This window comes from Mesoplodon bidens (genome assembly GCF_964165515.1).
Source record: "Mesoplodon bidens genome assembly, chromosome: 18".
Lineage (NCBI taxonomy): Eukaryota > Metazoa > Chordata > Mammalia > Artiodactyla > Ziphiidae > Mesoplodon > Mesoplodon bidens.
The window spans coordinates 19410128-19619105 of record NC_138175.1 but is presented as its reverse complement, the minus strand read 5'-3'; the positions used below and the strand labels follow the sequence as shown (position 1 = coordinate 19619105).

The 208978-nt window shown below is 50.8% G+C and overlaps 13 protein-coding genes across 38 annotated transcripts; 8 read left to right on the top strand and 5 right to left on the bottom strand.

Annotated features, from left to right (window-relative positions):
- Positions 1–6463: 6463 nt before the first annotated feature.
- CARMIL2 (capping protein regulator and myosin 1 linker 2) lies at positions 6464–19037 on the top strand (the record flags this gene model as incomplete). 12 transcript variants are annotated; one of them, XM_081215572.1, is made up of 39 exons in its annotated part: positions 6464–6742; positions 6998–7092; positions 7186–7236; positions 7472–7534; positions 7634–7758; positions 7887–7978; positions 8182–8252; positions 8367–8440; positions 8585–8660; positions 8754–8842; positions 8965–9059; positions 9137–9223; positions 9305–9417; positions 9532–9609; positions 9742–9818; positions 9911–10015; positions 10202–10271; positions 10425–10506; positions 10605–10701; positions 10783–10840; positions 10969–11141; positions 11334–11496; positions 11577–11678; positions 13038–13166; positions 13246–13359; positions 13527–13687; positions 13763–13850; positions 14095–14247; positions 14367–14433; positions 14900–15135; positions 15989–16089; positions 16172–16535; positions 16622–16744; positions 17585–17621; positions 17768–17839; positions 17963–18184; positions 18342–18422; positions 18738–18815; positions 18903–19037. In XM_081215572.1, the coding sequence occupies exons 1-39, from the start codon at positions 6703–6705 to the stop codon at positions 19013–19015; spliced, it is 4215 nt and encodes a 1404-aa protein (XP_081071698.1). In that variant the 5' UTR covers positions 6464–6702. The 12 variants fall into 12 exon arrangements, with proteins under 12 accessions (XP_081071698.1, XP_081071699.1, XP_081071697.1 ...); XM_081215573.1 differs by lacking the exon at positions 18342–18422; XM_081215571.1 differs by having other exon boundaries at positions 18738–19015.
- Positions 19038–19060: 23 nt separating this feature from the next.
- On the bottom strand, positions 19061–22686 carry ACD (ACD shelterin complex subunit and telomerase recruitment factor). Its single transcript, XM_081215582.1, has 12 exons — positions 21663–22686; positions 21447–21580; positions 21186–21279; positions 21023–21099; positions 20868–20912; positions 20718–20752; positions 20416–20567; positions 20241–20337; positions 20072–20158; positions 19513–19886; positions 19305–19396; positions 19061–19224 (listed from the first exon to the last, which is right to left on the bottom strand). Exons 1-12 carry the CDS (start codon positions 21759–21761, stop codon positions 19146–19148), a joined length of 1365 nt encoding a protein of 454 aa, XP_081071708.1. The 5' UTR covers positions 21762–22686; the 3' UTR covers positions 19061–19145.
- Positions 22687–22762: 76 nt separating this feature from the next.
- PARD6A (par-6 family cell polarity regulator alpha) lies at positions 22763–24907 on the top strand. Its single transcript, XM_081215586.1, has 3 exons — positions 22763–22999; positions 23379–23601; positions 23840–24907. Exons 1-3 carry the CDS (start codon positions 22937–22939, stop codon positions 24592–24594), a joined length of 1041 nt encoding a protein of 346 aa, XP_081071712.1. The 5' UTR covers positions 22763–22936; the 3' UTR covers positions 24595–24907.
- Positions 24908–24913: 6 nt separating this feature from the next.
- Positions 24914–28226, bottom strand: ENKD1 (enkurin domain containing 1). 2 transcript variants are annotated; one of them, XM_081215584.1, is made up of 7 exons: positions 28045–28226; positions 27754–27948; positions 27014–27186; positions 25880–26005; positions 25613–25776; positions 25376–25512; positions 24914–25285 (listed from the first exon to the last, which is right to left on the bottom strand). In XM_081215584.1, the coding sequence occupies exons 1-7, from the start codon at positions 28127–28129 to the stop codon at positions 25125–25127; spliced, it is 1041 nt and encodes a 346-aa protein (XP_081071710.1). In that variant the 5' UTR covers positions 28130–28226; the 3' UTR covers positions 24914–25124. The 2 variants fall into 2 exon arrangements, with proteins under 2 accessions (XP_081071710.1, XP_081071709.1); XM_081215583.1 differs by having other exon boundaries at positions 24914–25512.
- Positions 28227–28651: 425 nt separating this feature from the next.
- On the top strand, positions 28652–30282 carry LOC308605503 (uncharacterized protein C16orf86; the record flags this gene model as incomplete). Its single annotated transcript, XM_081215585.1, is given in 5 exon segments — positions 28652–28756; positions 28966–29195; positions 29551–29768; positions 29872–29999; positions 30001–30282. Coding segments are annotated over 5 exon segments (963 nt in total).
- Positions 30283–35413: 5131 nt separating this feature from the next.
- GFOD2 (Gfo/Idh/MocA-like oxidoreductase domain containing 2) lies at positions 35414–74262 on the bottom strand. 8 transcript variants are annotated; one of them, XM_081217807.1, is made up of 4 exons: positions 74076–74262; positions 48605–48693; positions 45084–45429; positions 35414–36460 (listed from the first exon to the last, which is right to left on the bottom strand). In XM_081217807.1, exons 3-4 carry the CDS (start codon positions 45340–45342, stop codon positions 35562–35564), a joined length of 1158 nt encoding a protein of 385 aa, XP_081073933.1. In that variant the 5' UTR covers positions 45343–45429; positions 48605–48693; positions 74076–74262; the 3' UTR covers positions 35414–35561. The 8 variants fall into 8 exon arrangements, with proteins under 8 accessions (XP_081073933.1, XP_081073930.1, XP_081073932.1 ...); XM_081217804.1 differs by having other exon boundaries at positions 74100–74262; XM_081217806.1 differs by having other exon boundaries at positions 48605–48689; positions 74100–74262.
- Positions 74263–76067: 1805 nt separating this feature from the next.
- Positions 76068–142991, bottom strand: RANBP10 (RAN binding protein 10). Of its 2 annotated transcripts, none has more exons than XM_081217765.1 (14): positions 142653–142991; positions 141757–141868; positions 118003–118055; positions 95143–95310; positions 88737–88759; positions 86673–86857; positions 84157–84269; positions 82592–82700; positions 82343–82491; positions 81946–82150; positions 81085–81206; positions 80425–80570; positions 79994–80105; positions 76068–79554 (listed from the first exon to the last, which is right to left on the bottom strand). In XM_081217765.1, exons 1-14 carry the CDS (start codon positions 142885–142887, stop codon positions 79424–79426), a joined length of 1863 nt encoding a protein of 620 aa, XP_081073891.1. In that variant the 5' UTR covers positions 142888–142991; the 3' UTR covers positions 76068–79423. The 2 variants fall into 2 exon arrangements, with proteins under 2 accessions (XP_081073891.1, XP_081073892.1); XM_081217766.1 differs by having other exon boundaries at positions 76068–76980; positions 142653–142984.
- TSNAXIP1 (translin associated factor X interacting protein 1) lies at positions 142957–158834 on the top strand (the record flags this gene model as incomplete). Of its 2 annotated transcripts, none has more annotated exons than XM_081217763.1 (16): positions 142957–143096; positions 147611–147713; positions 153109–153221; positions 153351–153477; positions 154634–154727; positions 155302–155498; positions 155835–155970; positions 156393–156562; positions 156634–156790; positions 156867–156997; positions 157161–157286; positions 157440–157592; positions 157693–157802; positions 158013–158139; positions 158234–158340; positions 158551–158834. In XM_081217763.1, 16 exons carry the CDS (start codon positions 142957–142959, stop codon positions 158789–158791), a joined length of 2232 nt encoding a protein of 743 aa, XP_081073889.1. In that variant the 3' UTR covers positions 158792–158834. The 2 variants fall into 2 exon arrangements, with proteins under 2 accessions (XP_081073889.1, XP_081073890.1); XM_081217764.1 differs by lacking the exon at positions 142957–143096 and adding an exon at positions 143312–143545.
- A 120-nt stretch (positions 158835–158954) lies between these two features.
- On the bottom strand, positions 158955–164620 carry CENPT (centromere protein T). Its single transcript, XM_081217773.1, has 13 exons — positions 164438–164620; positions 163280–163370; positions 163053–163140; positions 162849–162945; positions 162592–162728; positions 162443–162479; positions 162079–162227; positions 161212–161373; positions 160580–160900; positions 160237–160327; positions 159453–159629; positions 159269–159373; positions 158955–159187 (listed from the first exon to the last, which is right to left on the bottom strand). Exons 1-13 carry the CDS (start codon positions 164548–164550, stop codon positions 159064–159066), a joined length of 1692 nt encoding a protein of 563 aa, XP_081073899.1. The 5' UTR covers positions 164551–164620; the 3' UTR covers positions 158955–159063.
- Positions 164621–169331: 4711 nt separating this feature from the next.
- On the top strand, positions 169332–171454 carry THAP11 (THAP domain containing 11). Its single transcript, XM_081217794.1, has one exon. The coding sequence runs from the start codon at positions 169803–169805 to the stop codon at positions 170724–170726; it is 924 nt and encodes a 307-aa protein (XP_081073920.1). The 5' UTR covers positions 169332–169802; the 3' UTR covers positions 170727–171454.
- Positions 171455–173879: 2425 nt separating this feature from the next.
- On the top strand, positions 173880–192846 carry NUTF2 (nuclear transport factor 2). Of its 2 annotated transcripts, none has more exons than XM_081217799.1 (5): positions 173880–173992; positions 187424–187551; positions 189107–189178; positions 189263–189361; positions 191049–192846. In XM_081217799.1, exons 2-5 carry the CDS (start codon positions 187453–187455, stop codon positions 191160–191162), a joined length of 384 nt encoding a protein of 127 aa, XP_081073925.1. In that variant the 5' UTR covers positions 173880–173992; positions 187424–187452; the 3' UTR covers positions 191163–192846. The 2 variants fall into 2 exon arrangements, with proteins under 2 accessions (XP_081073925.1, XP_081073926.1); XM_081217800.1 differs by lacking the exon at positions 173880–173992 and adding an exon at positions 174376–174460.
- Positions 192847–193367: 521 nt separating this feature from the next.
- Positions 193368–204638, top strand: EDC4 (enhancer of mRNA decapping 4). Of its 4 annotated transcripts, none has more exons than XM_081217750.1 (29): positions 193368–193637; positions 196010–196166; positions 196572–196683; positions 196985–197084; positions 197368–197557; positions 197664–197811; positions 197901–198005; positions 198339–198448; positions 198531–198614; positions 198707–198802; positions 198896–198998; positions 199119–199299; positions 199394–199466; positions 199562–199653; positions 199729–199916; positions 200006–200106; positions 200209–200362; positions 200701–201134; positions 201219–201323; positions 201408–201560; positions 201646–201682; positions 201815–201992; positions 202095–202250; positions 202356–202471; positions 202556–202721; positions 202808–202994; positions 203087–203306; positions 203693–203856; positions 204086–204638. In XM_081217750.1, exons 1-29 carry the CDS (start codon positions 193553–193555, stop codon positions 204276–204278), a joined length of 4188 nt encoding a protein of 1395 aa, XP_081073876.1. In that variant the 5' UTR covers positions 193368–193552; the 3' UTR covers positions 204279–204638. The 4 variants fall into 4 exon arrangements, with proteins under 4 accessions (XP_081073876.1, XP_081073877.1, XP_081073875.1 ...); XM_081217751.1 differs by having other exon boundaries at positions 200206–200362; XM_081217749.1 differs by having other exon boundaries at positions 199717–199916.
- A 374-nt stretch (positions 204639–205012) lies between these two features.
- On the top strand, positions 205013–206368 carry NRN1L (neuritin 1 like; the record flags this gene model as incomplete). The annotated part of the gene is made up of 3 exons (XM_081217797.1): positions 205013–205088; positions 205833–205965; positions 206083–206368. 3 exons carry the CDS (start codon positions 205013–205015, stop codon positions 206366–206368), a joined length of 495 nt encoding a protein of 164 aa, XP_081073923.1.
- Positions 206369–208978: the final 2610 nt, after the last annotated feature.

Below are 208978 nucleotides of genomic sequence, written 5' to 3'. Positions count from 1 at the left end.
TCATAGATAAGTGCATTCATGTCATATTTTAGATTCCACATATAAGTGATATCGTACAGTATTTGTCTTTCTGACTTACTTAGTATGATAACCTCTCGTTGCATCCATGTTGCTACAAATGGCATTATTTCGTTCTTTTTTATGGCTGAGTAGTAGTCCACTGTATATACATACCACATCTTTTTTTTTTTTTGCGGTACGTGGGCCTCTCACTGCTGTGGCCTCTCTCATTGCGGAGCACAGGCTCCGGACGTGCAGGCTCAGCGGCCATGGCTCACGGGCCCAGCCGCTCCACGGCATGTGGGATCTTCCCGGACCGGGGCACGGACCTGTGTCCCCTGCATCGGCAGGTGGACTCTCAACCACTGCGCCACCAGGGAAGCCCTACGTACCACATCTTCTTTATCCATTCATCTGTCGATGGACATTTAGGTGGTTTCTGTATCTTGGCTGTTGCAAATAGTACTGCTATGAACATAGGGGTGCATGTATCTTTTTGAATTATGGTTTAGTTTTCTGAGGAACCTCCGTACTGTTTTCCATAGTGGCTGCACCAGCTTACATTGCCACCAACAGTGTAGGAGGGTTCCCTTTTCTCCACACCCTCTCCAGCATGTTATTTGTAGACTTTATAATGATGGCCATTTTGACTGGTGTGAGGTGGTACCTCGTAGTTTCGGTTGGCATTTCTCTAATAATTAGTGATGTTGAGCATCTTTTCATGTGCATATATGGTCATCTGTGTTTCTTCTTTGGAGAAATGTCTGTTTAGGTCTTCTGCCCATTTTTAGCTTCGGTTGTTTGTTTTTCTTTGTTGTATGAACTGTTCGTATATTTTGGAAATTAACCCCTTGTCATTCACATCATTTGCAGGTATTTTCTCCCATTCCATAGGTTGTCTTTTTAGTTTTTTTATGGTTTCCTTTGCTGTGCAAAAGCTTGTAAGTTTGATTAAGTCCCATTTGTTTATTTTTGTTTTTTGGGTTTTTTTTTTTTTTTTCTTTTTTTTGCGGTACGTGGGCCTCTCACTGTTGTGGCCTCTCACGTTGCGGAGCACAGGCTCTGGATGCGCAGGCTCAGCGGCCATGGCTCACGGGCCCAGCTGCTCCGCGGCATGTGGGATCTTCCCGGACCGGGGCACAAACCCGTGTCCCCTGCATCGGCAGGCGGACTCTCAACCACTGCGCCACCAGGGAAGCCCCTTATTTTTGTTTTTATTTCTATTGCCTTGGGAGACTGACCTAAGAACATTGGTACAATTTGTGTCAGAGAATGTTTTGCCTATGTTCCCTTCTAGGAGTTTTATGATGTCATGTCTTATGTTTAAGTCTTTAAGCCATTTGAGTTTATTTTTTGTGTATGGTGAGAGAGTGTGTTCTGACTTCATTGATTTACATGCAGCTGTCCAACTTTCCCAACACCACTTGCTGAAGAGACTTCATTGGTGTGCACGGCTTTCTCTAGTTACGGCGAGCGGGGGCTACTCTTCGGTGTGGTGCGTGGGCTTCTCATTGTGGTGGCTTCTTTTGTTGTGGAGCATGGGCTCTAGGCATGTGAGCTTCAGTAGTTGTGGCACATGGGCTCAGTAGTTGTGGCTCGTGGGCTCTAGAGCGCAGGCTCAGTAGCTGTGGCGCGTGGGCTTAGTTGCTCCGTGGCATGTGGGATCTTCCCAGATCAGGACTCGAACCCGTGTCCCCTGCATTGGCAGGCAGATTCTTTTTTGGTTTTTTTTTAAACATCGTGGTTTTTTTTTTAATTTTATTTTTATTTATTTTTGGCTGTGTTGGGTCTTTCTTGCTGCAGGCGGGCTTTCTATAGTTGCGGCAAGCGGGGGCTACTCTTCGTTGTGGTGGCTTCTCTTGTGGAGCACGGGCTCCAGAGCGCAGGCTCAGTAGTTGTGGCGCACGGGCTTAGTTACTCCGCGGCATGTGGGACCTTCCCGGACCAGGGCTCAAACCTGTGTCCCCTGCACTGGCAGGCGGATTCTTAACCGCTGCGCCACCAGGGAAGCCCCCATTATGTATTCTTGCCTCCTTTGTCAAAGATTAATTGACTGAAGGTTTGGGTTTATTTCTGGGCTCTCTACACTGTTCCATTGATCCATATGTCTGTTTTTATGCCAATTTTGACTACTATAGCTTTGTACTATTGTCTGAAGTCTCAGAGGGTTATGCCTCCTGCTTTGTTCTTTTTCTTCAGGATCACTTTGGCAATTCTGGGTCTTTTATGGTTCCACGTGAATTTTAGGATTATTCTAGTTCTGTGAAAAATATCATGGGTAACTTGATAGGGGTCTCATTAAAACTGTAGATTGCTTTGGGTAGTATGGCCATTTTAACATTATTAATTCTTCCAGTCCAAGAGCATGGGGTATTTTTCCATTTCTTTGAATCATCTTCAGTTTCCTTTATTAATGTTTTATAGTTCTCAGCCTGTAAGTCTTTCACCTCCTTGGTGAGATTTTTTCCTAAGTATTTTATTTTTTGGATTGCGGTTTTAAAAGGTTTTTTTTTTTTTTTACATTCCCTTTGTGATATTTCCTTGGTGTAAAGAAGTGTAACCAGTATGTTAATCTTGTATCTTGCTATCTTGCTGAATTCATTTATCGGTTCTGGTAGTTTTTGTGTGGAGTCTTTAGGGTTTTCTATATATAGTATCATATCATCTGCATATAATGACAGTTTTACCTCTTCCCTTCCAATTTGGATACTTTTTTTTAAAATTTATTTTTGGCTGCGTTGGGTCTTCGTTGCTGTGCACGGGCTTTCTCTAGTTGAGGCAAGTGGGGGTTACTCTTTGTTGCGGTGCACGGGCTTCTCACTGAGGGGGCTTCTCGTTAGGCGCATGGGCTTCAGTAGTTGTGGTACATGGGCTCAGTAGTTGTGGCGCACGGGCTTAGCTGCTCCGTGGCATGTGGGATCTTCCCGGACCAGGGCTTGAACCCGTGTCCCCTGCATGGGCAGGCAGCTTTTAACCACTGCACCACCAGGGAAGTCCCCCAATTTGGATACCTTTTATTTCTTTTTCTTGTTTGCTGTGGCTAGGACTTCCAATTCTGTGTTGAATAGAGGAGTGAGAGTGGGCATCCTTGTCTTCTTCCAGATTTTAGTGGGAAGGCTTTCAGCTTTTCACCATTGAGTATTATATTGGCTGTGGGTTTGTCATAAATAGCTTTTATTATCTCGAGATAATTATAGGGTTTTTTAACCAGAATTCCAACTTACCAGTTTTCAGTGAAAAGTAAGTAACAGTGGACAAGCTGCGTGAAGTCTTCGGCTGGTTTGTGGTATCCATGCAGTCGGGTCTCCCAGAAAAATCGGTATCGTCAGGGGCCTCGGGACTGTGAACCAGGCAATCAGCAACTTGGACTGAATGTTAGTGGCCCGAGGCTGTCAGGGCATTTGGTCTCCATCCCAGGCATGGGCTAACCCCCACTGCCACCAGGAACCAGAGCACCCCCTACCAGAGTTGTTTCAGTGGCCACATAGCTTTTTAAAAATTGTAAGTATAGCGCCTTCCCTGGTGGTCCAGTGGTTGGGACTCTGCACTTCCACTGCAGGGGGCCCGGGTTCGATCCCTGGTCAGGGAACTAGGATCCTGCAAGCCACACAGCTGCCCCACCCCCACACTCCAAAACAATTTTTTTAGATTAATTTTATTTTATTTTATTTTTTTGGCTGAGTTGGGTCTTCGTTGCTACACACGGGCTTTCTCTAGTTGTGGCGAGCGTGGGCTACTCTTCATTATGGTGCGCGGGCTTCTCATTGCTGTGGTTTCTCGTTGCGGAGCACAGGCTCTAGGCGCGTGGGCTTCAGTAGTTGTGGCTCGAGGGCCCAGTAGTTATGGCTCATGGGCTCTAGAGCGCAGGCTCAGTAGTTGTGGCACATGGGCTTAGTGACTCCGTGGCATGTGGGATCTTCCCAGACCAGGGCTCGAACCTGTGTCCCCTGCATTGGCAGGCAGATTCTTAACCACTGCTCCACCAGGGAAGTCCCAACAATTTTTTTTTAAGTATAATAGAAAATCTCTTCATAGAACAGCAAGCAGTTTATCTGTATCTTCAACATAGCTTTTCTGTTCTAATTGTATATATTCAAACTGTTTACAAGTAGGTTGGTTTTGGTTGGGGAGGGGGCAAGAAAAGTGACATTGTGATGCAGCTAAGGCCGGAAGGAGATTCCTCCATTGGCATAGCCCCATGATACATCCTGTGTGACTCCATTAAATGTGAAACCTTCACACTTACTCCACACGGGAGATGGGAGCCTCATGGCAGTTCTGGGAGCTGCAGCCTGGCCTGTCACCCTGTGCTAATGGAGCAGGCAGGCCTTATTCCTCATTATGAGCTTTTAGCATTTCCTGAGTGCCCACGGAGTGTCATGCTGTCTAGAACACAGAGACAGTCTTGAAAAAGTTGGAGGCCTCTCTCCCTCTCATGAGTCACTCACTTGTGGGAGCTGAGTCCCACGTGTTCACTTGGTCTCTGATAGCAGTTACGCTTATTTTGTCACCGCCACCCTGACGGCCAGCAGTTATGGAGATGTGTGGCTAGCCTGGCACCCCGTCCTAATCTCCAGGCTGATCCTGGTTTCCTCCTCCGCAGCTCCCTGCTTGTCCTCACAGCACTCACTAGACAGGGGCTGATGCCACCAGTGCAGCTGTTGGTCTTAAGACGCCCTCCACCTGGGAGCAGCTTGAACCTTTTGGCACTTATTCCCTCTTGTATTTCTCATTCTTGTCATTTGAAATAGAAAAATCCCAGTGAGGGGGATTTTCTATCCTTCTGTTCTGGGGTCTTAAGGTTGCCATGGTAAGACTTGGCAAATGTGAGTGTTCCCTGAGTTCCAGCCACTGTTGTGAGCACCTCTGTAAACATTTAATCCTTAACTTCAAGGTAAATTAATAGCTCCAGCTTACAAAACAGGAACTGGATGCCCAGAAAGATTAAGTGACTTACTCAGTGTCAAACAGCCAGCAAGAGGTGGAGTCAGGACTTGAATTCAGGTAGTGTGCCTTCAGAACCTTCATTCTTGGCCACTTGGCCATACTGTGTGTGAGAGCTGCTGAGCTCGCACTCTAAAAGCAGTTGGTGGGTTCTGTGTGGTCTCTTGTGAGAGTCTTAACCTGAACTCTCTCTCAAGTTGGGAGGCAGCGGAGCAGGACATCCTCTCACCTCTGTTGGCAGGAACTCAGCGCCCCTATCCGGCTGAGTCCTGCCCTGTCAGCCCTGGGCTATCACACCTGGGCCTGCTGCTTTAGGGAAGGGGGCTGCCTCCAAGTTGTTACTATTCAGTTTCTACTTTGTCCTAATCTATGGTGGACCTCAGCAAAGGGAGATGAGATTTCGTGGGGGATGGTGGTAGTCAGATGACTGGAAAATGCTCCCACTGTCTCCAGGCCTCAAGGTGAGGAGGGGTAGCTGGAGATGGGAAAGAAACCAAGAGACTCTGCCCAGTGTCTCTCACCTCCTCTCAGGTTGTTTCACCTCTGCCTGGCTGAGCTGTGGGCAGGGCAGAGGGCTGTTCCTTATCTCATAGAGTTTAATTAGACTAATGGAAGAAGAAAAATTGAATCCCCTCCTGTGAACCCTCCAGAATCTAGGTCCCTGGTCTTTTTTTTGTTTTTTTTAAATATTTATTTTATTTATTTATTTGGTTGCACCGGGTCTTGGTTGCAGCAGGCGGGCTCTTTGGTCGTGGCATGCACGTGGGATCTAGTTCCCTGACCAGGGGTCTTACCCGGGCCCACTGCATTGGGAGCGCAGAGTCTTAACCACTGCACCACCAGGGAAGTCCCTAGGTCCCTGGTCTTTTATAGGGTATCATGCATCCCATGACCTGATGGCCTCCTAGGCCTCTCTCCTAGTGGTTCGCCCCTCCCCAGACTCTCTCCAGCTCAGAGAGAATGCAGACATGAGAGGATCCCCCCACACCACATACATTGCCTTTGCTCATGAGTCACTCCACCCCTCCCTGCAGCCCTTGGGGCTGGCTGCCCCCTGATGGTACACCCCCATCTTCTGGCCCTGACCCAGCTTGAACTTGATGAAAGCTAAGGAACCTCTGCCGCAGAGAAGGGCATGGGGCCCATCTGGTGTTTTTTCCACCCTGTCAACAGTTTGTGACTCTCTGACGGGGTGAGGGACTCCACGTTAGGAGCAACAGATAGGGTCCTCCAGGTTTAGGAGGGATCCGATGCTCCTTTCTGAACAGACGCCCCTTGCGTCCTGCGTGCTGTCCACCTTCCCCGCTGGGCTTTGGAGGGGACGGACCGAGGCGGGTTGCAGAGATCCCCGAGCGGGCAGCGCCCCCTGGTGCTCACGGCGGGGACTGTGGCGCGGGGTGGAAGTAGTGGGGTAGGAACCGAAAGAGGCACGTGACACGCGAGACCCTCTCGGCCACACCTCTCCCTTCCCTCCCCAGGTCTGCCCTAACGGAGTAGCTCCTGGGCGACGGCACGGGCGGGCAGCTGGGATCTGCCCCCCTCCTACACCGTCGTAGCCGCGCGACTTCTCCCAGCCCGCGGAGGCCGGGCAGGGAGGAGCCGGGCCGGGGGCGGCCTGGCAGGAAGCGGCGCTTACCTTCCGCTGCAGGAGGAGCAGGTGGCTGCAGCGCGCCCCGAGGCCCCAGGCTTCCTGTGCTCGCCCGCCGCTACCGTTTCTCATCGGAGCTCCTTGGGCCACCCGGCCGCCGGGCCGGCCGCATGGCCCAGACCCCCGACGGCATATCCTGCGAGCTGCGAGGTAAGCGCTGGCCCTTGTCGCCTTCTTGGCTGGGAGGAGGCAGAGCGGCCCCAGAAAGCAGAGGCCCAACCAGCGCCTCGTGGCACCGGGCAAGAAGTTCCCTCTGCTCCTCGGGAGGGCTTGGCGGCCCAAATCCATTCCACTCCTTCCTCGCTGGCCCACAGATGAGCCCAGGCCCCCTAGCCCGGTACAGACCGTGGGCGTGAGTTGACCTCCATGGGAGGACCAGTTGCCCAGCAGGCTGCCCTTCCACAGGCGAGATCACCAGGTTCCTGTGGCCCAAGGAGGCAGAGCTGCTGCTGAAAACCTGGCTGCCAGAGCGGGAGGGTGCTGAGCAAGGTCATGTCCTGGTATGGCGTGGGCAGAGGCTGGGAGGGCCACTGGGGCACCAGCAGAAAGAGGCTCTTGCCCTGCCCAGGGTGTCAGACACTCTCTCCCCTCAGGCACTGCTCCGATGGAGAGCCTACCTGCTCCACACCTGCCTTCCCCTGAGGGTGAGTCCCAGGTCCCAGCTGCCACCCCTTTGCCCTCCAGCAGCTTCCTTGATGAGGGCTGCATCTGTGGTGATGTCCTTGCGGGCTCTGCCCTTCCAACAGCACTGGGCTCCCAGCAGCAGGCAGGACTGGAGTGTAGGCAGGTCCAGCTCTGAGATCCAGGCTGCACAAAGGACTGGGCTCCCAAGAGGGTGGGGCTCGGGCCTTGGTCCAAGCTGACCCAGGCGCTCCGCAGGTGGACTGCACGTTCAGCTACCTGGAGGTCCAGGCCATGGCGCTGCAGGAGACACCCCCCCAGGTGAGACACCTAGTGCCCCACCAGGGCCTGCAGTCTGGTCTTCCCCTCCCCCCAGCCTGCCCCACACTTGGAGCCCAGCCCCTGTTCCACCCACCCCAGGTCACCTTTGAGCTGGAGTCCCTGCCTGAACTGGTCCTGGAATTTCCTGGTGTGGCTGCCCTGGAACAGCTGGCCCAGCACATCACTGCTGCCATCAGGAAGGTCTTCCCTTGCTCGACCCTTGGGTGAGGGCCAGCAACTGAGGGGGCTGGCGGGGAAGGAGGGCAGCAAGGGGTGCTCTGGATGGAGCAGTGGGTGACCTCACTCCCAGGACCTAGAAGTCCCTTGCCCCCTTCTCCATGTCCCTCCTCAGGAAGCTATTCCGGAGGCCCACGCCCCCCTCCATGCTGGCTCGGCTGGAGAGAAGCAGCCCCTCAGAGGCCACCTCACCCAGCAGCCCCTGTGGTAAGGGCCAAGGTGGGGCCACACAGGGCTTCCAGCCTACCCCCTCCTGCATCCTGACCCCTGGATTTGGAGGTCTCACAAACTGAACAGAGCCACTCAAGGCACAGCCACTACCCAGCTTCGGGCTGATCTTCCTCCATCTCTGACCTTTTGTCTCTCCCTTTCCCCCACCCCTCCTCCATCACACCCCGGCACCAACTCAGGTGGCTTTTCGGAGACATATGAGGCTCTCTGTGACTACAATGGCTTCCCTTTCCGAGAGGAGATTCAGTGGGTGAGAGTAGGGCCCTCTCTGGGGGCTCTGGAGACATCTGGTCCCCCATGTGCTTTGAGTCCCTCCCTATGCATTGTGTCCCAAGTAAGTTGGAGGTACTTTCTTCCCACCCAGGATGTGGACACAATCTACCATCGTCAGGGCTGCCGCCATTTCAGCCTAGGCGACTTCAGCCATCTGGGAAGTCGGTGAGTGGCCTGCAAGTTCTGTGAAGAGAGGAAGATTCCATGACCCACATTCCTGGGCCTTAGCCTCTCCATGGAGGGGGGATGCTGGGCCTAGGATCTGGCTGGAGGGCCCTGAGCTCTGCCTCTGCCCTTTCTTCCACCCAGGGACCTGGCCTTGAGTGTGGCCGCCCTGTCATACAACCTGTGGTTCCGGTGCCTCTCCTGCGTGGACATGAAGCTGGTGAGAGCATGGGTGCGGCGGCGGTGGGGGGGGGGCGTGGCCTGGGGGGCCAGGGTGCAGCCCACTGAGCTCCCCCCACTCTCTGGTTCTCAGAGCCTTGAGGTCTTGGAACAGATTCTGCACATGATGAGTCAGTCATCCCACCTGGAGGAGCTGGTGCTGGAGACCTGTGGCCTGAGGGGGTAGGGGGTACAGGGTAGGGATTGGGGAGGGGAGTCTAGGGGCTTGGGATGGAGAGACTAGTGGCCTGGGGAGGAGTTGGGAATCCAGGGTCAGAGCCTCACACCTGGGGTCTGGTCCCCAGAGACTTTGTCCGGCGACTGGCCCAGGCCCTGGCAGGGCACACGAGCTCTGGGTTGCGGGAGCTCAGCCTGGCGGGGAACGTGCTGGATGACCGAGGTACGGCTGAGCCTGGGGAACCCCCGGGGGCTGGCGCTGGAGGAGGTGAGACCCACATGGCTGCCCCCATCCCCCAGGCGTGGCTGCACTCAGCAGACACCTGGAGCATCATCCTGGAGCCCTGAGGAGACTCACCCTGGCACAGACTGGGTTGACGCCGCGAGGTAGGCGGGCTAAGGATGGCTGGGGGAGGTGGAGCTGGGAGGTGGGGCACCCTGATTGTGAGCCCCCTCCTCCACCACCAGGAATGAGGGCTCTGGGCCGGGCGCTGGCTTTCAATGCAGCCTTTGACTCTGCCCTAACCCACTTGGACCTTTCCGGGAATCCCGGGGCACTGGGGGCCTCGGAGGACAATGGGGTGAGTGGCCATCCTTAGGGCGGTGATTTGGGGCGCCGCAGGCAGTGGGGTGTCAGGAAGCTTTTGGTGGGGTGATCCCTGACTCCCTGCCTCCCATCTCCATCCTCCCACCAGGGCCTCTATAGTTTCCTGAGCCGTCCTAATGTTCTGACGTTCCTGAATCTCGCAGGCACTGACACCGCCCTGGACACTGTGAGGGGGTGGGCAGTGGGGGGGGGGTGATTTGTCGGGCTGGCAAGGCCTGAGGCCCAAGGGTCGACTGGAGGGCAGGGCGGGAAGGGGCTCAGTTCCCCGGCCAGTGTAGCCCACACGCTCCTCCCGCAGCTCTTCGCCTCGCTGTCCCGCGGCTGCTGCGCCAGCCTCACCCACCTCGACGCTTCGAGGAACGTGTTCTCCCGCACGTAAGGGGGGCGGGGCGGGGCGGGGGTGGGGCTCTGCTGGGAGCCGCCTCCCCGCGCCAGGAAGCCCACTGCTCCCGCTCCCCCGCCCCCAGGAAGTCCAGGGCTGCGCCGGACGCGCTGCAGCTCTTCCTCAGCCGCGCCGGGACGCTTCGGCACCTGTGCCTGGCGGGCTGCAAGCTGCCGCCCGACGCTCTCAGGTCAGTGTCCCTGCCCACGGCCAGGCCCCGGTCTTTGCGGCCACCCCCCAGGCCTGGCCTCCAGCACCTTACCCTGCTCGTGTCGCACCCATGACCCCCCTGGCATCCTGGCCCTTCCTTCTTGCTAGTCGCGGACTAGGGCCTCTGTTCCCAGCTCCTGCCACCCCCTGTGACATTCCCTCCCAGGGCTCTTTTGGAAGGCCTCGCGCTCAACACGCACATGGACGACCTGCACCTGGACCTCAGCGCTTGTGAGGTGAGCGCCCGGCCCGGAGACGAGAGCGGGCAGTGGGGCCCACACATCGGCTGTGGGGCCGGGGCTGCGAGGCGGAAGCGCTGGGCAGTTGGGGGCCTGATCCTCCCCACCTGTGGCCTGTTGGCCTGAGCGCGTTACCCCTTCCACCTTCAGCTGCGCTCCGCCGGCGCTCAGGTGATTCAAGACTTAGTGTGCGACGCTGGCGCAGTGAGCTCCCTGGATCTGGCGGATAATGGTGAGGCCGCCCAGAAACCCATCCTCCCACCATCCACCAAATTCCCACCCCTCCCACTCCCGCAGCTTCGCCTTGTGCCTGACCTGAGCCACCCCCAGGCTTCGGCTCAGACATGGTGACTCTAGTGCTGGCCATCGGAAGGAGTCGGTCCCTGCGACACGTGGCGCTTGGAAGGAACTTCAACGTCCGGTGCAAGTGAGCCCCCATCTCACTCCTGGGCCTCCCAACAGCACCCCACCACCCGGGTCTCCCGCCAACCGCTGCCCCTGCCCACAGGGAGACCCTGGACGACGTCCTGCACCGGATTGTTCAGCTCATGCAGGATGACGACTGTGTAAGTTCACGGAACCATGCGGGATCCTCAGGCGATGGACCCCTGTGACCCCTCTTACTCCTGCTCCCTGACCTGCCTTGCTTGCTGATCCCTGACTCCAACCACAAATGGCTTTCTCTTAACCCCAGCCCCTGCAGTCTCTGTCCGTGGCTGAGTCGCGACTGAAACTGGGCGCCAGCGTCCTGCTCCGGGCCCTGGGCGCCAATCCTAACCTGACAGCCCTGGATATCAGCGGCAACGCCATGGGGGACACCGGCGCCAAGATGCTGGCCAAGGCACTTCGGGTCAACACGAGGCTCCGGTGGGCGGGGTCAGAGGGATGGGACCAATGGGGGAGGAGGGCGTGTATGGAGGGACTTACTGGGCTAAGGGGCAGAGCTGAACGAAGCGGAGCAAGTGGAGCGCAGGGGTGCTCCAGTCGAATGGAAAGGCATGCGGGGTTGGGTGGGGCCTTGCAGAGCTCCGCCCCCGACTGAGCCCTGGCCCGGCCCAGGTCTGTGGTCTGGGACCGGAACCACACGTCTGCTCTGGGCCTGCTGGACGTGGCACAGGCCCTGGAGCAGAACCGCAGCCTGAAGGCCATGCCTCTGCCACTGAACGACGTGGCCCAGGCGCAGCGCAGCCGCCCTGAACTGACAGCGCGTGCCGTGCACCAGGTGGGGGTTCCCTCTCTTCCCCGCCCTCCTCTGTGCCTTGGCCCCACCCCCCACCACTTCTCAATCTCTCTTGTGCCCAGATCCAAGCCTGTCTCCTGCGGAACAACCGCGCAGACCACGCTTCTACTGACTGCACCTCCCGCCCGAAGCCACTAGGTCTGGGGTCAGACCCCTCCGAACAGGTCAGAATCCCCTCCCTCAACGTTGAGCATACACAGAAGGTAGGGGATGGGGAGAGCTGTGGCAGCTGAGAGCCTCCATAAGTCTGAGGCTCTGACTTTCCTGGGGCCATGAATCCTGCTGTCCCAGACAAGTCCCTTTCCTTGATCTGCAGAGGAGCCAAAGGCTCTTGAAATAGTTTCCCCAAATAACACTCCTAGTTGCTTTTTTAAAGCATTTTTTCCCTTTCTTTTAATTTTGAACTAATTTTAAACTTACAGAAAAGTTACAAGACTAGCACACAGAACTTTTTTTGTCCTGAGCTATTTAAGAGTATGTTGCCAGCAATATGCCCTGTCACCTATGCAGATACTTAATGGTGTGTATCTCCTACAAACCTTTTATTTTTATTTTTTTTATTTTCTGGCTGCTCTGCACAGCTTGCGGGATCTTAGTTCCCGGACCAGGGATTGACCCCAGGCCTGCTGCAGTAGAAGTGTGGAGTCCTAACCACTGGACTGCAGGGAATTCCCTTAAAGCATTTAAATAGGCTCCCCTGTTAAAGACAGGAGGTATTTTAAAATCTTCAATCATTTCTCTCCACCCCCAACTGTAGCCCCACCTGTGACTTCCCATTCACGGGGCTTCCCTCCCCTCTCCACTGACCTTTGTTGTGGCCAAACCCAGTGACCCTTTTTCTGGCTTCATCTCCCTCCAGTACCTTGTCTTGGTGAGATGTTCCCCATCCATCCATTCCCAATTCCCACTTCTCTCCCAAGCTCCAGAGCCCAGGCATCGTGACCCAGACATCCTGCAGGGGCTTCACATTCTGTGTCTTCAAGTGATCTCATCATCTCCCACATCTCTCTCTCCTCTCTACCCTGGAGCCCAGTCTCACTGGTGCCCACACCCACCAAGTGCTGTGGACAGAGCTTCAGTCCACGTCTCTTGGCCACACCGAAGCCCCCACAGACCTCCTTGGTCCTGCCTCTTGACCGACTCTCTCAAACACACCACTCTTTACTCCCACCCCAGCTATCCTTCTCTCCCCCTTGGCCTTCCTCCATGGCTCCTCACTCCCATTTCTCTTCATCCCTCAATCTGTCCTCTAGCTGGATGATGAACAGACTGAGCTTCTAAAACACTGACATGACTAACAGCTCTTTTCCTTCCTATTCTGGACACTTAGGAAGTATATATAAAGTACCTACAATGAACTAAAGGAGACATTGCTCTCCCTCCTTGAACAGATAGGGTCCCTAATTGGCTGTCCTGATGGTATCAGTTTCAGGACCTCACTCACCCTGTTGGAGACCTTGGGAAGGAGGCAGTCAGGGGATGGGGAGGGGACCAGGCTGAGACTGATTCCTCTTGCCCTCCAGGAAGTGAATGAACTGTGTCAGTCGGTGCAGGAGCATGTGGAGTTGCTGGGCTGTGGGGCTGGGCCCCAGGGTGAAGCTGCTGTGCACCAGGCCGAGGATGCCATCCAAAACGCCAACTTCTCTCTCAGTGTGAGCACCCCCTCTCACTACGAGGACCCTTCCCCTCTTAGGTGTCAATTTGCAACTCCTTTTCCTCCTTGGCCTCCAGATTCTCCCCATTCTGCATGAGGCTGGGAGCTCCCCAAGCCACCAATGGCAGCTGCGGCAGAAGCTGGAGGGCCTCCTGGGACAGGTGGGCGAGGTCTGCCGCCGGGACATTCAGGTGAGATAAGTGCCCTTGCCCCAGCCCCACCTCCATATTCAGGCTTGACCCCCATCCATAGGCTTGCCTGTGATATCCCCTGAGTCAACGTTCTGTGAGGGTTGGAGCCTTAAGCCAATTGGTCTGGGCCCCAGCCACACCCTCACCATGCTCTGACCTTTGCCCAGGACTTCACTCAGACCACACTGGACACCACAAGGAGCCTCTGCCCACAGATGCTGCAGGGACCCAGGTGGAGGGAGCAGCTAGAGGGGGTCCTGGGAGGCTCAAGGGGTCTCCCAGAGCTGCTCCCAGAGCACCTGCTGCAAGATGCCTTCACGAGGCTCAGGTAGGCTGGATAGGGCTGGGCTGGGCTGGGCTGGGTAGAAACAGCACACTAACCCTTGCCCTCTGTTGCCGTCAGGGACATGCGCCTGTCAGTCACAGGGACCTTGGCAGAGAGCATTGTGGCTCAGGCTGTGGCGGGTCTGAGTGCAGCCCGGGATCGGCTGGTGAGCAGGAACTGCGTGCTTATATACACACACATACATACACATACATACACACACATACATACACACACACATGCATACACACATACACACACACACACACAGTGACCTGGCCACTGCCTTGCAGGGGTTCTGTAATGTCTTCTGGGATCACATAGCCCAGGGGTATTTCAGGATTCCCTTCGCACTGATACGACTATGGCTGAGGCCCTGCCTCCCATCTTTGGGGTGCCTGGTATTGCAGGTGGAGAGTCTGGCTCAACAGGCAACAGAGGCAATGCCCCCTGTCATACCGGCACTAGATGGAGGCGAGCCCAGCCCCCTTGGGCCTGGGGAATTGGAAGGTCTTTTCTTCCCTGAGGAGGAGAAGGAAAAGGAGAATGAAGAAGAGCAGAAGGTAGGTGGTCCTAGAACTCTGGGCCTAGAACCCTAGATCTTCCCATCTTGTTCTGGAGTGTGGAAGGAGGGGAGGTAGCTCCCCGCCACCCCAGGCTGAGTTTGTCTCTTCCCCACCAGGATGACAGTCCTCCACAGAAGTGGCCTGAATCCAACCGCTGTCTTCACCTGGTCCCCTCCACTCACAGTAAGTCAGGGCCCGGGGGAAGAGAGCTACTCAGGTTGGGCTGAAGTTCCATTAGACCTGGACACCTGGACACATACATTCACCCCTGTTCCGGGAACTCCCTGACCCTTGAGTGGGCTGGGCCAGGACCCCCGTGCAGCGTGCAAAGTTGGGGTCCTCTGTGGTCAGTTAGCACAGGGTGGGACCTGAGCAGACGAGGGCCGGGACACAGTCTCCTCTCATCTCATTACCTCCCCGCCCCCCTCACCCCTTCCCTACCCCCAGGATGCGCATGCTTGGCGGCGCCGCGCGCCGCTCGGGACCGCGCTCAGCACCACGGACAGCGGCGGCGGGGGAGGGGCGGGGGGGGCGGGCAGCGTAGCTGGGCCCCTCCCCGCGCCCTGGGCGGGTCCCCCGCCGCCCTAGCGCCGCCGCTGCCACCTCCCTGAGCTTGGCGCTCGGTGCTCTTCTGGTGCTCTCCCCTCAGGTGCTGCTGAGGAACCAGAGCCGGAGCCCGAGCTGGCGGCTCCGGGGGAAGATGCAGAGCCGCAGGCGGGGCCATCTGCTCGCGGCTCTCCGAGCCCCGCCGCCCCTGGGCCCCCGGCCGGCCCGTTGCCTCGCATGGACCTGCCACCCGCCGGGCAGCCCCTGCGCCATCCGACCCGGGCCCGGCCGCGGCCACGGCGCCAGCACCACCACCGCCCGCCGCCGGGGGGCCCCCAGGTGAGCGCCCTACCCCCACTCCAGAGCTCGTGGAACTGGGGGTCGCGAGTGGCCCGTTCGCGCCTTACGGGTGATGGCCGGCAGGGAGGTGGGTGCCCAAGACCACCTGGTCATACTGCCGAGTTCTGGCTTCTTCCTGGCCACCCCCCCCCCACCCCACGCTCACGCGGGGTCACGAGTGTGTGGATTTCGCTGGGGGAGCTCCTGGGTGTAGGACTCTGCCTCAGGTTGGCCGCTGCATGGGTGGATGTGCGCGAGGGGGCGTCTGTCTTATCCTCCCTCCCCCGGGGTTAATGAAAGATGCTGGGCCCCTGGCTGTGGGGACAATCCTGCGTTTACTGCACGTCCGGTGCGGGTGTGTGTGTGGGCTGGGTACTGGCGCGGGCAGTGGGCACGGGGCCAGAGGTGGGGAGGAGCCGGCTTGAGGCCCCCCAGAGGGTCTGACGCAGCAGCAGGCGCCGCTGAGCCGGCAGCAGGCTGGGTGGGGTGGGGTGGAGGGTACTGCAGGGAACTGTTTGGAGCAGAGGGGGTGGCAAGTGGGAATGTGTGACCCAGCGGGTGCGTGGGCTCTAGCCCGCTGGTGACCAGGTGGTTCAGGGTGTTTAGGATACTCTGTGGGACAAGCATGGATGTGGACTGGTTACATCCAGGGCCAACTACAGGCGAGGGGGGTACGTGAAACCAGCATCTCTGCCCACCAGCTGGACAGTGGGAGAGCTTGTGTCAGCAGCCCTATAGGGTCACTGCAGCTCCCAAGTCCTGGAGTTGCCCAGAGCCTGCCGTTGGACAAGGAAGGTGGAGAGAAGTCACAGTTGCACTCAGCCCGGAGCCTTAACCCTGTGGTGTTCCTCAGGTGCCCCCGGCCCTGCCGCAGGAAGGGAATGGGCTCAGTGCCCGTGTGGACGAAGGCGTGGAGGAATTCTTCTCCAAAAGGCTGATCCATCAGGATCGCCTGTGAGTAGGGGGCAATTGCAAGGGGTGGGAGAGGGTGGAATGCGCCATGGGCCTTCCCACTTACTGCTGGCTGTCCCCACAGCTGGGCCCCCGAGGAGTACCCGGCAGCCGAGGGGGGTACCACCCCTGTCCCCCGTACACTTCGAAAGAAGCTGGGCACTCTCTTTGCCTTCAAGAAGCCTCGTTCAACACGTGGGTCACGGCCTGATCTAGAGACCAGCCCTGGGGCAGCTCCCCGCTCTCGAAAAACCACACTTGGGGACTTGCTTCGGCCACCAGCCCGTCCTGGCCGTGGTGAGGAGGCTGGTGGGGCTGAGGGGGGCACCGGCAGCCCCGACCCTACCCGCAGGAGTCGGCCTCGATACACTCGGGAAAGCAAGGCCTACTCCATGATACTGCTACCTGCTGAGGAGGAGGAGACAACACTGGGTGCCAGACCTGACAAGGTGAGGGCTGGTGACAGGGAGTGAAGGCTCTGCAGGAACAATGAGGGCAGTGGGCTCTCTCCCCACTTGGGTATCTCTGTCCCCAGCAGCAGCCCCTGGAGCGGGGAGACACAGAGCTGGCCCCAACCTTTGAACAGCGAGTACAAGTGATGCTCCAGAGGATCGGCGTGAGCAGAGGCAGCGGGAGTGCCGAAGGCAAGAGGAAGCAAGTGAGCTGGGAAGGGACACACGTGGGAAGTGAGGAGGCAGGTGACACGTAGCTCATTTTATGTGGGCGATTTATGTGACCAGGAGGAGACTCATGACACACAGGTCTGTTGATTCTTTCCCCTCCCCACAAAAGTCATCAGAGTCAGCCTTTCTTCTCTCTTGGCTTCTACCCTGACCCAGGCCTCCTTGAAGTGGATGGTCCTTTCTCTGCAGATCTAACAGAAATCTGGCTTTGCCGTCTGCATTTGAAATAGCAAGTCCTCCAGGGGCTTCCTCTCAAGACATTGCCCTGACTCCTGATCCTGCCTCAACCCTGGTTCATCTCAGAGCCTCTACACAGGTTCCTCTGTCTGCAACTCCTCCCTGCCCCACTTCCAGCCTCTCATCCCCACCCGTGGGCTATACCAGGTCCCTCTTCATCCGCCCCTGTATTTCCCTGTGGGCCTTCCTTGACTCTCTTCCATGGCCCCCCTGCTAATACCACTCTCTGATCACAGTTCCTAGTAAGAACCACCACCCTACAGACTATCCCTTTAATAACTTCAGGAAAATAAGAAACACAAGTGAAGTGAAACTCAGCTTGAATTTAGAAACATTAAGGTATAGAAAGTGAATCACAGAATTAAGAAATTACTTTGTGTGTCTGTGCTTGCATATGCTTCTCTGTGTTAACTGTCCACCATCACAGACTGAGCTTCAAGAGGACCAGGACTGGGTTTGCCATGTTCTTGCCCAGCCCACAGTGGGCATTTAGTGGCGGTTATAACAAGAATGAATAAAAGGACAAGGCTAGCACGAGGGCGGGACAGGGTCAAGCTTAATGTCCCTATTTCCTACAGAGCAAAGATGGAGAGATCAAGAAGGCTGGCTCGGATGGTAAGTGGGACCCTGGGCTAGGGCAGTACATTTTTGGGGAGGAGGAGATAGTCCCCAAGGGGTTTGCTCTCCCTGGCAGAAGAGTGGGAATAGCCATTGTTTTTCTTCCCCTCACTAAGCCTAAGCCCCCAGCCCTGCCTTTGCAGGTGACATTATGGACAGTTCCACAGAGGCCCCTCCCATCTCGATCAAGTCCCGCACCCACTCTGTGTCTGCTGGTGAGTGAGGGCCACTGTGTATGTTGGGGATCATGCAGGGACAGGCTGGAGGGGATCAGACCATTGGTCAGGTTTACCTCCGACACCTGGCCCAGGTCTTGGCTGACACCTTTCTCCCTGCAGACCCTTCATGCAGACCTGGTCCAGGAGGCCAGGGGCCCGAGTCTGCCACCTGGAAGACACTAGGGCAGCAGCTGAATGCAGAGCTCAGGGGCCGTGGCTGGGGTCAACAGGATGGTCCAGGCCCCCCCTCCCCTTGTCCCAGCCCAAGCCCCCGAAGAGCCAGCCCCTCCCCAGACAGCCTGGGCCTCCCACAGGATTCTTGCTTAGGCTCCAGGAATGAAGGTAAGCAGTTACCCTAGCCCCCACCCAATACTGGGCTAGGGCCTGGAGGAGTCCCTGGTGGGAACTCAGCTCCTCTGGGGACCCTGAAGGTGGGAGGCAAAGGCTGGAGTGGGGGGCAGCTGTTGGGACCATACCCTGACACCCTGGCCTCCCCCAGATGGCCAGCTGAGGCCGAGGCCTCTCTTGGCGGGGCGACGAGCAGTGTCTGTGCATGAGGACCAGCTCCAGGCCCCTGTTGGTGAGGGGAGACACCTCCATGTGTGCTTGAGTACAGGATGAGATGCGGGGGGAGGGTGGGCTCCCTTCGAGGCTCTGGTCCTCGGAGGGGGCCACCAGTGGCATGAGGGGTTGAGAAATCAGGGAGCCAGAGGCCAGGAGCAAGGGTCTGAGAAGCCCTTCCTACTAGCCCTGACTCTACCTCCACAAGAGGAACCTCTGCCAGGGGTGGGAGGATGCCGGGGAAGGGGGAGGCTCTGAAGGCAAGTGTGAGTGGGGGTCGAGGACAGGAAGCAAGCCCTTAGCAACCCTCACCAAGTCTTTCTGTATCCCTCAGAACGGCCCCTGCGGCTGCAGCGCTCCCCTGTTCTCAAGCGCAGGCCAAAGCTTGAGGCACCTCCATCTCCAAGCATAGGTAAAGGGGGCTGGAGCCAGTTGGGGTGGGCGGCAGGACTGCTCAGTCCAGTCCTGACCCTTCCTCTCTCTCCCTCTCCCTATGCAGGATCTGGCCTCGGAGCCGAGCCTCTACCCCCACAGTCTACAGAGTCCTCGGGCCCTGAGCGGAGCCCACCATCCCCAGCCACAGACCAAAGAGGCGGCGGCCCCAACCCCTGACCTTCTTCTCCTTTCCTGCCGCATGAGATTATTTTATTAAAAAACGTAAAGGAAGCTGGTGTGAAGCCCTGTTTATCCACCCCCAGGCACGGACCTGTGCACGCATCCTCTCACGTGCTCACATGACCTCTCACACCTGGGTTAGTTCAGCCTCCGGCTGTGGCTCCATCAGAAAGTGCAAGGCCCAGGCCACAAGCTGGGGAGGGAGCCTGGGAAGAGAACCGTGGTGGTAGGCCAATGGAGACTGGGACGGGTAACCAAGAGAGTGGGGGCACCCCAAGGCACTCACCTAGCAGCTTGGACCTGGGCACACAGGGAGGAGCAGGGTGGCTCGTACTCATATTGGAAGGCAGAACCATCACGATGCCTCTTTGCGGGGTCCTGAAGGGGGAGGGTATGGTGTCTGGAGAGGGGCCAAAAAGGCCCCTAACCTCATCCAAGGCTACCCCCAGCCCAGCCCCATTCTGTTCTCCAGTTGTAAGGGGTGCTATGCTCACCCAGACAGGGCTGGACTCCAGGGCTTCCTTGGTGGTCCTTGTCCTCGGAGAGTGCTGCCAGGTCTTAGGGGGTAACCCTAGCTCCTTGAACTCCAGACTAGGTCTCTGGGCCATGGTTACAGGGGCCTGGTGTAGACTGGGGACACGGCCAAGGGATGACAAACTTGGGGTGCAGCTCAGGGGTGGGGAGTTGGGTACATGGCTGGGGTGTGGGGAACTGGGGGGCAGAGGGCCATGGGCTGAACAGATGGCTGACGGGGGCTGGGAGCTGTCCTTCTGCGCTGGGTCTGGAGCAGCCAAGGGCAAGGCAGGCAGAAGGCTGATACTGGCACCACTTTCCTCTGACAGCATGTGGCTGGGTAGGGCAGGGGTTCCTGAGGAGGAAGGGGACTCACCATGGGCACAGACCTCTCAGCTCAGACTAGCTGAATGACCTGTGAACATAGGCCTGCAGGAACTGTGTTCATCCCTGCACCCAGCTGTGCACCCTTTTCACAGCATCCTGTGTAGCCCAGGCATCTGATAGCACCAAGAACATGGGGCCTGAGCACCAGCTTACCTGAGGAACTGGGTGAGGAAGGAGGAGAGGAGATGAGAGTCAGCGATAGGTCCTGTAGAGCCGGGTGTGGTGGGGGTAGCTCAGGGCCTGGCGGTCAGGGGAGGCTTATCAGCACGGAGGGCACTGGGCACGCAGGCACTCCCCTCTTGACCTCTCCAGTTCTCCTTACCCTGTGCCCTCTGACCTGGGCCCAGAGAGCTCAGGATTTGCTGGTCATTCTCAGAGATGTGCAGCCATAGGCTGGGGACGGAGTACACAGCTTCTCCCTGTAGGATGAGAACATTCAGTTTGGCCCTTGCCCAACTCCCCACTCCGACATTTCCCAAGAGAAGCCCCAGACTGACCGTGGCTCTGCAGCGTGAGGCTGCCCAGCGGGTGAGGGGGGGTGCTGTGCAAGGGCCTGCCAGCATCAGACAGCTCTCAGCCAGGCTCACTAGCGCCCCCCGATGCTCCTGGTCCTCCTCTACCTCATCCAGAAGTTGGGACAGTGAAAGGTCTAGGGACAGAGGACCGGGGGATGGGCTGAAGCTCAAAGAAGAGGAACGGGGGTGCAGGGGGAGAAGGGCTTACTAAGGAAGCAGGGGGGTGATGGCTGGAGAGATCACTCTACAGGGAGTTAGGGCAACTGGCCAACCCCTTTAAGTACCTGCACTGGGGGAGGTGGACTCTGAAAGGTGCTCCCTAGAGAAACAGAGAGAACAAGCCTGAGGAAAAATCCTGAAGCCTATCTGATAACACAGATTTGCCATTCCCTGACCGAACCACACCTGACCCAAGAGCCCAACCCCAAACTCACTCCAAGCAGTCATAGAGCTTTTTCTGAACATCCGGGTCCTGGTTGCTGGGAAGGAGAAGTAGTAGGCAGTCAATATAACTAGGAGCCCAAGGCCTATGCCAACGCCAGCCAGGCCTGGGTGGGGAGTACAGCTGGAGGGTGGAGGCATCACTTACCAACCAGTCACCCGTTCCCGGGGCTGCTCCGTGGGAAGCAGGCTGAAGCGGTCCACCTGGAGGTAGAACTCCGCGGGCTGGAGGGGTGAGTTCAGGGACCGGGTCTCAGGAGTTGTCAGGAAGTCGGGCCCAGTAACCCACCGAAGCCAGCCTCACCACTCACCGCGCCTCCCTCGGCGACTTGGACGCGGACCCCGCAGTTTTGCAGTAGCAGCAGCCGGCCTTCTGCCCCTCGAAAGCCGAACTCCTTCTCCTCCCTGCAGCGAGCGCGATCCTCACTAACGCGCTTGCCTGAACACTGCCTCGCCCGCCTGGGGCCCGCCCGCCTGGGGCCCGCCCTCCAGGAACCCGCCCACTTCGGGCTCAAGGCTCGTGCTCTCCCACCGGATTCCAATCTTCCCAGGCTCCGCGGAGCCTCTCTCACCAGTCCGAGGCGTTCAGAGCCTCCCGCGTCACCAAGCATCGAATACTGTGGGTCCCGTCGGACACAAGTAGCGTGGCCCCTTCGGACGTGTCGGGAGCGCGGGACGGGCCCGGGGCCTCGGCCTCCTGCAGTACCTGACGGCGACGACCTGCGTCAAACCCACCACCCGGGGCCCAGCACTGGTTTCCGGGCCCTGAGAAGGGGGTGGGGACTCACCTTGAGCAGCTGCCCCGCCCGCGGGCTTGAGAGTGCCTCTGACCCTAGAACCAGCTCTCGAATCCAAGGCCGCAGGACCAGACTCCTCAAGCCTGCCATTCCCGCCGCGGTAGCCAGCCGAGCAACCCTGGACCGCGTTTCCCGCGGGCGCTGCGGCCCCGCCTCTCCTCGGAAGAGGAAACGTACGGCGGCTGGGCGGGACCTGAGGTCGAGGTCCCGCCCATGAGCGTGCCCGCGCGTGCGCACGAGCGCGTCCTATTCGGGAACTTGTCTGCAGACCCGTGTTGGTTCAGCAGACCCGTGTTGGTTCAACTGTAGGCTGTCCTGCTTACTCTTACCCGAGCATCTCTTCAAGCAGCGGCCGGGCGTTTGCGCCGTTCTTCAAGACTCCTGTGGCACTGGGCAGGAAGGGGCCAAGGGCTGGCTCCGATGGAGTGGGAGGGATCTGGGGCCTGAGGCTGCAGCCGAGGGTGGTCCGAGTGGGTGGCTCAAAGCCACTTCAACGCCTGTGACCCCAAGGAGTTCAGCAATTATTTGTTGTGACTCAGTCTCCTCATCTACAAAATGCGCAGTCTTGTTAGTCCGTGGAAATAAAGGTACATAGCATTCACGCTTCCCTGGTGGCGCAGTGGTTAGGAATCCGCCTGCCAATGCAGGGACACGGGTTCGAACCCTGGTCCGGGATCCTAATGCCGCTGAGGAACTAAGCCCGTGCGCCACAACTACTGAGCCTGCGCTCTAGAGCCCGTGAGCCACAACTACTGAGCCCGCGTGCTACAACCACTGGAGCCCATGCTCCACAACGAGAAGCCACCGCAATGGGAAGCCTGCCCATTGCAACGAAAGAGTAGCCCCCGCTTGCGGCAACTAGAGAAAACCCGCTCCCAGCAACGAAGACCCAACACAACCAAAAAAATAATTAATTAAAAAAAGATTAACATGATAAAATTTTTAAAAAGTACACAGCATTCAACAAATACTTCCCTCTCTCTCCCCTCGGATTGGCCAAGCCCCTCCCCCAGATTCCCGGGACGCGGGGACCGTAGCGTAATGACGTAGGAGGACGCAAAGATTCTCCCACCCTTATCTCCGTTTCCTAGGAAACGTGGACTCCGCGTTCAACTCCCCGTCGCTGCCCTCTCGACGTCACGGTCCGGACAGGGGGGCGGGGCGAGTGCTACCGCCAGGGGCGGGGTGGCGCGGGCCGGCCGGGCTGTGCACCTGCGCCTCGGCGGTCCGCCTGGGGCATCATCCCCGGCCCGCCTGGCCCCGCCATGGCCAGGCCGCAGAGGACTCCGGCACGCAGTCCCGACAGCATCGTCGAGGTGAAGAGCAAAGTAAGGGCCCCTCCAGCCCCGGCTCCGGCCTCGGCCCTAGGCGCTTCCGATTCCCTCATTCTCCCCTTCCTGGCTCCTTGGTCCCCACCACCTTTTTCTCTCCTCCATCCTCCACGTCCCATTCTCCGGCTTTTCTTCTCGCTTTCCCCCATCCATCCTCCTTCCTTCTACTGCCGGCCTCAAGAGTCCCTCTGTGGCCTGGGTACCTGAGGGTGGGGAGAAGACCTTGGACAGCGTCCCTTGTACTGGGTGCAAGGCTGCAGCTGTTGTGAAGCCCCCCTGTCTTTCTCACCCCTGCCACCTTCGGACCTGTGGTGAGAAAGGGCACGGACTCCATCCTAACCCCTCCCCGCCCCCCCACCCCCACCCCGGCCTCCAGTTTGATGCCGAGTTCCGACGCTTCGCGCTGCCCCGCGCTTCGGTGAGCGGCTTCCAAGAGTTCTCTCGGTTGCTGCGTGCGGTACACCAGATCCCGGGCCTGGACGTGCTGCTTGGCTATACGGATGCTCACGGCAACCTACTGCCCCTCACCAACGACGACAGCCTGCACCGGGCCCTGGCCAGTGGGCCCCCGCCGCTGCGCCTGCTAGTGCAGAAGCGGGGTGAGGAGGATGGGGTACAGTGGGCAGCCTCTGTGGGGTAGGGTGACAGGGCAAGTCTACAAGGGTTAGTCCATGCCCAGTGTGCCCAGGCTTCACCCTCTGCAGTCCCTGCCCTTGGCCTGACCTCCAAGTGGCAGGAAATAGCTACAGTGCCCCCTTCCTCAGGCAATTGGCCTGATGGAAAAGGGCTCAAATGGGAAAGCAGGGTGTCTGATCTCAGCGTCCCCCTCTCCTGCAGCAGAAGCTGATTCCAGTGGCCTGGCCTTTGCCTCCAACTCTCTGCAGCGGCGCAAGAAAGGGCTCCTACTTCGGCCAGTGGCACCCCTGCGCACGCGGCCACCCCTGCTAATCAGCCTGCCACAAGATTTCCGCCAGGTTTCTTCAGTCATAGATGTGGACCTACTGCCTGAGACCCACCGACGGGTGCGGCTGCATAAGCATGGTTCCGACCGCCCCCTGGGTTTCTACATCCGAGATGGCATGAGTGTGCGCGTAGCTCCCCAGGGCCTGGAACGGGTTCCAGGCATCTTCATCTCCCGCCTGGTACGAGGGGGCCTGGCTGAGAGTACAGGGCTGCTGGCAGTCAGTGATGAGATCCTCGAGGTCAATGGCATTGAGGTAGCTGGGAAGACCTTGGACCAAGTGACAGACATGATGGTCGCGAACAGCCACAACCTCATTGTCACTGTCAAGCCAGCCAATCAGCGCAATAATGTGGTGCGTGGGGCATCTGGGCGTCTGACAGGGCCTCCTTCTGCTGGGCCTGGGCCTGCTGAGCCTGATAGCGACGATGACAGCAGTGATCTGATCATTGAGAACCGCGAACCTCCCTGTTCCAATGGGCTGTCTCAGGGGCCTCCGTGCTGGGACCTGCGCCCAAGCCGCCTACTTCCTGATGCCCGCAGCTCTCTGCCCTCCCTGGATGATCAGGAGCAGGCCAGCTCTGGCTGGGGGAGTAGCATTCAAGGAGATGGTAGTGGCTTCAGCCTCTGACAGGCTGAAGATGCAGCCCTTGCCCTTCCAGGCTGCTGGGACATGGCAGGGACTTCCCCAGTGGGGTTTTTTAGCTTGCTCATGGGGCCCTCTCAGTCTGGGGAACATTAAAGATTTTCTACAAATGCAGTTATGGTCCTTCTGTTTCCCAGCCCCGGCCTCCTCCTTGATCCCACAGTCTTGCCTTCTGGCCTGGACATGAGGCAGGAGAGGAGGAGTGATAAGGGCAGCAAAGAAACCTTCCTGTAGTCAAGCAGCAGGAGGGACACCAGGCTTGGCATTTCTAGGGTAAGAAAAGCTCTTATGGAAACAAACCCCACTGTGTACAAAAGGTTTAATTTTGACAAAGGGGTTAAGAGGCCGGGATGGCCCTTCCACAGCCACCAGTGACTGGGAAGAGTGCTCTGGGGATACTGCCCACCCCACTGCTCCTGTCTTCGAACTCCACTCTATGATGGGGCCCAGTCCTGCCCTTTACAACCACGTAGCGATCCTCAGTGAGACCCCTGACTCTATCCCCATAAAAGGGCTCAGGCATCCATCTTCACAAAGACCTTGGGGCGGGAAAAGATCTTGATGGCCTCCTCTACCTGCACCAGCTTCTGGTCCAGCTCAGCACGATGGCTCTGGGCTCTCAGTGAATCCGCCCCAGCAGGCAGCAGCACCAGCTCACGCAGCAGCTGGCTCTGGCCTACAGAGGCCCCAGGAACAGTAAGTGCTGGGCAGGGGTGCATGGTCCCCAGTGGGTTCCCCATCCAGCTCCCTTTGGCCACATACTCACTCTGGAGCAGATTGCTCAGTGTCTCCAGCCGCTGGTTCTCAGGCATGCAAGTGTGGCCAGGGGGCATGGCCGGGTCCGGCTGGCTGTGCCGACAGGCCTCAGCCTCCTGCCGCCACAGATCCCTGCGCTCCAACAAGCTGCGATGCAACAGACTCAGGATTGATGATCCCAGGGCAGATGTTGGCTCCCACCCACCATAAGCGTCCCTTACCCTGGGTGTTGGGCAGTAGGACCTACTAATGGGGCACGTGACCCTTCTGTGTGGCGTTGTAGTGCTCCTGGGCCTGCCGCTGCTGCTCCAGCACCTGTGCCAGCACTTGCAGCGAGCGAGAATGACGCCGGGGGGCCCTCTTGGCGGTGCGAGCATTGTGGGTAATGAAGTCCACACTTGGGCCTGGGCCCTGCAGGACATGGCAAGTGTGATGAAGTAGACAGCACTGTGTTGTGCCCCTGAACCTCCCCAGGATCCCTGCCCTACCTCCCAGCCCTCACACATCCTCTCACCTTAGCATTGGGACCTGGTGGGGTTAGCTGGGGACGGGGGATGCGGGGTGGTGGGAACCCAGGGCCACAACGGGAATGTGCCCGCAGGAAGTGGGCAGGCTCTGTCCCAGAGGCAGGGCTGGGCTCCTGTAGGCCAAGGCATAGCAGAGGGATAAGTCAGGCTGAGGTCAGGGTCTCAAGCCATAAGACCAAGCCTCTGCCCTTCCTGCCTTTCAGGATCTTTCTCTATCACCAGTCCTCTGGGACTGGCCTCCTTCGTCTTGAAGGAGCACTTCTCCTCATCAGCATTTAAACATGTGTGTTTCTCACATCTTTAAGAAAACAAATACCCCTCCTTCTATCTCAGTCCTGGCTTCAGCCACCATTTCTTTTTTCTTTCCTTCCTAGCCAAGATTTCTGGCTCTGTCCCCACCAAGGTCACCAACAGCTGGTCTCCAAGCCCTTAAATCCAAGGTCACTTCCCTGGTCTCATCGTCCTCAGCCAGATCCTCAGTAACTCCTGGGTCTCACTCCTGATATCCACATCTGATTCTCCATCTGCTTGCTGGACACATTCCCACTCCCTGCGAGTCCCACAAATGCTTCTGATTCAACACATCCACATATGACCTTATTGTCTTTTCTCTCAATCCTGCCTCTCCGTCTCAGACCCGTGGATAGAGAAGTGGTGCCACCATCTACCCAGATAGAATCCTACCACCATACATACCCCTGCCCCTGCCCTTCCCATTGTCCTTAGAAATAAAGGTAAGAAGGGGATTATGTGGCCCTTTATGATGTGGGTACAGGTGACTTCTTGGCCTAACCTCACGCTCTTCTTCCCTCACGGTGAATTGAACACAGCATCCCCACTGCCCACACTCCCTCTGGTCTTAGGACTTCTATCTGTGAGGTTCCATCTCTATAGAATGTTCTCCTCCATCCTCCCCTGGCCTAATTCCTACTTGCCCCTCAGAATCACCCAGCCATCATCACTTCTGAGAAAGCCCCCCAGCCCCACTCTGCAGCAGAACCCGCTATCTCTTAGTCCCCTGTTACCTTAGTTCCCTGCGGTTTTCCACCCTCCTCATAACTCAGATCAGAGTATAATTGCCAAAAAGATGGGCAATACTTCTGGCTGCCTGAGGCAGGTACCTGCAGCTGGGCCTTGACGTGGGACTCCACTTTGTCATACTTGGGTGAGCGCCAGAGAGCCTTCAGGGGCCTGGACTGGTCCTGCTCCCGGCTGTGCTCCTGCTCACGGAAGCGCCTCTGGATCTCCCTGATCCGCCTCAGGTTCTCCTTCTCATGGTCTTTAGGGTCCTTCCCTGGGGAAAAGATGTTGCCAGGCTCTGCCCTACATACAGCCCATGCAATCCAACTCACAGCAGTGAACACACAGGCCCACGCCCTGCCTCCCACAGAAAGATCTCCCTGACATCTCCATCTAAGTCCACCTCGTCACCTTGTTCCCTTCCTCACACAGTAATTATCTTCTTCTATTCCTGATGATTTTCTACATGTTTTATTGCGAAGTATACCATTAATCATCTTGCATATCATATTCACCACTTCACTTGTTTACTGTCTCTCATCTTGATTCGATGATGCGCTTCTCCAACCTTGTTTTCCTAGCACCTATAGGGCCTGGCACACAGTAGACACTCAAGAAACAACCTTTCATTGATGCATGAATTCATGAAGCTTAGCTATGGGTTTTCTGGGGGATACCTCATCTAGTCCTCTCCTGCGAGGAAGAAGAGAGGACTTTTATAGTCGGGGAAACTAACACTCAGAGAGGTAAAGCCTGAGCCTTCCTCAGGGAAGGAGAAGCAGCTGCTTTTGATCTCAGCTTTGACTTCAGACTCGCCTCGTCCCTTCTGTCCAGAACTTACTCTTGGGAGAGGCCCCTGGGCCTAGGGAGATACCCCCGAGCTGCAGCAGCACGCCACCCACGCCGCGCCGGCCACGCTCCAGGATTTCTCGGGCTCCGGGACCGATGCGGGGACCGCGGGGAGGGGTGGCATCTAGGTCGGGGTCCGGAGTCAGCAGGCCCAACTTCAGCGCGCTTCCCTCAAGGCGCCCTTGGGCTGAGAGGCCAGACGGGGCGGAGCGCGGAGTTCAATGGTGGAGCTGGGCCCGACCCTTGCTCTGGCTTCGCCAGGGTGAGGCACCCCACAACTCACCCGAGGCCGGCCGCCGATAGTAGTCAGGACAGAGCGTAGGGTCTGGGGGGATGGGCCCCGAGATGTGGGACGGACCCTCGCACATGCCGCCGTCGTCCTTCTGCAACAGGGCACCGAGGCCTGCCGGTACGCCTCTCTGGCCCCGAACCCCCTCCCTCAGCCCAGTCCAGTCCTCCCTGGAGCCGGGCCCTGACCCCAGCTGTGCCGCCCTGCCTGCGTTCCCGGCCCTCGCCCCGCCTCCCGACCCTGGCCTGCGCTCGCCACCTCCGCTCTCAGCCCACTTCCCTGCCCCGTTGGCAGCCCCTCACCCGGGCAGGGGACTCATCCGAACAGTTTCACCGCCCATTGCCGCCACCCGACCTCTTTGCTGTTGCCAGGTAACAATGGTTTCCGTCCCTGAGGTCAGGGGCCAATGCCCCCTGGCGCAAAGCCTTCTGGGGCTTGTAGTTCCAGCTGAGGGTGGGGCCAGACCGGCTGCCAGTTGCCCTTCGCAACCCGGCCCTTCTCCGGGGTCAGCTCACGGTCTACCAGTTTAGGGTCCGCCCTCCACCTCCCACCCGCCACGTCCCCCAAGCAACCGTCGAGGATGCGCTGATCCTCCGCAGCCATGGCCTCAGCAGGGGCTGAGAAGCGGCCAGGGGCCCAAGAGGGAACAGCCTTGGGGCAGTCACAGCTTATGGAGGTGCCTGGTGGCCATGCGCAGAATTCTGAGGTGACCATTAGGCTGTCTAGCCTTCAAACACTTGGCCACAGAGCTTTAGGAGACCAGCTTCTGTGCAATGACCCCCTAACTGCCAGGACAGGCTCCACAGGCTGGGAGGGGCATGGGCTGGTGCCCTTCATCCATATTTGGTATCTAATGGCTGATCCCTGTATCCTTTGCCTGGCCATGGTGACCAGTTACCTATGTGTCACCTCTAGTGTCCAGTTATGGGAGACCAGTGCCTGGTGCCAGCCCATGAAGCCTGCCAAACCCAGGGTGAAGACAAGTGTCCAACAGGGCCAGTCTCAGAGCCAAAGATCCAGGAGGAAAGACTCAAGCTGGAGGAAGAGAGGCACAAGCCAGAGGTGCAGGCACTAGAGGAGAGAGGTCCCAGGCCTATGGCCTCCACTGTGAGGACCAGTCATGGTCTGAAGAGGAAGCCAGTCAAGTGAGGGGGCTTTCAGAGGGAAGAAGCTGAAGGGCTGGGGAGGTGGAATGGGGGTGGATTCCGTAGGATTCCTAAATCGGGCATTCCTGCAGTGTACATACTTATCCTTTGCCACCACCATCACTCCTCCCCTCTTCTGTCCCTCAAGAGCTCTGATGTAGGGAACATCCAGAGAGGGAGTCTCAAAGCCTTGTAAGGGACTGAACTCATGAGCTCTTGGCCCCTGTCCAGCCCCGGGCCCCACTGACCAGGAAAGGGACAAGAATCTGGGTGGTAGGCAGACAGGGCTATTCCCTAGGACAGGGCACAGGAGCCAAGGCTGGTGGCTGGCTCCTCAGGCCTTCTTGTCCCCTAGCCTCCCAGGACCTAGCCACCAAGCCCATCCTAGGGCTGAAGCTGAGCTGCCACAGGGGATGCCGCTGCAGAGGGAGGAGCGGGAGAGTAGACAGAGTGAGCCCTCGCCGTCTGCCAAACAGCGCAAAAAAGCCAAGAAGCGCAAGAGTGTGGGAACCCCAGTGCTCCCTGTGGTGGCCAGCACAGTGTCTGCGCGCTCAGAGACCTTAGGACTGGAGCGTGAGTGGCATTCCCCGGGCCTTCCTTTTATCCCCCGCCTGCTGGACCCCTGACATGGCACAGCTTGGCGCTCCAGCCCCTGCCCTGCCCTGGGTCCTTGCAGGAAAGGCCCAGCGCCTGCGACCCCTGTACCGGTACATCAACTATTGCAACCCTGAGCTGAACCAGGCAGGGGAGGGGGACAGGGAGGCCGAGGCTGAGGTGAAGCCTGAGTCGGAGCTGGCCCTCGTCCCCTGAGGAGACAGGTGTGGAGCAACTGCAGGCCTTGCTGCCCATGGCAGGTGAGCTGGGCTCAGGCCTCACTTTGCCCTGCCCCAATATGTTCATGACCCCCACCTACACTCTGGTTCCCCTAGGAGAGGAAGCTGGCGAGGAGCCTGGGGGTTTGCCCAGCCTGGGGGTCAGCGGTTGCCTCAAGGCTGAGATGCTCAAGTCAACTCAGGTGGACACCCACAAGATGCTAAGTGTCTGCGCTGCCCCACTTGTACCCCCAGTCTCTCCTCAGTACAAGTGACTGTCCTGCCCCACTGGGGGCTCCCCTTCTCCCAAGCCTGAACCAGAGCAGCAGTCTATGGCCCTAGGCACTCAGGTGGAAGAGGGGATTCTGCCCCTGGCCCTACTTGGGACCTTGGGTTTGCCAAAAATAAATGTTTTTCCTTTTCTCAGACTGTGATTCTCCAAATAAGATGCCTGAAGAGGGAGAGGCTGGGAAGAAGGGTGGAGGATTCCCCAGTACAGTGAACTGGATTGCCCAAGAACTTGACAGAGACATAGATTCCTGGGCACTACCCCAGACCTAATTGAATCAGAACCTGCAGGGGCGGGGCCTGGTCCTGTGCGTTTAAAACCTCCTCAGATGAACCCGAAGGTCAGACGAGATAACAGCGGGGATGGAAAGGCGGGTGGTAAGGAGGGATTTGGGGAAGAGAAAGGAAAAGGACTGTCAGGTCACGGGAAGCGGGCACTTGGCCTTGCTCCCCGTCTCCCAGGGAAGGGGCCTGCACTGATCTGACCTTGAGGGGACTAACACTTGGAATCCTCCTCCTGAGGTGGCAGAGTTCATTTGCCTGTCCCAAGAGGGGCAGCTCTCACAGCTGGACCAGACTTTGCCCCCAGAGTGGCCCCTGGTGACAGAGGAATTGGTGCCTTTTTCTGGCAGGCAAGGGGTGGTGGTGGAGGTGAATGTTCTCTTTGGACCCCTGTGGCCGAGCCACTGGATGACTGTGGCGTCTCATCCTCAGGGGTCTCTGGGAAGAGGGGGCCAGTGCTGGCCATTTTGGAAAGCCCCTGTCCTGCTGCCTCCTGGTCCTCTTGCATGTCCCTCAGACATCGTAAACACAGGGAATTCCAGATTAAATGGATTTCTCCTCCCTCCAACCTGCTTTTCCTCCTGTTTCTCATCTACACAATTGTTCAAGCCAAAATCCTGGTATCACCCCAGACCCCATCCTATTCTTTGCTCATTGACTCCTGCCAGCTAATCAGGCATCAAGGCAGGTGAATCTACCCTCTCAGAGAATCTCTCGGACACCCTAGTCAGCACCCTTGCCTGGGACACTGTCATCTCCAGGTGAGAGCTCACTAGTCTCCCTGCCGGTGGGCCCTTGCCCCACCAACCCACCCAGTGATTCTGCTACACACATTCCTGAACCCCTGATGGTGTTGCTCCCCCTCTAGCACCCTGCTCCTTTTACCCCAGCTACCTTAAAACTTTTAGTGGCTTCCTGTAATTCCAACTACACCTTTTCTTACCTTCCCCCTCTGCCTGTGGGGCTTCCCCTGCCTAAAATGCCTTTATTTCTTCACCCTCAACCTGGCTAGTATACTTGAAGACTCACGGCGCCTTGCTTCCTGCTGAGCCAGGCAGCACCCAGTGCTGTATTGCCCTGCACTGTAGCATCTACACGCTACTATCACTGTGGGTTATACAACTTTTTCGGGGACTAGACTGTGAACTCCCCAAGGCATGTGTCATTGCACCGCATCCACCTAACAGAAGGCCCCCATGAAAGGCACCAAGATAAGGAGACCAAGGTGGGGAGCCAAGGAAGCTGCAGAGAGGGACAGGTTAGGATCTGAAAGGCTGAGGCCATCCAAAGTCTAGGACCATATGGGGGGCCCCTGGGATAATGGCCTGGCTATCCAGGAAGGGAGAGGGTGGGCAGGCCCAGATGGAGGAAGTAGGAAGAAAATGGGCACAATCCCAGGCTGTTCCCTCCTTTAGGGGTCACTTGGATGCTCACTGGCCCCATGAGAAGGCCTCAGGGCAAGCCGTGGGGTCAGGACATTTATTCTTTTTGCCCACGCTCCTCCCTCAGGGCAGTGACTTGACTGAGCTAGGAGATACTTCTACAGGGACCATGCAGACTGAAATGTTGCCCATAGGGATGAGCACGAATTCTCCAGGGATTTTAGAGATAACGGAGTTTGATCTCCTGACTTTATGGCTGAGGAAGCAGAGGGCTGCAAAGGAGTGGCCTTGCATGAGACCACACCCCGGGGCCCAGGGAGGGCCTGCCCTTTCCTGAGTCCTGAAGATCTCTGAACCTGGGGGCTCTCTGGCTAAGACCTGACCCGAGAAGGCTGAGCATCTGCTTTCTCTGTGCGGTCTCCAGGGCTGGAGGTGTCGGCCAGGCCAGCACTGATAAGGAAGATCTGTTCCTATCTCCTCACAGGTGACGTAGGAAATACTCAGTAACCACAGAAGAATCAGTCTGTTTCCCGGGGGCTTATTCACTTGACAGGCTTGTCTAAGCAGGGTGGGTGATAGCAGCCACAGAAAGGAACAAGACGCCACTACCGCTCCTAGCAGCTCGCTCTAAGTGTGAAATGCTGAGGCAGCATAATTCAAGGAGACGTGATACGGAAGGGCTGAGGACCAAAGCTGTGGCGCCACAGGTAGTGGGGGTGACTGCCGCTTTGCCTGCAGGAGTGAATAGGCAGCTCTCCAGCTGCTTCCTGAAGGAGAGAGTTGGGTGGCCTTCCAATCAGAGGATATGCCAGGGATGAAGCCTCAGTAGTGTGGAAGATGTCAGCCCCCTTGTAGGAGGGCCGTTTAGCATGGCTGAAGCAGAGGCCTGGGTGAGACTGGGAGGGATAAGGAGGGGTGTAGGCAACGAGGGATCTTGGCCTGACATTTTGGCGAGGTTGCTTGGGCATCAGCGTGAAGGGCCGAATAAGGAAGGGAAAGACTGGGGACAGGGAAGCGAGGAGGCTGCTGCCATTGTCTGGGTGAGTGCGAGGCCTAGATTTGGTTGGGGGTTGGAAAATAAGCAACAGGTATTCTGGAAGTTCTCTTCTGCTTGCTGTAACAGAGAGGAAAAGCTAACTGCATTTTCATTGGCTTGGAAACACTTTATTTTGACCCAAGGAAGATCCTGAGATTTGGGGAACAGGTCCCGGGAGGTGATGCTGACTTCCTCCAGGAGGGGGAGCTGCAGGACAAGCCTGGAACCAGTCGACTGTCACCTCAGGGAACCAGAACCCTGCTGGCTTCCTTGGGAACAGGCATCTGGGCCACTTCATGGTACCTCCCCTCCCCGGCACCAGTCCAAGAGATACATGGTGGTAAAGATGTCTGAGGGATGGCCATGGACCTAGGTTCTGCAGAGTACCAACAGAGGACCCGGGTCCTCAAGAGTAGCTCTGCCCTAATAAGCCCATGTACAGTCGGCCCCAGGACTTGGTCGGAATCCATCTTTGTAAACCAGAGGTTTTGTTGCAGAGTCTTATAAAACCTAAGTGCCACTGTGGGTCAATAACATGGCCCTTTCTTAAGTAAGAGCATCTGAATCGGATGCAGGATGCATGTGCTTTCTTGGTCAATACCCAAATTTAGGGGGGATCTCAACATCCTATTAACACACAGAAGGATGACCTGGAGCTGAGCCGGGAGGAAGGGAGCAGCTTCTCCTCCATCACCTCTGCCAGCATCCTGCCTGGTGGGGTTCTCTCTACAGTCCACCTACTAGTTCAGGCCAGGCTGAGATTCCTGCTGTAGAGAGGAATGAAACCTGGATGAGGACCCGAGTGGGGAGGGGCAATGCCTGGGCACTCAAGAGTCTTGAGATGCCACAAGCACTAAGGAAGGAGTAGTTCAGGGTCAGGCTCTGTAGTCAAAGGACCCTGACCAGGCTCCTAGCTCTGTCACTTATAACTTACAGGAGGCAAGTAACTTTGCCCCTCTCTGCTCTGGATAACGGGAATATTAAAGTAGTACCTCGTAGAGTGGTTTGGATATTAAACGGAATAACACATGTGAACCGTCTATCTCAGGGGCCCCAATATGCAATAAGTACACCCCAACACTAGCCACTGTTATTTTATCTCACAAAGACAAGGTCTGTAACCAGGACAATACAGGAAAATAGGCCTGGTGACTCCTATAAAGGGTGCCAGGAGGAAGAGGGAGCCCTCTCTGAGCCTTTCTCTTTCTGGTGAGGAGTCCACAGCAGGCCAGAAAGAGGGAAGATTAGAGAAGGGGAAAGTTTGGTCCAGACTTAATTCTGGCAGAGGAAACAAAGGACTAGATGTGTCCATTCCCACGGTCCTGCCCCACCTGCCCCTGACTGACAGGGTTAAAAGCCTCTTCCTGTGGGGAGAACAGGTGAGTAAAAGCAGAGCTGGAGACTGGCTGGCTAGGCCAGGCAGTGCTCGGCTACACCCCGGCTACAATGCTTCTGAGGGGCAGCGCCTTCCTCCAGTTCACCCCGTCTAGCCTCCCTGGGGCCACTCCTCACCCCTCCTCTCCCAGGGCTCCTCTGGAGCCAACCCCTTGGTTTCAAGAACAGAACCCTTCCTGACCTCCAGCCCAGGGAGACCTCAAACTCTCCCACTATCTGCCCTTAAACATCAGGCCTGGTTGGCCCCCTGGAGTCTTAAGTCCTGTTTGCTGAGGAAAGACTTCTTGGAGGGCTCCTGAGGGATTCAGCTGCAAGGGAATAAGCCAGGAGATGAGGGCAGACAACGGTAGGAGCCTGTGTGTCCCGCGAGACAGTGACGGATCCAGAGCAGGTCAGGGCTGCCATGGAGCCATGAGGAAAGAGAAAAATAGAAACAAATCTACAACCATCAACAAGCCTTTCATTATTAAAGAAACCCAATCTACCAAACAAACAACCAACAACCACATGTCACAGTGTCAGACTTTCGGATTTATTAACATTTATCAGATGTCCCAGAGCTCTCCCTTGTCTCCTCTCTGCCAACTCAGGGGCCCTCTGCCCTCGGTCAACAGCCCCTGAGAGCTCACCTACTACAGAATCCCTCCTCCCTGCCAGGGAAGGGGCAGCCTGGAGGCCCGAAGGGCTTGGTCACATGGGAGCGAGGGCAGGTGCAGATCCCCGAGGGATGAACTCCTGCCCTCACCATTCCTGAGACGCCCCAGCCCAGGACGGGCATGGAAACAAGGCCTCTTGTCATTTCTCCTCAGGCCTGAGGAATCAAGCCAAGCTGGCCCCTTGCTGTGCTTTCGTATCCAGTTAAGACCACAGATAGGCTGATGAAGCCCCCAGGTCAAGCCTTTGCTGGAACTGCTCACACACTGGGGGCAGCTCCGCCCTGGGCAGTGTGCTGGCCCTCTCAGCCATGGCAATAGGAACGGCACCGCCTCGCCAGTCTGAGGAGTAAATGAGCACTGGAGGGGGCGTTCTCCTGGGGCCACCTTCGGATTCACCCAAATTCATCTCTGCCCAAGCTGACCTATCAAATGAAAGACACTGTGCTATAACCAAGCCCTCCCATCACAGCTCCTCCCTCGCCCTCTGCCCCGTGGCAGGGAGCCCACGTGCAGGCTCACAGATTATTCCGCTGGAGCGCCTCGCACAGGTTCTGGTTGGCGTCGGGCTCCTCCGTCAGCACCTCCACAGCCTCCCACTCCCCGGATCGGCTCGACCGTTTGATGGCATCCACCACGCTCTGCATGTAGAGCCCATCCTCGAATGAGGCGGCCATGGAGACGGGGCTGTGGTCCCACGTGCGGCGGTCCCCCTGCCCCTGGAAGGACTGGCGCAGGGCCTGCACCATGTAGACCATGCCCTTCAGGTAAAGCAGCGGGACATCCTGGGGCCCCTGCTCGGGGAGCCCCGTGCCCACAGCCAGCGAGTCCCTCAGCAGCAGCTCCTCTTGTGTGGCAGAGTTCTTCTGCCCATAGAGGTCAGCTCCCCGGGCAACAAGGCGTCCCGCAGAGCCCACCACCATGACCTCGTGCACAAAGGCGCCTGGCATGTTGAAGTTGAGTGTTACTGTGCTGCACACACCCCCGCCCATGAGCATCTGGAAGAAACAGAAGTCATCGCTGGTGACATGCCGGATGCCACGGATGGCTGCATTCTGCCTCACAAAGGTCTTGAGCAGCCCATGTACCTTCTCGGCTTTCTGGCCAGTCAGGTGGGTCAGCAGGTCCACAATGTAGGTGCCCATGGTGTGCAGGCCCCCACCGCCCATGAGCTCATCGCAGATCCAGCCGTAGTTGGGGCTGAGCAGGCTGCCCGAGTAGACGCGGGCATCACAGATCATCACTGCACCCACGTAGTGCTCGGCAATCAGCTGCTTCATGCGCACGAAGGCAGGCAGGAAGCGCAGCACGTTCCCCACCAGGCTCATCAGCTGCGGGTAGTAGCGTGAGGCTGTCACCATCCGGAAGGCATCCACCGAGGTTGCTGCCTTCTCACAAACCACATTCTTCCCAATGCCTGAGAATAAAACACAACAGGAACTCTCAAAGCTCCAAGGGGTTTACACTGGGAAAAGAAAACCCATTTCTGGAAGACAGGTGACTCAGGAAAGCCGCCTCTGAGACCAGGTGGTGACCTGGGACAAAAGGAAAGGTGATCAGCTTTGGATGGAAATGGTACCCAGTGACTGGGACTAGAGAAAGAGTTACGGGCTTGAGAAAGAGAAGCAAGTTCTTAAAGGAAAAATGAAAGGAGTAGAGGCAGAAGGTGCAAACCAGGAGTGAGAGGTGAAGAGAGGTGGTACAAGGTTAACTTTATGTGTCAACTTGGTCAGGCCATGGTGCCCATCAAATACTGGTCTAGACACTGCTGGGAAGATATCTTTAGATCTGATTAACATTTAAACCAGTAGACTTTGAGTACAGCAGACTACCCTCCATAATGTGGGCAGGCCTCAACTCATCAGATGAAGGCCTTGAGAAAAAAGACTGAAGTTCCCTGAAGAGGAAGGAATTCTGCCTCCGGATTGCCTTCAGACTCAAAGTCTGCAACATAACCTCTTGCTGGAATTCAGATTTGCTCTGCAGATTTCAGATCCGTCAGCTCCTACAAGAGCATGAGTCAGTTTTTAGAAAATAAATCTCTACCTCCCTCTCTCAATATACATCCTCCTGGTTCTGTTTATCTAGAGAACACTGCCTAATACAAGTGGGCTGGAGAGGTGGACATGCTTCTTGGACGTGCTTATGTACCTTTATGAATTTATTAGATCATCATCTTGGGGTAAGAAAATCAAATCAATATTCTAGGGGATGAGCTTAGCACTCTCAGTTGTAACTGCAGAAAGGGCTCTAAGATTCCTTGCAGATTGTCCTCTGAAAACACTGGTTCAACAAGTTAGTGTAGTCATAAGGCCCGAAAATGCTTGGCTCCAGGAGGAGGGGAAAGGGAGAGAAAACATCCTTTCTGTCTCATGCCTGTTCTGAGTACATCGCAGCTGGAATGCACCCAGAGAGCAAAACAAAGCTAGACAAAGCCCTGAAGAGAGAGACCAAGAGGACTGAGCAGCTCCCACACGAGGAAAACGAAGGGATCAACACTCCTTCACATCATGAGATGAAAGCTCATGAGGGTACGAACAGCCACAAGACACCAACTCCTGGAGTATTGCTGTGAGCTTGGGATGGTTCAAGCAGAAGAAAGTCTTATGCTAATATCTTCAACAGAAAACTTACAAAGCCCAAGAAGTCATATGGACTGGACACACACAGGTTTTGGGGTACAGCAAGCTAGGGAAGGGTGAAGACATCCAGTTATTCCACTACTCATTCCACAGACACTGCCCTTGGGGTGCAACTCAAATTCCACTACCTCAATTCACCCAAGAAGTCATGGGCTTCTTGAGGGAACAAGCTCAAGGGTCTGGTACAGATGGCAGAATAAGGGAAGACTTCATGGGGGAGTGCCGCCAGGGTTATCTTTAAGGAAGCAGATGTTCCAGGGAGCATAAGGGGGAAAGGACACCCAGGCAGGAAACTGCATGTGCAAAAGCACTGAGGAAAGTCCTGAGTGAACACCAGGAAACAGGTTGGAGGGTTTACACAGGGTCTATAAGAAATGTAGGAAATTGGATAGATGGTTGGTAGCATCACTCACAAAGACATTCAAGGTGGTGGGATAGGTTTGGGGTTGGAATCCCAAACTGAGCTCTTGATACTCCCACTCCCTTCCCTGAGTTTTCTCCATCTCAGTCAATGGCGATTCCATTCTCCCCGTTTCTCAAGCCAAAATCACGGATGTCACTCACATCCATCCCACTTTCAATCATCAATAAATCCTGTTGGCTTAGCTTTCAAACTACATCCAGGATCTCACCAGTTCCCACTACCACCACTGCCACCTTCCTCATCCAAGTCACCACACTTTTTTGCCTGGATTATTGCAATGGTAACTTAACTCGTCTCCCTCAGTCTTTTTTTTTTTTTTTTAATAAATTTATTTCATTTATTTATTTATTTTTGGCTGCATTGGGTCTTTGTTGCTGTGCGTGGGCTTTCTCCAGTTGCAGCGAGCAGGGGCTACTCTTTGTTGTGGTGCGCGGGCTTCTCATTGTGGTGGCTTCTCTTGTTGTGGAGCACGGGCTCTAGGTGCGCGGTCTTCTCATTGTGGTGGCTTCTCTTGTTGTGGAGCACGGGCTCTAGGCACGCAGGCTTCAGTAGTTGTGGCTCGCGGGCTCTAGAGCGCAGGCTCAGTAGCTGTGGCACACGGGCTTAGTTGCTCCGCGGCATGTGTGATCTTCCAGGACCAGGGCTCAAACCCATGTCCCCTGCACTGGTAGGCGGATTCTTTACCACTGCACCACCAGGGAAGTCCGGCTTCTTCTTTTTTACATTTTTATTTAATTTTTTATTTTAATAAATTAAAAATATTTATTAATTAATTTAGGCTGCGCTGGGTCCCAGTTGTGCACGTGGGATCCTCGTTGTGGCCTGCGGGATCTTTTTTTTTAGTTGCAGCATGTGGACTTCTTAGTTGCAGCATGTGAACTCTTAGTTGTGGCATGCAGGATCTAGTTCCCTAACCAGGGATTGAACCTGGGCCCCCCACAAATGCGAGCGTGGAGTCCCACCCCCTGGACCACCAGGGAAGTCCCTGAGTGTAGCTTCTTCTGATGGACTTGGATTCTGTTCACACACGCTCAGGAGGCGAACTTGTCTGGCCACCTTGCAACAGAAACAATGGGGCCCCAGGACAGCTGACTGCTCAGAAAGGGCCATTTATTGGTGCCAAACTCGAGCTTTGGAGCCACTTTGGGATTCAAGTTTTGGTTCTCTCGCTTGGTTGCTGCATGACCTGGGACATTTCTAAACCTCTCTGGGCTTTGGTTTACTACACTGTAAAAGGAGAGTCACATCTACCATGCAGGGTAGAACAGTAAGTCAAAAGAGGCAGTATATGTAAAGCGCTCAGCCCAGCACAGCTCTGTCAACGGTACATTTTATAACCATCACCATGGGAGAGACCCAGCAGATGTCATAAATACAGGAAAAAAAGGTCCACTGTGACTCAGATTTTAAGACTCACACAGAAGCTACATTTTCCAGGCCAATAATATCAATGTTCAATATTTTGAAATTTTAATATTTAAAAAGAAGTTTAAAGATCAACATGAACATAGATGAGTTTTCTTATTCTATGTGCTGTTTACCAGGCCTCTCATAGAGTTAGGCCCAGACCAGTCCTTCGGAAGCTCACATCCTGACAAAGCCCACAGGAGATAATCTGGTGCCTTTGGCCAATCCTTCCAAGCTCCCCTCACTTCCTACCCTCTCCCCTGCCACCCTGACCCTCAAGAACCCCACAGAGCATTTGCCATCTGCACATATGGGATTCTCGGGCATGAACTCCCAGTGTTACGAAGCTCAGTGTTGCGGCAAGGAGGAACACATGTAGATCAGTAGCCTATGACCTAATTCAGTCTCTTCACTTTACAAAACTCTTGAAATCTCCTGCTCTTCTCTAAACAGTAACGAAAGCTTTACAACAGGCACTGGCAGGACAACAGGAGAATAGCTAGCCAAGCGTTACATGCCCAAGGCGGGGAGCAGCGTGGAAAGGGCAGGGGGCCAAGGCAAGGGGAGAGGCCCTTGCACAGGGGTCCAGAGCTGGACCTGCAAGGAGAGTAGCCCCTAACTGCTATCACTATCTGCTCTTGGAGGGTCTCCAATGCTTCCCCACACTTGTGGGATTTTAGGATTAGGGACAGGAGAATCACAATACTCAGTGAGAATTTGGCCACTTGGCTGCAGCTCTGGCCAACCCAGAGGTTTCCTGCTGTAACTATGCACAGCAGGGGTTGGGGTGGACACTGCAATGTGGGGAGGAGAGGAGGTGGGCTGGGAGGAAAAGGATTCCTGTGGCTGCTGAGAGTTTGGTGGTGATAAAACTAGAATAAGTAATATCTACTTCATGCCACGAGAGGCCAGGGAAAGGGAAGAGGCCTTCCTTCTTGAGCCTGAACAGTAAGAGAGCTTTTGAACTTGGGACCCAGTAGTATTATTAGTGTGGGAGCTAAAGGCCATCTTGAGTTAAACCAGGCTCCTGCAGCCCAGCTGCACAGGTCCTGTACCTTTAGGAAGACTGGTGTTGCCTTGAAAGACATGTTTATTTAAGTTTATCTAGCTTTCCTGTTAGGAAATCAACGAGATATTAGAGAAGCTGAAAACCACTTTTGTCTCTAGGGAATGGGGAAAGCATGGTTGCCGAGTGCCATTAGCTCAGATCTTCTGGAGGCTGAACAAGTTCCAGACTGCAAGCCTCTCTCCAGCTCATGCTCCCCAGACGACCTAGGAGTAAAGTGCCCTGAGAAGCTGCCCCAAACCACCTCTTTGTTCCTTAGTAACGCACTACAGGTTCACAGCTCTGGGACAACACCGCTGTTTCCCTCTTTAGAGGTGTGGGACTAGACAAATGATTTCAAACAGCAGGGAAGAAAAGCAGCCCCAGAAAAAGCACCACTTTTATGTTTTACAAAATCCATGGATTCTGCTTTTTTTTTTTTTTTTTAAAAAAAACAAAGAACGTTCTGCTACTTAGAAAAGTAAGTTTGAAAGCCACCAGACAGAATCACTGCTGCCCACAGCCCAGTCTCTCCTGGGTCACAAGCCCCTGTCAGCTCCCTGAGTCACACCAGCAGACTGGGCTTGCACAGGTAGAATTTGTGAACACTTCCATTCAACCAGTGTGCCAGGCCCTGTGCTAAGCTCAGAGGATACAACATCAGGCATGATCTCTACTTTCAGACAACTTACAGTTTAGTGGGAGAGAAAGCCATTAATCAAATTATCCTATGAATACACATAGAATTGCACTTGTGATAAATGCAATGAAGATGATATTAATGTTAATATGAAAGATATAGCAGGGACCTGATCTGGACTGGGGGTCAGGGAAGGCATCCCAAGGGACTGGTGTTCTTGAGATTAAATTATCTGGGTCAGGCTGCTTGAGGAATGATCCCTTGTTATCTTAAGAACTGGGCACAGAAGCTTACCTTTTAGTGACAGATTTAAGAAAACATTCAACTATGGCAAAAATGGTGGGGCACTTTGTACATTAAAATTTTTCTGAACCACTTCTAAACTGAGAAATAAAACATTAGAGTCCTTCCCTCTCCTTTAAGGAATTCATGGGAAAGCCACACGGATGAAATCTGAGGTGGAAGAAAATGAAAAGTCAAACAAAAGTAGAAAATAAGACCCTGAGAAAACCATAATTCAAAAAGACACATGTACCCCAATGTTCATTGCAGCACTATTTACAATAGCCAGGACCTGGAAACAACCTAAGTGTCCATCGACAGATGAATGGATAGAGAAGATGTGGTACATATATATATACAATGGAATATTACTCAGCCATAATAAGGAACGAAATACGGTCATTTGTAGAGACGTGGTTGGACCTAGACTGTCATACAGTGTGAAGTAAGTCAGAAAGAGAAAACCAAATATTGTATATTAATGCATACACGTGGAATCTAGAAAAATGGTACAGATGAACCTATTTGCAGCGCAGGAACAGAGATGCATAAAGAACAGATGTGTGGACACAGTGGGGGAAGGAGAGGATGGGATGAACTGGGAGATTAGGTTTGACATAAGTACACTACCATGTGTAAACCAGATAGCTAGTGGGAACCTGTGGTGTAGCACAGGGAGCTCAGCTCGGTGCTCTGTGATGAGCTAGATGGGTGGGATGGGGGTGGGGGGGTGGGAGGGAGGTCCAAGAAGGAGCTCCTTCCAGAGCTTCACATTACAGGAGGAAAGAATGGGTCCTGCTTTTGAGGCATTAATTTAAGTACAGTCCTCCAGGGACTTCCCTGGTGGCGAAGTGGTTAAGAATCTGCCTGCCAATGCAGGGGACCCAGGTTCGAGCCCTGGTCCAGGAAGATCCCACATGTCACAGAGCAAATAAGCCCGTGCGCCACAACTACTGAGCCTCTGCTCTAGAGTCCACGGGCCACAACTACTGAGCCCGCATGCCGCAACTACTAAAGCCCACGCACCTAGAGCCCATGCTCCGCAACAAGAGAAGTCACCACAATGAGAAGCCAGCACACCACAACTACAGAAAGTGCACGCGCAGCAAAGAAAACCCAACGCAGCCATAAATAAATAAATAAATTTATATTTATAAAGATATATATATATATATATATATAGTCCTCCAACCTACAGAAAAGTGTTTCACATTTGAGATGACTTAGAATGCTTAGTTTCATTTCTAAGCTACATTCAACTCGGTGAACACTTACCTAACGAACATCCAGAGGAGATGCCTACCATTTATTTTGGATGTGAATTTAACTTAAACAAATCTCTTCCATGTGGGACAACAGGAAAGCCTGGCTTTCCCTTGTAATGTGATGCCAGTGTCTTTCTTGGTCAGTACTCGGAGGCAGTCATGTATCATGCTGGAAAGGCTGAATGATACCCTCATTTCACAGGGGCCCACACAGGTTGAGAGGGACAGAAATGGGGTCAGAAGTGGGGTCTGATGCCAAGGTCACTTTGGTGCTCTGCCTACAGCAGTTTGTGTACTCACATCAAGTCCTTTGGGAAAACTGGAGGAGTTCTCATGGCCTCTTCCATATAAGTTAAAATTAAGACAGAATTCTCACTTAAAAAAAAAAAGAAAAAAGAAAGCAAGCACACAGGGAGTCAACTTCATGGTCACAACAGGCTCAGTGACTCCTTTGGAGCCTAAGTGGGCAGTGCCTGAGGGCAGGTCCAGCTGACAAGGGCTCTCCCAGTTCAACCAAATTGGCCCTGTGGTCATGTACCTGCAAGAACAGACCAAAGACCCTCATTCATACCCTCCTCCTTCCTGACAACAGAGATGTGAAGAGAAGGCTGATGGCCTTACTTCACTAAGGGCTGGGATACAAGACCCCAGAAGCTTCTGGTCATCCCTGTCCTTCCTGTTTATATTAAATGGCCCAAAGTCCAATGTTTTCCTGTACCAGGAAAACAGCAGGCTTGGGCCCAAAGAACTCTGGGGTTTCCTCTTTCTCCTTACACAGCTCAGAAATGGCCTCTGTGGGGACCCTAAAGTTCAAGAAGGCAACCAGAGCCTCTAGCACTCTGCCTCTGCACACACCCGGCCTCACCAACCTGCATTCATGCCACAAGGAATGGCGAGAAGTCAAGTGACCATGGTAGCTTGATTCCCTTGAACCAGCCCTCTGTTAAAGTGTTGGCTTAAGTCTACTTCTAAACCCAATCTGGGAGCGTTATCTGCCCTAAAAATCTAGGGCCAGTGAATAGCTCCAATGTCACACATCCTCAGAGAGAGCTCTCTGGAAAAGACAAACCATCTATAATTTTTGGCCAAAACTTACACGCTCTAAATCAACAACCAGACAGACTATTCCTGCTCACTTCAATGAACACTTATCCTCTCCAACCCATTGGGCTAGAGGTGACAGACACCCTCTTATCCCCAGACTACGGGAGAGACAAGCAGCAGAGCCTTGGACCCTCCACCATGGTAGTGGCCAGAAGGAGTGGCGGTCAGCCTCACGGCATATCAGTTCCTGGACCCACAGATCTCTGACTGCATCAGAGAGACACCTGGCTCCCATCACCTTATATAAAACAATTAATCTGTCAATTAATTATATGCTACCTGAATTGTTACTTAAGTCTTTTCTCATTTACCTTGCAATGAGTGTTACTTCTAGTCTCTTCAACTGGACTGTGAAATCTGAAAGCAGAGATAGCTCCAATCCAACACTGCTCTGAATGTCAAGAATGACATCAGGACAGTGCCTAGCACACAGGAGACATTTTTAAAAAAACTGCTGGATGAATGTTTACTGGTTTGTTTTCCTATTAAATTAGATTCTGATTCCTATATAAGACAAAGAGAATAATTTTTCTACAGTTGACAGGAAAGAGAAGCCCAACAGGAACTGCAGGAGAACAGCGCACCAAGCCATGCCCAGCCAGGGGCAGGAGGTGGCCGAGCAAACTATTTCCGGAGGGAGCAGAGATGTGAGCAGGCTGATCTGTGGATCCTGTCAGGGAAACCCAGCACTGTCAGAGAGCCTTCCCACCCTCTGGCATACAAAATTGCAAAGCTTGGCGGGAAGGGTGTGTGCTCAGTCTAGTCAAGGACTGACAAAATATGAGAAATGGCAGCCTTGATACACATCCTCTTCTCCTTTCTGTGGTGCTGCGTGCCACAGAAATGGAAGAACAAATGCATCAATCACAGCCAATTCCCCAGTGCCCAGGTCTTTGAACTCTGACTTCACAGAGGCAAACTTTACAATGCCTGAAATGTAATAATCTCTAGCCCCTGCGACAGGCCACCTCCAAAGACATTTGCTTCATTTTTGCTCAGGGATTTACTTATTGGAGGTGGGGAACGCTGCATGTCTCCCAGCCACTGGAGCATTTCCTCCCCCAGCCATAAGGCCTCCCAACGTGCCCTCCCTTGGCACTGCTTCAGGGATGAGTGCTGTCCCAGACCCAGGCCCAAGAAGGACCACCCAGGCCCAGAGGAGAGCAGTGTCACTCAAGGACCACTGAGAGGGAGGCGCAATCTGCCCTTGCTGTGGCCTGACTGTCCGTACCTAGAGCCTTCACAGATATCTGTCGGGTAAGCGGAGGGGGGATGTTGATGCACACCAGATCCACGTCTTGATGCAGCAAGACGTCATCAGTCCGGCTGGTGTAGAAGGTGATGTTCATCTCCTCGGCAAGCTGCTTCGCCTCCTCCTCGGTCTTCCCCCACAGGGCCTCCACTGTGAACCCTTCTGCCCGCAGCAGCGGGACCAGAACCCGGGCAGAGCTGCCAGTCCCAAACACGCCCACTCCGGGAAGCATCTTCATGCTGGCTTCTCCGTTCACCAACTCATCTCCTCACAAGAGTCTCCAGCATGAGTACGACCATCCCACTGTCCTGGTCACACATGGCTCCTGGAACAGCAAGCAGGACACTGGCTGTTAGTGGAGGGCACACTCAGTTGAGGCCACTTTCGGGACTGATTCGGAAGCAGTAAGTTCTCTGCCACAAAAGACAAATGAAATATTGCTCCAAACTGAAACGCTGCAGAAGCTTCTCCCATGGAGACTTAAGGATATTAGCAATATCTATCTACTAGGAGGAGGAAGGATGAAAAATGAGTAAAGCTAGGTTCAAGTTTCTGTTCTGTTACTTAATTTTCGGTGTGACTCTGGTCAAACCATTTAACCTCCAGGGCCTTAATTTGTACAAGTTCATGATTCTATGATATTATATTACAGAAGAAAAAGAAGAAAAATAAGAGTGTTATTACAGTAAAAGACGAAAGAGAACTACTTAGGTGCTATACACGTTATAATTTAAAAGTTAAGGGTAGCAAGCATAGGAAAATGTTCACTAGAAACCAAAAACACCACAAAAAAATTTCAACTACCAAACTGGCAGCAGCAGCAGCAGCAGCAGCAGCAGCAATAACAAGGATATTTAGAATGAAATTTTTTAAAAAATTTATTTGTTTTATTTATTTATTTTTGGCTGCATTGGATCTTCATTGCGGTGCGCGGGCTTCTCATTGTGGGGCTCGGTAGTTGTGGCACACAGGCTTAGTTGCTCCGTGGCATGTGGGATCTTCCTGGACCAGGGATCGAACCCGTGTCTGCTGCATTGGCAGGCGGATTCTTAACCACTGTGCCACCAGGGAAGCCCAGAATGAAATTTTTTATATAAAAATATCCATGCTAACGTTGACTAAAATAGTGAAAAATTGGGAAATGAGATAGATGTTCAATAACAGTAGTGGGTTAGATTAATAACACTACAGAGCCACTGAAAATCATGAGTAGAAGGCCCTCAATGACCTGAAAGACATCACCGTGTATTCACTGAAAAGACAGAAAACAGTATGTGAAGCATGATAACAATTTTGTTTAAAACAAAACCAGAAAAAGTGCAAAAAGTGTATGTATGTATGAGAATATACAGGATATCTCTATCAATAACCATACTCCATACAGAGGACATAACACAAGGACCTGAATTTAATAATTATTACTCACATTGATGGGATTGTGGATGATTTTTGTTTTCTGAACTTTGTCAAATTTTCTACAATGAATGTTTCTTACTTATTATGGAGTTTTTCCTTCTGATCACAAGGGTTTATAAGAGGAAATAAAGAATGAGATCAAACAAAAGTCTGCTTGGAAACCACAATGAGATTTAGGTGTGTGCAGGGTATCAGCTTTCTCCACACAGCACTCCCTCAGCTAAACCAGTGGTCCCCACTCTAGCTGTGTATAGAGTCACTGGTGACCCCAGACCCACTGAATCAGACTGTGGGGATGAGGCTATGTCACCATCACTTTCTTTTTTTTTAAGTGTACAGTTAGTGGTATTACGTACATTCATACCGTTGTGTAACCATCACCATCATCTACTTCCAAAACTCTTTTCACATTGCAAAACTGAAACTCTGTCCCCATTAAACAATAACTTCTCATTTCAACCCCTCCCCTCAGCCCCTGGCAACCACCATGTCTCTATGAATCTGACTACTGTAGGTACCTTATATAAGTGGAATCTTATAGCATTTGTCCTTTTGTGGCTGGCTTATTTCACTTAGCATGTCCTCAAGGTTCATCCATGGTGTAGCTTATGTCAGAATTTCCTCCCTTTTTGAGGTTGAATAATATTCCATTGTATGTATATACCACATTTTGCTTACGCATTCATCTGTACATGAACACCTGGATAGCTTCCACATCTTAGCTACTATGAATAATGCTGTTATGAACATGGATGTACAAATACTTCTTCCAGACTCTGCTTCCAATTCTTCTGAGTATATACCCCGAGGTGGAATTGCTGGATCATATGGTAAATCTGTTTTTAATTTTATGAGGAACTGCCATACTGTTTTCCACAGGTCCTGTACCATTTTATTTGGTTATTATTATTTTAAATTTATTTATTTAGGCCAAGCCACGCAGCTTGTGGGATCTTAGTTCTGCGACCAGGGATTGAACCTGGGCCCACGGCAGTGAAAGTGCCAATTCCTAACCACTAGACCACCAGGGAATTCCCAAGGTCCTGTACCATTTTAAATAATAATTTTATAAACACCTTACAGTCCCTTAGTCTACCAATTATCTTTTTAAAAAATCTGACTACTTTCTGCAAATCACAATTTTTAAAAAGTTGTATCCAAATGTTGGATATCCAAATGCTATTCTACTTTTATCCACGTAACATTGCTTCACTTGCATCTCCTCACAGATCAGTCAACCTATTTGTCAGTTTAATGGAGACATGGCATTCCTTTTGTAAATCCATAATAATTAACTACCTCCTTCACCAATTGTGAGCACTAGCGACATATACATCTCTTCCTTCCCCATCCATGACATCCCCCCACCTTTCTGGTCATTTCTGAGCACTACTTTCAGGCTCCCCTGCTCTTATCCTCAGCTCCTTCAATGTTGAGCTTCTCGAGGTTCTGTCAGAGGTGTCCTCTTCTCTTCTTGCTCCACATATTCTTTTTCCTACTCATGTCCCAGGCTTTAATTAGTATACCAGTGACTTCCAAATCTGCAGCACAAGCCCTGCTTTCTCTCCAGAGCCTCACACCCATATATTCTAAGCTCCACAAACCCCACACGACCAAACCTGAACAGAAGCAGTAAAGTAAGATGGTGAGAACACACAAAGTGAAGGCATCCAGGACATCTGGGTTCAAATTCTGGCCTCACCACTTCCTAGCTGAATGCAATGTTTTTCATGGGAAAAGCAGGTCTAATGCTGTTTAGCTCCTGGGGTTTTTTGAAGATTAAATGAGGTCCGGTTGTAAGTGCCCAGTGACGTGTCTAGTATACAGTCAGCATTTAATAATTATCATAAACCTTCCCTCAAACATTTTCTTCCTGTATTCTCTGTCTCTTGGTATGTCACCATCATCAACTCAGTTCCTCAACTCAGAAAGCTGGCCAGCACTGCAATCTCTTTATTCCCTTACCTGTACAGGTAACTCACCATCAGGTCTTGTTGAGCCTCCCTCTTTATTATGTCTTAAATCTACCCCTTCTTTGATATCCCCTCTGCCATTGCCCTAGTCTAGCCCCCAGCACCACTCACCTGGATGACTGCAACAACCTTCTACTTGATCTCTCTTGCTTCCATTCTTTCCTTCCTTCATCCATTCCTCATACTGCGAAGAGATCTTTCTAAAATGCAAACGGAATCACATCACTCCCTTCCTTTTTAAACACTTCAGTGACTTCCCATTGGACTCAGTATGAAGTCCAGATGCTTTAGTATGACTTACAAGGCCCTGCAAGATCCAGAAATCTCAAGACAGGTCTAGCTTTGTTTAGGGTCACTTTCAAGGGTTATCTCCAAAAGAGATGAGTTTCAAAACATTCACCTAGATAACCTAGTAAGAAGAACGCTCTGTGAAATTACTTGCTATAAACCAGTTAAAAGTTGGAGAGATAGTTACTCAAGATGAAAACAATGGCTTCAGAGTAACAGATGATGAGTGTATTTTTTCTTTCTGGGAGAATTAAACAGTGGGGAACAGTTGTTTATTGAGCCCCTTTTAGATCATATTAACATATAAATTTGTACATGAATGTTCACAGGAGAATTAATCATAATAGCCAAAAAGTAGAAACAACCCAAATGTCCATCAACTGCTGAATCGGTAAACAAAATCTGGTATAACCATACAAAGTAGTACTATTCAGCCACAACAAGTAATGAAGTACTGGTACAAGCTACAACACAGATGAACCTTGAAAACATTATGCTAAGTGAAAGAAGCTAGTCACAGAAGGCCACATATTATATGATTCCATTTATATAAAATGTTCAGAACAGGCAAATCCTTGGAGACAGAAGGTAAATTAGGGGATGGGGGAAAGGAAGGAATTGGGAGGTACAGTAAAGTAAGATGTTCTCACCATCTTACTTTATTGCTTCTGTTCAGGTTTGGTCATGTGGGTTTTGTGGAGCTTAGAATATACGGGTGTGAAGCTCTGGAGAGAAAGCTGGGCTTGTGCTGCAGATCTGGAAGTCACCGGTATACTAATTAACTTTATTCTTCTACATTTGGTTATTTAGTTGTTCCAGCCCCATTTGTTGAAGAGACTATTCTTTCCCCCAGAATGACCTTGGCACCTTTACTGAAAATCAGTTGATCATAAACGTATGGGTTTATTTATGGACTCTCAATTTTATTCCATTGGTCTATACATCCGTCCTGAACTTATAGTAAGTTCTGAAATCAGTAAGTGTGAGTCTTCTCACTTAGTTCTTTTTAAATATTATTTTGGCTATTATGGGACCCTTGTATTTTCCTATAAATTTTAGGATCAGTTTGTCAATCTGGGATTTTGATAGAGATTGCTTTGAATCTGTAGATCAATTTGGGGACTGTTGCCACCTTAACAATATTAAGTTCATGAACATGGGATGTCTGATTTCTTTCAACAATGTTTTGTAGTTTTTAGAGTATAAGTTAGTACTTTTATGTTAAATTTATTTCTAAGTATTTTATTTTATTTGATGCTATAGTAAATGGAATTGTTTTCTTAATTTCATTTTCAGATCCAGCTTCTCTTTTGCTTCTACCGTAGATACAACTGTACTGTGCGAAGTATACATCTCTGTTAGGGGCTGGTTTGCCTGTATAGCCACAGTACAGCATCCTACAGTACTGGTTGATCCTACCTGAAGGACACCTGTGCCTTTGTGAACCACGGACATAAGCATGACTTGAGCTGCCTCTAAATCCAGGCCCCTGTCAGCTTCCTGCCTCCTCCTGTTTCTACTCTCTGGGCTGTGGAGCTTGGCTTGTTCCCTGCACTCTACCATTTCTACCATTGGGTTCTAGCTTATGTGGGATCTTAGTTCCCCAACCGGGGATCGAACCCGTGCTCCCTGCATTGGAAGCACAGAGTCTTAACTACTGGACTGCCAGGGAAGTCCCATCTTTCTTTCTAATGGTGAATAATGTCCGTGGCCTCTCAGTCACCTCTCTTTCCTCTTTGCTGATAGTTCTCTTGCCCTTACAGGATTCCCTTCTAGTTAGAGAACAGGTCAGTCACATACTATCTTCTATAATTTTCATGTCCTGAACTCCCTTTAGCTATTTTGGTCACTTTCTCCATTTACAGGTTTTTGGGGGGTTACTTACAAGTCATGGATATTCTGGGAGCTTGAGAGTGTAAAATTTGTAGCACTACACAGTAAGATTCTGCTTAAACTTTGTGGTTCATTCATTACAACAGCTCTAAGGGTCAGGTGAGTGAGACATAAGCAAGGATGTCCGTGTCCTCTCTAAATTCCTGCCCAGGGCACACTTCTTCCTCTCTCACACCTCATTCCTTCATGCTCTAATTATATTTGGGTGTATATTTGCACTGGTGGCTTAAAACAACAGAATGGATTAGAAGGAATTTTAATAACGTCTGTTTCACTGACAGTGACTCAAAGGGCAGCTTCATCAACACCCATAAATAAAGGGACAAGAGCTGGCCTCTGAGGAAGCCAGATGGCATGAAGCTAGGCAAGCTTGACTAGGTATTTCCTGCTCCAGTAGACAGAACTGGTTTTCCTCATTTATTTCAGTGATTACCCTTTCTCACCCCAACATGTCCTATTGCTTGCCCCCAACATCCTTGTACATACCTTTCATGTGCCTCCAAAGATCTCCACAAACCCAGTCCTGCCTAGCTCACATGCATTCCAATTAGCATATGCTGGTCAGGAATGGAGGGGGAAAAGTGCCTTGACAGGACTGACTATATATAGTTTGACAAGGCTATAGGTTATGGGGAAGGTAGCACAGAGGTTAGAAGCATGGAATCTGCAGCCATCCTTGCCTGGGCTCAGATCCTGGCTCCACCACTGACCAACTAGGTAACGTCAGTTAAGTTTCTTAATCATTCTGTGCCTCTGTTTCCTCATCTGTAAAATGGGGTTAACTGTATGTACCTCATAGAGGAGTTAAGGATTAAATGAGTTAATATTCATGAGCATTTAAAACAGGGCCTGGCCCATAGTAAGTCACTACATGGATCTTTTTTTTTTTTTTTAAAGCTATGTATGACTGCCTTAGATATCTCCTCTTCGAAAGCTGTGTAGGACTATGAAGATAATATTCTAAGCTAATATGCAGTGAGTGCAATAGGCCAGGCAGTGTTTAGTGTAATGTACAGTATATCCCTTCAAGTCCACGCAACCCTGTCTTATAGACGAGGAAAGCAGAAGCTTAAGAGTGGCTAGGTAACTCTTCCAGGGTTCCACAGCTGGTTTTGTGTAACACACCTGCCACAACTAGCTGTGAAACCTGGAGCAGGTTACTGAGCTTCTCCGAGCCTCCATAAAAACAGAGGCTTGTACGTGTGGAACAACTCTTCTTTCATCCTTAGCGATGAGTGTGAGCCAGGAAAGTTCATTCTGCTCCCTGGCTTGGCGACTGCTTGCCTCAGCTCCACCACTCAAACCAGTATTGCTCTGTTCATACATCACACCTTTATTGAGGGCCCCAACAGGGAGACTGTAGGGGATAAAAAGATGAAAAGACACAGTCTTAACTTTGGAAGCAACAAGTCAGAAAGGGAGTAGGAGCCAGAGCTGGTGGCACAAGTGTTACTCTAAGGCGTCTGGACTTCGGTGGGTGTGCTCGGTCCTTCTGCTCGGTCCCACCTTCGCCACCTGATCCCCTCTCTGCTCTGCTCTGGGCCCCACGAATCAGAAGGTCAGTCTCTAAGAACTATATCACGTGGGCTTCAGGCCCTCTGGCTTCCATCTGGGTCCAGCCAACCTCAGGAGGAGATGAGAGTACAGGAAGAAAGGTTGCAGTATTCATTCTCCGCCTCTCTCCCTACCAGCATGTGGCTCTGGCAGGAGCTGTGATCCTTGACCAAGGTCAGTGTCTACGGAGGACCCCTCTCCCATAGCCACAGATTTTGCTGGGTTCCGGTACCCCTCCCTTCCCCCACTGTGCCTGAAGTGGTAACAGTATCAGCTATAGCCAGTCCCTGCCGGTCCCTCGGTGGGCCACCATCCCTTGTAGGTTTCCCTTACCGCACTCACCATTGTAAATAATCTCTCCATTAAAGGCTTTTCAATAACCCTCTGAATGTGCTGGCTGTGTCCTGCCTGGACCCTAACTAACACAGTAAACAAAGTACTGAATTTTTTTTTTTATTTGATGTAGGTGGAATAGAGTTCAGGAGACACTAGACACAGAGAACCAGTTAAGATAAAAATAAGAGATAAGGAGGGTCTGATGGAGGGAATGAAGTGGAACAGACAGCTATCAATAGGACCAGGGATTATGAGGGGAGAGGGAAAAGCCAAAAATGGCACCAAACTATAGACCAACATCCCTTATGAACATAGCCACAAAATTCTCAACAAAGTATTAGCAAACTGAATCCAGCAATGTGTTAAAAGGACAATGCATGATGACCAAGAAAATGTAAGGCTGTTTCAATATTCTAAAACCAATTACTATCATTCAACATATCAAGTCATGAGATTAGTTATTAAATTGCATTAATTAGAAATGCAAATTAAAACTTATTTATTACAACTACACACCTATTGGAATGTGTGAAATTCAGAAAATCTGATATCAAAAACTGGCGAGGATATAAAGCAGCTCATTGTTAGTGAAAATGAAAAATGGTACAGCCACTTTGGAAAACAGTGCGCCGTCTTTTAAAGTTAAATATACACAGCATACAACCTAGCAATCCCACTTCCAGCTATTAACCAAGAGAAATGAAAACTTATGTTCACACAAAAACCCATATGTGAAGGCTTACTTTATAATGTCTAATGTTGGCTTTATTTGTAACTGCCAAAACTTGGAACCAACACAAATGTCCTTCAACTGGTGAGTGGATCAACAAACGGTAGTACATTAATGTAATGGAATACTACTCAGCAATAAAAAAAGAAATACTAATACACGCCACGACATGGATGAATCTCAAATGCATTATATGCTAGATGAAAGATGCTAGACTCCAAAGGCTCCATACTGCGTGATTCCATTTACATCACATGATAAAAAAGGCAAATTAGAGGGGCAGAATAATAGATCAGTGGTTCCCAAGGGTTGGGGTCAGGGGCCTGAGGAGACTACAAAATGCCACAAGGGAATTTTGGGGGTGGGGAATGGTGAAGGAACTGTTCTATATCTTGACTATGGTGGTGGTTATATGACTATATGCACTTGTCAAAACTCATAGAACTGTACACTAAAAATGGTCAATTTTACTGGTATGTAAATTATATTAAAAAAATGTGACCCCCTAAAAAATGATATTGAAGTTCTAAGCCTGGGAAGTTGTAGTATCATTAAGAGAAACAGGGAAGCCATGAGGCCTGACAGTTGAGACACGTGCCATAACTGGGATTTGTGGATTCTGTTCTTTCCAGACTGGCTAAATATCATCTTACCTTCTGTATGTCTAGTCCATGGAGCCACAGCTTCTGCAAAACCACTGGATGAGACCCACTCCCCATCACAGAGGTGGGCCAAATCCAATATGACACCTGTTTTTTTTTTTTTTTTTTTAATTTATTATTTATTTATTTACGGCTGCATCAGGTCTTAGTTGCAGTGTGCGGGCTCTCTAGTTGTGGCGGGCAGGCTCCAGGGTGTGTGGGCTCTGTAGTTGTGGCACTCGGGTTCCAGAGTGCGTGGGCTCTGTAGTTTGCAGCACATGGGCTCTAGTTGAGGCACGCGAGCTCATTAGTTGTGCTGCGCGGGCTTAGTTGCCCTGCAGCATGTGGGATCTTAGTTCCCTGACTAGGGATTGAACCTGCATCCCCGGCATTATAAGGCAGATTCTTTACTGCTAGACCACCAGGGAAGTCCCTGTTTTTGTAAAAAGTTTTACTGCTTTTGTGCCACGACAGCAAAGTAGCTGCAACAAAGACCATATGGCCCACAAAGCCTAAAATATTTACCATCTGGCCCTTTACAGAAAAGGTTTGCTGATCCTTGCCCTATCCCAGGGGTTATAAGGCCAGGAGCTCCAAGTGACAGCGTATAGTCATGAAGGTAGACAGGATTATGATAAAAAGAACACCCTACCTCACTGTGTGTGTGAAGAGTCACAGATTCTGGGAACTCTGGCGTTAGTGCATAACTTCAGAGAGGTCACTCATTCATTAGGCAGCTTAAGTAGGGGTCAGACCCTGGGCAGAAGGTGCCTATGAATCCTTTTCTACCAACAATTGTTTATAATGTTGGGGGTTTCAGCGTGCTGAGCTAAAACCTATATTTTCCAGCCTCCCTTGCAAAGAGGTGTGTCTAGGAAGACAAATAATACAAGGTACAGTTTGGTAGAGTTTCTGGAAACGTTCTTTTAAGATAGGGCAACCCTGGGACTTCCCTGGTGGTCCAGTGGTTAAAACTCCACACTCCCAATGCAGGGGGTTCAGGTTTGATCCCTGGTCAGGGAACTAGATCCCGCATGCTGCAACTAAGAACCCACACGCTGCAACTAAAAAAAGAGCCTGGGGGACTTCCCTGGTGGCGCAGTGGTTAAAAACCTACCTGCCAATGCAGGGGACATGGGTTTGAGCCCTGGTCTAGGAAGATCCCAATGCCATGGAGCAACTAAGCCCTTGCGCCACAACTACTGAGCCTGAGCTCTAGAGACCGTGAGCCACAACTACTGAGCCCGTATACCACAACTACTGAAGCCCACACGCCTAGAGCCCATGCTCTGCAACGAGAAGCCACCAGTGAGAAGCCCATGCACCTCAGCGAAGAGTAGCCCTCGCTCGCTGCAACTAGAGAAAGCCCACGCACAGCAACAAAGACCCAACATAGCCAAAAATAAGTAAATAAATAAATTAAAAATATTAAAGAGCCTGGGGCTTCCCTGGTGGCACAGTGGCTGGGAATCCACCTGCCAGTACAGGGGACACGGGTTCAAGCCCTGGTCTGGGAGGATCTCACGTCACAGAGCAACTGGGTCTGTGCACCACAACTGCTGAGCCTGCGCACCACAGCTGCTGAAGCCTGCGCCCCTAGAACTTGTGCTCTGAAACAAGGAGGGGCCCCCGCAGTGAGAAGCCCGCGCATCGCAGCGAGGAGTGGCTGTGGCCCCCTCTTGCTGCAACTAGAGAAAGCCCGCGCGCAGCAACGAAGACCCAACACAGTCAAAAATATAATAAAATAAATAAATTTATAAAAATAAATAAATAAAAATTTAAAAAGAGTCTGCATGCCGCAACTAAAGATCCTGCATGCTGCAACAAAGATCCTGCGTGCTGCAACTAAGACCCAGCAAAATAAATAAATTAAAAAGACGGCAATCTCAGTTGTCGGGCATATTCCCCCCCCACCTCCCCCTTCATTCTGCCTGAAATGCAGATTCTATGGTTCGAGCTGCCACAGACATCTGACCACCAGGAGGCAATCTGAGGATGGAACACAATTTCCTGCAGATATTGGCACTGAGATGGTGAATCAGATGTCATCCATGCCCTTAAGGAACTCCATTTCATCAAGAAGACAGGCAGGTAAACACATTTGTTATACGGTATGACAGGTAGAGCAACAGGAACCTGTGTGTGGCACAGAGAAGAGCACCATTAACTACATGGGCCCCAGGTGGTGTGCAAGCAGAAAAGGCTTCCTGGAGATGATGTAACAGGTCCGAGTTGGTCAGAAAGGCTGGTCATAGGGCTTCCCTGATGGCGCAGTGGTTGAGAGTCCGCCTGCCGATGCAGGGGACATGGGTTTGTGCCCCGGTCTGGGAAGATCCCACATGCCGCGGAGCGGCTGGGCCCGTAAGCCATGGCCGCTGAGCCTGCGCGTCCGGAGCCTGTGCTCCGCAACGGGAGAAGCCGCAACAGTGAGAGGCCTGCGAACCACAAAAAAAAAAAAAGAAAGAAAAAAGAAAGGCTGGTCAGGGGCTTCCCTGGTGGCGCAGTGGTTAAGAGTCCGCCTGTCAATGCAGGGGACACAGGTTCGTGCCCCAGTCCGGGAAGATCCCACATGCCGCAGAGTGGCTGGGCCCGTGAGCCATGGCCGCTGAGCCTGAGGGTCCGGAGCCTGTGCTCCGCAGCGGCAGAGGCCACAACAGTGAGAGGCCCGCGTACCGCAAACCACCACCCCCGCAAAAAAAAAAGTCACTAAAGAAAGGCTGGTCATAGAGCCTCTCCAACACATCCAATGGCAAGGCCCTCCTTTTACTGGTGGTCCGCTTCTGTTCTTCTGGGGCCACTTTAGCCAGAAAGTTCCACTTCAGATTGACATGAAGTCTACCCTCATTTAACTTCCATCCCACTGGTCTTACTTCTACACTGTGGAACAACCTGTGATGTTCCTAATGAAACTCTCATGTTTCCTCTATGTTTCCTAGGTTGTTTGCAGATGGCCACAATAATTCCCTTCCTTGTTTTCATGCCTTCGGTAGTCAATCACTTCACACAGTGACTCTGTACTTAGCCATGTCACTTGCTCTGGCCAATGGGACATTAGCAACATGACACAAGAGGTTTGAAAAGTACTTGTGCATTAAGGCTTGCTCTGTTGCTACTCCTGGGATCTCTGGAGCCATCACCATGTGAACAAGCCCAGGCCATCCTAATGGATCATAAGAAACATGTGACCAAGTCATCCCCTCTGCTCCAGCTGACAATGAGTCAACTGCCAGTTGACTGAGACCATTTCAGGCTATCCAGTTCTAGCTGAGCTTACCCGGACCAGAACCAACACCCAGGTCACCCTAAGAACCATGAGAAATAATAAATGTTTTTCTTAAGGTACTGAATTTTGAGGTTGTTTGTTATACCACAAAAGCTAACTGATACACTCCTTTACAGACCGAACTCCCTTAATTCCCTCAGACCTTCCTCACATTCTCTATCCTGCTGGCTAAGGCTGCTCTGGTTTGTCCATTGTCTAGATTGTCAGTATGCCCCTGAAATGCAGCCCCAGAACTGAACACCATATCCTGAGCATATTCTGGCCTTCTTCCCTGTACATTACACTCCTGTTGCTTCCATTCATTTTAGAATTTAGACAGCCATGTCATCCTGACACATGGTAGGATTTTGCACATTTCCTAATACTCTGTACTTGTATAGTTAGGTTTTCAAAAATTTTAATTGTGGTAAAATACATATAACATCAAATTTACCATCTTAACCATTTAAAAATGTACAGTTCAGTGGCATTCAGTACATTCACATTGTTCTGCACGTTCATCACCCCCCATCCACAGAACTCTTTTCACCCTGTAAAACTAAAACTCTATATCCATTAAATGATAACTCCCCAATCCCCTTCCCCCCAGCCCCTGGTAACCACCGTTCTACTTTCTGTCTATATGGGTCTGACTACCCTAGGTACCTCATATAAGTGTAACCATATTATACTTGTCCTTTTGTGACTGGCTTATTTCACTTAGCACAACGTCCTCAAGGCTCACCCATGTTGTAGCATGTGTCAGAATTTCCTTCCTTTTTAAGGCTGAATAATATTCCACTGCATGCACACACCACATTTTGTTCATCCATTCATCTGTCAGTACACACTTGGGTAGCTTCCACATTTTAGCTACTGTGAACAACGCTGCTATGAACATGGGTGTACAAATGACAGGTTTCTTTTTTAAAAAAATTATTTATTTATGGCTGCGCTGGGTCTTCGTTGCTGCGCATGAGCTTTCTTTTTAGTTGCAGCGAGCAGGGGCTACTCTTCATTGCAGTGCACAGGCCTCTCATTGCGGTGGCTTCTCTTGTTGCGGAGCATGGGCTCTAGGCGCGTGGGCTTCAGTAGTTGTGACATGCAGGCTAAGTAGTTGTGGTTCACGGGCTCTAGAGCACAGGCTCAGTAGTTGTGGCGCACGGGCTTAGTTGCTCTGCGGCATGTGGGATCTTCTCCGACCAGGGCTTGAACCCTGCATTGGCAGGCAGATTCTTAACTACTGCGCCACCAGGGAAGCCCTCAGGGTTTTTTTTCAAGTGTCATTACTAGTTCTGGAATTTTGTCTTTCTGATGCTATTAGAATCATCAAGCTATTCAGAAGCTTACAGATGGATGGAGCTGGGGTAGTTCCACCCAAGCTATTAAAAAATCTATAATACTTTGCCTTGTAACTATATATTTTTAAGTTACAAATTATGTTTTCTATTTTTCAGTGCCAGGCTTCAAAAAGAGCCATTAGGGATTTCTACAGACAAACTTACTGCCTTGTAATAGTATCTTTACCCTGCAAGCCACACAAATGCAGTGAATTGATTTGCAGCCAAAGTATTAAATCAATTCAATGGGGAAAGAAAACTCTTTTTAAAAAATGGTGTTGTTGGGCTTCCCTGGTGGCGCAGTGGTTGAGAGTCCGCCTGCCGATGCAAGGGACACGGGTTCGTGCCCCAGTCCGGGATCCCACATGCCGCTGAGCGGCTAGGCCCATGAGCCATGGCCACTGAGCCTGTGCGTCTGGAGCCTGTGCTCCGCAACGGGAGAGGCCACAACAGTGAGAGGCCCAGGTACCGCAAAAAAAAAAAAAAAAAAAAAAAAATGGTGTTGTGGGCTTCCCTGGTGGCGCAGTGGTTAATAACCCGCCTGCCAATGCAGGGGACATGGGTTCGAGCCCTGGTCAGGAAAGATCCCACATGCCGTGGAGCAACTAAGCCTGTGAGCCACTACTGAGCCTGCGCTCTGGAGCCTGCGAGCCAAAACTACTGAAGCCTATGCGCCTAGAGTCCATGCTCCGCAACAAGAGACACCACTGCAATGAGAAGCCTGCGCACCGCAACAAAGAGTAGCCCCCGCTCACTGCAACTAAATAAAGCCAACGTGCAGCAATGAAGACCCAACACAGCCAAAAATAAATAAATTAATTTTAAAAAATGGTGTTGGAACAATTAGATTTCCATATGGCAAACAAAAAACCTGACTCTTCCTTTCTCACTGTGTACACAAAAATTAATTCAAAATGAATCAAAGACCTAAATGTAAAAACCGGAACCATAAAGCTTCTAGAAAAACATATCAGAGAACATTTTCAAGGCCATGGAATAGGTAAAGATTTCTTGGACAGGACACAAAAAGCATTAACCCATTGATAAACTGGATTTCAAAATTTTACAGAATTTCTGCTCATTAAAAGACTCCACTATGGGCTTCCCTGGTGGCGCAGTGGTTGAGAGTCCGCCTGCTGATGCAGGGGATGTGGGTTCATGCCCCGGTCCGGGAAGATCCCACATGCCGCGGAGCGGCTGGGCCCATGAGCCATAGCCACTGAGCCTGTGCGTCCGGAGCCTGTGCTCCGCAACGGGAGAGGCCACAACAGTGAGAGGCCCTCGTAAAAAAGACTCCACTAAAAAAATAAACAGGTAAGCCACAGATTAGCAAAAAATATTTGCCAAACATCTATGTAACAAAGGACTTGTATGCAGAAGAAATCCTACAAGTCAACGATGAAAAAATGAACAACTTGATTTTTTTTAAATGTCAAAGGACTTTGATCACTTCACACAAAAGATACAGGAAAAGCCAATAAGCACATGAAAAGGCACTCCATATTATTAGTTATCAGGGATATGCAAACTGAGATACTCAAGATACTCGCTAGAATGGCAAAGAAAAAAAAAAAAAAAAGACTGACAATCCCAAAGTTTGGAGAGGATATGGTGCAAATAGAACTCTCATACATTGTTGGTGGCAGTGTAAAATAGTACAGTCACTTTGGAAAACTGACATTTTCTTCTAAAGTGAAACATATATCAACTCAATGACACAGCAACTCCACTCGTAGATATTTACCCAAGAAAATGAAAACATATGTCCACAAAAAACTTAGACAAAATGTTCTCAGCAGTCCTAATTCACCTTAGCCCCAAATTGGTAATAAACCCAAATGTTTATGAATAGGAGATTAGATAAACAAATTATGGTATAGGCATACAATGGAATACAGAAAAGCAGTAAAAATGAATGAACTACTAATATATGCAACAACATGTGTGAATCTTAAAAATGTTATGTTGAGTGAAAGATGCTAGGCACACACACCAAAAAACCCCTCATACTGTAGGATTCCATTTATTTGAGGGACAGGAACAGGCAAACCTTACTTATTAATGACAGTAGTCAGAAGTGGTAGCGTGCTGGTTGGCAGGTTGGGGTGTGGGGCAGGGAGGTGTGGAACCGACCAGAAAGGGGTACCAGGAAACAAAGATGATGGAAATACTCTATATCTTGTGTTGCATTGTGGTTACATGGGGATATATTTGTTACAACTCATCAAACTGAATACTTAGCATCTGTTCATTTAATTGTATGTAAATTATACCTCAATTTTTAACCACCATAAGTGGTGTCTGAGGGTATAGAACAACCTACTTGCACCCTGCAGATTTACATCTATAATCAAATTAAATGGACATGTGTGAATTAAAAGACTCTTTCCTTTAATTTTTTTTTTTTTTTTTTTTGCGGTACGTGGGCCTCTCACTGTCGTGGCCTCTCCCGTTGCGGAGCACAGGCTCCGGACGCACAGGCTCAGTGGCCATGGCTCACAGGCCCAGCCGCTCCGTGGCATGTGGGATCCTCCCAGACCGGGGCTTGAACCCATGTCCCCTGCATCGGCAGGTGGACTCTCAACCACTGCGCCACCAGGGAAGCCCAAAAGTCTCTTTCCTTTAAAACAAAACAAAAACCATGTAAGCATACTTTTGGTACCAATAGAGTTGGCCCTCCGTATCTATGCATCCTCAGATTCAACCAACCATGGATCTAAGATATTAAAAAAAAAGAAAATACCAGAATGTTCCAAAACATAAAACTAGAATTTGCTGCACACCAGTGACTATTTACATAGTTTTACATTGTATTAACAACGATTTACATAGCATTTACATTGTATTAGGTATTATAAGTAATCTAGAGATGATATAAAGCATATGAGAGGATGTAAGTTATATGCCATTTTATATAAGGGACTTGAGCATGCGTGGATTTTGGTATCCATAGGGGTCCTGGAACCACACCACCCCCGCCCGCGCGCGCACACACACACACACACACACACAGATACCGAGGGATGACTGTATGGAGACAATGGCTGAAGCCAAGCTAAGGCCAATGATCTACTAACTCTCGGCACTTGCTGAGGATCTGAAGATGGCACTTTTCCCTAGCCAACATCACACTGGATGAGCTGCTGAGCTATGGGTGTTAGGTAAGTCCTCACCACTCACAAACAACTCATACTAAGGAAGTGAGGGTTCAGAAAGGAGTTCTCCAGTATCGCTGTAGGCAGGTGAAATTAATGATGGCTATAAGTGAGAAATAATGTGTAACAGTTTGTGGTTGTAGCTGTACAGGTTGGGCAATAAGGTTAGCACACCACAAGGGTGGCTAGCTCAGCTCCCACCCCACCACGCCCCAGAACCAGCCCACAGCTGGAACTCCCCAGCAGCAGCAGCCTTTGAGAGCTGTGCACCCTTAGGGCACCCCTCCTCAGACTTTGCCGCAGGCCTCTGGCCCCTCAGACACATTCCAAGGGGCCAGTATCAAGGGGCTTGTTTGGGAATTAGATTTTTCTGAGGATGAATTTTTTCAGTAACTGTATCTTAATACAAAATATGCTAAAATAAAGCACTGTGGCCAGTGATGAGGCCAGGACCCTAGTTATTGAGTTGGGCCCTCAATCAATCTTCCTATCTTTCTTCCTTTTCCTCCTTCCTTCCTTCCTCCCTCCCTCCCTCCCTCTCTCCCTCCCTCCTTCCCTCTCTCCCTCCCTATTTATTTATTTATTTATTTATTTATTTATCGTGCCATGTGGTTTGCAGGATCTTAGTTCTCCAACCAGGGATTGAACCCGTGCCCTCTGTGTTGAAAGCACAGAGTCCTAACCACTGGACAGCCAGGGAATTCCCCAATCTATTTTTTTTAATTAATTTATTTTTATTTTTGGCTGCGTTGGGTCTTTGTTGCTGTGCACGGGCTTTCTCTAGTTGTAGTGAGCAGGGGCTACTCTTCATTGCAGCGCGTGGGCTTCTCATTGCGGTGGCTTCTCTTGTTGCGGAGCACGGGCTCTAGGTGTGCGGGCTTCAGTAGTTGGGGCACGCGGGCTCAGTAGTTGTGGCACACGGGCTTAGCTGCTCCACAGCATGTGGGATCTTCCCAGACCAGGGCTCGAACCCATGTCTCCTGCATTGGTAGGTGGATTCTGAACCACTACGACACCAGGGAAGTCCCCCAATCTATTTTTAAAACAGAGTGTGACATTAGCTGGATTTCCTCCTACCTCTCTGGCCATTTCTCTGCTAGTTTCTCCTGATAATGACTGTGGTAACCATTGCTCCTGGCTCATGACTGATGATCTTATTCGGTCTCACTAAATACTATCTATTCTCTGACGACTCCCAAAGTTATCAGCCAGGTCCTCTTCCTTGAGCTCCAGGCTAGTATAAACAACTGCCTATCTGATGTACATTTCGACTTGGTGTCCAGAACTAAACTCCTGATGTTTCTCCCCACCAAACTCTCTCTTCCCACAATGGCTTCATCTCAGGAACTGGTAACACAAATTTTCCAACTGTTCAAATCAAAACCTTGGAGTAGTCTTTGATCCTTCTTCTTCTCTCACACTTCTCACCTGATCCATAAAAACAAGTTTTGCTGGCTCTCTACCTTCAAAACACATCCTGTATCCGAGCACTTCCTACTACTCTATTGCCACCACCTTAGTTCAAGTCACTATCACCTCTATCCAGTGTTACTACGACGGCCCACTTGGTCTCCCAGATTCTACCCTGCCCCTTCCCATGCTGCACCCCCAATCTATTGTCAACAAAGCACTGAGAGTGACACAATTAAAATGTAAGTCAGATCAAGCCACTCCCCTGCCCGAAGGCGCCACAAGCTTCCCATCTCTCTTAGAATAAAAGCCAAGGTTCTTCCCCTGACCCACAAAAGGCCCTACGTGATCTGTCTGCACCCTATCCTCTTTCTGACCTTATACCCAATTTCTCTTCCCCTTGCTTACTCTGCTCCAGCCACAGCGGTTCACTGCTGTATGTATCTCAAACATACCAGGTATGTCTCTGTCTCAGGGCCTTTGCACTGGCAGTTCCCTCTACTGTACAGATGATATCAACTTGGCTTACTCACTCCCTCACTTCCTTCAGGTCTCTACTCAAATGCTGTCTTATCAGAAGCAGGTTTATCTTCCCATTGTTGGTCTCATCCTACCACCCCTGCTAGAATGCATGCTCCTTGAGGAAAGGGAATTTTTTGTCTGTTTTGTTCACTGCTGTACCCCCAAGTTCCTAGAACAAGGCCTGATATGTAGTGGGTGCTCAGTAAATATTTGCTGAAAAAAAAATGAAAGATTTCAGATCTTGCTTCTGCATAGTTAATCAATAAACAAAGACATATAATGAACTCATCAAAACTGTATATAATTCTGTATGATCTTGAGATATGTTCACAAATGTAATAAAGAGAGTACTTACGTTGTTAATTAAATAGTCTGGGGCAGAATCTGGTTTAATGGTTTAGGAAAGAAAGCATCATATAACAGAATAGCTCTGTCTGCCAATTGGGATTAGGAAAATGAGCTGATGCTCTCAGTCTTAAGCTACAACTTGACCTGTCAAGAGGGGCCCTCAACCAGAACTGTCTCTCCAACTACCACCACTCCTCTACATGACATGACTCAAGTTTATCAGTTAGCTCAGACCCCTTGTAGTCAAGTTTCCTCTCTCTAACAGAGAAGCACACTGTAAATCAAGCCTTGCGACTTCCCCGGTGGCGCAGTGGTTAAGAATCCGCCTGCCGGGCTTCCCTGGTGGCGCAGTGGTTGACAGTCCGCCTGCCGATACAGGGGACACGGGTTCGTGCCCCGGTCCGGGAAGATCCCACATGCCACGGAGCGGCTAGGCCCGTGAGCCATGGCCGCTGAGCCTGTGCGTCTGGAGCCTGTGCTCCGCAACGGGAGAGACCACGACAGTGAGAGGCCTGCGTACCGCAAAAAAAAAAAGAATCCACCTGCCAATGCAGGGGACACGGGTTTGAGCCCTGGTCCAGGAAGGTCCCACATGCCGTGGAGCAACTAAGTCCATGAGCCACAGCTACTGAAGCCCGCGCACCTAGAGCCCATGTTCCGAAACAAGAGAAGCCACCGCAATGAGAAGCCTGCGCACCACAACGAAGAGTAGCCCCCATTTGCTGCAACTAGAGAAAGCCCTGTGCAGCAACGAAGACCCAACGCAGCCATAAATAAATACATAAATAAATAAGTTAAGTAAGTAAATAAATAATCAATCAAGGCTTGCAGGACCACAGTGATCCAGCACCTAGGGGCTATGTTCAGTCAAATGCCAACAGACAATCATGAAGGGAAAGTAAGTGATAGTGGACTCAAACAAGTGATAGTGATTCAAACCTAACCAGTTCCTAAGGAACCACAGTGGCAGCAGTGAAGCCTTCCTGTCCCCACAGCCAGTCTATCCCTACAACCCATCAATTGGACATCTTAATGCCCCTTGAATTCATCCACTGCTCTGGTTCCCTGAACAGACATGGAGCAAGTCTTGATGGAAATGGACCCGACCGTTTCCTTCCCCAGCCTCTAAGTGACCCTAAGATAAAGCCCAAATTCCTTCATGGGCTCTCCCCAGTGTGGGTTGGGCCTTTCCCCATCTCTCCACCTTACCACTTTCCCCTTTACACTGCACTCAGCATGCCAGCAGCTACCAAATCTAACTCTTTCAGTCCTGCTCTGAGATTCTGGTCCAAACTGTTTGCTCTGCCTGAAACAATCTTTTCTTTTTCTTATTTCCTCAGGATAACTCCGTCTCAGATCTGTTAGGTCTCCAGTTAAACACCACTTCTTCAGAAAAGCTGTGCCTGAGCTTTGGCTTTCACAGTGCCCGTCACACTTCACTGGGATCTGTCATGAAGTCAAAAGGTTGCCTATCTCACACTTTGCTGTCACCAGGACAGAGCAGTGTCTGAAGCTGAGTAGGTGCTGCTGAGTAATGATTGAGGAATGAGCATATGAATGAATAAGTAGGAGAACAGATGAATCAAGAAGTCAGGTCAAAGCCTTTGTGATAGCTGCACTGACTAGAAGGCAACAGTTTTTCCTGCTCAAGTTCTGCTTTTCCTTCCTGTTTTATTATTTTTTTAAGATTTAATTTTATTTATTTTTGGCTGCGTTGGGTCTTTGTTGCTGCGTGCCGGCTTTCTCTAGTTGTGGCAAGTTGGGGCTAATCTTCGTTGCAGTGCGCAGGCTTCTCTTTGCAGTGGCTTCTCTTGTTGAGGAGCACAGGCTCTAGAAGTGCTGGCCTCAGTAGTTGCGGCACATGGGCTCAGTAGTTGTGGCACGCAGGCTTAGTTGCTCCACAGCATGTGGGATCTTCCCAGACCAGGGATCGAACCTGTGTCCCCTGCATTGGCAGGCGAATTCTGATCCACTGTGCCACCAGGGAAGTCCCTCCTCCCTATTTTAAATAAAATATGTTCTAAAATCTTTAAGAATATAAGCTTCTTTGTTGTTGTTTTTTTTTTGGCCACGCCACAGGGCTTGCAGGATCTTAGTTCCCTGCCCAGGGATTGAACCCAAGCCCCGGCATTGAAAGCGCCGTGTCCTAACCACTGGACCACCAGCGAATTCCCTGAATATAAGCTTCTCTGAATGATGCTCCAGAACTGATACGTGGAACATTACCATAGGAGGCGGGTGCCATGACGTAACATCCAGTTGTAAAGGGATCTATAACATAAGAGCGTAATTCTTGAGCATGGTAAAGGAGATAAAATTAAAATGTAAAGGTCAATTTTAGCTCAATCCTCCTTTTGCAAAACCCAGGAAACTGGTGGGGAAATAAGTAGCCTTCCATGTGGCCTTCAACATCAGTCATGTACCAAGAACTAATTAGGAAGGTATGTCTAACTGTCCCCCAGCCCTCCTTTGGGCCTCCCAACACCTGGAATTGAGCCACTGTGGTAGACAGGCTGTCACTGAGTGGATAGCAGAGCTGGACCCAAGAGGGAAGACAACCTCACCTCATCACCCGAGCCTGAGCAGGAACCAGGGCAAGTATGCAGCTTGAGTTCTGAACTGCATGTTCACAGCAGAGGGACTACCTGCAGTTCAGTTAGAGCTCCCCAGGAACCAGCTTGTACTTATAGTCTGAAGGACTGCTTTCTGAAGGACTGCTTTCAGATAAATGTGCAAGTGTTTCTTTACCTACATGTATGTTTCCATTGAAAAATAAAAGCCAAACAAAACAAACAGGCATTGAGTTTTACACGAGTTATGACAAATACTTTGGTCCCTGGGTTTCAACGATCCAAAGGCTCTGTGGCAAAGTTTAGTTTTTCTACGATTTGTTTAAGTGTCTTACACTGACTCAGTGACACAGAGATCGCTGCCTTCTCACTGACAGCAAAAACACAAACAGGACCAAGGAAAGAAATGCTATTCCCCCATTTCTACAAGCTGACACGGAGGTAAACTGTTAGGCAGCCACCAGAGGCAGGAGAGCATACCCAGCCCTAGCCAAAGATGCCAGTTCCCCATCTCTGCACTACCCTCCACACGGTGTCCTAGGAGGGACACTAATGAAAGGCCTAATGACCTGTGTAATGAGGTGTAACTACACAATGTACAAAAGGGTCAGCTAAATTGGGTCATAAAGGAGAAGTAAATTTAACACCCACAGAGGTATCTGGATAATTATTAGATCTGAAAGTTAGTTTCAGCTGATGATTACAGTAAGAAAAAGTACTTATCTACCAGCTGTATTAATTCTTTATTGCTTTTGAAAGTCTGGCAATAACAAGATTATTTTTTCAAAGATTGCCTTAACAATGAGTTCTAGACTGACATCAACCTGAAAATTCCATCCTCAGCCCTACTCTCTCACAGAGCAATTTTATCTAATCCTTCAACTTCACTCTGACCTCCATGCAAACGTTCCTAACTGGCTCTATACTTCTAAGTGTCTACTGGAAATCCCACCCGAGAGACCTACCAGCTTCTCCCAACCCAAAACCATCTTTCCTCTCCTTCTCCTGTGCTCCCTCACTCCACTTAATGGTACAATATCCAGTCACCAGAGTTCTTTCCTCATTCGTTCCCTAATACTTTTAAGGGCAACAATGAGTCAGGCATTATGCCAGAAGGTGGGGCACAGAGCAGTGATCCAGACAGGTCAGGTTCCTGGAGCTTAGTTTCCATTTCTTGCTACACCCACCGCTGAATACCAAGAAGTAATTTGACAGAGGAACACAATGAGTGGCAAGCATGTGACAAAGACTCTGCCTTTGCTGAGGTAAAGCACACTTGGCTGTGATGCATGTGAAGTAGCCAACCCTAGAGTGAGGTATATTACATACTTTGGTTTTACCTGTAATCTCAAGAAGAGGATGAGTTTTTAATTAAAATAATAAAACATTTTTCAATGTGCAAACCTAATTTACTAAGGTTTTCTTTGTGTTTTCCACATTCTATATGGATACAAGCATCCTGTCGCTGTGAAAATGGCTATTTCTATGGCAGCAAGAGACACTTTAGAGAATTACCTATCTGCCTTCCTTCAGATTTTGGGTGTAGGATGTTCTTAGGGCACCCCAGAACACAACAACCCTGACCGGTGTTCTCTAACTCTGTTATATGGCCTCTGGTCACCAGGAAGGTTGAGTAGTTCTCCAGTGACTGGACATGCCCGGTGCCCTTCACAAACATCTCGACTTGTATGCAGAAAACTGCTTACCAACTAGGCCATGATCATGCCCAGCTGTGTTAAACCTGAGATGTAAAATAACCTAATCTCAGGACAGTCTTTGCCATAACACCCCCTTTTTCCTGTTTTCCTTTCGGTTAATGTGTAATGAAGGAGGCCGGTTATAAAATATAGGATGTATATGGGATATGCCCACCTGAAAATAGCCATTCATTTTAGTATTTTAGAATTTTCTGAGTATTGTTTAAATGATGCTCAATGTCTTACCTCACTATTGAGACTCTAAGCTCTTTCAGGACCAAGACTGTATTAAGGAGATAACAGGTCCCTGAAACTTAACACTTCAAGGTATTTGGTAACACTCCTATAATAATTTGGAAATTACTTGAAGGCATTTAAATGTTCTTTGGACAACAATCTTAGCATATCGGGAATATTAAGCAGTGAAGGAAGGAGAAACAAAGACAATAATTTTAAAAGAATAACCAAAAAAAAAAAAAGAATAACCACTATGATCAGAAGCAAGCCTTCGGTCGGGGGAACCAAAACAGCCGTTTAAGCACAATGATTTAGTTTCGAAAATAAGATCAGATAAGAAATACTATGTTCAATCATTTCTCCCATTGCTTCAAAAAGCAAGCTATGTCCCCTTAGCACCTGGCACAGGAATATGAGTGCAAAAGGCTGAAAAGTAACAGGAAGTACAGCTGATCTCTCTACCATCCCCCATTTCCCTGACAATGAGAGGATGCCTGGATGACAAACACACATCTCACAGGCTCCCAGAGCCACCCCCAGAGAGGCCCCTCTGAGATGATAACCATTTCCTAGCAGGAACCACCACCAAGCTGCAGAAACCATTAACCACGTGGAACATCCTAAAATGTGCTTTGAGATGCTATAATACAAAACCATCCATCAACAAGCACCAAAAGAGACCCTAAGGGTCAAAACTATTCATCAACGAGCACCAAAAGAAATAGCAGTCTTAGAAAGCAGCATAAGATCTGTACAGTCACCTTTCGAATACATACATGTAAGTTCATTATCCTAGGTAACCGCACTACTGTTTGGTTCATGACACCTGAGTTAGGAAACATCAGTGCTGCCCCGTCCCTGCCACCGTTCTCCCTCCACCACTTTTAATACAGTCAGAGAGCAAGAAGGGGTGAAGGCTCGCAGAGAGGAAACAAGTTGAGTATCATTCTTTCCACAAGCAAGAAACTTTCAGGAGGGGTTTGTTGGTTTGTTTGTTTTAATATTTACTCATTATAGAAAATTACTATGTGTTCTTTTTATGTTCCTTTTTGCTAAGTTTTTACATCTGTTTGATGTACTTGAAATCAAACTGTATTCACAACTTTGTATCCTGATTTTTTTTCACTTACTATTTTGACATATGCATTTTTCATGTTGTCACAGACAGTTTTTAAGGGTTACGTGGTATTTTACTGACTACATGAACCAGCTTTTCCTTTCTCTAGTGTTAGGCACCTATGTCATTTTCCAATTTTCTGTTATAACCATTATACAGGTTAAGAAATTATGGCCCAGAAATTACATGATTTGCCTAACATTATCATTCTAAGCAAAATATAATCGTGAAAGTAAATAATAAAGGTTTTGAGGTTGTAAAGTGATATGGTAAATCTCAAAGCCAAGTTAGAAGCGTTTCCGGTTGTATTTTGGGATTATCTATTCTCACGAGAAATTGAGAGCTGACGGTTTGAGAGGAGCAGACTTATCCCAGGCCAGAAAGGAAGACTGTGCTCAGTACTTAGTTCCCATTCCTCAAAGCCTTCGTTCCTAATCTTTCATAGTAGAAGACAGATAGGAACCATTACAGAAGCAGCTTCTGGGAATGGCTCTGAGAGGTGGTGGGGAGACTGAGGTATCCCCACAGCAATTCCTGGCAATCCTGGGTCCCAAAGAGTGTGGCATTTTGTCACTGGCAACCTTGAAAACTGACAGTACCTAGGACAAAGGCATTACTTGCAATTCCCCTTCTAAGAGCAGGACTAAAGAACACGTGTTAAGGGTAGGGTTTGAGTGTATTTAAGTAATGCAGGAACATTCACCTCTTCCTTCTTCATGTTTCATCCTATTTTCTAAGTGTTCATTCCCATCATCATGAAAAAGAAATATTTACTCCATTTCTCATTTCCTTTGTCTGGGTTTAAAGACATGGTACTTTAATGAGCTCATTCCTGACCTAACGGCTAATTCATAAGTGAATGTTAGTGTGCTGGGAAGTCTTACTGTTTTCATGTTTTTCTCAGTATCTTTTTTTTTTTTTTTTTTTTTTGCGGTACGCGGGCCTCTCACCATTGTGGCCTCTCCCGTTGCGGAGCACAGGCTCTGGACGCGCAGGCTCAGTGGCCATGGCTCACGGGCCTAGACGCTCCATGGCATGTGGGATCTTCCCGGACCGGGGCACGAACCCATGTCCCCCGCATCGGCAGGCGGACTCTCAACCACTGCACCACCAGGGAAGCCCTCAGTATCTTTTATCATTCTGATTTTCATGAGCCCAAACTTATTTCAACTATCTTTCATTCCCCACTCTTAAAAACATCTGACATCTAAATTTTCAAGTAATTTGGACTTTTAGGCTGTCCTGAAGTTTACTAATACAAAGCTGCTTTTATTTGTATGTAAGAAAAATAATGTCCTATTACTATACTGTAAACGAATTCTCAAATACAGCAAAATAACCAATTTTTTTCTAGATGCTGTCCAATTCTAATAGTGGATTTATCCTAGAATTGGACCTCCTATTATAAAAACACACAAGTGACTTGTTAGGCATCAGAAGGGCTCTTCCGCTTCTAAGTGAGTGGTCGCTGATTCCTGTGTTTTCCGAACACCAACCGTGTATTACAACTTCCTACATGAGATCACGCTGTGTCCCCATTTTATTTCTCCTCTTATTGTATAACTAGAAAAGCAGTTCAGTGAAAGTAAATCCTGCTAGCATTACTGGTTTATCTGGTAAGTTGGCCTGTCAAATACTGTTGATTACTTTACTACAGGCCAGGTTTGATAACTGCACTCAGCTGTCCCAGAAAATGGAATGGATGTTAAGTAATTATTTGTCAAAGGTTTCATTGCCATAGCAATGAAGAAACACTTTGAGAGTGTGCACATCTTTCTCCTCTGAAAACAAGTGTCTTTCTGATTAGAGGGGCTAAAATAATGCACACAAATCCATGGGGCACACTCACCACATTTAAGCATTATCTTCTCCAAATGCTCATTCAAGGAAGTATTTGCACTGACATTCAAAGCACCCTCCCACCCCCTATCCAGTGCCACAGATGGTAATTGCTCCCTTCCATCTACTTTGATTTTGGCCTACTTGTCTGTCTTCTATCTGGGCCAATGCTAAAGTAATGAGGGTTTCTACACAGAATACAATCATTTTCATAAAGCTTTTCTGACAGGATTTGGTTAACAGTGCCAACGTTCCCCCACAGATTACGTATCCTTCTGATAATACCCCATTATTTCCTGAGGTATTTATACAAATATTTCCAGAGATGGAAGAAAAGTCAATAAAATGCAAAGCCGCAATAGCCATAGTTATGGACACAGGAAGAACAAAGCTTTCTTCCTTAAACTAATTTTACCTATTAACATCATCATGCTTTCAATGCATCTTCTCTTATCACTCTGAGGGGTAAAAAACAACAACAACCCTGCGGCAAAGTCAAATACACAGTGAAAATTAGCTTTATCAAGCTAGCAACAAACTGACTTCGATGATTAGAATCAGGGACCATCTTTTAAAAACCACACACTTCTTTACCCCATATTACAAACATTTATGTCTTTTGGGGGAGTACTTATTTTTTCATTGCTAATCCCACTACTAATGGGTTCTAGTATTACTACAGAAATCACATATTTGAATTTTCCCAACAAATAAAAATAACAGATCAGATCCAGACCAATCATTCCATAGGAAAGGTATAAAACAACCAGGTGGTGAGAGAAAGTCTCTCACAACAGAAGCTTTAGCTGTAAAATGGTGGGGGTGGGGTGGGTGTCTATCAATAGTACTGTCTGCTGAAAATTTTCAGCTCTTGGTACAGATAAATTCTCTAAACTCCTAGTCCAAAAGCACTAACTTTTCCACATTTTCTGTAAAATGGATGGCCTTAAAACTCTTGTTCCCTGGTGTAGTTTTTCAGAAGGAAATGAGTTTCCTTATCAAGAATGTATCTAGGGGGCTTCCCTGGTGGCGCAATGGTTGAGAGTCCGCCTGCCGATGCAGGGGACACGGGTTCGTGCCCCGGTCCAGGAGGATCCCACATGCCGCGGAGCTGCTGGGCCCGTGGGCCATGGCCGCTGGGCCTGCGCGTCCGGAGCCTGTGCTCCACAACGGGAGAGGCCACAGCAGTGAGAGGCCCGCGTACCGCAAAAAAAAAAAAAAAAAAAATGTATCTAGGGGCTTCCCTGGTGGCGCAGTGGTTGAGAATCCGCCTGCCAATGCAGGGGACAAGGGTTCTATCTCTGGTCCCGGAAGATCCCACATGCCGTGGAGCAACTAAGCCCGTGCGCCACAACTACTGAGCCTGCGCTCTAGAGTCCACGAGCCACAACTACTGAGCCTGCACTCTAGAGCCCACGAGCCACAGCTACTGAGCCCACGTGCCACAACTACTGAAGTCTGTGCGCCTAGAGCCCGTGCTCCGCAACAAGAGAAGCCACAGCAATGAGAAGCCCGCCTACCACAACGAAGAGGAGCCCCTGCTCTATGCAACTAGAGAAAGCCCGCGCCCAGCAACGAAGACCCAACGGCAGCCAAAAATAAATAAATAAGAATGTATCTAGATTTCCTGACTACTATCTTCTCCATATCTCTCCACATCACAATAATGCATGAAGTGTCTTTTCTAATTTAAACAGTTGTTCCGTTCACCTGAAGGTCACAGACTCAGGGCTCTTCCTTCTGAGACCTCTGTGCCCCATAGCTTACAAAGGTCCTCTGTGCCCTGTGCGACCAGTTTCTGGATACTAAAAGCCACCTACTTCCTTCCTCGTGTGTCTTGCCCTCAGCATGACACTGTGGGAACAATGAACATAAATAAGGTTTATAACCTTCCTTGGTATCTATCCAAGGCAGCTTTAAACTTTTCTACTCCTGTCTTGTTCTTTAGATGCTGCTGTAAACTCTTCACACCACCATTCACAAGTCCTGATCTCCCAGCCCCCTCTTCTTCCCTCACCATTCATCTGATAATGCCTTGAGAATACTTCACCTCACCTTTTGTCTTCACAAGTCCATCTGCTTCCTTCTTGAGCTTCAAAGGTAGGCCAGGCCCAGGTAGATCTGGCCAGTGGACACTCCGGGACTGGCAGAGCCACCGCACCTTCTGGAGTGTCCCTTCTCCCACCTGCCACCTGAACGCTCTTTTCTTAAAGATTTATCCCCCCAAAGTACCATCTCATTCTGAAAGACGATGGACCCGCTACCCCACGAGCCCTTTGTCTGAGGTTCCCATACCTCACATTCTTATCCACAAAGCGTCGGTCCTCACACAGGTAGGGGGGTCTGCTCGGCACAGGGCGGGGGAGCCTAGGTTTTCGCGTCCAGTAAAGGGATGGGTTATGGCCGAGGTCCTTCCAGGAGCCAAAATTCTAAAATTCTACGACCAAACTTGCAGGTCCTATTTCTGAGGCGGGAGGACGAACTCTGGGGCGACCCCCGAACTCCGAGCCCGCGCTGGCTGTTAGAACGGCCCCCTCCAGCCCCAGCTCTGCGTATCCCCGCCTCCGACTTCGGGCGCCGGGCCGCGGAGGAGGCCCGGCAGGCGCCCGCTCGCCGCCGCGCCATGCCCTTCTTCATCCTCACCCGCCGTCGCCGGCCGCCTCTCACCTGGCAAGCTGGCATGCCCCGCCCTGCGCCGCACCGGAGACCAAGGGTCTGGACGGGTCTCGGCGGCCACCAGCCCTCCTTGAGGGAGGCTGGCGGGGACGCACGGGCCCCGGAACCTAGCGCGCCGCCACCGGGAACGCGCCGCCTGGTTTCTAAGGAACCGGGGTCTGGAAAGGGAGGGGCGGGACGGCGGGAGGTCTGCGCATGCTCCCTGACGGGGGTGGACCACCGCAGGGAGGGGCCGTGGCCGAGAGCTGCGCATGCTCGTTGGTTGGGGGCGGAGGTTAAGCAGTCTGGCTGGAAGCCCTTGGTCATTCGTTTCCGGCGGTGGAGGCGGCAGACAGAGAGGGTTCCCACGAGGAGGTTCTGAGTAGTGTGGTGGGCATTGGTTGTCCCAGAAAAAAGGAAGGTCTGCTGCTGGAAAACGATGTATCTTAGCAGAACTACAGTTATCTCGAATTCGCCGGACTTCGCGGCTTTCTGACTCCTAATGACTCGCTTTTTCGTGCCTGTCTGGGGTCCTCTTCTGGATGTTCTTTGGTTGTTCCTTACATGTCTGTGCTTTTCAAGACTGTGACCTCAGTCCTCCTGATCTTTTTACTGGAACCTATTTCCCCCCAAATAAATACCACTTTGTAACGAGAGTACCCTTTGTTTCACCAAACTGTCCGCTAGAGCAGCGAAATAAACCTGTAAGCCTTAGTGTAAAACAGGCTATGTTGGAAATGTGTCTGGAGGGAAATGAGTTTACTGTGGCTTTACTTATGGAACCAGGACATTTGTGCTTAATCTAATACTCCACTCTTCCCCTCTACACTAGCTTTTCCCTGAGAGTCCTGTAAAATGCCCCTAAGGGAAGCATTCTGTAGTAATGTAAGTTTGGAAAACGCTGGGTTAAGCTACACATCTTAACACAGGATTTTTAGAGCTTTCAATTAGTGGGTGATGTTCACCGTGAGCATCCATGACAGTTTTCATTATTTACTGGGTCACAGAACCCTTCCAGTTCCAGGAAACATGTCTCTCTGAGATAGATTTATATGCTCTCCAGCAAACCTCCTCACTCCAGTGACTTTTAGCCACCACCCATTCCCTCCTGTTCCCTGTATTATCTTGTAGATAATATACCCCTATATTATCCATCCTTTCACCCCAACAAAAAGCCTGCAGTTGCCTTGTCTCTTGCTACCCCGATCTCCCTCACATCCGGTCACTCATCCTGTGGTGCTAACACCCCCTAAATATTTCTCAACCCTGCCTTCTTGTGTTTGGCCTTGTCCTTCTAGATGGTTTGCTTCTAGCCTTGTCTCCAGGTGGACGGCAGCATCATCTAGTTTACGCCTCCTCTGCATAAAACCCTGGTGCCTTGGGAGCAGAGGAGGCAGCTGGAGGCAGGAGCAGGCCAGTCACACTAGGGAGCATCCTCATGGAGGCAGGGTGGCCCTATGTCCTGTGTCCCTAGGTGCCAAGCCCTGCCCTGTGCATGCTGTAATCCTCTGTCACCATGGGGAAGCAGGATTAACATGTTAAGAATGGGGAAAATGAAGCTGAGAAAGGTTAATTTTCTGGGGTCACCCAAACTGGGATTTTGAGCATGAGCTCTTTTTCCTCAGACTGAAAGGAAGCTAACCTTAATACCCCTCAGAAGAGTGCTGACCAGTGTTTGGAGCGAGCGTATTTAGAATGCATTAAGATCTTAATTTGAGGAGAAGAGGTCCTATGGCCCACCTTTTTGTATTTGCTACTTTTTCTTTGTCTCAGATGAAAGCTGTTTCGCAGGAGAGAATCAAAGCTTTAAGTATCTATGCTCTTTGGGGTCTTGCAAAAAGTCTTGAGAATCCTTGAGACACCAGGGGCCTAGGTACTCGACAAGTAGACTGGGAAGGGGCCAAGCCCTCCAGGACGGCTGTGCCACACCAAGGGTGCCAATCCCAGTAAGACTCACAACAGAGACCAGACACTCGTGACTACTCATGGATGTGTATTTTAATAAAAATAATTCTGTCAAAATACAACAGGAGTTTTTTCATCTCTCAAGTACAATTTAATAGGATGTTTTGTGTTAGAATTCTCTCTAAACCCTCCCACACCCACAAGTTTCATGCTAATGCCAAGTATCAACTTGCGAGGACAAAGGCAGAACCAGTGTGCACAACGTGGAGGACGTCTGTGTCAGCTGTAGTTACTAATGGAGGAAAACCCAATGCAAAGAGGCGGCGCCTGAGGCAGCCAGAGTCCACAATCTGGCCACAGGTCCGTGTGCACGGGGCTGGTGGTCAAGTAGGGCTCTCCTGCCCAGCTGCCACACGGTGTGCATACCTGAGTTGTGAGCGACCAAAGGAACTTTCAGCTCTGACAGGTCTCTGCCTCATCTTCTTTGTGCTTGCTTAAGGGGTAGGAAGGTGCTGGGAGGCTGGGCAGTCCCCACTTCTCCATCTCTTGGTGTCCCTGTTCTGCCGGCCGACACCCAGCCACAGACCCATGTAGGTGAGGAATAGGGGTTCTGGCTTTCTTTGCATGTCCGCCAGTTTCTGCTCTGGAAGGAGCGACCATTTGGTGAAGCAAGAGGAAAAGGGAAGTAGGGAAGGCTGCTCCCCGAGGGCTGAACAACCCAACAGAGCCAGCCAGGTCTTCTTCCTGCCTCCTTGGTTCAAGTCCAGCTCTTCACCGGGACTCCTCCCAGGTGCCTTCCCCACTCTCGGCTCCCGGGAGCAGGCTGGCAGGACTGGGTGTGCATAAGGGGCTCCTCGGGCTGGCAGGCAGGCCTGGACTATCAGCAAGACAGTGGGCTCAAGCAGCTTGAGTTTGGTCCTCTCCACGGCTTGTGGGGCAAAGGCTTATGTCCCAAAGGTATGCTGTCCAACTGGGACAGAAAGCCCCTCTGGAGAGGAACAGAGTAAACAACTTGGACTCAGCTGAAACAGTGAGATAAGGCACAGAAAATGGGGAGGTGGCCATGGGTACTGAGTGTGAGGCAGGCGGACACCCAACCCCAAGCAGCACACAGCTGTCCTGAGCCCTCCTGGGCCGCTCAGCCGCTCTACAACCCAAGCCCAGGCACCCATCCCCATGCCTGACACACCCCTGAAGGTACCAGCTGTGCAGACACTGCTGGAGGCCTCGCCAGCCTAACCCCTCACCCGCCATTCAGCTTTAGGACTAAACAGTGTTGTCCAGTCCTCAGGGATGAGGTTAGTCCCAGTTCTGCCCTAATTTGTTGTGTGACTTTGGCCAAGTCACTTAATCTCCTGGGCCTGTTTCCTTATCTATAAAAGGAGAGGATTGTTGGAGTAGATGTTCTCTGAACTTCATTCCAGTTGCAAAAGCCTCTGGTTTTAATTCCCAATCCTGCTTGCTTCTGACCATTTTAAGAGCCTGATGTTTCCAACTTCTTGGTTTGGGAGCTAGGCATCCCCAGGTTTGAACAGGATGAATTTCCTTTACAGACAGGACAACACCCCCCTGATGGGTTGCGGTCTCTGGGATGCCAGCTGGGGCCCTAGTAGGGACCAAGAAAAAAGCAGCAGCCTACAGGATCATGTCCCAGGGCAGAATTCTGGGAGAGCACAGGGCCACTGGGCCCATCACCAGCAGTTAGCTCAACTCAATCATTTCTCTTGTTGTCCAGCTGTAGGCCCAGTGAGTCCTGGTGGGCACTGAATACCTCAGGCCACACCAACCATTCCTGAATCCACTGATGGAAAGCAGGAGCTTGGCCAGCCCAGATCCAGGCAGGGACTGGAAGCTCGACTTCTGACCTTGCCCCTTTGCAGGGGCTGCTTGGGTACTCCCTCCCACTGTGAGGCCGATGGGGAAATCCCAGCCCATCCTGGTGCTCCTCTGGGAGGCCTCTTCCCTTTCTTCCTCCTGGGCAGTCTGTCCTCTCCACAGATGGCCGGCCTAAGTCCTGGCAGCATCGTAACCCTTCCTCTCCTGATTCCCTGATGGCAGTACCAGGACTGTTTTTGAACAACTAGCTGTGAGGATCCGTCTGACATGGACAGTGGGACATTTGTAAAGCCCATGAGGTCCTTTCCTCTGGCCAGCAAATATGCTTAACAGTCTTTCCTAAGAGTGGCCGGGGCCAAACTGCAAAGGAGCTGCCTGGCACAGCTACAGTGAGGCCTGGCCTAGGGGGTCAAGGGTTCCATCCACTCCAGCGACTGGCAGCCCAAAAATCTGTCTCCACAAGGTCCTGGCTTTTCAACAGAAAGCATCAATTCCATCAGAGCTGTGCAGAGACGGTGAAGATCCAGGCAGGAAAAAGGCAGCCCCTGTACTCAAGGGCCTCTGTCCTGGGTATGGAGACTTCCTCCCCACAGCCTGACACTCAGCAGCTCTCGGGTCAAAGGCAGGTAATTTCCAGGCAATCAATTTAGAGTAAATGAATTATTTGGCCATCTTAACAACAAAGGTAGGCAGGATGTTGAAAAGGGAAGAGAGAGAGAGGCAAGGCAGGCAGTGAGAGGCAGGGTAGAATGGTAGATATCGTGCTAGCCAAGGACCCTCTAACTCCCTTGCTCTGCTGTGTAGCCCCGGGCCAATTCATCTCTTCTTTGGACCTTGGCCCTGCAGTTCTCTGCTCAGTTCAGCTCTCAGGGTCCTAGGGACCCACACCTCTCAGATGCTGCAAACCAGCTTAGCCTGACCTGCCCACTATGTGGCCCCCAAAGCCTACTGGGCTTCCCTAGGCTGCAGCTGGGCCTGTGGCTCAACAAAGGGGAAGCCTGAAATAAATGAATCACTTGGCTGAGGTGACAGAGATGATTCTTTTTAAATGAGTTGGACTCAAAAACATATGGTGTCTGGACAGCTTCACCCAAGAGGTGCTGGACCACTAACACTACGATAAATACTGTGTCTTTTTTTAATATATATATTTATATATATATATAATCTCATTTTTTTTACTTATGAAAATAATAAGCTATCACCAACTTGGATAGGCTTCACCACTAAATTAGCAGAAACCAGCTCAGCACAAACTCTCCAGAGATAAATACTGGTGGCTCAGTCAGGAGGGGGGAAAAAAAGATTAAAAAACCCCAACCTCTCCTCAGAACAAACCCCTTCTTTCAAAATAGAAGTAACCAGACAATACTGTGTCATAGGCCGCTGCACATGAAGGGGGGAGAGAGAGAGACTGAGGGTGGGAGAAAAAGAAAGGAAGGAAGGGAAGGAAGGAAAGGAACGGGGGAGGCCAGGCAGGAGGAGTGGACTCTGCCCATGGCTTCCAGGTCCCTGCACCAGGTGCCGATGGAGGGCAGGGCTGCTCCAGCCCTGGGGCCGAGGGAGGGCCAGGTGGGGCCAGACAGTGTGGTCAGCTAGTGCAAGTAGTCGTCGACTCTGGCAAAGGAGCAAGATCCCAGGCCCGCTCGGGCCATGAGCCGTAGACATTCAGATGCCTGGCCCAAGGCGAGCATCAGAGGGGGCTGCTTTGGCAGGTTCTGAGACTCTGTGGAGAAGAGACAAGGCCTGGTCACTGCCCTGCTCAGGGCTAAGCCCAGGTCCAAGTTCCCTTGGGGGCAGAAGGTGGGGGGAGTGCACAGAATCTCTTGGAACAGAGCGTTCATGTGTCTCTGTGTGAGTGTGTCCCAGCCACCAGGCCATGGCCCTGCCTGTGAATCTCAGCTTTCTTTAGAGCACTGAGCTAGCCAAGGCCCAGGGTCATAGTCTAGGGCCCATCATGATCTAGCCAGCCAACTCAGTTGGGCAGAGGGAGGTCAGGGCTTAGGTTCAGCCATGGGAGCCCAAGAGTCCTATGGGTCACCAGAGAGCCTCTGGGCAGAGCTCACTGCCCAGATTTGGATAAACATCAGCAATTTCTAGGGAGGGGTGAAGGGGCTAACCTAGGTACTCACAGGCCAGCTTCTGTTTTTGTTAGATCCACTTACCTAAAATGGCGCTGTTGAGGGCAGCGCATACAGGCTCCCTCTGGATGGGGTCAAGCTGCTGGCCAACTGGGCAGCTCCAGGGGTCTGAGTACGCAAGCAGGCTAAAGGCATCCTAAAGGACAGGGCATTCTTGAGAGGACTGTGGCACGCACCACGCACCCCCTCCTCCATGGCTCCAGGAGGATACAGGGCCCTGTGTGGTGCCCACGGAGAGCACAACATACCCCGACTGAAGGGTCAGGTAGGGCTGTGTCCTCCCCAGAACCTAGAGAGGGTGGGGTGTACCCTGGATGTCCTGTTCCCCACTGTAGACTTGACTAGAGCCCGCTCTGTCCCGTTGCTGCTGCCTGCCCCCAGTGCCTTCTCCCAGTCACCCTGCCCCACCACCAAACGGGGGCCCATTCTGTATGAGGGCCTGGCTTGTTCTGTACCTGCAGCATCTCTGTGTGGGCCAAATTCTTGCCGTATTCCCGGCCCAGCTGCTCACTCAGTGCCTGCAACTCACGGCCAAACAGGATAATCCTTTCTGTGGCCGCCTGATTGCCCCCGCAGAGCTGCCGCCGAGGATGCCCATCATCTGCACCCAGACCCCAGCAGAGAACACATCAGGAGGGATAAAGAGAGAACGGGAGGACTAATGTGGAGACCCCAAAGAGAACACGACAAGAAGGACCTTGGCTGGAGGTAGGGTGGGGTGGTGCAGCTCCTGCTAGAGGCAAGTGAGGGCTGAGAGGAGCAGGTGGACCATCCAGAGCTGAGCTCTTCTTAGTCCACCTAGCCCATGGTCTAGGAGTCACACAGGACTCAAGCTTGCCCTCTTCCCACCCTCTGCAAGTTGCAAGGGTGTTCATAAGGTGTCTGCTCTCACCAGCTCCCTCTAGCCACAGACGCTGGGAACTTGTTCTGGGCAGCAGGCTAAGGCTTTCCCACCTCAAGCACCGATTCATGATTGGCTAAGGAGGCAGTGGACCAGATCTGGATAGAGCTTCTCCAGCCACCAAAGCCTGCCCATGCCAACGCCCACAGAGGGGAGAGGACACCAGGACTGAGCAATGCCGCCTGTGGAACACCATGCGGGGGCATGGCCTTACCCATGCTGGACTCATCCGTCTGCAGGTCTTCATGCTTGTAGGCACCATTGACAATGCGTGTGGACATGCTCTCCAGCACACCATTGGGGTAATGTTCCGCCTCCATCTCCATCTCACTGTCGCTGTGGAGAAGGGTTGAGGTGGGAGTTAGCAAAGGGGATGTGACTGGAGCAGCCTGGTTGGGCCTCCATTTAGGCTTTAGCTGCAGTTTGCAGTGGGTAAACTGAGGTCCCCAAAGGGCATGAAAGGACAGCTCCCAGGCTTCCCAGGCTCTAATACTTGGGCCCTACTGTGACACCAGCCATCCCAGAGGCTTGTTACTTCACTCCCACTCTGGTCCCCATGCTGCCTCTGTGACCGTCCCCACCCTGGCCCTCCTCTGAGGTGGTACACCCCTTCTATACACCCCCTGACCCCCAATGACCAGGGCAGGTAAGTCCTGATAGGCATCTCTGGGAGCCAAACCCAGGTCAGCCCTGTAGCATGCTGGAGGGCTACTGAAAGCCACCTACAGTCTGCAACCTAAAAACCCTGCCTGCCCAACCTGGCTGACCACAAGCTAAGCCCAGTAAAAGCTCCTTTAGTATAGACCCTGGGGGTTCTGAGAGGCCTGGCATTCTTCGAGGCACCCACATTCTCAGTGTCAGCGCCTCTGGAGAAAGACAGGGCCAAGGAAAGTGGCAGCTGAATCGAGTTGGACCAGAAGCTGGAGCCAATGCCAGGCCTGGTGGGTCAGCGGCTACTATTCCAGGCACAGACCTGGGATGGAGGTGGGGGTGAAGGGCAGGGTGGCGCTCAGAGGACAGGCTGCAGTGGGCGCAGAGCAGAAGGCAGGAGGAAGAAGCAGAGCAGAACAGGCACCTGGTCTCCTGGTTACTGGTACTGCTGTGGGGCTGGGACTTGGTGGAATCTGTTGAGTTGGACTCGGAGTAATTGACTGAGGATGGAGATGAGGAGGACGAGGACGACGACGAGGAAGAGGAGGAGCTGGGCGGAGGGTATTTACTGTGGTTCTGTTTGCTCTTGGTGGAAGCGACGCCATTGCTGCAGCTGGGACTATCTGCTCCTAAAAGCCGGGGAACAGTCAGAAGAGGAGGGGCAGCCTGCCATCAAGCAGGGCCCCAGGAATAACTACAGTGGTCCCACTTCCCTTCCCCCAATCCAGCAGCAAGCCCTGAGCCCATCCCAGGGAAGGGTGTATGGGTGGCCTTGCTTCTCCACACCAGTTCTTCCCAGAGCCCTCTGGAGAGTGGCTGACCTGTGTTGTGCATGTGGGAACTAGTGGGGCCGTGTCGGGGGCTGAGGCTTGGGGAGCCAGGGTAGCTGTCCTGGGACTTGGGGCTTCGGGAGCTCAAGCTGCGGACCTCACTGTCAGTCCCGTTCACCATCTCCACAAACTGTCGGCACCTGCAGAAGGAGCACAGCAGCAACGCCCTGGGCTTGGCTCGGGTCGTGTGCGCCCACCACCAGCTGGGCCGTGGGGGACCGGACGGTGCCCCAAACCTACTTGAGCATGAAGAGCAGGTTGGGGTTGTGCTCCAGCAGCCCTGGGTAGAAGCGCTGTGTGGTCTCAATGGCCTCACCCACACGGCCCTCCAGCACCAGCTTCTGGATCTCTGTAGAGAGCAAGAATACGTCAGTGAGAGGCTGCAGACCTTCCTCACAGCCACATGTCTACACACTGCCAGCCCCAAGCACGGACCAGCGGACAGTCAGGTGGGCTGGCTCAGAGTGGCAAGCCCACTGAGATGCTCACAGAAGAGGCTGAAGAAACAACCTGGCCACCCAGCCCCACAATAGATCCTGGTTTCTGTCAAGTGTCAGGTAGTCCTCAAAGAATAAGAGGGGAAAATGGAGGGGGGGCGCTCTTAGCCCAGAGGCATCAGGTTGAATTTGGAGGCCTGCTCCTATGGAGTACAGGTTGCCAGGGACCTGGGCGGGGGAAGAGGTCCTGGCTGTGGGAGCATAATCTAGGGATGGGCACCCGGGCAGCTTCGTGGCCTGAGAGGCCCCTCTTCAGACAGACTTCTCTCCTCAGGCTTCACAGGGAGTTGCCAATGGGAGCTCATGGATTCTGGGCCAGGCCCATGTCTCGGCAGTCTTCAGGGGCTGTGGCGCGCCCCCTGCTGAGAGAGGAGGTCATCCTCCTCACACTGGCAGCTCTGACGTTGACACCTCTCAGGCCGTCGGCATCGTGCTCTTGCCCTGGGGGCCTGGTGCGTCTTGCTGGGAGCGACTTCTGGGTAGATCCCAAGTCTGGGATCTCTTTCCGACTGTCTGGCTGGGCGTGGCTTCTCTGGGAGACACAGACACATGCACATACACAGAGACGACAGGCTCAGAGTGACGCAAGCAGGCACACACAGACACACGTGTCCACACACACCTACTCTCCCTCACTCTCCTCTTCCCATCTCCTTTCTGGGCTGTTTCCTCTTTCCCAGCACCCTCCTTCCACACAAGAGCCCCAAACATGCAGTATGCAGGCTAGTATGAACACCAGGAAAACTTCCTTTGGCTCCTTCTTTGTTTGTCTGCAAAGCCCAGGACCAGAGGTGGGAAGCAGAGAAAGGTCTACCACAGTGGCCACGGAGCATCAGCCTTCCCCCTGTCTGACTGCTTCAGTCCCCTCTCTGCCCAGGGGCAGGCAGAACTACTAAGGTTGAGTAAATGGTGGCAAAGGCAGGGCACTGAACTGGTAAGATGCAAACACACTCTTTCTCGAAGACCGTGAACAGGAGGCTGAGTGGAATCCAGGATGCAGGAGGAAGAAGGAAACAAGCATGGAGGAAGATCCAGCCATACCAGGCCCCAGACTATGCCAGGCCATCAGAGTATACATTAGGGAGGCTGCACCGAGACATTCCCATGCTGCCGGACTGTCCTTCTGGACAGTGTGGCCTTGAAAGAGGGACAGAAGAAGGGCCTGGGGCTGGGCTGTGGGCTGGTCTTCTGGTGAGGACCCGAGCTGAACAGACTACTGACAGGTTACCCAAGGCTGCCATGAGCCAGAGAGCAGAATTAGGGACAGGTGAGAGAGGGAGGGAGCGGGGAGAGGAGAATCAACCTTACTTTGTCTGTTCTTTATGGACGCTTGTTCTTCCTGAATCGGGGTTTCAGTCATTCGGGCAAAAGCCGTGGCCGTGGCACAATACCCATGATGCACCAGGTAAGATGAGACCATGCTAGAAAAAAGGAAATGCTCAAGGTGACACTTAAGAACTGCATTTCTCACCAACCCCCTGATGGGACAGACTATCTCCCTGTTAGGTCTTCCCTAAACATATCTTACAGGTGCAACCTCCACAGAATAATAAAGGGGCTGAAACAAGTGAAAACATCCCCCAGTGCTCATGCAGTCAGGCAGAAGAGGGGCAGGTCACCACATCTGTCCTCACAGCTTGGAGGAGTGGCTGCAGTTTCTCTGGGATATGCTGCCCACAGGCAGGCAAGTATGATAACAGAAGTACATACAGAGGCACATACCATCTCCTTACAGAAGCGGCTGCCTCCTGGGACCTGAAGCAAACCCAGAGACTGCCGAGAGTCTCTATGAGGGCTTCCTGGAAGGGCAGCCAGCCAAGCAGTCTGGCAGCTGCCCAGTGATGATGCATGCCACGTGCGTACCTTCTACACACAGGAGCTCCTCTGCAGGTGCCCCACGCGCCCGGCAGAAGCATTCCAGCTCACGTGAACCTGGCCCTCAGGAGTGTTGGCTCTAGACGGTGATGGGGAGCTAACCCACGACCCAAGTTACTCCACGATACACAACAAATTAAGGGCCCAAGAAGCCAAGGTTTCAGGCAGTAACATGGCCAACAGGAACACGATCTTTGGGAGATGGCCCTGAGAAGCCTGATGCCCAGAAACCATTTAATCCCACCGAAAGCTGGCTAAGCAGCAGCACACGTAGAGTCCTCATATCTGATGTGTACAAAAGTGAATACCTTGGTGTGTGCATATGTCAATGTCATTATTATAACTGCCAAACACAAATGTCTGAAGAGCTGTCATGTAGAAGGCACAGAAGTTCAGCTGTGTGTTCCCTCATGTTTTAAGGGGTAAATGAGATGATCCATATAAAGTGCCTAGCAAAGCAAGAAGTCAATATATACAACCTCTTATTATGAAATTATGTATTTATAACATTAATTATGAATAAGAATTATAATATTTATATTATTATAAACACAAGGGCAAAAATTCTTGACAAAACATGGTTCAGATGTGCCCATATATACGTCAGAGGCCACTAAAATGTACAGTCCCTTTGACTCAGTAATTCCACTTCTTGAAAGGACACCCAGAAAATAATCTTAAATATGGAAAACTCTTTATGTACAAAAGGGTGACCTACACAAGCAAGAGAGAGGAAATAACCTGAACCTACCACCAAGGGAAGCCAGCCAAGGGGCTTGTGGCAAATGTGTCTGCGAGATAATACAGCCATTAAAAAGGTCCATAAAGCGAAGTTACATGAAATCACAGATATGAGTTATATGCAAGTCTCAGCAAATACTACATATGAACACACAGGCACACGGATACATACATGTAAACAAATACACCCATGTGCTGAGCCCAGGCCCTGTCAACTGAGAGTATTAGTCCCTCCCCCACACAGCTGGGGCAGCTCCACCTCTCCCCTTGCCTGTTCCAGCAAGCCTGCTATGGGGACTGGCACCATGCTGGCCCTCCAAGGAAGGGCTTCTTATAAGTTCTGGGGGCTGGGGACAAGATGTAGTAGTGCTGCTGTTCCTGAGAAGGGTCTGGCCACCTAGCCCCTGCCTCAGCCCTCCCATGGAGCCTGCCTCAATATCGATCCCTGAAGAAAGGAAGGCTACACAAAGAACCCAGTGTGCACCCCACCCCCACCCACTGGACTCTGGTACCCCAGTGTCTGCAGGGCAATGACCAGAGCTAGCAGAAGCCCAGCCCTTCTCTGCCCACCCCTGGGAGCCAAGCTAACAAACTAACCCACCTCCTGGCAGAGTGGGTACAGGTCATTGCCTCACTCAGGCCTGGCCTGCAGCTGTCAAGTGGAAGAGAGAACCATATCTGGCCTCCCTCGGGATTCTCATCAAGACTGTCTCCCAGGAGAGGCTGGGAATTAATCAGCCAAGAGCCAGCTAGGTCCTAGGGAGGACCCTCTTCACACCACCACTGCCACAGATGCAAGGGACTTAGGCGGATCTGACCCTGAGAGGTGACCTTAGGCCAGAGTCATGGCATGACAGACACTCCCTATTATGGAAGAGAAAAGTGCACAGAGGAGGGTACCACAGGCCGCACTAGCACGTCCTCTGCAAAATGACCTGGGGAAGGAAGACAGCCCTGCTGGTGATAGTACATACAGGGCCTTCCGATCCAGTTGAGGGGGCAGAGGTTTAAGTAGGAGCAGCTCTGGAGAACTGAACTAAGAGAGGAGCAGGAGTGCAGCAGGCAGAGTCATCCTGGGAGTGCTTTCCAGAAGGAACGCTACCCACTGAAGTTCACAAGAGCAGCTTGTAGCAGTACAGGGGCCTACAGGAGAGTGAGGCACCCTGGGACGGGGCAGGGCTGGGTAAGGGCGGGAGCGGGGCACTCACTTCTGCAGCACCGCCTGCCACTCGCCAAGCCGGGCACTGATGGGGAAGCAGTGGACAGTACCCTGGACCTTGGCACGCCACTCCCGCATGTAGTCCTCAATGTCAAACAGGAAGGGTTGCTGCCCAAAGTTGGCGTCCACAATCTCCCCAGGTGTCTGCAGGCCTACGGTGGGGTAGAGGTTGGCCTGAGGAGGAGAATGAAATGTCAGTTGGGCCCGGAGGGCAATGGGGCAGCAGGGCCTCGCCGCATCTCACCTCCGGCACAGAGGGGAAGGCGCTGGCTCCCGCAGGCCGCTGCTGTGGCTTTGAGAGAATGGCAGCATGGCTGGGGGAGGCAGGGCTAAGCCACACTCCGCCCACCTCCCTAGCAGAGACACTATTCCCCAGAGTTTGAGGGGAGAAGGCAAAAAAAAAAAAAAAAAAACAGGCCAGGCTCCACATGGAGTCTCTTGCCCTGCGTCAGAGGCCGTAGTGTTCCCAAAGCCCAAGGCCCCCCTTCGGGACTCAGCCAGGGCACAGAGAGGCAGGCTGGGCTCCACAGCCCTGCAGGTGTGCCCGTGAAGATCTGCTGCAGGGGTGCATGATGGCTCCTCTCAGAAAGATCCAGGACCAAGGATCCCTTTGCCACAAAAAAGGGGGGTATATAAGGGGGCAGGAAGGGATGCGGGGAGAGAGGAAAGGAGGGGAGGAAGAGGAGAGTATGGCCAGATGGCCAAGGGGGTCAGGTGGTATGGACCCCCCGACACTGGAAAAGGGTAAAGAAAGGCTGCTGCCCTTCCTGTCTGAGGCTCACTAAGAGGAGGATCTTCTGGCCAGTGAGGTTTGGGCATGTCCCTCTGGGTGTGGGGCTCCCTGCTTCCCATCTATCCCCTGCCTTGACCAGCTTTGGCCAGGTCGCTCCCTCACTCCATGCCTTCTATGGCTCCCACTGCTACAGCCCAATGCCTCACCAGCCTCCTCCTCGTTGGCCCCAGGCCCCCAGTCTCCTCTTCCACCGTCCATCCTTAGACCACGTAGCATTCCTGACTACCGCGTGCTGGCTCTGCACACGGGGCTCAGCCTTTCTACCACTTGGATGTGCCATCACATCCACGTCTGGGTGTTTCGCGCCACACCTCCACCACTAGACCCTTCCCCACTCAGGGTCAGAATTCTCCTTGTGTCTGTTCTCTTTCTTTGCTTAGGACCACAGCCCCTCTCTGGAGACTCCAGGTTGGAGGCAAGGATGTTTATACATAGACAGAGGTTCTAACAGGAACCTGCGTGTTGCCGTCTGGGCTTCAGAAGGCCCCTCAGATCACAGGGGCATTTCCTATTCCTAGAGCATCACAGGGGAGCCCAGGATCCCTAAGCAGCCCCCAGAGTCAGCAAACCTTTCCTCCTTCCAGACCCCAGCCAGGGCACACAGAGCCAGGCCAGGCTCCCAGCATTCTGGGTGGAGGCCCTGCATGTGACAAGGCCTGTGATGACTCATGACAAAGAAGGACTGGAGTGCAGGAGGTGGGATGAAGCCCTGAAGGAAGCCAGCAGGAAACCTCACCCTTTTCTAAGAGGAGAAAACCCCATAAATTTCACCTCTCTGGCCCAGGAGTACCCTGCACAGTAGCAGGTTCAGTCCCCTAGGGCACTGGCTTTCCTCAGGGATCTTTGATGGGTATGCACAGGGACCTGGCTCCCTAACAGTTCAGGAACAAGTTTCTATACGAACAATTTTCTATACTCTGCACACAGGTCCACTGGCTATAAGCCACACAGAACTGGTTCAGACCAGCTGAGCCATGGAGCTACCTCATCTCTGCCCACACCGTCCCCTACCTCCTAGCTGCCTTTGGAAATGCCACGAATCTCTGTCACCTGCTAAGAGTCATGGAGGAAGACCAGGCCTTACTGCTGGCGAGAGAAGGCTGGCAGGTACCGCCTACTGGTACCTTCAAGCTGACGACACAGCACACATCCCTGGCTAGGGAAAGGGTAGGACTCCACACCCTGCACTTGCAGGTAACACCATGCCCTTTCCTAGTCGGCCCCCAAGGCCAGAGCAGGAGACCCAAGAGTAGTACTTACCGGGAGGTCTGTGAAGGCTATACCTGTGGAGGGAAAGGAACAGTCATCAGGCCACCTGGTTTCCCATGCCTCTGTGGGCCCCGCGAGGGTCCGTCACAATGGCTGGGGGAGGGGCTGGTCATCACACCTCCCCTATGGTGAAGGACAAGCACTAGCCAGGGCTTGGTAGGTTTATTTTTTATTTTACTTTATTTTATTTATATTTTTAATACATTTATTTATTTATTTATCTTTGGCTGCTTTGGGTCTTCGTTGGCTGTGTGCGTGGGCTTTCTCTAGTTGCGACGAGCGGGGGCTACTCTTTGTTGCGGTGCGTGGGCTTCTCATTGTGGTGGCTTCTCTTGTTGTGGAGCGCGAGATATAGGCACGCAGGCTTCAGTAGTTGTGGCACACGGGCTCAGTAGTTGTGGCTTGCGAGCTCTAGAGCGCAGGCTCAGTAGTTGTGGCGCACAGGCTTAATTGCACCACCGCATGTGGGATCTTCCCGGATCAGGGCTCAAACCCATGTCCCCTGCATTGGCCAGCGGATTCTTAACCACTGTGTTACCAGGGAAGTCCCGCCTGGTAGGTTTACACACTGGCCTTCCCTTTGCTGAGTAGCTTGGCCAGAAGTGAAGTCAGATATTTGGGTATTTGTCCACAGCATTTCTACCCTCTCAGGGAAAACCTGCTAGGAAGGACTAAACCCAAATGATGTACCCTGAGGCCTCTCTAGGCTTGATTGTTCTCTTGATCCAACATGTATTTATGGAGACCTCCTGTGTATGCCAGGCCCTTTTCCATCCATTACCTCATCTGATCCTCATACCAACTATGGGTAGCAGGCTTTCTTATCCCCATTTTACAGATGTGGAAAGTAAGCCTCAGAGGTTAAATGATTTGCCAGCAGTCATAAAACCAGCAGAAGCTAGTGGGACTGGACTCATTTCTAGTCTGATGCTCCAACATCATCCCTAAGCTGACAGAGCAGTGGAGGCAGAGAGGGAGGCAGCTGCCCACCTTCAGCCCATACTTGCCCAGCGTCCCCAGAGATTCCGAGTTGACAAAGCCTAAGTTAACAGTGGCCTGTGTACCCTCTGAACCCTCCCGCCAAGAGAAGAGGCTGTGTTTCTAGGGACCTTAGTCCTGAATCAGAAGTGAGGGTAGAGGGGATAGGGACCCTAAATATAGGAACAGCCCTGAGCAGGAGAGGGGCCTCAGCATATCTGCCAGAGCATTCATATTCTGCAGATTGAGAAATGACTCAAGGCCCAAGGACACTCCCCCAAGGGCTCATAGCCTTCCCATTTTTAAAAATTCTTATATCTTCTAGAAGCTCCTAAGCTTTCGGCCTGAGAGGTTTTCAAACCACTGACTACTTGGAGGTCCCTGTCTGCTCCCTCAACCCCACCCCAAAAAGAAAGTGAAACCCAGCAAGACTGAAGAACAGGTGAGGGTCTGATGATACGTCTCCCAGTAAACCTGGGGCCAGAATCCTGACAGCAGCCAAGTGAGCATCCCATGTTCTTCCTCTGTGCTGGGCACTGGAATCATGTCTTACAAGGAAGCATTTAATCCTCAAAACAACCCTGGAAGGTGTATACTGCCTCTGACACTAGTTTACATATGAAAAAACCAAGGCACAGAGAGACTGTTTACATTCTTTACTGGGCTACTTTGCTCCTCAGTGAAAGAAGTTCATAAACCCATGACCTTCCTGCCTGAGGCCACTCCTGAGGCCCACATGCAGAGTCAGCAGTCACAGAACTAGCAGGATGGAATCTGGAAGCCCCTCCATGTCCACCCACCAGGTCTGCATGGGAGCTGCCCCCATGAATCTCAGTGTGGCCAGGCTACTGCTGCTGTACTCCCAGGCTCCTGAAGAGGCCCACAGAACCCTGGAAGAAAGTGGAGTCCAGGCTCCATCAATTATCCGCAGTGTGACCTTTGGCAAGCTACCCAACCTCCCTGAGCCCATCCGAGAAAAGGGGGTAACAATATACCCAACACCTCAAAAAGGAAGGAGAAACAGATTCTCTATGAAAGCTGCTTCATAAACTGTGAGGTCTAGGTACAAGTTGGCTAGAGTTGCGCCACAGGGCAAGACAACTGCCACATTTCTGCCCAGGGGATGACCTACCTGGGCTTGCCTAGCTCTACTCACAATGGCACTCAGGAAGGACAAGGCCTTGAGGTGCTTCCAGGAGGATGAGGAAAGAGGCTACTCCACCCCCTATTGCACTGAACAGGGGCAACACTGCTCCCTGTAGCCCTGTAGGTCTCTGGGAGCCTCCACAAAGACATTGTGACGGCAAGATGTGAGATGGCCCACGGGAAGATCTGAGAAGGGCCAGGCAAAGATCCAGGATGCAAACAGGACATTCAAACCTGCTGCTAAGAAGCACCTTGAGCCAAAAACACATAGCTCAGGGGTCACTGAGGCTGAGGGTATAAAGAGCCTGTATAAACATTACTCTGGGGACTTCCCCGGGGGTTCAGTGGTTAAGAATCCGTGCTTCAGGGCTTCCCTGGTGGCACAGTGGTTAAGAGTCCACCTGCCAGTTCAGGAGACACGGGTTCGAGCCCTGTGTCTGGGAGGATCCCACGTGCCGCGGAGCAACTAAGCCCAGGCGCCCTAGAGCCCGTGCTCTGCAACGGGGGAGGCCACCACAATAAGAGGCCCATGCACCGCAGCGAAGAGTGGCCCTTGCTCGCCACAGCTAGAGAGGTCCCGCACACAGCAACGAGGACCCAACACAGCCAAAAATAAATAAATAAATTTATTAAAACAAAAGAAAAAGAATCCGCGCTTCCACTGCAGGGGGTGCGGGTTCGATCGCTGGTGGGAAAGCCAAGATCCCACATGCTGTGCAATGCAGCCAAAAAAAATTACTCTGAAAGCTCATGGACCACTTGTGGGTGAGACGTCAGTCTCCAGTCTCCATTCACTCAGTGTTCATTTGTTCTCCCATCAAGTATTTGCTGAGACCTCCCAGGAGCTAGGCCCTATGCCAGGCAATAGGGAGCCAGCTGGAAGCCTGGCCCTAAAAGTGCTGCAAACTCCAGCAAGAGAGATGGTGTGCAACTAGTAATTACACAGACAACTGACCAATGACACAGAGGGTGAGTGCTGTGACAGAGGACAATGGAGCAAATAAAAGGAGCGGGGCGGCCAGGGGCAGGGACCGTCACTCTGCTTCTCTCAAGGGAGAAGCGTTCTGAGGTTAGAGAGCAGTGATTGGCTCACTGATCCTGCGTGAGATTCTGAAGCGCATTATATTGATAAGCTGGCTTGTGAAAAGGAAACAAGGTCATTAGAAGATTCACCAAGTGGTCTATCAATTTCATTGACTTTCCATCAAATTTCGTGATCTAGAAAATGCAGAGGACAGGTCATATCCATGTTTTAGTGAGGTCTCAGTAGTATCCTTGTGGAAAAGACAGAAAAACACAAGATTCAATTAACATAATGAAGTGATGCTTAAATGGCTGGTGTCTACCTGGACAAGCTGTAGGCTGAAGGGCTCAAATCCAGCCTTGTCCTCTTCCAATATTTTTATCAATATCTTGATGAAAACACAAATAAACATGTTTATCAAAATTTAGGTTGATACAATGCTGAAGAGGATACCAAATATTAGAGATAGAAAAAGCAAGACCAAAGAAGATCGTGACAGGCTTGAAAAATAGAAAATATAGGCCTAAAGGAACTTTTATTACAAGATGTGTGAGGACTTTCATGGGTCTATATAAACATGTACTAGGGGAGACTTCCCAGGTGGTGCAGTGGTTAAGAATCTGCCTGCCAATGCAGGGGACATGGGTTCGAGCCCTGGTCCGGGAAGATCCCACATGCAGAGCAACTAAGCCCGTGCACCACAACTACTGAGCCTACGTGCCTAGAGCCCATGCTCCGCAATAAGAGAAGCCACCACAACAAGAAGCCCACGCACCACAATGAAGAGTAGCCCCCGCTCACTGCAACTAGAGAAAGCCCGCTCGCAGCAACGAAGACCCAACGCAGCCAAAGATAAATAAATAAATAAATTTAAAAACCCAAACCAAGACAAAAAAAACATATACTAGAGAGAGGAGTTTTTTTAATTTTTCTATTTTTTTTGGTCACGCCGCGCGGCATGTGGGATCTTAGTTCCCCAACCAGGTATCAAACCCGTTCCTGCTGCAGTGGAAAGTGCAGAGTCTTAACCACTGGACTGCCCGGGAAATCCTGGGACATGAGTTTTTAAAAACAGTGTGAGGGGGCTTCTCTGGTGGCGCAATGGTTAAGAATCTGCCTGCCAAAAATGTAGGGGACAAGGGTTCAAGCCCTGGTCTGGGAAGATCCCACATGCCGTGGAGCAACTAAGCCCGTGCACCACAACTACTGAGCCTGAGCTCTAGAGCCCACGAGCTACAACTACTGAGCCCACATCCCACAGCTACTGAGCCCACACACCACAACTACTGAAGCCCACGTGCCTAGAGCCCATGCTCTGCAGCAAGAGCAGCCACTGCAATGAGAAGCCTGCGCACCGCAAGAAAGAGTAGCCCCCGCTCACTGCAACTAGAGAAAGCCCGCGCACAGCAACAAAGACCCAAACCAGCCTAAATAAATAAACAAATAAATAAAATAAAAAGTGTGAGGGTCTGGGCTGACATTAAGGTGGCCATGAGCTCCTTAGGGACCTAGGGATCTGACTGACAAAGAGCTTAGGGCCCAGAGGAGTGAGGTGCAGGTGCAGAAGGGACAGCAGATGTGCCCCAAATCTTATGTCCCACAGCAGGTGCCATGCTCTGAGCAAAGTGTGGACAAGCTGAAGAGATGTAAGGAGGGCAGGTATTCAGAGCAGACGGGCAGAACTGGGCCTGGCTCGGAGGGGCAAGTGAAACAGGGCTTGGGTAAGGACTGATAGTCCATAACAGTGGCCCCTGGGACTCTGACAGCAGAAAAGTCAAGAGGCAGGAAATAGCTGGAATCAGAGAACAGAGTGGGGAATGAGGAGTCATCTTGAGAGCTTGGCCTTGCCCTCCAGCAGCTAGCTCCTCACAGGCTGGATACCAGCAACTGCAGCTAGGTGGCCATGGATTTCAGGGGATAATTTTTCCGGATGTGCACCTGGGTCAGCTCTGCATCGTCTGCGCTACGCTCTTGGCTGCCCATTCTAGGCTGTGGCATCTCACTGCCCTGTTGAGGAATGCTGGCTCCTGCTCGCTCAGCCCCAGCCGCAAGTAAACCCCATTTCCACCCAGGTCCCCTGGTTTTGCCCGGGCTCATCTCCTGGAGAAGCCACAGAGGGATGTGGGGAGTGGCAGCCACCTTTTGACTGCCCCGCAAACCAGGGGAAGTGAGCCTCCTACAAGTTGGGTTCAAAGTAAAATGCCCAACTCCCTTTCCTGGCAAGGCCTGTGGTCAACCTGGCTGGTAGGGTTCTGCCAGATTAGAGACCTCTGCAAACCCAGGCAGGCAGGCCCAGCAGTTAGGTACCACCTCAGGGCCACTTTGGCCATGGGTTCCACTCACTCGAGGGCCAAACAGCAGTCAGCCCTACTAGGGCAAGGTGTCAGAAGAGCCAAGTTCCTCTCTCTCTTAGTTTCTAATCCTAAACTCCTGTATGTGTACAGGACTACACTTCAAGGTATCCTCCAGAGTTCTCAAGACCTTCCAAGGACTGCTGCTTCTCCTGGGTTTCTGATCCTAGTTGACAGCACCACTGATCTAGCCACTTTACCATGTTCCCTTCTTTCCAGTGCACCCCATCTATCACTAAGCTCCGCTGCGGCACGCCTAGGCCTTTGCAGGCCTGTTCTCCGCTGCCTGCACCCATCACCACGGCCACAGCTCATGCCACCTGCCTCTTCCTCAGCCCTTACTCCAATCAGTCCCTCATTCTCAGTTTAACCAAAGGGACTTTTTCAATATAACTCTGTCCAGGTTGCTGTCTATTAACAACAAACAGGCCAGAAGAGACCTGACCCCATCTGACTCCGGCCTGTTTACCTTCTCTACTAGAGCAGCCCTCACTGTTGCTCCATAGCAACCAGTGCCCTGCAGAAGGGCCAGAGAAAGTCTGGGCCCAGGCGACAGGCATGCAAATCACTACCACTGTCAAGTATGTACTAGGGCCCCTCAAACTTCTCACTGACCCTAAACCTCGCTCCAACGAGTGTCACAGAGGCCAGCAGCACGACCACGACATTGCTGCTCTCTCAGCACTGACCCAGGCTCGATAAATGCTGCTGAATGGATGGATTAACAAAGGGACCACTTCTATACCCTCCGTTCCCCTTGCAGGGCTCCGATGCTAGGAAATGACTGCAGTTGCCTTGAGCTCAGCAGAGGATCTACAACACTGCTTTGGCTTCAAAGCCTCTCACCAACCAAAGTGGCTCCACAGGGCAGACCCTCCAAGGTCCCCTATGTACCCACCAAGGCTGTGGCCATTCTTGGTGTAGAAGCAAGTGCCATTGATGAGGTTGACGCAGCAGCCAATCACGTCTCCTGTAGTGAATGTGGGACCATAGGGCTGGCCAGTCCCAGAGGAGCAGAAGGAATGCCCATCATCACCATGGTAACCATAGGAATGTTTATCCCAACCTGTGGGGGAAAAGAGAGCAAGAGCTGAGGTGAGGTACTTGAGAGAAAAACAAGACAGTCACAGAAGCCCGCTCAGGTCTGAGCTCCTCTCCCCAGCCTTCTACCACCTCACCAGCACTCCTGGCTTCTCACAGAGCCAGCTGTGGGCAGGGTCTGGCTATGCGAAATGAGCAGTGAGTTCAGCAAGTCACTGCCCTGAGGAGTTGAGGCAGCCCTACTGAAAAAGGAGCCCAAGCTGTGGTTGATAGGAACCAAAACCATGAGTGCCCTGGAAGGGACTTACCAGAGGGCCATGAAACAAGGAGGTGGCTGGGGAAAGCCTCATGAAGGAGAAGAGGCTTGAACTGAACTCTGAGGTGTATCATGGTTGTTGTTTATCTTTTTTTAAATTTATTTATCTTATTTATTTATTTCTGGCTGCACTGGGTCTTCGTTGCTGCGTGCGGGCTTTCTCTAGTTGCGGCAAGCGGGGGCTACTCTTCATTGAGGTGCACAGGCTTCTCATTGCGGTGGCTTCTCTTGTTGAGGAGCAATGGGCTCTTGGCGCACGGGCTTCAGTAGTTGTGGCACGTGGGTTCAGCCATTGTGGCTTGCGGGCTTTAGCGCGCAGGCTCAGTAGTGGTGGTGCAGGGGCTTAGCTGCTCTGTGGTATGTGGGATCTTCCTGGACTAGGGATCGAACCCGTGTCCCCTGCATTGGCAGGCGGATTCTTAACCACTGCACCACCAGGGAAGCCCCTGATGGCTTCTCTTTGTTGTGGAGCATGGGCTCTAGGTGTGCGGGCTTCAGTAGTTGTGGCACACGGGCTCAGTAGTTGTGGCACACGGGCTTAGTTGCTCCACAGCATGTGGGATCTTCCCAGACCAGGGCTCGAACCCGTGTCCCTGCATTGGCAGGTGGATTCCTAATCACTGCGCCACCAGGGAAGTCCCATGGTTGTTGTTTTTTTAATGTTTTTTTAACTTAAGTATAATTTACATGTAATAAGAGTCTTCCTTTTTTTTTTTTTTTTTTTTTTTTTGTTGTTGTACGCGGGCCTCTCACTGCTGTGGCCTCTCCCACTGCGGAGCACAGGCTCCGGACGCGCAGGCCCAGCGGCCATGGCTCACGGGCCCAGCCGCTCAGCGGCACGTGGGATCCTCCCGGACCGGGGCACGAACCCGTGTCCCCTGCATCGGCAGGCGGACCCTCAACCACTGCGCCACCAGGGAAGCCCGAGTCTTCCTTTTTAATTGATAGTTCAACAAGTTTTAACAAATGTTACCACCACCACGATCAAGATATAGAACATTTCCATCACTCCAAAAAGTTTTCCCTCATGCCTCTTTGCAGTCAATTCCACTCCAGGCACCCCCAAGTCTCTGGCAGCACTGATCTGATTTGCTCCTATGGTTTTGCCTTTTACAGAATGTCATATAAATGGAATCACAGAATTTGGAGTTTCTTGTGTCTGGCATCTTTCACTTAGCAAAATGCGTTTGAGATTCATGCACATTGTTAGGTGTACCAGTATTTTGTTTCTTTTATTGCTGAGTATTACTCCATTGTATGGACATACCACAGTTTGTCCATTCACTAGTTGATGACATACAGTTGTTTCTAATTTATCGCTATTATGAATAAAGCCAGTAAATATTTGTAGATAGGTCTTTGTGCAGACATATGTTTTCATTTCTCTTAAGTAAATACTAAGAAGTGGTACTGCCACGTCACAAGATAAGTGTGTCTTTTACTTGATAACAAACTGCCAAACTGTTTTCCAAAGTAGCTGTACTGTTTTGCATTCCCACCAGCAATGTATGAGTTCACAATCTCACTAGCACTTGTTACTGTCAGTTGTTTTGGTTTTTTCTTCTTCTCTTAGACATTTTAGTAGGTATGTACGGGCTTTAATTTGTATTTCCCCAGTGTCCAAGGATGTTGAGCATCTTTTCATATATTTATTTACCATCAGTTTATTAGAAAATTATTGAATTGTCTATTCAAATTTTTAACCCATTTTTTAAAAAAATTGGGTTGTATATCTTACTGAGCTATAAGGTTATAGATATATTTTGGATACAAAATGTGTTTGGCAAATATTTTCTCCCAGTCTGTGGCTTGTCTTTTTCATTTTCTTAACAGTATCTCTCAAAGGCCTGCTGGGATTTTTTTTTCCTTACCATTTTTTTTTTTTTAATTGGTGTAGAGTTGATTTCCTGCTGGGATTTTTTTTTTTTTTTTTTTTTTTTTTTCAGTACGCAGACCTCTCACTGCTGTGGCCTCTCCCACTGCGGAGCACAGGCTCCGGACGTGCAGGCTCAGCGGCCATGGCTCACGGGCCCAGCCGCTCCACGGCATGTGGGATCTTCCTGGACTGGGGCTCGAACCCGTGTCCCCTGCATCGGCAGGCAGACTCTCAACCACTGTGCCACCAGGGAAGCCCTCCTGCTGGGATTTTGATTGGGATTTTGTTGAATCTACAGATCAATTTGGAGAGAATAGATAGCTTAATAATATTGATTATTCAAATCCATGAACATGGTATACCTCTCCATTTATTTAGGTCTTCTTTAATTTCTCTCAATAGATTTTTAACAAATTTATTTCTAAGTATTTCACTTTTGATGTTATTATATATATTTTTTAATAATAACATTGAATTAAAAAATTATTTTATTTATTTATTTTTGGCTGTGTTGGGTCTTCGTTGCTGCGTGCAGCTAGTTGTGGAGAGCGGGGCTACTCTTTGTTGCAGTGCACGGGCTTCTCATTGCAGTGGCTTCTCTTGCTGCAGAGCACGGGCTCTAGGAGTGCAGGCTTCAGCAGTTGCGGCATGTGGGTTCAGTAGTTGTGGCTCACGGGCTTAGTTACTCCGTGGCATGTGGGATCTTCCCAGACCAGGACTCGAACCCACGTCCCTTGCATTGGCAGATGGATTCTCAACCACTGTACCACAAGGGGAGCCCTTATTATAGTATTTAAAATTTTATTTTCTAATTGTTTCTTGGTATTATATCAAAATATAATTTGATTTTGGGGGTGGGAGGATGGGTTCAAGGTTTCTTTCTGGAGTGATAAAAATGTTCTAAAATTAGATTATGGGCCTTCCCTGGTGGCACAGTGGTTGAGAATCTGCCTGCCGATGCAGGGGGTGCAGGTTCGAGCCCTGGCCCAGGAGGATCCCATGTGCTGCAGAGCAACTAGGCCCGTGCGCCACAACTACTGAGACTGCGCTCTAGAGCCCGTGAGCCACAACCACTGAGCCTGAGTGCCACCACTACTGAAGCCTGTGCACCTGGAGCCTGTGCTCTGCAACAAGAGAAGCCACTGCAGTGAGAAGCCCGCGCACCACAACGAGGAGTGGCCCCCACTTGCTGCAACTGGGGAAGGCCGCACACAGCAACGGAGAACAAAAGCAGCCTAAATAAATAAATAAATAAATAAAATTTAGTTTTAAAAAAAAGAGTACAGAAAGTGGGGCATCCTTGAGGGTCAAAGAATAGGTTCTCTTTAAAAATAATAATAATAAAATAAAATTAGATTATGATAATGGTTGCACAACTCTGTAAACATGTTAAAAACCACTGAACTGTACACTTTAAAAGAGTAGATTTTATGGTATGTAAATTTTATCTCAATAAAGCTATTAAACACACATGTATTTGATTTTTTATATATTCATCTGGTATCCTGCATCCTTGTCAAATTCACCAATTAGTTCTGGTAGCTTTTATGAAGATTACAGTGCCCACTGGGAAAGGGCTCCTAAGCAAGAAGCCCCACTTCCCACATACAAAGAACATATGTGTAATTCAGAGAAAGCCAGGAGCACCAGACTTCAGGCCAGAGGCCTGAGTTCTCAGCATGGAGTCTCCCAAGATGGGCTATTCTGCTACAGTGCCCTGCAGCTGCTAGAAACCCAAACTTCTGCTCCAGTGGCCTGGGATGCCAGGGATGGTGGTGGGGCTCTCTCTATGCTGCTTGAGCAGCACAGCCTTCCCTAAAGCCAAGTCCACTGCTTACCACCTCCTGAGGCCATGTGGCTGTGGGGGAAGACTGTCCAACAAAGCCACTGCCCATTCTAGCCGTCCCCAAAGAGTCCTTGTAGACAGACTGCTTGCTGTTCCTGTGGTTCCTCTCAGAACTATGCCCACCGCTGCTGACAGATGCTCACTGGCTCCTCCCTTTGGCCAGTGCGTCAGGGTTTGCCAATGCTTGCCTCTTGAAGATTTCCGTAACATTCTTTGGTCCTCCCCTAGCATACTGCTCACATCCTTGATCAATTCCGGTTCCTGCTGAGCCTCTCCAATCACCAGTCACTGTTCCTGGGACTGTCCGTGTCTCACTCACCATTTCCTAACCCTTCCCCCGACCCCCACCATCAGGAGTCTGAGAGGTGACACAGGTGTGTGCATATACACGTATGTGTGTTTGCGTGTAGTGACTAGTTCCAGCCCACTTCTTTCTCACACAAGGATGATCCTGTGTGACAGATCTTTTATGCAGATTTTACTGTCTAGAAGGTAGAAGACACACACTGGAAGGTTTTCTTTTAGCTTTCTCCAACTGAAGCAGTAGGTACTTTTTTTTTTTTTTGAAGCAGTAGGTAACTCTTAAAAAACTAATACAAATGTGGCCATTTGATTTATTAAAGCTAGAGAAATCATCCGGAAGAACTGTTTCCAACTTGGTCAGTGACTCAAGGATGTCTGGGAGCTATTTTTGTCTCAGTGTAAGGGAGCTGCTCAATAATGATCACCAAAACAACAGATGCTTACATTTTCAAAGACCTAAAATAAAAATTAAAGTGTTTTTGAATACTTTTCTTCAAAAATAAACTACATAATTATTTTGACAAACCTACCATAGAATTTTTGGATTTTTAACTCAAGCTACTCAAGCTATAAATATGGATTTTAAATTTTTAAAAACTAAAGAACTCAATAAAAAAACACAAAATATTTATTTAGAGTCAATTCAGGATTCACCATCACCTCAGTTTGGCTGAAAAACAGATAACGTTTTCCTGCTTTGTTTTGTTTTTCTTCAATTTCCAAATGAGTTGTCAATGATATAGATTTGCCCAGAGGAAGACAATTCATAGTCCCTGTGACACACTGAATAAGGCCTCCGAAAGATGTCCAAGGTCCTAATCTCTAGAACCTGTGAAATATGCTAAGTTATTGCATGGTAATAAAGAGTTTGCAGAAGTGATTACGTCAAGGCTCTGGACGTGGGGAGATTATCCTGGATTACCTGGGGGCAGGGAGGGTAGGATAATGCCATTACAGGGGTGCTTGTAGGAGAGGCAGAGGAGTCAAGTGAGAAACGGTGATGCGACAGTGGAAGCAGAGAAAGCATGGAAGATGCTGTGACACTGCTGCTGGCTTTGAAGACGGACGACGGGGGCCACACATCAAGGAAGGTAGGCGGACTCTAGAACCGAAAAAGGGCAAGGAAATGGATTCTCCCCAGGAGCCTCCAGAAAGACTACTACCCTGCTGACACCTTGATTTTAGGACTTCTGTCCTCCAGAGCTGTAAAATGATTGTTTTAAGTCACTACTATTGTTACAGCAGCAATAGGAAACTAATACAGTCCACTACGGCTATAGAAGAAGTTTCTGAGCATCTGGAATGATCAGGGCAGAGACGCAACACCTCAGCTACTTGTCTCTTGCTCGTCGAAGTGCTAGGAAGTTAAAAGCTTTTCAAAGAAGATCACAGAGCTGTAATGTATCTTCAAGTGAAGCTATCATTTCATAGCCAATATTTTTTCCAAACACAATTAAGAGCCTGTGTGTGTGTATAAGGTGTATATGTATGTGTTTGAAAGGTAGCTTGGGTTAAAAAACAGAATGTTATTATACAGCTCATTTAGTAACAGTGGCTGCAGCAGCAGCAGCAGCTTGGTGTGAGACCTCTGTGTTGGACCTCCCTGGTGGCACAGTGGTTAAGAAGCCGCCTGCCAATGCAGTGGACATGGGTTCGAGCCCTGGCCCGGGAAGATCCCACATGCCGTGGAGCAGCTGGGCCTGTGCTCTTCCACAGTGAGAAGCCCGCCCACAGCAACGAAGACCCAGTGCAGACAAAAATAAGTAAATAAAATGAATTAGAAAAAAAAAGACCTCTGTGCCACTTTCCCATCCTCTGGAAAGAACATGCATCATCCAACTGTCATCAATTAGTTAATAAAGGCCTACTCCATGGAGCTGACAAAGTGAGGGTGGTGGGTGGTGTGAAAGGAGCAGAGAAGACATTAATATATAAGTAAATCAGTAAGAAAACACCTGGTAGAGGAAATGTGCTCTGAAGAAGACAAAGCCAGATGATAGGCTGCACGTGGGACTGGGGATGAGGACTGACCAAGATGGACTAGTCAAGTTAGTCCTCGCTGAGGGCTGACCCCTGAGCAGAGGTCTACTTGATGAGAGAATCAGAAGGAAGAACTTTTGGGGTAAAGGGAATGAGCTCAGCATGTCTGAGAAACAGAGCCAGTGGGGCTGGAGCTGAGTGAGACTTAGGAAAGACTGGGAGCAGAGGTGACAGGGTTTGCTGGACGTGGGCGCTGATAGTACGAGGGGACGTAAGGAGGACTCCCAGGTTTTCGTCCAGGCAAATGGGTGGATGGTGGTACCACTTACTAAGAGACAGGGAAGATGGGCAGAAGGAAGAGATCTTTAGGACACGTTAAGTTTGAGAGGTCTTATTAGACATCTAAGCAGTTGGCTGGCAATACGAGGCAGGTGAGATGACTGTGGCTCATCCCAGATGTGGCAGGGCTGCCATGGGAACACCCACGAAACAAACAGTGGTGTGGACAGAAAACTTAAAATGAAGTCACTGGAGGATTTTCCTAAGTGTTGTCCTCATACAATGGCTTTCTGTTTTTCCTCTGAGAGAAAAATTCAGGCTAGTCAAGGACTAGAAAGGGCAGAACAAACACGAGAGAAAGGCACCAGAAGCCCAAAATAGATGAGGACATGTTAAAGGGCACAAAGTTACTCTAAATGGATTCAGTTACCCCGCCCTCAATGAACCTTCTCCCCAGGGCTTGAGAAGCTGTATAGCACACAGAAGCTAGTACTACCACGGCCATTCTTGAGGAATCGGGCAGACAGAAGAAAAACTACAAGGCCAAGGCCTAACTGCTGTTGCACATTCTGCAGTGAGTCTGTTTTTTGTTGTCAGTCTCAGGCTAAGGAGGGGGGTTTGGCCTCTGTTAGAAAGAAACACTGTAGTCCTGTGTGCCAGGGTAGCCAGTGTGGCCTGAAGGGCCCCTGCAGTCTGGTCCTGGACATAGCACTGTCCCTCCAAGATGGTAGGCCCTGGGCAGTCACTCACCTCCTCAGACCTTGGTTCCCTTCTCTACAAAATGAAAGGGGAGCAATTAGACATCATTGTCAAAGGACCCTAGGTGTCTACTTGTAAGAAACACTCCAAGACTCCAAACCAATCAGTAAGTATGGTAATCCCCATCTGAGGGCTGAGGAAGCTGAGGCACTGAAAGGCTCCACAAAGGCCTGTGGTCCTGCAGATAACACTCTCAGAAGTTTGGGTCTCTTTTTTTTTTTTTTTTTTGGCCAGGCCACGCGGCTTGTGGGAATTTAGTTTCCCGACCACGAATCAAACCCGCATCCCCTGCAGTGGAAGCACAGAGTCTTAACCACTGGACCGCCAGGGAAGTCGCTGGGTCTCCTATCTTCTGAGGAACATTCAAGTAAGCTCCAAGCAGGTACCCATGAGGGTGAAGACAAAACCTCCTCCTTCCTGGGGTGGCCCCAACCAATTGTAGGGAAGAGAAAGATGCTTTAAAGGTAGAACAGCATGAGCTCCTGAAGACTGGGCTCCATCAGAACAAACTTCAGGTAACCCCTACAAGGTTTCTGGACCCTAGGCTTGGTCACCTGACCAATACTACTCCCTGTAGGTAACTGGCTGGGTTCCATCAACTTTTGAGAAGGGACTGGGCACAAGTCCCCCAGGGCTGCAAGAACAAACAGCAGGAAAGGGGAACAAGGAGTGCCAGGATTTGTCTGCCACTGGGGGATAGCACTCCTTTTCTTAAAAAGTAGCTCCTTCCCTGTGCCAACCCTGTGGCTTCAGTGGGGAATGCTAATCCTAGTTAGCCTCCTCCCTGACCCAAGCTGGACCAGTAAGAGATCTTCCCGGAATTTTTGTACAAGGGAGCTGGGAGGAGAGCGGGTCTCAAAGCTCTGTGCTGCCATTGTTCCAACTTCATGTAGAAAGCCAGTCTGACAGACTAAAGCTAACAAACAGAAAGCAGAGACAAAAGACAGGGACAAAGACAGAAAGAAAAGTCCCAGACAGCATTTGAGTCCCTAAGACTTCCTTCCTCTGCTTGCCCTGAGGTCTGGCTGACCAAGTTGGTTAGAGACGGGATTCTCTACCCTGAAGCAACCAAAGTTCTCTGACTAAAGGGGCCACATCCAAGCATCTTTTTCTTTTCCTTGCATAACACGTGGCCCACAGTAGGTGCTCAAGAAATGTATGTTGAAATGAAAAGGGAAATGGGTCAAGGGCTGGCAGGAAGCTTGAAGTACAAGACACTGGGGTCAGACCATGCTGACACACCACCCATGGGCAATCCTGGGCTTGACTGTGAGTTTTGTTATCGTGATTTTTCTTTTCAAGCAAAGCAAAGCAGTTAGAGCAATCTGCCTACATCATGCCCCCTTTTATACAGACTAATAGCGAAGCCACTTCCGGGCCTTTGAAAGAGGCTGCAGACCTGGCTCTATCCCTGGGAAAGTCATTTAACTTCTCTGGTCTCAGTTTCCTCATCTATGAAACAGGGCAGGTGATGCAAATATCCCTGCCAGCTCTAGAAGAATCCATGGTTCTTAGTCCTCCTTCTCATTAAGAGAGTCTAGCAACTATGGTCTTTCCCATACCTCTGCCTGGGTAAGTCTCCCCTCCAGCCCTACCACCCTCAGCTTCAGGACAGGACCTCCTCCAACCCCCTATTCCTGCCCTGGAGTCAAAGTCAACAACTTCCTAAGCGTGAGCCCTGGCAGGATAAGCAGTCACCCATCCCTGGATGGGCCTGGTGTGAAGCTGGGGTGATGTGCCCAGGAATTAGAGTTATCACCCTCACCACAGGGCCAGAGCCAGCTGTCTCAGAGGACAGTGGGATGTGAGGGCCAGAAGAAAACGAGGGGGCTCAGCTGCCCTGCACAGCTATCAGGCCCTGTAGGGAGACAGGTCCAGGTGGCTCTGGGTCAAAGGATGGCTGGTGCTGCACGATAGGGACAACACTGTGACAGAGAGTGCCACCCAACTAACCATTCTTCCCTCTCCAAAGAGAATAAGCCCTGTCACTCCCAGAGAGAATGGATGGATAGCCAGCCTGGTGCCCACATAGAAAAGCCTATCCCTGCCACGTCAGACACCTATCAGATGCCAGTGGCGCAAGGAGAAGCCACGCCAGGAGGCTTCAGGCCAGGAGGCAGGAGGCCCCAAGTGCCCCATTCAGATGGTCTGGCACCACCCACTTCCCCCTCCATCATCACTCAGAGGGAAACTCCCAATCACAGAAGTATGGGGGTGGCTGAGGAAATGGCTCACCATCTTGGCACTCCCAGATGCCATCCCTGGTTACAGTGTCCTCAAGGTGGGAGACTCCCTATAGGGGTGCCAGGGACTCCAGCATGATTGCTCCAAGAGCTGCCCCATGCCACTCCCACCTGGCAGGACACGTCAAGGGCCTCAGTCCCAGGGGAACTAGGAATGAAGAGGACTCCTACTTCTGAGCAGAAAGATTTCCACATCATCAGCACATTAGCACAGAAACCTGGAAGGGGGCTGGTGCTGTGCCTGTCCACTAGGTTCTAGTCCTGGCCTGCAAATGACCAGCACACAGGGTCCAGCTCAGGCCTCACAAACTAGCCTAAGCACTGGTCCCCATGCCACTAATCAGCCATCTCTCCCCAAGAAATGGATCCTGATCATCACTGGACTTTGGGATCAGAAAGACTTGGGTTTGAATCCCAATTCTGTCACTTCTTAGCCCTCTGAGTTCCCTTGGCTGAACTCTTTCAGGGTTGGTGGGAAGATTAAACGAGAATGGACATGGAACACCAGCCTACAGGAGGCACTCCCTGTCAAGTTTCCCTGCCCTCTCTGTCTCTAACACCAGCTCCATGGTCAAGCCGGGCACTTCAGACTTCCTGCTCCTTTCTTTCCTGAGGGAGCGAGCTGGGTGGAGCTGGCTTTCCTAACTAACAGCCCGCCAATGGCAGCCCTAGGCCTGTTCCACTCTTACTTGTCCCCAGTTTCCTGGGGAGGTCACCTGGCCCTCGGAGCAGTCGGCAGAGTTCAAAAGCCATGTCATTCATGGGGCTGGCTATGGAGGGAAGGCGCTGGGCTGGCTTAGCCAGGGTGCTTCCTAAACCTGGGGTCGCTGTGGAGAGAGCACATATGTCATAGGAGACCTCATGGCAGGGCTGCTTCTCAAGGATGGTCACTCACTCAGAGTCACCACTCCCTGGAAATCCATCAGACAAATGTTTTCCCCATAACCTCAAATGTCTTAAAAAATCTGATAGGACCCACCGCCTGGAGCAGCTCGACAATGGATAATGGGAAAGCAAAAGAGATTCTCTCACTCAGCAAACTCCGTGTGGTGGCATCAGGAAGTCCCGTCATAGTACTCACAAGACTGTTACCCCAAGTTCTAGGAACCTTGGGACCAAGGAACAGGACCAACACAAGCCTAAGGTGATGCTTCTGGCAGCTCCAGGCCAAAGGGGCCAGGGGTGCACTGGAGGGTCTTCTCTTTATGGTAGTTCAACATGAAAGCCAAGGCAAAGAGGGCAGGAGAAAAAGGCTATCTCTGCAGACAGCTGTGACACCAGGTAGAGCCTGCCCTCATAGGGGCACCCAGGCCCTACACTGAGATAGATGTTAGCCTGAAGCCATGGGCAGGGTAAGGGACTGTACAGCCAGCACCTGCATATAAAGGGGTCCTCTACAGGTCATATTCCTCCCCAACCCTGACAGAAATAGATACCTGATTGCCAGGAGAGGCCCAGGGACATCCAGGGTGGGTCTTGCTGGGTCTGGCTAAGACATGGCTCAAGTGGCATCTGGCACATTTGGCAGGGCTACCTGCCAACGCCTCAGGCTCCCAGAGAACAGGCTGGGTCTGTCATCCATGCTCAATCAGGCTAAGGGAAGAGGTGAACTGTCCCACTAAACTGAGGTACAACCTCAGCTCCCAGGCCTTGGTATCTCTCCTCTGGGATTGGGTTTGGCTTGTCCTTATTTCCACTAAGGTCCTTTCGAACTTCTGGGGAAAGTTAGTGGACAGATGACCCCTGGTAATGTAGGAGCCTGTGACTTTCTGCCAGATCCTGAGAAATGGGCATGCATAAAACCCTTCCCAAAAGAAGGCCCAGCGTGGTAGTCCAGTATTTCCAGGACCCCTAGATACAGACTCCCTCAAGGAGGCAACAAGAGGTTGAGCAGTAACTGGTCCCCACTCAGCTCCACCCTCATGTGGCCCCAGCCTCCAGCCACACCAGACGACACTTGATAATCTCTGTTTTCAGAGACTGACAAACTCAGGTTTCAGAACTGGCTCTTCTGCTGTCGATGAAACCTCTTATCTCAAAGGACTTAACTTGCCCTGAAAAACATAGTCTTAAATCCAAAAATTTTACCTCTGTGCTACAGAGAGGTAGGAGCTGGTATCTGGAAGAAGAAAACAGGATACTGTAGACAAGAAATCCCAGGCCCAGGGATAATAACTTATTTGTTATCTTAGCTGCCTCATTTCAAAAGGCTGCCAAGGAGCCCTGATACACTGTGGTAATACAGCTCTCCCTGTGGGTGAGGTAAGAAAGGCCCATGGAAAAGGACCACGGGCTTAACTGGCCACAGGGCCAAGGGCACTGCTGGCCCAGAGAGGAGCAGCAGGAAAACAGAGGGCCTCTTACATGAAACAAGCTCCACAGTAGGGACTGGGGAGGGTCCTGTGGCACAAACCATTAACCCCCATGTGAACCACCAGGAGTTTTGACCAGCTACCTGGCCCTTGGGCCCAACTACCAAACCACCCTCTGCCTGGACTGCCCAGTAGAACCTGCTGCCAGAGCTACAAGGCCTCTGGGTTTCTATCCCTCCACTCCCACCCGGTCATTTCCCAAGGACATTTCAGAGAAAGAACAGAATGAGAAAGGCAACAAGGGGTTGGGCAGCACCAAGTGCATAAACCCCAACCTATCTTCCCACAGCCCTGGTCCTGGGCAGCTGTTCCAGTGGCTTCAGGGAATCTCCTGGCTGCCCCCCTTTTCCAGGGAGGGCTGCCTCAAGGTACCTTATAGGCGTGAACTCAGGACCATCACGAGTCAGCTTCCTGCCTTCACCAGCCTCAGGCAGTACTCACTTGGGAGGCTTGTACAGCACCTACAACCAAGCCAGGGTTGCTGAGGCCTATTCCCAGGCGCACTGCCGGGATTAGGAGGTAAGCCAGACGCCCAGTGGCGCCCTGATGATTCAACCCACTCAGCTGGAGAGAAGCACGACTTCCCTCACGGAGGGACTGAGCAGCCCCACGGCAGACCCCTGTGAAGCAACATAGATCCTAGGGTGAAAGATGCTCCAGAGAGAGGTGGTGGTCAGTGATGAATATGAAGGGGGCTTATCAGCTGTGGGGAACAAGGGTCTCAGCCCACATGGAGTGGGACAGAAGCCGTCCCCATTTGGTGGGTACAGACAAACGGCACTTCCAGACTACTGGAAACCCACTTACGTGTCAGTAATCTCTAAGACATCTGCTGCACAAAGCCACCTACTATTGGTATTTGCTCTGGGCAGACACCTTATTCTGCATATCCTTAGGAGGACAGAGAGGAAGGATATCCAACGCTCAGTTATTTATTGCCACACCGACAGGAGCTAGCCTCTGCCCTCATGAACCTGGCATGGACCCTCAGTGTTCTGCCCTGATCTCTGCTATCTGCTGTTCCTTTCCCATGGCACACGCAGATATGAAATATCAGCTGTTTGCAGAATGTGTCCCACCCAGTAGAAGCAGGCCCCAGCCACAGGGATTAGGACACAAACACTCCCATGGGTGTGCTCCTAATAGCCCACTCTGTTAGTAAGGTAACAGTCTTAATAAGGTCAGCTCCAGGGAGAGGAAAAGATGCTCACTTGATCATGACCCGTCATGTGGAATGAAAGCAGACAGTCGCCCTGCCACCCCTCCTTGCCCTACCACTACACCCTCCCCTCACCCCCACTGAGGTCCAGCTGCCAGGTGCCATTTGCTTCAGAAGATACGCGTCCCATCCCCAAACCCCAGCTGTGGTTCTTCCAGCTGCTTCTTTTCCAACAGTTCAAGGAAAGGATGCCTCAATGGGCCTGGGTTCTCCTTTGAGGGGTTGTAGTAATTAAGGTAATAGATGCTACCCCAAGAGAACAGCCGCCTCCTCCAAGGAAGTGGCAAGGAGGAAACTATCAGCTGTCCAGCTCTGATGCGGATGAGGCCGCCTATCAACACAGCCTGAGTCTCCCTGGCTCTGTCTGACGTACAAGACACAGAAGGAAGATCTGTTCTATCCTTGCCCCCTTCAAAGCACCTGAGCTTGGGAGAAGCCCAAATCCCCCTATATCCACACCCCGACTTTCTTCCTGCTTCTCCAATCCAGGGATCCCAGCCCATGCGGTTTGCTGCCAGCTCAACAACCGAAGGGTGGGGCTGCAGGTACACTCACCTGCCTGCAGATCATCCTTCCTGGCTGCAAAGCCATTTAGCCAAGGGTTCTGACATTCTTATTTTGGGCCACACCTGTTCCTTGGTTCATACTTAAGGAGGCCAAAAACACTTTATAAAAAGTAAACATCAAAACTTCCACATCTTCCAACAGAAACCTCTGACCATGCAAGCTACGACATGCCCATATGTTCCCAGGAAAAACTGAGCACATGGCCTCATAGGAGAAGCACTCCCTGTTACCACCTGCTCCCAGAGCCAAGTGAGACCCCCGGCGTGGCTACCCTCTACTCCTGACAGCCCTAAAGGCAAAGATGAGCTTGCTGAGCCAGTACAGGAAAACCTATAAGAAAACACTCGAAACATCAACATCCTGACTTTGGTTGCTATTCCATCTTCGTCTTCCATAATTCACCTCCAGCTAATGTACTAAACATGTCTACTCAAATACAGAAAACACAGCACTGGAGAGAAAATGTAGTTTAGATTACACCTAACTCCGCTCTGATACACAAACACCCATAAAAGAACTTTAAATGTATAGGTACTTTCTTCCTCAGGTAGGGAAAAAAAACAAAAACAAACAAAAAACCTTTCTGGGGACTTCTCTGGTGGCACAGTGATTAAGAATTCGCCTGCCAATGCAGGGGACACGGGTTCAATTCCTGGTCCAGGAAGATCCCACATGCCGTGGAGCAACTAAGCCCGCGTGCCACAACTACTGAGCCCACAGGCCACAATTACTGAAGCCCGTGTGCCTAGAGCCCGTGCTCTGCAATAAGAGAAGCCACCACAATGAGAAGCCCGCGCACAGCAATGAAAAATAGCCCCCACTCGTCACAACTACAGAAAGCCCCCACACAGCAATGAAGACCCAACGCAGCCAAAAATAGATATATACATACATACGTACGTTTATTTAAAAAAAAAAAAACTTCTCAATAACAATATAAGCTAAAATTTGTGTACCTCTCTTTTGTATCAGGCACTATTCTAAGCACTTTAAGCACTCAATCCCCATACCCATCCCATATATGAGTTAGGTACTAGTATCGCCTCCATTTTACACACGGGGAAACTGAGACCCAGAGCAGTTAAGTAACTTGCTCTAGGTAACACAGCTGCCAGGATGCAAATGCAGTGTGGCTCCAGAGTCCATGTTCTTGGCCACTGAGCTACACTGCTTGAGAAGCCAACCACAGCCCTAGGTGTCGTTCCTCGCACGAGTAAAAGTGAGCCAGTAGTTGGTTCAACAACACTGAGCCCCGACATACAGAAAAGGGGAGACAGTGACTCCTCCTACAGAATGAAGGTAGTGGCAGAGCCCCCATGCACAATCAGTGCCACAATAGGGCAATGCAGGGAGGCTGAGCTCCAAATGAAGGCTTCTAGCCCAAGGCAGGTTGCAGGCCAGGGGGAGCTGACTCAGCACTGGTTCCAAAACACACTTGGCTTACTGAAGCTATTTCACTGAGGCAAAGCACAGGGAAATGCAGGAATGGCCTGCTCCCATAGCCCAAGGGCATCTGTGCTCACTCTGGGAGAGCTGCTATAAAAAGATGTGGTCCAGCCCCAAGGAGTTCACAAACCATCAAGGATACAGTTGCATAAATGTGGAAGAATCACATGCGGCAGGGTGGCAAGTGTCATCAGAGACATGATCGGGGCTGAAGGGGTCAGGCAAGACTGCATGAGGGGTCACAAACAAGAAGGACACCTCCAGGGCAAGAAGGACATCTGCCAGAGAGCAGAGCAGGAAATGTCTGCAGGATGTTTGGGGTCCCACACAGACAAACTGGTGTGCAGTGTGTGTGGAGGGCAGAGGTGGCAGAAAAGGCTGAGCAGGGCCCACAGCACCTGTGTCCCGTGGGCAGAGGGGTCAGAGGTCCAAAGCAGGCAAGGGGCAGAGTGTACAAAGGGAATGGAGAGCAGAGGCCTGAGGTAAAGAGATTAATCAGGAGGCCATGGAAATAGCCCAATGGAGAAGCTGTAGAGGCTGGAGGTCCAATGGAGTAGGGATAGAGAAGGGGGCCAAATTAAAGAGATGCTTGGGAAGTAGCAGAACCATGGGATGAGAGAAAGGGAGGACATGACAATTACTCTGAGGTCTCCCACTTATGGGCCAAGGTGGACAGTGACTGTCAACAGAGACAGGGAACACATGAGGATCTGGTTTTTGCAGGAAGGTAACCTCATTTTGGGGCAAGCGGGTTCACTGTCTACTGGACCTTAAGCAAAACACTGGGGTTTCTGGAGGCATGATCTGCTCAAAGACAGAGTGGAGACAGAGGAGTAAGTTCTGCGCTCTTGACTGGAGGGCTCTTCGGCTGCCCCTTAACTGCACTTTCAGGGCCTGGCAAAGCACAATCAACCATTCATAGGCAACAGAGAGTCTGCTGGGTTCCTCAAGGAAGGTGAGAACTGCCTCCACTACCTCCATACCCACTTCACCCAGCTACTTTAAGTTCTAATCAAGCCACAACTACTGAGCCCACATGCTGCAACTACTGAAGCCTGCGCGCCTAGAGCCTGTGCTCCACAACAAGAGAAGCCACTGCGATGAGAAGCCTGCGCACCACAACGAAGAGGAGCCCCCACTTGTTGCAGCTAGAGAAAGCTTGCATGCCACAACTAAAGATCCCGCATGCCACAACAAAGATCCCACACATGGCAACGAAGATCTCGCGCGCTGCAACTAAGGCCTGGCTCAGCCCAATAAATAAATAAATAAATAAATATTTTTTAAAAACTCAAAATGGATCAAAAACCTAAACAGAAGAGTAAAATGGGAATTCCCTGGCAGTCCAGTAGTTAGGACTCCCCAATTCCACTGCACGGGGAACAGGTTCGATTCCTGATCGGGGAACTAAGATCCTACATGCCATGTGGTGTGGCCAAAAAAAAAAAAAAAAAAAAAAGTGAAATTATGAACGTCTTAGAAGAAAACATAGTTAATATTCTCGACCTTGGATTTGGCAAAGGATTCTTAGATATGATACCAAAAGCATGAGCAACAAAAGAAAGAAAGAAATTGGACTTCATCAAAATTAAAAACTTTTGTGCTTCAAAAGATATCAAGAAAAGACAACCTGGGACTTCCCTGGCAGTCCAGTGGTTAAGAATCTGTGCTTCCACTGCAGGGGGCACGGGTTCGATCCCTGGTCGGGGAACTAAGATCCCACATGCCTCAGTGTGGCCGAAAAAAAAAAAAAAAAAGAATAAAAGAAAAGACAACCTAATATATACATACACATACACACACACACGCACACACAAAATGGAACACTACTCAGCCATAAAAAACAACGAAATAATGCCATTTGCAGCAACATGGATGGACCTAGAGATTATCCTACTAAGTGAAGTCAGAAAAAGACAAATATCATATGATACCATGTATATGTGAAATCTAAAATGATACAAATGAATTTATTTACAAAACAGAAACAGAGTCACAGACATAAAGAACAAACTTACGGTTACCAAAGGGGAAATGGGGGGTAAGGGGAGGGATAAATTAGGACTTTGGGATCAGTAGATACAAACTACTATATATAAAATAGATAAACAACAAGGTCCTACTGTATAGCACAGGGAACTATATTCAATAGCCTAAAATAAACCATAATAGAAAAGATATGAAAAAAGAAAGTCAACCTAAAGAATAGGGGATGGTGGTATGATGAATTGGGCGATTGGGATTGACATGTATACACTGATGTGTATTAAATTGATGACTAATAAGAACCTGCTGTATAAAAAAATTTTTTTAATTTAAAAATTAAAAAAAAGAATAGGGAAAAGATTTGCAAATCATATAACTGACAAGAAACTTGTATCCTGAACGTATAAAGAACTCTTACAACTCAATAATAAAAAGATAAATAACCCAATTTAAAAATAGGCAAGCCACGCAGCGTGGCCAAAAAAAAAAGTAAAAGATATTAATAGACATTTCTCCAAGGAAGATAGACAAATGGTCAATAAGCACATGAAAAGAGGCTTGATATTATTAGTCATCAGGGAAATGAAATGAAAACCACAATGAAATACCACTTCACACCCACTAGGATGACTATAATCAAAAAGTCAGATAATAACAAGTGTTGGCAAAGATACGGAGAAATCAACCCTCATACACTGCTAGTGGGAATGTAAAATGGGGCAGCCACTATGGAAAACAGTCTGGCAGTTCCTCAAATGACTAAACAGTGTTACCATATGACCGAGCATTTCTACTCCTAGGTATACAGTCAAGAGAAATGAAAACACATGTCTACAAAAAAACTTGTACACAAATGTTTATAGCAGCATCAATCATAACAGCCAAAAGGTGGAAACAATCCAAATGACCATCAACAGATGCATGGATAAGCAAAATGTGACATATCCATGCAACAGAATAATATTCTGCCACAAGAAGGAATGAAGCTCTGAAACACGCTACAGCGTAGGCGAACCTCGAAAGCATGCTAACTGAAAGAAGCCAGTCACAAAGGGCAACATATTATATGATTCTATTGATAGGAAATCTCCAGAATAGGAAAATCCATGGAGACAGAAAGTAGATTAGTGGTTCCAGGAGCTAGAAGGAGGGAAAGTCCAGGAATGACTATTAATGGGTATGGAGTTTTTCTCTGGTATGATGAAAATAATCCAGAATTAGACTGCAGTGATGGTAGCACAACCTTGTAACTATATTAAAACCACGGAACTGTACACTTTAAAGGAGTGAATTTTATGGTATGTTAATTATATCTCAATTTAAAAATATGTATGAAACGGACTTACTTCCCTAGTGGTCCAGTGGGTAAGACTCCATGCTCCCAATGCAGGGGGCCCGGGTTCGATCCCTGGTCAGGGAACTAGATCCTGCATGCATGCCGCAACTAAGAAGCCCGCATGCCACATCGAAGATCCCATGTGCCGCAACTAACAACCGGCGCACCCAAAATAAATAAATAAATAAATAAATAAATAAATATTTAAAAAAAAAGAGAAAGCAACAGATTGATAACAGTGATTGTTCTTTTTTTAATAATTAACAAAACGGATTCAATTAATCCAAAAGATCAGTCACAAAGACGTTTTTAGGTTTCAGTAATATTAATCATAGCCATTTTCCTATACATTAAGAGAACCAGATGGCCAAAGCAGAATATACTAAAAGCAATGCCACAAGAAAAATCTGCTACTTGAACAAGCTAACAAGAGAGGAAGAGGACACCAAAAAATGTCCTCCCCAAAAGACCAACTGGCCCTGATGGATTCACTGATAAATTAATCTACCACCTCCTGAAGTTTCCTGACATGCCTGAACTCTCACAGTTCCTACTGCCCAGGAGCCCCAGCCCAGCCTTGACCCCTTCTAGAAGGCCTCTTCTAAAGTAGTTCACTCCTGAACTAGCAAATATGATCACATCTTGCCTCTGCTGAAAACACTCCTGAAACTCAGCCATAAAAAAGAACAAAATAATGCCATTTGCAGCAACATGAGTGAACCTAGAGACTGTCATACTGAGTGAAGTAAGTCAGACACAGAAAGACAAATATATGATACCACTTATAAGTGGAATCTAAAAAAAGGGTACAAACTTATTTACAAAACGGAAGTAGAGTCACGGATGTAGAAAACAAACTTATGGTTACCAGGGGATATGGCGGGGGAGGGATAAACTGGAAGACTGGAACTGACATATACACACTACTATATATAAAATAGATAACTAATAAGAACCTGCTGTATAGCACAGGGAACTCTACTCAATAGTCTGTAATGGTCTATATGGGAAAAGAATCTTAAAAAAAAAAAAAGAGGATATATGTACATGTATAACTGATTCACTTTGCTGTACACCTGAAACTAACACCTGAAACTAACACCACATTGTAAATCAACTATACTTCAATAAAAATTAAAAAAAAACAAACACTCCTGCAGCTCCCACTGCTTATATATACAGAAGTCCAGGCCCCTTGCCATAGTACACAAGACTCTTCCCTCAACTGGTTCATCCTGACTGTTCCCAGGAAGCCATCCCATCACAGCAGACAACTTATGGATCCACTCTCAGGCCCTATAGTACCACTGCCCAAAACCATCAGGCAAACTCCTATTTGCCCCTAAATGCCAGGCTGAAACACCACTTCACAGTGTTGTGGTGCAGTAACCACCCCTACAGCTACCCTCCACTAAATACACCTGTATCTATCAAGGAGATACATCAACCCTCAAACATCTCATCTGGAGTTAACACCAAAGTCTCAAATTCTAGACACAGCTAAGGTCACTATTATCACTCCCCTCCCCACCAACCATACATCCAAACAGTCCAAATAGCTTTCACCTCAACCAATGACCTCTTAGAAATCAGAAGCAACTGGCAGAAAGGCTTTAGCTGTTATCATCCTCTACCTCTCACCTCACTACCAAAATACATGCAAGTAGTTTCAGGTATAACTGTTTATGAATGATGATACTTTTGGTTTTGGAGAATGTTACGCTCATCATACGCACACACACACACGCACACACACACACGAAGTGACCCCAGGAAATGGAAAGTACCAAAGGGGATTCTGATCTTCCAAACCCAGTGCAGGGATGAACAGTGGCAGGCCCCCCCATCATTCCTGAGAGGAGTGTCTCGCTGCTATCCCTACATCTGTCCTGTGCTAGGTCTGCGCAGCCATTCAACCAGCCCTGTATCTGGGAAAGCCAGAGGCATCCATCATTCCTAGGGAGAATCCCTATCTAGATGCAACCTGATTCCTACTTTCCACCTTAAGGAATAATCAGGGAGATAATCAGATACAGCAGGAAGGAAAACCCGCAGGAGCTGGCGGGCAGAGTGAAAATGAAGACAGGTACAATATCCACAGAACACTGAGGCTCCTTTCTCTTGCCGAAAGAGAGATGCACCAGTGAAGATGTAAAAAAGGTGCTAGCTTTCCTGATGTGTTAGTGCAGGAGCTAACACCTCATCCACTGTCCCTAAGCCCCTTCTCCCTACAGGGCCACCCCCTGTGCCCAGGCAGGGTCCGACTTCACAACAATGTTACATTAACAGTGTCAAAGCACAAGACCCGCAGCTCACCTCTAAGCAGCCCAGAGGGGTCAAAAGACCCATCTTATGAACAAGGCAAACAGACTAAGACAGCTCCACATGGCTCCATCTCAAACAGTTTCAGGTCAATTTAGGCAGACGTTGAACTCCTCCTACCTCACCTGCTCCACACCATGGATCCCAAACCCAATGGCCAGGCAAAAACGATTCTTACTAAAGAAAGATGAGTGTGTGGAACTCAGAATATCATGCACATGGTAAAAGACTGCATTCCAAGACCAGCTAAAAGACAGGCATGAGGGCTTCTTGATGCAGGGGCATTTGCTTTTGGTTATTTTCTTTTAATTTTATTTATATTTTTAAAACAGGTAATATATTCACAAGAAAGAAAATGTGAAAGCTTCAAAAGTGAAAAATTTCCTTCCCAGTCCTATCCCCAGCCACCCTGTCCCAAAGGACAGCCAATATTACAAGTTTTTCTTAGCTTTCCAAAGATACTCTATGCGTGTACAAGCAGATACAGATATATTCATTTTCCCTCATTTTTTTTTACATTTGTTGTTGTATAGTATTCTTTTACATAGATTAACAAAAATTCATTTAACCAATGTTCAGAGTTGCTTAAAGTGCCACCCAATAACAGATAATAGTAGTTACTTTTGTATAACGAACCTATAAAAGCCTCTTTTCTCTGCCACCAAAGCCGTGCAAAAGTTCAAAGAGCACATTTAGTGCAAGAAAAAGATTTAAGAATCAGTTCACCTTTGATGGGAAATTACTTTTCTAAGCTCCCTGTTCACAAAGCGACAGAGCTATGAACACTGTAGATACATCTAGTCAGCTAAGGCCAAGGCCTGAATAACAAAGATCACAGCTGCACGCTACACAAAGAGGCCAAACAGGCCACACACATTCTGACTAATAACTAAAGGACAGTTTTTGCTCAGATCAAAGCCAAATTTTTTTTTTAAGTCAGGTTCCTGACAATTAGTTGAATCCTGAGCAGGTCTAGATTTCAAGTACTTGAAATTAGTCAATGACGAGAAAACCTGATTGATATTAAACATAGATTGGAAAAGACATACGGTTTAAGTGCTACTCACTCTTTGGAAAAAGCCAGCTGCCTTCTCTGTGTCAGAGGCCAAAAAGTAGAGAGGGCCCGGGCAAAAACACAAGGACTTTTCCTGCCTCTGTGACAGTGTCAGGACAGCTTGCACCATGTCACTTATACCACTCAAGGCACAAATGGACTTAGGACCATATTCTAGAACCCACCAGCTTCTGGTAGAGGCTTTTGTCCCCTCAACTGTGCCTAGCCCAGGACTGGGCATGAACTGCTGGGCAGAAAACAGCTGAAAGGGTGCCTGGGTGGTGGAGGAGGCCCACCTGCAGGGTCCAGAACCTTCCACAAATCTGAGGTTGCTGACTGTAAATCTAAGTCTCACGCACATCCTCCTATTTATTAAGAAACTGCCTCAACTGTCTTCCACATGGAGGTCACTTAAAGACTTTGGTCATTAACATGGTAAAGTAAAAAAGGAACCAATGTTGGTGGCAGCCTTCCTCTCCATATATGCCAGAGTCCCATGCTGGTAAGCAAAGGCCAACAGCAGTGAGGGCTACTGAGGCATATTCCCACTGGGAGCAAGCTCAGGTCACTTGGTTTTGACTGTAAACAGTTCAAATTCCATGAAGGACAATCACTTGCCAATTAATTTTTGGAATGGAAGCCCACACCAGCCCGGCCCAATGGCCACCTTTCAGGATCCTCCACCCAATGGCTTGGCTTAGCAAGTAGGCAGCCAGCAAACAAAGTCCTCTCCAGCTTGTTGGCTGCCACCATGACTCTCATCACAGAATGGATCAAGAGAGCAGAAAAATGTTCTCTTAGCCAATGACTCACCAGGAAGTCTGTTCATGTTGACGCCTTGAGCTGAGAGTCCTATTCCCATGTACCTTTGAAAAAGCATACATACAAAAATTCTGGTTAGCAAATGATTATGCATCTCCCTTCTCAAATATTTCTTGGTAAAAGACAGAAAAACAGGAAAAGCAATGAATGTAGAGACTCTGTTAACAAACTAGTGGTTCTTGGAGAACCTTTACATTTTGATTTTCTAATGGAAATCTCTCAATGCCTTAAGCAGCTGGAGAAACAGGAGGTAGTGTCTGTAACCAGGAACCACTGGCTTCAGTTTCAGAGGAAAGTTTCCTGGAGTCACTGCTTCCAGTCCCTTGGTTTCTGGCTCCAGCTAAGGTGGCGGAATCTATTCCCAAGAAGTGCCTAAAGTAACTAGTTCAATCCTAGGTAGTGTCTGGCAGAATAATGCAAGATCAAGACCAAACGGACAAGTCACTCTTCAGCGAAGACCAAAACATGGAAGAAGTAAAGCCAGCTGGATCCATATAGGATCGTAAGACCCCTCACACAGGGCTTCTTCTCTGGGGTCTCCAAATGCATTACCCTTGTCCTATACATTCACCACTGGCCTCCTCAGTCATCCAAAGCTGAAGGTGGTGGTGTGTGAGGCCCCAGAGACACACCCCGTACTCTTCCAGGTACCTAAACAATTTAGGCAGCTACAGCCAGGTGGGACGCATGCTGGGCAATTTTGTCAAAGATATCTCAGTGGCACTCATGAGAGGGCAGGTCAGAAAAGGAAATGAACAGGGTTTTTTTAGTCTAAATATTTGTAGTGTACAAAGAAACAGTGAGGTATTTCCCCAAGAACTTAGAAATAAGAGAAACAAGTCACCACTATCTAAGTGTAAAATAGTAGAAACCCACACATGATGCCTGAATTAACCACATATGAGCATCAAGAGGTAGTTGAGAAGCTCACAATATTGAAAACACCAAGACGGCTTGGGGTGACTTTACGGTTACCCCAACCAAGACGGCTAAGGGATAACTTTATGGTTGCATTAACAATGTGAATAAGGACTTCCCTCATGGTGCAGTGGTTAAGAATCTGCCTGCCAATGCAGGGGACACGGGTTCGATCCCTGGTCCGGGAAAATCCCACATGCCGCGGAGCATCTAAGCCCATGTGCCACAACTACTGAGCCTACGCTCTAGAGCCCACACGCTGCAACTACTGAAGCCCACGCGTTCTAGTGCTGTATGCCACAACTACTGAGCCTGCATACTGCAACTATTGAAGCCCACGTGCCTAGAGCCTGTGCTTCGCAACAAGAGAAGCCACCGCAATGAGAAGCCCGTGCACGGCAAAGAAGAGTAGCCCCCGCTTGCCGCAACTAGAGAAAGCCCATGTGCAGCAACGAAGACCCAATGCAGCCAAAAATAAACAAATAAGTAAATAAAAACAATGTGAATGAGCTTAATGCCACTGAACTGTTCACTTAAAAATAGTTAAAATGGGGCTTCCCTGGTGGCGCAGTGGTTGAGAGTCCGCCTGCCGATGCAGGGGACACGGGTTCGTGCCCCGGTCTGGGAAGATCCCACATGCCACAGAGCGGCTAGGCCGGTGAGCCATGGCCACTGAGCCTGCGCGTCCGGAGCCTGTGCTCCGCAGCGGGAGAGGCCACAACAGTGAGAGGCCCACGTAACGCAAAAAAAAAAAAAAAAAAAAAAAAAGTTAAAATGATAAAATTTATGTGATGTATATTTTACCACAATAAAAATTTTTTTTTAAAAAAGCAATTACATGGGGTTGCCTTATTTTGACCATTTCCAAGTAGCTTACATTTACATTCTAATTGTTCCCTGTTGTAATTCTGCAAGAAACCATTTTACATACATTTCCCCACCTTGGGCCATTCTTTTTCTCTCCTGGCATGTTCCATGCACCTTATGTACCTGTTTCCTAACACTACCAGAGTCCCCACAACGTGGTGCTCCTGAAGCTGCGAGCCTTCCACCTGCAGCAAATGCCCCTTTGCCCTTCTCTGGCCAGCTGCACCACTGGGTGTTGGAGAGCAGGGAGGAAGGCTCTGACCCACCCATTTTCCCCTGAAACCACCTACCCACCATCTTGCTGGGCAGGACCCAGGAAAAGACAGCATCAACACAGGGCGGTGGGCCGAATAACTGGCCTGCAGGGGTTAGGGGAAAGGGGAGGGAAGGGAAAGGAGAAAAGGGAAAGGAACAGCACTTCAAAGAATGACTCCCATGGTTCAAAAGACTCTCAAACTGCCTGCTACCTCCTGCCAGGAGGGGACCTTCAAGGACCATCAGGAACAGAAGCTGTGTAAGCCTGATGGCAGGATTCCCATTAGACTAAAACCTGCACATTTGCCCAGAAAAACGGCAGCCCAAATAATCAGCTTCCTTAATTTAAGTGGAAGATGCTGCCAAAAGTTGGTCTCCATTCCCTTTACACCACAGCTGACCAAGCAGCAAATTACCCCAACTGCCCCCGCAGTCATCAATCAACATATGCAAATGCAACATAACCAGGAGTTTTCCTGACTTGGATGCCAGGCCACTTATCCTGCCCTGTTTAGAGGGGCCTGGCCTCTGCCCAACATCACATGTGATCCCATCCCTGGCATATAGGTTTCCTGACACTAAGATGAGGGCTTGTGTTTGAAGCACATGAGCTTCCTGGGTGACCCCCAACTGCTTAAAGTTACTGCAAATAGGGGAGGTCAAGGGTCATCCAGGAAGAGTATGCTTGGCCACCAGCAAAAGAGCTCTGGTTCCACAACTTCCCATGGGAACAGGGAACTACTAAGGCACATACACTCAAACACAAGTTGCTTATGTCTCTCCATAGGGGAAGCCTCTTCCACCTCCAGCAGCTAGCCCTCAACACCTCCCTGTAGACTCTGCCCCACAGGTGGGACAGTGTTTACCAGTGGATGGCCTGGGAGCCTCTGTACAAACCCCAGGGTCAACTTGAGAATCTGAGTAGATAAGCTAAGGGTAGAGCACACAGAGGAGACCAATACCCACACTTGGATGTCATGCCCCCGTGAGTGTCAATGACGCAGGGAGCAGCCCCACAGAAGCCTAAGTTGCATGTTCATATGAGGTCAAGCTAAGTCAGTGTTCAAAGGGAATGAGTCCCAATTTTTCAAACACTGGATGATATTAAGTCTTTTCCAAAAGTATGATGTTCTAAAATTACAAAAAGATGCAGCCTTCCAGCAAGTCTTCATACACTTAAAAACTGTTAACCAACCAGTCTAAGATCAGCAAAGAGCAGAAAAAAAACTATAAGGACCCTGTGAATATACTAAAAAAACAGTGAATTGTACACTGTGAGTGAATTGTACAGTATATTAAATTACTTCTCAAAAACACTCAACAAACTAGGCATAAAAGGAAACTATCTCAACATAATAAAAGGAAGGCCTTATATGAGAAACCCACAGCTAACATCATATCCAATGGTGAAAGAATGAGAACTTTTCCTCTAAGATCAGGAACAGGACAAAGATGCCTGCTTTCGCCACTTCTATTCAACAGAGTATTAGAAGTTCTAGCCAAAGCAAGTAGACAAGAAAAAGAAATAAAAGGTATCCAAATTGGAAAGGAATAGGTAAAACTATCTCTGTTCACAGATGACATGATCCTACATGTAGGAATCCTATATTCCATAAAAAACTGTTAGTACTAACAAACAAATTCAGCAAAGTCACAGGATACAAAATCAACACACAAAAAGCAGTTGTGTTTCAACATAAACACTGAACAAAGGAAAAAAGAAATCAAGAAAGTAATTCCATTTACAATAGCATCAAAAAGAATAAAATACTTAGGAATTAACTTTACCAAGAAGTCAAAAAGCTTGTACACTAAAAACTAAAATGCTGCTGAAATTTTAGAAGACAGAAATAGGAAATTCCCTGGCAATCCAGTGGTTAGACTCAGGGCTTTCACTGTTGGGGCCCAGGGTTTGATCCCTGGTCAGGGAACTAAGAACCAGCAAGCCATGCGGCAGAGTGAGTGAGTGAGTGAGTAAATAAATAAATAAATAAATAAATTTTTATAAATAAATAAATTTTTAAAAAGACACAGGGACTTCCCTGTTGGTCCAGAAGCTAAGACTCCACACTCCCAATGCAGGGGGCCCGGGTTCGGTCTTTGGTCAGGGAACTAGATCCCACATGCTGCAAATAAGACCCAGCACAGCCAAATAAATAAATAAAATATTTAAATAAATAGTAAAAAGAAACAAATAAATGGAAAGACATCTGTGTTCATGGATTGGAAGACAATATTGTTAAGATGTCAATACTACCTAAAGCAATATACAGAATCAATGCCATCCATTTGGGAAAAGAAAAGCTGGGGACTTCCCTGGTGGTGTAGTAGTTAAGAATCCGCCTGCCAATTCAGGGGACACAAGTTCAATCCCTGGTCCGGGAAGATCCCACATGCCACAAGCAACTAAGCCCATACTCTACAACTACTGAGCCTGTGCTCTGGAGCCCACGAGCCACAACTACTGAGCCCACGCATCACAACTACTGAAGCCCGGGTGCCTAGAGCCCATGTTCCACAACAAGAGAAGCCACCATAATGAGAAGCCCGTGCACCACAACGAAGAGTAGGCCCCGCTCGCCACAACTAGAGAAAGCCCGTGCACAGCAACGAAGACCTAATGAAGCCAAAATAAATAAATAATAAAAATAAAACTAAGAACCAAGAAATAAACTCTCCTATATGTGGTCAACTGATTTTAATAAAGATGCCAAGACGATTCGATGGGAAAGTGATAGTCTTTTCAACAAATGGGACATCTGGATATCCAAATAGATACACAACTGGTGCTGGGACAACTGGATATCCACATGCAAAAGAATGAAACTGGGGCTTCCCTGGTGGCGCAGTGGTTAAGAATCCACCTGCCAATGCAGGGGACACAGGTTCGAGCCCTAGTCCGGGAAGATCCCACATGCCACAGAGCAACTAAGCCCATGCGTCACAACTACTAACCCCGCGCTCTAGAGCCCACGGGCCACAACTACTGAACCCTGCGCACCTAGAGCCCATGATCCACAACGAGAAACCACCACAATGAGAAGCTCGTGCACTGCAACGAAGAGTAGCCCCTGTTTGCCACAACGAGAGAAAGCCCTCGCACAGCAATGAAGACCCAATGCAACCAAAAATAAATAAAATAAATAAATTTATTTTAAAAAACAACAAAAAAAGAAGGAAGTTGGACCCTTACCATACACCATATGCAAAATTAACTCAGAATGGATCAAAGACCTAAATGTAAAACCTAAAACTATAAAACTCTTTGAAGAAAACAGAGGAGAAAAGCTTTACGACATTGGAATTGGCAATGATTTCCTGGATTCTTTGGACACCCAAAGCACAGGCAACAAAAGAAAAAATAAATTGGACTACATCTAACTTTTGTACATCAAAGGACTGTCAACACAGTGAAAAGTAACCAAAGAAATGGGAAAAATATTTGCAAATCATATACCTGATAAGGGTTTAATATCCAGGATATACAAAGAACTCTTACAATCAACAACAAAAAAACAAGCAACTCTATTAAAATGGGTAACGGACTTGAATAAACAAGAGATACACATGGCCAATCAGCACATGAAAAGATGCTCAGCATCACTAATTATTAGGAAATACACATCAAAACCACAAAGAGATACCATTTCACACCCTTTAGTATGGTTATTATCTAAAAACCAGAAAATAACAAGTATTAGTGAGGATGTAGAGAAACTGAAACCCATGTATATTAATGGTGCAGCCACTGTGGAAAACAGTATGGCAGTTAATTATATGGTAATTCAAACACAGAATTACCATAAGATCCAACAATTCCACTTCTGGGCATATACCCAAAAGAATTGAAAGCAGAATTCTAACAGGTATCTGGACACCCAAATTCATAGTGGCTTTGTTCACAATCAGCCAAAGGTGTATTAAAAAGAAATAACAAGACCAAAATGGAGTTATCTGCCCCTAGGACAGCAAACCAAGACTTCACTGCACATCAACTATACCTCAATTAAAAAAAAAATTAGGGCCTCCCTGGTGGCGCAGTGGTTGAGAGTCCGCCTGCCGATGCAGGGGATACGGGTTCGTGCCCCGGTCTGGGAGGATCCCATATGCCGCGGAGCGGCTGGGCCCGTGAGCCGTGGCCGCTGGGCCTGCGCGTCCGGAGCCTGTGCTCCGCAGCGGGAGAGGCCACAGCAGTGAGAGGCCCGCATACCGCAAAAAGAAAAAAAAAAAAACAACAAAAAAAAAATTAGGGCTTCCCTGGTGGCGCAGTGGTTAAGAATCTGCCTGCCAACGCAGGGGACACAGGTTCGAACCCTGGTCTGGGAAGATTCCCACATGCCGCGAAGCAACTAAGCCCGTGTGCCACAACTACTGAGCCTGCGCTCTAGAGCCCGCAAGCCACAACTACCGAGCCCACGTGCCACAACTACTGAAGCCTGTGCACCTAGAGCCCATGCTCCGCAACAAGAGAAGCCAGGACAATGAGAAGCCCACGCACCGCAACGAAGAGTAGCCCCCGCTCACCGCAACTAGAGAAAGCCGGCACACAGCAACGAAGACCCAACACAGCCATAAATTAATTAATTAATTAATTTTAAAAAATTAATTGCACTTTGAACCTCTCTCAGGAATATGACCTTTAAACAATCAATCTGAAATTTCTTGATTAGCACTACTGAGGTAATCTGCATGATAAAACCCCACCATTCCCTTCCTGAAACAGATGTCCTGCCTAAAACAATCCTTTTCTTTTGCTAATAACTTCCTTGCCCCACCCTCCTTCTGCCAGATAAAAACCTTTCCTTTTGTACAACCCCTTGGAAGGAGTATCTCTCTACTTGCTAGATGGGATGCTGCCCAATTCATGAACTGTTGAATAAAGCCAATTAAATCTTCAAATTCACCAGCTGAATTTTTGTTTTTTAACAGGTAGAAAGTTTCTATTGATGAGTGGATAAACAGAATATGGTATATACACACAATGGAATATCATACAGCCTTAAAAAGGAAAGAAATTTGGACATATGCTACAACATGGATGAACCTTGAGGACACTATGCTAAATGAAATAAAATTCATAAAGACAGGAAGAATGGTGGTTGCCAGGGTCTAGGGGGAGGGGAGAACAGGGAGTTATTGTTTAATGGGTACAGAGTTTCAGTTTGGCAAGATGGAAAAAGTTCTGGAGACAGATGATGGTGATGGTTGTACAACAATGTTAATGTACTTAAGGCCATTGAACTGTAAACTTAAGAATGATTAAAACGGTAAATTTTGTTATGTATTTATATTTTACCACAATAAAATAAATGAACACATATCAGAACAACTGTTTTAAAAAAAAAAAAAAAGGTTCAAGCCCACTATCACCAATTATAACATTTGTTATTACATAAAGTCTTTTCCTCTCTTCAAGCTTGGTCATTTAGGGTCCAGGGAGATAATATCTTTACCTGCCTTTTCCAAGGTGTCATCTCTGGCCAAAAACCCAGCATGTGAATATGAGTTTATTTGGTTCTGATATCTCCCAAACATCAATCCCTCAACCCAAATATACAAGCACAAGAGATGGAGCCTAAGTCTGCAGGCTCCAACCCTACGTCTCATGCCACAGTGGGGAGAACAGATGCTGTGTCTGCTGCCCACTTCAGGATGCAGGGGCTATGGGCTGGAGCCCCCAGCCCTCAGAGGAAAAGCAAGAGTCAGTGCAGTGCTGGGCACATAATGGACATTCAACAAACGCCTAGGGTTCATCCATTCACAGGCTGGTAAAGAATTTTATCACCAAAGTCACAGGCTCTCTCCCAGCCACATTTCAATGGGAACCTCAGCTTCTAGGTGGTATGAGGTCATGACAGAGCTATGTGACAGATAAGTGAGCTGTGAACTCAGTCACAACATCCCCAGTACTATTCTCCCCTCTTGCTGACATTGGACTTCAGCTCTGTGAAATTAAATGACTTACAACCACAGACCTAGTGACATAACAGGCACAAGGGAAGTTCACTTCTCCATCCACTCACAAAAAATCTAGGTAAGACCTGAGGTTTCCTCTCAATCACCAATGAGGGGACTTTCCTGGTGGCACAGTGGTTAAGAATCCTCCTGCCAATGCAGAGGACATGGGTTCGAGCCCTGGTCTGGGAAGATCCCACATGCCGCGGAGCAACTAAGCCTATGCTCCACAACTACTGAGCCTGCGCTCTGGAGTCCGCGAGCCACAACTACTGAAGCCCACGTGACTAGAGCCTGTGCTCCACAGCAAGAGAAGCCACCACAATGAGAAACCCGCGCACCACAACGAAGAAGAGTTCCCACTCTCCGCAACTAGAGAAAGCCCGCCCACAGCAATGAAGGCCCAACACAGCCAAAAATAAATACGTAAATAAATAAATTTATTAAAAAGAAAAATCACCAATGAGTAACATGTGTAGTGCCTTGCCAGGTCCTGGACTGATGTGGTCCCAGCTCTCCGATAGGTTGCCATGAATGAGGCAAAACAATAAGGAAAAAATACCCAAACCCAAGTATGTTCACCTTTGGATCTAAGAAGCAGGAAGAATGACGTTAAGAAGTCACCCTGACACTGCCTCTCCTCCATTGATCTCTGGTGGCACTTGAAAATGAATGGGTTGTTTGCTGCTGTTGGGTCCTTGCTAAAGTTGTAAAAACAGGTGTGATAAATGTCTCTTCATAGAGGCCTCCGTAGTCACCCATTCCACAAAGATCCTCTGTGCCTAGTACAGCGCTGGGGACACAAGGGTGGATTCCCTGCCCTGGAACAGTTTCCAGTGCCAAGTCAGGGGTGGGCCAGAGAATCAGGGTGCAATGAGTGGGGGGTTCCCAGAGGAAGCGAAGGCTGAGCCAAGACCTAGTAAAGGAGATGAGGGGAAAAAAAAAGGAGCTTGGTCCACGCAGAAGCAACAGAATGTGCTGAGGCGTAGAGGCAAGAAAGCAACCCTGTGGTCAAGGAAGTGAGAGGAGTTCAGTGTGGCTGGGTCACAGCTTGGGCAGACCTAAAAAGAGCCAAAGCTGGAGCCGGAAACAAGCTATTCACACACAGCCTGCATGCTAGCTTAAGGAGTTTGAACTTCATGGGAGGTCACTGGGAAGCTGCAGAAAGGGTTTAGAAAGGGCGCAACTGATCAAACATCTGATATTTGAAAAATGGATTGAAGAGGCAAAACTAGAGGCTACCAAAATCATCCCAGTGGAAGATGACAAGGCTGGACAAGGAAAGAAACAGTGGGATGGCAAGACGTGGAGAGAGCCAAGTGTTCTTTAGAATACGGTGAACTTACTGGGTGGGGGAGGAGCTGCCCAGGACACATCCCAACACAACCAGTCACCAAAGAAAGGGCAATTCTGAGACGTACTTGGACAGTTTGGAGCCTAAGTGCCTGTCAGTAGCAGCCTTGCTCCAGCTCTCCTCCAAGCCTTTACACTGTGCACAAACAGCTGAACAGGAAACATACCTGCATCAGAGCAAATAGATCGGACAAACCCAGATTCAAATCACCTCTTCACCATGTGCCCAAGGGCACATCACTTGGCCTGTCAGAGTCTGCTTCCTCAGCTATCACCATGAATCCAGAGAGCCCTCAGGGCAGCCACTGAAATGAGTGGACAACCCCACTGTCCTCTAGTTCATGCACTGGAGGCTCTTCTAGTATTGGAATCTGGTAAAGGAAAGTAGGCCATCCTTGAAGGCCTGGATCTTGGGACATTTAAAAACAAATGCCTGTTTACATGGGACTGCCAAGGAGAAAGAAGGTGGGCATTTGCTTCCTTCTTGGTAATGGGTCAGGCAATGCTAGGAACACTAACAGACACAGGCTGCCACGGTCTCCTGGGAGGGACGCAACAAGGGCTCTCACTCCCCAAGCTGGTGACAGGCACAGACAGAGCTTAGTTCCCCACACTTCACATCTCCACTAGAGCTTTCTTTTCAAGTAGCAGGATATACCTGAGAAGCTTGGGGGAACAGTTATTTACCCCATAAAATGACTGAAAGTAAGGTAAACCCGTCTGATTTACTCCTTTCTTCTAATATGGCAGCAAAATAGAAAATAGCGTTTGTCAAGAGAGGTGAAACAGCCAGTAAGTGTAGAGGGACAACAGACGAGCTCTCATGGCAGAGAGGCCGTGAGTCGGCCTCTACCTTCTCAGTCTCTATTCTTCACCGCAAAAACCACAACATGGGCTAGAAGAGTGGCTCCGCCTCTCTGCCAGGCTCCAGAGAGAAGAGGGCTGGGTCAGGATCTCCCAGAGAGCAGGAGAGAAAAGAGCCGCAGCAGCAGCAGCAGCAGCAGCAGCCATGGCCCTCGGCTGACCACACAGCCAGGTCCACCCTGAGGCAGCAGGTCCAAACTGGGGTCCTGGAAAATGCCCAGCCTTGAGAATGGACTGGTCGTCTCTGGGGTCCGTGCTGCCCTCCATCCGCCTCTGCTGACTCTCCCACAAAAGCAACAGTCCGCTGAAACCACTGCAGTCATGCACAGAGTTGTGAGCATGTTCCAGTCAGCTTAGATTCTTCTTTTTTCTCTTTAGTTTTCCAGATTTTCTACAATTAGCATAAATTACTTTGATAATCATAGAAAAATCATTTTCAAGAGCCAGCTGATGGCTGCATAATGAGGAGGTTGCTGGCTCTCACCCATCAGACTCTCCCTGGATTGTCCCAGGGCAACATTTCAATGCCAGAGAGGCACAATGAGGGACCTGGTTTTCACGGTCAGCTCCTCCGTATACTCACTTCCCTGAGCCTTGACAGGAGGGCAGAATCTGCATCAGAAGAGCACACCTTCAGAAACAGCAAGAAATGGTCAAAATCCACGCTCAGTAGAGGAGCTGGGGCTCCTGGTGGATCCCAAGCATAACCCAGAGGAGACCCTCAGGAGACCCCGCTGAAGTGACACAGCCTCAGCACAGCTCTAATTGACTGGAGAGTCTTCCATGACCCAGGCAGGCCTGGGGGTAGACACAGGACAGGACCTCAGAAAGCAGGCCTCTGGACTCTCACACCCTTTGAAGATATACAGCAAGGCCTGGAGGGAGGAGACCACCCCTTTGCTGTAATCCCCAACCTGGTCCTCAGAGATAGCTTGGAGCGCTCCACGCAAGGAACCTCTTTGGCAACAAGTCTGACATTCCCTTCCTCCCTCCTGAAGAGAAGCCCCTGAAGAGTTTTAAAGTGACAGGGACACTTTGCGGCAGGGCTCCAGAGACAACATCCCAGACCCTGAAGCCTGGTCTCAGACACTGCAGCCTAACTCAGGACTGTGGGTCTTTGATTTCACCCCACATCTCAGGTTCCCTATCAGAAGAAGAGAGGTTGGACTAAACGGGCTCCTAAGCACCTTCCCAGCTCTGGCCTAGAGACTTCGGTTCTTGGCAGAATAATGTCTGGGTACTGTTGCAAATGTGCTGTACCCAGTTCCAAGCCCAAGATGGGGCAGACCCTGGAAAAGCAATCAAAAAGCCATCAAGAAGACATCAAAAGAAAAGGAAATTATAGATCAGTATACCTTCTGAAGAGAGATGCATAAATCCTCAACAAAACTATAGCAAACCAAATTCAACAACATTAAAAGGATTAATATCACGACCAAGTGAGATTTATGCTAGGAAATCAAGGGCAATTTAACATAAGAAAATCAATCAAGGCACTTCCCTGGTGGCACAGCGGTTAAGAATCCGCCTGTCAATGCAGGGGACGTGGGTTTGAGCCCTGGTCCAAGAAGATCCCATGTGCTGTGGAGCAACTTAAGCCCATGCGCTACAACTACTGAGCCTGTGCTCTAGGGCCCGCAAGCCACAACTATTGAAGCCCGCGTGCCCTAGAGCCCACACCTTGCAACTACTGAGCCCATGCATCACAACTACTGAAGCCAGTGTGCTCTAGGGTCCGCGTGCAACTACTGAGCCCGCGTGCTGCAACTACTGAAGCCTGCGTGCCTAGAGCCCGTGCTACGCGACAAGAGAAGCCACTGTAATGAGAAGCCCACGTACCGCAACAAAGAGTAGCCCCTGCTCACCGCAACTAGAGAAAGCCCACACGCAGCAATGAAGACCCAATGCAGCCAAAAGAAAAAAATAAAGAAAATCAATCAATGTAATAAACTTCATTAACAGAAAGAAGGAAAAAGAAAAACACATGATCATCTCAATTGACAGAAAAAGCATTTGAAAAATCCAGCATCCCTTCACGATAAAAACACTCAGAAAACTAGGAACAAAAGGGAACTTCCTCAACATGATAAAGGGCATGTACGAAAAACTCACAGCCAACATACCCAATGGTGAAAGACTGAAAGCTTTTACCCTAAGATGAGGAACAATACAAGGATGTCCACCTTTCACTACTGCTATTCAATACTGTACTGAAAGTTCTACTCAGACCGATTAGACAAGAAAAAGAAATAAAAGGCATAAAAATTGGAAAGGAATAAGTAAAACTATCTCTATTTGCAGATGACATGATCCTATATCTAGAAAATCCTATATATAGAAAGTCCCAAACAATATACAGAAAGCTTACTAGACCTAATAAACTATCTAATAAATAGCAAAGTCGCAGGATGCAAAATCAACACACAAAAAGCAGTTTCAATATACTAACACTGAACAATTGAAGGAGAAAATTAAGAAAACAATTCCATTTACAATAGCATCAAAAGAAACAAAGAAACAAGCAAACAAAAAAACCCTTAGGAACAAGTTTTTTTTTTTTTTTTTTTTTTTAGATGTTGGGGGTAGGAGTTTGTTTATTTATTTATTTATTTATTTATTTATTTATTTATTTATTTATTTATTTTTGCTGTGTTGGGTCTTCGTTTCTGTGCGAGGGCTTTCCCTAGTTGTGGCAAGTGGGGGCCACTCTTCATTGCAGTGCGCGGGCCTCTCACTATCGCAGCCTCTGTTGTTGCGGAGCACAGGCTCCAGACGCGCAGGCTCAGTAGTTGTGGCTCACGGGCCCAGTCACTCCGCGGCATGTGGGATCCTCCCAGCCCAGGGCTCGAACCCGTGTCCCCTGCATTAGCAGGCAGATTCTCAACCACTGCGCCACCAGAGAAGCCCTTAGGAATAAATTTAACCAAGGAGATGAAAGGTTTGTATACAAAAAATTATAAAACATTGCTAAAAGAAATTAAAGAAGACAAAAATAAATGGAAAGACATCCCATGTTCATGGACTGGAAAGCTTAATATTGTTAAGATGGAGAGTATTGTTAATATACTCTAAATTGATTTACAGATTCAACACAATCCCTACCAAAATTCCAACAGTCTTTTTTGTAGAAATGGAAAAGTCAGTCCTCAAAATCCATATGGACTTGCAAGGGATCCCAAGTAGCTAAAACAATCTTGAAGAAAGAACAAAGTTAAAGGATTCATACTTCTCAATTTCAAAACTTACTACAAAACTACAGTAATCAAAACAGTGTGGTACTGGCATAGGTGGACATATAGACTAGTGGAATAGAATTAAAAGTCCAGAAATAAATTTATACGGCTGAATTACTTTCAACAAGGATGCTAAAAGTCCATTCAATGGGGAAAGAATAGTCTCTTCAACAACTGGTGCTGGGACAACTGGATTTCTACTTCATATCTTATATAAAAATTAACTCAAAATGGATCAATGATCATAATACAAGAGCTAAAACCATAAAACTCTTAGAAGATAACATAGGGGAAAAGATTCATGACCTTGGTTTAGGCCATGGATTCTTAGATATGATACCAAAATCATGAGCACCAAAAGAAAAAAATAGATGAACTGGACTTCATCAAAATTAAAACTTTTATGCATCAAAGGTCATTATCAAGAAAGTGAAAAGAGGGAATTCCCTGGTGGTACAGGGGTTAGGACTCTGCACTCCCACCACAGGGGGCACAGGTTCGATCCCTGGTCAGGGAACTGAGAATCCACAAGCTGCCCAGCGAGGCAAAAAAAAAAAAAAAGTGAAAAGACAACCTAGAGAATGGGAGAAAATATTTCCAATTCATATGTCCTATAAGGATCTACTATTCAAAATATATATAGAATTCCTACAACTCAACAACAAAAAGACAAACAACTCAATTATAAAATAGCCAAAGGACTTGAATAGATGTTTGTATCGCCAAAGAAGATATACAAATGGCCAATAAATACATGAAAAGATGCTCAACATTACTAGTCATTAGGAACTGCAAACCAAAACCAAAATGAGATACTAATTCACACCTAGGATGAGGAAGGAAGGGAGGGAGGAAGAAAGAAAGAAATAAGTTGTTGGTGAGGATGTAGAGAAATTAGAAACGTCACACATTGCTGGTGGGGATATAAAATTGTATAGCTGCTTTGGAAAATCGTTTGGTGATTCCTCAAAAAGTTAAACATGGAACAATCAAGCAATTCTTTTTTTTTTTTTTTTGGCCATACCATGGGGCTTGTAGGATCCTAGTTTCCTGACCAGGGATCTAACCCGGGCCCCCTGCAGTGGAAGCACAGAGCCCCAACCACTGGACCGCCACGGAATGCTAATCAAGCAATTCTTAAGTGTACACTCAAAAGAACTGAAAAGACGGTCACTTCCCTGGTGGCACAGCGGTTAAGAATCTGCCTGCCAGTGCAGGGGACACGGGTTCAATCCCTGGTCTGGGAAGATCCCACATGTCACGGAGCAACTAAGCCCTCGTGCCACAACTACTGAAGCCTGCGCGCCTAGAGCCCATGCTCCACAGCAAGAGAAGCCACCACAATTAGAAGCCCGCGCACCGCAACGAAGAGTGGCCCCCGTTCACCACAACTAGAGAAAGCCCGCACACAGCAACGGAGACCCAACGCAGCCAAAAATAAATAAATTTATTTTTTTTAAATGGCTAAAATGGTACGTTTTATGTTATATTTATTTTACCATACACACACACACACACACAGTGTCACCAAAAACACACCTATGGCCCTGCAGGCCAGCATTAGCCTCATCTGGCTTTTCTGGACAAGACAAGTAGGGCTTGGCAGAGCTCAGTGGAAAGCATCAGAGTATCCTGGCCTCATGTCAGGGCCAGAAGAAAGAAGTCCCTCACCATAAGCACACAGCAGATGACAAGAGTGAAGAACACAGAACTACCTCTTTTTACTTTTCATCCATTTCTCCTTAGAGGGAAGGTGGATTTTATGGACTGGCAAGCCCATAGACACTTTTAACAAATGTTGCCAATGACTATGGGACCTGAACTTTTTTTTTTGGCTGTGCCACAAGGCTTGCGGGATCTTAGTTTCCCAACCAGGGATCCAACCAGGGCCCTGGCAGTGAAAGTGCCAAGTCCTAACCACTGGACCACCAGGGAATTGCCTGAACATTTTTAATTTAAGTTCCATCAGCTGAATGTCTCCAGGCCCACAGAGCTCTGGTAGGAAGTGACAAAGAGGAGAGAAGAGACAAGCTCCTCAGCCTCAGGGCTGAGATGGCTCTCGGGGGCTGCAGGAAGGTAAGCTCTGCCGTCAAGCCTCTCAGGTCAAAGGGCCAGTCACCACTGCCCCGGCCCCTGCCTCAGACCCCCCAAGGAGCTACTGGAATCTCACTGGACAGTTTCCTCTTAACATCTAACACATAAGCCACAGCTCGCAAGGCTGGCAATCTTGTCTCTGTCAGAACCTGCCCCAGATAAGAAATCAACAGCCTCCACAACAGAGGAGATCTCTGGGGTCGTGGTTACAAAACGGTCCCTGGGAGACATTTCAGGAGAAACACCAACTGACATTTAGGTCTGAAATGAGGGCTAATATCTGATGCTGGGGATTTTACTTCCTGGTCTGACGGGCCTGCTTAAAGCCACAGTCCTTCATGACACCAGCTACGGTGTACAAGCTGCTCCTCTAGCAGCCACACCCCAACCCTGCCCCTCTACCAGGAAGCCACCCAGTCACCCACTGAGCCCAATTCTGTGCAGGCCCCCCCACTGAGAGGAAGGGTATTAGATGAACGGACCCAAGCCGGTACCATCCAAGAAAGAGCAAGCCTGAAGGCAAAGGGACCATGAGACAGGATATGCTCGCAGGGAGGAACGTGGTTCTGAATGTGTGTCTAGAGACCCTCATGCATACACTACCACCAGCACCATCAAAACACCCAGAGAGTCCACAAGACAGGAAGGGGCGGAACAGCCCCCATGGGTGGCCCTAGGCAGGTTTATTCACAACCCTGCATTCTGGCTCCTTCCCTAAAGAATCTCCTGGGAAACTCAAGTACTGAGACTTAAAAAATTCCAGAGCTTACCACATTCCAAAACCAAAGACACTGCCCTTAACTAGAGGGTATAACCAACGGGCACCCCACCTGAATGTGAGAGGGTTCCCACCAGACCCCACATCCCGTAAGCTTTGGACCCTAACCTCTCTGGCCCTGTGTAATTGTAAAGCTGGAGCAGAGCTCAGTGTGGACACAGCAAATGGTCTTAGGTCCTAAGATATTACCCTTAATCAGTTACAGGTGTTCATCCAGAAACTGGCCTTGAGTTTGCTGGTTTGTAACTTAGCATCTTTCATTATTCTCAGCACGGGGTCTTAGTCAAGTAACCTACCATTACATGGAAACTAAGTCCTAATGATTTTGAAAGCTTCAAATTCCATGTAATAAACTCCTTCCTGCTTAAAATATCTGGAATCGTTTCTGTTTTCTGCACTAGTCTCAAATGATATAACGTACATAATGGCAATAACCTGGATTTGTTTAAACCTGCATCTCTCTGTCCCTTCTGCTATCTATTGATATTTTAAAAATGTACACCATGTCAGGTGTTACAAGAGCGAATGTATTCCTTTACAGTTTAAAAAAAATTATAGGTAAAATAAAAATACATTTTGGTTAAAAAAAAAAAAGGCAAGGCTGGGCTTCCCTGGTGGCGCAGTGGTTGAGAATCTGCCTGCCAATGCAGGGGACACGGGTTCGAGCCCTGGTCTGGGAAGATCCCACATGCCGCGGAGCAACTGGGTCCATGAGCCACCCTGCGCGTCTGGAGCCTGTGCTCCGCAACAGGAGAGGCCGCGATAGTGAGTGGCCCCCGCTCGCCGCAACTACAGAAAGCCCTCGCACAGAAACGAAGACCCAACACAGCTAAAAATAAATAAATAAATAAATTTATTTAAAAAAAAAAAGGCAAGGCAAATGTAACTACCAATAAACTCCTCGCACAACAGGTGATATTAAAAGAGAGCATTCTATAAAATAGCCCATGCCAATTTCAGACACATGGTTTTGTAGACCAGGTTATAACCAGTTCTGCTCAGCAAACCGTCCCCTCTACTTCTTTCCTCTTGGTTCAGCTCTGCCTCGGCAATGTCCTCTAGAAGAGACAAGCTGAGCCCTTGGACCATCTGGGCACAACTGCCCTTCTCCTCTCTCCACCGCTTCTCATCTTAAATCGTCTCTATCCTGAGGACCAGTAGGTTTTGTCTCATGGTGCAACTCTGACCAAAAGATAGCAGCTGCCTGGTGCATTGTGCAGTGAGAAAACATCTGGGGCTCTGTCTGGACAAGAATGAATGCTGCTATCAATCCGTAACATGTGCCACGCAAGCTGAGTGGACAGTGGGGGTATTTGAGCCTTGACACTTGTCACCCATAACCTAAACTTCCCTGAATCCCAGGCCATCTCTAAGGTCCAAGAGGTAGGAGAGGAAGAGAGTGTACAAGGAATGCTAAGACTTACCCCTCCCCCACTTTCCTACACAGTCCAGAGCATCTTTCACTGGCCCCTTCATGGCAGGGGGCTGGGCCCTGTTCCAGCACCAAGTCCCCTTGTCTCATTTCTAGCAAGAGTCCCAACCTCACAATTCAATTACAACAGAACACCAAGGATCCTAGAACTAGAAAGACATTTTATGTGGATTTTAAACAAAATTTCTAGGGAGGCAGAGGAACATCCTTGCATTTTGACACGGTGTTATCCACCCCTCTCCTAGTGATCAGTCCCTTCCTTCTAACTTCTGACCACCCACTCTGGGCCCTTGATTCCCTCCCAATGGTCCCAGAATAGGATGGCACACAGTGCCTGTCATGCAGAGCTGCTGAGACCAGCCTCCTGTGCTCCACTCGGATGAGCTCCTTGTTTCCCCTCTAACAGGGAATCTCCCTTACCTGGTGACTCATCTAGGGAAAAGACCAGGGAATTCCCTGGTGGTCCAGTGGTTAGGACTCTGCGCTTCCACCGCAGGGGGCCCGGGTTCCATCCCTGGTCAGGGAACTAAGATCCCGCAAGCTGCATGGTGCGGCCCCCAAAAAGAAAAGAAAAGACCAAACATTCCCGAGAACAAAAAATAGTGGGGGTGGGGTAGGCGTGAAGTGAATTTTAGGAATTTCTCTAGAGGCTGATCCTTGACCAAGGAAGTCCCCATTTATGAAGAAGCCATACTCCTCACTCTCACCTCGAAGTTGGAGCCTGGGTGGTGACATACAGTGGGCAGGGAGGTTTCAGGGAAGCCCAGATGTGCTCAGGGCAGGAACAGGTCTTACCAGAAAAGAGGATGCCATGTGGACTCCAGTCCTCTCACTCTAGGCCAGAGCTGCACCTCAGTACACCCACCCAACTAGACCGGGGCTTTAACACCCAATACAGGTAAGCAATACAACACTCCAAGCTGCTCCAGAGCCCCAATACACCACATCTCCAGAAACAGTGCAATGTGTTACTAGGGAGAGATGCAGCCCAAAGCTCAGCATCTGCCCCTGAGGCCATGAGCACTGGGGGGATGTCGGTGAGAACAGGGCACAATCACTGTTTGTACCTGCCTTGGGCAAAGACAGCACCTACTTCTCAGAGCTGGCAGGACAGGCCTTCTCCAGGTCCACAGATGAGCACCAAATTTCTCAACAGCACTGTACAATGCACAGAGACTGGAGTGGGGGTCCCAGGGTGAGAGGCCAGCCACAGGCTGTCTCTAGACTGGAAGGCCTGCGCTCAAGTAGCTCTGCAAAGCAGAAACATGGCAGGTGAGATCTTAACTGGGTGAGTGGATCTCTGAGTCTCCATGAAAAATCATGGACAATGTTGTCTTTCAGATGGGACTTAACAAAACCAGAGTACCAGAGAATACCAGCCACACACAGAGGCATTCCACCTCCGAGAAGCCACTCTGGCTACCAGTCTTCAACATCCTACCTATGCATCCCACCATACAGGAGAAAGGCCAGCCAAGAGAGAGAAGAGACAACTGCTGTAGGAAAGCCATGCCCAGAGTCAAGGACCTAAAGTCACTGGCCCAGGGGTTCCCTGGTGACGCAGTGGTTAAGAATCTGCCTGCCAATGCAGGGGACACGGGTTCGAGCCCTGGTCTGGGAAGATCCCACATGCCGCGGAGCAACAAAGCCCGAGTGCCACAACTACTGAGCCTGTGCTCTAGAGCTCGCGAGCCACAACTACTGAAGCCCATGCGTCTAGAGCCCGTGCTCTGCAACAAGAGAAGCCCACAACGCAACAAAGAGTAGCCCCTGCTCGCCACAACTAGAGAAAGCCCACACGCAGCAACGAAGACCCAACGCAGCCAATGAATGAATGAATGAATGAATGAATGAATGAATAGATAAATAAATAAATAATTCTTTAAAAAATAATAAAAATAAAGCCACTGGCCCACACCAGACAGGAATCTCAGCCAGAGGGGCCTGGCTGAACCAAACCAGCAGAGTTTCTTCTCCCCTATCCACTCTCAAAAGTGCAGGCAGGGGACTTCCCTGGTGGTCCAGTGGCTGAGACTCCATGCTCCCAATGCAGGGGGCCTGGGTTTGATCCCTGGTCAGGGAACTGGATCTCACATGCCACAACTAAAGATCCCACATGCCCCAACTGAGACCTCAAGCAGCCAAGTAAATAAATAAATAAATATCCAAAGTACAGGCAGATCCAGAGTCCTTGTACATTGCTACTGCCCTCAGGATAAGCCCAAGCTCTCTGGACAAAGCACATAAGGTATTTCTGACCTAGCCCCTGCCTACCTCATGCCCTGTGTTCCACGTCTTTGATGCACTGTTCCTTTCATCTAGAGCATCGCTTCTCACTTTGTCCATCTGGAACCCTCCAACCTATCCTTCCAGATTCAGCATCATCACCTCTTATATGACGCTTTCCCCAGACTCTCAGGTACAGGAGGAAGTCCAACCTCTGGGCCACCCTTGGGTACAGCACACACCATGGATGGGCTTTTTCTACACCAGCCTGTGAGGTCATGCGCACAGGCCTATCTGCCTCCTCTCTAGATAGGCCTCAGGCCTGTGCTCCTGGGGCCCAGGTCTGGGCCTGGGACAAAACAATGGGTGCCTCATTGTCATGTGGAGAATTAATGGATGAGCACATTACTGCCTGGCCAAAGGAAGCTGGCTGCAAGTGAAAGGAAAGGCAGGCTGGCTGTGGCCAAAGGGCCACAGGGCCTGGGCCTGAGCACCAGATGCAGAGGAGAGGAGAGCGCCCGCATCCCACCCCTGCAGCTCCATCCAGTGCTCTAGCCCAGGCTTGCTGTTCTTGGGTAGAGCCACTCATCACATGTCAGGAGGCCGCCACCACCGCCGCCGCTGCTGGGATGATGTTACAGTCTATTTTGAGGGTCACACTGGAGCATCTGTCAGCCTAGTCAGCCACACCCTCCATGTGTCATCACTAAGAGCTGGAGACACCCAAAGGTCCATGAACTCTGCCTGAGCATGTCATTTCCCCAGGGACCCTCAGTTTCAGGGCCTCCTTGGCTTCCTAACAAGATCAACCCAGATGCCCTTATCTCCTGGCACCAGTGGCAGGGCTCTGATGTCTCCTCACCCCACCAGATCTGCTCCTGGGGTTCCCAGCTCTGGTGACTCGGCAAATGCAGCTGAAGCCCATCAGTCTAAGCCTGGCTCTTAGCTCAAAGATAACCCCTCCTTCTCCAGCTCTCCCTCATATTTGAGGAGCGCCCAGAAAGCCCAGCACCCAGATGTCAAGCCAGTTACCAACCAGGCTCATATTAGGCCCAACAGGTCTCACCTGCTGAGAAACTCCTACTCATCCCTCAAAGCCATGCCCAGGCTCTGCCTCCTCTTATAGAGAGCCTTTCAGTGGACTCTCTACAGAATAGGCCAGAGGCTCTCTGAGGACAAGGCTGGCCTGTGCAGGCTTTACTGTTGTTCTCCCTGTACCTAGCATGCACCTGGCACACAGAAGGTATGAATCAGTATAACCCTTGAAATGAAACCTTTCTAATTAGACAAGCTTAGTGTGTTCTGCTACAAAAGACATCGTCATAACAAAGGCCTTTCTGGAAAACAATGACACTGACAACTGGGTTCATAAACACCTTTTACAAAGGAGGCCTGTACTCAAATCTACAGAAAAACAAGTTTACAGATTCAATGGGATGGTAAGTCAGTCAAGCCCAGTGCAGAGCACGCCACACTTCTCTGGGCCTACTCAGCACTAAGCACCTTTCAGCTCTGTCCCCTAAGAACACTGTGATCCCCTAAGAATCCAACTGGACATTCCCTCACTCTACTCAGGGAAGGAATGCAACAGGGAAAGGCAGCAGCAGCATGGACACACGTGTATGGAATCAGGTGTGAGCATCTGACAAGTCAGGCTACTCCACTGCACCCTAAGCCCCACAGCCAGGGCAGGTCACCAAACATCCCAGGGGCTCAGGGCTCACCCACAAAACAGGCACATCATCATCTGCTCCAGCCACTTTCCAGGGATGCTATGAGGATGGAAGTAGATAATACAGGAAAGCTACATAACTGGTTAACACCTGGGTCATGGACCAAACACCTTCAACACTGATGGGAAACAGGAAACAAGCTGATCATTGTCTGCCCTGGAACTGCCCTTGGCCTCCTGAAAACCACACCTGGCCCATCTGGCTATATCTTAGCCATGAGAAGGCTTTCAGGGATTCCATAAAGAGGCCATAGGTGACATTCACACACCTTTCCTCTGACAGTGGTCAACTGAAGCAGGCCACCACAAGCATACATGACCTGGGACCTTTCTAAAACTGAGATTTCCAGGTCAGCTTAACAGCTATACTTACCTCATGTAAAAATGCTGGGAAAGTTGGGAAAAGATGCTCAACTTTCTTTGGATTGTAGGAAATACCTATAGTAAGGCGATCTAACGAGATACAGGGCCTTTTCCAGCAAGATCCACTTATAACTGAAATGTTAAAAGCCAGGTGAAGGAACCCAGGTCTCCACATTTAAACTGAAATGTAGAGACCTTCTGAAAAACTGTTCTTGTCTTTTATTAGCTCGCTGTTATCTACGATTAAGGACTCTGGAGAAAATAATCCATTTTCCTCCCTACAAGTTTAGGAGATGCCCCTCCATTTCCTTGGCAATATGAGACTGCAGCACCAACATTTCCGTCTACACTGTAACTAGTTTTGCAGTGTTTGTTTTGTTTTAAGAGGCCGTTCTCATTCACACTAGTTCTAGCACATTAAATACATGTGCTTTTATTAGACGGTGGAAAGGGAAAATAGAAGATTTAAAGCTCTCCAATAATATAAACTTCCTACCTGTAAATGCTCTATATGGGGATAAAAGTAAAAGATGCAATAGCTTGCCACAATCAGAACTTCAGAATCATAGAATTCTGGGATTACAGGTAGCTTAGATGCTGGCCTAGCTCCCCACAGTACAGACAAGGAGATCAAAGCCCCATGACCTACCCACAACCACAGAGCCCTGCCCGGCACAGATGTTACAACTTCACTGAGGAAGCAGGCAAAGCTCCAATTCCAGCAGTCTTGCCCCCAGCAGAGCCCCTTGGCCAGGCATTTTGCATGTACCACAAGGGGAACAGTCCCTAGGAGAGAGGAAGTATTCTGAATGCTCAAGAACACACATCAGTGTTGGAAGGAAGGTCGTTGCTGGGGTTCGCAAACTACCCACACCAGACCTAAGGTCTGATGAGGAAAACCTTTCCAAAGCAGCTAAAATTATGTTATTTCACAACTTAAACACCTGCTTTGTGACAACGGCCAGAAAAAAAGGGAGACTAGGAGAAGAAAAGGAAGAAAAATGAAAAATCTCCCCTCTGATTTCCTGTATCTGCTTAGATCACCCTAAAATAGGGAGCCTCCCTAATGCTGACTTTAACGAGGACCTTCCTAAAGCTGATCCAACTGGTGTTCAAGTCCCTGGACTGAAAAACAAGTTTATGAGTAGCAAGCTCATCTGATTCTGACCATGTGCATGCTGTTTACCCTAAGATGACGGACCAGTGGCTGCCACAGCTTTGATGAATGCTGCAAAGACTCTACTATCCCTTTGAAGTCTACAGGGGCCTCTACCATGACTAAATGCCATAAAAAGGAACCTTGAATACAGCAAGAGTGTGAAAGGAGGGAAGTCACAAACACCACACAACAGTGGGGGAACTCCATTCTGGACGCTGATTTGTTAATGTAAACTTGTTGTTTGTTTCCCTGACCTGTTGATGTATCTCATTACACTATCACTAAAGAGAAGCCCCTCCTCTATAAAATGTACCTATTTGTCATCAAAAGCTGCTGCTTAGACCAGGCCATGCCCACAGCCAGGTAACAGACGTATCCGCTATTCAACCCTTTGCAGCCCAGGCCAATGCAGCTCAGCAGCTCATACCAGTCACAGGTGTCAACCAGGAGACCTCAAACTCTGACCACAGTAACAGTTCAGTGTTGGGGGAAAGAACGTGGTCAGGAGGGGCTTACCCATCTCTTCCTTTGCTGACAATCTTCACCTCAAAGTAATAAATGCCACAGGCAGCAGGTATGGGGTGGGTGGCACGCACTGAGGCTGCATCTTTGTGATTTTTGCCATGACCTAATAGAAGAGGGCAAGGAAGAAATGTCAGCAGAAGGAAATGCAAATGGAAGCCTCATTCTTCTCTGCTCCATGGCAACTTCACCCCTCCATGGCCAGAGGACTTCCCTTGCATAATCCAAGGAATAATTAGAAAACAACTGAGCAAACACATAAACCTCCCACCTTTGGCTCACCTCCTCCTGAGAATAGCAGCTCTGCCTGAGACACTGCCATTCAAACCACAGGAGGGTACATGCAATGTGGGTGCGTATGTGAGAGATTCCTTAGTGCTGCTGCCAGACTCTCCAAGATACAGGCAGCCCACTTGGAAGACTAGGGGAGGAAGAGGCAGCCCTGGAAGACGCCCCCACAACTTTAGCGCAGAACCCTAGGCCTTGTCTGGGATGTCTGGCAGGTGAGCAAGCTCATGGGCCTCTGCCTAATGGAGGGGATGTGACCACCCCTTTCTTCAGACACTTATGAAACTAAGCAGTGGTGAAGGGCCTAGCTCGAGTCGGAGGTACCCCAAAACAAGCAGGAAGGCCCTGAGAAGAATGTCCAGTCCAGCACTGGGTTTGGACACCTGCTGCGGTTCTCCTGACATCAGATGTCTCAGGGCAGAGCAGACTAGGCAGTCAATCCTTGGCCTGGTCAGCCCCACCACCCTAGACACCCCGCAGGAACTAAGGCCGAAGCCGGAGCACTCGAGCTGGGGAATGGACATGATGGAGCACGGGCTGGGCAGCACACCCACCCCGCAGACGCTCTGGCCTTCTCCCCCTGCGACCAAACAGGCCAATACCTTTGTAGTGGACGCGGAGGTTGCCCTGGGAGAGGCCGATGTAGTTGTACTTGTCCTTGGGGCTCCAGGAACGCGGCAGCGGCGTCTCGTGCTGGTTGACCGCGGGATACAGGCGCTGCAGGCGCCGACTCAGTTCCTGCTCCCCTGAGGACGGCAGCCCGCAGCCAGTGCCCCCGCCGGAGGAGTCTCCAACCTGCAGGTTCCCAGCTCCCAGGTCCGCCGTCGCCGCCGCCATCTTGGAGGGAGCTGCTATTGTGTCACTGGGGGCGGGGCAAAGCGGGACCAGATCCGCCTCTTTCAGCCAATGGCCAGCGAGGCAACCTCGGCCGTAGGGAAACCGAGTCCCAGTCCGGCACCTATCCTTCGACACCACTACGCCTCGCCACATTTTGGACTCCATTTCCCACAATGCAGAGCTCTCCAGGGGCAGACCAGCTTGGGCTCGTAAGGATCTCTGGGAGATGTAGTACAAACCGGCTCGGCCATAAGCCTGCTCGGCTGAGACACTGGGACACCAAAAACTACAATTCCCGCTGGCAACGCGGCTCCGGCCTCTCAGTTCACCTCCCTCCTCCATGGCCTCTGTTTATCTCCCTGCCTCAGTTCTGGTCGCTAGGATCGTATCCGCTATAGTGACTGACTCTGAGGAGACCCTATTCCCGGTTCGAGTCCACCTTTGCTACTTGGCCTTCCTCCCAGCCCGCGGCTGCGGGGCTCGGAGGCGTGGCACAATCCTGACCCCGTCCCCTCCGCTGGGCTGCTGGGACCTGGTCGCCATGGCTACGGGCTGTAAACTACCACAGCTTCCCAGGCCACAAGTGCTGGCTGCCCGGCTGCCCTAGGGTCATGGACTCCCCGAAGCCGCAGTGCCCCAGCTTCGCGCCCACGTTGAGGTAGGCGCTGGCCGGACTGAGGGCGGAGAGGAGGCCTTGAGTACTTCCAGAAAGAGAAATGGTACCTGATTCGGACCTCTGCACCTCCTGCCTCTGTCCATTGGTTTGGGGCTCCAGCCCCACAGGATCAGTGGTGCAGAAACAGTTAGAATCTCAGATGACTTGTCAGCCCAGGAAGGTCGTTACATTCTAGTAAAAGGGCAGGCGCACTTTATCATTAGTAATAGCCAGCTTTTTCGTATTGAGCGTGTATTATGTGCCAAGTGCTCTATACACCATATTTAACCCTCACAACAACTCTATGAGGTAGTAATATCACTATTTTACAAATAAAGAAATAGAATCCAGAAGAGATCATGTGTCTTAAACATGTTTATAAGTGATGGAGCTAGTATTTGAACCCAGCCATGTGAGACCCAAACCTGAGATCTTAGCCACAAGGATAAACAACCTTGCCCAAGAACATCTCATGGCCTCAAGGTAGCTCCTGCCTGTATTCAGGGGTGCAGCATCTGGACACTGCAAATATGATAACAAGCTCTGTTAGCCAGGAAAGCCACAAAGTATACATATTAAAACAAAAATTTTGGCTAAATACCTTTCTAGCTCTGAGAGCTAAGAGAAGGCCCTTAAGTTCTGGGCCTCTGTTTCCATCTCTCAAACATGGGAATGACACAGCCCACCTTAAACTGTTGGGAAAATTTAGGCGGCATATATGAAGCTCTCATGACAGCTCTTGCACATAATCGGCGTTCACTGAATGTTTAATGAGTGTACTTTCTTGCTTCTACTCATTCCTAATGCAAAAAACCTGATCTCACCTAAACTCTAATCCCCCATGGTCAGCTGCCTTGACAGAGAAAGCCTAGAAAAGTCAAGAAATTAAATGGTGCCTTGACAGAGAAAGCCTAGAAAAGGCACGAAATGGATCACAAAAAGCAGACAACAGGCTTGAGAAAGAGTGTTGTTACCCAACACATGAATGATTTAGGAAACTGCAATCAAGTTTGAAAGGGATATGAAACAGACTCAGAAAGAGAATCCCCATGTATTTTAAGAAGGAAGCACAATGTAATTGCTGATGTGGAATTTGGTGACAGTACAAAACATCATTCCTGCCCATATTCTTCATTCACCAATGTTTAGTGGTGTATAGTATATTGGGCCAAGCTCACTGCTTCCCTTAGAGGAATAGTGTGGGTGTCCTCCTCCAGCTCCCCTTAGAGCAGGGCCAGGATGATGAAGCATGGGCCAGACCTTAGCACTACACGAATGTCAGCAGGACCCTCTAAAAGGTACTTTGAGGGAATTCCCTGGTGGTCCAGTGGTTAGGACACTGCACTCTTACTGCCGAGGGCCTGGGTTCAATCCCTGCTCAGGGAGCTAAAATCCCGCAAGCCACACAGTGTAGCCAAAAAAATAAATAAAGGGACCTTTGAATTGTGCATTTTCCTGTGGCAGGTTTCTCCTCCCCATTGGCTTTCTCCTTTCAGCCTCACATCCCTGGCACAGTAGATTTGTGGATGGAACTCAGTAGCTTGACTTCACTCAATAACAGGACTTACCCCCGTCAAACCCACTGCTTGCCATTAGTTAAATAACTGAGTTTTCTCCACCTTTGTAGTAGAAATATAATCTATTTCCCATTCCTCTCTGAGAATTGGTGTAAAATATTTAATATAATACTAAAGAAGCATCCTAAGCTTTTTGGATAAGTGTATAGACTCTACCAGGTGTTTTAAAATTTATTTATTTTAGTTATTTATTTTTGGCTGCTTTGGGTCTTCGTTGCTGCACGCGGGCTTTCTCTAGTTGCAGCGAGCGGGGGCTACTCTTCGTTGTGGTGCACAGGCTTCTCACTGCGGTGGCTTCTCTTGTTGCGGAGCACAGGCTCTAGGCGTGCGGGCTTCAGTAGTTGCAGCGTGCAGGCTCAATAGTTGTGGCTCGTGGGCCTCTGTAGTTGCAGCATGCGGGCTCAGTAGTTGTGGCTCACGGGCTCTAGAGCGCAGGCTCAGTAGTTGTGGCGCACAGGCTTAGCTGCTGCACGGCATGTGGGATCTTCCTGGACCAGGGCTCGAACCTGTGTCCCGGCATTGGCAGGTGGATTCCTAACCACTGCACCACCAGGGAAGCCCCAGGTGTTTTTACAATTAACATTTGCAAATCTGTGTTTGACTACTGTCTCCCTTGGCATTCAAAACTAGCATGTTACCAGCCGCTCTCGCCTTTGAGATGGCTCACACTCTGTCTGTGGAGTGTGTTTCTCTCCAAATAAATCCACCTCTTACATATCACTTTGTCTCTCACTGAGTTCTTTCTGGAAAAAAAAAAAAAAAAAAAAAAAACCTAACATGTTACCTACTGAGATTTTCCATCTGGCAACTTCTCAGGATTTGTAGAATTCCCCATAGTTTTCTTGCTTACCTTGCCCCATGTGGTAGTTCCAGCAGGAGCAAGAACAGAGTTTAGAAAATTGACTGGTCTTGACAGGAAGGTATGATTTAACCCAGTGAGCAGATGGGTTGATCTGCTGCATCCTCTCAAACCCATAAACATCTGAGCAAAAGCCTTTCCTTTTCCACACCGGCTGCGTATTCGACATGGTTTGCTCACACTTGTTCAGCTTAGAGACAACAGAGAACTGGAGTTTGGGGTGTCACTGCTCCATGAAGTAGGACTGAAGAACCCTGCAGGACAGGGTTTCCCAACTGGATTCACGTCACTGCTCTCAACTTCCCTGGAGTTTGGGTAATCCTTGTCTCAGTTATATGGACAAAGACACTGAGCTTCAAGAGGTTAAACAGCATACCCAAGGCCACCAGCTAGCAGGGGAATGAAGACACAAGTCTATCTAGCGGCATAAATCACTCCCACCTGCTGCCACCATGGATTACTGGGATCACTTCTTCCTTTTGTTCCGCCTAAGTCTGACTGCCCACAGGCAGCCCTCCCTCTAGACCCCCAAATACCTTCCTAGCTTGAGCAATGATGGCTCTCCCCAAGAGGCCTAGGAGTTAAAAGTGGTTCCTTATGATCCACTTTTCCCACATCCTGCTGTCACAGTTAATATCTCTGCAGCTCCTTGCAGTTCACAGGGTTTTTTAAAATATTTTTTTAATTAATTAATTTTTAATTTTTTGGCTGTGTTGGGTCTTCATTGCTGCGTGCTGGCTTTTTCTAGTTGTGGCAAGCGGGGTCTACTCTTCATTGCAGTGCGCAGGCTTCTCAGTGCGGTGGCTTCTCTTGTTTCAGAGCACAGGCTCTAGGCATGCGGGCTTCAGTAGTTGTGGCCCGTGGGCTCTAGAGCGCAGGCTCAGTAGTTGTGGCTCACGGGCTTAGTAGCTCTGCGGCATGTGGGATCTTCCTGTACCAGGGCTTGAACCCGTGTCCCCTGCATTGGCAGGCAGATTCTTAACCACTGCGCCACCGGGGAAGTCCCTACAGGTTATTTTTGCATATCTCTTTTACTCTTATTTAAACTTTACAACAGCATTGTGAGATAGAAAATGCAAGAACTGTCTCCACCTCCTTGTGAGGAAACTGGGCTGAAAAATTAAATGACTTGCCCAAGGGGGTCCCTATTGGAAACACAGATGTCAGCCTCTGGGCCCTATCAGCCAGTAAGTAGAGGCTCAAGACTGCCACCCTGGCTCTTGGACCCCAGACCCTGTGCTTCTTGTCCTATAGCACCTGCTTTTGGTATCACACCCCCCAGAATGTGGCTGTCACATTCATGGAACTCTCATCACAGCCACAGCTAAACACTGAAGGGAAGTATAGGCCTGCAGGGTTCTCTGGGTTCATGGTGAGGGTGTCCTGCCACTGCAGGAGTTGGTGAGACTCTTGTGATGAGGAGAAGGCTTCTGGGAATGTGGGAAAGTGGTTTGGGCCCCGAGCCAGGAGCTTGTTGGCAGCACCTCTGGGAATCTGGAGGCAGCACTGGGAAGACCCAGAGCCTGGCTCTGAGGGGAAAGGAAGCCATGTCTTGTGGCTCTGGGAAGAGTGGAAGTGTACTCCCCACTAAAGGCTCTGTCACCCACCACTTCCTTCTCCTTCTCTGTGCAGAGCACACTTGCGACCTTTAGGAGTGATTGTAGATGATTCCTTCCTCACAGAAGCCAAGAATACCCAGAAACGCAAGCTTTCTCAGAAACGGAAGACGCTGCTGGTTAGTGGCCGTGTCCTGTTGGAACCCTAAATTTTGATCCCCAGATCCTTTCTGCCTCCCTCTCTGCAACCCAAAATCACCACCCACCCGAACCATGCCCCACCAAGCGGCTTCTCCCCAGTTAGGGGAGTGTGGCTCAGAGGCCAGGCCCAGCAGGCTCTGGGGTGGGGGAACGTGCACACTTGCTGCACCTTACCGGAACAGCCTTCCCAGACCTCCCTGAGCAGAGAGGGACTCGGCTCCTGCCCACAGATAACCTTCCCCTGCAACGCAGCATTCTGGAGTGGGCCTCATTTCTTCATCCAGCCTGCCATGAGCCAGGCATTGTGCTGGGTGCTGGGATGGTCCCACCAGATCTGTCAAGGTCCTTCAGAGCTATGACTATATCTTTTTGTCTTTACGGCCACAGTGCCTGATGTGGTACTTGAGTCGCTGGCATATGTGCACCACTATTGCTGTATATCTGTGAAGACTGAAGACAGTAGTAAAGGATGTTTCTCCATTGCGCCGTTGGCTCTGCACTGGAAGTAGAGACTCTTTACCAGCCTCACGACAGGTTCTCCCTCCATTCATGTTCTTTAAAGTTTTTATATAAAAATGAATGCTGGGGAATTCCCTGGAGGTCCAGTGGTGAGGACTGCACACTTCCACTACAGGGGGCACAGTTTCCATCCCCGGTCTGGGAGCTAAGATCCTACATTCCTGCATGCCACGTGGCGTGGCAAAAAAAAAAAAAAAGGAAGAATATTCTTCCCTCAAATTAAAAAAAAATACTGTGTTATTAAGATTTGGGGGCTTTTGTTGATATGATCATACGATTGTTATTACTATTTTTTTTTTTTTTTTTTTTTTTTGCTGTACGCGGGCCTCTCACTGTTGTGGCCTCACCCCTTGCGGAGCACAGGCTCCGGACGCGCAGGCTCAGCGGCCATGGCTCACGGGCCCATCCGCTCCGCGGTATGTGGGATCCTCCCGGGCCGGGGCACAAACCCGTGTCTCCTGCATCGGCAGGCAGACTCTCAACCACTGCGCCACCAGGGAAGCCCCTGTTATTACTATTTAACAAGCAAACAGCCATTGTCCAAATCTTACAGGTGAAAAAACACATCTGAGCAAATTTATAACTCCAGCTCACAGTGGAGAACTGTGGGCTGTGGTGGGTTTCTTTGTGCGAGTATGTCTTGTCTGGAGGATCTGGGGACACGTGAGCTGTACACTTTGTGAGGCTGAGGACTTCAAACATGGGGACCCTGACATCAGGGAGGGAAAGGGGTAGTGTGGACTCTAAGCGGAGACCAAGCGCAGCCACAGTCCCGAAAGATTCGATTACTTGGCGCGCCTGCTCCCCGTCCCCTTCAGCTGCCACCTACTCAGTGGACCTGGGGGCCAGGCTCTTTCACTCCCTCTCTTCTGCACGGCGGCAGTGACACCGTTCTAAACCACCAGAGGACGCTGTTGCCTCCTGCCACCGCCGACCCCCGGGGACGCCCTCCCCGTTTTCACCTGCAGGGGGAAGCAGAGAGCACGGAGCTCCCGGGAACGCCACCTTCCAACCACCGGCTTGCGGAGGGAGGCCTTACCAGCTGTTAACAACCAGGACAAGAAAGCAGCATATGCCCAGCAATCAAAATAGGGTGACTTTTTCTCTTTACAGAAACGGCAGACAGAGCACGAAGATGGGCCTTTTTTATTTTTTAAGTCTCCCAAAATAAGCTAGATTAAGCTTTATTTCTATGACTAAACTGGTTTTGTCTGCTCAGGAAATTTTCAAGGCTAGTCTCCCTTTGTTTTTGTTCTTGTTTTTTGTTTGTTTGTTTTTAACTGAAGTCTGGTTAATTTACAATGTTGTCTTAGTTTTAAGTGTACAGAAAAGTAATTCAGCTTTACATATATAATATATATATTCTTTTTCAGGTTCTTTTCCATTATAGGTTATTACAAGATATTGACTATAGTTCCCTGTGCTATACAGTAGGTCCTTGTTGTTTAGCAGTTTTATATATAGTAGTGTGTATATGTTAGTCCCAAACTCCTAATTTATCTCCCCCACACCCACCCCTCTATCCCCTTTGGTAACCATAAGTTTGTTTTCTGTGCCTGTGAGTCTATTTATGTTTTGTAAATAAGTTCATTTGTATCTTCTCTCTTTTTTTTTTTTGCTGTACGCGGGCCTCTCACTGTTGTGGCCTCTCCCGTTGTGGAGCACAGGCTCCGGACGCGCAGGCTCAGCGGCCATGGCTCACGGGCCCAGCCGCTCCGCGGCATGTGGGATCCTCCCGGACCGGGGAACGAACCCGTGTCCCCTGCATCGGCAGGCACACTCTCAACCACTGTGCCACCAGGGAAGCCCGTGGTGGCTTCTCTTGTTGTGGAGCACGGGCTCTAGGTGTGTGGGCTTCAGTAGTTGTGGCTCACGGGCTCTAGTTGTGTGGGCTTCAGTAATTGTGGCTCACGGGCTCTAGAGCGCAGGCTCAGTAGTTGCTCCACGGCATGTGGGATCTTCCTGGACCAGGGCTCGAACCCATGTCCCCTGCATTGGCAGGCGGATTCTTAACCACTGCACCATCAGGGAAGCCCCAACCATTTATTTTTAGATAGTGAAAGGATTTTAAGCAATTAAAAACTTGTGAGTGCTTTTCTGATCATATCCCAAACATTTTGAACATGTAATTTTAACATTTCTATAACATGTTGTATTTTTACTTTAAGTAATAAATGGGTCGGGAAAAATATTAATTTATTTTTAAATTTCTGTAAATGGTTAAGTGTTTTAGAGGTATGTTTACCTTATCAGTTATTTCATTGTATTATATCAGGAAATGCAAGGTATACAGTTTCTCATTTTAAAATGTGTTAACACCTTATCTGTGGCCTACGATTATTTTTTTGTATATATTAAAAGATTGTCCTTCTTTATTTCTGTTTAATGTATGTATAAATCTACTCACCTGTCATTATCAACTGTATTACTCTTAGTATTTGTCTTTTACCTTTCTCTGCTTGATGTAGCTTATTTTGATAGGAGGGCTTTAAACTCTTTACAATTCTGTTTCATCATCTTTCCCCCCCTATGTTTTTATCTATTCAACAAATATTTGTTGATTCCCACTGTGTGCCAGGTACTGTGGATACAGTGGTAAACAAGACATAGTCTGTGTTTCTGAGAGAAGATGGGGGTGTGATGATGGGAAAGTGTGGGCGCTGGGATTGGGAAGAGTATCAGGGAGAACCCCTGAGATGCTAAGGTTGAATAGTCAAGCTGGAGCATTCTTGACCCAGGGAAAGCATGTGTGAACATATACGCCCAATAAGTAGCGTTTTCGTTTTTATTATGCCTTGCATCCAGCTAAATTATTGTGTTCCCTTAAATATTTATTCCACAATATTTGCTGAGTGCTACTTAAGACTATGAAGAGTGTTAACACAACATTGTAAATCAACTATCCTTCAATTAGGAAAAAAAAAAAGACTATGAAGAGTGTGAAGTATGATGCCATCAGTTCTGGAAGTACAGAGATAGGTCAACCTAGACCCTTGCAAGAGGCTGGAGTCCTCCCTGGGACCTAGCAACAAGGCTTACTATGTACTTTCCAAAATATTTAGGGAAAGGATGAATGATTGCAAGATTGAGAAAAAATAGGTAGAACTAATAGAATGCAAAGAAGAGCCCAAGGAGACAGTGGCATTTTCCACATTAAGAGGGCCAGGAGCCAGTCACCATTAGCCTGGAAGGACTCCTAGGACCTGGATGTGTGGGACATGGGTGGTAGGCCTAGTCTCTCTCCATCTCAGAAGAACCTGGAAGCTGGGCTCAGGGCCTTCCACAGAGGAAGCTTTAATACTGAATTCAATAATTCAATGTTCTTTTAAATTTCAAAGTAACTTATGTGCATTGTAGAAAATTTTGAAAAATACATGATTACAGACACATAAGCACCCATGGGCCTATCACTGGAGAATAATTACTGATAACCTTTTGGATTATTTCTCCATCTTTTCTGGTTTTTCATCTTACCTGGTTGTGCTTATTCTCTAATTTCAGGCTGTACTTAACCCTTAGAGATATAGTGCATGTTAAGCCTCTTTGTAAACATTTCATGCCTGTATAAGAATCTTCTGTTTTTAGACACTTAGGAGTTTGCTGATTTTTTCATAGTCACAAGTAAGGCTTTGAGGACTGCCCATAGGCATGAAGCTGCTGCTTCATCTCTGTCCCCTCTGCACTGGCCAGCCCAGACCTCAGCCTCAGCCAGCCTGCCCTCCTTGGGCATTGGCCCCTGTTCATAGCCCTTCAAAACTCCTGCTGTTTCCCTGAGGTATTAGTGCTACCCAGGCAGTCTTTGTGCACTCCCCCACCTCCCCTGGCACATCATTCTCTTCCAGAGTGACCTCAGCTCCTCCCATGAAGTCACTCAAGCTTTACTGAAATCACTGACATCATCACTTCCTCCTCTCTAAGAGGACCAGCCTCCCCTGGCACCCTCCAGTCAAGGCCCCCACACTCCTGTGACCTGCATCAGCTTCAGTTACTACCTGCTTATCAGTTCCTTTGTCGTCCCACTTCCATCATACCCCGAGCTTCTTTCATGTCCCAGAACCCAGCAGGGGCTGGCATGTGCTATGGACCCAGAAATGTTTGATGAAAAAATGAATGACTGAATGGATGAACCCTAGAAGTAGGCTTCACTGGTAATAGAGTCATTTTTTTCTCTCATGTTTTTTTGAGTGTTTCATAAAAAGTTGAAAAAACAAGCTCATAAATACTACTACCCCCTACCCCTGCTCAAGGTTCAAAATGAGGTCCCACTGCTTCAGGGCCCTAGCACCTCTCCCCTCCCCCTCCCCCAGGGGGTAGAGCCTAGTCTCCTCCCGGGGTCCACAGGTCACCCTGCTGAATCTCTGCAGTCCTGCCTGAGAGTCCAGGCTTGAGGCTGCGCCTGCCCTCCCCAACTCTCTTTAGCTGGACTGTGCTGTGGGGGCAAGAGATGGTCCCAGTAAGTACTCATATCTGTTTTCATAGCATAGGTATTCAATACTCACTGACAAACCTACAGAAGAGAAGAACTCACCTTTACTGAGCTACTAGAAGGTGCCTGAGTCTGTGTAAACCACCCTCTATTCTTTCTTGTTGCATTCTCACATCAATACAATGCAGTGGGGAGCACAACCATTCCCATTTTACAGATGCAGAGACTGAGGCTCAGACTGTGGTCACATAACCAGGGCCCCAGGGTTTAATCTAATCCCTCTCTAACTCTAAGGATCCCAGTCTTAATTATGAACCATATTAAGAGGTGTTGGGGGGGGGAACCCAGGAATGGAGGAGGAGCCTGGAGAGGAACATCAGGAAGGGGAGCAATATTGTCACGGTAACCCCATCTGTCCCTTCTTATAGTCCTGTCCGTTCTCCATCAGTGGCCACCTGTCCCCAAGGCCCACATACATCAGTGACCAGACCATTCTGCATAATCGAAAGCCCTGTTCAGATGACTACCAGAAGCGAGTAGGGTAAGCCAGGGTTAGCTTGATGGTGGACGGACTGGGCCCAGAAACAGTGCAGGGGTGTTGCTGCCCCAGACCCAGGGCACAAGGGCCTGGTGGGGTGTCCATCACATCTCAGTCCACCACTCCCTGCAGTAGCTGGCAGCAGCAGTCCCTGCGCACTACCAAGCCAAGGTACCTAGAGCGACTAGAGAACTACCTACGCAAGGAGCTCCTCCTGCTGGACCTGGGCACAGATTCTGCCCAGGAGCTAAGGCTGCAGGTCAGAGCCACAGAAGAACTGGGGGGAGGGCAGGGGCAGGGCTGGGAAGAAACCTTACTCACCAGGACTAGGCACTTCAGACATTCAGGGGAGACCAGCCTTTCCCAGCTCTCTTGGGTTCCCCTTCCTGGTAAGAGAAACTTGTTCTCTAACAAAGCCAGTGAGCAGGCAAGTCTACCGGCATGGAACCAAAACTCTCCTGAGGGTTGGGTTTCTTGACCTGAGTCAGGTGGCCTGAATGCTGTCTCCAGTCCCTTCTGTGATCCCCAGCACCCACCTTGGGTCATTGGGTATCAGTGAATGGAGCCTAAATCCTGGCAGTTGGGCAAGCAGGGGTCATACAATGTCTACCAGCCCAGTTACAACAGCCCCAAGCTTGAGGAACTTAGCCAGATACAGAGAGAAATCTAGATGTAACCTAGATTCTGATGCATATTAGGGAAGGAATCACCAAATCCCTGCTCAAATGGCAATGATGACGGGGAATCCCTCACTTCTGACTTAGTCACTGACAGAAGCATTTGCTGAGCACTGTCTGTGTGCCAGGCTCTGGGTGGGGCCTTAGATATGGTCTCACAAGCTAAAGGAACCTCGCCAACAAAGAAGCAGAAGCTCAGAGAAGGCATCCAGCTATGTAGTAGTGGAGCTAGGATTCAAACTCAGGGCTGGTTCGGGAGCCTGTGCTCATTCCAGTATACAGTGTTGCCTCCAAAAACTTCCTGTGTGTCCAAGTGGGACAGGAAACCACACCTCTACTTGGAAGCTAGAGCCTTAGACCTTCTCCTGCCCCCGCAGGACTGTAAGATGGGGAGGGGTGCTGGTAAGAGGCCAGCTGAAGCACAGTGCATGGAGGAGGCTGGCTGCCTGGAGAGCCAGAGGGGGCTCAGGTAGAGAGGGGGAGGTCCTGACCCAGGTCGTCTGCCAGGTCTCAGAGACAGCAGCAGGAGAGGTCTCCAGAGAGCAGCTGAGAGGGATGGAGCTGCCCCTCAGCTCCCTGACTGTGAGAGACCCCGGCGGTGCCTGTGGCATTTATTTGAACGTGAGTCGCCTGGCAGCTTCATGCTAGAACACTTCTAAGCCAAGCAAAGAAAAACTTAGGTCCCACTGAGGGTGGCAGCTATAGGCCCGGAGGTGACAGTTTCCCTTTTCTTGCCAGCCTTACAGAGAGATCTCTGAATTTTTCATAGAGGACTTCAAAACATACAAGCCATTGCTATCCTCCATCAAGAGTGCATATGAGGTGATGCTGGGTAAGACTGCAGCCTCCCTGCCTGGGTCCAGCCTGGAAGAGGCAGAGAGAATCCTACCCTGACCTTCTGGGTTCTGCAGCAGGGCTGGGGCAGCAACAAACTGGGCTTTGAGGTCACCAAGCCCCCCTTAGCCTTTTTGTTTACACTGTCATGTGATAGGGCACCCCAGGGCAACTGACTACCTCCCATTCTTGGGAAGCATGGTGGGGCAGTATCTGTAGGAAATAGAGCATCTTTTCTATTGAGAGTGAAGCCCAGAAGGGAGGGTGTACCCCTGGGAAGTGAGGGGGCTTCCCTCACCAGGCTCAGGAGGTGCTGGGCATGGTGCAGCTTCAGGACTAAAGGCCGTATGGGGAAAGGGCATAGGTGAGACCCTGGTCCTCATCGGGACTCTGCCCCTGGTTTAAAAGTAAGTGCAAGAAGGACTTAAGCAGGAGCTATGCTTTGAACAGGCATGTATAGACTCCTCGAGTTTGCAAGGGACATAGCCACTCACTGTGACCTCAGGATCAGTGTCTCCTGGTTGTTTGTCCTCCATGGCCCCAAAGGGACTCTCCTACCTGTCCCTGCTTAGCCAACCAGAGGGAGAAGATTTGGGCTCTGGAGTCCCTGAAGGCGAAGCTTGTCACTGTGAACGAGGACTGCAACGAGAGGATCCTGGCCATGAGGGCCAAGGAGAGAGATGAAATCTCCACGCTGAAGAAAGAGAAGATGAATTTGCTAAAACTCATTGATAAGAAGAATGAGGAGAAGATCTCATTGCAGAGTGAGGTGAAAGGGAGTAATGTGGTGACCAACTCCCTGAATCCCTCCCACCCCCACCCCAGGGGTGACCTTGAGGCCTTCAGCCCTGGGGTGACCCCCTAGCTCTCTCCACCCTTCTGCCTGGGATGACATACAGAGCCACCACCTCCCCCCATAGCCCTCTCTCCACATGCTGCCCTCCTCCTCAGCTCAGCACTGGCTTGGTATGGCCCCAAATGCCAGCAGAGTCCCGCTCCTTGGCTGCCAGATTTTCTCCACAGGAGGAAGCTTCGGCACTTTGCTGGATTCTCAGGAATGACCAGTCTCCTCCTCCTCCTCCCTTTCTTGTTCTCTTCCCAACAGGTGACCAAACTGAGGAAGAACTTGGCTGAGGAGTATCTGCGCTACCTCAGCGAGCGAGATGCCCATAAGATCCTTATTGCAGACCTGAATGAGCTACGGTACCAGCGGGAAGACATGACACTAGCCCAGTCCCCAGGTGAGCCCAAGGTGGGTTTCTCTCCCCTGAAGAGGCGCTGGAGAGGAGTCTGGCTCTCACCACTCCTATTCATTCAACTCTCCTACTATCTGCTCATTCACGATGGGAGATGTTCCTGCTGCCACCTGGTCTGTGGATCTTCTGAGCTGGCCTGAGAATCATAGACTTGTTGTTTATGAAGGAAACAATCACTGGCAGCTGAGGCAGCCTAGACTCCCTAAGGGCAGGACAGGCCTGGTACTCCACATCTTGGGCTTCTCTATTTAAGCTCAAAGCCCTATGCTGGTAGCACTGTGGAAAGACAGGGGCTCCCAAGCTGGGAGAGCAGGAAGACCTGGGACATGCCCCAAGGGACACTCAACCCTGCCCTGGGCTACAGGCCCCAGAGGCAGGGTGACATGAGCTGGCGGGCCCCCTGGCAGGTGTCTGGGGGGAGGACCCCGTGAAGTTAACAATGGCTCTGAAGATGGCCCGGCAAGACCTGACCCGCACGCAGATGGAACTCAACACCATGAAAGCCAGCTTTGGAGACGTGGTACCCAGAAGGGACTTTGAAATGCAGGAGAAGACCCTCAAGGACCTGCAGGAGCAGGTGCTGGTGGGCAGGCAGGGTAGGGAAGGGCCATGCAGGTGAGTAGCAAGGATCAATTACCCTGCCCACAGCTGGACAGCCTGAGAGACGACTATGAAGAGGTCCACAAGGAGCACGAGACGCTGCTGCAGTTGCACACGACCACGCTGAAGGAGCGGGACCAGTTCTGCTCCGAGCTGCAGATCCAGCGCACAGCCACACCACGGCCAGACTGGTCCAAGTGTGAAGGTAATGCTGGCCATGGGAGCCCTAGGGACTGTTCAAGTGCGTGGTCTGGACTCCAGCTCCCTCTCCCCATCTACAGATGTGGTGGCTGGAGGACGAGATCGCTGGCAAATGCTGGCCGAGGGCAAGAACAGCGACCAGCTGGTGGATGTGCTCCTGGAGGAGATTGGCGAGGGGCTGCTCCGGGAGAAAGACTTCTTCCCTGGTCTGGTAGGGGAGTCCCTGGGCTCAGGAGGCTTGGGGCCAGAGTCAGAATGGCCGGGCCTTGCTGCTGAGAAGACTTGATGTTCTGGGGGAACTATCTGGGGCTCTGCCCTGCTTGCTGGTGGGGCTACAGAGGGGCCCAGAGATAAGCTGACATGGTTCCATACAGGGTTACGGGGAATCCATCCCCCCTTTCCTTCGGTTTGATGGCATTGTGGAGAACAAGAAGCCAACCAAGAAGGATGTGGTAAACCTCCTCAAGGATGGCTGGAAGGAACGTACCACTGAGGAGCAGGTCAGATCTCTCTAGCCATTTTGGCCTGGTGTGGCTGCCTGAGTCCTCTGGTGCATGGGGGGGTGGGGGTGTCCCTCAAGGTGCTAGGGAACAGGGAGGAGAGCCAACCGACGTGGGGCAGGCTGACCAAGCAGTCTTCCCCCTACCCTGCAGAAAGAGAAGTTCCCAGATTTCTTCTTCAATTTCCTGGAGCGTCGCTTTGGGCCTGGTGATGCCATGGCCTGGGCTTACACCATTTTTGAATATACCAAGCTCTTCCACTCCAATGAGGTCATGAGTCAGTTCTATGCAGTCTTGATGGGAAAGGTAAGCTTGGGCCTGGCCCTCCACCCTTTGTCTCCGGCATAGGCCAGCTCTGTCCCCACCCCTCTAGGAAACAGCAAGATGGTCAAAGCTTCCCCACTAGAGGCAAGAGAGTGTGTACATCAAGCAGAAGAAGACAATAGCACAGCTGCTGAAGGAGATGACCAGTGCTGACAGCCAGAACGAGGGGCTACTAACCATGGAGCAGTTAAGGTGAGAGACCAGCTGGCCACCCTGAACTTCAGCCCAGCATGACCTCTGGCCAAGCTCCTAGCTGTGCAGGGGGAAGGGGAGCCTGGTGGGAAAAGGCCAGAGACTCAGTGCATTGTGCCCTTTTGAGCACCAGTGGGGCTGGCAGAGGGGTGCGGGGAGATGGATAGGCAGGCATCAGCCAGGCCTGTCAGTCCTCGCGTCTCCCTACAGCACTGCCCTCAAGAGTACCTTCCCCTTCAAGAAGGACGAAAGAATTCAGGAGCTGATGGAGGCAGGGGGCTGGCATCCCAGCAGCAGCAATGCAGACTTGCTCAACTACTGTGTATTATTTATGGAGGTGGGTTGGGGCCCAAGAACTTGCCCAGTCCTGCCCTAGCCTCTGCTGGACCCTAGCCCGTGTACCCTCACCCTGCCTTGTGGCCCCTTCCCAGTATGAGGAGGGCCAGAGCATGCCCTTTGTGCAAAAGCTGTGGGAACAGTACATGGATGAAAAGGATGAATACTTACAGGAGTTAAAGCAGGAGCTGGACCTGGAACTGTGAGTGACCCTGGGGACCTCAGGCTCACTTAGTCATAGGCAAGTCCTACAGGCTGGGCCACAGAGTAGCACCTCAAGCCCCAGGTCTCCCTATGCACCGAGATTGCTGCTGGGCACTACATACTGCTCAAACCTGGGAGAGGGCATCTTGGGGTCTGGGGTATAGAGAAGACGGTCAAGGTCTATCTCTCTCTTTCTTTGTGGGGGCAGCCACGATGAGGTGACCCTACCCAAGGTACGTGAGGCCTTGATGAACATTGATCCCAGCCTGGACAAGCAGACCCTAAACAGCTATTTGAGCCAGGCCTTCCAGCTCCCCATGACAGAACTGCCAGAAGAGGGCGAGGAAAAGGAAGAAGGCATTGTGATAAGGCTCCAGACTGCATTGGAACAGCTTCAGATAAGTGATGTTAGGCGTGTGGGGCCCCGAGAGCAGGAACCTGCAAGCTGAGGCCACTGTGGGCAGCCTGAGTGCTCCCGTGCTAACCTCTGACTGTTGTTATAAAATTGTTTGTCTGAACCCATGCTATTCTCTAGCTTATGCTGGGGAGTCAAGGGAAGGGTGCTTGGTCCCTGCTTGGCTGGTCCCAGAACGTGCACCAAAACACAGCATATTCTGTTTGTGACATTTTATTGATGCTGGGGGGCAGGGAGGAAACCTAGAAGTGTATGTGGGGCCAAGGGGCCCCGGGTAGGGACAGGGCAGGTGTTGAGGCCTGGCCACTACTGGGCAGGGAAGACAGTGTTGCCACTGAATGCACAAGGGATGAGCTGCTGTCGGTACTCCAGGGGCAGGTGCCGCTCCACGAGCACATGCAGGGAGGCTTGGTCAGTGACCAGGCCCTGCCTGCAGCAGAGGAAGATGGAGAATGAGAGAATCAGCGCCAGCACTCCCACACCCAGCATCTCCCTGCTTCCATCCACTTACCTTCGCATCAGCAGCTCCAGGTCCTCTGGCCTCACAGTCTTGCGGCCAGCATGAGCAGCAAATACCTCCAGGTCGTCACAAAGATGCTTGAAATACTTGTCCAGGCTGCCAAGAAAGTAGGGGTAAAACAGTCTGTTCATGATCTGAGGGGTTCCTCTCCCCACCCCAAGTGTCAAGGACTCACCACTTCTCCACCATCTCCACAGCCTTCTTCTCCATGGGCATCTTAGCATAGAAGCCAAAGAGTTTCGCATAGTGGTTCAGTCCAGTCTTGTAGGGATCTTGACGGGGTCTGGAGCCAGGGATTCGGGGCTTGGGAGGAAGCCTGGCCGACAGAGGCTCCGGAGGCTCTGAAGGTAACCTGGGGGCAAGGAGTGAACAGAGTTAGCTGAACTGCTGCTACCTAAAGAGGCCGCTAATCAAAGATAAGTCTTGCTGGCTCCTGCCAAGACTAGGGCCCTTGTGCTCCTTGGCCAGGCTGGACCAACAGCTCCAACCATTTCTGGGGGGCAGTGGGGACAGGGGGCTATGTAGAAGCCTGGTCTTTCCCTGGGGCCCCAACCCTCCACAATCTGGACACAATGTGCCAGTCTAGCCTCATCATCATACAAACCAGTACTTGCTCAGGCCCATGATCCTCAGGCTTTGGCATGGACATTCCCCCTACTCAGCCCACTGCTGCCTGTCCCATTCTGCTAATCCTCCTCCAGGGAGCCTTCTCTGACTGCATACTAACCTAGGCACTTCCCCCCTGCCCAGGCTCCTCTAAGCCCCCGCAGGCAGGCACCAGGATGACAGATGTGCTCTGAGTGGGCCCCATCCAGCCCACCTTAGGGTGCTCTCCTGGGTAATCATTTACACACCTAAAGGAAGAGTGATAAGAGTGATAACTCTGTGGTACCCAATGCCAACCTCAGTACCTGCCCCCTTCCAAGAAGCCCATGTGGAACAGGGTCGTGGGATCTTACACTGCAGTGCTAGGCGGTGGAGCTGGCTGAAGAAACTGAAGTCGCCTGGCCCGAAGGAACTCTGGGGTGCTGGAGGCCAACCCTGGACTTGCTGCAGAGGAAGGGCAGGGTTACAGAGGGCACAGGCCTGAGCATCTCACTCAACCCTGAAGGCCCACAGCCTCCTTATCCTGTTCCTCGAGGGTTCCATCTAGCTCCAGGCAAGCAAGGGGCCCTTCAGAGTTTCCCTAGCCCAAGACCACCTGTGCCCAGAAACACAAGCCAGGTAAGCCCCTCCTCCAAGGCCAGGGACACAGCTGTCACTTACCCACCCACCCCCTGATCCCTGCACTGGGCCCCTTACCTGTTCTACCAGAGGTGTCTTCATCCCCTGAAGATCCTTCTGGCTCCTTGGCCTCGACAGCCCCCCAGGATCCCCCTGCTTCGGTCACTTCTACGTGTCCTTCAGGCTCTTCTGCTCTGGCGGATCCCTGTGCTTCTGCTGCCTTCTCCACTTCCCTCAAGCTTCCTTCCATTCCTTCCTCTGCCTCCTCACCTGCTCCATTCTGTAAGGGCCCTACTCCATCTTCTTCAGAGATATTACTGCTGACGTTCGGAAAGCCCAGAGCAAGGGCATCAACCTCCTCCACCTCTGCTGCCAGAAGCTGGGCTGGCTTCCCAGCACCTGAATCAAGGGGAGAGAATACAGGCTAGAAAAGCAGTAGGCCCGGGCTGTAGCTCTGAGAAAGGTAAAGATGGAGTAGTAAAACCCAGCCTAGCCCATCAAGGAGGGAAGAGGGCCAGAGGCAGCCCCAGGGTACTGGTTTGGAATCTCCTGGCCCAACACTGACTCTGCTCTTGGATGGAGGGATCAACAGCCCTCCAAAGGGACTCGGGGGTGAGGGGTACACATATGGGCCTGAAGAGGAAAAAACACCAATGCCAATTCTTGCTTAAGCTAGGCTTGGCTCCAGGTTGCGTGCCCCACATACTCACCGTTGTTCTGCAGCCCAAGCCCACTGCTCCATGTCCTGCGACTGGCAGCCCTCTCCACATCTTTAGCCCCAGAGTGAGAGCGGCAAGGCAGGGAGTGGTGCACACTGGGGGAACGGCCAACCAAGGGCTGGGAGAAGGGCTGGGTGTCCTCCAACACTGTGTCTGTTGGCAGAGTAGCAACAGGGGTTCTGAGGCTCTCATCTGGAGATCAAGGTCCAGTTGGCACTCAGTGTTTTGCACGCCCACCTGCGGCTCTGCTAGCCAGTCACCAGGGCCTGGGTAGTGGACCCACAAGCCTGCCCAAGTGGCCCTTAGAGAGAAGACTAAGCCCACTCTAAGCCTAATCTCCCTTCCACAGCTCTCCTTGCTTACCTTCTGCTCCTTAGCCTGGCATTCCCAGGCTCCATAGGTTGCCCCACCCAATCTGCTCACCCATGCCTCCATTCTCCACTTCTCATTCAGGTCCCTCTGCCTGCAACCCTTCTCTTATCCTGGTGAACTTGACTTGTCTTTTGGAATCAGGCTCCCAGGTCAGCTCTGACTGAACAGCTGATCCTGAAACCTAGCCCCTTTCAACCTCCCAATAAGCTCCAGCCACCATATCACACCCCTTTCCTACCCTCAGTCCTATAGCTCTTCAAGGATATGGGGTCCTGGAAGATACAGAGGGACTAAGACTGGGCCCCCGCAAGACAAGAGGCCATTTGCAGAAAGAAAGCAGAAAGTCCTCATAGACCTACTGGCCAGGCTTGCTCACTGTTCTTGACTCAAAGGAGAGAGAAGCAACCTTGGACTCAGCAGCACCTCCCATCAATCATGGGGGGAAAGCTTTCCCCACAGGGCAGAAGATGGAAATCTCAACGTTACCTGGAGGAGCCAAGGCCAGGGAAGTATCTCGCAGATCCTGCAAAAATGTACCCACATCTACAGCTCGGCGGGTAGGAGGTCTGCGGGCCAAACCAGGCCTCTTCACTGATTGTGGCTGCAGAGGTGTGGCGAAAGTCAAGTTGAGGGAGCTGATGGGAGGGACAAGGCACAAAGGAAAGTCAGGTACCTGAGGTCCAACCACCCTCCCCCACCCCAGGAGTCCCCCAGCTGCCCCGGTGCTCTCATCTCTTAGAACCCAGCCACCATGCTGTGAGCATGGAGCAGTTATGGCCAGATTGCATTCTAGTCAGCACCCCCTTCCCCAAGCCTCTCCTCCACCAACTCCCGGAACAGGCAACAGCACCTGGTGAGGGAAGAGGCATCAGCATTCCCATGAGGCTCTGCAAGAGAATGTAAAAAGAAACGATAATAAGTTAGCCAGGCCTCTCTCAGGCCTCCTCAGTCTCTCCAGAGGACAGAGAGGGTGGCCACAGGTGTTGTCCAGGACCTCACCTTGGGAGGGAGGCAGTCCCAAGTCCACTCCTTGCTGAAACACTGACAATCTCAGTCTCTGCTTCCTTCTGCCAAGAGCCAGCAGACCTGGAGCCAGGGTTGTTGGGGGCTCAAGTTCAGGAAGCTGCAGCTCCAGGCTACAAGGATGGAGCTTTTCTCAGACAAGCCAGGACACCCAACTCCGGCTCTTAGAGCCCCAAGAGGCTCCCTGACTAGTAATGCCCAGCAGCCTAGCCCAAGGAGGGAATTTACTGCACCTGCTCCGACCGCTTTCCCGTCTGGAAGCCTGGACCACCTGCGGTGCCGGCACTGGCTTCACCACTGACTCTGGCATTACGATGGAAGATTCTGGGGCTGTAGAAATAGCAAGGAGAGAGTGGAGCTGGCAGGGCAGGCTGCCCTAAATGAGAGATACCACAGGGCTGGTGCCTGATTCTCACTGCAGGCCAGTGCTCACTCACCAGTTAGTAAGATGTTCTTCATTAGAGTCCGGGGTGTCTGTTCCTCCAGGTGTCCACTGGCTTGAACATGGGCCAATCTGTCAATAGACTTTGGGTAAAAGCATCAAGCAATCAGTTTGTTCCTTTGCCTTGACAGTCCCTCAAGGTGGGCTCCAGAGCAGAGCTATAACTCAAGAGCCCCCGAAGGCAACCAGAGCCCTGTAGTGATCAGTGGGTAGGGCACTTACCCTGGCTCTATGAGAACAACGCCGGGCAGTCATCTTTGTTTGGCTCCTCAGCCTCCTAGAGGAAGGTGTTTGAAGCAGGGCTCTCTGGACACTGTGTAAAGAGCAGCAACTGTGAGAACTATGTAGGGAGGGTGAACTAGAGACGGGTCTTCGTCAGGGATCTTGGCTGAAGTCCTTTACCCTCAGGGACAGGGACCAGAAACCACTTGCCCTCCCACAGCCCTATTCCCAGTTCTATATCAACAGGGTTGTGGATGAAAGGGAGCCGAGGGGTATGGGAAGAGAGAAGGAATATGATGACCCAGCCAGAGAGAAGGGCTGAGGTGACTATGGCAGAGGTAGGGGTTAACCACACAGATAAGAGGAACAACTGGAAAAGTATCCATTCTAGACACTAAAACAATCCAAGAATATTTCAATATTTTTAAACCTTTTAAGTACTAGTCAGGGTCTGACAGCAACCTCCACATGGGTCACTCCAGCCCTACTCTCTCCAATCCAATCCCCTCTCAGATTCCAGAACCACATAAATGTTCCTCTGGCACAACTCCCACCTCATCACTCATAGGTCTAAAACCTATAATGAATGGCTTCCCATTGTCTATAAAGGAACTGCACTGCCCCAGGAAGTCAGCAGATGCCATCTTACACCCTCTCTGCACCATGAGCTCACCACAGCCCTCACCCACTGACACTCCCACCACGTCAGGCCAAATTCGCTGCTCTCTAGCAAAGCATCTTTCCAGTTCCTGCCTCCTGACTGCTACCCAGGCTATGCTCTGCAACTCCTTTCCCATCTTTCGGCTGGGAACAGCTTGGGAGACAGTTCAGGGCAGATGCCTGGACATACTCTGGAAAAAAACTGGCTTAGAGAACATAGCAGAGGTCCAGATTCTGAGCACCTATCCTTCGCTTCCAGAAGCGGACCCCCAAGGACGCCTGCATAATTGAGCTCTGAGGTCCCGAGCGGCCTGGAGTCTCAGGGGTGGGCGCACAAACAGCTGACCCGAGCCCAGCGAGGAGAAAGGAGCCTGTTCTCAGAGGCCTGGACTCTGCTCCTCTCCGAGACTCAGTTTCCGTCTCCAAACAGGGTCAGCTCTGGACCCCATCGCCCACTCCCTCTGGTTGCTCTTGTGTTGGGGCAGCGCCCTCACATACTCAGTCCGAGCACTCCGGGGTCGCCGCGGGGTGCGAGGATCCGCTGTATCCAGCACGCGCCGTAGTAGCGTGCGCGTCGTAGGCTCGCTGTCCCGGCTGTAGCTGTCCGCCATCGCCTCAGCAGCCAGCCCTCCCAGCCGCTTCGGTAGCTACGATAGCCGCCTTCCCGCCGCCACATTTAAGCCAACTCTCGCGATGCTGCTGAATTTAGGTCAACTCTCGCGAGGCTGCCGCACAGCCACACGGGAATTGCAGTTCTAGTCCTGCCGCCGGCTTCGCCCGGTGTGTACAGTGGTGGTAGCAAACGGGTTTTGCGGGCATCCTTATCTTGAGCCTGGGCAAGTATGTGCAGCCAGTCGAAGCCTCGGTTTCCTCACCTAAGGTAAGGTGAGGGTGATAACCACCTAATAAGGGTGTGTGTGTGTGTGTGTGTGTGTGTGTGTGTGTGTAATGGCTCAGTTAGATAATATTTAACTCAGGATCTGACAAGTAATAAGCCAGGTCATGAATAAATAGCAGTGACTATTTGTGAGAATGTCTCTCATTCTCATCTCCCTCTCCGAAGATGAGGAGAGACACATTTGGGCCAGGAAAAAAATACTGTATTCTATACGTGACCTGATCAGATTTGCATTTGCAAAGACCAATGTGTCTATAGGACCTATATCTATCACAAGAGATCAGTTTGCAGGCTCAGAGGCTAGTGGGCTGTTTGTGATGCAGCAGAGATGTTAAAATCTCCAAACATCAGCAATTTTGAGATGAATTCCGGCTCTCAAAAGTTCTGTTAATGCTGGAGACTCCATTACCATGTTTTCACCAATTGACAGCCCCCTGCCCCCTTTCTTACATTTTAATGGGAACTGAAATAGAACTTGAGCTCTGAGTTTCCTGTGGAGTTCTCCTTCATGCTCCTAAATTGTGTGTAAAGTTTCAGATACTGGCAGTGGCATGGGCATATTTGTGCTTATGTTAAAAAATAGAGCAAAGAAAAAATAAGATTCTTGCTTCTCAAAATTAGAGAACTGCAGAGGAAAATTATATCAATATTCCTCGTCATTTAGATCTGACCTTTGTGTTATCTGACTTAAATTGCTAGCCCTTTGCAGGCACATTTCCGCGATCACTATCAACCACCTAAGTGCAATATTTATTTATTATTTGTAAAGCTTTGGACTAGATAATATGGAAAAAACATAAAAAACTTTCCAAAACAATTTGAGAATGAGCTTACTTTTCATAGCATTATTTGTGTTTGCTTAGATTGTCTTTACTGTGTTTACATGATTGATTAAACTTTATATTTACTATTTGTCAAAAAAACAAAACAAAACACAGGGACTGCTCTGCTGGTGTAGTGGTTAAGAATCCACCTGCCAATTCAGAGGACATTTGAGCCCTGGTCCGGGAAGATCCCACGTGCTGTGGAGAAACTAAGCCCATGCACCACAACTACTGAGCCTGCGCTCTAGAGCCCGCAAGCCACAACTACGGAACCTCAGTGCCACAGCTACTGAAACTGGTGAGCCTAGAGCCCGCGAGCAACAACTACTGAAGTCTGCGTGCCTAGGGCCCGGGCTCCACAACAAAGAGAAGCCACTGCAGTGAGAAGCCCGTGCACTGCAACGAAGAAAAGCCCCCTCTTGCCTCAACTAGAGAAAGCCCACGTGCAGCAACGAAGACCCAATGCAGCCAAAACAATAATAATAATAATAAAATAATATTTTATAAATATTGTTTTAAATAATAAAACACTGGGGGAATTCCCTGGTGGTCCAGTGGTTAGGACTCTGCGCTCTCACTGCCGAGGGCCTGGATTCAATCCCTGGTCCAAGAACTAAAATCCCACAAGCCACGTGGTGTGGCCAAAAAACACAAGAAAGCAAAACCAAAAACGAACAATCAGAAAAACTGGGTTCACGGGGCCAGACCATGTGAGGTATCGCAGGTTCTGGAAAGGAGTTTGGAGAATATTCTAAATGCAATAGGCCACCGGAGGGATTTAAGCAGAGGTATTACATAATTATATTTTCTTTGGCAGCCATGTAAAGAACAGATTGCAGGGAAGGCAAGATTGGAATCAGGGAGACATGTGACAAAGGTTCTTGACTTTCTCCAGAGGTGACAAGATAGAAGGTGGGCAGGGCAGTGGGGGTGGGGAGAAAGCCAGGCATTGCATTCCAGACATTCTTTTGAGTGTAGAAGACTAAGTGTAGATTAAAGGTGATTTTATGTACTGGAAGGTAGTTTTGTTTTTTTTTAAATTAATAATTAATTAATTAATTGGCTGCGTTGGATTTTCATTGATGCGCAAGGGCTTTCTCTAGTTGTGGCTAGCAGGGGCTACTCTTTGTTGTGGTGCGCGGGGTTCTCATTGTAGTGGCTTCTCTTGTTGCGGAGCACAGGCTCTAGGCATGCAGGCTTCAGTAGTTGTGGCACACAGGCTCAGTAGTTGTGGTGCATGGACTTAGTTGCTCTGTGGCATGTGGGATCTTCCCGGACCAGGGCTCGAACCCGTGTCCCCTGCATTGGCAGGTGGATTCTTAACCACTGCGCCGCCAGGGAAGTCCCTTTTTTTTTTTAAACATCTTTATTGGAGTATAATTGCTATACAATGGTGTGTTAATTCTGCTGTATAACAAAGTGAATCAGCTATACATAAACATATATCCCCATATCCCCTCCCTCTTGCATCTCCCTCCCACACTCCCTATCCCATCCCTCTAGGTGGACACAAAGCACAGAGCTGATCTCCTTGTGCTATGCGGCTGCTTCCCACTATTTTACATTTGGTAGTGTATATATGTCCATGCCACTCTCTCACTTCATCCCAGCTTACCCTTCCCCCTCCCCGTGTCCTCAAGTCTGGAAAGTAATTTTATAGAGCATAACTTTCAATGTTCTGTACATAAAGAAATGACATCAGTTTGACTTCTCACCAACATTTTTTTAGTAAGGTAGGTCTTGAGACTGGTAGGAGTAGAACCGTATCAGTAACTGTATGACAATGAAAATACATAATAACAGATGCAATGACCTTTGCTGAATTTTATCCCTACTGCACACATTTCATAAACATTTAAACATATAACGAAGTGTGTATTCATGTTTTTACACTTGTATAAATGATTCACCCAAATGAATGCACATCTTTCACCATGGGCTACACATACTAAAGAATGCATTTCTGAATTTGAAGGGGTTCAAGCTGTGGACCTCAGTTTGCATTGGCCAGGAGGAATGGTTCTGTGAAATCCACACAAATAACCAAGGGTCACATTGGTTGTAAACAGAAATGCAGTGGTAATGTTTGGGTGTTGGGACCAGAAAAATAGTTTTTTTCCCCATTGTCGTGTATGTTTCTAGAACATTTTAAGTATGGGTCTGTTTTACAATAAAGAATAACAAACTTGGACTTCCCTGGTGGTGCAGTGGTTAGGAATCCGCCTGCCAATGCAGGGGACACGGGTTCGAGCCCTGGTCCGGGAAGATCCCAGATGCCGCGGAGCAACTAAGCCTGTGCACCACAACTACTGAGCCTGCGCTCTAGAGCCCGCACGCCACAACTATTGAAGCCCGCCCACCTAGAGCCCGCGCTCTGCAACAAGTGAAGCCACCACAGTGAGAAGCCCACGGACCGCAACAAAGAGTAGCCCCTGCTCGCCGCAGTTAGAGAAAAGCCCGTGTGCGGCAACAACGACCCAATGCAGCCAAAAATAAAAAGGAATAACTAAAAAAGTGACAGTTAACTTGGAGTGCTTTTGCAAACTTTTAAAAGGCCCGATCTATTTTGTTTTTATATCAAATAATTAGAAATAATATATAAACTAGGCTTCGAATTCATACCCGTGGTCTGTAATCAGAAGAGAAAAAAGTGAGGAGGGAGAGTCAGGAGAAAGGGTGAAGAATGGCAAGAAGTGGGAGAAACGGGGAACTCGGCAAAGGAGGGCTAGCTTACAGGTAATTCTCCTGGACGACTGCCTGGCCTCCTCTCTGGTTTTCCACAGCTTCTCTTGCCCTTTAGAACACTTTCCCCAAGGAAGTCGAGGGAGTGGGGAGGTAACTTGTTACAATACAAATCCTGTCCAACCTCTCGTTTAACACCCCTCCAACAGTTCCCAGTCACCAGCAGAATAAAATCACAAATCTTTTAACTTGGCCCAGTTTGGTATCTTTCGGAGCTTCTGTTATTCTGGCTACTCTTGAGGATCCTTAAGGGCAGAGCCTAGCTCCTTCCTGCCTCAGGTTGTTACAGGCTGGTTCCCGGGCAAAAACCAGCGACTCCTCCCTAACCAAGCTTTTCGTGGATTTTTTCGTCCTGGGCCTCCACCTCCTACTTTTCCCTCTCCCTTGTTGATTTTGTTTTTTTGGAGCGTTTATTTCTGTGATTAGACATCCATTAGTGTGCATTCATTCACATCTATTATCCAAAAGTCTGACCCTCATCCCTCTATAGTCAGGCCAGGTCGGTATGGTTCCTGCAAGGTTCCCAACTCCCTGCACTATGCTCGGCGCACAGTAGGCGCCTAGTGATGACTATGTTTAGGTCAATAAGACAGTCAAGGCAAGCGGCATCTGAGTCCGGGGAGAGTTTCCAATGCAGACAGAAGGGCTCCCTGAGGTCCTCTGGGGCGCTGAGGCTTAGGTCCTTCCTCCCCTCCCCCGCAGGAATGCCCTGGACTCAGCAGCTCAGGGTTGGGGGACCGCTTCCGGCGAACAACACAACCTCGTCCGAATCCTGGTCGGCTTGCAACCCGACCTTTCCCTTAGGCGGCGCTCCAGGCCGCAGCCGCCAAGTTTAACGCAAGGCATTGCGGGATTTGTAGTTTCCGTGGGCACAGGCCCAGGGCGCTTGCGCACTGGGGAGACGCGCGCCGCCCGACCCCCTCCATCAGGATTCCAGGTCCTTGCGAAGGGCGCTCCAAGCGACAGAGTTCCGACCGAATACGCCTCTCTAGTCCACCGAGGGTGAGCCGTGTAGGGGAAGAGTCCGCTCTACGTGGGCTGTCGCGGTGCCTTGCAAATAGGCCGGAACAAGCGCTCCCCCGCTCCGGAAGTGAGCGGCTTCTGCCGCGGTGCATTGTGGGGGGCGTAGTCCTCTTTCCCAGGCGGTCGTTCGCGGCGTCCCTGGGGCCCACTCTGGAGCGCAGGCGGGCGGCTGGGCGGCTGGCTCGGCGCGGGCCGACGGGAGGCGTATTCTGGGCACAGGGCGCCGGGCCAGGCCGGCCGTGCCGGGCGGCAGTAGTGGGACGCCGCCCAAGGCCTCGCGCGGTGCCGCCCGTCGAGGGGCGGGCGGCGGCATACAGACCGGGCCGTCGAAAGGCTCAGAAGGCCGGTGGGCCGGGCCGGGCCGCGCGGCGCAGCCATGCCTGGCTTTACGTGCTGCGTGCCAGGCTGCTACAACAACTCGCACCGGGACAAGGCGTTGCACTTCTACACGTTTCCCAAGGACGCTGAGCTGCGGCGCCTTTGGCTCAAGAATGTGTCCCGTGCCGGCGTCAGTGGGTGCTTCTCCACCTTCCAGCCCACCACGGGCCACCGTCTCTGCAGCGTTCACTTCCAGGGCGGCCGCAAGACCTACACGGTGCGGGTCCCCACCATCTTCCCGCTGCGCGGCGTCAACGAGCGCAAAGTAGCACGCAGACCCGCAGGGTCCGCAGCCGCCCGCCGCAGGCAGCAACAGCAGCAGCAGCAGCAACAGCAGCAGCAGCAACAACAGCAGCAGCAGCAGCAGCAGCAGCCGTCGCCGTCCGCCTCCACTGCCCAGACCGCCCAGCTGCAGCCGAACCTGGTATCTGCTTCTGCGGCTGTGCTCCTCACCCTTCAGGCTGCTGTGGACAGCAGCCAGGCTCCGGGATCCGTGCCTCCGGCGCCCACCACTCCCACGGGAGAAGATGTGAAGCCCATTGACCTGACGGTGCAAGTGGAGTTCGCGGCCGCAGAGGGCGCAGCCGCCGCAGCCGCTGCGTCGGAGCTAGAGGCTGCTACAGCAGGGTTGGAGGCCGCCGAGTGCCCCATGGGCCCCCAGTTGGTGGTGGTCGGGGAAGAGGGCTTCCCTGATACTGGCTCCGACCACTCTTACTCGTTGTCGTCAGGCACCACAGAGGAGGAGCTCTTGCGCAAGCTGAACGAGCAGCGGGACATCCTGGCGCTGATGGAGGTGAAGATGAAGGAGATGAAGGGCAGCATCCGTCACCTGCGTCTCACCGAGGCCAAACTCCGTGAGGAACTACGCGAGAAGGATCGGCTGCTGGCCATGGCTGTCATCCGCAAGAAGCACGGAATGTGAACGAGTCCCCTTTCGGCCTTCGGGACTCCCAGACTCCTGCCAGCTTAGGGGGACCTGAGGCCGCCGCTGTTGAACTCCCTCATACTCCTGGGGCACTGGTTGGCAGTACTGAGCCTTAGGGCAGCTGAACTCTTTTGCTGGTGACCAAGCACCGTCTCTTGTTTCCTCCTGAAGCAAGGTCCTGAAGTCTGGGATCTCAGACTCTGCACTGGTGACACCAGCAATTATGACTTTGTCTACCCCTCCCTACCTTCACTCCCCAACCCCAAGTTTATGTTGCAGATTCTGGTTAAGCAGAGGCTTCAGAACCACTGAACTTGAAACTTATCCCCTAGGGATGCAGGCGAGATGCCCAAGGACTGTGGCTTTGGGAAAACAACTAAACATTGAGTTTGGCCGGCAATCAGAGACAGCTCTTCTGTGTGTAGTGATAAGAGATCCAAGTAACATCAGTTCTACTTTTTGTGCTTTTCCTTCCCAGGTGCAGCCTGTGATTCTGATGGGGACTGGCAGATCTGTGCCTCTGCCTCCTAGGACCTCCCTCCCAGGAGGTCATCAACAAGGGGATCTAGGTGACCTGTTGATGGAGATCCAGCTTGCCAGGGACTTAGGTCTATCCTGTTATGTTTGCTACTGGTTACAAATTCTATTTTCTGTACAATTAGTCAGACTAAAGTTTTCACTGTGTTTGTTTGGCAAAACAGATTAAACAGAAAGTAAGGTTTTTATTTGGGTTTCGCCAATTTATTTTTATGAGGACTCAGCTAAGGGTCCCTGAGACATGGGGAGATGGACTTCCTGATAGGCCTCCACCTTCGCCGCCTTAGGTCTCAAGGACCAGGCTGACCCTGAGAGTAGAGATGCTTCAGTGACTAGGTTTCTCCATAAAGAGGCCCTAAGCACAAGGACCCTGGCCTCATAAGGTCTTTGCAGAGTTCCAGCTCACCCCGAAGAGTTTGGAAATTGCACCAAATGGTCCTGGTTTGTCCATGGGTTAGCTCCCTGTGTCCTTTCAACTGGGAGAAGGAGCGACTGAGAACTAAACTGAGTTGTGGCAGCCCACTTCTCTGAGGGTTTTGAATTCCTTAAGAATTTTCAGCTGGAGTTGAATTTTGCTCACTATTATCGCCCTTAGGCCTAGTATGGTGTCTGGCACACATGGGTATTGCAGTTACTTAAATCAGTGAAGACCGTAGCTGGAACCAGCCATGGACTCTTATACAGATACCTTTGACTTTGGTACACTTTCATTGTGAAGGAGGTGGATCCATAGAGGACTTTAAGCATAGGACTTGGGATTTGTGACCCCTTGACTCATTTTCTTGGCTATTAACATCTTTCTTTAGATTGGATATTGTAGCGGCAAGGTGACATTTTTATCTATAGTTCCAAGTAATTTAGCTCAAAGCTAGCTACAGATGCCTTTAAAGCTAGCCATGTTTAACATGGGTGTTGGGGCACAAATGGACACTTATTGGGCTCCATAAAACATGACTCCTTTCTCTGTTCCTTATGGAAAAAGCCACTTACCTGGGGGCTTTCCCTGTGGTTTCAAACTGGAATGACTCTAAAATTGTCTCTCTAGTTTCTGCTCTCCTTCTGGCCTCTTGGCACTGACTTGAGAAACAAGTGTGGTGGGGAGGAGGGGTGGGAGATAGGTTGTGCAGGTACCTAGATGTGGAAGGGACTGTATCTCTCCCTTCCTAGGGTTAGTTCTGGCTTGTCATAAGGTGGTGGAAGCACAGCAGTGCCCTTCCAGGCCAGGTGGGACTGAAGCCCTTTATGGGTAGGTATTGGATCAGTTGCTCAAGTGTCCCCACCCTCCTTCATTAGGAGTGAGGATTTTCCCAGGCCCAAGCCATGCTCTTTAGTGTGTCCTTTAGCTCCTGTGTGTTGAAGGGACTTAGACTGTTTCAGCTTTGGCTCACTTGAACCTCTCAGCAGGACTCCCAGGACAGGGTGAGGGCCAGACTGGCTAGGACTCTCTGGTGTCTGGATGTTGTAAGCACACAACCTATCTGGTGTTTTAGCTTCTGGAGGGGAGGAGGACAGCTCAGAGCAAGGGAGGTCCTAGATACACCACAAGCAGGGCAATGCAGAGTCTCCCTGACTGAGTAATAAGAGAAGAATCTAGTCAGGCAAAGTTAATACAGATCTGGGATTTAATTAAACAGAAGCCTAGCCTGGTCGTATGAGGCATTCCCGGGAGGAGCAGTGGGGGTGACGGTGAGGATCTGTGAAGGACCCTTCTGGAAGAACAAGAGAACTGAGAGATCTCTGGTCAGGAGAAGACTTGTTGCTATAAACTTTACCTGTGATCCCCCTGGCTTAGCTGCAGAGCATTTCCCCAGCAGGCCTGAACTAGAGACAGGCCTTAACTTCAAATGTTTGCGTTGCCCGGGAAACGATGAAAATGGGGGTTGAAAGGAAAGGGCAATGGGCGGGAGGGAGATTATGGACAATTTTATCACTTAAATCACGGGGGAGGTTTGGGCGTGCCAGTTATTACTCTTTTCTCTTAATAAAAATGAAACTCTTAGCTGCCCTGCCTGCTGGAAAAAAAACAAAAAACAAACTTGTGAGAATGTCTTGTAGACCCTAACTGCAGAAATCTAAAGAGTAATCTTGTCTCCAGCCCAAGAAAAGCCTCGCCTGCTTGAAACCAGCTTTGGGTCCGACTAGCACCGGGCAGGGCGCAAGTATGTTGGGACAAACAGAAGCTGTGCGTTCCGCCGCGGCTGGCCTTAGAGCAACACTCGTAAGAGCTGCAGGGGCGGCCAGAGCACCAAAGGGGAGGGGGCTTTGCGAGCGGAAACAGCTCAGGGGCCCAGGGAGGGGCGGCTAGGCCAGTTTGGGGCCAGGCCGAGCTCCCACGGAGGCGGGGCCAACACCGAACGGCCGCGCAACCAGAGCTGGGCCGGACCAGCTGGGACTTGGCGATAACTGAGCCCTGACCCCCGCCTGGCGCCAAGCTCGGGTGTTCCAGAGGCTTCCGCTAGACCACAATTCTCAGGGGCTCGCCTCGGCGGCCTCCCTCCCTGACTTAGTCTCCCCTCCCGCGCTGCGGGCCGTGTCTGGGCCTCGGCGCATAGGACGTCGGGAACTGTAGTTTTCTCCTGGCGCACCTATGCCAAAAAGGAGAACGGGGGGAACTGCGTTTCCCAGAGTGCAGCGGGGTGGCAAGGGAAGGCAGGGGGGAAGGGACAGTCGGTCGCAGACCGCGCTGGGTTGCCGCCGCTGCTGCCGCCATCGTGCCAGCCCCTCGGGTGAGTGTTGGGGCTAGCGCGCTGGGGCGGGGGCTGGGCCGCAGGAGCCGCGCTCCGGGTCGCCTGGAGCCTCAGCTGCGAGTCCCAGGGCCGCCCCTCCCCTCCCCCCCCCGGCGGCCCGAAGCCGCGCGGGGCCGGGGCCATGTGTCGCGCGCGGCTCCGCCTCCCGTCGGTCCTCTGAGGCGGCGGCCGGGGGGAACACAGAGACAGCCAGGAGCCCATTTCAGGCGTACCGTGCCCGTGGCGGGCACACCGGACTGCGCCGGGGCCGGGCCTTTTTCTCTGTTCTGGACCACCCGGATGGAGCTCTCCGGGCCCCGCCCCGTCTGGCCTAGCCCGGCCTGCCCGAGTCCTGCAAACTCTGCAGGCAGGCTAGCGGGCGGACCCCAGCCACACGTCCTGCCGCCCGCCTGCCAAGGATCCGGGGATGGGCAGGTGCCCCCCGGCCCGCTCCGGAGTCAGCACTGGGTAAGGGCGCCCGCCTGCCGCAGCCCTACCCTCACCCGGTTCTCAACCATAGCTCGGCTAGGATGTAGGTGAACGCTCCTTTGCTTGTCTGCTCGCTGAGAGTGCACGAAACCTATCTCCCATTCTGGAACTCAGGTTCTCCTGCATCGAGGCCAGGGTCAGGGAATCTGGGGTAGGGAGGGGGTTCCTCGTGGGACTTCACCCCCAGCCAGTCTTGGAGGATCTGGCCTGATGAGATGAGGCGGCTCCGGACTCGTAGGCTCAGTCCCCGCCCTTCTCTCTGTCAGTGATCAGGCCCCAGCCGTGGGTGGGTTGGCCGGCCGCGTTAGTGGAGGGAGGGAAGGGAGGGAGGAAGCCAAGGAGCTAAGGCTGAATGTGTGAGCCTCCAACACGTTAGATCTCTGCAGCACAGCCTAATCCTCACTTCTGCCCCTCTCAGAGTCATCTGCCCTTTTCCCACAGAGGAAGATGATTCGATAAGAATGGTAACGGTAAGGTGGGGTTTAATGGAGGGGAAAGTAGAATCCAGGTCTGAGGTCCCTGAGCCTAGTGCCAAGCAAGAGGCTGGGCTGCAAGCAACATTGGGCATGGGGCACATCTGGGCTGTGGGGCTCAGATTCATGCTCTGCGAGGCCCTTCTGAAGCCTGGGTGGCAGCACTAGAGCTGGAGGCTGCAGAAAGTCAGGCTTCCCTCACCTGCCTGCTCACTTTCCAACAATTGAGTGACCTATCAACAGGCAGGAAGCTGGTTGGGCCTTGGGAAATTGCTTTTAATGATGGCTCCAAGGACTCCATTGATTTCTGAGAGTAGGGAAGTACCTAGCCATAGAGTAGTCTTCTAGCAGGCTTTGTAAAGGCACTCCTGATTGGTGATAAAATTAAGGGACAAGTTCAGAGAAGACCATGGGATATGGAGAAGAGACAGTTCGTTAAGCCTTGATTCCTCTGACCCCAGTGTAGCTTCTGAGCCACAGTTCTTGCAGGGATAAAGAAGCAGCTAAGTCTCTGCAGACCTGGCCTCAGCAGCATGCAATTCTTTTAGGAGAATTGAGTTAGGCCTGTGATGCAGGAAACCACCATCCTTGAAATTTTTTTTCCTTGAGTATTTCCCCAGGTAATATTTTTCTGGTCATTGAACTCTAGCCTTGGAAGTTTTCCTGCAGTTGAATTGCATTCTCCCTGGTTAAGGAGGACAGGCAAGGAAGCTTCTGTCCAGATCTCGTCACCAGGGCCTGCGTTCTCTCTGGACTCAACCCTCCTAGTCCACATCCTAGCCCACGAGCACATGGGAATCAGGTTCATTCAGCAGACTCAGGAGAGGCCTGGTTTGCCAGTGGAGGTGGGCAACAAGGAGGGACCACCCACAGGACACAAATAGGATCAGTGTGATTGGATCTCTTAGTGCTATAAGTAGTTGTTCCAAGACCTTGAGATTGTCTGGGTTGGTTCTTTCTAGGACACTGGTGTCAGGTGAATTAGGCTTTATGGCTGTGGATTAGTTCACACATTGCAAAGCCCTAGGTGACTTGAAAACAAGGGTTTTCTTCAAGGTCAAAATGCTGCTGTTCCTTGGGAAAAAGGAACAAAGGTTAGTTGGGAACAGGAGGAATTCAGGTCCCTCCCTCTCATTCCAATTGTTAAGTTCCTTATAACCTCCGTGTCTGGGGTCATCTAGGCATTGCTAGGCAGCCTGACCCCCATAAATCCTTGACCTTTCTGGAATTTGGCAGGCTATCTGTGTCTCAGAGCTCAGAGATACGAGAAGAACCCTGAGGCTCTCCAGAGTCAGTCTGCACCCTCTATTCATGTAGGGCTGACTTGGGAGGTGGGGCCTGGCATGGGACAGTCAGGATATGGCTGCGTGAGCAAGGGGGCAGGCTGTGAGGATGCTAGGTTCTCAACCAGCTCAACTAGGTCCCTTAGTGACATGGAGACCACCTCTCCTCTCTGAGCCACGTTTCACTTTATTCTGTCTTTGCAGTTGGTGGGTTGGGATGGGAAGAATGATTTAAGTGAAAGAATTCTGAAATTTTAGAACTGGAAGGCACCTTATATCAAAAAATTCTGGAATACCCTTACTGAGGCATTAGTATCTTGCTTGAAATTATTTTTTTTCTCCTTTTACACCAATGATCCATTTTATTCAGCAACCATTCTTGCAGCGCTTTCTATATGTCAGCCCACTGGGCTGAGGCTGGAGGTAGAATAATGAATCCTAACCAAGTCCTGATGCTGGGGAAAGAATGTCACAGTAGTGGAAGAGACAGAGGTAATGTTGCTATTATGTGCTGAGGGCTAAGTTGAAGGGACCCACAAGGGGCTCTTGGCCCTTTGCAAAAGAGGGGGCTTCTGAATGATTAGAGCACCAGAGAGGAAAGGCTGTTAGTGAGCCCACTCTCCTCTCCAGTGCCTGGAGAAACCACAGAACAAGGTATACTTCAGGATGTTGGGGCCAGGAAAGTCTGGGGTCCCTTGAGAAACTTGGCTGTCACCACTCCAAATTACTGTAGCTGTTGAGTCTAGCAGCTGTCTTCTATCGGTAGCTCCTGCATTCCTCAGGGGTCTCTGCTGGGTGTTCTCCTGGTGCCTGAGAATGTCACCAGCATTCTGTGGTCTGTGGCCTTATTCCCTGCCTGGAACCTGGGTTTGTGGCTTCTGTCTCTTCTGAGACCCTCTCAGGTCACTTATTCAAGTGCCCAGTGCTCCTGGAGTGATATATATCAGGACATCTTCCCAGAGTCAGACAGAGGCGCTCTCCCCAGAAGTGAAAGGCAATAGTCCTTTTGGAGAGAGGGGAGTGAATCCAAAAAGTTTTCCACAGGATGGACATTGAAAGTTGGGCAGGATTTCTGTGCGCTGGGGTTGAGCTGAACCTCCTGATGGGCCTCCTTTTTTATTTTCTTTAATTTAATTTTTTATACTGCAGGTTCTTATTAGTTATCTATTTTATACATATTAGTGTATACATGTCAATCCCAATCTCCCCATTCATCCCACCACCACCACCGCCCACCCCCCCCCCGCCACTTTCCCCTCTTGGTGTCCATACATTTGTTCTCTACATCTGTGTCTCTATTTCTGCCCTGCAAACCGGTTCATCTGTACCATTTTTCTAGGTTCCACATGTATGCATTAATATACGATATTTGTTTTTCTCTTTCTGACTTACTTCACTCTGTATGACAGTCTCTAGGTCCATCCACGTCTCTACAAATGACCCAATTTCGTTCCTTTTTACAGCTGAGTAATATTCCATTGTATGTATATACTACATCTTCTTTATCCATTTGTCTGTTGATGGGCATTTAGGTTGCTTCCATGACCTGGCTATTGTAAATAGTGCTGCAGTGAACATTGGGGTGCATGTGTCTTTTTGAATTATGGTTTTCTCTGGGTATATGCCCAGTAATGGGATTGCTGGGTCATATGGTAATTTTATTTTTAGTTTTTTAAGGAAACTCCATACTGTTTTCCATAGTGGCTGTATCAATTGACATTCCCACCAACAGTGCAAGAGGGTTCCGATTTCTCCACACCCTCTCCAGCATTTGTTGTTTGTAGGTTTTTTTTTTTTAATAAAATTTATTTATTTTATTTATTTATTTTTGGCTGCGTTGGGTCTTCATTGCTGTGCGTAGGCTTTCTCTAGTTGCAGCGAGTTGGGGCTATTCTTCGTTGCAGCAGGTGGGCTTTTCATTGCAGTGGCTTCTCGTTGCGGAGCACAGGCTCTACACATGCGGGCTTCAGTAGTTGTGGCTCGCGGGCTCTAGAGCATAGGCTCAGTAGTTGTGGTGCATGGGCTTAGTTGCTCCATGGCATGTGGGATCTTCCCAGACCATAGGTCGAACCTGTGTCCCCTGCATTGGCAGGCGGATTCTTGGCCACTGTGCCACCAGGGAAGTCCCGTTTGTAGATTTTCTGATGATGCCCATTCTAACTGGTGTGAGGTGATACCTCATTGTAGTTTTGATTTACATTTCTCTAATAATTAGTGATGTTGAGCAGCTTTTCATGTGCTTCTTGGCCATCTGTATGTCTTTGGAGAAATGTCTATTTAGGTCTTCTGCCCACTTTTTGATTGGGTTGTTTATTTTTTTATATTGAGCTGCATAGGTTGTTTATATATTTTGGAGATTAATCCTTTGTCCGTTGATTTGTTTGCAAATATTTTCTCCCATTCTGAGGGCTGTCTTTTCATCTTGTTTGTAGTTTCCTTTGCTTTGCAAAAGCTTTTAAGTTTCCTTAGGTCCCATTTATTTATTTTTGTTCTTATTTCCATTATTCTAGGAGGTGGATCAAAAAAAGATCTTGCTGTGATTTATATCAAAGAGTGTTCTTCCTATGTTTTCCTCTAAGAGTTTTATAGTGTCCAGTCTTAAATTTAGGTCCTAATCCATTTTGAGTTTATTTTTGTGTATGGTGTTAGGGAGTGTTCTAATTTCATTCTTTTACATGTAGCTGTCCAGTTTTCCCAGCACCACTTATTGAAGAGACTGTCTTTTCTCCACTGTATATCCTTGCCTCCTTTGTCATAGATCAGTTGACCATAGGTGTGTGGGTTTATCTCTGGGCTTTCTATCCTGTTCCATTGATCTATATTTCTGTTTTTGTGCCAGTACCATATTGTCTTCTTTACTGTAGCTTTGTAGTATAGTCTGAAGTCAGGGAGTCTGATTCCTCCAGCTCCGTTTTTTTCCCTCAAGACTGCTTTGGCTATTTGGAGTCTTTTGTGTCTCCATACAAATTTTTAAGATTTTTTTGTTCTAGTTCTGTAAAAAATGCCGCTGGTAATTTGATAGGGTTTGCATTGAATCTGTAGATTGCTTTGGGTAGTATAGTCATTTTCACAGTATTGATTCTTCCAATCCAAGAACATGGTATATCTCTCCATCTGTTTGTGTTGTCTTTCATTTCTTTCGTAAGTGTCTTATAGTTTCCTTCATACAGGTCTTTTGTCTCCCTAGGTATGTTTATTCCTAGGTATTTTATTCTTTTTGTTGCAATGGTAAATGGGAGTGTTTCCTCAATTTCTTTTTCAGAGTTTTTCGTCATTATTGCATAGGACTGCAAGAGATTTCTGTGCATTAATTTTGTATCCTACAACTTTACCAAATTCATTGATGAGCTCTGGTAGTTTCCTGCTGGCATCTTTAGGATTCTCTATGTATAGTATCATGTCATCTGCAAACAGTGACAGTTTTACTTCTTCTTTTCCAATTCGTATTTTATTTCTTTTTCTTCTCTGACTGCCGTGGCTAGGACTTCCAAAACTATGTTGAATAATAGTGGTGAGAGTGGACATCCTTGTCTTTTTCCTGATCTTAGAGGAAATGCTTTCAGTTTTTCACCATTGAGAATGATGTTTGCTGTGGGTTTGTCGTATACGCTGATGGGCCTCTTTTTAAAGTTATTTTTTTCTGAATAGCCATTTGAGGATGTTTGTGTGTGTGGAGTTGGATTTGAGTTGACTACCCCTTCCCCAACTTTGAGATTCTGTGATTCTCTTGCTTTGACCCTATGTGACAGGAATTCTTTTTTTTTTTTTTTTTTTTCTTTTTGCGGTATGCGGGCCTCTCACTGTTGTGGCCTCTCCCGTTGCGGAGCACAGGCTCCGGACGCGCAGGCCCAGAGGCCATGGCTCACGGGCCCAGCCGCTCCGCGGCATATGGGATCCTCCCAGACCGGGGCACGAACCCGTATCCCCTGCATCGGCAGGCGGACTCTCAACCACTGCGCCACCAGGGAGGCCCTGACAGGAATTCTTGAAGACTCTCTCCCTGAAGGAGGCCACAGCGTGTGGGTTATCCCTGCAGTGACTTCCAGGCCTGGAGTCAGTCTGGAGTGACTGATCTTTCTGGTAATCATCCTTACCACCAGGTCTGTGTGGCACCTTCTCCTTCTCACCCTCTCAGCTGGAATGTGTCTTCCTGGGAGGAATCATTTGCTCAGGTCTGGCTACGACTAGGGAAGTGTCTTAGTGGCCAGGGAAGAGGACCACAAGAGAGCTGGGGTTGGCCTTTCTCACTACCCTGGGCCTTTCTCTTTATTTGTTGCTGGTACCTGCTATGTACCAACTCCTTAAGCACCCAGGCTGGAGTTGGGGCTACGCTGGAGAAGGAGAACCTCCCCTCATGAGAGGGGTGTGTCCAAGGTACCTGGGAACTGAGGGTAGTTTGCCTCAGTAAACTGGGGGAATTCTGGAATGTTTGTTTCTTAAAGCCTCAGGTACTGCATTAGAGCCATTGGGTCTCACCAGGGCAGAAACTGTGGCCCCCTGGAAGGATGTCTGTAAAGAGACATTGGTTCACTTGCAGAGATGGTCAGGCCCAGGTCAAGGCAAGTTCTCATTTGTAGGTTGTAAACCTGCTTTGACAGGCTGAGCATGCACTTAGAGGCTTTCTGTTCCGATGGCCATGGAGCTTGCTGATTTCAAAGGGGAAGAAAAGGCCTGGGCTCCATTCCTCACAGCCTCATTTTGCCACCTATGCTTTCTGCTGCTTGACATGGGCTCTCAGCTGTTCCAGTCCAGGCCAATTTTGTGGACATTTTAATGCTGACTATGCCAGTGGCCTTCTGTGGTCTTGAATTCTTTCCTAATCTCTCAGAGTCTTGGTTTCTTTATCTACAAAGTTATACTAATCACACCAGCTTTACAGGGCTGTGAGACTCAAATGAGAGAACACAGGTAACTGTTTGGCTTGCAGGAGTTTGACTTACAGTACATGAACCAGCGAGTTTATGGATGGGAGCTCTCTAGGACAGGGGCCTCAGAGATCCCTGAGCCATCTGGGAAGGGGTGGCCATTCAAGGACTGAATAAGCATGGAGCAGAGGGACTACAGTGCAGGTCTCGGGATTCACCTTCTGGGCCAGCCAGGGCAGCCTGAAATCTCTGGAGCCCTTTCTTCAAATAGAAGAGAAGGAAAAGGCCCTTAGGGTGCTGGGGGCACCTAGACACCAGGGGTCTGCCCCAGGAAAGGGTTCTGTCCTGGTCAGCCATCTGGGCAGCAGACCTTAGCTGATTTCCCTCCCAACTTCAGGCAGGGGAGTGGTGGACGAGGCTGTTGCCAGTCCTCGGTCAAGGCTGCTCTTTAGTGTGGTGTCCCTACAGGAGACTGAGATACCCACCTTCTTCCTAGCTCTTGACCTAGTATTCCCCTAGCACCTGCCAATGACTGCTTACAGCTGAGTCCTGCTTTATACCCTCAGTTGATTACCCCTAACATCCTCATAATTACTGATGAAGAGACAGGGTCAGAGGGTCATACCATGAGGGAGAGAGAGGAGACGCAAGCTAGAGGCCAGGCCTTTGAGGGAAGTGGTTGTGTGCCTGCTATTCAGCCCCAGGTGTCCCTCAGGTGATCAGAACCTTGCGGGGGGAGGGAGGGTGTTTGGGGCTAAGCCCCACTTCCCACACGCCTCAGACAGATGGCTGGGTGGAAGGCAAAGGATTGTTTCCTGACAACTTGGACAGAAGGTGTGGGAGGAGGGGAAGTGGGTCACTTGGCCACTTAAATTGAACAGGGTTTGCCCAGAACTCACTCCTCCAGAGCAGAGGGGCTGGGCCAGGCACCATGGGAACAGGGGTGCCCCAGTCAGGGAGACGGACCATAAACAAATATGTAAATGTGACAATCTCACGCAGTGACAAGTGCTAAGAAGACGAAACGGGGTGGTGAAGTAAGTAACTGGGTGGCTGCTTTAGACGGAGTGGTCACAGTGTCTGAAGGTGTCTATGAGGAGGTAACATTTGACCTGACACATATGTGACAAGGAGGCAGACACATGAAGATGTACGAAGAAGGGTGATCCAGGCAGAAGGATCAACAGTTGCAAACCCCTCCAGTGAGACAGGCTCAACATGTTCCAGAAACAGGAAAATGCCCAGAGTGGCTGCAGAGGACGGGAAGTAGTGGGTGGCAGGAGACAAGGTTGGATAGCTGGGAGGCCAGGTCACCCAGGGCCTTGAAGGCAGGGTAAATGGTTGAGACTTTGTCAGTGGGGAATGGGAAGGGAAGTCATTGGAGGGCTGTAGGACAGGATATACAGCACCCCTCAGATCATGGAAAGAGGTGCAGTTTGTTCCTGAAGGACAGGCACTATGCAGCCTTCCCTCTCACTCCCCACAGTGCACGCCTGTGCTCTGGGTTTAAGCCAAGGTTGTCTGTCAGTCCCACCTGTCGGAGTCCTTCTCAGCCTCTGCTTCAGGGCTCTTGGAGGCCTAGCAGACAGTAGGTGTGAGGGTAATAGAGATGGTTGGTGCCAATTTCAAGTGTCCTACTATAAGCTCAGCACATCTGGAATTCTCTGCGGACCTTGATGATGGGCCCTCAGATGTGAGCATCCTTCTGTTTTATTAGTCTGGAGTCAGTAATGTCCTCTTCCTCATCACTCTCCTGCCTCCAGCCCTGACCCAGGTCCAGCTAGGCCAGCATCTATCTCTGCTGAGATGGTAGAATGGGGTTGTGACTTTGAAGATTTGGGAAGACTGTGAGATCATCCCCCGTGAAAACACCCATTGTTTACTGTGGCAGTCTGCCTGGTGCCTTTGTTTGGAGGCAGAAGCCCTGGTTCAGACCTGTCTTGCCCCTGTCCGAGAAAGCCAAGGTCAGAGATCAGGGCTTCAGCCCTACATGTTGTTCTTTTTTTTTTTTTTAATTTATTTTATTTTTATTTATTTTTGGCTATGTTGGGTCTTCATTGCTGTGCGCGGGCTTTCTCTAGTTGCGGCGAGCGGGGACTACTCTTCGTTGCGGTGCACAGGCTTCATTGTGGTGGCTTCTTTTGTTGCAGAGCACAGGCTCTAGGCATGCGGGCTTCAGTAGTTGTGGCACGCAGGCTCAGTAGTTGTGGCTCGCAGGCTCTAGAGTGCAGGCTCAGTAGTTGTGGCGCACGGGTTTAGTTGCTCTGCGGCGTATGGGATCTTCCTGGACCAGGGCTCGAACCCGTGTCCACTGCATTGGCAGACGGATTCTTAACCACTGCACCACCAGGGAAGCCCCCATGTTGTTCATTTTTATCTCCAGACTAGTTATCACTGGGAGTCCTGGCTCTGGACTCCACTAAGCCTGGTTCCATCCAGTTCTACCATTTATTAGGCTTGTGACCTTGAGCAAATTAGTTGACCTTGCTGGGCCTCATTTTGCTCATCCCTAACATGGGAGTTGACTCACAGGGTGTTAGAATAAATGCATGTAAAGCCCTTAGCACATTTCTACACGTAATACACATTAGTGAAAATGAGACATTATCAGCCGGACATTGCTGTTTCAAGTTTCAAAATATGGAAACACTGACCCAGAATTTGAGGATAAAAATGAAGTTTTTTCTGTTACCCAGTGGAATCTCCTGGGCCAGAGGTTTTAACCTGGGGTCTGTGACAACCTCAGGGAGTATGAATGACTTGAAATCATTCACAAGGCTGGGGCATCTCTGCCTCTGTGCAAATTTATTGGGAAAGGGCCATGGTTTATGAGACATTTTTAGAGGGTCTTTGCACCCACAGAGACCTAAGGGTCAGTGAAGGCTGATGCTCAGTGGGTGAGAGGTCACCAAGGTCAATTCTGCTCCTCAAGGATCCTGGCCTTAGTCAGCCTAAGTGAAGCAGGAGACGGTGTGGTCAGCACCCCTCTTGGAAGAGCTGTAGGAGAAGCTGTCATGAAGGTCACTCTCCAATCTGATGTGAGGCTGCCCCTCAGCCTTGGCATTTTGTTTCTTTCCAGGCGGTTCTTTCCACAATAAATATATTAGAAACAAGGTCAGGGCTGGCTGGCCATCCTGGGGAACATCCTCCCAGCCTGGCCCACCTCTCCCCTATGTTGCATGGGGATGGGAGGTGGGCTCTGCACCCTGTTGCTTTTTCTGGACTCAGGAATGCTGCCTCCTGGCTATGAGTGCAAATCTTTGTGGAAGATTTGGAGTCAGAAACTATAAATCCTGTAGTTTGCTGAACTCTGTGCTGGGAGGTTGAGGGGGTGGGGTCGGGTGTGGCAGGAACCACACTGGAACCCTCACAGCCCAGAGCCACAGTGTTTAGGCAGAGGAATGAGCCCTGGGTGTGTTGATATGGCTTTGCACGTGGGGTTGGAGTCAACAGTTGAGTCTGGAAAGGAGGACCCAAATGTGTGGCATCTGAACAGTGACCTGAGGGGAGGGCGGGCATCACGGCTGGAGGACTCACCTGTGCAAAACACACAGGGAGCAAGCACTCAGAGAGTTCTGGTGTGTTTATGTGTGGAGCTGGATGGAGATAGAGAATGGCTGAGGAGTCAGGGATGGGTGTGGATAGCCACCTGTGGGGCTTTGGGGGTTTGACCTTTAACCCAAGGGTGAGGGTTTTGTAGGGGAGGGACATGGACATCCTTGTGGTTTAGAGCTCAGGGATGCAAAGTTAGCAGAAAGCAAGCAGTGGCCTTGACCAGAGAACCCAGTATCAGCACTGATGTACTGGGTGAGCTTGGGGCAACCAGCTGAACCTTGGTTTTCCCACCTGTAAAGTGGGCTGACAGTGGCATCTGACCACATGGCGATGTGATCACGACATAAACACATCAGGGTCAAGCAGGCCTTGAACGAGGTTGGTGTTGGCCTCAGCGGCCCCATTTGGCATCTTTAAAGCAAAGACTTCAGTCCACATACTTTTGAAGGTTCCTTCTTCCACTTTCTGGGAGCCCCTGAGCAGTCCTGTTCCTCAGGAGAGCTCACTCTGCCCTGCCCCACTCCACTGGGCCAAGGGGGTCTTCTTGTCCTTTTATCCCTCCACCTCTTTACTCCACCACTACTTCTGCCAAGTAGTTTTTGTATTAGCATGTTATCACACTGTTAAGAACAATGTTGAAAAAGGAAAAAACACCCCCCCACTTCCTTCACCTCACTGTCCCACCACGTGGCGCCACTTTTTTTTTCTTTGGATCAGCTTCTGGCCTTATTTCCCCTCATCCTCCATCTCCAGCTTCTCGGTTTCCTGCCCTAATCTCTTTCTATGGCTCCAGACATTTGCTAATGTTGTTTCTTCTGACTGGCATACTCCTTTCTCCAAGACCTTCCCTGAGGGGTGCTGAGGACAGAGGAGGAGATGGCCCTCATCCATTCCTCCAGCTTTCCCCCTGCCCCAGAGTTCAAGATGCTCAGCAAGGCATCTTGAGAGCATGATGTGGTAGGGTTGGGCCACGATGAGTGAGCCAAGCATAGTGAATACTAGGGTGGAAGGGGCAGAGATGCAAGATGTGGGGCTGTGTCCTGCCTCCAGTAACCCAAGTTTGCATGTGGTACCGCCACAGTCTGACCCCTTGGAAATGTGACCAAGACAGAGCAGCTGGGACCAGCTGTTGATCCTATGTTTTTCCCATTTGTTGATGTATTTCTTGGCAGAGTGTGAACTGGGACACACCTTGTCCCAAGCAGGCATGACCGGGTCCAAGCTTTCTCCTCTGCTTGTTTTAGACTTTCCTGGACATTTCTTAGTCATCCCAGCACTGAGCTGCTATTTTTAGTGCCACCACCTCCTAGGGGACCTAAAATAAAGCTGGCTGAGCTTCCTGGCCCCTCATTGGCTGGAGTGTTGGTCACAGGCAGGGAGATTGGCTGGATTGGGGATAAGCCACTGCCCACTAACACTGTCCTTCCCTCTGGCTTCTCTGGCCTTGGGTGAGGTCATAGGGACTGGAGCAAACTACCCCTCACCATGTTGAGTTGAGGGCTTTACTAGGTTCCCTTAGTGAGACCACAACCACTGGCAACATCAGGGTTCCACCCTCTTATAGAGAAGGGGACTGAGGCCCTAAGAAGTGCAGTGACTTGCGTGAGGTCCCACTACTGCCAATGGTTGTCTGCCAGGGCCAAACCCGCCTCCTTACTGCTTTGGTTCAGAGTTCCTGTTACTAGGAGAGAGGGGGTGGGCTCCTCTACAGTCAGAGATGACTACAGAGCAACACACAGGTCTGCTGTCATGGATCCTGCAGGGAGATGCACGCCACCCTACCTGGGCCTGCCAAAGCGTGAGCGACTCTTTCATCTAGGGCTTGGGTTTTCCGTCTAGCAGCTTGGGGTCCCTGATATCTGTAGCAGGGCGGGGGTTGGGGGGCCCTCCCCTCCCCTCCTCAGAGACTGGAGAGGGGCAGCCCTTCTGATGGAGCCAGTGCTGGGATGGGGATGTGAAGACATGACACATTTCCCCCTCACAGCCTTCATTTCCCCTCCCAACATTTTTGTTATTACCTGTGATCCTCTGAACCCATGGTTCCAGCTCTGAAGTGGGTAAATGTAACCCCCATCAGTGACGAAATCATGTCACCTGGCCTCAGTGATGTAAACTGCCCCCTTAAGACAAAGTGTGTGCGGGGGGAGTCACTCACTGTCTTTGTTGCAAATGGGGCCTTGAGGAGCCATTTCCCCCCACTCTCACTGGGTCTTCTTCCACCTGCCAGTAAGCCCCGGGGGCCAGTGTTGAGGGACTGAGTGCTGAGTCTCAGCAGGACAAGGAGTGGGCCTGAAGGCTGCAATAGAAGACACTCCACATACAGACATCAGTAGTTCCCGACCTGCAAAATGGGAAGAATAGCAATAACTCGACTTGCAGGTTGTTGAGAGGATTAAATGAAAAGATATGGGGAGAGTGCTTAGCTCCTCCTTAAAAACCCATCCCTCCATTGGACTTGCTCTGACCTTCCTTTGTCCTGGCTCCACCCTCAGTACCCATCCTGCTGTTTCATCCACGAGAGCCCTTCAAAAGGAGGGTCTGGGTCTGGTCCACCTCTGGGCTCTCTGCACTGGTCTGTATTGAGGGATCGCCAGTCAGTTCCCTGGGCCCTCTCTGTGTTTCCTGGGAGAACAGACCTCAGCAAAAGACTCCTTACTCAAGGAGGTCTGGGAGGGGTGGGAGTCAGTGAGGAGACTGGCTGGCTACCTCCTGCTTCCACGGTACCAAGGTACCAACACTACCCTCCCTGTCTCACTGGACTTGCAGGTCTCAACGAGGCCGGGTGACGCTCCAGAATGGGAGACAAGCCAATTTGGGAGCAGATTGGATCCAGCTTCATTCAACATTACTACCAGTTATTTGATAACGACAGAACCCAACTAGGCGCAATTTATGTAAGTCTTCAGCTCTAGGACCAGAACGGGACCTCAGGGGATCAATTCAGATGTTGGGCCAGTGCCTCCAGTTCACAAGTTCTGGCAGCCCTCACTGAATTTGGCTGTCCCCTTTTATCTGAGCTACTCTCTATGGCACAGGGGGCTTAAGGCCTAACCCAACTCCCTGGTCCACACATTGCTTTCTGTCATCTATAAGACTGGCTTCTGATACCCTAGGCAGCAGGTTCTGGGCTTGCCATTCCGTGATCCTGGGAGTGCCTCTGTTCTAGATTGGGCAGCAGCAGACAGAGGCTAGGGCTCATGGTGCCCTCTGGAGGCAGCAGCTGTAAGCATCAGTGCCCCACTGATCTCTCCTGGAGGCCCCAGGTCCACCTTCCTTTGGGGGGCCAAAAGCCCCTGAATGCTCATGGGAAACGAATGGGGTTAGTCCAGGGAGGTTGGTGTGTCTTGAGAAACCCTTCTGTGCAGGTATGATTTGCTGCTATTTTAGTGATGTTCATATATACCAAGAGTTAATTGTATTTGACCCTGCCCAAGACAGAAATGTGATTGATCAGGCCACCCCTAGCAGGTCTGCCCAGGATAGGAGAGGTAGGAGTCATCCAGCATAGCCTTGCAGTCTGACTGGGCTGTGGGCAAACTCCTTTGTGTCTCCCTCCAAAAAGTCAGGGCCAGTTCAGAAATTTTGAAGAAAAGAAAATGATCTTACCAGTGGAAGAACAAATCCAGCACAGGTATTTGATTGTCATTATCATAGGTAGAGAATTTTAAAAACTCAAACTGGTATGACTCTGGGATCCTTGGCACTTCTACCTTATTGCTTTTAAAATCAATTAAAGCAGGCCTGACCCAGAGAAGAGTTAGCAAGGTCCTAAAAGAGTACTTTATGTATGTCATTTTATATAAACCTCAGCACATGTTCCTTTTAAAGATCAGGAAACTGAGTCTCAGGGGGGGAAAAAAAGAGTAGCTTGCTTAATGTCAGAGCTGGTAAGTAGCAGAGGCACTTTTGAGTTCTGCCCCTGAAGGCTGTGGCAGGAGAGATGGGGTGGGGAAGAAGTGAAGGTAGTGGGTTACATGTTGATGGTAGGGAGGGTTCCAGGCAAGGCCTTGTCAGCCTCCATTCCTCCCTGACCCCATGAGAAGGGCCTCTGTGGAACTCACTGATGGCTTTTCTGGGACTGGTGCTGACTGACCATGCAGCAGGATGGCTTTTGACTGAGCCCTGGCCACATATAGCCAGCCTGGAGCTCATGCATATCAAAGGCCATGCAACTTCTTGAATAAAAGGTGGGAAGTGAACTTACTTATTAATAAGTTCGTATTTTGTTACATAGTCTTTCGGAGCTTGGGTTCTGCAGTGCTGGGGTGTAATTAAAGAAGTTGTTCATCCTGTAAAGTTTGGAAGTTACCCTCATTTTCCTTCTTTACAGACAGGGAAACTAAGACATGAACTAATTTCCCCAAGCAAGACCCTTGTCAGGGTCCCTTCAGGGCCTCAGAGATACTCCCTGTGCTCTGAAGCCCTGACCCCAGGTTTCCTGGTTTTCAGATTGATGCGTCATGCCTTACGTGGGAAGGACAGCAATTCCAGGGGAAAGCTGCCATTGTGGAGAAATTGTCTGTAAGTAAGGGCCAGGGCTGGGCTGCAGGCAGCTCCTTCCCCACCCCACTGGCCACAGCCCACCACCCACTCTTTCCTTTGCAGAGCCTTCCGTTCCAGAAAATCCAGCATAGCATCACGGCGCAGGACCATCAGCCCACGCCCGATAGCTGCATCATCAGCATGGTTGTGGGCCAGCTCAAGGTAATAGTGCTGCTGCCTTGCAGTGCTGCTGTCCTGCTTCTCAAGGGACACCCAAAGTGATGCCTAGAGCTGTGTAGCTCAGTACAGTAGCCATCAGCCACATGTGGTGATTTTTAAATTACATTAAGTAAAATGGAATAAAATTAAAATATAGTTCCTCAGTTGCATTAGTCATACTTCAAGTGCTTGTGGCTGCCTATTGGACAGCGCAAACATAGAACATTTCTGTTATTGCAACAAATCCTATTGGAGAGCACTGGTATAGAGCATTTTTGGAAAAGGGACAAGAGGTATAGGAGCAGGATGGGGCTGTGATCCAAGCCACTGGGCCTTTGCACTGCCGCAAGGTGTAGGTGGGCCTTCTGCAGGCAGCTGATCCTGAACTGGAGTCCATGCTGCCACTCCCCAAGCTGGCTGCTGATTCTTCCACCTGCTGAGCAAAGCAGATTCCTGAAACTCTTGCTTCTCTTTGCATTTCTCCTTCCACTTCTCAAGACCTGTTACCTTCAAAGCCTTCCTGTGGTCCCGTACCCCCCAGGAACTCCTACTTGTTATGCTCTAACAGGCTGAAGCCAGATTCTTGATTTCCAAAAAAAAGCCTCTCCTCCTTCCCAAAGCAGGACAAATGAGCTGCCCCTTAACCAGGTTCCAACTTCCTGGGCCTGTGGCATCATGGGGCCCAGAATAACAGGCCCACATGCCTTCTCCCTAGGCTAGGCAGGGCTTCTTGAGTCCGATACAAGGGTGGAAGAAAGTGGGGGGGGGGCTAGGCCTCTCCAGTGGACCCAGACGGACCTGGCTTCTGGCCTGTTCTTTCCTGTTAGTTTCTCCTGCCTGTCCAAGATACCGTGCCCAGAGAGTGTGCTCAAATAGGCCTTGGGAGTGAGGAGGTCTCTCCTGGCATCTTAGTGCCCACTTTCCCAGGCTGGAATCAGGTAGCAGTGCCTCTTCCCACCTGGCTTCAGGTTCTTTCTGATGTTTTTGTCCAACCCCCAAAAGACTGATTTGCCTCCTTGCTGATGATAATTCCTGGAAAAAACAGTGATGTTAGAAACACCGTTGGTTGGCTGGGCTCCTACCTCAACTAGGCCTCATCTGGGTATTCTGCAGTTTGGGTGGAAGTCTCTTGCCTTTCTTTTTTCGTTGCAAATATGTTACATGAGAAGAAACAGATTACCTGATAGTGCTGCATTGGTTTTTTTCCCCCGTAGAGCTGTAATCAGTGTGAGCTTGGTTTTGAGCCTTTTCTCATGTACTTGGCCATAGTCAGTATCAGTAGTAGCTTCTCCTGGTTGGACTAACTGGCATAAGCAGACGCTAAGATTGTTTAGTTTTCAGATTACTGTGAGTTACATGGTAAGTGCTGCAGAACTCTTTCAAATTGATCACTTGTGCCCAGAAACATGGGTTCAGAGGCACGTACGTTCTCTGCTCTGTTGCTGTAGCTAACTGGTGAGTTGTTCTGCAGTTTGTGTACATAGCAGTGTGAGCTGCCATCTCAAGGCCCCTTTGTGTCCAGTTCAGTGTTTCATACATTGTGTCAGTTCACAGTCACAAGTACCCTTTAGCTCTCCTAGGATTTGCACCCAAATTGTAGGGCCTGATCCCAAAGTCAGCGTTCACCTCCTGCTGAACACCCTTCCTGTTCCTTGGCCACCTTACTGAACCATTTTCTCTCTCCTCACAGGCCGATGAAGACCCCATCATGGGGTTCCACCAGATGTTCCTATTAAAGAACATCAATGATGCTTGGGTTTGCACCAATGACATGTTCAGGCTTGCCCTGCACAACTTCGGCTGACCTCCTCCCAGCCAGGCACTCATGCTGTTTCCTCCTCCCTCCTCTTCCCGATATTATTCATGCTCCTCCAGATGCTCCAAATATCATACACAAATGAGCAGGGCCGCGGTGGGAGTGGGCGCAGTGCGCTACTGCTGCCGAGGTATTGTGCATGATGTTTGGACGCTAGACTAGTTGCATCTGACGGGAGAAGTTTGTGTTGTACCAGCGCATGCCTTGGAAAGACTTAAGTAATGCGAAAGGTTGTATTTTTTTTTTTTTTTAATCTACTGACAAGTTGCTCTAGTAACCCAAAGAAGTGAAGGAGAAAGCAGCTGCCTCACCACCGAGATATTGATTTGTTCAGATGTTTCAATGCCTCATGATACAATAAAACCACGAAAATTTTCTTAACAGTTTAAATTGTTTTAATTAGTTTGATAGTTGGCTGGGCATCAGTAACTACCCTGCCTCATTGGCTCTCTCATGTCTCACCCTCCCACCTCTACCCCACTTCAGCGATACCTGTTGCAAGGAGAAAACGCTGAAGCAGCACTCTCAGCTGGCTTCTCTCAGAAGCCCTGTAGGGCATAGTGTTCCCTCCATGGCCCACCTGGTCTTGGGAAAGTGAGCTGCAGACAGGCAGAGCTCAGGTCTGACCTGAAGCTTCCCTTGCACTGAAGCCCCTGCAGTCAGTTCTGACACCTCCTGTGACCTCTACACTGGGTAGGGTCAAGGCTCTAATGACATGTGAGATGACCCAGAACCCCACTGAAGATGGAAAAGCCTTGGCAAAAATGGCCCATTAGCTTCGGGCCCTCTGAACTGAGGGCTCAGCAAGACCAAGTATGAGCAGAGGTTTGAGGGAGAAGGGCCTGTTCTATGCACAGAAGGGTCAGGATCACATCCAGTGTGCCCCGTAAATCCCAAGCCAAGCAGAGGGCAGCTCTGATGCTCTACCATCTGCTGTGGATATCATTACCCAAAGGGGAGTAACTCGAACAGCCAGCCTCCAATGCCCGTGGAGCCAGGCCTGGTTGGGTTGGAGTATAGATTTAGAACTATGAAAGAAAGCATTCTGAGTTTGAGGGATTTAGGTTCTAGGATTTCTCACCCCTGAGACCTCTGCAAGACATCTCTAGGCCTCCTCCAATTCCCTCCCTGACCACACACACACACCTTCACACTATCTTCAAATCCCAGGAAGTCTCAGCTGTTGGGGCAGTTTCTGCTCCTCAGTTTTGGGGACAAGCCTTGCCTAGTACAAAGCTAGCCCTTGAGCCCCGAGACCTTGGTGGTGTAAAACTCGTGGCAAGGTAGCAACCACAGGCTAGAACCAAACCCAGGACTTGGGCTGATGCCCTGTTAGGGGTTTTAGGATTGGTGAGGGCACCACAGCTTTGCCTGACCTGCACAGCCCCCTTCCCTCCTGCACTATGGATGGAAGCCAAGGACTTCCTCAGACCCCCACTGGTGGCCTGGCTACACTCGGCACTGGGCTGAATGATGTGCTGTTTGAAAGGACAGCATACTCAGGAGATTTCAATGGGGCTGATTTCTTGGCTGCTGTGTATTTGGGGGGTGGAGGTTGGGGAGAGAGGTAGAAACCTGCTGCCTCTTAAACCACCCTGTATAAAATCTGCAATACAGCTTTTCCATGTACCTGTGCCTGAAATGTCTGCAATAAAGAGGTGTTTGTAAACTATGGTTTCTTTCTTTTTGCCTGAGGGTGCCAGGTCATGCAGGGGGATGCTGGGAGACATTAGGGAACAATGTGATGTTTGTGGTGGGACCATCTCCTCTGCCCTTGCAATTCTTGGGTCCGTGACTCCACGGGTCCCCTCAGGTCTTGGGTTACATTGACTCACTTCCCAAAGGGAAAACCAAGGCTCCTGCCAATTTAGCTTGTTCCTGGGGCATCTGAGGGATTCAGCTTGGGCAACCAAATTGACCCGGTCCTAGGCCCACCATGAGCCCATGCTTTGGGAGTGGACATGGACCGGGCGGGATATCCTGAGGCAAGTAGGGAGCTTTGGGCGGTCCAGTAGGTGGACATTTGCTCTGCCTCAGCCTCAGCCTCGAGGAGCTCCCCAGACCCTACTAGCGCAGGGGCAGGACCGCGGTAGGGGCGGGCTCCGGGAGGGGCGAAGCGTCCGACCCCCAGCCCGGAACCTTTCTTCTCCGCTCCGCTCAGGTTCCGGGAGCCGAGTCTGGGGCGGGCCGGAAGTGGAGGCGGTTGGTGGGGTTGGCGGGGCTCAGGGACGCGGCGCGGGTGGCGGTTTGCGAGCTTTGGGTGGACCGAGTGTAGTGACTGGTCCCACTGTCTGGTCCTGGCGGGGTTGTGCTCAGCTGGACGGTGCGCGGCGGCGGCGAACGAACGCGGCGCGGACCCGGTGCCCGCGGTTGGGCCCATGGCCTCCTCCTGCGCGAGCATCGACATCGAGGACGCCACGCAGCACCTGCGGGACATCCTCAAGCTGGACCGGCCCGCGGGGGGTGAGCCGGAACGGTGGGGGTGGGTCCTTGGTGAGCGGGCAGAAGGGCGGTGCGGGCCTCGGCCACCCTCATGGCCCTCGGGTCACTCAGGACCGGCTCTGCATCCTCCCGGCTGGTGAGGGCAGACGAGTGTCGGAGCGGCAGATCCCTGAGCGTGCTTGCTGAAGGGCGCAGACCCCTGGGTGCGATCTTTCCCCATCCCGGAGCCGGGCCGTTCTGCCTCGTCCTTCAGCGTCTCGGCTGAAGGTGAGGCACCTTCTCTGAATTCGCAGAGCCCACCAGGTGTCCTGGCCGCAACGTCTCTAGTGTTCCTGGGACTGGCCCGGGTTCCCTACCCTTTTGCCATAGTTCAGAGGCCTAGTCTGGGCTCTGTATGCGGAGTTCTGGATCTAGACCTAGGCGCTGTGCTGAAGAGCCGCTGATCTCCCTATGCAACTTGCCCTTCCTTCTGGAATACAGACTCTAGGCATGCGATTCTGAAACTGATTTTCAGGAGGAAGGTGACCACCCCCAATTCCGTGTCCTCTTTGGGTTTAAGGCAAATCATAGACTGCACAGTCCTGATTGGATTAGGCTACAAACATCTGCAAGCCCTAGTTTACGTCCATTCGTTTAAACTTTTCTTGGGTTTGCAGTGGTACCTCAAAGCTGCTCCTGCCCTCAGTGAGCTCCTAGGACACAGAGCTAACAAGGTGTAATACAACGCTATTCTCATTGAAAGAGAGAAGTGTTTGGCACTGTGATGGGGATAGGTTGGGTGGGGTGGGGGCTGGAGAATGCCTGAGAACAGATCTGAGAGAATAGCAATATTTAGGCTAGGTCTTGTAATATGGAGAGGGGCTTGGGTGTCAGGAAAGACATTCTGCAACGAGGAAATAGCATATGTGAAAGTACCAAAGTTTCATGTCAGGTTCAGGGACCTGTGAAATGTTGTAGTGGTTGAGAGACTGGCTGGTAATGGTGGTGTGGATATGCAGTGGCCAGAGCTGAGAATTGGTGTTTCCTCAGACCCTGTTCTGAAATCTGCTGGAAGGCCCAAACTGGCTCCCTTTGGAAGCAGGCACTGGTGCTCACTCCTGGGTTTAGCTAACCTCTAATCTCTGAGAAAATCTATCTGCTGCCTGGAACCACCAAGCCCTTTTCCCCAGGCCTGGAGTGTGTGCTCCCTGGACTCATGAGCTTGGCCTTGCCCTCTCATGCTTATTAGCTACTAGCAGACTAGTCTTCACAAAGGTTTGGTAGAGCCTGGCATGGGTAACGTGTAGCTTGTTTGTTTGTCCTCATGGTAGCCTGCCTGGAAGGGAGAGTGGTCAGCGTACCCCTGAGCAGCTAAGGTGGCTCTGATGCAAGTGAGGTGGCCTGCAGTCTTTCCTCTTAACTCTTTGCTTATTGATTGGTACTTGATTCCCCTGTTTGCCAAGTAGCCCTTGCTTGTCTCCTCTCACTGGAGGACCATGTGAGACCTCAGGCAGTTTTGTGACTAGAAACTTGTCATATTCCTTGAATATGAGGCCCTACTCTCCTTGCTACCTGGGAGTTTTGGAGTAGTGTCTGAACCTATGAGGGTGCTTGAAACACGGCCAATGGTAAACAACTGAAAAGCTGTCTTTCCTGATTACACACCCTACCCCATAATTTCTCTACTCCTTGTCTAACTCCTTCATGTCCATTCCTCCAGGGTGGCTTCTTCTGAGCCATTTCCGTGTCAAGCGGTCTCCTTCCTTTCTTACTTCCACATCTTATCATGTCTTTCCATGCCTTAGAAGCCCACCCTCTCTTCTCCAACCCCTCCGCTACTTTGGTGTAGGCCCTGGTATCTCTCACCTGGATTCTCAACTGTCCTGCATGCTACTTTAGAGCAGTCAGTCCTCTGGCCATAGCAGATCATGTCACTTTCCCATTTAAAACTTTTGTGGCTCTCATTACCACAGGGAAAATCTAAGCACCCTAGCCTCATACCTGAGACCTCTGAAGCCTTGTTTTCCCTCCATCCTTCCCATGTTTGTGTGTTCTAGCCACGCTGGCTCTGATGGCACCTCATCTGTAAAGTCTGTCCTGACCCTTCCCATGCCCTCCTTCAAGTACACAGAGTCCCTCTGTACTGACCCAGGCCTGAGTATTATTTGGACTCAGAGCATTCTTATACCCTTCCCCCGGGTAGAAGAGCCTCATGCTCATCCTTGGTCCTAGCATGCATTGGGTTCACCATCAGTGTTTATGGAATAAAGGTTGAACAAAGGGCCCTCCTCCCCACTGACAAGCCTTGTTGAGTGTTCCTAGAGCACCTCATGGTTCTTGAGTGAAGCTCTGCAGGAGGAGAGGCCAGTGGGCAGGTGGAATAACTTCATCAGAGTGGCCCTTTCTGTCTCTAGGTCCCAGTGCAGAGAGCCAGCGACCATCTAATGCCTACAATGGAGATCTCAATGGGCTCCTGGTCCCAGACCCCCTCTGCTCAGGTGATGGTACTTCAACAAACAAGCCTGGTCTCCGAGCCATGCCACCTATTAACCTGCAGGAAAAGCAGGTCATGTGAGTGTCTGGGAGATGGCAGTGGTGGTGATGGGGTCTTTGAGGCATTTGTGAACTAAAGGCATAAGGTGAGGGGAGAGGGTCCAGCAGCCTCTGCTGCTTCCCCACTAGATGACCTGGGGTGGAACTTAACCACACTGAGTTTGCACTAGGATGAGGGACAACGACAAGCTCAAGGGCTTGGCCTGGATCTGAAGTTTGGGCACCTGATTTAGCATGGAAGTAGGGCCATTCCCAAGGAGGGAGGTGAGCAAGGGAAGCTGTAGGTTTGGGGACCAGTGAACCAGGCAGAGTTGGGCACCTGGGACTTTACACTTTCACCAGAGTGTCTGTATCTTCTCCCCACAACCCTGCCCATTGAGACTTTGGGTGGACAAGAGTCACGCTGTGCACCCCTCCCCCCAGCTGCCTCTTAGGAGACGACAGTTCCACCTGCATCGGGATTTTGGCCAAGGAGGTGGAGATTGTGGCCAGCAGTGACTCTAGCATCTCGAGCAAGGCACGGGGGAGCAACAAGGTGGGCACCAGGATGTCATGGCATGTATAATGGATGGGGCACACTTAGGCTGTCCCTCCTCCATTCCATGCTGCCAGTACCTATGGGGACTATCCTGACAGACAGGTAGTGTATCCCAGTCTCAGGAAGCCAGGGTTGGCTGCCAAGTCTCTGTGGGAATCTGGCCCCAAGAGTTGTGAATGGGTGGCTGGGCCTGTGCATATGGCCTCTACTGTCCCCAGGCATGCTGGGGGCTACCTCAGCTCCAGGAAAGGTGCCCCAGCCCTCGACTTCTATGACCTTCCTCACTCTTGATTCTCAGGTGAAAATCCAGCCCGTCGCCAAGTATGACTGGGAGCAGAAATACTACTATGGCAACCTGATCGCTGTGTCCAACTCTTTCTTGGCCTATGCTATTCGGGGTGAGTAGGCACAGTACGGAGGAGGGAGGTGTTCTGCTAGTTACTGCTAGATGCAGTAACCCAGAGATGCAGCTCTACTGTCCGGCCACTTAGCCCACTCAGACTGTAGAGGTATAATGGAAGGCTTGTCTGTGCTGGCCCCAGCTCTGCCAGGCCTTCTGGAGCCGAGTGAGAAAACAGAGATTGAGACTGGTAGTGGCAGAGAGGCAGGCAAGGGCAGGGTTTCTCTGCTGCTGCCTGGGCCTAGATACCTATTCATGGCCTACCGCTCTCCTGATTCTAGCTGCCAACAACGGCTCAGCGATGGTACGGGTGATCAGTGTCAGCACTTCAGAGAGGACCCTGCTCAAAGGCTTCACAGGCAGCGTGGCTGATCTGGCCTTTGCACACCTCAATTCCCCACAGCTGGCCTGCCTGGATGAGGCAGGCAACCTGTTTGTGTGGCGCTTGGCCCTGGTTAATGGCAAAATTCAGTATCCTTTCCCAGGGTGGGATGGGGGACTGAAGAAAAGTGGGTGGAGCTGGGTCTGCCAGACATACCTCATTATCCACCTGCCTAGCCCTTAACACCCTGCTCAGAGAAGAGATCTTGGTCCATATCCGACAGCCAGAGGGCACTCCACTGAACCACTTCCGCAGGATCATCTGGTGCCCCTTCATCCCCGAAGAGAGTGAGGACTGCTGTGAGGAGGGCAGCCCAACGGTGGCCCTGTTGCATGAGGACCGGGTGAGGGGGCTGGGCATGGGGGGAGAGGAGGGGACCAAGTAGCAATGGTGTGGTCATGGGCTGAACACTCACCTCCCTGTACCTGCCAGGCTGAGGTATGGGACCTGGACATGCTCCGCTCCAACCACAGCACCTGGCCCGTGGATGTCAGCCAGATCAAGCAGGGCTTCATCGTGGTAAAAGGCCACAGCACAGTAAGCCTGGAACTGACTGCCTTTCCTGCCCTCCTCTCCCCACCCCTTTGTGTCCCTCATCTATTCCCTGTTACCACAGCTGCCCAGATAGCTTTCTAGCACTCTGCCGTGGGAACTTGGAGCACAGAGGGACCCGTCTCCTGTGGCCCTCACACCTAACCATGCACCCTATGGATCTGGTCTTCTCTACAGCATCCCGCCCCCATTCATTTCTTTCATACAAACACGCAGATCCACTTTGGGTCAGCCTAGCTCACTGCCATCCTCACCTGAGGAGGACTTGCTCCCACCTCTAGTCAGGTGGCAAAGCAAGGCTTTTTGGGTTCTTCCCAGTGCCTAAGTGAAGGGGCCCTCTCACCTGATGGGACTGTCCTGGCTACTGCAAGTCATGATGGCTTCGTCAAGTTCTGGCAGATTTACATTGAGGGGCAGGATGAGCCAAGGTAAGGTGGAGCCTGAGGGCCTGGGCTCCCCCAGGTAGGAGATCAGATCACCCACTCAGGCCACTCATATACCTGCCTGCAGGTGTTTGCACGAGTGGAAACCTCACGATGGGAGGCCCCTCTCCTGCCTCCTGTTCTGTGACAACCACAAGAAGCAGGATCCTGAGTGAGTGAGTGGGCGGGCAGGAGGGTGGTGGGCTGTACTTGGGGCTCCCAGCAGGGGCCCAGCCAGCCACTCAGTGCCTTGTTGCTTTGCAGGGTCCCTTTCTGGAGGTTCCTCATTACTGGCGCTGACCAGAATCGGGAGCTGAAGATGTGGTGCACGGTGTCCTGGACCTGCCTGCAGACCATTCGGTAAGGAGGGGCTGTGGGGCTGGGCAGGGGCAGGGTTGGGTTCCTTCCACCCTCTCAGTCTCATTCATCCTGCCTTGCGGCCACCCCCTCCAGCTTCTCCCCAGATATCTTCAGCCCAGTGAGGGTGCCCCCCAGCCTCAAGGTTTGCCTGGACCTCTCAGCAGAATACCTGATTCTCAGCGATGTGCAACGGAAGGTGGGCTGCAGTGGGGACACTCTGGGCAGAGCTGATATCATCAGGGAGGACAAGGGTGTGTGCTGCACATCCACAGCTTCCCAGCCCCTGAGCTCAGCTGTGAACTCGCTACCTGTGCAGGTCCTCTACGTGATGGAACTGCTGCAGAACCAGGAGGAGGGCCGTGCCTGCTTCAGCTCCATCTCTGAGTTCCTGCTCACCCACCCTGTGCTGAGCTTCGGTATCCAGGTTGTAAGTCGCTGCCGGCTGCGGCACACTGAGGTGCTGCCAGCCGAGGAGGAGAATGACAGCCTAGGGGCTGGTGAGCTTCTCAGGGTCAGGCATGTGTGTTGGGATGTAGAGGAGTGCTGAGGCACAGAGGGCCAGGGCCTTAGTCGTCCACATTGTCCTTGCAGATGGGACCCACGGAGCGGGTGCCATGGAGTCTGCAGCTGGTGTGCTCATCAAGCTCTTTTGTGTGCACACTAAGTGAGTGTGCTGGGGAGGCCTGCCTGTGCCCTGTCTGTGCCCCTCCCTACCCTGCTGACTCTGACTCTCATATTCTCCCCCTGCTCTCCCTGCAGGGCATTGCAAGATGTACAGATCCGCTTCCAGCCACAGCTGAACCCTGACGTGGTGGTCCCGCTCCCCACACACCCTGCCCATGAGGACTTTGGTGAGTTGGGGGTGACAGGAAAGCGGGTTCTGACTGGGGTCTGAGATCTGACTCAAGTGGCAGCTTTTCCCATAGCATTTGGAGAGTCTCGACCAGAACTGGCTTCTGAGGGCTTGGGATCGGCCACTCACGGCTCCCAGCCTGACCTCCGACGCATCGTGGAGCTGCCTGCACCTGCCGACTTCCTCAGTCTGAGCAGTGAGACCAAGCCCAAGCTGATGACACCTGACGCCTTCATGACACCTAGCACCTCCCTGCAGCAGGTATGCTGTGGGAGGAGTGTGGGGCGCAGGGAGGGAGGCCCTGGGAGTGCCCCCCACAGCCACAGCCCTCGTTCTCCACATCTCCCCAGATCGCTGCATCTCCCAGCAGCAGCAGCAGCAGCAGCAGTTCCTCTCTTACAGCGGTGTCTGCCATGAGCAGTACTTCGGCCGTGGACCCCTCCTTGCCCAGGTGAAATGCGGGTCAGAGTTAGGGCGTGTCAGGGGCTGGTGCCAGGTGATGCCAGGTGATGCCATGCTCTGGCTGCTTACACTTCATCCTTCCTGCCAGCAGGCCACCTGAGGAGCTGACCTTGAGCCCCAAGCTACAGCTGGATGGTGGTCTGACAATGAGCAGCAGCAGCAGCCTGCAGGCAAGCCCACGTAGCCTCCTGCCTGGCCTGCTCCCAAGTCCGGCCGACAAATTGCCTCCCAAAGGGCCCGGGCAGGTGCGTATGTGGGTGTGTGTGAAGTGCAGTGTAGCAGGTATATGGGAGTGGGAAGGCTGGCGGCAGTCTCCTCCCACAGCACCCTGTCTTCTGGTCCTGCTCTTCCTCAGGTGGTCCATGTTTCCCCTGAGGGTATCTCAGTCCCCGGTGTCCCTGGAGGGCAGATCCTCAGCCTTTCCATCCCCACCTCCTCTCCTCCTGGGCTGCGGCCATTTTTGACCTTCCTCCCCCTTCCCCACTGTCCCATCTCTCATCACTACACACACCAGCGCTTCGTCTCTGTACTCCTTTCAGTCCTACTTCCCACCCCCTAAGTTCCCACCTTTGGCCCACCTCAGGTGCCTACTGCTGCCGCTACACTATCCCTGGAGCTGCAGGAAGTGGAGCCCCTGGGGCTACCCCAGGCGTCCCCCAGCCGCACCCGCTCCCCCGATGTTATCTCCTCAGCTTCCACTGCCCTGTCCCAGGATATCCCTGAGATCGCATCTGAGGCGCTGTCCCGTGGCTTTGGCTCCTCCGCTCCGGAGGGCCTGGAGCCAGACAGTATGGCCTCAGCTGCTTCAGCACTACACCTGCTGTCTCCACGGCCCCGGCCGGGACCCGAGCTTGGCCCCCAGCTTAGCCTGGATGGAAGCCCTGGGGATGGGGATCGGCATAGTACCCCTTCCCTCCTGGAGGCAGCCTTGACCCAGGAGGCCACGGCCCCTGACAGTCAGGTCTGGCCTACGGCACCAGACATCACTCGTGAGACCTGCAGCAGCCTGGCAGAGAGGTGAGGAGCTTAGGAGGGGGAAATGTGCTGATGGTAGGGGCTTCAGATAGAGTCATCCACTGCTGAGTTGGCCTGTCCCCCCAGTCCCCGGAATGGCCTCCAGGAAAAGCACAAGAGCCTGGCCTTTCACCGACCACCTTATCACCTGCTGCAGCAACATGACAGTCAGGACGCCAGTGCCGAGCAAAGGTAGGCACCACCCCGCACTGTTCCTCTCACAGGGAGGGCCAACAAGTGGGTAGGTGCCTATTTCTCTCCCTGCCCTTCCCACAGCGACCATGATGACGAGGTGGCCAGCCTGGCCTCTGCTGCAGGGGGCTTTGGCACCAAAGTTCCCACTCCACGTCTTCCTGCCAAGGACTGGAAGACCAAAGGATCCCCTCGGGCCTCACCCAAGCTCAAGCGAAAGGGCAAAAAGGATGACGGGTAGGACGGGTCCTGGGGCCAGGGAGAGGGGTGGTCTTCAGGCTGCCTGCTTGACGTGGCCTGAGGCACTTCTCCTCTATGGCAGGGATTCGTCCGTGGGATCCCGGCTCACAGAGCACCAGGTGAGCGAGCAAACACCCTTTCTGCTGCTGGGACTCCTGCCTGTGGGGGTGGGGTAGGGTCCAAGCCTTCCCCTGGTCTGGTGTGTGGGGATGGGCGGGGCGGGCATCATGTGACTGTTGGTGTTCTGGCAGGTGGCAGAGGCCCCTGAGGACTGGCCAGCACTAATTTGGCAACAGCAGAGAGAGCTGGCGCAGCTTCGGCACAGCCAAGAGGAGCTGCTACAGCGTCTGTGCACCCAACTTGAAGGCCTGCAGAGCACCGTCACGGGCCACGTAGAACGTGCCCTAGAGTCACGGCACGAGCAGGAGCGTATCCTTGTGGGCAGTGGTGCAGCATGGGGCGGCAGCAGCATTCTTGGCCTAGGAAGGGACATGGGACCTGCTGCAGCCCTGTTCCTTAGCTAAAATGCAGAGCGGCGACTGGAGCGGGCACTGGCCGAGGGGCAGCAGCGTGGTGGGCAGCTGCAGGAGCAGCTGACGCAACAGCTGTCCCAAGCGCTATCTTCAGCTGTGGCTGGGCGGCTGGAGCGCAGCATACGGGATGAGATCAAGAAGACGGTTCCTCCATGTGAGTTTTGCATGGAGACTTCTGGGTGGGCCAGATGGGAGTGGGGCCCCCTACCTGTCAAGCTTCCTCTCATGGCTCTACTTTTCCCTCCTCACCCTGTCCCAGGTGTGTCTAGGAGTCTGGAGCCCGTGGCAGGCCAACTGAGCAACTCGGTGGCCACCAAACTCACAGCCGTGGAGGGTAGCATGAAAGAGAATATCTCCAAGCTGCTGAAGTCCAAGGTGCTGTGGGGCCCAAGATGAGGGAGGTTGGTGGTTGGTGGGCTTGGGCTCAGCTTTCAACTCAGCCCCTTCTTCCACCCCCAGAACTTAACAGATGCCATTGCCCGAGCAGCCGCAGACACGTTACAGGGGCCAATGCAGGCCGCCTACCGTGAAGCCTTCCAGAGCGTGGTACTGCCCGCCTTCGAGAAGAGCTGCCAGGCCATGTTCCAGCAGATCAATGATAGCTTCCGACTGGGCACGCAGGAATGTGAGTAGGGTCATATGCCCGAAGAGGGGAAGGGCTATCATCTTCTCCCTACCATCCCTCTCATGGCCCCCATGGTCACTTCTCAGACTTGCAGCAGCTGGAGAGCCACATGAAGAGCCGAAAGGCACGAGAACAGGAGGCGCGGGAGCCCGTGCTGGCTCAGCTGCGGGGCCTGGTCAGCACACTGCAGGGGGCCACTGAGCAGATGGCGGCTACCGTGTCCAGCAGCGTTCGGGCTGAGGTGCAGCACCAACTGCACGTGGCTGTGGGCAGGTGTGTGGGCAGGGCACTGAGCTAGGTGGTGGGTTTGGAAAGGGTCAGACCCAACTGCCTGTCAGCCTCATCTCCCTGACTTGCCTTTGCAGCCTGCAAGAGGCAATTTTAGCACAGGTGCAGCGCATTGTTAAGGGTGAGGTGAGTGTGGCACTCAAGGAGCAGCAGGCTGCCGTCACCTCTAGCATCATGCAGGCCATGCGCTCAGCCGCTGGCACACCTGTCCCTGCCACCCACCTCGACTGCCAAGCCCAGCAAGCCCATATCCTGCAGCTGCTGCAGCAGGGCCACCTCAATCAGGCCTTCCAGCAGGTAAGCCGGGCACTAAGCTCAGATAGTCAGGAGTCTCCTGACAAGACCCACACATCATACATTCCACTCTACCCATCAGGCTTTGGGTGGTCTGGCCTCAGCAGACTCTTTTTGGTTCTCTTTGGCCTCTAGGGCATTTCCTTTGCTTTTCCCTCTGTCTGGACCCTGGATCCCTTCCTACCTCAGTCTACCTTGTTTCAGAACTACTCTTCTCAGGAAACCTTTCCTGATTCCCTAGAGTAACAACACAGCCGTACAGTGCTCTCTCTGGGCCCCAAAGCATCCCCCTCAGGATGCCCTACTCTGGTCATCCTCTCCCAGGCCACATAGCCAGACAAGCAGGCATTCCATCCTGACATTAGCTATAAACTCTGTTCTCTACTCAGGCCCTGACAGCTGCCGACCTGAACCTGGTGCTGTACGTGTGTGAAACTGTGGACCCAGGCCAGGTTTTTGGGCAGCCACCTTGCCCCCTCTCCCAGCCTGTACTCCTTTCACTCATCCAGCAACTGGCCTCTGACCTTGGCACTCGAACTGACCTCAAGCTCAGGTGAGTGGGCGTAGTCAGGGACTAGGGCTGTGGTGAAGGGCGGGGAGCAGTTCAAAGCAGACTCCCACTCCTGCCTGACTCCCCTCCTTAATTTTCTCCACCAATCCCCTGTCCCCACCCATCGCAGGCTTTGAGGCCTCTGTTATCAGCCTCTGGGCCTCATTGCCACCAGGGGGCACTCCTCTCTGCTGGAGGTCACCTGTAGCCTGTCCTTTTCCTAAACCCTCAGCTACCTGGAAGAGGCTGTGATGCACCTGGACCACAGTGACCCCATCACTCGGGACCACATGGGCTCCGTCATGGCCCAGGTGCGCCAGAAGCTCTTCCAGTTCCTGCAGGCGGAGCCACACAACTCACTTGGCAAAGCGGCCCGGCGTCTCAGCCTCATGCTGCATGGCCTTATGACCCCCAGCCTCCCTTAGCTAAGCCTGCCTTGCCCAGGATGGGGTGGCACTGAAGGTCAGCAGACAGGCCTAGGCCAAAGCAGGGTCATGTCTGCCCTTTACCTGCTCAGGCTCCCACCTCTGGCGTGTTTGATGGGGATAGCACTGGCTATGGTCTATAGGTTGTGGTAGCCAGCAGGTTTAGGCTGGGCCCAGGGTGGGTATTGTGCCTTCTTGGGTTCTGCCATGCCTGGAGCATGACCCCTGAGATTATGACACCACTTTAGTTGAATTTTCCATGTTCCTTTTTACCACCAGTTTGGTTCTTTTTGTTTTTGAAAAACATTGAGAAATTCAATTAAATGCTTTTGGAATAAAATGGAGTATGTGTGTGCTTTTCGTATGTCTTTGGCATGACTTTGATAACTGCCCTTTGTTACCTGCCCCCTCTCCTGGAGCTCTGTCTAGGCCAACCCACCCCAGGGCCCTGGACACCCACCCTCATCTGCCCAACTGCCTTCCCAGATCTCCGCTCTCCATCTCTGAGGCAAGGCAAGGGCCCTGGGATCAGCTCAGCACCACCCCGTGCCCCTGGGTTCTCCTCTCTGGAGTCCCTCCCTTCTTTGCCTATCTGAACTGGGAGGCGGGGCTGCTGGCTGGTTTGAGCTCCACCCTCACCCCCCATCCAATCACAGTTCCTCCTTCTGGGGGCTGGGCCGAAGGGCTGCACTCCAAGCTGCTAGCTCTGGCACTAGGCTCCCAGCCTGGGGACGATGTGCTGCCGCTTCTGTCACCGCCGGCAACCGCCCTGTGCACTGGGGCTGTTGCTGCTGCTGCTGCCGCCCCTTGGTGAGTGCCGGTGTGCTGGACCCAGCCCAGTCCACACACACCCTCCCCAGCTGGGTGTAGGTTGTGTGGGAGCTGAGGCGCAGCCTTCCTGAGCGCTGAGAGTCAGGGTGGAGAGGAGGTGAGAGGGCTCCAGGGAGGCCACTGGCTTCAGGATGTAAAGTGAGGGTGGAACTGAACCCTAGTTTCAGAGGGAAGAGCCCCCAAATTCCACAGTCCCCATCCTGATAAGGGGAGACGACCTCTTGTGGGACTCCCAGACCAACCGTGGGATCTTTGAGGTCCTCTCTTAGGGTCGAACCTGGATCCCAACCCCCTCTATTCTGCCCTACCCGTCAGAAAACACCTGTCTCTGGGGAGGGGATGGAAAGGCCAAACAGATTGTCTAGGCTGCAGAGAAGCTGGACGTTGCCAGGGGACCTGCCTCCTTTCACCATGTCCGTACTCCTTCATTTGGACCATTCTCACCTGACCTGGGACCCAGAAGCTCGGAAGAGCCAACCCCTGGGACGAGGCTTCTCCTTCCCCCATCCCCATCTATCCTGTCCAGGTCTGCCTAGAAGTGGGCAGAGGCAGGTGGTCCCCAGACGTGCCCCTTAGTTCCCTGGGGAACCGCTTTCACGCTGAGTCACGTCCCCAGAACGCTCCCTGGTAAACAAGCCCCTGGGGTTTGGCGGCGGGGGGTGGGGGGGGATGGTGAGGGCACACCGCCTCATCCTATCAACTATTCTCCACCCCCACCCCCAGTCCTTGTATCTCCCCTGGCAGCAACCACAGCGGTCCCAGGCCGCTGTGACACCATATACCAGGGCTTTGCTGAGTGTCTCATCCGCTTGGGGGACGGCATGGGCCGCGGAGGTGAACTGGAGAGCGTCTGCAGGTACGGGCAGGCGTGAGGGCAGCAACCCAACCCCACACCCTTGGGGTCTGAACCTCTTACCTCCCATTCCAAAGCCCCCTGCCCCACCTAATTCCCTTAACCCCACACCCTTGACAGGTCTTGGAATGATTTCCACACCTGTGCCTCGCGAGTCCTGTTGGGCTGCCCCGAGGAGGCCGCCGCCGTGTGGGAGTCACTACAGCAAGAAGCTCGCCGGGCCCCACACCCAGATAATTTGCACACTCTGTGCGGCACCCCTGTACGCCTTCAGGACCACGGGGCGGGCCCAGAGACCAACCAGGAGACGCTGCGGGCGACAGCGCCAGCACCCACTCTGGCCCCCGAGCCCCCTCTGCTGGCGGCTGCTTTGGCACTCGCCCGCCTCCTGGGTCCTCTGGCCTAGCCGGTCTGGCTGGGTAGCAGCACGCCCCGCACCCCCACCTCCCCACCCCGTGGCTGTCGTCGTGGCTCCTCAGAAGGCGCTCAGCTTTCATTAAAGGTATTTATATTTGTACCAAACTCCTTCCTTTCTTTCCACTGCGGCCCACCTGGCTGAGGGGGAGGCCTCAAGAAGCTGATCCCCAGGATGAGATGGGCGGGCTGAAGACCACCATAGGGGACTCAGTCTTTCTCTTCACAAACACTCATTTCCCAGGGGCAGTGCAGAGCTTTCCATTGCCATCAGGTTCCAAGACTTCTGGTGGTGACCCAAGATGTGTGGGAATGCACATCTTTCTCTGTTCTCCCGGGCTGGCATTCCTAGCCCTACCTGCCCCTCCTGTCCTGGCCCCTAGGGGCCATGTGAGGTGATAGAGGGTCGGCACCCCCACCCTCAGCCAGTCCACCCCCCCCCCCCAGGTTCTTTCCAGTTTCCAGGCTCCTGTCCATCTCACCTCCTCCTCCCTCTGCTGAACTACCACCTTAGCCTTCAAGACAGAGTTCAGATTAAGTACCCTTTCCTCTCCTTCTCTGGGGTCCTGATTCATCTGAGGGGAGCCTGTTCCAGAAGGTGGGGAGCCCCCATTGGAGTCCACATTCAAGTACCTGAGGTGACCTGGAGCTGCAGAAATTGGGGTCACAATGAGGGTTCCTCTGGCCTCACGCTCTCCACAAGCTTGTTCTTTGAGAAGATGTGTGCAGTGTGAGGTCAGAACAATCCCAGAAGGCTTTCTGGAAGCACAGATGAGTGTGTGATGTGTGAGGAGCCCCAGTTCATCATGGTGAGAAGAAAAGCCAGAATCAGAACGGGCAGAATCCTGAGGGAAGGAGGAGGCCTCAGAGAGGGTGAGACCCTCTACTGATCAGTCATCTACTGTCCCTGCCAGGACCCTCTTCCAAGCCATCACCCCGCGACTTGTGTGGGCACTGCCATGGCCTCCTCACTGGCTTCTACTCTCACTCCCTCCACTTTATTCTCCATTTTCTAAATTGAAAAACTGATCCTGATATTAAACTCCTTTTCATTGTCTATAAGGCCCTGTGTAAGCCAGCTATGTTTATATATAAGACGTTTTATTCAGTCTACTCCTTCAACTCCCCCTCTGTCGTAGCACAGAGGAGTGAGCTACCTGCTCAGTCAGTCCTTGGGTTAAGGGGAGGTTTCAGAGAAGGACCATGATAGAGGGTGATAGGAGGTAAGGATACAAGACTTACAAATGGTGGAGGAGAAGTGGGGCTGAGTTGGAGAGGGCTTTACAAGAGGGGCCCAGGTAATCAGCTGGGAGGGGAGGAGGGGTGGGAGTCCAGAACTTGGCAGGCCAGGTTTGTACTAAAGCCCGTGCTGGTAGGTTGTTGGCCCTAGGACAGAATCAGGCCTGATAGGACCCTTGACTAGGCTCCAGGGTGACAGGTGCCTCCAGAGACCTCCACCGTACTTTATCATGTAGGAGCCCTACTTCAGCAACGCTTCCCAAACACCCTCCCATTCCAATTAGCTAAGATGCCTCAGTTAACTCACTCTCTGCCCTGTCTTTTCTCCTGTACTTCATTCACCTGTATTTTTATCCCCACTTCTCTCTCTCAGCCATTCCTTACCCATCTCACATCACCTGAAGGAGAAGGTTCAGGAAAAAAACCCTCCCAGATCCACCCCCTTTGATCACCAGTATCTTCCAGAAGGAAAGGCCAGCCTTTTATTCTTTGTACATCTGTTCTCTGTGCTCAGAATAACCTTCCTCATTTCCTCCTGGTGAACTCCTACTTCTTGTTCAGTATCACCTACCGCCTCCCTAACCCTGACTCCAAGCTGAATCAGAAGCCTCCTTCAGGTCCACACAGCTCCTGGGCTTTCTTCTGTCTCTGTACAGATAACACTGGTTCACTGTTACTGTCAGGGTCTAGGTCAGAATTCCCCACTCTGGATTCCCCAAGTGTCCTCTTTGTGTCTCTAGCACCCAGCCTAAGGCTGGGTAAAAAGAGTGTACTTGTGGGAGTGCGTGGAATGAAAAACAGAATTGCTAAATCCTGCATAGGAAATGTTACAGTCAGCAAAAGCTTGGACTGAGAATGACTTCAGTATGGAGGATGTGTCTTCTTGGGGCAGCCCTCTTAACCTGAGCATACTATTTGGAGCTGGGGCTCCAAACCCCAAAAGTCTTCCTAGAGCCACCCTTGGTGGGTGGCCAGGAGCAGGCTGCTTCCAGGAGCAGGGGCTCAATTGTGTTGGCCAGCCATCAAAGGGATTACCATCCTCCTGCTGTGACCTACTTTCCCCTGGTTTTTGCCCCCTAAGTCCCTGCTCTTCCCTGGAATTGAGTGACCTGGAGTGTGTGCAGGGGGGTGGGGTTGGGGACAGAATCTGCTCTCTGGCCAGGGGCTTAAGAGCTTTGTGTGTTTTATCCCAGAGCTGCAGGAAAGGGGTGGGCTGAGAGCCAAGTGGACTGGGCCCTAGACACAGCTGCCCAGGCCAGAGCATCATGATAATGGTGCTTCTCACGTTTGCAGTTCTGCAGACATGGAACAGCTTATTGTTCAGGGGAGAATCTGGGAGTTGGATATCCTGAGCCCAGTCCCC

Excerpts from the sequence above, each read along its gene's own strand:
- THAP11 (XM_081217794.1), top strand. The coding sequence starts at position 169,803 with ATGCCTGGCTTTACGTGCTGCGTGCCAGGCTGCTACAACAACTCGCAC.
- NUTF2 (XM_081217799.1), top strand. The coding sequence starts at position 187,453 with ATGGGAGACAAGCCAATTTGGGAGCAGATTGGATCCAGCTTCATTCAA. Across the intron at positions 187,552-189,106 it reads CCCAACTAGGCGCAATTTAT|ATTGATGCGTCATGCCTTAC; the intron begins GTAAGTCTTCAG and ends CCTGGTTTTCAG. Across the intron at positions 189,362-191,048 it reads TGGTTGTGGGCCAGCTCAAG|GCCGATGAAGACCCCATCAT; the intron begins GTAATAGTGCTG and ends CTCTCCTCACAG.
- RANBP10 (XM_081217765.1), bottom strand. The coding sequence starts at position 142,887 with ATGGCGGCGGCGACGGCGGACCTGGGAGCTGGGAACCTGCAGGTTGGA. Across the intron at positions 80,571-81,084 it reads GACGGATGAGTCCAGCATGG|ATGATGGGCATCCTCGGCGG; the intron begins GTAAGGCCATGC and ends GTCTGGGTGCAG. Across the intron at positions 80,106-80,424 it reads CCCACACAGAGATGCTGCAG|GATGCCTTTAGCCTGCTTGC; the intron begins GTACAGAACAAG and ends CCTGTCCTTTAG.
- PARD6A (XM_081215586.1), top strand. The coding sequence starts at position 22,937 with ATGGCCAGGCCGCAGAGGACTCCGGCACGCAGTCCCGACAGCATCGTC. Across the intron at positions 23,000-23,378 it reads TCGTCGAGGTGAAGAGCAAA|TTTGATGCCGAGTTCCGACG; the intron begins GTAAGGGCCCCT and ends CCCGGCCTCCAG. Across the intron at positions 23,602-23,839 it reads CCTGCTAGTGCAGAAGCGGG|CAGAAGCTGATTCCAGTGGC; the intron begins GTGAGGAGGATG and ends CCTCTCCTGCAG.
- ACD (XM_081215582.1), bottom strand. The coding sequence starts at position 21,761 with ATGGCAGGCTTGAGGAGTCTGGTCCTGCGGCCTTGGATTCGAGAGCTG. Across the intron at positions 20,913-21,022 it reads CGGGAACGGGTGACTGGTTG|CAACCAGGACCCGGATGTTC; the intron begins GTAAGTGATGCC and ends TCTCCTTCCCAG. Across the intron at positions 19,397-19,512 it reads TGGAGTCCAGCCCTGTCTGG|GACCCCGCAAAGAGGCATCG; the intron begins GTGAGCATAGCA and ends CTCCCCCTTCAG.
- CENPT (XM_081217773.1), bottom strand. The coding sequence starts at position 164,550 with ATGGCGGACAGCTACAGCCGGGACAGCGAGCCTACGACGCGCACGCTA. Across the intron at positions 160,328-160,579 it reads AGACACCTCTGGTAGAACAG|CAAGTCCAGGGTTGGCCTCC; the intron begins GTAAGGGGCCCA and ends CTTCCTCTGCAG. Across the intron at positions 159,630-160,236 it reads CCACCGCCTAGCACTGCAGT|GTTACCTTCAGAGCCTCCGG; the intron begins GTAAGATCCCAC and ends CCTTGCCCCCAG.
- EDC4 (XM_081217748.1), top strand. The coding sequence starts at position 193,553 with ATGGCCTCCTCCTGCGCGAGCATCGACATCGAGGACGCCACGCAGCAC. Across the intron at positions 201,993-202,094 it reads GTCACGGCACGAGCAGGAGC|AGCGGCGACTGGAGCGGGCA; the intron begins GTATCCTTGTGG and ends GCTAAAATGCAG. Across the intron at positions 202,251-202,355 it reads CAAGAAGACGGTTCCTCCAT|GTGTGTCTAGGAGTCTGGAG; the intron begins GTGAGTTTTGCA and ends ACCCTGTCCCAG.
- ENKD1 (XM_081215583.1), bottom strand. The coding sequence starts at position 28,129 with ATGTGCGAGGGTCCGTCCCACATCTCGGGGCCCATCCCCCCAGACCCT. Across the intron at positions 27,949-28,044 it reads CTATCGGCGGCCGGCCTCGG|CCCAAGGGCGCCTTGAGGGA; the intron begins GTGAGTTGTGGG and ends CTGGCCTCTCAG. Across the intron at positions 25,777-25,879 it reads CACCAGGTCCCAATGCTAAG|GGCCCAGGCCCAAGTGTGGA; the intron begins GTGAGAGGATGT and ends CATGTCCTGCAG.
- GFOD2 (XM_081217807.1), bottom strand. The coding sequence starts at position 45,342 with ATGAAGATGCTTCCCGGAGTGGGCGTGTTTGGGACTGGCAGCTCTGCC. Across the intron at positions 36,461-45,083 it reads GATATCTGTGAAGGCTCTAG|GCATTGGGAAGAATGTGGTT; the intron begins GTACGGACAGTC and ends TTTTATTCTCAG.